Genomic DNA, 288,358 nt, shown 5'->3' with positions numbered 1-288,358 from the left:
ACTTACGGAAAACTCTGAAGGTTGTCCATCATTTTGACAGATTACACTGAAACAGAAAGTATTCTACTTTTGTTAATGCATACGCTCGCACAGCCTTGCAAAGTATACTTCATATGTGCAAAAAAGAAGTATATTTTCTGCTTCGTTTGTAACCTTGACGTTATATTGGTTTTGTAGTTTTTAAACAAATAGGAGAGATTGCGTATAATTGCGTATGAGACCCGTACACAGGCATTCGATGCATGCGCAGTTTTGAGCAATCTCTCGCCACAAGTTACAATCCATGTAAATATCTTTGTATTCTTTCATGCTAGAGTTGTACAAATGAGGGTACTTTCTAACCGATTTGCCCAAGCTCTCGTCTATGTAGGCCACCATTGTCGCTGTAGCTTTATTCCGTTCCGGTCTGTTCTGTTTATGCAGTTTTTCTTTAACTAACTTGTGAATCTAACTTGTGAATCCAGGGCACGGTGATCTTGTTGTGGATGAACTAATTACTGCAAAAAAATTAAATGCGCATTCAAAATGCACACGGTTACAAAAATTAACGCTTACTCTTCTGATGATGAAATTCACAACACGTGCACTTTACTCTGCCCCTGCGTATGCGTAAAAAGTGAAGTAAACTTTGGCCTTGAGGGTGATCTATTGCAGTGTTTCTCAACCCTGCTCCTGAAGGACCCCCAACACTGCATGTTTTCTTTGTCTCCCTAATCAAACACACCTGATTCAACTCATCAGCTCATTATCAAATAGGGATATATGTGATAATGAGCTGATGAGTTGAATCAGGTGTGTTTGATTAGAGAGACAAATAAAACGTGTAGTGTTTGGGGTGCTTCAGGAGCAGGGTTGAGAAACACTGATCTATTGTAACTTGTACCTGTAATTCCCACCCCTGTCCAGTTGGGGGCAAGTGTGCTCCAGTGTGGCAGCAGAGCGCAGATTCAGCCTCCAGAACAAAATTAAAACTGCCACGAGCAGTCATCTGTCCAAAGCAAAGATGCAAAATCTAAAGACAATTGCCTCTGCATCAGTCTTCCTTGATGCGTATGATTATGCATAGGCGAGCATCCAGTTTAAGTTGAGGCGACAAAGAGGAAGATTTGAGTTCAGGCATATAGAGAGCGTCGTCGATTGAGTTTTGTTCATATTATAATTGGAAACGTATTTTTTAAATATATTGCGTTGTTCATATTTAGCTGTTCTGGCACAAAAAGCTTGTGTTTTAGTGGCCTCCGCTGTCACTGTGGAAAACAACAAACATTCATCTGCTTTGTGTGGTGTTAAACATTAACAATCTCTGTTCATCTGTTCTCTTCCTAAATAAATAAATGCATAATCTTGCCCTTATGCTCCTCCTGCACGTTCATGATTAATAATGAAAATGTGAGCAAAAACAAGTGTCTTATTATCATTTAAATGTAAACATTTAAATGACGGGTAATGATAGATTATGAGTTTCTACGACCCTACGACCCATTTTGACCCTGTCAAAATTATGGATAATGAGAAAGTCTAACCCGACCTCTAGCTCCGACATGTAGCATGGTTGTACTTTGGGGTGACCCAAGATTAAGTACTGGCTTGGTGACCTTTTCCAATCCCGATCCACTCTCTCTCCCACTTTGCTTCCTGTCAGTTCTACTATCCCAGAAATGGGCAACTTCGGAGTGTCTCTGACCTCCAACACTGATAAAAAAAAACTCACCTGCCAACAGTTATCCTGAAGTAATCCTTAGTAATCCTGATTACATTGTTTAGGTGTGTTTGATTAGGGTTGGAGCTAAACCCTGCAGGATAGCGGCACTTCAGGTCCGAAGTTGCCCATTCCTGTACTATCCTATCACAATAAAGAAAAAAAAACACAAAAAATAAATTGTACAAAAAAAAAATCTGGTATAGGCCACATTTGGTTTACATTTGGTTTACATTTTTGACATTGCTACAGATACAAATATTGGCTTTGCTTCACACCCCTAGCTCATTAATCTATTTTGATTTCATGTTGGTTTTAAAACTCTCTTGCTATGTTCTGCTGTAAGTGTGTCTGGTTAAAGAGTTAATAGCTTGATTCTACTCCCTGAATCAAGTGGGAAACAGTCCCTAATAATCTCCCACTGAATGCCACCTGAGACTTCATCCATTTACTGTAAGCATGCATGCTTTGAGAATTGAAACACTGGCAGATATAGCATATCATGAGCACATTAATTATGGTTGCTTCTTCTGCGGCTGCTGTGCTGTCATTGCCGGTCCCCATGCGTGAAAGACATTGGGACTGTAGTAGCAGCAGCTGAGAAATGGGCCAGACCTGCTCATTTCTACCTGTTTGGTTTATTTCTCTCTCCCTCCTGACTTGAGAAAATGAAAGACAGAGAAATTTTGAGAAACGACAATGTAGAAGGCTGTATAAAGCAAGGTTTCTATAGTTTTGCTTTTCCAAATTTGTCTTTGAATGCATTTTAATACTAGTTTCATTAAAATTTCAATTTAGTTAATCTTCCTTTCAGCAAGGTTAATTTAAATTGAATTTATGGTTGATCCAGATCTTAATCCCAGTCTGGAGTGCATTTCCAAAAAAAAACAAGCTCCTTTGCCATCAGCATAGTTTAGCGATTCTTAGTTCCAACAAATATTCACAAACAGCTTTGCAAACTTGTGTGGTTGGAACTACAGCTCTCGATCTGTGGTTAGAAATAGCTTTAGTGTAGGTTCTACCAGGAAGAATCATATGCCACATCATTTATTCATATAACTATTAGGTCTCGTCAATCACTGCTTGACACTTGGAGTATATATACAAGTACTGAACTTTCTCTTTTACATTTGCAGTTGACGCTGAGGTTCCCCTCCATCCTCCCCACCACCACCAGCCTGGTTGCCTTCATCATCAGACAGGATCAGCCGAATCTGCTTCCCTAGGATTAGGACTAGGACGGGGCCTACACCAACTAACCTTTCTATACAACTAGACATGAATCACTGTAGCACGCTACCATCTGTTAATCCCTTATGGAATAAATGCCATGTAAACTTTCACCTGCCATATGAGTCTTTCTGGTAGAAACGTGTGTTGAACTACCTTGACGATTGGCTGATTATAGTCCAATCGGAGGCGCAGTTAAAGGGATACTTCAGGATTTAGCATTAAGCTTTGTATCAGTAGAAAACCAGTAGTATTTTCGAATTACTCCCCCCCCCCCCCCTCATATCCCCCTGACATGAGAGATTTATGTATTTTTAGTCTGGGAAAAATCCTCCGATGACGCAAAAATCGCCATTTTGCGTCATCTGAGGATTTTTGGGCCAGAGGTTTAAAACTACAGCCAGTACTAGTAACTTTCTGTAGAAGCTAAGCTAACAGGCTCTTGCTCTGTGTAGAAAGTTTGTATAGTAGGCGAATCACGATGGAGGAAGGTAGTTTTGAAGTTGAAATGGCAGAAGGGGATTTCGAATATCTGTTGCGATAATCTGATGCCCGCGGCTACCTGTACGAGCCGCAATACAGCGATGAACGGGAGCGGGAGATGGAGGAAGAGGCGGCTGGAGCAGCTGCTGCAGCAGGGGAGCAAGACCGGCTCGGCAGTCAGGAGGAAGAGCCCGGCCAGCCAGACTCGAGCTGGGGCGGACTGGTAGTGTCAGTGCTCTCGCTATTGGCATATGGAAACAGATAGAGAGCCCTATTGCTGTCGCGAATTTCAGCAATACCATTTTCTTCTGGACGAGATAAATTGGAAACGCCAGCCAAAGCCCGCAGGGACAAACGGATGGCTTAGTGTAAAGTGAGTATTTGGTTTGTTCTTCTTTTTTTTACTAAGACGTAATGAACAGAGTTTGGACACTCGGCATTATCACAATGTTCTTCCCGCGTAGTCAGCTGAGCTATTGTTGTTATATCTACATCTATGCTAGCATACTGTATGTGCAAATAGTTCGCATTGCTAACGTTGTGCCTAATATCGCCTAACAGCCTACCGTCACTTTATGGAATGGGTGCTGCAAGGCGAGACACTTGGTAAAGACTATCGTCTTGTCCAGGATATCAGATGGAGATATCCAGCCCCTGATGGGCAATACTGTGGATGTAAGGAAACAGCTGTAGCTCTGAAAGAGCTTTGAGTCTAAAAGTGTTAATATTCATTATTTTTTAATTAAAAGTTATAACTCACATTGGTTGTGGTTCTTTTTTATAAACCTTTACTGTTACTGGAGTATGTATTAGTCTAGAGGATGCGTGGAGCAATTTTTCGGATACTGCCGCCTGCAAACGGTAGGCGTGGTTTGGGAGTGGCCTGGCTTCGTAAGGGCAGCAAAGCAAGTGCATTCTGGGAGTTGTTGTCTTTCAGCCACATGAGTAAAAAATACATTTTCTGCCTTTTCTCAGTCTAGAATGCTTCAATTTCAAAAATAATTTCACGTTTCTACAATATAAATGACCACTATTAAATACACATTCATCTTCCCAGAGCTGAAGTATCCCTTTAAAAACTCAGAGATCCTGGCTCCTCAGACAGAGTATTTCCTTCCTGGGAACAGTCATAAACTCTATACAAATGAGAGTGCGGCTTACGTCAGAGCACCCACTCACCATTCAGAGCAGGCGCTTGCACACCTCTCAAGAGATTTCAGAGGATGGCCTCAGCATCATCAGTACTCCAGCTAGGTCTACTGTACATGCGTCCTCTCTCAGCGCTGGTTAAAACCCTGTGTACCGGCTCACGCGTGGCGATCTGGCCACTTCATCAGAGTGCACCACGACTGTATCAGAGCCATGACTCTCTGGAAAGCAGCCGGCTGGTACCAAACCAGCGTGAGTATGGGCATGATTTCAAAGAGAAAAGTTATCTCAACGGACGGACAACATGTCAGTGGTGTCCTATATAAATCGCCAAGGTGGAATCTACACACCATGGCAAAAAAACGAATTATATGGGCTCAGCAACACCTGCGCTCGCTGAGCGCTGCGCACGTGCCAGGCATTCTGAACCAGGGTGCGGATATGCTATCCAGAGACAAAGTTCCCCCAGGGGAATGGTCGCTTATCCTGGATACCTACTCATGCGGAGTGACAAGGGCTCCTTTCTATAAGAGCTTTTGGACGCAGGTTGCACCCCCTCCACGCTCAAAGTATTTGTGGCGGCCATAGCAGTCTCATGTGACCAGGCAAACGCTGGGATGGAACGACCTAGTCGTGCACTTCCTCAAAGGGGCCAGAAGGATAAACCCGCCTTGACCCCTCTCTGTACCTATCTGGCACCTCTCCAGGTCCTGGAGGCCATGAAAGGGGCTCCTTTCGAGCCCCTTTCAGAGTCATTTCACTGTCAGCTCTTTGTGTGACGTCCACCTGTGAATGCAGACACGATGGCTGGATTGCGTTTACATTAGCCTACACTGAGATCCGATCACAATGCGTCCTCGACTACCTCCGAACCTGGACACGCTGATCGGATAACATTCTGATCAGAAGCGCGTTTACATTTGTCTTTTCAATGTGAATGTGGACTAGGGCTTTGACTTTTGCCCAAAAATCATATTCGAAGTTCGTTTGTTTATTAATATTATTATTCAAATATATTCGAATATTAATATTTTGACCAGTAAATGCCGCGGCGCTAGGGCTAAGCTCCGAATGTTTTAAGTAAAGCCCCAAATATTTTGTTACCTTGTCTTTCTCATCGAGCAAAACAATTAATCAGAAAAACAAATGTGAATAAGATTACAGCTCCCGCGATTAACTTACCTAACAACATGACATCATGACTTTGCGTAAACATACACGCCACTTTCAAGTCAAGTGGCGTGTTATCTAACGCATTTTGAGTTATCCGCGTGTATGTCCACGCCGAAATCTTTTGCGTGTATGTCTACGCCATTAAATGTCCGAGTGATTCCGCGTGTACGTGTACGCCGTTAAATGTCCGAGCGAAACGAAGCAAAATCTATATCTACATCTGTGGAGCGATATTTCTCTTCCTTGGATGGTAGGAGAACACTCATAAATGGTATTAACCCCAGTGACGGGTAGGTTTAGGGACGGGGTTGGGGTAGGTCATATATTTATATACATAATACATTAATATAACGTTAAGTCAAAGGCGTTGATAAACACGCTGAAAAGCGGTTATGCGTGTTGATAGCACGCCAAAAATGGAAATACGAATTGGCGTGTCATACATATGCCATTTCATGAGATCAGTCTGTACCTAATCATGAAAAGTGCATAGGCTATTACAGTTTTATTTATATTTTTACCTCTGCATTAAAGGTACTTGCAACGTGCTTTTGCAGTGTTGAGCATTATAGCCAATCACAGACATGTCTGTTGAACGCATCGGCCAATCAGATGCGTTCCTGTGCTGAAGAGGTGTTTTGCGCGAGCTCACCGTCACCGAGTTCTACACTTTTCGCAAACCTGTCATTATTATTGGCAATAAACTTAACTTAAGATGCAAATAAGAGATTCTCGGCAATGTATTTGATATTCTTGATGCTGCTCTGATGCACTCCATTACGCACCGCTCTGTTTGTTTTCATGATGACTAAAAGTTCAGCGGTATAACGTTAGCTCATCGATATCAAAATGATTAAAGAAGCTGGGGCTTAAGTTACCATTCACAGAAGGATGTTAACAGTGAACGAATATCTGGTAAAATGCAAGTAGCGCCACACGTTGCTTTTCAAATTGTCAGGAGTGTAGATTTCGAACTCCTCGTCAGGAGTTTTTGTTGTAGGCGTTGGCGCGGCCATTGTTTTGATATACAAAATAGGCGCTGCGCTAACCAGGACACTAACGTCACCTACAGGAGCCCACATGACCAATAATTGCCTTGCTAATGAGCTTGTGATTCACAACTTCACCAGGCGTGAAAAAGCCTCGGAATCTGAATTTTAAACAATGTTTACAAGCAAACACATTTACACAAAATAATGCCCATAACAGGTTCGAATATTAAAGGCTGCCTAATATTTGTTCGAATATCATTATTTTTTTAAATATTCAAATTCTATTCGAATAACGAAGTTCGGAGTCAAAACCCTAATGTGGACAACATCTGGATACAGGTCGCAAGTTAATGCTAAGTGTAAACGCTGTCACGGAATGCACACGAGAGAAAACATAAGATCCAAGCGCAGTTTATTAGGGTAATCCGTACTCGTACACATCCAGGCAAAATGTAAAAATCCATAAACGACAGTCCAAAAACAAGAAACAATAAAGAGTGGAACAGGGAAGTGCAACACGACAGAAAACAAGGAATCCACAATGAACACAGAAACAGACAGGGTATGTATACACACAGAACTAACCGGGTAATGGGAAACAGCTGTGTGCAATGATCAAATGATGAGTACAGACAAAGGACTATGGGAATTGCAGTTCATAGTGAGTGGGTGAAAATATTGGGAAGAGACCTCTAGTGGAAACCCAGGGGAACAAATACCAGACACTGTGACATAACCCCCCCTCTACGGAGCGGCTACCAGACACTCCACGACACAACTTCAAAACAAAACAAGAGTCCAGGAGGGAGGTGGAATGGTAGAGGATCAGGGGGAGTGATGGGGGGCCAGGTCCATGGAGGGGAACAAGAACAAGGGGTGATGGCTTAGCCGGCGATCAGGGCGAAACAGAGAGTCCATCAGGCGGCCAGGGCGAAGCGGACAGTTCATCGGGCAGCCCGGGCGAAGCAGACGACCCATCGGGCGGCCAGGGCGAAGCAGACAACCCATCAGGCGGCCATGGCGGTGAAGACCCTTCGGGCGGCCATGGCGGTGAAGACCCTTCGGGCGGCCATGGCGGTGAAGACCCTTCGGGCGGCCATGGCGGTGAAACAGGAACAGACCCTGGCTCAGGAACAGGCACAGACACTAGCTCAGGCACAGACACCGGCTCAGGCTCAGGAACAGACACCGGCTCAGGCTCAGGAACAGACACCGGCTCAGGCTCAGGAACAGAAACCGGCCCAGGCTCAGGAACAGACACCGGTCCAGGCTCAGGAACAGACACCGGCTCAGGAACAGACACCGGCTCAGGCTCAGGAACAGACACCGGCTCAGGCTCAGGAACAGACACCAGCTCAGGCTCAGGAACAGACACCGGCTCAGGCACAGGAACACACAGCGGCTCTGGTCTGGATGGGACCAGAGGTGAAGGCTCTGGGCTGGACGGGACCAGCGGTGAAGGCTCTGGGAGGGCGCAGGCGAGATCCCTTTCTCCTGGGCCGACGGTGACCTGAACGGTCTCTGAATCGGCAGACACCATGTGCTTGAAGACCACCCTCTTGGCCATGGTGGGACTGATGGTGGCAACGGTTGGTTCAGGCAAGGATGTAGCTGAGGTAGGCAACAGGGAGGTATGTGCGGCCCAGACACACATTACAGCGGCAACGTAGAGGGAGAGGGTAACCTCTTCGACCACGACCTGATGAGCAGGCCGCTCAGAGATGGTCTCCAGGACAACAGCAGGCTGTTCAGGGACGGCTTCCAGGACGACAGCGGGTTGCTCGGGGACGGCCTCCAGGATGACAGCTGGCTGCTTGGGAACAGTAGGCTTCTGCTTCCTCCTCCTCCGCCGTGTCTGATGGCGAAGTGGTGGTGTCAAGCTTTCCGGTCTCTCGAACCGCTGCAGGTTCTCCGAGGTCCACTGGGACCGCCGCAGTTTGCCTCACTGGAAGGTTCTCTCGTCGGTCCTGTCCTCTCCTACCTATGAAAACCTGGCCAGGCGGGTTCCCTCAAGGGATTGTTTGTAGTAGTCAGTGCTAGCTAACCAGGTATCCGTTGTGCTGGCGAAAGAGGGTTCCGGGGAGCTTCTAGTAGCAATATTGGACCCTCTTCCTCCCCCTTGACGTCTGGCAGCTATGTTCTCCTCAGTCACGGAATGCACACGAGAAAAAAGGTAAGATCCAAGCGCAGTTTATTAGGGTAATCCATACTCGTAAACATCCAGGCAAAAGGTCAAAATCCATAAACGACAGTCCAAAAACAAGAAACAATACAGAGTGGAAAAGGCAAGTGCAACACGACAGAAAACAAGGAATCCACAATGAGAACACAGAAACAGACACGGTATTTATACACACAGAACTAACCGGGTAATTGGAAACAGCTGTGTGCAATGATCAAATAATGAGTACAGACAAAGGACTATGGGATTTGCAGCTCATAGTGAGTTGGTGACGATATGGGGAAGAGACCTCTAGTGGACACCCAGGGGAACACATACCAGACACTGTGACAAACGCAGCCTAATTGACTCAATGATCCGGTCATAGTGGTCACAACTCACACAATGGATTATGAATAAATAATGACAGAACTTTCATTTTGCTATTCCAATGAGGAATCAACAAAACAGTATTATTTTTTTAATTAAAGGTACACTGTAAAAAATTTCAATACATCATCAATCATACTTCTAAAACTGATTCACGCTCCGGCTGCTTTGAAGGTTGACATGGAGCAGCTAAATCTCCAACCTACAGAGAATCACCCATTTAAAACAAACACCGAACAGAGGAGAGTCTGCTGGAGAAAAGAGAACATGACAGAGCTCGTAATAAAACCAGAATCAACATTAGCTTGTGACGAGCATGACAAGGCCGAGGGCTGTGAGAGAGCGGCACAAGGCCGGTGGCGTGATTACTGATGAGATTTTTTTTATTACTCCATAGGTAAGGTATTATATAGGTAAATTGTCACATGTAACTCCCTAACAGAGTTCAGTATAAAGCATTATCTATTGTGAAGGCTCATTTCATTATGGTTATTGTAGCGCTGTGCTGGAATTTATTTTAAAGGCAGTATCGTGTCTATTAATGGGTAAAGCTACAGTAATGTCTTCAGTAGTCAGGCAACACTTTACGGTAACGCTTCCTTTTACAGTCCTGTTTCCCATGTACATACTATGTACTTATTATAGTAATTACAATAATTGGGTAATAACTAGGTACTAACCCTGAACCTACCCCTAAACCTGACCTTAACCCATGCACTTACTGTACCTTATCTTACCCAGTACTTTCTTAGGTAAGTACACTGTAAGTACACGTAAGTTAACGCACTGTTAAATTATGCATTATTACCCAGTACTTTCTTAGGTAAGTACACTGTAAGTACACGTAAGTTAACGTACTGTAAAAGGAAGCCTTACCCACTTTACAATAAGGTTCCATTAGTTAACATTTAATATCAACTAAAATTAATAAATGCTATAAAAGTATTTTTCATTATTAGTTTATGTGAACTAATATACTGTAGTTAATTATGGAAGCTTATTTCCGCCACAGAATGAAAAATAAAAAAGGTAATTGCGACTTTTTATCTCACAATTCTGACTTTATTTCTCAGAATTGCGAGATATAAAGTCAGAATTGCGTGAAATAAAGTCGCAATTGCGTGTTATAACGTCAGAATTGCGAGATATAAAGTCAGAATTGCGTGATATAAAGTCGCAATTGCGTGATATAAAGTCAGAATTGTGAGATATAAAGTCGCAATTGCGTGATATAAAGTCAGAATTGCGTAATATAAAGTCAGAATTGCGAGATGTAAAGTCAGAATTGCGTGATATAAAGTCGCAATTGCGTGATATAAAGTCAGAATTGCGAGATGTAAAGTCAGAATTGCGTGATATAAAGTGGCAATTGCGTGTTTTAAAGTCAGAATTGCGAGATATAAAGTCAGAATTGCGTGATATAGTCGCAATTGCGTGTTTTAAAGTCAGAATTGCGAGATATAAAGTCAGAATTGCGTGATATAAAGTCGCAATTGCGTGTTATAAAGTCAGAATTGTGAGATATAAAGTCGCAATTGCGTGTTATAAAGTCAGAATTGCGTGATATAAAGTCACAATTGTGTGTTATAAAGTCAAAATTGTGAGATATAAACTATTCTGAGAGAAAAAAAGTCAAGCGAGTTTATATCTCACAATTCTGACTTTATAACACGCAATTGCGACTTTATAACAAGAAACAAGCTTCCATAGTTAATTAATGTTAACAAATGATTACTTTATTTCAGTTTATTTTTCAACCACTGGGATTATAATAATTTAGTTTGTTAATGATGTCTTTGTCTAGCCTGGATGCCAGCAGAATTTAGCCCCGCCCACAACATTTGAGGATGGGAAGTTCTGTCTGGGCTTGATCCATTGTGAAGCAAGTATGCCCGAACCAAAGCTGTTCGGACCAATCAAATTGTCAGGGCGGGCTTTATAAGATGATGGACAGATGATCAACCGTAACGTAATTATCCACGTCATCAAAGAGCGCTTGGGTTGAATTCGTTTACAACAAAGAATGGCTCCCCCTGGATAATTTAGATGTGTAGATTCAGCCATTGCGTCTGTTATAGAAGATGTAGATAGCGCATTCATTTTAAAAGAGGAACAGAGAACCGCGATCAAGGCATTTGTCGATCCAATTGAGTGCAGAGGCATTTTCTTTCCTGGTTTGGTTTGAAACACGCCCCATAATCACAGCCCAATGGAGCAGAATCAGACTCACATTCTGACTAGAATCTGAGTATGACGACATCAGGCTAGTCTTTGTCTATAATATAGGCTACAATATTAACCCTGGCCTGGTCTAAAGGAAACCTATTGCAAGTGTTCCATTTTTTCAGCTTCAGTTTAGGCTATACGTGATTTGATGTCAACAGCAAACCAAAGTAAACATTCAAAATAACTGTTCAATTTTACACTATTTGCCTTGATGCTGCACTCATGATTCACTTTATTCAGCTACGAAAATGCTCAGTTGACCTAAATTGCCCCGAAAGCGCTGTTGCCAAACTGTTATGAGAAAGTATAGACTCTGTTATTTGCACAGTCCCTGGTTTCATCCATAACTGTTTTAATATCCCTCTCCATCTAAGAAATAAAGAGAATGTAATATTTATGGTGTAGTAGCTTACAGCTGTTCAATACATTGATAAAAAGTCTTCATACTAAGTGAGGTGAGATTCTAGTTATTTCTTTTTCCCCGGCTACCGTGCAAGTGGTGATATCTAAATAGATTCAGGTGTTGATTGACAGCACAGGGATGAGCTGTTATCAGCTGGACCAATGTTGTGTCTGGTGAGGTTGTGAGGTATAGTCTCCTGTGGCATTGTGTTTTTGCTACACTGTGCAAACCCAGCATGCTCTCTATCTGTCACATTAGCATTCATGATTGACAGAAAAAAGGATAGAGACCTGGCAGATTTTGAGATGGTTTGGTAACATAATGAACGTAGCTATTTAAGGTAACAGCTGCTCACTAAAAGTGTCTAGTGAGTAGTCTGACATTTATGTCATATTTTGTTGCATTTTCAGTATGTTGTGTCATATAAGGCAATGATTCTCAACTGGTGGATCATAAAATTAGTCATTTGTCTGTTCTGACTGCGAACAGTAGTAGGGAGGAAAATGCTAAATCCAATTAATAAAATGCCATAAAGCTCATCCTTTGCCTTTTTAGTCATTTTATGAAACATGGATGATATTTTGTTTTAACAATGTTTAACAAACTAGACTATCAGAATTCAGAGGGCCGTTCACATAGATTGTGTTCTTGCCTTTAAAAACGCGAGATGCCGCTGATTTGAAAAATATTTTACCTTGACACGGCACCTTAAAAATGCAGGGTTTGAGTGCAAAATGCTGAAATACTATGGAGTTTCCTTTGAGTCTTTTTTATTCAATCAAACATACTGTGTTTGACAGTAAAACTAATTATTTTGTAATTAAAAAATGTAAAAGATTGCAAAAAAAGTCTTCTCAAGGCTGATAACAAAATTATTTGCAGTGCATGTAAATCTTTGAAAACCTTTATTATTCTTTGTGCATTTCGAACACATTTCATCACAAACGCACAAATTTTGCTCTCTTTTTTGCGGGTCTAAAGCTTTTGCTTGCAAGTTGAAAGGTTTTGCTTGCAATTTGAAAAGTTTTGCTTGCGAGTTGAAAAGTTTTGCTTGCGAATTAAGCTATGTCTCAGTGGGCGGTCTCTACCAACCACGATGGAAGGCCCTTTTCTATTGGTCCCCCTGGATCGAAGTGACAGGTTGACCATGCCCACTACGTTTTCCCGCTGCTGCCGCGCAGTGTGTCTGAGAGAAGAGCGAGCGAACTTTTAACAAAATAATAGTGATTTGTCCAGTGTCTATACTGTTTCTCTCCAGAAGTAATGAGCGACAAAATTAGATATTTAAACTACAATTTAAAGTTGCTATATGTAGAATTCAGAAACCCTTGTTATTATGATACACCGGTAAGTGCACGTAAACTACAGTGCAAGCGATACACCGATTTTATATAAGCGAACTTATTGCTTGTGCTCGCACTAGTGCACACGTAATGTACAATACACTAAACTTCATTCAAGGATATATTAAATATATTAGTTTAGATGTATTCGTTTATTTTCATTCTTTGCTTAACGGTAAAAAGTTGGAAATGTAATACACATCCAAACGCCGTCTGCACGGCTGAGAGCGATGTTTAGATGAATATGTAAATAGGTGCTGCATGCTTTCCTCTCAATAACAAAATAAACACACAACAGAAATGACAGCGGTGAGAAAGCAGCAGTTAAGAAAGCATGTGGATTCACACCAGCTCTGCAATTCACTGCCATTATGTTGACAAATGAGGTCATTCAAATTACACTGTTATGATAATTTGATTATAAAGTAAGACTATACACTAAATAGATCTGGCTCTGTGAGACTATAGTTTGAGTGAATCCGTTTTCATTGCATGACACATTGATATTACAGTACAGAATGGCTCTTTTGGCATGTATAATTATTAATTTCTTGTGTCATTGAACAGAAGAGTGGCTCTCGGGAGCGCACGTAAACATTACGTTCTAATGATTTCCCAGCAAAAACGAAGAGTCCTTCACATAAAAATCAGTCTACAGTCTTTCATAGACAACCTAGGAAGTCGGCGAAGGTCTCGTTTTTAAGTTTTATCACAAGCTGTTTAAACTTCGGCAATAAAAAGCAATTAATATTTGACAATTCTTACATATAGCCTCTTTAACATGCGTGTATCTCATGAGCTCCTCACACAAGAGCTCATCAAAATGGATGTCTAGTTGTCTGTCTGATTGCTGATGTGTACAAAGACGAGTCAAAAAAAGAATTAATTGCAGTGTGTATCCGGTATGTTCACTGGGGAATGCTAAAGAAAAGAGCCATTGGTTTTGTGGCAACTGTAGACATGACTGCAGCTGGCATCTCAAAAAAGATTCTGAAAGTGATTGAACCCCTACAGCTGGACCCTTGTCTTTGTGTAGGCTTCAGCTTCGATGGGGCCTTCATTATGTCTGAAAATAAAGGAGGAGTGCATGTTCTTTTAAAGCGGACCTTTTCCCATGTAGTTTATGTGCACTGTAATTCCCATCGCCTAAATCTGATCTGGCAGCAGCATCAAGATTTTCCAGTCACGTCAGCACATTTTTCGATACACTGAATTCTTCACATACATTCATGACGGGATGCATCTGACACGGCAGGTTTATGGAAATACAGAAACAACTTAGAAACGCCAGTGCCTTGAGCTTGAGCGATCCATTGACACTCGATGGAGCTCAAAATCAGGGTCTGTAAGCAAGGTGCTTATTTTATTGGATTGTATTTTAGAATTACTTGCTGAATGTAGTGGAAGTAGCCATAGCCAGGCAATAATTGAGACATAGGGTCTTCTACAACAGATCCAAAAAAAGTGGTTACTTTTTTGTTAGTCACATTTGGGAAACTTTTGACCACCTTGTTGATGGCTTAAAAGATGCATTTTCTGTCTTCAGAGATAATTCACAGTGTGACTTTGAGAAAGTTCTGAAACTCACAGATGAGTTAATGACAAAACATGAAATTACAAATGTATGTAACCATCTCCAGACAAAAAAAGTTGCCTGCCAGGCTCAGTGACTCAGTAGTTGTTCCAAATCTTTGAAGAAATAATGATGATGATCGCTTGTAGAATGAGATACACAGTCATATGCTGACAAAGACATGCTTGAATCACCAAGTCAACATTAAAGCATAAGGATCGAGGATGCTGAGCTGACTGTGTTTACATGTCAGATGCGTAGGAAAGCTGAGGGAGGAAAGACATTCCAATCCCTAATGGAAATTATTTTTATCCCATATTGTAAATGATGTAATTTGAGAGTAGGCTTGGAGGTCCACTCTGTTTCACCAAGATTCACTCACTTTAAAATTCCTGGCCTCGTACACTGGTGTAGCGGCTTCTTAGCTTTTGTTTCTCGATGAACTGATAAACACCTGTGAACAACTCCCGGAAATTGCACACAGCCAGCCAATCAGATTAAAGCATTCCATTTTGAAACAACTGTTGCCACTTTTGAATATGCATCATATGTGGACGTGCCTCCTGAGGCCGTGACTAACAATGCTGTATCTGCTCTCTGTTCATGATGGAGACTCTCGGAGGAGTTTGCAGGAGTGTCCCACTGTATCAGATCTGAGAACTCTAGTCTGTTCTCCAAAAGGTTAAAATGAATCTTTCAGCATTAGAGAGAAACCTCGGGCCATAGCAGACTGATGGATGGTGTGGAATCAAATCTCTGTCAAGGTTGCGGCCCCGCAGAGAGCCTTACATTGACAGGCCGAGCATATTTTTTTCTTTCATATCACAGAAGTTCTGCTTTTGAAGAGTCATTTTTTTTTCCATGTGATATAAGGCTCTGAAATATCTAAGGTTATCTGGGAGTTCACTGTTTGCTACTGCGGTGTTTTAAATAATTAAAGCAAAGCAAAGATAACAGAGACACAGCCAGAGTTGCTGAATCAAACATGGTGAGAGGGCAACATGATCGATGTTTGATGAAAGTGTATACTGCCTGCTATGTAAAAAAAAGTGTGCGAAACAGAATACATTATGCAACAATACAAGTTTCAAAGTAAGATGCTACAGATGAACTCACTAGGTTCCTTGTTTAATTCAGTCTCCGACATAAAAACACATTTTGACTATTTGTAATCAATAATGAGGCAAGAAAGAGGTAACAATTGCAGCCAAGGTCAAGTCAGCACCATTGACTTTTGGAATAATGGCCCAATTCAATGTCCTCCTTTTGCAAAGTGTGTACTATATATACAATTCTGCAGAAATATTATGCTATTCTGATAGAGAATATTTTGAATGAATGAATGAATGAGGCATTTATATAGTGCTTTCATGTGTACTACTGTACACTAGGGTGACCACCATCAAAAAAACCAAATGTGGGACGATTATAAGTTTGTGTGGGACAATTTGGGACATGTTACCAACACTAAACCATAACCTGAAACTGTTATATAATGTTTATCTAACTGAATAAAAACATTTGTATTCTGCCTTTCAGGTGATACAAATTATTTGTTCTTTAGTCCCTTCCAGAAAACACCATTGCATCACAATGTAACATAACATGTATTTATTTTACATGACATTTAAATTCAACGTCACTGAGCAAGGCAGCAGACATCATGCAGATCACTATTTTTCAAACAGTTCTGACCAAGTCCAATTAAAATCCAACAAAATAAATAATGAACAAATAAAATATAAACCAACATGAATTTAGATCATTGACAGTCTTATATATTAAGAATATATTAAACCAAAAACGTTCATATTTTTAGAAAGGATGTGAATTAAAACAACCACAAAAGGCAACAAGTTGATAAATCCTGTTAAATTTAAAATTGAATTTACCAAATTATCCATTTGTTTTCTGACAAAAACACATGGAACGAATCACCGCTCCACATTTTGATCGACAGCCGTCACAACCCACTAGTGACCGTGTTTACTCCTTTGCTTTCAACCATTGGATAGGATTTTAAAAACGTCTGTTGTATTTGAAGGCTACTTCTGACCAAGCACTGTTAAAATGCTTTCTTAAAAAGGCAAAAGAACGCATGCACGTTTTCTTAATATGATAATTAAAAACTAACAGCCTGATGCACACACACACACACACACACACACACACACACACACACACACACACACACACACACACACACACACACACACACACACACACACACACACACACACACACACACTTACATAGCTAAATGGGGACATTCCATAGACGTAAAGTTTTTCGATACTGTACATACTGTATATTTTAACCCCATACACTAACCCTACCCCTAAACCTACTCATTACACAAAACTTTCTGCATTTAAAAAAACAACAACTTTGAATTACTTTATTTTTATACCAGATTTACAAATGAGGACATCCATCATCCCTCGGGAGGTTTTTGGAGATTTTGATTCACTTGAGATTTGGTCACTTCTGGGTACAAATTTGTCCCCAAATACCCCCCCCCCCCCCTTCATATTTTTCTTGTGTTGTCTTTATTTTTAGGGGAAGCAGAATTCTGTCTTCTGTTTTGTCTCTAATGCCCCTCAGGATGATCATCAATAACCAGCTAAAATAAACACCTGAAGCAGGATCATTTCACTTTCTATCCGAGTTAGAGGCCAAGAACAGCTGAACCACCCATAGGAATTAAAATAACAAATATTCAGATATTTAGATTAGGTGTAAATATTATAGTTTGCAAACAAATATTAACCAGGGATCTTGTTGGCATTTCCGAAACAGAGCTGGGATTACTTACTGGAATTGCTGTTAGCTAAGAGTGTTGAAACGCTGTTGTTGTTTACTTTTAATTTAACACACTTATCCACATTAGCATAATCATTTTGTTTAAACCTCTTTATATAACAGAATGTATTTCTAATTCTGTTCATGCAGAAACATATTAATTTGTTCAGAATTCTCAAAGGGTCACACAAAGTGATGAAGATAGTAATCTTTTACTTTTAATCCTCATGTCGCTCCAAACCTGTATAACTTTTTTCCATGGAACACATAAGGAGATATTTTGTAAAATGTTCAAGCATCCCTTTACCATACATTAAAAGTCAATGGGAATATGAGCTCCAAAAATGAACGGCACTAAAATGGCATTTAAAGTCTTCTGAAGAGGAACAGATTTCAATTTAAAGTGATAGTTCACCCCAAAATGAAAATCTGCCATAATTTACTGATCCTCATGTCATTTAAAAACTTTGTCCGTTTTATTAAGAAATTCAAACAATAAATATCGAGCGGCAGCACGAAGCGCACATGAAATGATCATCTCTTTTGCTTTACTACTTGTTACAGCACAAAAAAATAAACATGAATAAACATCAGAAGGTATGTTGAAAGATACAGTACAGCTTACCAAAATCTGTGTCATGTCTCATGTAATCGCTCAATCAGTAAAAATGACCTCAGTAAAGCCATTCAATGACCAACTCATTAGTGAGCTAGAAAAATTAACTCTACAGAGAACCATTTTGCTAAATATATGAACTATATATATATATATGTATATAATTATAAAATTATCCTTTTGCGTCATATTATAGTAATGTAGTATCAACTGACTCAATGAATCGTTTACAGCATTAGAGATTTTTTTAATTTGTCATCTAATGTCATCCAAATTATTTGATATTGAAAAGAATCAACCCCCAGCCCTTATTAGAATACTTTTATGCTGATTTTTGGAGCATGAAAACCCCTGGTTACAATACATTATTTCATTTATGGAAAAGAGAAGTATGAACATTCTTCTAAACATTTTCTTTTGTGTTCTAGGAAAGAAAGTAATGCAGGTTTGGAACGACCTGGGCCATAAATCATTGTTGATCAATGTCATTTTTGGGTGAACTATGCTTTTAAAGGACACACTTGCAGCACAAAACTGATTTAAATGTTTGTGCCTGATCTTCCCAGGGCAGATGAAACCATGCCACTGTGACCATTAATAACATTTCTGTAAAAAATTCAACTTTGCACATGATCAAATATACAGTCAGTGCATCTGCCCATCCATAATGAATCAGAAATGACCCTCACTGCATTCATATTGTATATATTCAGTGTAAAAACAATCAGTTTGCACAGCCACCTGAACATTTTCCCCTGCTGTGGGCCACTAGAGTTTATGGATGCTGATGTTTTAAACATTGATTTTTGCACAGTGAAGTCCCTTCATAAAGGAAATTCAATAAAGCAGCGGCAGAGATCAATATCAATATAATAAGGCTCATGCAAAAACCTCATTGTTTTAAATTATTCTAAATGTTTTGTAATACTGTCCCAAGCATTTCCAAGGTATTGTGTTTATGTGCACATAAACCGAATATCACGTCTGTGTGGAAGACTATATAACCTTCTCATCAGATGGAAGCTAAAAATAGTTGAGCCCCCCCGCCCTCCCCTTCCTTGTCTCTTTCTTTCTTCACCTGCCTCTGCTCACCTTTTTCTTCACCACCTCATGTGTGAATCTCACTCTCCACACACACTGAAGTGTGAAGTGCGCAACACCACAGTTTAAACGAGCATCTCAACCGTGATTCACCGTCTGGAACGACCGTCTTTTATGACTTATGACTGAACAACAGTGACACATTCGACCAGTCTCCCTCCAAATTCAAGAAAGTTCACAATATCCAGCCATCTGTTTCCAAAAAACAGAGACGTACTGGAGGCAAAGCTAGTCGGAGAAAAAAATGTCCCCTGTAGGTCTATTAAATGTTACCAAATGCAGCGTGACAGTGTGAATGTGTGTGTGGCAGAGGAATAAGAGATAAACCGATTGAAGCACCGTGCCGGCGCTTGCTTACGGATGTGTCCACGTTTATTAGATCAAGCGCTCCCGGCTCGCACTGGAGGAATGATTCTGCATGAGAGACAGAGAGTTTGCAGATCTGGAGGTGGAGATATTGTGTTTTTAAAGAACTTTCTATTGACCCAATTATGTCCCCACAAACATGGTAAAACCAGAAATCACCTCCATAATGAGGGACAGCTGATGGTTCCCGTCAATAAGGCTTGATAAACATTCTAAATAAAGTGTTTATGAAAATATATAAATGCAGAAAGGTTTCTAGGGTTAGGTTTCAGGGGGAAAAAATCATTAGTTTACTATAAAATAATAGAAGTCAATAAAAAGTTTTGGAAATGCTGGATCAGATGAAAACACACCTTGGTGATCCAGGATTGAGAACATCTGAACAATGTCTTTACTCTGTTGACTTTTGAACTGAACAAAGCTGAAGTGAATTAAAAAGAGAAGTGTCTTACCTGAGTCACTCTGGATTGTTGTGAAGGTTTGCACTTCCACTATGCCAGCAAGTCAGCGCTGCAGTGAAAGCACTTGTCTTTCTTTCTTAATGTAAAGAACACAACAAACTACTTCATCAGATCTTAGTATAACACAAGACTCCTTATATCTCAGTCACTAAAGGGGTTTTGGATTGTCTTTGCGTTATGTTGGCATCTGTTTGTTTGCACCTCTTCTTTTGTGTGTCTGTACTGTATGTTGTTGTCCTGGCGACAGCTTCACTGAGTTCACGCGCTCTTCCACTCTCCTCAGCACCACTCGTCCGCTCGCTCTCTTTCTCTCTCCGCTTTGTTCATTCCTCCATCCAAGCTGATTCATCAGCGCAACATAGAGAGGGGGAGACAGGAGACATGTTTGTGTACAATGCAGTGGTTGGGAGGGAAAACTAAATGACAAAAACATGGTTGATGTTACTTGTTTGAACATACATGAATGGTTTGGTAATTCTAAAGCAAAAGCTGAGGATAATGTGATTCTGTTGTATTAAGAAGAAATGTGCACCCCTGTACAGACAAGGATGGTTTGGTCTTACCTAGAGAGAAAGAGAGAGAGAGGCAGACACACTGGAGGAGATATATAACATAACGAAAGACAAGAAAAGTGTTATCAATGATAATGAGGTAATAATTGCACTGTAAAAAGTGATCAGTTGACTTAAAATAATTAAGTAAACTTCATGCGTAATTGAAAAGATTAAGCTATGTGAACTTGACAATTCCACATAACTTAATTGTTTCAATTATGCATGAAGTTTATTTAGTTAATAATTCTAAGGGAACGGGTTTCCTCTCTTTTTTCAAAGTTGTCAACTGATCCCTTTTTACAGCGAAACTAAATGTGAACTCAGGATAATACCAAAGATTTAAAAGCACGATTATGCTTAGTTTCATCCTTGTGGACTCTTAGTTTTTTTTTTTTTAGTCACATACCTCCTTTGTTCTCAGTGTCCTGCCACTTGTTTGTCTCCTAGGTTTCTCATTGCAATCTTGTTTGTTACTATGGTTACCCATTGGTTCCCTCGTTTGCAACACCTTTGTTCATTCAATCATCTTTGTTTGCCCTTAGTATTTATATGCTTGGGTTTTAGTTCTCATCTGTTGGTTCTCAATAACATTTACGCTGAGTTTGGTTATGTTTTCCTTCTGTTAATAAAGTCTGTTTACATTAATGGTGCTCTAAGCGATGTCACGCGTTTTTTAGGCCAAAACATTTTTGTCACATACAGCAAACATCTGCTCACTATCCGCTAGCTGCCTGTCCCCGCTAGCTGCCTGTCCCCCCAACTCACTGTAAAAAAAAAACGCGGTCTCTGCAGACACCCCAGGCTCCAAAAACAGCAACAAAAACAAACTGGGCTAACCCGCACCACGAAACATAACAACCTGTTCCAGCCAATAACTGACAAGAAGGATTTGTGGGGTTAGTGCGCGGATGAGGAGGAGGGAGGGTCTAGTTAGCCTCTGTTTGATAATACTTTGAACATCAACAAGAAGTGACGTCACCCAACATCGCTTAGAGCACCTTTAATCGTCTTCATCATGTTTACTTACAAGACTTTACATTGTAACATTATTTTCTTGCCAATTAAATGTTTCCCCCAAAAATGTATGACCTGCATGCCTTGCTTTCCTCTGTGGAACACAAAAGAAGATATTCTGAATAATTTAAAGGTGCAGTGTGTAAATTTTAGTGGTGAGGTTGCGAATTGCAACAAACAGAAGTTACAGTGGTCAACAGGAAAAGATCGTCATCTGAGACAGCAGAGAATGGCCAGTTAAGCAATTAGGTTTCTTTACAAAGATAAATTTAGAAATTATGTTTACTTAATTATTCAGTAAAACGATATGTTATTGCAAATATTATTGTTACTTGTTCATCATTGTGTCAGTGTTTTATTCGCTGACTTCAGCTAGCTTCTTTGCACGAAGTACAACATAGGGCAGTTTGTCCGTTTAGGGCCACTGTAGAAACATGTCGGCGTGAAATGGCTATTTCAATGTAAAGGGAACCCGCGGTGTATGTAGATAGAAATGGCTCATTCTAAGGTAATAAAAAATAACGGTTCATTATGTAATTTGATTTCCATTACACGAGAGTAGATGTTAAAACTTCATGCTGATTTGTACTCGGCTTTCGCCAAGATAATCACCAACTAAGACGTAGCTTTACAGTAACCTATGCTTCTCCATCCATTCTTTCCATCTGGTGACGTGAAATCTGTCTGGTGTTAATACAGTGTATTGCGCGTCAGCTCACACAACGGCTGCAACCACAGTGCGGTCCCCCCATAACAACCCTCTGGATTGAGCGGAGTAGGGAACATCTCTAGGGTCTTCAAGTGGGCACCTTCCGTCCTCAGTGTTTCGTCGACTAGCCCACGACACCTCAAGAGGGCTCGACAGTGACTCTGGCGTCCCAGAGTCACCCCCTCCGTCCCCCACTCAACTCAGCCCAGCTTACTGACCTCTACTTCACTCTTGCTGCTGAGACCTAACCACAATCTCACAATCTCTCCGCAACCCAACCATACGCGCCAACCCGTTTGACTAAGGCTGTCGAGCCCCACTGGTGCGTTAATATGCAGTTTCAGTGGCAACGGTTTCGTATGGCATACCACCTACCACAAAACACAATATCTGCCCAACCACCCGTCATCCACGCAATATACACAGGAACGTAATGACTGTGAATACTATACAACCTATACAAATAAACCAACAGTTGCTGCTGAGACCTAACCACAATCTCACCGCAACCCAACCATACGCGCCAACCCGTTTGACTAAGGCTGCCGAGCCCCACTGGTGCGTTAATATGCAGTTTCAGTGGCAACGGTTCCGTATGGCATACCACCTACCACAAAACACAATATCTGCCCAACCACCCGTCATTCACGCAATATATACAGGAACGTAATGACTGTAAATACTATACAACCTATACAAATAAACCAACAGTTGCTGCTGAGACCTTACCACAATCTCACAATCTCTCCGCAACCCAACCATACGCGCCAACCCGTTTGACTAAGGCTGTCGAGCCCCACTGGTGCGTTAATATGCAGTTTCAGTGGCAACGGTTCCGTATGGCATACCACCTACCGCAAAACACAATATCTGCCCAACCACCCGTCATTCACGTAATATACACAGGAACGTAATGACTGTAAATACTATACAACCTATACAAATAAACCAACAGACCTTTCAAGTTTTCAAGAATTCTACGAAACCGTAGCATGGCGGCCTGTACACAGCCAGCTAGAATCTTTCCGTCTCAACCACAGCCAGTTGCTGCTCCTTTCTGCTGCTTCAGATAAGTTCTTTACTGTACGACGCAACTCTTGGCCACTGAATCCGACGTCTCTGAGGAACCGGGTTGTAGAGTGTGCCACAAAACCACGACAACCCACTTCCACTGGATAAACCTGGACTCTCCATCCTCGCTGTTCTGCTTCAGTGGCCAGATGAGCATACCGCAGTTTCTTCCTCTCATATGCCTCATCTACCGCATCCTCCCATGGCACTGTTAACTCTATCAGTTGAACAATGCGTGCTGATCCAGACCACAAAACAATATCTGGTCGTAGGTTAGTGGTGGCAATCTCAGGTGGAAAAATAAGCCGTTGATCAAGATCAACCAGCATCTTCCAGTCCCTAGCAGCTTCCAGTTGTCCTGGGCGAGAATTGGTGTTAGCACCTTTTCTTGGTGGTTGCTCGCCTAGGCGGAGGAATATTGTCTTCTGCGTGTAATGTTTTGCTAGAACAGGCGACAATTTATTGGTCATACTACGCTTGCCTTCCAATGCTAAAGCCAAACATCGCAATACTTGGTCATGGCGCCAAGTAAACTGACCCTGGCTAAGAGCCACCTTACATCCTGTCAAAATGTCTTAAGATCTTTATACACCACTGAAAACATAGTTATGTATATGATTGGATTTTTTTTTTAGAAATTGGATTACACAATGCACCTTTAAGCGAACAATTTTAGTGAGCATTGACAAAAATACACTGAGACATTTCTCAAAATTCCGTATCTTATTGTCACAGAACGCTCTACCACACCTCCTTCTGGCGTCATTAGATCCCTTTCTCCTGAGTATTAAGACTTCACCTCCCATCTCCCCTCTCTGCACTCATCACCATCCAGCCGTGCTGAATTCCCTCATCATCTTCAGCTTTATCACCTGTTGCTCCTTATCCTCCCTTTATATAGACTGCTTGCTCTTTTGTTCTCTGTGAAGTATTGATTTGCCTATCTGTCTGTGTTGCACTATTCTCTGTTATCTCTGGACCTTCGATCTCTGACCTGGACTGCTTCACGTACTCTCGCACCTTCGCTGCCTGTCCTGACCTTGGCCTGTGTTTCGCTTGGATTATTGGATTGCCCCTCTACTAACGCCAGCATGAGTATACCGCTTATGCCTGCCTGAGTTCTCTTCTATTGCCAGCTTGAGCTTATGTCAGCTGTCCTCGTTTTTGTTACCTGTGTTAATAAACTTCTGCAAATGGATCTTACTGCCTCAGCCTCCACATCACAGAATACTTCACCAACACAAGATCCAGCAGACTTTCACCGTCTCGCCAACGAGGTTTCCTCTCAAGCATCTGAGCTGGCCACACATCGTCAGCGGTTGGTCAAACTTACCTCTCTCACCGAGGAGCTTGTGAGGTCTGTTCGGGCGTTATCCCCGCAGTTTGCGGCCGCTAATCAGGCTCAGGCTCCCGCTCCCGCTCCCGCTGCACCTGCACCTTCTCAGCCAGTCGTGAGTACCTCTTCCAACAATCCCAGATTGTCACTTCCCGAAAAGTACAATGGATCACCTACCACGTGTAAAGGTTTCCTCATGCAATGTGAAATTTATTTCAACCAGTCCCGGGAGCACGTCACGGATGAGAGCCGTATCTCCTTTGTATGCTCGCTTCTCACTGGAAGGGCGCTGGAGTGGGCAACGGCGATGTGGTCAGCAGGTCAGCTTTCGTCTTTTACTTATGATGTTTTTGTTACCCACTTCAGAGAAGTATTTGAACATCCCGAGGGAGGAAAGGAGCCTGGGGAACTACTGCTCGCTCTACGTCAAGGAAGTTCCACTGCAGCAGATCACACTCTCTCCTTCCGAACGCTTGTGGCTCAAACTAACTGGGGGGAGGAACCACTGAAGCTTCTGTATCGAAAGGGATTAAATGCGGACCTTCAGGGAGAGTTGGCGTGTCGTGACGATGGTAAGACCCTCAATCAAATCATGGATCTCACCATTCGTCTCGACAATCTGATCCGGGCTCGACGCACACCATTCAGATCCTGTTTGAATATCGAGTCCCATACCAGTCCAGAGCCTGAGCCGATGCAGATCGGTTATACTCACATCACCCCCGCTGAACGCGAGAGAAGACGACGCAACCATCTGTGCATGTACTGCGGACAAGCCGGTCATCTGAGGGCTTCCTGTCCTGTAAGACCCGCATCTCGAGATCCCGCTGCGTTGAGTTTTTGTTTACCCTCTCCTAATTCATTCATCGTAGAGAGTGCATTAAATATCAATGAGAGAGTTATTAAATTGGGGGCTTTAATCGATTCGGGTGCTGCTGGAAATTTCATTGACTTAGCGTTTGCCAATACTCATCACCTCTCTCTTCTCCCTTGTGAACCACGTGTGACAGTGGCAGCGTTAGATGGGCGCCCCCTGGGGACAGGAGAGGTTCAGTTCACTACGCAATCTCTCACTCTCTGCATTGGTTCGCAGCACACAGAATCAATTCAGTTTTTTACAATCAACTCGCCTCTTCATCCTGTGATCCTGGGATTTCCCTGGCTGGAGAAACATAACCCACAAATTTCCTGGGTAGAGAGGAGAATTGTTCAGTGGTCCCCATTTTGTCAGGAGAGTTGCATGTCCGCTGTCCAGGGTTCTGAAAATAACTGCAGGGCCGCTGTTCAGAGTCCGGAGACAGGCTCGCTCTCTCCCAAGGATTTATGTCTCCATGAGTTACCCAAAGTTTACCATGATTTAGCCCTGGCATTCAGCGAGAGGGAGGCTTCACATTTACCACCACATCGGGCGGTCGACTGCGTCATCGAACTACTGCCAGGGTCCGTGCCACTGCGCGGGAGAGTTTATCCTCTATCTCAACCTGAAACTGAGGCTATGAATTCGTACATAGAGGAGCATCTTGCCAAGGGTTTCATCACCACCTCTACGTCTCCAGCATCTGCCGGTTTCTCTTTTGTAAAAAAGAAGGATGCATTGACTTTCGGGGTCTCAATGAATTACCGGTCAAATACCGCTATCCGCTGCCACTCGTTCCAGCTGCCCTGGAGATGCTTCGCACTGCCCGATATTTCACCAAACTTGACCTACGGAATGTATATAATTTAATTCGCATTCGGAGGGGTGATGAGTGGAAGACGGCTTTTTCCACAACTTCCGGCCACTATGAATATCGGGTAATGCCGTTCGGACTTTCTAACAGTCCCTCCGTTTTTCAAGCCTTTGTCAATGAGATTTTCCGGGACCTGCTCAATCGGAGTGTTATTGTATACATTGATGACATCCTAATTTTTTCCGAAACCCTCGAAGCACACATCAAGGATGTACATGTCGTCCTTCAGCGTCTAATTGAGAACCAAGTATATGCCAAAATCCAGAAGTGCGAATTTCATCAGACACGCATCGCTTTTCTGGGTTACGTCATCAGTGCCGAGGGAGTGCTTATGGATGACAGCAAAGTCCAAGCGGTTGTTAACTGGCCTCAACCCACATCAGTGAAGGAGTTGCAGCGCTTCTTGGGTTTTGCCAATTTTTACCGCAGATTCCTTCGTAATTTCAGTATGATTGTGGCTCCGCTCACATCCCTTCTTCAGGGAGGAGGAAGAGGTTTCCGTTGGTCCCCAGAGTGCAGTTCGGCGTTTGAATGGTTGAAAGCAAAATTCACCACAGCCCCCATTCTCCGTCATCCAGATCCGGAGAAGGAGTTTTTTGTAGAGGTGGATGCCTCTAACACTGGTGTGGGTGCGATCCTGTCTCAACGCCATGGTAGTCCCGCTAAAATGTATCCATGCAATTATGATGTGGGCGATCGGGAACTCCTGGCTATGAAGGCGGCCTTTGAAGAGTGGAGACACTGGTTAGAGGGTGCGCTCAAGCCCTTCACAGTTCTCACTGACCACAGAAATCTGGAATACATCAGATCTGCCAAACATCTGAATGCTCGCCAGGCTCGTTGGTCCCTCTTCTTTTCCAGATTTAATTTTAAAATCACCTACCGGCCGGGCTCGAAGAACGGAAAGGCAGACGCCCTATCTCGTCAATTCGACAGCCTCTGGGAACCTTCTAAACCAGAATTTATCCTGCCCTCCACTCTCATAGTTGCACCCGAACAGTGGGATATAATCTCTGAAATCACTGTGTCTCAGCAAAGACATCCAATTCCACCTGAATGCCCCACGGATCGTCTGTATGTCCCCCTCGAACTCCGTAACCGAGTTCTTCAATGGGTTCATTGCACCCCTTGCGCTGGACATCCGGGTATTGCAGCCACCACTCAGTTGGTCTCTAATCGCTTTTGGTGGTCTTCACTTCGATCTGATGTCATAAAGTTTGTACATCAATGTACCACTTGTAACACTGTCAAGTCATCTCACCTGAAACCTGCTGGTCTCTTACAGCCTCTGCCAGTACCACAACGTCCCTGGTCCCACATCGCCATAGATTTTGTCACGGATCTGCCACGATCTCAGGGGTTTACTACTATCCTCTCAGTAGTCGATCGCTTCTCGAAGTCCTGCCGTTTCATCCCTTTGGCTGGCCTCCCTACAGCGCTTCAGACCGCAGAGGCGCTCCTCAAACAAGTTTTCCGAGGACATCATCACTGATCGGGGTCCGCAGTTCACCTCTCGTGTTTGGAAGGAACTTTGCTACAAGCTCAATATTAACGTCAGCCTCACCTCTGGATACCATCCTCAGGCCAATGGGCAGGTTGAACAGCTTAACCAAGACCTCACTCGCTTCCTGCAGACTTATTGCCACCAAAATCAGCAGGACTGGAGCCGCATTCTGGTCTGGGCAGAGTATGCCCAGAACTCCCTGCTTAAACCGGCCACAGGATTGACTCCCTTTCAATGTGTTTTAGGGTTCCAGCCTCCTCTATTCCCGTGGACAGGAGAACCATCGGACCTCCCAGCAGTGGACACTTGGCTCCGTCGTAGTGAAGCTACCTGGGATACTGCTCATGTCCATTTGCAGAGTGCCATCCGCCACTATCAGCATTATGCGGATCGGAGAAGGCGTGGCGGTCCTCAGTATCGTCCCGGCCAGTGGGTGTGGCTCTCCACCCGAGACTTGCGTCTGAAGCTGCAAAGCAAAAAGCTATCCCCTCGGTTCATTGGACCGTTTAAAATTCTGCGCCAAATCTCTCCCGTCTCTTTTCGATTGGCTCTGCCTGCTCAATACAAAGTCTCACCCACTTTTCATATGTCTCTTTTCAGAGACCCCCAGGAGAGAGGAGGTCCAGGAGGAGAGCATACCCGTGCAGGCTCCCCTCATTGAGGTCGGCGGCGCAGAGGCTTACCGGGTGCGAGATGTCCTGGACTCCAGACGCTGCGGCGGGTCTTTGCAATATCTTATTGACTGGGAGGGCTATGGACCGGAGGAACGCTCTTGGGTCCAGGCCCAGGATATCCTGGATCCCGCATTGCTTACCAACTTCCACCGTAACCATCCTGATCGACCTGCTCCCAGACCCCGGGGAAGACCTCGTCGACATCCAGGACCTCGCTTCCGGAGCCGCTCGCAGGGGGGGGGGCTCTGTCACAGAACGCTCTACCACACCTCCTTCTGGCGTCATTAGATCCCTTTCTCCTGAGTATTAAGACTTCACCTCCCATCTCCCCTCTCTGCACTCATCACCATCCAGCCCTGCTGAATTCCCTCATCATCTTCAGCTTTATCACCTGTTGTTCCTTATCCTCCCTTTATATAGACTGCTTGCTCTTTTGTTCTCTGTGAAGTATTGATTTGCCTATCTGTCTGTGTTGCACTATTCTCTGTTATCTCTGGACCTTCGATCTCTGACCTGGACTGCTTCACGTACTCTCGTACCTTCGCTGCCTGTCCTGACCTTGGCCTGTGTTTCGCTTGGATTATTGGATTGCCCCTCTACTAACGCCAGCCTGAGTATACCACTTATGCCTGCCTGAGTTCTCTTCTATTGCCAGCTTGAGCTTATGTCAGCTGTCCTCGTCTTTGTTACCTGTGTTAATAAACTTCTGCAAATGGATCTTACTGCCTCAGCCTCCACATCACACTTATTTTGTGTTCCACATGAGGGTGAGTAAATTATGACATGTACATCCATTCATGTACTTTTGCTCCTCATGTTGTTTCAAACTTGTAATTTTTTAAAGAATCATCACAGTTCTTTTCCGTGTATTTAAACCATGACTGACCATGATATAGTACCTTTAGAAACATTGTGCCAGATTGGATGTGAAATTAATGGTTCTTGCATGGCCTAACAGGATGTCACAAATGAAATAATGCCTCTAAACATAAAGAGACTCGGGCTTGGCAGCCATTACGTAAAGAGACTCAGGCATGGAGGCCATCTTGTCTGAAGACTCAGACGTGGCGGCCATCTCGGCTGAAGACTCAGGCGTTGGCAGCCATCTTGGCTGAAGGAACCTTCTGGTGTGGAGGGTACTGTGGGATTGTGGGGAACTTTGGGAAAATTGATTTTTTTCCCTCTAGCATCCGTGAAGAAACGGGTCCATTCAAACCCATGCGAAAAATTTCCTTGAGTGCAACATAGTTAAAATCAACCTCATAACAGAGTCCACAAAAGTCCAAAACAAAGTCCTCATTGGCCAAGTCGCCTTGACAAAGGCGAAGGAGGGCAACTGCTGGGTTCATGGTTAGCGGTCAACTTGGTAGAACTTGGCAGGCAAGTTGATAGAACCCAAGAGCAGCTTTATTTCCAAAACAGGAGCGACCATAAAACAAACAAAGACTTGACTTGACTTGGATTGGCTAACATAGCTAGAGAAAAATAGACTTAACAATAATGGTAACAGGGACATCACTACTAGACCAGAGGCTAATTAAACATGAGGGCTATATGAGTACACAAGACTAATGAGCAAACGAGGGACACCTGTGCATAATGAACCAATGAGAACATGACACATAGGACAAAGGAAGCACAAGACATGATCACATGACAAAGGGAAGCACATGACAAAACCAGGAACATGACAAAGAGCATGAATACAAAATAAAAGACATTAACAAAAAAAAAACATGATAAGAACGTAAGGGAATGTAAAGAACGCACAAAGGTAACTTAGCTTGGTACTAATCTTTGTGATGAGTTGGGCTGGTAAGACACTTCGTTAATTTGGCATTGGATGGTGAATGGGCCGATGAACCAAGGACTCAGCTTGTGGCAGGGCAGTCGGAGCCAGATGTCCCGGGTCGAGAGCAAGACCTTTTATCCTGGATGGTATACAGACCCTCTCGCTCTCCTTAAACCAGTGATCTACAGCTCGAAACTCCAAGGGCTCTCCTTATCATGCAAACAGGTGTGGTTGGAAGCCGAGTTCGCACTGGGAGTGAGACCAGTGGTGGGTTGTCGGAGGGAGTTATGTGCGTACTCTGGCCAGGTGATGTACAGTCAGGTGTAGCAGTATGACCTCAGGAAGTGGCCAATCTCCTGTATTTTCCGTTCGGTTTGCCCATTAGAATGGGGAGGGTAACCAGATGATAAACACACCTAGGAGCTGGAAAAAGGCCTTCCATACCATAAATATAAATTGTAGGGCTCGGCCAGACACAATATCTTCAGGTAGGCCAAAGTTTTGGAAGACAAGGTGAAACAGGGCATCTGCGGCTTCCATGACATTAGGGAGGCCCAGGATCAGGCGGAATGCTTTAGAGAACCGGTTGACAGCTACTAGAACACAGGTGAGAGAATATGACTTGGGGAGATTAGTAATGAAATCAACATCTAGGTGAGGCCAGGGTCAGTGTGGTATAGGCAAAGGGTGAAGTTTACCTTCAGGGAGGTGGTGTGGTGACTTGAAGATGGCACAGGTGGGACAACCTTGTATGTAATGTTGCACTTTCTGGGTCATATGAGGCCACAAGTTCCAGTTGCAGAGGATCGAGAGAGTTTGCTGACTGCCTGGGTGCCCTGAGCCTAAGGAAGAATTAGTCCATGAGGGACAGACGAAGACACTCTTCGTCACACCTCTTCCCCCAGGACAGGATTTCCCCCTTACTCCATGAGATATGTGGAGAATGAATTTGAAGCCACGGGCGCCCCAAGATGATGTCAGCAGTCTATCCCTCCAGCACAGGCAGAAGTGATATCTCCTCGTAGTGAGTGCAGCCACAGGAATTACATCAGTAACCAGAAGCTCATCCAGCAAGAACAGTAGTCCCATCTCTAAAAGGACAATTTAAATTTCACCGCTAAAATATAATTAATTTAATTATTTAAAGGGGTGGTAAAACACGATTTCACTTTTCCAACTTTAGTAAGTGTGTAATGTTGCTGTTTGAGCATAAACAACATCTGCAAAGTTACAATGCTCAAAGTTCAAAGCAAACGGAGATATTTGCTTTTAAAGAAATCAATTTCTAAGGACTACAGCAAACAGCCGGTTTTGGACTACACGAAATTCCTCCAGGGTTGCTGACGTCAGCAAACCCCAATAAACCCCTCCTCCGAGAATACGAAATAAGGGGGGCGAGGCCATTTTTTATTGCGTTGAAGAAGAGTTATTGTGGTATAGGAGTGTTGTTGCTGCCGCATTGTCGTCGAAACGCTGTTATTTTCATCAGTGCCGGATTGCAGGTCCACTTTGTTCAGCTTTCCTAGGGTCGCGGCAGTTAGGGATCAATGGTTAATTATTACCCAAATCTCGCTCTCTGTGCGGCACATTTTACGGAGGAAAGCTTCCACAATCTTGGCGAGTTCAATGCAGGATTCACACAACGGCTTGTGCTGAAAGATGGAGCAGTTCCTACTTTAAGAACAAAAGCTGTTGTTTACGGGCCACAATCTGTAAGTATGATTTATTTCTCGTCGATGTGTTTTCCTGTAATAGTTCGTATTGTTAATTGTACGTTGTAGCAAGGAAGTACACAAATGACAATGCTGTTTGGCTCTGCAAACCAGTTTGTTAAATGCTCATTCATACTTAATGTTATCCGACAAACACCTAACGTTACAAACTTTTTTTTAATCTCAACCGCGAACTTGGAATCAGTGTAAATTATTCTTTGATTAGAGCTTTTATGTATTGTTTATCTACATGCTGTTTATCTTCTACAGGCATGCTAATCATGGTTCTGTGTTTGATTTGGCCACTGTAGTAAAGCCAATGTTTAGTGTTCGTTTTGGGTTAATAGTTCTGGAGACAGATATTTGTCTACAATCATTCTAAAAATACAAAAGTAACCGTGCCATACAGTCAGTAACGATCACTATAAATCCGCATTCTTTACTAAAAAAAAATCCCTTTGAGGACTGTAGTATAATTTGTTAGAACGATTATATGAAATTCTTGTTTATGAAGCTTATTTTTTTGTAATACTATAATAATTAGTACAAATTAAATAACAGCGTATCTAAAAGGTAATGAGACAACAAAAAACAAACCTTTCAGAAACGTCGTTTAACAGCCGTTCTTGAACAGGTTCTGCTCGATCATCTTCACTAACATTCTCTGGTCAGATTGACGCCATCGTTTATAATACACCAAAGCACAAACTGGCTACCGGTAAAGGCAAGGGGCGTGATGTTTCCGGAAAACGTGCACTAGTCGGTTAGTGAATCACAACACACTGGGCCAGCTAACCAATCTGAGCCCATTGCGTAATTTTGAGGGACTGGCTTCAAAGAAGCCGGAAACCATCAGACCGTTTTTACAAGGAGGGACAGAGCAGTGTAGAATAAAGGTAAAATATATGAAAAATAATGCAATTTTTTTTAAACGAAGCATGAACACATGTTACAACGCACCCCACAAACACAATCAAGCCTTTGAAAAATGTGTTTTACCACCCCTTTAAGAGTAATATAAGTGCCTTAACAAAATCACAAGCTGTACATAACTGCTTTTAAACCCTTGCATTGTCTTGTCTCAACACTTAAGGGGCATTTGCACAACATCTTTTTCAAATAAAAAAAGAAAACTTTTTATGCGTTTTGGCCGTTGATTTACATGACAACAGTGTTTTGGGGGCCAGACGATGCAAACTTTTGAAAACAGGTTTCAAATTGTAATTTTGAAAATAATACCATTATCATGTCAGTGTAAACTACAAAAACACGTATTTGTGGAAACGGTGATGTCATGTCTGTTCAGTCAGTAGGCATGCATGAGTACTTGACTTGACTCACAGTCCACATTTTCCTGACATTTTGCAGCTTTTTAGTCCAGGGTCACTTGTATTAATAAACCAACCTCATCGTCCGTCCACAAAATCGATTGAGGCTTTCGCCATCTTGACTGTTTGTATTCAACTCTCTGTAGAGAAATGTGCACAGGTACATAGTGTTTCTTTACAAAGTCACATCGCCAACTACTGACCTGGCATGCATAATACAGCATTTTTAGTTGTTTTCACGGATCCATGTGAACGTTTTGACAATGTTGTAATCTGTTCACAAAACATTTTTAAAAAATGCGAAGTAAAATTAGTTTTTAGTATATCGTTGTTATTAAAATGTACCTGTAGTTGTGTGCGTAACCAATCCCATAAACTCAAATCTTTGCATTTAAAGAGGTTAACTGGTTTTGAACACGTATGTCAGAGACACACACAAACATGCAGACAAACGGTATCCTTCATGATGCTAAACAGCATCTTTGGTAGAAGGATGACATTTAGATCCCTGCTGGCTTCTTAATTAAAGAAACTGCCATTGCGAAGGCGGGAGCGCCGCAGATACAATGGCCCACAAGCATCTTCCTTTTTCTAAAGCAAATGTAGCCCTTCATATGACCTTGTGAAGAACTGACTGTCCGTTAACCTTCACATTTACCAGTTAATCATTGTATTTAATTATGCCTATAGGGTTATGGATACATATGTTGGAAAGGTAAAAAAAAAAAAAAGACTGTTGTGTAACAATTGACTGCATACGTATATGTATTAAGATGATGGCTCTTATTTTGACATAAAAGGGCATTAATACTAAGAAATGGTTCATGCTGCACCAACACTTACAGGGTGTGAAATTTGAAGACACTTGCAAGGAAAATGATAAAAAGTGATGAGCTCCATTATGACACTTCATCATATGTTATTTTAGAGAAGCTGCATGTATAATCACCTCTTCTGCTTGTTCAGTGCCTTCATCATGCTGAAATGTCTCATCTCTCTGGGTTTCATCATGTTTAAGCACTGGAGTGTGTGAGACTCAGATGATGGTGATGGAATCGCTATTAGGTCTGGGATATTGCATAAAGAGCAAAAACTTGTTAGTAGGACAGAACTTGTAAAACTAGAATGGATCAAAAGAGAACACTTTTTCTATTCTGGGACTGGGTGGTGTTTTAGAATAATAGCATCTTTCTATGGCTGATAGTATAACAAATGGAATTGTTTTGGATAGTACTATACCAATAAATCATCCAGGTGGATTAACTGACCAATTTGGCTGTTATAAAATTATTCTGTGCCCCATTATCAAAGATGGTCACTCTGTGTTCTGCCACCCAACTTTGTCAATTTCTGTGCACGGTTTCTGTTTTATTTTTTTAAATAAAAATATCTTAAATAAAACATTTCTCTCACATTTCTCCTCAACAAGCCGCACAAGTTTGAATTGAAAGTAATGTTTGCAGGCACTGAATTGGACTTTAATCGCAATTAAATGAAAATGTATATATAATTTAAATGTATAATAAATGCAATTAGATTGTCTTGTATGTGTCTTTCAGCCTTTCAATCTTTATATGTAATTTCATAATTCTATTGTTTTTGAAATATGGTTAAAGTGTAAATTCATAAGTTTAAACTTTTATGCCATGTATTTAACTAATTAGTAATTACACATTTCTTATGATGAAGTTGTGGCCTTTAGTTTCATTAATATTATATTATTTGCAAGTACAGTTAAAAAAAATATTTTTTAAATGATTTGAAGTACACTATAAGTTCATGTTCACACTCTAAACAAAATGAAACAAATTATAGTTTCATTAAGTTCATGATAACAATATGTTTGAGTACAGTCTTTTTAAAGAATTAGCTTTCTGTAGGCCTAAATTGTTGTAAACTGTATTTTTTTTGCAAAAATTGCAAAAAACACGTAATATATTTTAATTATAGAAAATTATTTTTTAAAAAAAAGATTAAATAAAGAAGTTAAACTGCTTTGCAGGAGCAGCAAGTTCACCAAAAAAAATTAAAATCTTAATTTACTCGATCCCCATATTGTTCCAAACCTATATTATTTTTCACCCGTTAAACAAAAAAGGAGATGAATATGGGGTGTGAAGATGTTGATCACGTCTGTCAACTTTGTCAAGCTCCAAAAAGCACATAAAAATATCGTTAAGTATAGTGCATTTCATTTGTAAGCTTTATCCCAAGAAGCTGAAAGCTTTGTGAGATGAACAGACTGAAATTTATTCCCTTAAATTACTTTAAAACATCTTACTTGTACGTTTCTTAATACCTAGCATACGTACAAGTGAAGGTGAAATCCAGGCTTTGTTTTTAGGCCCATACCAAGTCTCTTTTACCTCGTCTGCCAAAATACACCTATCTCGATCCTCCCTATGTGATTATGGAGAGACACTGTGTACAGATGTCACGTCCAGAACTCATCACTGTGACTTTTATTTTATTATAAACTGGCTTGCATATTAGACAAGAACTTATTTGGCTTACTTTTATTTACAGGATCTTCCTTTAGTCTGAGATCAGTTTGTCAGGTTTTAGGTTGAAGGAGAGAGCAAAGACTCAGAGGTAATAAATAAAGTATTTTTTTAAAACTAAAAGTCGAGGTCAGGGAGGGCAAGGCAGGACAGGACACTGTTGGTCTAGACTAGAACAGAAAATTGTAGACATCAATCAAGCACAGGACAGCGAACACAAGGAGAATAAATAAGAGGAAATGAGGAGGTTAATGAGGGAGAGCAGGTGGGACAATGAACGAACATGCAGCTAAAAAGATGGGAAGGGTAAAGACAATGGACAGTGGAGAGCATGGCTTTGTTTTGTTTGTTTCTGTGTCCCATGTGCTCCACTGTCTATTGTCTTTAACTTTCCCATCTTTTTACCTTCATGTTGGTTCATTGTCCTACCTGCTCTCTGATTACACAAAACATTATACTAACAATCAGCCAATAAGAACTTACCGACTGAGTGTCCACACTAAACACGATATCATGAAAGCACATGGTCGATGGAAAGTACGAGCTGCATGAGCCACACAGAACACAACAATAGACGCGGACAGAAGAGCATACGGCACAAGCGAATCTTAAAACCACATGCTTGCAGAATGAGACCGGAAGAAAAACGCATGGAGCATGAATGTGTAAATCCTGACACCTCCTCCTAAATATCCCAAAAATAAACCCTGTCTATGGCTTCTCCGCCTTCAGATTTACTGCTCCTACTCATTGGGACCAATGGCGAAAAAAGGCTAAAATTACAAAATAATGTTCCAATTATAAAGTTTTTATTGATTTATTAATAATAAAAAAAGTCACCTACAATTTTAAATGCTGTAGATAGAATGTGTCAGTTATTAATATTTTTAAATATGATTAATTATTAATTATTATTATTTGTTATCTTAGCCATGAGATATCGTGGCCATTTTTTTTGAGTGTTTTGAGTTTAGAGCATTTGATTTTACATTTTTTTAAGCTAAGTGGTTTTACAGAATTAGTTTATCTACATTTTATAAATGATGATCTAAAAAAAAGTATTATATTGAGTTATATTGAGCAAGCCCTAACTTTTTTAAATGTCAAACATGACTGATCATTAAACATTAACAGCTATTTCCCATAATATTACACTTAATTTGAACATTTACTCCCCTAACTATACAAACCATGCTGGGAACTAAAAATCCACTGCCCGGTTTCAGTTAATGCAACTAAAATGAATCATGTATTCCCAACATAAATGGATTAAGTAAACTTTAGTTTTAAATATATTAGGTGAGTTGAACGCAATGAAATTAAGTTGCTTTAGCTCATTTTGATTAGCTGATTAACTGAACAAGAGGCACCTTTTTTTTGACGCCTCAAATGTGGTAAGGGGTGTGTGTATATGAGAGAGAAAGAGCTAACTGAAATTGGTTGTGTGGGAGAATGTGTGGATGAAAGATTCTAGATGCCGAGGAAAATGAAATGCTGAAGTTTCCAGCCTCCAGTTTTAGTGAGATTGCCTTTAAATCTCTCTTCTCAGGATCTGTCATCTGCTCTAATCACTAATACCTGGAATCCAATGACACACAGAGCGGATAGATGGAGGTAATTTGAAACAGACCCATATATGACCTCACACTCATAGGGCTGTGTGCATTTACAGAACAGCGAAATTACCACCAGTCATGATAAAAAGTTAGCCGAATCAATGCACTGCAGAACTAAATTTATTTTATCGGTCATTTAGCCACATCAAGCAGCATATTGATGTTCCATTGATCTGTTGGCACAGGATTCAGCTTCAACACCAATAATGAAGCTGTTAATTACTTTAAAACTGTTCTGACATTTCAGAAAGTGTTTTTATAACAAAGTCTTATAACTGCTGTTATTCCCACAGAGACTTAAAAACAGCCTGGATAAAAGTTGTGACGCATTACCGCTATTGATTTCAACACTCGCAGCCTCAAGAAGCAAATGTGAGCGCAAGCGTTCTTCAGTCAGATTCACAGGAGGCATAGATCTGAGCTGTTTGTTCTGCATGATCATCACTAAAAGAATTCGTATTTTGACATTGTCTGAAGTAAATGTGAGCGGCGCTTGCATGTGCCACAATGCTAGTTTCAATTTCATATAGTGTTTTTCAAAATACATATTCTCCCAAAGCAGCTTCCTTCAGGAAATCTGAAACAGGTTTTCTTTCCATGTATTTAAATGGGTTGGTTTAACCTGTAAGCCTACCTCCAAGTCACCAAATTTTAATAAGCAATATATATACAACATAACATCTACTAACATAACATCTGACCCCACTGACTTTCATTGTATTATAGTTTACAACAATTGACATCACACCCTCATAAGAACGCCCACCTGGAGGGCAAAACAACTTTCCTCCATTACCCTTAAGTTATTTTTACCAAGCTTGTACTACTAATGTAGTAAGACAGTGATGTCAATTGAACAAATTTAATATAAACCTTAATGATGATACATGAACCCAAAATACAAAACACAACGTACAGTTTCTCGTTTAGCGTTTTTCCATAAAAAAAACATTATAAAGAAAACGCTTAACCAACTAGCATGTTGCGTTCATATTCTGGGCTCATCTGCTCACCTGTAAGTATGCATCATCAATAAGTTGTAAACTGAATTTGATATTTTCACCACTGTTTTATACATAAAGGCAATTCAGGTGTTTTTCATGTTAAGCTTTTTGAACGTCCCATTGTTTTTAGTGCTAGAAATGCTGCAGCAGGTGCTGGATATGGACCCAAAACTTGCAGTTTGTTCACATATTTTGTTTTTTCTTCTTTTGACAGATGATCGAAATATTTGTGGCTTGAAACAGATGGGAAATTGACAGGCCTGTGCTGCAGATCTATGGATGTATTGCTCTCCAGGTCTCCGCACCAGTCACATGACTGAAAGTGTATACTGTGAACAGACAAAATGAAGCAAAAAACAAAACAAAGCGGAAACCCCCCCCAAAAAGCAAAACACTGAGACATTCTTCAAAACAGCTTCTTTAATGTTCCACAGAACAAAGGAAACCATACATGTTTGGAACAATAAGAGCCAAGGCGAATCCTAAGGGATGACAGGGCGAGGTGGAGAAATGGGCCTTGAGGCCTGAGGTGTACCCAGGGGATCCACTTCACAGAGCCGTGCTGGTGATGAATGAGCCTGAGGTGGAGCCAAAGAGCAGCGGGAATCAGAGGAGAAGTCGGCCAGGTAAGTCTGGGGAATTAGATGGAATCAGCAGAGATGAGGTGGGCAGGATATTGGGTGGGATCAGGTCTTCTACAATGTAGAGTGTAGTGGGCTGGAAAGGGACAAGATCCGTGGCGAAATGGATGAGGCAGCGCTTCTCAACTTGCTCATCTCAGACAGCAAGACAGCAACGATGCCGTCCCATGTCCGTCCCACATCTGGTATGCGTGGAATCCACATGAACCAGTTGTGGCCCGGATCTGGGTCGACACTATGTTGCTGTTTGGGATCGGAGAACTGTCTCACAGGACATGACTCCTCATTGGATCTGGTGATCGGATCCAGCCTCTGGACGGGTGAGGCGATGTGCTCTAACTCTGGTCATGGACAGGGCTCAAGCTCGTGGTCCACGGCGAGCACTGGCTCAGGTTCTGATTCTGTGGCGGGCATCACTGGATCCGTTGCGGGAGGTCTCTCTGTGTTTTCAGGACACTCCGGGCTGGGATGAAGTCTTTTCTCTGGAGCGGGCTGCTGGAGGTGTTGATAGTCCTGGGGAGTCAGAGTTAATGGAGTCGTCGTTCTCAAGGAGGATCCGCACACCCACAAGGCATAGTCGATAACTCAATGAACGGACAGTGATCCTCCCCCAACAGCAGCATCAGGCCGAGGATATTGTCCATCCCGCTCCAGAAATGCTGTTTCAAAGTTTCTTCACACCAGCGCGCCTCATGAGATAGTTCCAGGTACTCCTCCACATAATCCTCCAGTGACTGGCGGTTTTGTGAAAAGCAGATTTCATAATCAGTTTAGGTCATTTCTTCTGTCATGCTTGCCATGGTAGTTAGCAGAATCCTGACAGAATATCATATACTAACTTGTTTAATGAACACAAAGAGAATAAGCAGGTGAATAGTTTACTACCAGTACATTCGGCAGTGCATTTTAGCCATATTTCAAAGATAATAGGAGTGATTATAAAATATCCTTAAATCCTACTTAAGTGGGTCAAACAAGCCCTTAAGTTCAGCTAATTACATTTTATATAAATTTTAACTATAATACATTTTCATTTAATTGCAGTTAACATGCAGTTTGGAAAACAATACATTCAGTCTCCACGTATAAGTGTATTATTTTAGAGTATATTATTTCCATAGTAAGTAGTTTTTTTAAAAGCATACAAAAATGAACTTTTCAACAAGGGTTTCTCAGCTGTTTTATTGTCCACCAAGTGAAAATAATTTCGAAAAAGAATAGCACCTCGTCTCAACAAGCAATTTGAGGTATCATTCATGTGCAAGACAAGTTATTCGTTGAGGGGTTTGCTCAATTCCCTTACTATAAGTATGAGCAATATTAATAGTGAAGCTTTGTGTGAATAGCAAGAACAAAAGCATCAACAAAGATTGTGACATAAAATCAATGTACAAAAAACATACAGTACAGGCTTATTTCTACTTTTGTAAATAAAAACAAGATCTTTGCATACAAAGATCATAAAGAGGATAATAAAATACACCAGACACAGCAGCTCTATCTTGTGCCATATTCTTACTCACGTACAAACACACTGGTATTTCATTAAGAAGTCCTGTCTTGAAAAACCTGCATTTAAACAACATTTACGGCTCTCTAATCTGATTTGGTAAGCAGCGTTCCATGAGTAATGATATACATCAGATCTGCAGCGTTTCACTGTTCCAGAAAGACTGTCGGTCTGTATGTTTGCTCAGAGATGCACAACAGTGACAGTAATTGGCAATATTGTCTAAGTTCCTCAGTATTTACTTCATTTTTATTTAAAAAGATAATGTATAATAGAGTGATGATGATATGTACAGTATATATTTGAGTGACAGTTCATCCTTTTGGTCATTCCTGTTGCACCATATATATAATATACATATATATATATATATATATATATATATATAGATATACACATTCTTCTTCATCAATGGACTTAAATCGTTCTAATAACAAATATCAGTAGACCGGGAAGATTTTAAAACGAGCGGTTCATTCGTAAGATCTTTCCTTCATGCTGTGGAAATAAAAACCGGAAGACAGAACACAAGTAGCGCAGAGCTGAATAGGGGCGGAGCTACATAAGGTCTATATGAATCAGAAATATGCTAATATATAAAAATAATAAATAAAAATGTATTATAGTTTAAATGTATATTAAATGCAAGTAAATGGAACTTGAGTGCTTTTTAAACCCGCTTAAGTAGGCCTACACCTTTATGTGTAATATCATCATAATTACTTCTATTGTCTTTTAAATATGGTTAAAATTTACTGAACAATGTACTGACAAGCATTTATGTAGTAAACTAAAATATATTTAAATGTAATTTCTATTACTTGTGTCATGTATTTAAATATATTTGTCATCACACATTTGTAATGGCAAAGTTGCAATTTAATATAAATATATTAAATTTAAATGTAATATTGAATAACATACTAGAGTTAAAATTCTAACCAAGTACTTTACATGTGCTTTAGTAGGCTATGTTAGTCAACACATCAAAATAAGTGATTATTAAAACCATGATTTAAAGGGGAACTTGGCAACTATTTCAACTTAATAAAAACCGTTTAGAAATCATTTGGATGGTTTAATAACCTGTTCTGGTGAGAATGGTGACTTTCCCGGCTCCCCCCAGCGTTCCCAGGCGGAAAACCAACCTTGCAACATGAGGATTAACGTCCCGGTAAGTTAGAAATAGAAAGTCTCGTGAGAAGAGAGAACGAGCCAGAAACACAAACTGCTTTATGGCAATTCGACATTAACACACACGCCATGTGATACTGTGTGATGTATTACCCACCTCGGTAGACACACTCCACACGATAAAGTTGGCCGGCTCCGATAATAACAAATACACATGAGCAGCGGTAGAAAGAGGGAGGAGGGGGACGCAAGTGAGTTTTTTTTACGACAGTGTTGAAATATACACCTCACAGCTGTAGGGGGAGCTCGTTGAGACAATATGCGACAACAAAAGTGAAAATCAGCGAAGAAATAGCTGGAGTTGCCAAGTTCCCCTTTAAAATGCACTTGAAAGTAAAACTTTTAATTTGACATTATTACAAAGTGCCCCTTTTAAATGTGTGGTAAGAAACATTGTTATGAATGTGTACTCTGTTTAAGTACACTTTTATTCTCACTATTCTAACTTGAAAATTAAGGTTTATTAAGAAATATTAAGAAATGTTTCTTTGTGCTTCTTTTCGTGAATCAAAATGTTTTACAAATCAATTTAAAGGTATCGTCAACATCACTTCCTGTACTGTCCTTTGTAAAATAGTACAAAATAATTAATTACTAACAAAAATTGTTTTATAATGACACCATCCCATGTGACATCGTTTTGGAGGGAAACTAACGTACAGCCATCAGTTTCATCAATGGATTTGATGAATTCTGATGTTTTGTGGTTTTAGATGCCTTGTGTCACTCTAAAATAATCCATCCTGTTTAATTGAAATAATGTCTGTTAATGAAAAAATCCCCATCCCATAATGCCCGATACACATTTCTGATCTTATCAGTATTTAATACCGTATATAGTGCACATAAGGGAGAGGTTTAGAGATCAGTAACAAGGTTTGTTGTTGCATGACGGTTTATCAGTTCAATTACTGTGCATCTTCATTATTTCATTCTGCAGCATCAAACACATTTCATTTCTGTAAATAAACTAGGCAAATACTGAATTGACATTTACTGGTATGTTACTGATGTCAGTTGTCGTAATGGGCACCTCCCAAATCCCATAAGTGCCTGCAGAGCTGAAATAACTGCGAGTCTCATATTCCCATTCAATCAGAAATGAGGTCATAAACTGTCAGGATTTACTGTGACAAACATGAAACAAATGGCTGCCTCAAATATTCTATCTATCTATCTATCTATCTATCTATCTATCTATCTATCTATCTATCTATCTATCTATCTATCTATCTATCTATCTATCTATCTATCTATCTATCTATCTATCTATCTATCTATCTATCTATCTATCTATCTATCTATCTATCTATCTATATGTCTGTCTATCTATCTATCTATCTATCTATCTGTCTGTCTATCTATCTATCTATCTATCTATCTATCTATCTATCTATCTATCTATCTATCTATCTATCTATCTGTCTGTCTGTCTGTCTGTCTGTCTGTCTGTCTCTCTATCTATCTATCTATCTATCTATCTATCTATCTATCTATCTATCTATCTATCTATATGTCTGTCTATCTATCTATCTATCTTTCTATCTATCTATCTGTCTATCTATCTATCTATCTATCTATCTATCTATCTATCTATCTATCTATCTATCTATCTATCTATCTATCTATCTGTCTTCTATCTATCTATCTATCTATCTATCTATCTATCTATCTATCTATCTGTCTATCTATCTATCTATCTATCTATATGTCTGTCTTCTATCTATCTATCTATCTGTCTGTTTGTCTGTCTGTCTATCTGTGTCTTTGTTCTATCTATCTATCTATCTATCTATCTATCTATCTATCTATCTATCTATCTGTCTGTATGTCTGTCTGTCTGTCTGTCTGTCTATCTATCTATCTATCTGTCTGTCTGTCTGTCTGTCTGTCTGTCTGTCTGTCTGTCTGTCTATCTATCTATCTATCTATCTATATGTCTGTCTGTCTATCTATCTATCTATCTATCTATCTATCTATCTATCTATCTATCTATCTATCTATCTATCTATCTATCTATCTATCTATCTATATGTCTGTCTGTCTATCTATCTATCTATCTATCGGAGTATTGAAGTATATTTTAGATGATCATAAATGCTTGTCAATACATTCAGCAATATTTCTAATTTTATTTCAAACCATATTTCAAATACAATCGAAGTAATTATGAATTTACATATAAATATCATGTACTGTAGAGTGTAGTCTAAGAGAAATACTTTTAATAATCACAGATAATACACACACAGGGGAATTACCACTCTATCCACACTTATATCACAGCGTGAACCGACACAGAACTGAACAGAACCAGGTGTATAAATACACAAGAGTATATTTGTGATTAGTGTGAGAGTCACTGAAAACCTCCCACCACTAATGCAGACTTTCAGTCTCTCTGCACAAACACAAGCAGACTGATACAAACAGTGAAACATCACAGTGCTATCGTCAACACAGACCACAACCAGAAGTTCTTCCACCACAGAAATAGTCCCACCTCAAAGTACAATTTTGACTATTATCACTAATTAAGTAACATAATTTTAAGAATTCATTCAAGTTTTTTAACAGCAATAAGTCTTTTTTTATGTTTTAACCAAGAGCAAAATTCAAATAATTTTCAGCACCATTGATGCTGCATGAACGTTATGTATTGCTTTAAGAACACATTCCTGTTTTTGTGTTGAGACTGCAATAAGTCACAGTTTTCTGATGATGGGCAAAAAATAGCCTGTATGCCCATAGCCTTGACATGAGTGCTGACAGAGCGATTTTTGTTATGTTTGGATGTTTGCACAATTCCTCAGGGAAAGATCCACTACAGCACAGAAGCAGGTCTGGTTTCTCCTCCATTTCTAATCTAATTTTAGCATGCTAAATACTTCAGCACACATTGAGGAGAAGATGACCTTTTATGCTGGCATATCAGAAGGCCGTTCTCCAGTATAACCAGCGCCGGGCTTGTACCTTTCTTTGCCTCGCAGGAAGCCGAAGTCCGTCTGACTGCAGTCTCTTTAATGAGAAGGAACTCAGTGTCAGTGTCCTGAGGCACATCAAGATATCACTGCATTCATTAGCTGTGGACTAATAGACTACTTTCATCCTGAAAGTCATTTGTATTGTGAGGTGATTTTGTTGGTATCTGTAGTGCAATACAAGGATTATCCCATTTATTATGATAATTTTGCAGACGCTTGTATGGAGAACAATTTACAGTGCGTTTCATGAGTCGGTGTTCCCTGGGAATTGAACGCACGACCTTGGCTGTGTTGTTAATCTACAGAAAGGCAAATGAGAGAAGAAAATAATGCACTGCAATATAAATTAAAATCACATTATGTTTACCAAGGGATAATGCAAGAATTAGGTTTTTTTTTTTAATGGACCTGCACTTTATTTCCCCCCATAGTTCCACTTATAATAGTTTTTTTTTTGCACCAAAACATTTGGAATTTACTTTCACACGTCTATTTTCCACTGTCTCTCTGGACTGTAGAATTAAACAATTAAACAATTTAAAGTTGGCATGAAACGGAAGTTGCAACAACCTGCTTCCATATTCTGATTCCAAAATCGCTTATTGAATATTTTTATTGATTGATTGCTTCAGTCTTAACATATATATATACATATATAGCAAAAAATAAACATTTATTACTCCATAACAGCCTCTGGAGAATGATAGTGCGTAATAAATACAGTAAACTAAATATTCTAAGAGGGTTAAAGTCAATGATATTCTTAAATGCACGATAGTATATAATGAGGATTATTACACCATAGAAAGGTCTTACAATTAAAGGTAATTTAAAAAAAATCAAATATTTACACTATATACAATATATACAGTTTATCTTACAGTGTGCTTGTTACATGTACTTACTATAGTAATAACAGTAAATTATGCATAATTACAAGCAACTAACCCTCAACCAAGCCCTAACCATAACTCTATTGTAAGTACATGTAGGCCTAGTTAATTTAATTAAATGTATAATTACACTGTAACACAGACACCTTAAAATATTTTGGTCCCACTTTATATTAAGCTTTAAGTACTAAAAAAAGTACAATGTATTCATTGTGTTGATGTTGTATTGTAAAACACTAATTTACAAAATATTAATCTCAAACATGCGTCTTATGGGTTTGGAACCACATGAGTGTGAGTAATTGACAGAAGTTTCATGTTTACGGTCAAGTTGAGTTCATGATCATTATGTTTATCGTCAAGTTTAGTCAATTCTTTTCACATTCTGGATTTAGTTCAATAAAGCTATACATTTGCGTTCTCACTTCGACCCGCCTCAGTGGATCTTTTACGGATGTCATGCGATTTCTGAATGAGCCAAATCTTGTTTTCCATAAAAGTGCGCTTTAAAGAATGTTTGATATTCGTCACAGTATCCAAATAATGACAAGGTACTTTTTAATGGAGCACAAACTTAAACTGAAGACTAACTCAAATTTGCCACACCAAAATAAACCAAACTTTGGATTTTTACAACATAAATAAGCAATGAATAGAACATCAACGGCTGGCCCAGATCAGTCACATAAGTACATTGTGAGAAAAGACACCAGCCTCCTTCAGTCACCTTATCATAATTCATGACAGCTTTCCCACATATTTGCCTAGTGTCGCAATTACTTCATGCCCTTTTTCCCCCTATTACTCCATATCAGCCTCTGGAAAGTGATGGTGTGTAGTTCAGATGTGATTAATAGCTGCGGTCTTTCCCGACGTGTCCGTTCGTTGCATTTACATGGATTGACACCAGTAGATGAGTTTAATATGAAAACTTCTCCAGGTTAACCTGATTTTAATACTCGAGTGGTGGATGAATATCAATTCATTTGCATGTTCAGTTTGAAGATGTTTCATCTCAGCTCTGTTCATGCTAACTTAAGTGTCCTTATGCTTGGGTTTCCGGAAACCCCAGTGCTCTATGTTTAAAAATACATTCAAAAATATGTTCGTCTGACCTAATTAAACCAAGTAGATGTATATTATGGAAGTTTTGTTCTTCTTATTACAGATTGTAATGTTGGTCAATCGTATACTTAAAGATCGGCAATCCATTTGACTTCTGTAATGTTATTTATTTCAGAATGAAACCGATTAAAAATATACTGTACAAGAAGTAAAAGCTTCTCAAAACAGAACATGTGGAGCATAAAGATTTTTAAAAGAGAGTTACTGTTTTCCTGCTTCGCATTATCTAAAAGAACAAGTCAAGATTTCACTACACATAACGCATTTCGTTTCAGTGCCTGTAGGCATTCGGCTGAAAAAGAAAATCAGAGCAAGCTGATAAAATTTGTGACTTTGTAGAAGGAAATTACTTGCTACTTTTTTCATTTCAGCACAGATACTGTAAGTGCAAAGAAAAAGCATTTAATCGGTGTGACTATACCAATAATAATGTGAGATCTGCACACTATTGAAAAAAAGTGTTCTATTGCTGCTTTCAATAAGGGAAAAGAGGAGAGTTTTCATTTGATTTTAATGTTGTTCTGAAAAGTGAACAGTACATCAACATGAATCACAAAAATAAAATGGCAAGCAGGCTCTTAAAGGCATCTGTCAAGAAATGGCAAGTTATTTCAAATGATTCACGGCGAACTCCCACACGTACAATTACTCTCTCTTTCACACAAACACACATATGGATGCGGACACATGCTCAATAGGAAGGCTGAATGAGTTATATATGATTAAAATACACTTTTCTTTAAGCACACTTGAAAACTTTGAAGGAATGATAAACGCACAGGTAGTGGAGACGCCACTTTGTACTAGTTTGACAGGGTTTCATATAGCCTTTCCAAGTCACATTTCAACACCAAGTCAAGACAGAAGTTAGAAATTAGATTTTGCCTAAAGAAAATCAAGCCTATTTTTTTGGACTACATTTTTTTCAAAACAATTAAAGCACATTTTTCTCATTACGGTACAGGGTAGGGTAGGTACATTAGGGTGGGATTTGTTGTACTGGGTTCAATTTCTGTTTTTTTTTTCCAAGCTGTTTGTTATACGGTAGTAAAAATAAATGACAGTAATAAACTAATCAAATAAAAATTCCAATAAAAATGTATCATTCATATTTCTCAATCATATTAATGAGACAAATCCAACATTATTGTATTGAGACATTTTGTGCGTGTGAGATTGCGATTTTTTTGTGCATTGCAATAATGAAAATGTGCTTAACTGTGAAGAAAATAATGTTACAGTGCAAAATGGTAATGTTCTTAAAGATACGCTTTCCTGACCTGAATATTTTATTGACAGGTTCCATAAGACTCATTAAAACGCTCAAGACTATTTAGGATCAGATTCAGTGCTTCAGCAAACACACAGCATGTAATCAGTGCTGAGATTGCAGCGGGGCTCATTAAAATCTGTTTTTACGGGTCTTACTACGCTCAAGCAGCCTAAGTCATTTGCTCAAATCTCTTGAATTTATTACATCTCTAGTACATTCTTGCAGCGTCACACTTAACCAGTGGAATACTCTAAAAATATGAGGCAGGACACAATTCAGCGATATAAAGTTTGAGGACAACAAGAAATGCATGCTTATTACATTATCAAGTATTTGACAATGTATATAAATATGTTTATATTATTTTCAATAATTCCACTTCACTTCTATAGCTTCTCTCGCTCTTTCTGGAACGTCTATTTTTTTATGGTTGATTGATTGGTAGAGGAGCGCAATGTTTACACTGCATCCCAACACAATGTGACCCGTCATTGTGTCAATGAAAATGAAGATGTTAAATCAATGAAAAATTATGCGCATTGCCCCCAAAATAAACACGCATACATTAATATTGGCAATACAACAACTAACAAATTCTCTACAGCACCACTGGCAACATTTGTGTTGTGTTTAAATTTTGCACTATTTTTCATTTGACACTAAACACTATTTTCCTTCTTGGTGTTCAATGCCTCAAACAGCCATTCAGTTGGAATGTTTTCAATACTTTGTTCTTTCTCATTCGACCTTCATTGACACAGGCGTACTCACTCTCACAATAAATATTCATACAAGCATAAATATTACATGGCAGTCAAGTCTTCGGCACAACGAAGCGTGGTTTGAAGTGTTTCAGAGCACAATGGCTCTTTGTTCTATGGCTCATCACACTGCGCTACCGTTTATTTGCACCATGTCTAGACATCATTCACGGGTTACATCATTCATTATTCTAAATGTAACATGATAGATGATTGAGTTTCTTACATCTATCTCACTCACGTGATCAAATATTATATCTCCGTTTTGTTTTTAGCCCATATTGGCTATAAAATTACTAGGGCTGGCCAACTATTAATCGCATCCAAAATAAAAGTTTGTGTTTACATAATTACATGCATGTGTGTGTATATACAAAATAATTATACACACTACACACATATATCAGACCTGCCAACCTTGAAATTATTTTTTGAGTACCATGGGGGGAGGGGGGCGGGTGTCATATATTTGTGTCATTATTTTTTGAGAATATAAGACACACACAAACACATGCCTATCTTCATAATGCTAGTTTTGAAATCGACCCAAATCCAAAATTTCACTTGCGCTTCACTCATAGACATAAACACAAGATGTCGCCTGGGGGTTCTAAACATGCGTCAAAACCGCCGCCATCTTGGAACAGGGGTCTTGTCATAGGAAGTAGCTAGGTAACGCTGAATTCATGGATGATGCCGGACTTTTGTGCTGCGTATGGATGTTTACACTAACGAAATCTAAAAACCAGACAGCAAGGGATTACATTTCACAAGATTGTGAAATTTGGAGAAAAAAAATTTAATTTCTCTGGACTCTATAATAAATACATGCCTGACCGTTGGAACGAACCAAAATAACTAGAAAATCGCATTCATGACGATTTATGGTGGTTTTATTTCCAACAGACCTGTTTCAAGATGGCGGCTCGATTGACGCATTCGTTCCAATGAACTGCCGTAGCCAAGGCCACATATCTAGTGTTTATATCTATGCACTTCACTAAGCGTTTTATAATTTGCATGGCTGAATGATGTTTTCCTCTTATCTAAGTGACCAATGACGGAGTATTTTAAGATAATCCGTGCGATCACTCCCGTCTGATCATCGAATCCAGAGGATTAAGTTAACTCAATACAATATTTCAACTTTCTACATACACCCCAGCCCGTTTACCATCAGGATTTAGAAGTGCTGTGACTACTGTCCTGTCCTCGCTAATGAACTCAGTCAGACGGCGGGTCGCGGGAGTGGAAGCGGGATTGAGCGGGATTCTTTATTGCTGTCGATTTTCATTCTCTTTTTAATGACAGGCCTTACGCATTGAGGACTGCGCGTGAACAGAGGCCAGGTTTTTGCGTAGTTTAGAGTTACTAATCGTACCAGCGTACTTTGAGGTCAAAATGCGTACAGGTTGGTAGGTCTGATATATTATGTAAACACAAATTTTTATTTTGCATGCGATAAATCGCAATTAATAGTTGCACAGCCCTAAAATTTACATAACTTAAGTTCTTATATACAGTAGTGTACAAAACATGCATGAATTCGACCGAATCTAATAAAGGGGCGGATTTAGATTCTAGATTTACTGTAAAGCTGGACACCACTTAAATAACATCATATTTACAGCATATTAATGGAGTAGTTGACTCCAAAAATGTCTGTTATTAATTACTCACAGTCACGTCATTCCACATCCACATTCAGTGAATAATGGCTTAAATTTCAGTCTGTCCCTTACACAAAACTATTGAATGTCTCGGATGGACTAGTTTTATGATGATTTATGGTGCCTTTATGATGCTTTTAGTCCATTTTGGAGCTTGAATGAATGTAAAAAGCAGCGTGGACATTCTTCAAAACATCTCCAATGTTCTATAGCAGATACAGTAGAACGTCACACAGGTTTAGAATAACTTGGTGAGTAAATGATGAAAAAAAATGTTAATTTTCATTGTTGGAAATTTTCATTTCCAACTTGTTTTCATTGGTAATCAATTCCTGTTATCAGTCATGTGAGTTTATGAGAGCTCGATTTGGTGTTAAGACTGGTCTCGGGATGTTCTTACTACCATTTGAGAAATTACTCAATTCGTATAATATTAAAAGAAAGAGAAACAGAAATTGTCATTATCTCGAAAAACCTTTAAGAAACAATGTTGAAGAAAATGACATGGACTTGATATGTTGACTATATCTGAGCTACCGAGTACACACACACACACACACACACACACACACACACACACACACACACGCACACACGCACACACAGAGTTATTGAATCAGTGCATATACAGTAGAAATAAAGATCATTTGGAAAACTGTACAGATTTTGTTGAATGTTCATGTTGGCAGAGGCATTGAAGTTCTTCAGATATTTGACCTATGTCATTCACTCACACATTCCGCACGCACAAACATGTAAACACTTTCCTGGACAGAATATTCAAGAGAACGTTTGGCTACCAAAGATGAGTCTCCCGGATCTCTGAGATAATGTTACTGGCTTTCTTGAGGGCCTAAAAGAGGAGGAGTCAGAAAGAGCTGCATTGGTAACACAAAGGACACTGCATAAAAAAACATCTCGTCAATGTTAGGCTGAAACCTCGTATCACCATATTTTGTCCTTTTTTCATAAATCATTACTATTGGTCACCCTTTACGCCCGTCTATGGCTTTTGCAAATATCAATGAAATGTTTTAAAAAGAGCATATGACTAAACCTTAATTCCACTGGATCCTCGAACTGTCGATAAAACCTCATGACTCTGCACCGCCTTTATTGAGAATGAAGTGCCACACACATTTTGGACTGTCTCTGCTTGTTTGCATTGCAAGGATAAATTAAAAAAAAACTGTTTGTTTGAATAAGTAGTTTTCTTTGCTCAAGACACAACATGTCTATAAAGGCTAAAGTGTCATGTATTTGAGAAGCAGAGAAGAGTGTCTTAGTCTAATATTTGTCGTCAAGTTATAGTCAGTTAACAGTTTTAAATAGCCTGTGTAACACTTCATCTTTTACAACATGAGATTTTGGCCAAAGGTTAGAAAAGGATAGAGCACTTGTAATATGTTAGCAAATTTAAAAGCACTTGCCGATGGTCATATTCCCTATATTCACTGTAAAGCCAAGCTTCTAGGCTTTTACACACCAGCTATCAAGTGCATTGGATTGGAAGAGGTCTCTCTTTTTTAAAAGTAGGACTACTATTAACTAGACATTACATCTCAAACTGCCCAAGACCGTCTGAATGTGCATGACTGTAGCGGCGGTGCTTTAGATGGGATGAATTTAAAGACAACTGAACTTTTGTGAAAGTATAAACAGCCTACCGACTAAAGTACAGCAGACTGTCAGAATACTAACTGTATATATATATATATACTGTTATATTATATAACTGTCTATTATATACTATAACCATATTGCATCTGATTAATAACTCATTAAAAAGTGCAAACATTTAAATGTTTTGAACGTTACCGTGTTATTACCATGTTATTACTACATTAGCACATTTTTATTAATTTCAAAAAAATTGAAATTCTATGAAATGTCAAATTATACAAAAGCATGATCTGAGAATTACCGGTATTAACTGAAAACAAAAAAAATCCTTTGCATTTATACTTGTGACTGCTCAAAAACAAAATCACTTTTGATCGTCTTTGCCCATTTGCAAAATGTGTTTCCTGTAATAAAACCAATGTAAGTATTTTTCAGATGTTTTTATTATCTCTTCACACCTGCTTTGAGGCATATATGTACTCCAAGCGCAGACAAAACGTACCTCCAGCATCTGTGCAACCTCTGTGCGCTGCTGAGCAGTTTCCTGAGACTCGATGAGCAGTTCCTGTAGAAGACGCTGTTTGTAGAGCTGACCGACCAGCTCACTCTGCAAATTCTCTTTCACAAAATTCACCAGGAAATGCATCACCGTCTTTGGCACACTGCAGAAAACAAAAACAAAAAGATCAGATGCTCGTGGTCACTCAGTAGTTTGTCTCCCACACACACACACACAGGTGCTGACCTGTCCTGAATGCTCTTGCGCACGATCAGGAAGTAGCACTTGATGAGGCGTTGGATGACCTCGCAGTCCCTCTGCTCTCGTGTGCTTAGTTTGCGGGATACTGGCACGGCCTACAGAAAAATATCCAAAAGTTGTTGTTCTTTACTGGTTTTTCTTCAAATGTGCAGGTACAGTTGGCTTCTTTACTTTTGAGATAGCAAAGCCATACCGTGTCCAACAGGTTGACAGCTTTGGTGGGGCTTCCAAAACCAGGCACGGGGCCTTTCTCCTCCGACGGCATCTTCTCATTCTTCCATCGCTTCCCTCCATCCCCTGCCTCCGCCTGTGAAAGAGACGATAAAACAAAGTCTAATCCTGCGTGGATTTGAAGAGAGAGAGAGACAGAGAGAGAGCGTTTTAGTACCTGCTGGCTGTTGACAGATGCAGACACTTGGGCAGCGTCTGTGAAATCAGGATGTTTGGTGTTTATATAGGCCAACTCAATTGCAACTAGATTATGAACCTGAGAAAAAGTAAACACATTCCATGAGTTAACACGATGACACATTTTCAGAATTAGCCAAAACTGTGCTCTGAATGTGACATGCGCTTATGATTTATGATATACGTTGGTTGGACAATGAGACCGAAACACTGATACGCCAATACGGTGTCGGAGGTTTCACGCCTATATATGTGCAGCCTGGCCAATCTTCACTTATTTTACATTCCTTCAGTAAGAGCAGAGTGTGAAGGATGATTAGCAGAGCAATAGCACAGCTGTACATAAAATATTGCAATCCACATGACATAATGGGAGACAATTCAAAAGAGGGCAAATTGTTGTTGCGTCCAACAGGGCTCATCTGTGACCAGGACAGCAAGTCTTTGAGGTGTATTGAGAGCTATGGTATACAGGGTAATGTCGGCATACCACCATGAGGACAAACCACATCCAACAGGAGTAACTCAATGCAAGAGGAAGCTGTCTGAAAGGGATATCCAGGTACTAACCCGGATTGTATCCAAAAATGATAAAACCACAGCTGACTAACTCACTGCAGAATTAAACCTCGACTTTCCACCAAAACTGTTCGTCAAGAGATCCACGGAGTCAATATTGATGGTCGGGCTGAAACAGCCAAACCTGTGGTCACTCGTGCCAATGCCAAATGTTGGTTTCATTGGGTCCAACAGTACAAATCTTGGACTGTGGACAATGTAAAACATAAATTGTTCTCTAATGAATCCACCTTCACTGTCTTTCCCACATCCGTGGGAGTTACAGTGTGGAGAAGACGCAAGGAGGCTTCAATCATTTTAATAAATACTTTAAATATTTTAATAAAAATTAATTTAGTCAAACTTAATCATTTTACTTAACGTTTGCCCAACAACATCCTTTAGTCAAGTCTGTATTCAAAATACAGCATGGCCTTGAGTACATTATTGCTTACATATATTCTATACTAACTGATACCAATATACTAACTGCATGAAACACATTTGGTACTGTATTATTGAATTTTTTTTTTTTTTTTTACATTTATACATTTTGGTCAATTATCATTTAGATGTTTCTGCTGTTTTATAAAAGCTTTTCATCATGTCCAAGTACATGCCTTAATCGTGATTAGATTGTCCTCGAGGACAGTATAAGTTAGTGTAGGTGCAGCCACAGGCATATGTTCCTACCATCTCATTGGTAATGGGCAGACGTTTCCTGAGTAAGCTGGTAACCACCTCCACTATTGAATCATGTAGTTTGGGAAACCGCAAAAGCTCCTTTGGACATAAACAAACACACATACAGTACATATGGCAGGTTAGTTGTCAATTATTTAAGAGTTGTCAATTATTTAAGACATTTTTACACTTCCTATGCGAAAGAGTTAAGTATAATATTCTCCCAACACCTTTCCAAATATTATGAGCATCAAATCTGTTCCCTTCAGCACACGTTATGATTAGATGTATGTATATAATACAGGAAAGCGAAAAGAATGTTTAATGTAAAACAAATGTACACAGTGAAGGCAGCAGGACAGAGAAGATAAGAGCAGAATGAGGAGAGAATCCTAATGCCGACTGTCTTGGGCCTCACTGTGTCAATCTGTGAAGACTTTGAATAGCTTTCACTCTGCTCTTCACATTTCATTTAGTAGAAAAGGGCTTTTCAGGGAAAACAGAAATTTCTTGATTGTTTGAAATAAGAGTTTGATGTACAGTACTATGCAGACACATTCTAACATTCAGGTCGCAACGCTTCCTCCATTGGTCATTCAGTACATGAAAATGGAGCCACAGAATGAGTCACTCAAAAATCATCATGGTGTTGACGGTACAACATTAGCATCTAACTAGGCTGGGATGCATTTCCCGCATAATGACGTGACTCACTGCTTATCCACCATGGTACGATGCATCACTGTAGAAAATTAACTAGTTAGTCACGACTATTTCCTGAAAACGGTTTGAACCACATTAGTTCAATAATAGCCTAATGCTATATATAATCCTAACTATGCTGGTAATGTCAAAACATGTGATCATATTTGGCTTATGGTGCTTTTGTGAAATAAACCCCTGCACAATATTGGGGGAAAAAAACGTGATTCAGTTATGCGATATTCAGTTGTTCTGTGATATGAAAAACATACAGGAAGTTTCCCTAGATGGCTTGAATACAATTTTAAAAGAATTAATTATTGTACAATGATGGATGGATGGATGGGTGGGTTGGTGTTTGTGGATGGATGGATGGATGGATGGATGGATGGATGGATGGATGGATGTATATTACTTTATGCAAGACTTTATTCCTAAGTGAGAAATACTTGACAGAAGGGCTTGACAGTTTATGAAAATTGTGTGTGCTCATACTTGGGTTTACTCTTTATAAGAACCAACTCAAACCATAACGTGAACCGTATGTGACTCTCTTTGAGTTTTCATAGGCCATAATCAATTTGTTTTTGAGCAATTCAATATGACTATAAAATAATAATTATTATGATTTTGTGATTATTAAATATATTAAAAAAAATAATAAATATATTGTCATAAATAATGCTATTGTACTGTGAAATAGACTAATACAATTAATTTATTTCACTGTAAAATTACAATACAAATATCTACAACTTAATATCTTCATTTTTAACTTATATCACCAAGCATTGATTTCGACAGGTTGCCATCAAATAAATAAATGAGCTAGCAGTGTGAAGACACAGTATAATCATGTACAGTAGACGTGTGCAGCTCACAGCGTCTCAGAATGGCTTGATTCACAGTAAATCAAGCCGTCCTCTGAAACACTCTATCATGAGCGTGTAAATGAACGATTCACTCTGAAAACGCTAGCACATACGTTTACTCAAATCCCAGCCTCCTTTCCCAGCCTCAAAGTCCGATTGTCCTTTGACATTTGGACTAAGCAACGTTGCGTTTTTCTCCCGATATTCCGCGAAGCCCTACTAACTACCCAATTAATGTACATCTATAAAGCACTGATTTTAGGTTTTTAGACTGGCTACACTACCTAAAATTCCATTTCCATATGTTTTTTTCTGCATCAAATATTAAAAAGCAGAGAAGCACCTGTGTGCTGTAGGCAGAGCAGTGCTGGATGATCCTCTGAAGCTCCTCGTGTACGAGCTCCACACAGCGCATGCTGGGCTCCTCCAGTCTCTTGATCTGTTTCTTCACCAGCAGCTCAAAGCTGACCTCAGGAACAAACAGCGCTGGCCGAGGACCCTACATCCATCACAACAAGCAAACACATTCAAACCACATTTAGTCTACATCCGTGAAGTGTTTCCACAACTTCTGACCAATGATTTTCCATTGCTTTTCCAGCTATGCTACTAGATAAGGTTTCATTTAATAGTGATTGCACTGACAAAGAACAATTTATATTAGAAGTAATTAAGCAAAACAAATATATACACTACCGGTCATAATTTTGAAAGTTAGATTTTTTTTCCAATGTTTTCTGAAAGAAGAAAACTACATATTACAGTTTAAAATAACCAAAACAGCTTAATATTTTTGTGGAAATCATGATACATTATTTTCATGATTCTTTGATGAATAGAAAATTTAAATCAATGTCATTTATTTGAAAAAGAAATCTTTTGTAACATTACAAATGTCTTTATTGTCACTTTTGATCAATTTAATGTATCCTTATCAATAAGTCTAATGAATAATTGTATCAATTCATTATTAATTCAATCAGTATTATTTGTTTTCACTCTTACTTACCCCAAACTTCTAAATTCTAGTGTATCACACTTTTTTTAACAAAAATATTAAGCAGCAAAAAACTGTTTTGAACATTGATAACATGGCCTAAAATAACACTTACCAAGCGCCGAATGCTTGTAAAAGCATTGGCGAGTATATTAAACAGTATATTTCTATCGCCATTTGGCCGGTAACATTTTTATGAATTCTAACAATGCAATGTTATGAGAATATTAATGTGAAGAAACGAGAATGACACTCGGGACAATTGACGCGCCAATTTGGCAATTCAAATATTCAAGCGCAAGAAGAAGCGAAAGGGAACTCAATTCATTACTCGTTACCGAAGCATGTGCCCAGAAATTCGTGTCTCAGACATCACGTAAATACTGAATTGAGCCCCTTTTCACATCTTGCCCTTGAACAGACATATTCAAACAAAATGATGTCAAAAGGCCCGTCTTGGCTAGTATCGTCATAAACATATTCAGTTATATCTTAAGTGAACTTAAACAGTTGAGAAAGAAAACACATGTGCATCAGTATATAGGATCCTTGCATTAGTTCTTAAAGTGACAGCAACCTAATATTCCTGCTGCTGTGTTTTTAATGTTAATCAAACAACAAAAGACAAAGATCACACTTCTCTGTATAACTTTTGTAACTTTAATAAGGATTCCATTATATCTATTATTCATGGCTGGTAAAAAATATTTACTGATAATAAGAAATGTTTCTTTAACAGCAAATCAGCATATTAAACTGATTTATGAAGAATCATGTGACACCGAAGACTGGAGTAACGATGCTTAAAATTCAGCTTTGCATCACAGAAATAAATTCCATTTTAAAATAGATTTCAAATAGAAAACATTTAATATAAATTGCAATAATATTTTACAATGATACTGTTTTACTGTATTCTTGATTAAATATGCAGTCAAGCATAAGAGACTTCTTTCAAAAAACCCAAACTTTTAAACAGAATATATTAGTTTTTTCAAAGACTTTTCAATTAATTTTAAATATATTATTTATTAAGAATTTGTTTTATTAATTGTTAAGATTTATTTAATCTTTGGAGGCTTGGAATTCACACTTTTAAAATTCTATGTTTTCCATGACTGTGGGAACCTTGAAAATGCTATCTGAACCAGCATTTATTTGCAGTTTCTAAAACTCTTCATGTCAAGGACATGAATATGACAATTTAAACCATAACATTGTGTCTGTTTGGAAAATAACCGTCATTCGGTTTGGTGACGCTTATAGCGTAGAAATTACACACTTTACTTTTAAGAAAGTGAGTAAAGTACTGTATATGCTTATCTATATACACACACACATGCATGCATAAACATGTAAATATTATACCGTAGCGTTTCGAATAGCTGTGAGTATATCTAGCTCAGTGAGTCCTCCCAGTGGGTCAATTGACTGCAGGGTTCTTCCAAATGTCTCGTGGAATATATAACAGATCCGAGCTCCTCCACACCTACAATAAACAAATGCTCACACAGACAGTCAGTCAGTCCATGAAAATGTAAAATCATGCAGCACTTTTGGACATCACAGTCTTGTTGGCACGTTCACACATTCACACAGGCCTGGAGTCAGAGCTAGCTAAGTCCACCCAGCCGTCCAGCCAGAAAACGTCAATACGAGGCACTTAATTAATCGATAGCTGGTGTGGACTTAGCCAGATATGAGATGAACAGCATTTCATCCAACAGTGAACAGGGTGTAAATTAGGAGTTGGACAGACTTGAGGATTATCTGCCTGTCAAATTCAGCCAAGCAGAAAAAGTAAACATGGTGTGCTTGATATCTGTCATGAGTTTCAGTGCGAAAATGACAGACTGAGACGCTGCTGAAGTCACCGAAAAAAGGATTGAGCAGGAATGTAGCCCTGGTAATGACAATATGTCAAATTTGATAACATGGTGCAAGATGGCAACCTGTAGTAAGTGGCTCCACAGATCACAGTTGGGATTGTTGTGCTCAAGAAATGGCAAGAGCTTTCTCAGATCACAAGCTCAAACCTAATTGGCTGGCTTTGTGCAATTTCTTTGTGTCTACTGTTGTATTGAAGTTACAAATAAATGGCCAATGCTTACTTTTAATTGGGCCCAAAAAAAGGCCTTTTCAAATCACACCAAAAACGACACGATTGTAATCAAAGCACAGAAAGAAGGAAACATCAACATACATGGATGAATCTTTTGCAATAATATCCATAACAAGAATTTAGAAAATATATTTTTATTTCATGCTGACTTTAAAACTATGTTCCCGGTATAGATATACACTTTTTTTAAAAAAACTATTTCCTTAGTTTTCTAGGAAATACATTGAGAGGAGCACTTGGAGAAGAATTTTCACCTTCAATTTTTTTCCCACCCTGGCTGCAATCAATCAGCCAACCAACCAATCAACCAAATCAATATATCAACCAATCAATCAATCAATCAAGCCATCAATCAACCAACTAACTAACCAACCAACCAATCAACCAACTAACCAACCAATCAACCAACTAACCAACCAACCAATCAACCAACCAACCAACTAACCAACCAAATAAATCAACCAACCAACCAACCAACCAACCAAATCAATCAATCAATCAATCAAACAACCAATCAACTGACCAACAAATAAACCAACCAACCAACCAACCAACCAACCAATAAACCAACCAATCAATCAACCAAATCAACCAACCAATCAATCAACCAAATCAACCAACCAACCAACCAACCAACCAACCACCCAACCAATCAACCAAGCAACCAACCAACCAACCAACCAAATCAACCAATCAATCAACCAACCAACCAATCAACCAACCAAATCAACCAACCAAACCAACCAACCAACCAACCAACCAATCAATCAACCAACCAAATCAACCAACTAAACCAACCAACCAACCAACCAATTAACCAACCAACCAACCAACCAACTAGGGATGGCCCGATACCATTTTTTTCAAACCGATACGAGTACGAGTATTTACATTTGTGTACTTGCAGATACTGAGTACCGATACCGATATTTCTACCGCAAAAGTAACTATAGGCTCCCAGAAAAGAAGACAGAAGACTATTTTAGAACACAGGTTAGAAGACTGTTTTAATTTCTACTCTGCTTCTTTTAACAAGTCTAAAAATAAATAATAATGAGTAAAATAATCAATGTATTAACACACAAACCACTGTTAATTTAATATAAAAGCAAGCAGTTACTGCGTGCATGGTCTGACATGACTGAATGCACGCAAAGTGCGCTCCCTTAATAGCCTAATTCCTAAAAAGCTGACAGTTCATCGCGATCTCACACATCTGTTATTATCAGTGAAGCTGACTGCACAATGAATCTTTCATAATATCCACACTTTGTTTGTTATAATTAGAGGATTTGGTAGCATACAGAATTCAGCACTGAACAAAAATGTCTTGAGCGGTGAAGGGAGTCTATCTTAAATGCTTCTGATTGGCCATTGCGTTCAAGCAATCAACAGACATGTCTGTGATTGGCTACATCGCTCAACGCTGCAAACATATTATGAATAAAAACTCTGGCCTGTAAATCGTTTCTATTTTGTTTTAGTTGTTCTTCTTGCTTTTCTGCAACAGATGAATACAAATCTATTAGTTTTAATATGTTGTATTCATAGATATTTCTAGTTTGCGGGAATCCCGCGATTCGTTTTATTCTCCCGCAATCCGCACACAGAGTGAGTGCATTTCCGCCCGCGCCCGCACTCGGCCATCATATCTAAAGCCGTGCCGCACTCTATTGCTTTAGGAGTGCAAATCACTCGCAGCTGGCAGTTTCGTTTCGCAAAATGTACGTGGTATCGGGCCGTGGTATCGGTGAATTTAGTACGAGTACCAGTACGAGTATATGATGACAGTATCGACCCGATTCCCGATGCCAGTATCAGTATCGGGCCATCCCTACAACCAACCAACCATCGAACCAACCAAATCAATCAATCAACCAACCAATCAACCAACAAATCAACCAACCAATCAATCAAGGAACCAACCAACCAATCAATCAACCAACCAAATCAATCATTCAACCAACCAACCAATCAACCAACCAACCAACCAACCAACCAATCAATCAATTAATCATCCAACCAACCAATCTACCAACCAATCAACCAACCAATCAACCAACCAACCGACCAAATCAATCAATCAACCAAACAATCAACCAACTAACCAACCAATCAACCAACCAATCAACGAACCAACCAATCAATCAACCAACCAACCAACAAACAAACCAACGAACCAATCAAACAACCAACCAATCAACCAACCAACCAACCAAACAAACCAATCAACCAACAAACCAAACAAACCAATCAACTAACCAACCAATCAACCAACCAACCAATCAATCAACCAACCAACCAACCAACCAACCAACCAACCAATCAATCAACCAACCAATCAACCAACTAACCAACCAACCAACCAACCAACCAACCAATCAACCAACCAACCAACCAACCAACCAACCAATCAACCAATCAACCAACCAACCAATCAACCAATCAACCAAATCAATCAATCAACCAAGCAATCATTCGAGGGTATGTGAATTTTTTTTTTAAAAATAACGATGTGCACAGATACATCATTTATAATAAACAGCAACATTCTGTAAAAAAAAAATTGAATTGTAAATGTTGATTTCATGGTGACTTTAAGTGGATGTTCTGGCTCATGTACTCACAATTCAGAGGTCTGAATGTGCCTGGCAGTGCCTTCGATGGTGCTGCAGTAGTCGGTGGCAAACTTGGTGACGATCTGCAGCAAGGTGGCGCTGTGGTCTTCCACAGGCTGCCCGTAGCTGTTGAGTCGGGACTGGTACTGGGCGGCAAGCACTGTGACTCGTGTCTTGAGCTCGGGGAGGCAGTCTCTGATGTGATGCATTAACAGTCGGCTCAGGGTGCGAGCTAGGTAGCGAGAGCCGCAGCGGGAGGCTAATGACGGGTAATAGCGCTGAAGAAACGCCTGCTCGTCTTTGCAGGAGTCAGTGAGACTCTTTTGGGTGTTCAAGTCATGCTGGCTCCTGGTGAAGTAAAAAAATAATTATAGGATTGAATATTGGATCAAAGCCTGTAAAATTTTAAACGGGAGTAGGAAGGCACCAAGGGAAGTCTGAACTCACTCTCAACAACATGCTTTCATCTAGAAGGTTTTAGGCAGAATATACACTATATGTCAAAAAGTAATATTTATTAATTGCATGTACTTACTATAGAGTTATGGTTAGGGTTTGGTTTACAGTCAGTTACTTGTAATTATGCATAATTTACTGTTATTACTATAGTAAGTTTAAAATAAAATGCTACCCAGTTTATTAATGCTTTTTAAAAGAAGTATCTTATGCTTAACAAGGCTGCATTTATTTTAATCAAAAATACAGTAAAAACAGTAAGTTTGTGAAATATTATAATTTTTTTCCCCATTTTTCTAAATTGTAAAAGGTAATTTATTCATGTGATCAAAGCTGAATTTTCAGCATCATTACTCCAGTCTTCAGTGTCATGTGATCCTTCAGAAATCATTCTAATGATGATTTGCTGCTCAAGAAATATTTCTTATTTTTATTATCATCATTGTTGAAAATTGTTTTTGAGGCCTTACACTTTTTGTGGAAACAATGATACCATTCAAACATTTGTGCTAAGATAAAAAAAAGAGAAAATAATACCTTTTTTTCATCAAGAATGCATTAAATTGATTAAAAGTGACAGTGAAGACATTTTTAATGTTACAAAAGATTTCTAATTAATGAATTATTTAATAAATGCAAATAAAGGCTGTTCATTGAACTTTCTATTCCTCAAGGAACCTGAAAAAAGTATCACAATTAAAAAAAGCAAAGTTAAAAAAAGTTAAATGTTAAACTGTTTTCAACACTGATAACAAGAAATGTTTCTTGAGCATCAAATCAGCATATTAGACTACTGAAGGATCATGTGACACTGAAGACTGGAGTAATGATGCTGAAAATTCAGCTTTGATCACAGAAATAAATTACATTTGAAAATATATTAAAATAGAAAACAGTTCTTTAATTTGCAATAATAATACTGTTTTTACTGTATTCTTGTTTAAATAAATGCACCCATGGTGAGCATTAGAGACTTCTTTCAAAAACATTCAGCTCTTTCATTTTGGTCAAAGTTAATTTCTGAATCATTTTTCCAGGATAGGGGTGAGCTGAAACGTGTTAGTATACTGCCCACTACTGGAAAAGAAGAAGCTCTAGCCTTGGTTGTACTGTGTACAAGATAACTTGGAATGAAAGCAACATTTTTGCATTTTCTAAAGTAAATTTAAATGGTGCTTCACTGGGCAAAACCTGAAGATGGTTGCAAGTGAGTTTTTATGTGATTACTAGGGCAGGTTTGGAGTATTTGGTTACTGGTTCAAGTCTTATTTATGGTATTTTGTTATAGCTTGGGTTCTTCCTTCAGTCTAAGTTCTGCCTGTTTTATCATCCACCAGTTGGAAGTCAGTATTCTCTTCCATAACACATGATTTGAAGAATCATTCAAGTCTGTAGGCCAAACGCCATTGGACCAGATGCAAACTTAAATGTAATATTTAAGGTTAAGGATTCGTTTAAATGTGTGTATGAGCAATAGCAACAGTTATGCTTGCCTTAGCAAGCACTACTGATAAAACGTAAATGACTGGTCAATATATTGAACTGAACACTTATTTAGTGCTCGCTCCCCATAAACGCTCTCCCAGGAATTCTTCAAGTGCTTTCCTGTTTGACTGCTCGTTGTTTGAATCCTCAAAGCGCGTGTAGGTTAATATTGAAGAGACGTTGGCCTGCAGCTATTTCTGATTAAGTTAACGAGAGTCGAGAAATGAAAGTGTCACTTGTAGGATTACAAATTTATTTAAATGTTTAATTTAGATTTCCAATACAATAGTATTTTATATTGAGAAAGTTTAGAAATGATGAGACCAGGAAATCTCTGCAAACGGTAGGGGTTCTCAGCGGGATATTCCTGACTGTCCCATCTCAGTATGAGAAGGCTAGGCTTTTCCTGTTCTCGGGGGAAGAGTCATGCTGAGCAAGTTTGAACACCTGTTATTTTATTACTGAGACCATTTGTCTCATCTCAGTACGAGAAGTCTATGCCTTTTCCTGTTCTCGTTGTCTCAGCTCATTTATATCACAATGTAATCCCTCCCCCTTGAAATGTATATATGAACTCAATGTATACTGCCTTAGTTAGACTTCACTTGACTTGGGTCCGGAGCAGACTACAGCAAATAAAGAATCCTGCTTAAATAAGTCTCCTGGTTTTCGCTTCTGAGTTTTTCTACACTGAAGAAGGAAGAAGTTTACAACAGATGGTGCCTGTGACCCGGATGGAGAAACTGAAACTCAACAAAGAATGAACTTTTGAAACTTCAAAGCTCAAAGATATCAACAAAGATCTGACTTTCCAGTTCCAGACTGAATCTTTTGAATCCAGAAAGATCTCAACAAAGCTGCCTGAGTTCGCGAACTGAATCTCAACAAAGATCTCAACAAAGCTGACTGTGTTCCAGAACTGAATCTCAACAAAGATCTCAACAAAGCTAACTGAGTTCCAGAACCAAGCTCAACAAAGATCTCTGACTGAGTTTCCAGACGGAATTTTTTCCGTACAATAATAATTTGGTGAGTTTCACTCCATTCAAAGAACCGTTGAAAAACCAGTAAAAATTATCCTCTGTGCCGTCAGAGAAAGAGTTATCAGACAGCTGTAGTGTTTGATTACCTAAAGTTATCCTTTAAAAGTTGTCTTTTAAAGATGAAAAAATATCCTCTGTTCAGGCAGGGACGTTTTTAACATCACATGTTAAAAAGATATCCTCTGTGTCAGGCAGGGAAGATTAGTATTATTTTGCTAATTATTTGTTTTGTTGTTTGTTACCTTGTGGTGTTACCCTCTAAAAAATTTATTTTAGAGAAGAGAGTTTGATCCTCTGAATAGTCAGGGAAGTTGTTGGTATCCTCTGTGCAGACAGGGAAGATTTTAGCATTCAAGTTAAAATATTGTTAGCCTCTGTGCAAGCAGAGAAGAGGTAGTCTTACAGGCTATTTATTTTGGTTACCCTTTTAAAAGTTTTTCTTTTAGAGAGGAAAGTTTGATCCTCTGTTTCAGGCAGGGAAGAGTTAGCAATACATGCTAGTAATTTTGTTTTATCCTCTAAAAAGTTAGGAAGGTGAAAGATCCTTTCCGTTTCTTTCAGGGAAGATTAGCGTAACGTGCTAATATTTTGTGTTTCATCCTCTGTTTCTGGCAGGGAAGTTAAATGTGATGTGTTGGTAACAAGGAAGTTTAACAATAGTTGATTTGTGTTAACAAGCGTACCCTCTGTAATCAGAGAAGTTTAGTGTTTGTTTGTGTGGTAACAAAGAAATCCACAAAATGATTAAGAAAAGTGCTAGACTAATCTCCACAACTAAAAAAGGTGGTCTTGCTAATCCTTTGTGGTCAGATAGCGAATTTAAAACACTGTTAGGAGAACAGATGGATCTAATAGTCACTGAAAAAGTAAGACAAGAACTAACACAGAAATATGAGATTCATCCAGATAAGATTTGGTCTATTGAAGAATGCAAGAAGGTGTTAGGTGCATGTATCAGAAAGAAAAACATGAAAGGCATAATCTGTTGCCATAGGGAATTTAGCTTATCCATTGCACAAGAACAATCTAGGTGTATAGCTAAATTAAAAGAACAGAACAAACAAATGCACACTAAGGTGGGCCATAACAAGGCCTCAACCAAATGTGACTCAGAAGACCAACAGTCAGATGAAACTTATCCTGACTTAAAAGCATTCTTTGAAACAGATGTAGACATCCCATCAGTAACTGATAAGCCTGTAGATTCAGTAAAGGTTTGTGTTGCAAGAAGATCTCAGGGAATTGAGGGAACTGAAAGTGTTCCTACCAACTCTTCTGTTGTCCAAAACCAAACTGTTGCCAAAGTACTCGGACCTAGAGACATAGAAAGACTATCCCAAAGCTTACCTTCAGTACGCACTGATGTTTCTGAATTTAGAAGGGCATTGATCAGTCAAATGCGTCTTTACGACATGTCGTTGGCAGAAGTCACACAGCTGATGTCACAAATTCTAACTGAATCTGAATTCAACAGTTTTGAGTCTGCTGTTACTTCTGAACTACAACATGCCAGAAAAGATGAATTGAGAGAGGGAGTTCTGAAAGCGTTGAAGAACATTGTTGGACCTAAAATTGACTGGTCGAAGATCACTAGTTCTTTACAGAAGAAGGGTGAAACTGTTAGTGAGTACACTCAAAGATTTTGCCAGTCAGCAGCAGCATACAGTGGTATAGCTGACACTTCAGAGAAGGTGCTAGAAGATAATGGTCCCCTAGTTCGCACATGGTTTGATGGTCTGTTGTCAGAACATAGAAAAGCATTGCCTTTCTTAGACTTAACATGGTCCACTAGAACCATACAAAACAACTTGGAGAGGTTAGCTACTTGGGAAAGAGACTCTGATGTCAAGGCAAGAGTAAAAATTGCAGCAGCATCCTTTAAGGTCAACACAGAGAATCAACAGAAACGCAAATGTCCTAAGAGAGAGGGCAGTAGTTGTTATTATTGTGGTAAACATGGACATTGGGGAAAAGAGTGTAGGAAAAACAAAAAGAACTTTAAACAAGTTAACAATGTTACTCAGCTCCTACTCAGTCTGCTTGCTACTCTGAAGCAGCCCGTCCCCTCGTCATTAAACTGGGGCAGCTGGTTGACGCGTTAACCATTTGGGCTGTGAGTGCTTTATTTCCCCACTGACTTGCAACAGAGATAAAAAACTTCTGTTTTTGTTTAATAGAACAAAAGGAAAGTGACTATCTCAGTTTTTTTTCTTTGGGGGACACTGGTTAAAGTAGACTCACAGCCTTAAATGTTATTTTACAGCACAGGCCTTTCATCATTAATAGTGTTAGGTCAGACTGTAAACGTAAAAAAAGCCCTCATGCAGTGTCCACAATAATGCCGAATATTGTCTTACAGCGTGCACCTGTCACGAATCCGTCCTCATGTATGATGTCTGCTATGACTGAAGTTTTGTTAGAGGATGAAGGAGAAATGACACACGATTGTGTTACGCTTACATATACACCTATGAGTGAAATAAAATAAACTCCCACAGAGAATTCAGAATTTGAGTTGTTTGTTGACGGTTCAGCTCAAGTAATTGAAGGTAACAGACGAGCAGGTTATGCAGTAACGTCCACCACGGAAGTGTTAGCTTCAGGACGTCTTCCAGATCATTTTTCAGCTCAAGCTGCAGAACTAGTAGCCCTAACAAGAGCATGCACGCTAGCTTCAGGATCAGTTGCTAATATCTACACAGATTCCAGATATGCTTTTGGGGTAATTCATGATTTTGGTGTCATTTGGCAAACCAGACAGTTTCTAACTTCTGCTGGATCCCCCATTAAGCATGCTGAATTAGTGAAAGATCTAATGTTTTCCATGAAACTTCCAAAGAAATTAGCAGTGATCAAAGTGAAAGCACATCTCACAACTAATACTACGGAAGCTAAAGGTAATGCTCTTGCTGATATGGCAGCTAAACAGGCTTGTTTCTATGCAACTGTACAAGTGTGTTCAGGTAGTGCAGCACAGAAGACAATTATGCCTCCTGAATCAATAATTGATCTGTACAAAGACGTTCCTCTGTATGAAGCATGGACATGGTTAGACAAAGGAGCCACAGTGGATTCATCTGGTTGCTGGACCAAAGGGGGAAAGTATGTCGCTCCCGAATCACTGCTGCCATATTTGGCTCAACAAATACACAGTTTAGGTCACAGTGGTCCAGCAACGATGAATCACAGGTTCTCAAATCAGTGGTGGAATCCAAAATTCAGAAATGTAGCCACAGAAACAGCCAAGAGGTGTGTTACATGTCAGAAAAATAATGATATACCAGCAGCCACTACACCAGCAGCACATACCCCAGCTCCACCAGGACCATTTCGTCACCTGCAAGTTGATTACATATCATTGCCTCGTTGTAAGGGAAAAACTGATGTTTTGGTAGTAATAGACAAGTTCTCAAGATGGGTAGAAGCTTATCCAACAGGGCGTGCTACAGCTGCACATACTGCTAAATGTCTTGTCACTGATTTCATTCCCAGATGGGGATTACCAGATTGGATTGACTCAGATCAAGGTACACACTTCACAGGACAGATAGTCAAGGAAGTGTCTAGAATGTTGCAGATTAAGTGGAACCTCCACTGCCCCTATAGGCCACAAGCATCAGGACAGGTTGAACGTGCAAACAGAACAATCAAAATCAGGCTAAGCAAAATGCATCAGGAAGGAGTACCATGGGTTGAAGCGTTGCCAGCAGTACTGTGTAGTATGAGAGCATCACCTAACAGAACAGTAGGACTGAGCCCTCATGAGATTATTACTGGACGCCCCATGCAGATGCCAGGTGTGATTGATCTTAGAAATGCTGATGTACACATTACCTCAGATGCCCTGATTGCTTACTGTGAAAACCTAACAAAGGCGGTACAGAGTGCCAGAGGGAGAGTTGAGTCATGTTGGCAGACTTCACCAGAAGGGGGACACACAATCATCCCAGGTCAATGGGTCATGATAAAGTCATTCAGAAATAAGCCATTAGAACCAAAGTGGCATGGGCCACATCAAGTGATGTTGATTACAGCCGCTGCAGTATTGTGTGAGGGAAGGAAAACCTGGACTCATTGTACACACTGTAAGGTTGTTCCCCCACCAAAAGGGATAGGTTAGGACACAGAACCAGTGAGGAGCCCCGGGAAGAACCGAATGCAATAGGCTTCGGGGGTTAACCCTGGGGTGAAGACTTCCCTCATAGGCCCTATCCTAGTCCATCCTTACCTCACTGTTCTTTAGGTGTCAAAGGAATAAAAAATAGGGAGAGATGGAACGACAATAGCAGACCCAGAAAAAGTTTACAACCCTAGTGTTTGAACAAATACTGCTCTACTGCTTAGCAGACTCGGAAGTTTACAACCCTAGTGTTTGAACAAATACTGCTCTCCTGTCTTTTGTTTTCTTTCTTACTCTGTGCAGATACCACTGATGACTTCCCGAGACCCATACGCACTGACCTCGTCATCTGCGTATGAAGCCACAAGAAAACCTCAAGAAACAACTTGACCCTCTTCCGAGCCAACTATCACAAAAGGATAAAGAAAAGAAAAAGAAAAAAATACACAACGCAGAGACTCACATACGAAACCTTCAGTCATCCATCAACATGATCAAGATTGTCGTACCAGTAACATCACAGACACTCTCGCTTCGCACAAGATAATGATCTTACAGAACAGAGTGGCCTTAGATTACATTCTAGCAACGGAAGGAGCCTGCACCATCATCGGACCTGAGTGCTGCACCGGGTTTTAATGGATCCAACAGAGAACTTGAACAAAATCCAACAAGACATTCTTGATCTTTCAGCAAAATTACACCAGATGACTGAAGTAAATTTTTCATGGTTCGGAAACTTGATTGGGAAACCCTGGCTGTGGATAAAGGAAATAGCAATTCTGCTGTTATTTCTTCTAATAGCGTACTATCTATGCGTCCACAGTATCAAGTGTTTCATTCAACAAATGATTCACGCCCCTCACAAAGAAATGACAGTCCCAAACAGAAAAGACTATTACCCTTAAGAACTTAACGGACCCTAAATTTGCATGTTTGTTTCTGTGTCAGCATGCAATTGCAGAAACAGCAACACTGAAGCATGAGCCTGTAATGATCACAAGTTACAAGAATTTAACTTTTAAGTGTCTAAATTTGTATTTTGTGAGAGTTATTTAGAACTCTCAAAGGGGGAAATGTAGGATTACAAATTTATTTAAATGTTTAATTTAGATTTCCAATACAATAGTATTTTATATTGAGAAAGTTTAGAAATGATGAGACCAGGAAATCTCTGCAAACGGTAGGGGTTCTCAGCGGGATATTCCTGACTGTCCCATCTCAGTATGAGAAGGCTAGGCTTTTCCTGTTCTCGGGGGAAGAGTCATGCTGAGCAAGTTTGAACACCTGTTATTTTATTACTGAGACCATTTGTCTCATCTCAGTACGAGAAGTCTATGCCTTTTCCTGTTCTCGTTGTCTCAGCTCATTTATATCACAATGTAATCCCTCCCCCTTGAAATGTATATATGAACTCAATGTATACTGCCTTAGTTAGACTTCACTTGACTTGGGTCCGGAGCAGACTACAGCAAATAAAGAATCCTGCTTAAATAAGTCTCCTGGTTTTCGCTTCTGAGTTTTTCTACACTGAAGAAGGAAGAAGTTTACAACAGACTGCAGTTCTTCTCCCCCAACTAAATTGTCTCCCTGTATTCGTAAAGGACATACAGCCAAAGCTGAATAAACCAGTGATTTATCTCCAGCACGGCTCTGTTAGCTGATAGCGGGTAGACGTGGTACCCTTGGGTGCTTGTGCTTAAAAAGGCAGGGCAGGAGACGATAACAGCGTAGGGAATATTACAGTCACTGCTCCTTAGGGGTTTGATAGAGGAACTCAAAATGTAAGAAAATTACACTGTTAAAATGTTGAGACGCTTTTTCACACGGTTGATTAAGTTTCTACTGCAGTAAAAGAAGTCGAATGGGCCGTGTGCTACACTTCATTTTTTCCCTGAAGCCCTCTTAATGTCATTCAGGATTTCCTGTGCATGTTGTGAAGTTCTTTTACATGGTCATTCTTTCACCCTCTCTGTAACCCTTATGCTGAAACCGGCTGTTTTTGCTGCTGTGCCTTTAGGTCTTCATATGCAAATGAGTTCTGTAAAGATCTTGGTCTCATGAGAAAAAACAGACACTGCATTTTTGATAAATGTGTGAAATACATTGCTGCAGGTCCAAATTGGAGCAGTTTTTAAGGTGAAATGACCACTTGTGTTGCTAAAAGAGCTACAGGGCTCTATGATTTTTGTTTAGAAGTAAATGAGTTGAAATTCGTAGGGGTGCAGTCAAAAAAGTTTGATTTTACAATTCTTTTCAAGTTTGGGGTCAGTAAGTTTTTGATGAATACTTTTATTCACCAAGGACACATTAAATTGATCAGAAGTGACAGTAAAGTTACATTTGAATAATTACTGTACCTTTGAATTTTCTATTCATCAAAGAATCCTGAAAAATAATTATCACGGTTTTCACAAAAATATTAAGAAGGACAGCCGTTTTCATTATTGATAACAATAAGAAATGTTGGTAGCACTCTATTTTACAGTCCTGTTACCCACGTACATACTATGTACTTATTATAGTACATTTACATTTATTCATTTAGCTGACGCTTTTATCCAAAGCGACTTACAATTGTTATATATGTCAGAGGTCGCACGCCTCTGGAGCAACTATGGGTTAAGTGTCTTGCTCAGGGACATTGGTGTCTCACAGTGGATTCGAATCCGGGTCCCTCACACAAAAGGCATGTGTCTTATCCACTGTGCCATCATCACCCCATGTAATTACCATAACTGTAATTACAAGTAGTGCCTTTAGGTCGTAATACGTAATAATAAGTAGTAATTACTATATTATTTATAAGTAATAAGTAGTAATAAGTAGTAATTACAATAACTTTTACAAAAATTACAATAACTGGGTAATAACTAGGTACTAACCCTGAACCCATCTCTAAACATAACCTTAACCTACTTAACCCAAGTAGTTACCTTATATTACGAATAATAATATTTAACCCCATTTCACAATATTGCTGTTTTTACTGTATTTTTGATCAAATAAATGAGCAAAAGAGATTTCTATCGAAAACTTTTAAAAATATGACAGACCCCAAACTTTTGAATGGTTGTTTAAGTGTATATGCATTTTACATACAGATATTATTAACAGTAATAATTTAATAGCAAATGAAATTCATATTAAATAGCTTAAATTAATTTAAATACAGTGGACTGAAAAATAAAACAATTCTCGTATTTCTTAAACATATTTAAATAATAAGTAAAATGAAGACTACAGGTACATGATATTTGGAATTCCCAACATTCATTTTGCAATATAAACATTACAGATTAATCGACTGTTAATTTGAATGACAATTGACTATGAATATGAAAATCTGCTCAAAATTTACATCCCTTGTCATGTCGCCAAGTTATTTTTACAGCATTTTGTTCACAATGTAAATTAAATGTTTGCACTGTAGAGCCCTAAACAATTACTTTTTTAGTTTCCACTGAGAAAAATCAAAGGTTATATGGGAAGATTATGAAGATTATGAGTGAATAATGACTCTAAAATGTCATCATTTACTCACTCTGGTGTTGTTCAAATGCCGTATGCCCTTTTTTCTTTTATGGACCACAAATTAAAATTATAAAAAATGTCCTGCTCATGCTCGTCCATAATGTCAGTGAATGAACCCATGTGACACGTGTTGCATATTCCAAGAGTTCCCATCATACACGATAGGATTATGTGAAAAACAAACTGAAATTTAATGTATTAGTTAACGAAAATCCTGATCTTTGTCGTCAGTCTCGCCCAGAAAAAGCACACAAGCACACAAAAAAACGTCATGAAATACAATGCCTAGAAATCCCAAAAAAGAATCAGTGTACTTTCTTCACCGAGTCGAACATCTCCAGACCCGAACTCTGTTTGTCTGATGACAGTCAGAATGACACTTGACAGATGTTAACGCAATAACTTCTTGTTGCGACGAAAACAATGGATATGTTCACCTCAGAGAAGAAGGTACATGGATTGTATTTCATGTCGTGTTTTTATTAATCTTGATTTCTCCCAATTTGTGTGCTTTTTCTGGGCGCTAACAGAGTCTCATGAATGCTCAGCCGTGAACAGAAGACCAACGGCCAAGATCAGGATATTCGTTAAATAATCCGTTCAATTTCAAACTCTATCATTTACCCCTAGAATACCTGGAATATATGACATGTCACATCGGACCGTTCTGTGATACTTGTGCATCTTTTTGATGCTGGTCTCTATTCACTGCAATTACTGTATATGGTCAAACGTGAAGTTAAAAAAGAAAGGACGTTTTGTAAATGATGACTTAGTTTTCATTTTTAGGTGAACTAAACCTTTAAATATAAGTCTGCTGCTTTGGAGGTTAAATTTTGCATCTAAAGTTGCATTTAAAATGTTCATTTAAAATCAGGATAGGGTATGTTTTTGTTTCTAATCTCATTAAAATCTGCTTTAGAGAAAATAAAAATTATTTTTTGCATTTTCAACAAATGTTTAAAGCAACTGACCTGTTAACCACACCAATAATGCCCAGTCTGACTGGTATGACGCGACCCAGCAGCACCTCCAGAGCATCTGTCCCCGCGTCCATCAAATCCAGCTTACTCACGACCAGCAGCGTCCTGTGACCTGAGCGCAATAGACAATGAGTGCATTCCCTTCCCACAGTGCCATTCAATGGTGCAATAATGACATCTGGACTTCTCTGCATGTCGCTCACCATCTGGGTCCACCTCTCGTGCCAGTTTAAGGGCATCAGATGTGGCGAGGTCGGAGTTGGCAGGAGACACACACAGGATGAGGGAGTTGGGGTTGGAGATGTAGGACACAATCATCTCTTGGACTTGAGTCTCAATATCTTCAGGCTGGTCACCAACCGGGACCTACACGAAAAACATCACACAATATTAAAAGAGATTGAATGGGTAATAAACGGAATGGATTTCAACATTTTATCTTTAAAAGTGCTGATATAATTACAGTTGTTCTGAAAATTTTACTGGGCGAAATCCAGATATTTCAATAGGAATCCATGAGATTGGGAATTCTGAGTGAGGTTCTGAGTCAAGATTTTGCAATGGGTTCAAGTTTTTTATGCAGATTTGCGGCTTTGACCAAAACAAAGACCGAACACGTGTGCATATCAGAATATTTCCCAATCGTGAAGCTGTGATTGAGGGATTACATCTCTTGATATCAGGCAAACCTATTATATTTGCTCACAGGCCTTCTTAAACCTAGATAGCCTATATTTTTTATACAGTATTACGTTAAGTAATTTCATAAACCTTGCATTTTTAAATTTCGCTGTTCTTTATTCAAATTAAGCACAGTCCACTAGTGTGCACACGTTCTGTGGAATTGCTACAGAAGCTGTATCGATGCTCACTTCGCCAAAGAGCAAGTGGCGATACATCATCGTATCAATAAAACATGTCGGTAGTTTTTCACCCAAACTGACCGGAGCTTTTGGAAAATGATAAAGTGTGCCACATATGCTTTTGCTAACACTGCTATATTAATTGTTAAGGTGAATAAAGGTGCTGCTATTGTATTGAAGTCACCCATCTGAACGCATTTTAACGTGCTGTATCTCTCGTCTCTCATATCTCTCGTTGTACAACTAGCTGTTCAGTTCGTTTCCGTACACACTGTGTTGAATTCTTTTTAATGCGGTTGTCACTCCTGTAAATTACTGAGCTGTGTGTGTTCAGAACCGGGTAAGGCACTAAAAGGTGAATGGACAACTGAATTTAGCTGCAGTGTGTATGTGGTCTATAAAGCCTTTTACCAACACAGAAGATTTCGATATAATCCCCGCTTAGAGTTAAGAGTATTTTCTTCACGTTTTGTGATTTCAGCACTGATTTTAAATTTAATTTCCTATTAGGACGAACTAGACACTGGATTTGACTTTCGAAGGTTGTGCATTCATTTAGTTTACAATTTTTTTTCATACTTGGAAAGGGGGATTTTGAGTGCAGTGAACAGCCTTACTGAGTCTTCACAAATCTGATATAATATCTTTTTTTTTTTATTGTAATGCAATTAAATAGCTAGTTGGGCTAGTCTAACGGTGTACTTTTTAGCTTTAAAAACATGATCACTTAGGGTGGGTAATAGACCAAAAGCTTATAAGCAAAGCAAATAATTTTTTTAAAAAGTAGCGTAACAATTATTCAAGTAATCATGTAATCAGTCAGTAATAAAATAAGTACAAAGAAACAAAAGCCAATAAGACAATATAAATACCAACATAATGATACAGATACAAACACTGCTTTAAGTTTAGTTTTTTTCCTGTTGTTGTTTGATTTAACATTAAAGACACTGACAGGAGCGGGTATATTAGGTTTCTGTCACTTTAAGACCTCCAATACTGACAAGGTCCCAAATACTTTATTTTGTCATTCATCCATGTTTTTTTAATCACTTCACCTACTGACATCACCTGCACAGCATCTGTATCCTTGTGAAAATAATACATTACAACTTTATTCAATTCAATAATTATTGTTTTTGTTTTTTTTACCGTAAGAATTTTAGTATCTTGGGCTCTAATATAGTTTATTTTTTAAATAAAAAACATGTTTATTTGACAGAATCAGATTTTTAAGAGATCAAATAGAATATAATACTTCTATTTTTTATCCTAAAGGAAATGAGTTTGTTTGCATTACATAGCAAAATAACATGCACAGTCATTGTTGTTACCTTAGTGATGCCAGGCAAGTCAACCAACGTCAGACTGAGCACGTTTGGGGAATAGATCTTCAGATAAATGGGCTCTGGACTGATGCCCTAGGGAGGAAAAAGAGAACAACTAAATGAGATCATTTAAATCCGGGCCTTCAAATCCGTACGACAAGTGTGTGTATGTCAAACTGTATGAAACACTGATGAGTGCACCTTATTATCGGTATTGCGATCTGTTTCATCCTCAATCTCTTTCCGGATTTCATTGAAATCTGTGAAAATCTGAGCAAAGAAAAAACAGCCTGTTTATAGAATCGATGTGATAAGCTTGATCTGAAAGTGTACTGAATGACCCTTTTTATAAACTTAATTTTAATACAATGTTTGAGTTACATGAATTCACCCAATCTCTGTGATTTCATGTACCGATTCGGACTGGACTAACATCTCCGTGTTTATTACAGAGTGTGTGTTTTCTAGACATGGGCGTTACAGAAGGGCATCTGCTGTGTTTGCAACGTGTGTATGACAACATGCAACATGTCTTTTAATTAATTACTTTTTGATGTAAACTTTAATGTATTATTAACACCCTATTTATAGAAACTTCACATACGATTATATAAGTGGCGGTTTATAATAAACTTGCATAAGTGAACAGAGAAATCTAGACAAGTATCTTACCTGACACTGATATTAAAATGGTCAGTCTTTGCAGTTTCTGCGATTTGGCTCTTTTTATTAAATGTATCATTTTATTTCTTGGTCGGATACCATTCGTATTGAAATTTGATTTAATTGAAGCATGCAAAAGATTGGTGTACAAATGGTAGTTCAGGTAGGTCAAAAAACACAGACAGACTAATTTTAGTATAATAATGTTAGACCTAGATCTCCTGAAAACAGTAGGTGATTTAACCTGGATTTTTTACTGAGGTTGTGTGACAATAACACAGGCATGGCAGATTCAAATAGGATTAAAATAACAAAATACGCCTGTGAAAACAAATGTCTTTATGAAAACTAGTCCAGTCCGAATAGGGCTTTTAGTGTCAAACTAGAACTTTTGTAATTACCTGGTTTTTGCTGTGAAGGAATGTGCCCCATTCCTCTGCTTTGATACCTTTGGAAGATAGAATGAGATAGAATGAGAGAGAGAATAACAAGAACACAAGACAATACAAATCAATATTAATGACACTGAATCTGCAGAAACCCTCTTCCCAAAAAAGACCTCAACAGAATAAAAGCATTTCAGAGGCTTTCACAGCAAAGTGAACTGAAGTGAACCAATTGTAAAATCAATATTCAACCAGAAATGTTACAGTGAGTACACAACTGAGAGATTGGAGACCAAACGTGCATTTGCTCTAGTCTCAGAGTGGAAACAGTAGCAGTAAAAAACTTCACTTCAAAAAAACACAACCGATGGGAAAATAATCGAGGTTAGAAAGAATGACATTTACAAAACAGTAGATAGTAGCAGAAGTAGCTGTGGGATGGAAACCACACCAGGACAGCGATTTGGACAGATCATGCAGACGAACATGTGTTGAGAAACAGAGACCTGGATAGGCGTTTGGAGAGTTTTGTTTAGCTCCATTTCCTGAGAGAGTGAAGAAAGGACAGCAGAGAGAGTGTTAGGAAGAAATGTTACTGTAAGCATATTAGAAACAAATTCAAAGAGATATCAGAATACGTCATATAGTGAGCAGACGTTAAAGGGGTCGTGACATGAAGTTTTCATTTTATTTTAATGTTCCTTGAGGTTCACTTATAATGTTAATAACATTTCTTTTGCACAAAAAAACAAATATATATGTAGAAAAACTTAGTATTTTCAACCTTTATTCTGACACTGTCTGAAATAACCCGTTATTAATAGGCTTGTCAGTAAACGGCCACTGTTATGATTGGCTAATATCATTGCATTGGAAACAGCATCAACGCCCACTCAATATTGCATGTGAGTCAGTGTTTTGAAAACATTATCCATGTAAAAATGGCAAATTAAATGTTTCATGTCATGACCCCTTTAAAGGAATGTTAAAAACAAGTTAAGCTCTATGTGTGGAAGAATAAAGAGCAAAAACCACATTTACAGTAACGCACTTACAATGGAAGTCTATAGGACAAGAAATACGATACACAAATATAAGAAATATGAAGCTCTCATTTTAAGGTTATTTAAGGGTTATTATTTATATTCATTTTTCTCTAAAAAAAATTATTCACCGGTGTCTAAATCCTTTGATTAAATGTAACGAATTTAACAACTATTTTTTGGAATTTATAAAAATGAAAAGTAAACCCGCTTAAAATTTTACAAAAATTTCTATTTAAAATAAAAGCTGTTCTTTTGAACTTTCAATTCATCAAAGAATGTATCACTGTTTCCACAAAAATGATGAAGCAGCACAAATGTTTTCAACATTGATAATAACAATAAATGTTTCTTGAGCCCCAAATCAGCATTTTAAATGATTTCTAAAGGATCATGTGGCACTGAAGACTGTATCGATAGTATCGATGCTGAGAATTCAGCTTAAATTACATTTTTAAAACTTTTAATTGCAATAATATTTCACAACATTATGTTTTTTACTGTATTTTTGATTAAAAAATGCATTATAAAAACTTACAGAGTTTGAACGGTAGTGTTCAGCAAAGCAATGTTAACTAGGCAATGTTAGCCTATAGGTAAATGTTTAGGTATTATGGCTATACTTTTAAAATAGTGTGTATTTTAGCATTTATTCTCATGAATTGTCATGTACTGCATCAGTTCCCAACAGGGGGGTCTCGGCCCAATAGGGGGCGTCAGCGAGCTCTTTGGGGGGTCGCGTCATATTTTGAAAAGTGTTGAACAGTGGGCATTAAAGCAGCAGTCCGTAACTTTTTTGTGTTCAAAATTTACTAAATTTATATAATGAGCGAGTACATCATGAATCCATTTTCCAAACCGTATTTTTATCTTTTCCTGATTCACTATGGTACACCTATAATAAGTGTTTATATTGGGACTATTTGACACTGGTTCGGGTCGTACCGCTGCGGTGTAGCCCTGTGCCTGCGTGACTCGTCATACACATAATGATGCAATCCTCACACTGATTGATAAAGCCTCACAAATAACATGCAAGTATTAAGGTCCCAGACACCAGTCATTTTGTAATAGCTTATATTAATTCTTTTTTTCCTACACACCAGTGTGAATACTGATATTTTTGTTATTGCATTTCAAAAAGGGCCAATTAACAGGCTACTCAAAGGCTTACGTCTTTAAATTACAAACGGCCTACTGATGGTTTTGTTAGTATTTTCAATATTACACGATATTATTTGTGCATAAACATATCTGGTTATAGTAATAAACATACTGTTTATTTAAAAACAAAACATTTTGTCATCCCTGCTGCAAGCTTACAAGAGCGACAATATCATTAAATGTGAAGGGGGGCCCTAAAATATTTTCTTGGGAAAAAGGGGGTCTCAGACAAAAAAAGGTTGGGAACCACTGATGTACTGAACCCAGAACATTTCTTAATTGTTTTTTTTTTTTCCTTTAAGAACATTGAAAATAAATTTGACTTACTTCTATATTGAAGCATGCAAAGCAAGTGCATATTATGCTAGACGTGTTCTTGTGTGAAATACTCTTTTTTTCCAAAATATTTAAAACTTTCCGGCCATGTCATAAAACCTTGCCTATGATGTCCAAAAATACTGTCTAGAGATATATTGTCTAGAAATATCACTATTTTGGAGAAACAATCAGTCAACAGAATACAGCTCTGATAAATCCTTTGAAGAGACACATTTGTAAGCAGTTACCGTTGTCTTGTTTGCGCCTCTCCTCCAGCGATGGCACATTCACCAGCTGTAACACTAGAGGGCGTCGCGTCACTATTCCTGAACCTCGGGGCAAGAAGTCTCGTCCAACCAAACTCTCCAATACTGAACTCTTTCCACTGCTCTGTAGATTTATTTAGAGAGACAAACAGAGCATATACTTGACTTCACAGGGAAAATACATGTCGGTCTACTTGCACCATGTATTATCACAAAACAGAGATCCTACCTTACGTAGTGAAGGTTTCCATTTCAATGCAATGCATAAGCACGCAAATTCAAACTATTCACAGTTAGATTAATGACTCACCTGTGATCCCACGACTACGATCTGAGGAAGCTGGATGATCTCGGCTCCAACTGTGAGGAAAACCTCCTGCAGTCTGTTGATGATGGGAATAAGAGTTTCCATCTCTGCAAGAGAAAGGAAAATCGATGCACTGAGTTTAAAGCTGCTATACATGAACAACAGATTGTGGCTTAATCAATAGAGATGCAGAAGCAAAAGATGCTCCATAAATAAGAGGACAGGCCCAACTAATACTGGGGTTGAATAACTACAGCAATACCTCTCTGTCTGTCCTTTATTAATACACTTTACACACACTATATATATATATATATTCATACACACACACATATACGTCTGTGTGTGTGTGTGTGCGTGTGTGTGTGTGTAAATACATGCATACAAGTAAATATGTAAATATGTATAGAAAAGGTAACTGATATTGCTGGATAGAAGATATTGCTGTAGGATATTTACACACAGACACACTGTGTGTATTTGCATGTCACATATGTACTTGTGTTTTACACGAATAAAGAGCACCTGTATGTACAAACCCATTCATGCAACTATTTTATTTATTAATTTGCAGATATAATTAATGTGCAGTTATATTGAATATTTCACGACATGCATGAGCCTTGCAGGGTGTGATTCTGCTGACAGCAGAACAAGGTTAACGTTGCAGGAGAAACGATCAAAACATTAGCACAACCGGTTCGATAGAATATATCCTTACCGTGTGTCGACCCTTTTACAAAATTCCACAATCACAGCGTTTAAAACTAAACGCTCACTGTCATGCTGGAAATGTGGGAAATACAACGTATAGTCACTGGAAGACCGACATGTTTTGAGGTTTCGCTTTTCTGCGCCCTTACCGTTAGAGTTGTGACGTTCGTGAACGAACCGATTCTTTTGAACGGCTCATAAACATGAACGATGGGAGCCGAGTCGCGGCTGGAGGGGAGCCGTTCTTTCTGTCGTTCTTTTTTTCCTATGCGTGTTTCACACAGATGCACACAAATTAGCTCCTCAGTTATAGGGGAAGGGGCGCACCCAGCGCAGGGGTACTACTGCCTAACAGCATGATGATAGTAGTTGTGCATGCGCGCCCATCCTTTACGTGAGTACTCCAATGGAAAAAAAAACCTACGTGCCTTTGTCATTGGGTAGGAGCGGAGTTGTGCGCGCTGCCGTCAAGCTGGCTTCTTAAAACTGACTAAATATTTAAAAAGAGCCAAAAGAGCCGTTTTTTTTTTAATCAAAATGTTCTTGTGTGATAACAATGTTCTTGTGTGGAAGTGTTACTGTTTGTAGTAAAAGCTGATTTGCACAGGAATTCATTGCAGCCGGCTTTGTTTTTTATGTTTATTTGTGAGTAGGTATTGTATGAATAACATAAGTCAACATAGCTTTACACATACACACACTTTGTACTAAAGGTGAATCCAAAATAGTGATGTCACTTTCTAAACAGAGGGATGTTGTGCAACCCTATGGTATATAGTCCACACATGACAAATGAGGTAATAATCTATATTTCAGAAAAATTCAAACTCAGATATTGGTGTGTGATATCTGAGTTTAAATTATTTGACTACAAATCTCACCTCATCATTCCTCCCAGTGATTATTTCCAGGATAAACTGAGATGCCCTCAAGCTGGCTTCTTAAAACTGATTAAATATTTAAAAAGAGCCAAAAGAGCCGTTCTTTTGAACGGCTCTTTGTAAGGAACGGATCGCCAAGATCCGGATCCCCTCAAAGAGCCATAAATCCCATCACTACTTACCGTAGGCTGTCAAAGATGGGTCTGGACTTGAGTCAGTTACAAAACATTCGATTGGCTAATCTATTGGTGACGTCAGGGTGTGTGTTCAGCTCATTGGATGAAACACCTATCAATCACAATATATCATCGCAGCTTCTCCACGCCCCTTCCCAACATCAGGACCCCTACAATTTCATCTGTGGCCTTCAATATCACAGTAGCGTTCTTGAGGAATTCTATTGAATTACAAAACCGCGATTCATATAGAAATAAATAAATAAAATAGCATTCAAAAAGGTTCGAAATGCGTCGAATCTATTTGGAAATTTGCGTAAAACTGAGTTAAGGAAGTAGGTGAAGCATTGAGGAAGTGTGAATGAGTCAGAATTTTGACACAAATGATCAAAATGTGCAAATCACATGACATGAAAGAGGGGGGACGGGGATCAGGCAAAAGCGATCACGGGATGAGCCTCTGTGGGTATTTAAAAAAAAAAAAATTAATTAAACTTGTCAAATACATCCATCTAGATATATTTGAATTGCATAAAATATCTATAATTATATTAAGTTTACAAGCTTAATTCTTTAAAATTTCTCCCTGCATATCCATAACACTAGGATACCAGCAAATAGTGATGGAAAGTTGTTTTTTAGGCTATTATTATTATTATTTGTTTAGAATTGTTACGTTCATTTATTTAAAAATCTAGAAGATATCAATATAACGTTTAATGCTGTATAAACTAAGCTAAAGTGGTTTAATTCATTTCCTCCTCCTGCCATCTTGGAGTCATTCGAAAATTGAGGGAGGGCTTTTAAGCTAGTAATGGGAAGTCTGATTCATTTTTTAGCGAATCGGTTCGTCTGCTCGGTTCATTTAAATTTCAAAAGGTTCGAAACCTAAGTCACCGATTTGTTTGAGGCATACCGCTCAAAAGTGTTCTCGAAAGTTTTCATTCGGTATTTTGTTCTAAAATAAATTTTATTACATTCATTGTTTTTTGTGTTGTTCAACGCTCTAGCCTCTAACCAACGTGTCGCCAGCCACATCGTTTTAATTTCTCCCTAAAGTGTATGGATTTCGAATCGGTTCGGATGAATCACTAAATTGAACCGACTGAAAATAGGATTCGAACAACAATATTTTGCGTCAGACCCTTGTGACTATACAGTCATGTCCTGTTCTGCTAGGAAGAAACATATAATGCTCGACAACAGCTGATGTGCTTCTGGATCATTAAAAATACTGGGTAATTTTTGTGTCAAATAGCTTTCCGGAAGATTCGACGCGCAGCGAATATCAAAACAACCGCGACGGTAAACCTGAAGAAGGTAAAGTGTCTGACATTTGTTTTTCACACAAAATCTGTCAAGGTGATAGGTGCATAGAATATTAAATAATTTTAGACCCAATTGCCTTTTTTATGTTTTTGCACTTATTGATTTCATAATAGATTTTATATGCTTATCGTTCTGACTGGTTAGTATTTTCTGTGGCATCATGTCCTTGTCAGACAAACTACTTGGTCACACAGAACAAATACTTTGTGGTTTATATGGCATTTCGCTTCTGTGATACTCGTTTCAGTAAAGCATTGGTTAACTGCCATGTTTTCACAGCAGTGACGTCACATGACTCAATGAATCACATGAATTCATTCTTTGTATTTCTACCACTGAATACTGAAGGTGTAGTTTGTTTGATCACTGCTCTTCTTTCCCTTCGTTTTAGAATGACGTTTATTGCTATTCTTGATACTAGTTCTGCAACTAACATTTAAACCAATTTTTAATTAATCTGATTATTTGTTACTTTAATTTCCCATTAAATATTAGGCAAATTCAAGGCTATACAAATATTTAATAAATAAAAATATGAACGCTACAAATCTATGAACACAGACCCATTCGATAATGACAGTTGTTGTCAAAGATTATGTATATACAGTATATCATTTTAATAAACAGTAACAGGCCTGTATTTTGGGACAACTATCCAAAACAACGTCTGTTTAAATGATAAAAATCTGACTTTGTGAAGGACCTCAGTACATCTATGACCTCATGACAATATTTAAATGTAAACTAGACATAATACACATTCATTAGTGATCGTTTCAATCAAATGCATTATGATTTAAATAGTGGCTTAAAATAACAATCGTGCTGATTCCCTTTTTACAGTGCATGTTTACCTGTCAAGCATTTGTCTGTGGAAAATAAAGTATCTTCTGTCTGATATCTAATATCCTTCTCTGCTTCGTAGTGTTCTTCTACACATCATGGCTTCTCGTAAGAAGGTGTTGCTGAAAGTGATCATCCTAGGGGATTCTGGGTAAGTGTTTATGCAACATCAGTGAGGTTTAGATTGTTATTATCAGTCTTCATGGAGCTCAAATGCTCTTATCAGCTGTGACACTTTGTCCTCTTTATGTAGGCCTATGTGTAGAGTAGCTGTACACATGTAAACATTATTGCCTACTGACATTGCTCAAGGAATTCCCCTGACTTTCCAACATCAGTGTTGGTGCAGTTGGAGTTTGCTCACACTTAATCACACTATCTGCAGTATCTCATCTTACTGTTGAGGATGATTTCAGCTGCACATGTTTCTGAAGCATTGCCTACTGAATCCTTTTGTCCTGTTTGTCTTTGTCAGCGTTGGGAAGACTTCTTTGATGAACCAATATGTGAATAATAAGTTCAGTAATCAGTATAAGGCCACTATCGGAGCCGACTTCCTGACCAAGGAGGTGATGGTGGACGACAGACTGGTCACCATGCAGGTTTGCATTCATGTCTATTTCATAAGATTACATTTCACTTATGCTACCATTCAGAAGTTCGGGGACGGCACAGTTGTTGTTGTTTTTAAAGAAATTGATAATTCTATTCAGCAAGATTGCATTAAATTGGTCAAAAGTTGCAGTAAAGACATTTATAATGTTAAAAGTTTTCAATCTTTTTAAAATAAATGCTGTAGTTTTGAACTTTCTGCTCCTCAAGAATCCTGAAAAAAATGAGTTTCAACAAAAATGTTGAGCAGCACAACTGTTTTAACATTGATGATAATATTAGAATGATTTCTGAAGGATCATGTGACACTGAAGACTGGAGTAATGATGCTGAAAATTCAGCTTTGATCACAGGAATACATTACAATTTTAGAATCTATGAAAATACAAAATGTTTATTTAAAATTCTTAACAGTTGTTTTAAACATTATTACTGTTTTACTGTAGTTTTGATCAAATAAATGCAGCCTTGGTGAGCATGAAAGAACATTACAATTTTTTTAAATGGAAGTGTTATTCCTACATGGGTGAATCTCTCAAAGAAGTGTTAAACTTCTAGTATTTGTAGGAACAATTTTTTTTTTCATAATTTATTTTGAAAATAAGTTTTCATTGAATGTTGATGGTGCTCAATATACATGGTTTTAAGCAGCTTTATGGGCAATATGAGGGGAAAAAAATAAGAATTGTAAAAAGGCGAGTTGTTATTAATGTTATCATCGCCTAGAACATATGTAGAAATAAACCTTGACATGACTTGAAGTGATGGGCGCTTTTGGGAAGCTTTGAAAACCTTTGCGAATCATTGTTTCGAACCATTGATTCGGGGCGTGTATCAAACTGCCAACGTCATGTGATTTCAACCGTAGACTGTAAAAAAAGATGGACGACGCCCCTTCTTTCTCTTCCATTGGCCAGAAGTGAAGCCGCCATTGTCCCGATATGGCGCTGACATCTTGGGACTTGAGTCTGCGCAGTTGCGATTTCGGGACTATACATGCGCAGTAGTGAGCAGGAAGTAAAGCCGCGAAATCAACGTGCCGCTCTGGTCCCACCCTCACTCTCGCTGAATCAAGCGTAAGAACACGCCTCTGCTGCAGAACAAACCATTATGTCGGTGTGAAATAATTAATTGTAGAAATTTAGATATTAAATTTAAAGCTCCAATCTCCTCAGTCCTCCAAAGATCCCGAAAAAAAGTCCGTTGTTGCTTCAGTGACTATTTTACTCAGAGAACCTGTCAATCACAGCTGTCAATCATGTACGCCACAGAGACGTTTTTATTACATCAAATAACTAACTAAAAACAAACTTATTTTAAAAACAAACACTTGAAATTACATCAGCGTGATAAAAATTACAGTAAATGACAGAAACTATCTTTGGAAAAAAGATACGTGAAGTGTAATTTAATTGTTTAGTTGGTCTCACGTCCCATTGAATAACACGGGGTTTATGAGCTATACTAGGACCGGTCACCGGGGGGCTTTGGCTGCACTTTTCAGGGCTTGTGCGGCACGCTTGATTTCAACCAATGTAAACCAACTGTTTCAAAATGTTTTGAAATTTCAATGGTTCGTCACTAGCGGGCGATTATCTCTGTGAAACCATGAACCAGTGTCTATATAGGATTTTTTTTTTTACCTGATCTCGGATCAATGTTATAAATTTGTACACCCCTGATAAGTACATCTCGGAGACATATATTTGATGTCTGGATTCACATCTGCAAGATGTTTTTTGAGAGTTTGCTCATTTGCAATACCTCTCTAGGATGTTTCCTGTTAGATGTCATATAGACATTTAGAAGAGGTCTTTAAGAAGTTAACTGTAAAACTGCTTTTTCTAAGACGTTTATCAGATCTTTAACAGACATCTAACAGACGTACTTGTGCTATGACACATTTGTATAATAAAAAGGAAAAGTTGTAGTTAAAAGTCTCTTATTGGTCTGATTGACCAATCTCGCCATAAAACGAACAAAACAAGTCCTACCATTTAATAAAATATTGCATATTATAAAGACATTTCAGCTGCATTTACACTGTTCTGACCAGCAGGCGTCATTTCCAGCGCTTCGAAACGGTGAATCATTTTGTGAAGCAATTGGTTTAGTTGATTCGAAGTTTCAAAAAGCTTAGTTTCTCCCATCACTATTGACTTGACCAACAAGACACTCACTGACTGCATGCTTACACAAACAAAGCTAGACAAGAGATTTAGGAAACATGAGTGCAACAAACACACAAAGGCTAATGACTAACAAGATACACCGGAGAGTAATCAAGGCGATAAACAATAAAGCTTTATTGCACCAGGTCCATATAACACATACATACATAAATACATACATAAAAATTCCATATTAGCCTATAGGATAAACCAATGACACGACAGAACTGAGAATCACCTGACCAGACAAACCAATGAAAACACAAGAACCAAAGGAACCTCATGACCAGATCACATGTTGGAAACAGGGAATCACATGACAACAAAAACATAAAACATGACTGACAATTTTCTAAATAAAAGACATGAAAACATAAAACATGAACAGAACAGATGTGACAAAAGTAAAGATAAATGTGCAAGCCAAAAGTGACACAGACATTACTAATGGAAATGTATATGTCAAATATAAATTTTCAATAAATTTATTTTCCTTTGATTTGGGAGTAAAATAATACTTTCTAAATATTTCTAGAATCAGATTCACCCTTATACCTATAGTATCAGTAATTGTAGCTAATATAGTAATTGTTTGGATACTGATCAGAAAGAATAAGAGAACAGCGTACTCTGAGGATGACGATGTCATTTCCTTATCAACCATTATTTTTGTGAACAATGCCCCATGGCAACAATCATCTCTGGTCATGTGATGTGGTTAAAGGCTCTGCATAATAGGCAATTCAGTAATCTCAAAAATCTGAAATCTCTGTAATTACTCATAGCTTATCAGTAGGATCTCATCTCCATGTTTTACACTCATTCCGATGATATAAAAAAATGTCTGATCCAACATGCTGGTCATGTGAGATAAATAAGTCACATTTAGTGACATGTCTGGTAATCCCCTGGTATTTTCTCTGTAAGCACAGTCTGTGTTGTGTTCACTTGCCAGCCATATTTTTCTAACCTGTATGACCAGTCATGTGATGTAGATCCCTCATGCCCAAACAAGCAGTGCTTGGGAAGTTACTCTTGTAAACTAATGTGTTAATATTGCAACAATAAGATAACTGTAGTTATTCTTACTGAGCTGTTACTTGTGATTACTAATGAATACATTTCTGAAACCCATATTAGTCTTTAACAGATGGACAACTCAAGGATAGACAGTTAATTCTCTCTGTTTGTTAATAATGCGGCTAAAGGCAAATAATACAGTATTATAAAGTGTTATTTACCTTGACGAATGCGATTTTCTTCCTTTAGATTTGGGACACAGCAGGTCAGGAGAGATTTCAGTCTCTCGGCGTGGCTTTCTACCGCGGGGCCGACTGTTGCGTGCTGGTCTATGATGTCACGGCACCCACTACATTCAAGACTATGGACAGCTGGAGGGACGAGTTTCTCATTCAGGCCAGTCCACGTGACCCAGAGAACTTCCCCTTTGTTGTGCTGGGAAACAAAATCGACCTGGAGAACCGACAGGTCAGTGTGCAGACCAAAATGAACCGGCAATGCAAAGATGGTTATAAACTTCTCGGTTTTAAAGGAGAACTTGGCAACTATTTCAACTTAATAAAACCGTTTAGAAATCATTTGGATGGTTTAATAACCTGTTCTGGTGAGAATGGTGACTTTCCCCGCTCCCCCCAAACTGCTTTACGGCAATTCGACATTAACACACACACCATGTGATACTGTGAATGATGTATTACCCACCTCGGGAGACACACTCCACATGATAAAGTTGGCCGGCTCCGATAATAACAAATGCACGTGAGCAGCGGTAGAAAGAGGGAGGAGGGGCCACAAGTGATTTTTTTTACGACAGTGTTGAAATATACACCTCACAGCTGTAGGGGGAGCTCGTTGAGACTATATGCGACAACAAAAGTGAAAATCAGCGAAGAAATAGCTAGAGTTGCCAAGTTCCCCTTTAAAGAGTTGAAAATGAGTATAACGAGTGCTTGAGCTATGAGTTTCTCAATGGTTGAGATGTGGATTTTTTAAAGGGTTAGTTCATCCAGACATGATCCCGTAATTTACTCGCCTTCAAGCCATCCTAGGTGTATATGACATTCTTCTTTCAGCCAAACACGATCAGAGTTATATTAAAAAATATCCTGGCTCTTCCAAGCTTTATAATGGTTGTGAATGGTAACTGAGATTAATAAAGGCCTTCTGAAGTGACGAAAAATAGACGTCGAGTTCTCTTCAGCCAGAACTCGACTCGCGTACAGCCGTCAGTGATTATAGTTTATAAAGTTAAAAATACTGTATAGATATTTTTCTTACAAAAACCCATCACTTCGCTTCAGAAGGTCTTTATTAACCCCCTGGAGCCATATAGGTTACTTTTTATGATGGATGGATGCGCTTTTTGGGCTTCAAAATCTAGGGTACCATTCACTCCCATTATAAAGCTTGGAAGAGCCAGGGTATTTTTTAATATAACTCTGATTGTGTTTGGCTGAAAGAAGAAAGGTGAGTAAACTATGCGGTAATTTTTATTTTTGGGTGAACTAATCCTTTAATGGTAGCTAAAGGTCAGTATGATTTTGTTTTTAAAGAATCTTGAAACAAATGTATCATGGTTTCCACAAAAATGCTAAAACAAAATACGACATTGATAATAATAATAAATGTTTCTTAAGCAGCATATTAGAATGATTTCTGAAGGATCATTTGACACAGAAGACTGGAATAATGATGCAGAAAATTCAGCTGTGATCACAAGAATAAATTACATTTTCAAATTATATTACAATAGAAAAAATGTTATTTTATTTATTTTAAATTGTAATAGTAATTCACAATATTCTTGTTTACTGTGTTTTTCATCAAATAAATACAGCCGTAGTGAGCATAAGAAACTTCAACGACAAAAAAAAAAAAGTTAAAATACCTAATAAATTGGTGACAGTATTTAAAAGGCAAAAATAGAAATTGTAGCAGACAAGATTGAAGTCCTTTCACACGACTTAACTTGAGGTTTCAACGGCGCATTGACCTCCACATAAAAAGTGTTGCAGATAGAGTCACTGGGCAGCAATTGGACAGCAAACTGGACGTACACAATTCCTGCTGTTTGCTTTGATACATCTGAGAAATCACATTAATTTCCTCTGAATGTCAGGATCTGCCTTTGCTGTTCTGTGGGATCATCTTGTTTTGATCTTTGTGTCGTGCAGATTGTGTGGTAATCATGGGCTGTGCTTGGAAAGGTCAGCTGCAAATGAGGGCAAAACTGAAATCCTTTGAACTTTGTGTGCATCACAATGCTTGACCTGTGCGCAGTGCGTCATCAGACATAATGCTGGAGCTTGACTCTCCAGAGTTCAGTGCATGGGAATGCCAAGTCAAGTCACCTTTATTTATATAGGACTTTGTACAATACAGATTGTTTCGAAGCAGCTTTACAGAGATAACAGGAAATGATGCATTTCGGCTGCTGTTCAGCTGAAGTCAGTTCGGTTCTGTTGTAAAGATTGTTAAATTAGTTCATTTCATCTATGAAGCAGTTCTGCAAAAGATGATGTCATCGTCCAGCTCAGTTCAGTTCTCTTACAACAGGGTCAGTAAGTCAGATCAATAATATTGTTGAAAAGTAAGTTAAAATTAAATTATATTATTACATTTAAAAATAAAATAACTGTTTTCTATTGTAATATATGTTGAACTGTAATGTATTCAAGTGATCAAAGCTGAATTTTCAGCATCATTACTCCAGTCTTCAGTGTCACATGATCCTTCAGAAATCTTTCTAATATGCTGATTTGCTGCTCAAGACAAATTTCTAAAAACAGTTGTGCTACTTAATATTTTTGTGGAAACCATGATACTTATTTTTTTGTATGCAGTGCAGAAAATGAATATCTTCCTTAGTATTTTTGTCCTGTTTTCCAATACAAGTATCTAAACAACTTTAAATCAATCTAAAATGCTAATGTAAAATGAAGCTTTGAAAACTGAACGAAATTAAGTGAGTTTGTGCTCAAACAAGAACAAATTTCTGTATAACTTCCCTTTGAATTAAGTAGATTTTTCTCACCCCATTGGCAGATATTTGTTAATGTTTTAATCATAATTGCACTTCAATTTGGGTATTTTTCTCAGAAATCATATTTTATGTCATTTTGCATCTTAAATGTATCTTGATTTAAGCATCTTTAGACAATTGCACTAAGGAAGAACACTTTTTTGCAGTGCGATCAGAGGGTACAGTAAAAGATATTTCCATATTTTAGTGTTTGGGAGCAGAGCGATACAAACTACTTTTTTTGTAAAATGTATTGAAAAGTAATAGATATCTGTTGGAAGTTGCATTTTAAAACTCTAAAGTGTTGCTAATTTAACTCCAATTTATTGACATATTGTGTTCCCTTCCATTTATTACTTAAAAATTCTTTACCTAGTCTTAAAAGTCTTCCATTTAACTTCATAAAACCCTGTAGAAATATGAGCCCTGAATAGGCAAATATCAGCCAATCCACCAGAACTTTACTAGAACTTTTCCTATCAAGAAAATATTAAGTGACGTAATAAAATAATTGCCCGTTTTTCAGATTGAATTCATCATTTCATCCCAAAATCCTTTGTATTTTGAACAGGTAACAACAAAGCGAGCACAAGCATGGTGTCAGAGTAAGAACAACATCCCCTATTTTGAGACCAGTGCCAAAGAAGCCATTAACGTGGAGCAGGCCTTCCAAACCATCGCTCGCAATGCACTTAAACAGGTAGAGAAAGTTGGGAATACTTCAGATTGACTTTCACTTTAGATCCTGTTTGATATAAGATGAAAAAAGCAAATAATCAGTCATTTATCACCTTGTTTGAGTCATTCACCCCAAATTTAAAAAAGACATTTTCACATTTCACTCACCATCATGTTGTTTCAGAACCTTTAAGACTTTCTTCTATGAGAAACAAAAGGAGACGTTTAGCAGAATGTTCACTCTGCTCTTTTCAGAACAAAAAGCATCATAAAAGTAGTTTCTGCAGCTCATGTGCTATATTCCAAATCCTCTAAAGTGAGGTTTATTCGGCTGCTGTCACTTTAAGAGCTAATGCACATGTCCCATATAATTATAGGCATCCGCTTTCTTTCTCAATTGTTTACTTTCACTTATGCCTGGCTCACACTACAGGAGTTTTAAAATCCTAACCGATTTTGAAATCTGCTTGCACCACACACTTAAGGAGAATCTTTGCAGATTTTCTTCCCTCAAATCTTAAACATGCTCACACTACAAGATTTGAAAATCATGGCGCATCACACACTACAAAATGTTAATAAGATTATCATGCCAGATATGATTCCACCATGATCACGTGATCTCACGCAACAGATCGGAAGCGGAAAAGTGGATGTAAACTAAATATCTGTCCTTCAGATCAAGTCATATTTGAAAAATATGCCGTGACCAAGGAAAGCGAAATCTTTAAAAAAAAAAAATCATCCTTTTAACATTTAAGGATATTTCTAATGAATGGCGTCATCTCTATGAGGTGACTTGTCAGCTTCAGCGTTGCCTTGCCCATGCGCCGGAATGGGCAGCTGAGCCTTATAAAGTGGAGCTCAAAGTTAAAATTAAATGTTAAAATAATTAACAGCTTGTTTCATTACTTATATATTAGAATGAATCCGAATTTCTTGTTATGACTCACTCAAAGGCAGTATCTTGCCGCCACCTAGTGGCCTAATTGTGTAACTGGACTGAGTGACAGCCTGTCTATAACACGCAGAGACGAGCAATGACGATACTGGTGAAATATCAGCAGAAAGCCTCTCGTTTGGTGAGATTACAGGATCGTAACTAACTGTTATATAACAATGATCTAACAAGCTTGTGTCAGGTTTATGTTCTGTTATACTTTGTGGACCCTTATTTTGACACTGTATCTTCTGTTTACTCCACTTTCTTTTGTTTCGGTTTCATTACTGAACATGTACTAGTCTTCGTGCCTGCCGACAACAGTGTAACACTTTTATTTAGCAATAAATAAATAAATAAAGATAATAAATAAAGGTAATACCGCATATCCTTTTTTACAGTCTATGTGCATATCACGCTGATGAGTCACTCAAAATTACCTCATTCCTTCACCACGACAGCCCTACTTGTTTCTTATTGGCTATTGTGACAATTCTGACGTAATCACAATCTTGCTCATCCCGATAAATATCAAACATGTTTGATATGATCGGGGCGACCCCGATTTGTGTGAGAGCAGATCGGGAGGTGCAAGATTCGATCTGTGAACGCCTCACATTACCAGATAATCTGCGCCGAACATCGGAACCGATCGAGGTCCTCGACAAGATATTTTCTCCGATTCTCGGGAGGGGGAAATCGGGCATAAATCGGCCTAAAACTCCTGTAGTGTGAGCCAGGCATTAAAGGACAAGTTCGGTATTTTACACTTAAAGCCCTGTTTTAAGATCGTTTCTGATGAAATGGAACGGTTAAGATTGAAATTTGGACAAATGCTGCTGTCCCGAGAATCTTCTGTTTTTGTGTTAGCACCCCCCACCTCCACAATGGTTTCATAGGGTCACTGGAACAATCATTCATAAAACGCATTAAACTTTAGGTTACAAAGACGTGAAACTCACGAGTGGTCTGGGGTGTTCACTGATATGCTCACACAAAAATCGCTCCAAAAAATGCTTTCCAACAGCTGTTTTACCATTCGTTGTAAAACTGTGGACCTATTTTTCCAAACGCCTCACACCCGGACATTCTTCCGTCGAGAGCTTGAATAATAGACACTCCAGCCCAGTTGGTGGCGATAATGCACCTTTGCCAATGTTTGGATAGCGTAGCCTACGATACCGGGACTGCAGGGGTGGCTTGGGGGGTGCTACCAAAGAAACCTAAAATTCTCGAGACAGCAGCATGTGTCCAAATTTCAATCTTAACCGTTCTATTTCATCAGAAACGATCTTTAAACAGGGCTTTAAGTGTAAAATACCGAACTTGTCCTTTAAGACATACTAACTGAATTGTATTGAATTGAGTTCTCTATCGTGTCTTCAGGCACTTGAATGGTTTAAAATCGCTAAAACGCATCAAAATGATAAACTTTCGCTCTATGAGGGTTGAACTTTGAAATTAACCCGCGCATCACATGCGTTTCAAACTCTGGTGACTGGTTTGTTCGGATCACGGGTCAACTACGATCCATTGTACCCCTATTTTTTATCACGTTCATAATTTTGTTTATTGCTATTTTTCTGTTAACCGTCACAGTCACTTTCAGTAGGAATTATCCAATTTATGTTGTTCAAAAGAAAGGACAGTTTGGTTTATTTTTGTGTAATCTAAAGAGAGATAACTCAAATGGGAGATGAAAAGCTTTTGAACTGATTTTCTTCCTGTTCATTTTACTGCCCTGAACGTGTATGGGCGTCAGAAACCGTAAATCGCAAAGACCCCAAACTCGGCAGGATAGTCCCAATCGTGCTCTCAGACACACTACCCGTCCGACACTATTTGAAACCCTAAGGGCCTGAAACAAAATTCCTTTGCCGAATCCTTAAGGCAAGCCACTCAAAATTATATATCACATTTCATTTCCATCTAAACAATCTTGCCACCATGGACTTTTCATTTTAAGTCCCCAGTGGTTTTAAGTCATCTCAATCCACACATACACCACACATATTGGCCCTCATTTATCATTCTTGCGTAGAAACGGGAGTATATGTTGGTGTAAGATTATGCTTACACTCCTCTCACCGCCTGATTTATGAAGCTGTGCGTACCTTTGAAATGTAGGTGTACGCAATACCTGCCCTTGATAAATGCCGCGGCTGAAAACGATCGTCATTAGAATAACACGCCCCTATATATTCAAGTCTCCGCTTCCCCCACGCCTTCATTTTACGCCATGGACACACGGAAGACGGCAAAAAAGAGAAACTTCTCCGACGTGGAGATCGAGACCATCACCACGGAAAAGGAAAGAAACAAAATTGTTTTATTTGGGAGTTTAAAGAGTGTGATTAAAGGTTAAAGTGGATTAAAGTGGGATTAATTCAACCTAAATTACGAGTTCTGTTAATAGTGTGGGGGTTGAGAAGCGCACTCCAGCAGAGTTAAGAATGTTTTATTGCTTAATATAGACCAATAGTGATCAAGTTAAGCATGAGTTTTCTTGTTTATTGTAGGTGAAAAAAAAGTGGTCAGATCTAAAGATCGCCACAAAGAGGCGCGTCTCGCCACTGAAGATTTTATTATTTATATGATTTTTTTATTTTCGCTTATTGTTATTTAGAAGAAGAATGTCGTTATTATTATTATTATTATTATTATTATTATTATTATTATTATTTAACAGAAGATGAATGTCATTTTTATTATTTTGTCATTCTAAATTATTTTTTGGTCATTGAAAGCTGAACCCAGGTCATTACTGGTCATTACTGAACCCAGTCCGTGCGCACCACCTAACCCTGAAACGTCAGGTAAAGCGCACAGGCTCGCAACTGAAGGAATACATATGCCTACAAATCAAATGCTTTGGTAAAATCACACAAATTAAACATTGAAGTCCATGTTGCACAAAAATAAACACTGAAGTTTATAATTACTTTGTTATTGTTGTTGTTTTTTACAGTGGGTCATAATAATACATCATATATTTTAGTTTGTCAGTGGGTTTTGTGGTGTTAGGAATTTTTTTTCTGCGCATTTCCGCACTGACTCAAAACGTGCGTACATGTACACCACCTCCTGAGCTGGAGTAGGATTTGAGCGTGCCGTACGCCAAAGTCCATATTGATAAATCTCAAAGTCACCGTGGTTTTGGGTGTACGCCAGGTGTACGCTGGAAATTTGGTGTACGCACTTTTGATAAATGAGGGGCATTATGATCAAACCCTAACTTTCAGTGATCAAGATGGACTTTGCTGTAAAAACCACGTCATAAGATCAATTTCAGCTGGATTGCTATTCATCCACATAGGCCATTAGTGCTCAGACTCCGATGTCTGCCGCTTGCAGCTATTTATTTTTAACAAAAGGGAGACTCGTATTCCATAAAAAGTGGTGTCAATTTGTTCAAACCAAAAATCCTGGAAACCATCATATTTTCTGAGATGGTTATCATACAGTGAGAATTTCATACTTTTACAACAGTCAAAGGTGCAGTCACATTAGCAAAATTTTGTGGGCATAAAGTTCCACTGTCTATTGTCAGTTGTGTAATGATGTATAAAGCACAGCACACACCAAAGTCACTATTAGTCAATTCGGTGAATCCGTGTGACACACTTGAACTGGTTGTGAAATCTTGCGCTCTCACGCAAATTGCCCAATCACAAGGATTCCTATTGAAATGACTGGATTGTGCCTGTCCATGACCACACCTGTACACCTTTGTGTGGGGAGCAGACTGTAATAATGATTTCCCTCTGAGTGATGTCAGATACTCAGAAATGCGAATGAGATGTTTAGACTTAAAGTCCCCTGTGGTGAAAATCAAGCTTTTAATGTTGTTTATATGTCTATGTGGTGTTTTTAATATGCTTTAAGATAAACCATGTGTAAATTGCTGAGTATTTTCTCCTTAAAACTGCAGTGAACCAAAGACAGTCTCAAAAACACCGTTTGAAATCGCTGGTGTATCTGACGTCACAAACTACATCAGATCAACGTGCCGGCGGGCTTTAGCATATCATTAACAGCGAACTAGCAGGGGAGTTTCGAGAGATGCCAGATAATCCTGGTATATTTTTTTGTGTTGGTATGGAAAATCAGCTAGATTTAGCAATATTGCGCGTGTATGACATATATTATGATGTTATGAACTATATGCCTTTCTCCACTGACATTCTGAGTTGTTAAAAGGGTTTCTGATTATTTTTAGAAGGCAGACAGAGATGGTGGCCGGAAACATAGGCTAGTTTGTGTAACATTAGCAACACATTATTGGCTGTTTGATAACATAGTCATACAAAGGGCTAATCATATTGATTACCGTTATGTGTCCGGGGTTGTAAAGAGCGACACCATTGTGCAGCGTTTACCTCAGTAGGTTGGCCGAGGAAATCTGTGAGCTCGCGTGAGTGGAGGCGGGGCTAATTAGCATATTCCGCTTATACTAAATGAGGCAAGGGTGTAGAGTTGCATTCAAGCTATTTTAAGGGATGAAGATTTTTTTTCACAGAAATATGTCATTTTGGTGATCAAAGATGAGTTTTAAGAGATACAACTATTGACTACAGGGGATTTGCCGTTACAAAAAACACTTAATCTGAAATGAATTAACCTTTCAGGAGACTGTGGACACATATGATTTCCCTGACCAGATTAAACTGAGAGATGACAGACCAGTGTCTACCAGTGACGGCTGCAGCTGCTGAAGGAGAGAACAAACTGGAGAGGGAAGAGAAAGAGCAACATGGGAAAGGAAGAGAGGGAGAGAAGGAAGAGATCCAGGCCTGTAATTCTAGCACCCATCCTCCCCTTTTCCTCCTTTGAAACCTCCAGGGTATCAAATGCCACGTGAAAGCTGAACATCCATTTTCTTGCTGAACTCCAAGTCACGTGTGGTATGATGAACTATGGAGGAACAGGAAGACCAGTGTGTTGCATATCCTCTGACATTGCATTTATTACAAGTCCTACTATCACTACAGCTGTCGAAGAATTTCCTTGTCACTACTCCAGCTGTCTGTGCAATTTGATTGCAAGTTTTTCTTTACTCCGAAATGTTCCTTTTGTCTGCTAGTTCATTGTGCCTTTATATTTTGTAACTTTTAGTTATAGTTGTTTCACTCCTATGCTGAACGAATATTTGTTAAAAATGCATACATATGTAATAGGGCTGGGAAATATATTAAACAGTTATACAAATGTATACATTTTGTCTGTGGTATGAAACTAACCAACATTTGTTATGATTTTTTTTTAAATAGAAGTAAAGAAAATCAGATGTGTTAGGAATTAAATTTATTCCAATCAGTTAAAAATCTGTGTTTTGCACCATCGCTCAAAAACGACTGAAATGTGAATGAAAAGTCCCAGTTTGGCATTTCATATCATTTCAAATGTTTTTTCAAAAGGAAATTGTTTTTTATTACTGTGCACATAAATAAAAACGATTAAATATATTTCCCAGTGTCCATATAGGGAAAAGGTGTGGGAAAACATGCTATGATTTTAACTTGATTTTTAATGTATTTTACTTTTTACATGTAGAGGCCGTTTACACGACTTTTGAAAACGGGTTTCAAAGTGCAAGTATTTGAAAACGATACCGTTATCGTCTCCATGTAAACTACAAAAACGGTGACATCACGCGCATGTGTATTACTTGTTCAGTCTATAAGCGCGTAGTGTTACTCTACAAAGTGACATCGCCAACTACTGGCCTGGCAGCAGAATACAGCGTTTTAATTGTTTTCACAGATCCATGTGAACAGGGATCATTTTGACAATGTAAGTGGAAAATGCAAATTAAAAACGTTTCTGTTTTTAGAACATCATCGTTATGTAAGCATCCCCTTCACTATCTACTTGGCAACCATTGCGATTTGTTTGGAGAGAAAAACAAATCTATGCAAATTTCTCTCAAGATTTCTTATCTCCTAGCCCAACTGTGTAATATGTCATGAATAAAAGGTGAATAAGGATGTGGTTACGGTGTATTAACTTGGGTAATTTGTCCTAAAGGTACTGACATTTAAGTTCACTTCAACATCACATCGGATTATATTAGTCTTAGATGGATTGGAAGTACTTCTTTCTGTAACAGATTTCTTAAGAATGTTACCAACCATCCCAGTTAGAATGCTTTACAAAACATGTAATTTTTTGCACATGTAGAGCTGTTGTAAATTAATAATTTCTCCTGTGTTCATGAAGACGTCATGTTTTAAGTAAGAATGTAATGATGTTTTACGTCATGCTTAACTCCGTGTTTTGATTTGCCTTTGGACATTTACATGTTAAGCTTGTGTTCATATCAATATATGTCCATACTCAACCCAAGAGCTCCTCCATTTTATATGCCAAAATGCATACAGAAAAAAATTTGGCATTTTTATTTAGGCCAAATGTTAGAATGACTTCAAAACCAAAAAAGCTAAATAAAGATGCATTTACAACTAAGCTGTCTGTCAATTCCACTCGATGTTCTTTCCTTTTTTTAAAGCAAGAAAGTGATCAAGAACAACTTTTATTATCATCATTGTTTAACCATTTGCACACAATATTTACAAAGTTGCACTAAAAGCACCATCTGTTTCCTCTGATGGGAAAGCAATGGTAAGCATCGTGGCCTCTTGGACATCAGAGAAGCCCAGTCTCATGTGAGGGGGACGTCTGACTTCTATTTTCCTCCCTAGAAGTCCATATGAAGTACATCCTACTCCCTGGCCTGGACTTCTCAAACCATGTATGTGGTAGGAGGAGATCAATGGAGCTGGAGTTTTTCCATCAGTCTAGTGTGTTTTAGTCCATATATGAGGTATCCATGGCCTCTGTCTCAGGGTGAAGCAGGCGGCTGGCCAGACGCTCAATATCATCCAGACTGAGCTGTCTGAGGGAGCGCTCATAATCCTGGGGGGGGAGGGAAGAAGACGAAATTAATCGTCTTATTTTACGTTAAAATATATGCATTATGAACAGAGAACTGTCATTATTTCCAAGCATAGGTGTTTTTGTTAATCCTGTCTACATTTAGTTGTGAATGGGGTCTCCCACACTGCTGGATCCACGACCATCATTTCTCCCCTTGGCTTTTAGATTTTCGTGAAGGAAAAAAATTCCACTCCCCCGTCCAAACGTTTAGGATACCGGGTATTAGATTTGCACAATCCATACGCACAACGCTTCAGCATGTTTCCCTCGCACGAAAGCTTGCCAGACCTCCCGCGCCTAGTTACGGTTGCTAAGACACGATTGGCCAGTGGCGGTTTTGGGGCGTGGCTTAGCGAAGGGTCAATTGACAGATCCAAGGTTAAAGACAAGACGGAGGCTCACTGAGATACTTTAAAATATATTTCAGCATTTTGTTAATCGACGGCCTACTAACGTTACCCCTGACTGAGTAACTTTAACCCAATCCGATCGCGGCTCTCCCGGTGTTAGTGTTATTCCACAAGATGTATGGATAAGCTGTTTGATTTATAATTATTAGATTATTTTCACATTTCACTTTCCCCCGCTGTGCTCGAACATAGCTGTTCCTCAATTTGTGTGTTTCCCATTTGAATGGTCAGCGTATGAGACGGCTGCTGCTTGCACTGGGACTATAGGCTTCAGCTTAAATTTTTATGAAATAATTCTCTAATCGGTTGCATATGTCGTGGATATATCCCTCGAATGCATACTACAGTCCCTTTTGTCTTGCCCTCCCAGATATTTCACATGTTCGCCAAAAATGACTAATTATCTCATTGGGAATGTTTGACGCCGTTGCATACACACTGTAATAGACGTGCCAGACGCGAAAGTGCCTTGGAACGCGCAGCTTTGTATGACGCGTTGACATAATTTCCACTGAAACAGGAAGGTAAGGCGGGACATATTGAATGGCTCCTCCCCTTTTTCAAATAGCCAATTGCATTTAGTTTACCTCACAGACTGCAATTCGTACTTGACCGCACCATGGAAGCGAATCCGAGCGCTGATGATACGTTTGATTCAATAGTAGAGGTGTGAAAAAATTCTAGCCATTTCATTCTTAAACAATGTACAATTGGAAAACAGAATAAAACTCGACCGTTTGAGCAACAGAACACATCTCCAACCCATACTGCTCCGTGACGTGTCAATGGTTGCTTTGGCCATGTTGTGTTTACAGCATAGGGGGCGGAGCTTCAGATTCTAGAGAGCATTTGATTGGACAGAAGATGTGATGAGAAGCTGAAGTCCGCGGTGATGTCATTAAGATCTGTGATCCATTTTAATGGGAGTGAGAAACTATAAGTTTTGAATGCTTATATCTCCTAAATGCGAATTTTGTTATTGATTTGGAACACGCCAGCTTATTCATAACCTTAAGGCTAACATATTCATACTAACAGCTAAAAAACTTTTGATTTCAGGGGGCTTTTAAGGTCCTTGGGGTCAAAAAGTAAAAAAATTAAAATAAATTAAATAAACTTCACAAAAGACATTAAAATGACAACAACAAAAGGTAATAAAAAGAAAAGGAAAGATAGATAGCTAGATTCACATTATCATATTTTTGTCTGTATGTACCTTCATAAGTTGCTCCTGCACTTTTGCAGCATCGGCTGGGCTGAAGTGTTTGGCCAGGACAGTTGACAGTAACTGCCATACGCCACTGCCCGCTCTGTCATTACTCCAGCCGCTGGTCCCCCCCGCGCCACTGCTCCTCTCTCCCGCGGGACGCACCACCAGATTCAGCTTAGCCTCCGGGCCGATCGAGTAATCACTCAACCTGTGTTCATCTGGAAACACCAAAACAACCGTCAACACACCGCACATACTGGCCATGACTGGAGGAAATCGAAATATGAAGAGTGTTAGTGTTAAGTGTTACCTTAAATGATGAATGTATGTTTACTGATCAACATATGGCAAAACACAAAGCTTTTACCTGCGAGGGCTTTTCCTTTATACAGCAGTCTCTGCTGACTTGGAGCGATGTTCAAACGCTTCGATACCAACTCTTTTACCGTCGATACCTTTTCATTTTCTGTCACCTGTGCATCAAAAGAACACATCTGCTGACAAAAGCCTTGTATATCATCACTGGCAGAGATAATATTTATACACATGACCTGTATTTGTATAACTGAACCGATTGCTTTCTGTGTGTAAGTCTAAACTGGGGTTATACCATTTTTTTTTTATGAAATATTGCAGTATTCAATTTCATTATAAATCATTTGTGCACATCATTATTTAAAAAAAAATTCATGTGGCCTCATCATCTTTATACAAAAAATAGAAAATAACTTCCCCTTCCTCTTATTTTCTCTGATGACCTGTATACTGCCACGAGGGCGGGGCAACCTGTCACTCACATGGGATCCACCAATAGCAAACCACAACCATTCAATCAATCCCCCGTGACCAAAATCAAGTCCTGCTCTACATTTGTTCTTGTTTGAGAAGCCGCTTCACTCGGATATACGTCACAATATGGAAGAAATGTTTCATTCCGAAGTCGAAAAACATAAAACAAAACACTTTACTGAAACATGTTACTTATAAAATAAAAGTTAAAGGGTTAGTTCAGACAAAAAAATGAAAATTCTGAATTTTAGGCTAAGTTTTTATTCACACATAAATATTGGTCAGAACATAAACAGAAGCGAAAACAGCAATTACTTGCCTCACGAGATCAAATCTCATTGGTTCTTGCAGAAGCTCAAACATGCTGCATAACACGAGAATGAACCTCGTTGGTTTTTTCTATTTTTTTTCTTCGTTTTTTGGGGGGAACTAACTCTTTAACTGACCTAAAATATTTTACAAAAACATTAAACTAATTTTAGATAGTTACTTAGGCAGTATTTCATACTTTGATTTAGGTTTAACTTGCCTGTTTAAAAATAGATTTGGAACTAAAATAAATAAATATGCAAAAATTTTATTAATATGTATAAAATAGTACCTCTTATATTAAAATAACACTGTTACAAAACAAAAAAAAACGATATAGTACTCATTCATACACAGTAACAAGTAACGTTAAATGGGCATATTTAATCAATTAACTGACAACTCGCGTTTGCCTGATCTATAACTTGTTTACTGCCACTGACCGTGACTCAAAACTTACTGATCTTTCTACCTAAACATTATTTCTGTGAATCACAGACACGGTCAACATCGCACATGAACTCAAAACCATCTAGATCTAGGAAGGGGGCTCAATAGGTTTGGAGACACAGCTATTGTGTCGAGGACAAAATAACCGCGTCTAGAGAGTGTAAATCACGTCTAATGATCTACAGCAGAAATAAGTGGCTGCATCATTATCTATAGATCACTGACTAGCACATGTTAGCATTACATATACAACATAAAGATGAATACAAAGCTGCAGCACAGTGCTATGCTAAAGCAGCTAACGTTAACACAGGCACATTACTACTTTAAAACACCAGACGACTCACAAGCTTACCTGAACATTACACTCTTTTCCTTGAAGAGGTTTTACAGTAAGAATCATCTTTACATTTATAAAATTAAATACAAAACAAAGAATATATAATTATCTCGCTGGACATTCGTGGACTAGCAGCCGACGTTTCCCACGGACATGACGTCAATGACACTGCAACTGCGCATGCGCGGTGAGTGTGCCTCACCCAGCTCAAGAACGTGCTTTTTAGTGACTTGACAAACAGGGAAAAAATTATTATATAAATAATATAAATATATTTACAAATAAAAGTAACATTTAATATTTTCAATAAAAAAGGCTCTCATAAATGTTTGCTGCATCACCAAACAGGACTGGAGACCTTCTGAGTGGGTCAAGAAAACAAACCATGGCCAAATATCTTGAAACTACTAATAGACTCCAGTCTTGTGCCAGACCATAAACCAAAACTCAGAACCAGAGCAGAACAAGGTTACGTTTTATTTTAAGGTGTCCATGTTACCGTGTAATTTTACATTTAAGAAGGCAACCGAGCAATATTAATAATTAACAACATGTTGGCCTACTTACTATAGGGTTAGGGATTGGTTTAGGGTGTGTTGCAGGTCAATATGCTTAATTTATAGTTTCTACAGTAACTACAAGTAACTTGTTACAAAGACACTAAAAAGGGGGTTTACTCTTTATTTTAAAGGGATAGTTCAACCAAAAATATTATTTACTCACCCTCATGTTGTTCCAACCCCGTAAGACCTTTTGTTCATCTTCAGAACACGAATTAAGATATTTTTGATAAAATCTGAGAGCTGGATCACTCCTCCATATTAGGCTTTGAACTTGCAGGCCCCGAAAAGTGTTTAAAGTAACACTATGTAGTTTTTCAACCTTCATAATATTTTCCAAGACCCTTGTGATGGTACATCGACTTACAATAGGTTAAATGACACGTCTGCCATAGCCTGACAGTGTCTGTATCGCTTTTACTGGCACTATGTAACTTCGGGTTTCGGGTAGTAACCGGAGCACAAAAAGAACTACAAAATTCGACTGCTTTACGGCATACATAGTTTTTCTTCGTTCGTGATGTCTTTCATAAAATCATGCATCATACTGTACCTTGTCTGTGGCCATTGTTGATTCCAAAGCCGGTGCTGGATAAACAGCGAGCGTGCGCGTGCGACAGTAGGCTGCGGTAGGCTACATTATTTACGACTGCGGTAATGGACAATTCCGCTTCCAACCTGTAGGGCGACCGCAGAGGAAAAGTTCCTTGGTGTTGCTTTAAAGACATCGTTAAAATAGTCCAAGTGACTACAGTGGCTCAATCTTAAGTTTATCAAACACGAGAATACATTTTGTGCGCAAAAAAAACTAAAATAACGACTTTATTTCAACTATTCATTTCCTTCTCTGTGGGCCTTGAGTCAGTTCACTAGTGTAACAGCGTAAGCTTCTGTTGTTGTACGTCACACACATGACTAGCGTCGGCCAATAGTGAGCCTATGTGTGACGTAGCTCTACGCAATCACACTAGTTTAACTGACTCGAGGACCACAGAGAAGGATATGAATAGTTGAAATAAAGTCGTTATTTTTGTTTGTTTTTGCGCACAAAAAGTTTTCTCATCACTTGATAAACTTAGAATTGAGCCACTGTAGTCACTTGGACTATTTTAATGATGTCTTTAATGACTTTTCGAGGCCGGCAAGTTTCAATTCCTGAAGAAGCCTATGTAGGAGTGATCCAGCTCTCAGATTTCATCAAAAATATCTTAATTCGTGTTGCGAAGATGAACGAAGGTCTTACGGGGTTGAACAACATGAGGGAGAGTAAATACTGACAGAATTTTCATTTTTTGGTGAACTATCCCTTTAAGGTGTCATTGTTACAGTGTAATTATACATTAAAGTACTAAGTAATATTAATTAACTACATGTGCTTACTTACTATATTGGTTTAGGATTAGTTGCATGTAATTATGCATAATTTATAGTCATTATTACACAGTAAATACATAATACGTAATATGTCTAACAAGGACACTAAAATAACTGTTACCAAAAAGTGTTACCCAGAACTAATTTGAGGCCCAGACCACAAGATCACAACTAAACTTTTCATTTTTCAAATTTTGTTACATAAACACACATACTTAAGGGGGAAAAATTATTTTATTTATCTGAATAACAAAAAATTATGAATTATACAGTCAAATGTTCATACATCATAGATAGAAAGTAAGCTTCCGTTTCTAAGGCTTTTTCATTTTTAGTCTAATTTTTAAACCAACTTGTAATGTTTAATCTTTCATCCTTGATTTGACAATGAACCTATTTCATTTATGGTAAATTACACACAAAAAAAAACTGTTTGAATCAGTGACTGCAAGAATTATGCCACTAAAATTGAGAAATCACTTCTCCTGAACCTTCAAATTAATTACATTTCAAACTAAAGTAATTTAGTTGTAAAAGGGCTCACGAAGACTAAATTAAGGCAAGAAATTCCACACACAATGTTTATAGTAAATTGCTGAATATATAGTGCAATACAGGCATATGCATGCTCTTAACAGATATCAGTCACCCTACTAAACATGTAAATCAAAAAATGGCAAAATCATACATTAAAAGTATTTAAAATACATAGGAAGTTAGACATTTCGGTTACACTTTATTTTAATGTGTCATTGTTACAGTGTAATTATACATTTAAGTACTGAGTTATATTAATTAACTACATGTACTTACTTTAGGGTTAGGGGGGATTATGGTTTGATTGAGGGTTAGTTGCATGTAATTATGCTGCTATTTCAATACTGTTATTGCTATGGTAAGTGCATGTAACATGTAACAATGACACTATAAAAGAAAGTGTTACCGACATTTCTCTTCATACTCTTAGAAAACATATTACCACTGAATCTAATCAGCAGCGGCAGCAAATCGTAGAGCAGGGGTGTCCAATCCTGGTTCAGTGAGTTTAATTACTCTGCTGGACGCTGACCTTCCAAGAACAGGATCAGACACCTCTGTCCCAAACAGTGAAGCTGAGAAATGACATGAGGGGTGTCCAATCCTGCTTCTGGAGGGAAACTATCCTGCAGAGTTTAGCTCCAACTCTATTCCATCTGATCAAGGTCTTCAGGATGATAGAAACTCCCAGGTAGGAGTGAGATTGGAGTTAATATTATCCCTCCTGGAGCAGGATTGGATACCCCGAAATTACATGATGAATATAAAGCAGATGCAACTGCATACGTTTAAGTTTAGGAGAAAATGGGAGTATGGAAGAACTGTTGTTTTCCAGGAATCTATGAAAAAAAATAGCATACATTTCCTGATAAATGATCCTGCAAACAATATTTTTTTAAAGACAGTAACTGAAATACATAAACCAAAAAATGTTTCACAGGACATGCTATAAACTACATATAGCATGAACACGGCCGTAGCTAGAGAATTCGGGACCCTCTGAAAAAATATTGACGTGGGTCCCCACCACCCTCCACCAATATCATATACTGTACAATAGATGAGCATGGAGGCCCGCATACAACAAAAGATGGTGATGTTGTTGTAAAACCTTTATTTTAAAAGTTAAATGTTTTTATAAAAATTACAACTATATTAACTAACAAAAAGCAATAAAACCAATTTTAAATTAAGTAACAGCAAAATAATGATAAATTGATAAGAATGCAGTCAAATTTTAAAAATAAAATCATGTATTGTCTTATTTTTTAATAAATATAATATGGAACTGGTAATTATTAAATAAAGCTAATAAATGTATTCATCCAAGTGCAGTGTGTTGTATTTGTGTTTTCTTATTCCCAGCGAAATAACAATACTTTAAGAACGTCTTGATCGACTGGGATACAACAACACTCCTCTCTCTCCTTCTTTTCATGGCGTTTCTGGTACTCTGATTTATGTTTTCTTTTCCCCGACATTTTTCAATCACTCAGTCTCCTGCTCTTCCACCAACTTCATGGTTAACTTCAGGCCTCAATTCTGATTGGTTCTGTTCACAAGCTGGGGTGGGACTTACATTTTTATTGGGTCCATCTGATGTTTGTCACTGACTGAATAATTAATAATTACTTAGATCGGACTATACCATTTTTAGGGAGGTAAGAGAAGCCGATATTTTGAAAAAATATTTAACAAAATTGCAAGTTTTTGAGGTTTTCATTTAAATCTCAGGCATACAACTTATATAAATATCAGAATTATTCATACAACAGGGGCCTATATAGTATTACTGCTGGATTTTATGGGGCCCCCTGGGCAGTATATAATTATATATCAATATAATTGTCACCACCTTTCACCCCACTAGCGACGGCCCTGAGTGCATTATGTAAATTACAAAACAACAATTACTATTAGCAAACATTCAAGCCTTTTTTTTCAAAACTAATAATAATATAATCAGAACTTACTGTTGTATGTTCACATGTCAGGCTCTACAAGAGAGAAAAACAAACATTAATTAATTTTTTTTTGTTGGTCTCCGTTAATTTAATTTCATTAGTCTCATTTAATTATCACAATGTTTTTTGTGCAGTTAATCACTGGCTGTTGAGAGAGTGAAACCTTCAAAATTCATGAGACATTTAGAAGCCAAAAATGATAGATAGATAGATAGATAGATAGATAGATAGATAGATAGATAGATAGATAGATAGATAGATAGATAGATAGATAGATAGAGGAATAAACTCTAAGATCCTATGAACAGACGTCTAAGAAAGTGAGAAAAACCCAAACAGATCCTAAATGAACCAACATTAGACCCTTGCTAACACTTTCTGGAAGTCAGAGAAACATAAATAGAAAATCAAGAACAAAGGGGCTTCTATAAGCAGTGACCAGTTAAAAATCCAGATTTGTTCTCACCCCACGTGTAGGACTTTGCAGGCGCCCCCATGTGACTGACTTTGCAGGTGTAATCCTCTCCAAGCTTGGGCTTGAAGTCAACATATCTGGTCAGGTGGAACTTCCAGCCCTGTTCGAAGGCCAGGTCGGTCTGTGTGCTGCCTGGGATCTCCACCCCGTTCTTGAGGAGCTGAATGGTGATGTCAGGGGGGTGAAAGCCGCTCACATAGCAGATCAACACGTTTGCTTTGTCGTACTCTCCAGGGTTGCGGCTGTACACTTGCACTGTTGGGTCAGCTAGAGACAACACAAAGGAAACATTGTTATTTTGAAATGTGAATACTGTTTACACTTATATAGTGCAGTATTGCCTATGGAAATGTGTTTACTGCCTTTGTCCTTAAGTTTTATTTTTCATGTATCTTATTTAATTATGCATGATGTATTCTACATAGTCTTTTTCGTTATTAAGAAATATTATAAATTAATTATTATAATTTAACAATAAAATATTTAATTAAATTGCATGTTATCATGAGTCCTTTGAAAGAAACTATATGACTACCAACCATTATTATACCAGTAAAACGAGTTTATCTAAATCACAAGGTTTTTTCCGTAAGTGAAAGTGAAAGTAAAATGTTCTGGGGGTTTCAGACAACCAAACATGTCTTAGGCATGTTTGAAGAACATGTTTGACAGATTTCCACAAGCTATTTAAAGTTCACAATAAATACGTTTGATATTTTAATCATTTTAAAGGATTTTAACCTCCGTATTCCCCGCGTTAGCTGGAAGTTCGTCATAGCCTTTGAGGTCGAAAAACATAATAATTCTTAAAACTACTGAAGGATTCGAACGCATTTGATATATATATTGCGTAAAAAGCATTGAAACTGAAAACATTAATAATAGCATAAGAAGATTGGCAGAACACCTTTGTCAGAAAACAGAAGCGTTATACTTACCATGTTTGGCAGAACAACTGGCGCTCAGAAACACTAGAGCGACCACAGCGAGTTTAAACCACATGATTTCCACACCAGTAATGTCTCAGTTTTCTATGATTCTTTTCAAAGTTATCGCCAGAGTCGAGTCCACGTCTTGCCTTTGAGATCTCTACCTAAACACAAAATGCGGAAATACGGAAGGGGAAAAACATTCGGGTCAACAGATTAAACCCCGCCCTCAAATATTTTTTAACAAATCATAAATTGTCTTTTTCTTTTGCTGGGTGATAATGGCGCACGGATGTTTGAGATGACTTGCATTACAGTCGACATGAAATAAAAATCGACCCTTTTCTTTTTTCTTAAATTGCATTATTCATTATAAATTATTTATTCCTGCACATCTTTTTCATTTAATTTTTCAATTCGTTTAACTCATAATCTTTAATCAAAATAAATTCCTTGCAAAATTCTTGCAATGACATCTCTTCTCGGATAGCCTGTATACTGGCGTGAGGGCGGGGCAACCTGTCACTCACACGAGATCGACCAATAGCAAACCACAACCATCCAAAAAGATTCAATTCGCCATGGACCAGAGCCTTTGACATAATCAAGGCCCTGTCCCAAATGGCACACTCCGGACTTCTGGACTTCCTCAGAGTCCACATTTTGGTGATGTCATGTAGTGCAGACTTATAGGGCCCTTGACGCGAGTCCACAAGGGCGCATTGAGAGGTATTTTTGGGACACACTTGATCGAGCTTTATCCCTCTCCATACGGAGCCGAATAAACTGAAAGGTCATCTCATCAGTTCCTTTATTACATAAAAATCAGAAATATCATAAAATTATACTATTTAGCATCGATCGAGAACAGGATTTCTTTTCTTTTCCAAAACTAATCTCCATGTGAACTACACACCCATACAGTTTTGATATTTTGTATGCCACCTGGGCATTACACAATAGATACATGCTTATTTAAATGATGTATTGTACTACATACATAATGTTCCATTTGAACTAAGATTACAATTTTAACACATAATGAAAATGTTTGTGAGTTTCAGATGACTTTACAGGTTTAAATATTCTTACTACGTTTACATATGACTCAGTAAAGCCCTGACATTCGGTTCTATTTATTTAATGAATCATAATGCGATCATATTATTCAGTGTGCTACTATTAGCTAATGTTTGAGACATCAACCACTGGTCGATGAACATAATGTTTGTATAAACTGTAAAAACCGGTTTGTAAAAACCGTAATGATACTTACACTTAAATACTTTCTTCTCAGCCATGTTAACAATTGTCCATGAGCGAAATCTCCTCCCATCCGTTGTGTGATTGGCCTTTCGCAAGGTATCCTGGGTAGTTGGAGCCTGCATCCATATGGACTTCGCGGAAGACCGCTTCAAGGGTACAAAGGGGGCGCTGCTGAGAACACTTCAGAGCGTTAAAATGATGAATAGGACGGCCTCCGGACTTGTAGACTCAGTGAGTGAAAGTCCACATGAAGTGTGCCATTAGAGCTCAAGTCCCTTCAATTTTTTCATTCGAAATGTATTTTCGTAACTCCCAGAGGACTATAAGAAATATGATTCATCATTCATTCAACAGGTTCATCATAATTAATGTGAATAATGCATAATCAATTCTAAAGTGAAGATCATGGTAACCCACTTGTAGTTATTGACTCAAGTTTACTTATGATTTATGATTTATAATGGCCTTTTTTTAAACAGAAAAGTATTTATTTCTAACTGTTAAACTGTTTTTATTAAGAGAAAAATGCTTGGTGCTCCTTTAAGAAGCATAAAATAATTTGCCCAACTTTTGTGAACACGTTTTTTTTTTTAAGTTTATATAAAACAATCGAGCCAAATGCCTATCTTTCAAATTATATCTTTGTCCTACTCAATTTATATAGCTAGATCATGCCACATGTTTTCAGCATTGATACATCATCTTTAAAGGACCACTGGAGTGCCCTGAAACATGCAGCATTATTTAATATGTTGATGTAATTTCCAATGAAACAGGAAGACAGGACGGGACATATCAAACAGCTCCTCATCTTTTGTAAAATAGCCAATAGCATTTAGTTTATATCACAGCTCGACCAGAGCCGTAGAGCTCTGACCGTTTCTACTCATAACCTCCTCCATATTTCTTTATAATATAGCACTCTGTGAAGAATTCAAATGGGTCCAATATGTTTTCTGGTCTGCGGCGACTCGCGTATATTATGATCCGCTCTGTGCTATCATCACTTCGTGTGACACTTACGTGAAACCAGACTTCATTCACCCCAAAAATATTTACACCGTCTGAATCGTTCCCTATCCCCTATATAGAGTGTAAAACTGTAATTGTGTGAACAAGTGACCGATTTTAGGTGCAGCTAGAGCGTCTATTTATAATGTAGCTATAATGACTCTACTGAGCAATTGATTGGACAGAAAAGTGCAGAGTGATGTCATCAAAATCACTGATCCATATTGGCAGAAGTAAGTTTTGAATGCATATCTTCTAAATGTGAATTTTGTCATTGTTTTGGAGCACTAGCTTAGAGATAACAGTATGGCATACTTCATACGTCTTCATACTAAAAGCCAAAAAACTAAAATATTTGATTTCATGGGGACTTTAATGCAAGGTTGAACAGCAATGAAAACCTTGTATTCTGTGTCATCAGTTTATGCAAGTCATCTAGCCTAAACACTGTGGCCATAGTATTTAATTCTCTGTAAATATTAGAATGAGCCCTCCTACATATACCCCCCCTCTCTCTCTCTCTCTCTCTCTCTCTCTCTCACATACACACACACATACACTCACACACGCACTCATGTCACCGCGAGTGCTGTGAAGACATGATTCAAACATTCACACTCTGGATTTCTCAAGTAGCCTATTCCACAAGCTGACCAGCTGTAATTCCTGAGGGAAAATCGCCTTCGCCTTGTTTGTAATTCCCATGTTCCTCGATCCTATTATTCAGGTAAATGTCTTTTCTGCTATACTATATTTAAACAAATTAAAAATAGGCTAAATTGGGTTTTGTTGTAGCTTCTTGTGGCTTAATTATGCAGCGCTGCTTGCACCTTAATAGGCTATATTACAGTCGTCGAGCTTTAAAGACTTAAAATATAGCAGAGCAACTTGAGTTTTGTCTGCCATTAATTTATTGGGATTGTTCAGTTATTTCACTCCACAGTCCCATTATATGCCCATATATATAGGGCTCATGGGCACTCTCAGAGATCTTCAGTTCGCACTTCAGTTGAAGATTGAGGAGTTACGGCAAAGAGATGCTCTTATCGACGAGCTGGAGCTTGAACTGGACGCTAAAGATGATCTGATACGACGCCTGCAGGGGGAGCTCGACCGTCTGCGCCTCTCCGCTGCAGGCATCTCAGCTGCCACTGCTGGTACTGAAACCGCTTTATTTTTTAAATGTCTTTTAAACTGTAGGCTATGTCAGAAATAAATTTTGACTAGATTGTTTTTATTTCTGTTTTTTTTTTTTGAAAAAAATATTTAAATAAAAACGTATTATTAAAAAACAATAATAAATATTAATAATAATAAAATATATATTAAAAAATCTGTATTAAAATGTGGCTGACGCAAACAAATCTGTTTTCACGCTCTGACGCTACATCCATTTTCACAAAAATCGAAGCAAAGATGACACTGACACTGACAGACAAGACAGAGCAGGCTATTTATATATGAAACAGATTCTCAGCTTTTAAATTCTGTCAATTTTATACGAAATTCAAACAATAAAAAAAGGTTTTGGCGCTCAGCGCAGGATGTGAATCGATCATCTCTTCCTCTTTACTACTTGTTAATAGTAAATTAACAGGAATGAACATCAGAAGGTATGTTGAAAGATACAGTACAACTTAAAGAAATGTATCATATCTCATGTAATCGCTCAATCAGGGTTTCAGGTCAATAAGCTTGTAAACACCTTACATTTACCCCAGAAAAGCCATTTGATAACCATGATGTTATCTAGAAAAAATAAATATAGGAGTATTTTGCTATCTATATGCACTGTATTACGTATTTATTATATTTTTAATCATATCATTTAAAATATTATAACGCTATTATATAAAAAAGCATATTAAATATTCCTGTGGTGAAAATCATTTCTGTCTTTCTATATGGTGTTTTTAATATGCTTTAAGACAAACCATGAGCAAATTCATAAGTCAACACTATTAAGTATCTTCTTCTTCTTAAAACTGCAGTGAACCAAAGACATTCTTAGAAGTCTCAAGAGAAGCCAGGTTATCCCGGTATATTTTTCTGTTGGTATGAAAAACCGTGAACATTTAGCAATATAGCGGGTGAATTATGTATATGACGTATATTACGATGTTATGATGAACTATGCCTTTCTCCACTGACGTTCTGAGTTGTTTAAAGTGTTTACCTAAGGCTGATTTTTAGAAAGCGCTCTTTGACTCTGAGATGGCGAATGGGAACATGGTTTGTGTAACATTAGCATCACATTATTAGCTTGATAACGTAGACAAGCAAAAGTCTAATCATATTAATTACCGTTATGTGTCCGATGTTGTAGAGAGCGATACATTAAACGCATTACCATTCTGATACAACGACTTGTAGACGAGCCTGTATAATTCACTCTTCCATATATAAATGAATTAAACCAGTATTTTCCACTTGCCATTGTGAGTCGTTTTCTACAGTAAAGTTGACCGAGTGTATCTCTGAGCTAGTGTGAGTGAGTGGAGGTGCTGCTAATATAAGGGTTTAGATTTTCATACAAGCTATTTTAAGGCATTAAGATATTGTTTTTTAGGAAAAACGTTTAAATATGTCGTTTTGGTGATCAACGATGAGTTTTAAGAGATACAATTATTGTCTACTGGGGGACTTTAATGTTTACAGCATTAGTTGAGAGATGTTTTCCGTAATTGAGAAAAATGAACATGTAGCTACTGTAGCTACCTGATATTTATTCAGATGAATCGATATTGAATCAAGATCGGAATTAAAACAGTAGCCAGTTAGTGTGCAATCTCAACATTGTGACATGTTGTCTCTAAACTTGATGAAATTCTGTTTAGTTACCAAATAACCAACAAATAGCAGGCGTCATTACTGGAAAACTAAGGGGAGTAAAGCTATCTTTACATCCCCTTGTATGAAAATTTTGTGATATCACATAAAAAAATGTGTAATGGAAACTGCAAGAGGCACACGATATTTAAAAAATGCGTTTAAAAACTTGTGGAGGTTTTGTTTTACCCAATAAGAAGACATGCGCATAAACTACAATACATTTACCAAATGACTCATTATTGATGCGCAGCAAAAAAAACTCATGTGGCTTTTCCTCAACAGAGGATGTGATTGGATAACTGGACTAACCAGGGGACCAGTTTTATTGCACAGCATATCAAATGTTGGTTTTGTCACTCTGAAATGCCTGAGCCAAAGTCTGTCATCACAGTGGCTGGGTATAATAACCTGCCAGTCCCAGAAGTGTCTCACACGATTGCACTCCCAAATACCAGGTATCCGCCTCAGAACGCAAGATAACATGACAGTGTTTATTGGGTTTCGTCTGCAGATATGGGGAAAAAAATTCAAGTGTAATGGAGTGAGTGAGTCTACTCAATATGTACACTTCAGGCAGATCCATAGACCACAATGCAACATGATTGCGATGTCACTGTTAGGGTTATGTTCTGTCTTGTCAGATTTCATGATGTTCAGTTGCTGTTTTCCTTTGACCCTGTTTTCCCATGTGTTTTATTTGATTCATCCTATTCACCTGTCCCTCATTGATTAACTCGTTAGCTCTTTTGTTTGCCCTGTGTATTTAAGCCCTCAGTTTCTGTTAGTTCTTTGTCCTGGATTGTTTCATGTCAATATGTATGTGGTTGTGTTTTCTCTGAGTTGTTCTTCTATTTTATTATTTTGATTCATGGATTAAAGAACTATTTTGCATATCTCCTTCGTCGGTCGCTTCATTACAGCCATCCACGTGACAGGATCCAGGACCTAGTCCTGAAGACTCAGTTCATGGACCTGGCTGACAGAAGAAGACAGGCTGAGGACAATCTTCTGTACTCCATCTGTCAAAACAGCCGACCTCTAGAGCGTTATGTGGAGGAGTTTTTGGAATATGCCCATCTGTTGAGCCGGAGCGATTCTACGCCAAATGCTTGCTTTTTGATGGGACTGGATGATGATTTATGTGGTGAATGTTATATACCCTTAGTTCAGTGGTTCTCAAACCTGTCCTGGAGTACCACCAGCCCTGCACACAATTTTGTATGTCTCCCTATATCTGACATATACATTTCAGGTCTAGCAGTCTCTACTAATGAGCGCATGAGTTGAATCAGGTGTTATAGATGAGGGAGACATCCAAAATAAGCAGGGCTGATGGTACTCCAGAACAGGTTTGAGAACCACTGACTTATTTGATTATATTAATTACGTCCTCTGACTAAATCATTCGGATTTCATGGTGTCATCATTTCATGATGAAGTTAAAGGACAATACAAACCCTCATCCAGTTCCATCCTGAGTGCGTTTGGGTGCTCAAACTCACCCCAAACCTGCGACTGAACCCTCCACATCCCTCAATATCGAAACCATGTCATTCATTCCTCCAGTCTTCCCTCGAGCCCGGAAGGTGTTTTCGAACAGCATTGACCTGGTAGCATAAGTCCTGCGTTTATTCCCATCCAGGTGCCTCTGAAGAAATCTTCCCCTCTCTAGTCCCCACATCCAGAGTCCACTCCGATTGTTTATTCCAGTGGGGGAAATTCCATAGTCCACTCCAGTGGGAGAAATCAGCGAGTCCGTTCCAGCCAGTGAAATTCCAGAGTCTGCTCCAGAAAGTGAAGTCCCTGAGCCTGCTCTCGACAGGGAAAATCCAGAGCTTAGCCCAGAGAGCGTTGCACTGTCCATAATGGCTCTGTCATTATGTGTAGACTATCTCGTCTTTTTGTATTTGAATCTAGATTTATTCACATTGGCCCATAAAAACCTCTACATGAACCCACTTGTCTGAAGAAAAGTACAGTGGACGAATTTACGTTTTATTAAAAGTGCAGGGGGCATGTCGTATTCTACGCCCATGCAAATATATTTTTTAAATCATTTCATTAGCAATTTTTTGCTGTCATAATCTTTCATCAAAATGCCAGAAACTTACCCCTGTGATATGACTCCCTTTACCTTCTAGCGTATGAAAGGCCACAACTTACTTTCTTCTGTGGATCATAAAAGAAGATAATTTGAGAATTTTTTTTTTTTTTACCATATATTTGAAGTCAGTGAGTTCTAATAATTTTTAGGTTGCCAACATTCTTCAAAATATCATCTATTATATTCCCCAAAAAATGTTTGGAACAATCTCTTCCGGGAATGGATGGTGTGAAGTTCTCTGCCCTGTTTCCACCTGGTGTTAAGATGCATTTTCAGTGCCGAGACGTACTGTTTCCACCTATTAAAATGCATGTATTCTGTGACCACTTCTGATTTAATTTCTTTGTGACACTCTCCTCTTATTTTGTCACACTACATCAATTTCTAGGAAACAAGGATTTATTGTACAAACACTATTGACTGAACAAACCCATGTTACGTGGATTATGTGTGATCAGAAAGGAAGCAACTGAAAAGGATGAAGAAAGCATCTGCAATTTCGTTTGTAATCCATGTGTTTTGCTACAATGCAGCAAAGTTTGAATTGCATAATGTTTTGGTGCGCTTTCTTTCAGCACGTCCCACAATGATTATGTATTAGGTCAGTAGGCGAAGTGTAGGTGGCCTTTTGTTAAATACACTACAAAAGCAATTCGGTTGAATGTGTTTTCAAATAGCTCTGGAAGTGGTCAAAAGTGGACAAGCTCAAAATGAGTTATGTCCCATTTACACCTGTATTTAGAGACGTTAACTTGCTATCAGATAAATGAAAATGCATCAGGGCCTTTGTTTTCATTTGCATTAGTGGTTTCTGAATCACTTCGTATTTGCATATAGATAAACTTTGTGAACTCCAGCAGCTCAACATTGTCACTCCCGTTGAAGCCCCCTCCACACTGCCAGTGACTGTTTTTTGATAGGTTACATAGCAATGTAATGGTTGGTCCTTTGTAGACTTTCCTAATTCTGGTTTCCCTATTAATATTTATGAACATTACAGTGGGTAAGTTGTCGTTCCATATGGCCATGTCTCTTCTAAGAGTGCTAACACTGGACTGCATGAATCTACACACATGCACACATTTTTAATTGTTACTGACATTTGAAGTTTATGTTAATTGAGTTTTAAATTAAGTAATATTCTAAACTTTTATAAAGTACAACCTACTGAATCCCAATAGACATAAAGTCAAGGACGAAAGAATAATACATTAGTGCAACCATAATAGCCGATGAAAAAGCAAACATTTTTATATGCAGTATACGTCAACAAACTGCTCAGAGTTCAGATGTAATTACCCTGTCTTTTTTTTATTTTATCTTAGTACCGATATTCATTACTCTCTTTTCATTTGCATTTAGGTCAACAACGTGCTTCTTCCCTAAGAGTGAGGAGAAAAGCTCTGGTTACAGATTCAGTAACCATGGAGTCAAAACTAGTCTTACAAAACCCACCAATCAGCCATAGCAAGAGTGAAGAGTAAGAACCCTTTTAAAATTCGAACACATACTCATGTCTCCTAGTGCTAAATTTCCCCAGTGTAACTCTTTGTCTATCTATGTTTATTTCTTTCAGGTCAAAGAGGCTGATAGAATCGGCTTTAGCAGAAAATGAGTGCATGAAATATCTAGACAGGGATCAGATGCTGTGTTTGGTGGATTCTGCCTATCCCATCACGCTCAAACAGGGTGTGTGTTTTGTCCAGGAAGGGGATAATGGAACCCAGGCATACATTGTTGAAGGTGAGGAAGAGTGCTAGACTGAAAGAGTTTTTCTCACCTCATAATCCCGCTCAGAATGGTACATGTTTTCTTTGGACTCACACTGCATGTTGATTTGTGAACATTCACAGATCCCAGTGCTTACATGGTTATCTTATAACCAAGTGCTCAAAAGTCACTCATTATTAGCCAAGGTCTAGTCAAGCCTCCAGGCATATTCTAAATTCTTTCTTTCTTTCTTTCTTTCTTTCTTTCTTTCTTTCTTTCTTTCTTTCTTTCTTTCTTTCTTTCTTTCTTTCTTTCTTTCTTTCTTTCTTTCTTTCTTTCTTTCTTTCTCCTTCTTTCTCTCTTTCTTTCTTTCTTTCTTTCTTATGGATTGCAGTGAGATGTGCTTATGTTATGGTATTGTTCATCTTTTTCTTTAAAGAGACAATGTGTAGTTTTTTTAGGTATTTCATTATCTAAAATCAATATTATAATAACATAATTATTATTCATAAATATGTCCTCAATGAAGTACAAATACCTCTGCCAATTATCTGACTTATCCTCGTAAACAAAGAATTTATTATCTTTACATGTGACGGGTAGGTCCACGGAGGCTTCCATGTTGTTCCGCCATCTTGAAAAACTATATTAGCAGAGAGGGTCAAAAAGTACTAGGCCAGCGCGTTTCCACAATGCGTTTTCGTTCAGAGCCAGCGTTACGTAACTGAAAGCAGCAGAAACGGAGGAGTAGAGCAGTGAGAGGCGCTTGTCACTGCCCCGGCAAGTTTAAAAGGCTGCATTGCACTGTTATTTTTAATGCCATACATATGCCAAGCCACAGGAGAAGAAATCCTTGTCGCCAAAAAAGTCCAAAATTGAACGTAAAAGGAAACGTGACGGGAGATTACAAAAAACAAGAATCAATGTCGGGATAGCTTTTTCCAGGTGGAAAGAGCTAATGCAGGAGAAAGATTTCAAAAGAGACGCTGAAGTTGCCTGCTTTCTCCTCTTCAGAGACCACCCTTTGAGCCTTTGCAATCAGCAGAGTTAAAAATTCTGTTCTGGAAGACAGTACTCCTGGTTGCATTGGCCTTTCATTTCGGTCGACGAATTGTGCCTGGAATCCCCAGCCCGTATACGTGCCCAAGGTTCCTACCACTCCCTTCCGGGACCAGGTGGTGAACCTGCAAGCGCTGCCCTTGGAGGAGGTAGACCCAGCACTGGCTTTTCTCTGTCCCATTCGCACTTTGCGCCTACACGTGGACCGAACGCAAAGCCTCAGGACCTCAGATCAGCTCTTCGTCTGTTACGGAGTCCAGCAGCAGGGAAAGGCTGTCTCGAGGCAGAGGATGGCCCACTGGATAGTGGACGCCATCGCCTTGGCTTACAAAGCCCAAGGCGTGCCTTGCCTGCTCGGGTTGAGAGCCTACTCCACTAGGAGTGTCGCTTCCTGGGCGCTGGCACACGGTGCCTCGCTGACAGATATTTGTAGAGCTGTGGGCTGGGTGACATCTAACACGTTCGCTAGGTTTTATAGCCTACGCGTTGAGCCGATTTCTTTCCGTGTGCTCACTTTAACCAGCCAGCAACACCGAAGTTCCGGCTCTAGTGTCGGCTTGCTTCGTCCCTCCCCTCCACATGGAGCGGATACCCGCGCTTTTTGCTCCAGTCGAGTTCCCCACCAAGGCAAATCCTCCAGAGTTCCTCCGCACACTTCGGCAGCCGGATGTGTCACGGTTTATGGATTCACTGTCTCTCTCTCGTCTCGCGTGCGGTTGTTGTGTGTGTGTATGTGTGTCTGTGGGCATGGTCACTGATCACTGCTGATCAGCAGCGCCAGCTGGTTTCAATCCGTTTGTCCCTTTATAAGTTCAGTAACGTGTCTCATGTTGTCAGATCGTTGTGGTTTCCCCGGTGTGTTCCTGTGTTCGTGTTCGTGTTGGATCGTGGATTCCCTGTGTTCTTCGTCTCTTCTGGATTCTTCACCTGCACTGGATTACCAAGCACTGCACTGGGTCTTCACGGGTTATCACCAGCCCCAGTCGCTCACCGAGGTCCCTGTGTCACCTTCCATCTCGCGCTGATCGCCTGTCCTGCACCTGTGGAGAGAGTCTACCTGTGTTTAGTGTCTGACCTTCGTGTCTGTGTACACCTGAATAAAGAGTCTTTTGCATTTACATCCGTCTCTGTGATCCGTTACAGGATGTGGTGTAGTGTCTGACGCCAGGCCTTGTTCTCGTATGCTTGTGTAACCTGTGCTAGGCTGGGTCCCATATATTGTGATCCCTGCGGCGATCCCATGTGTGTATTCTTCCACGATCAGCTCCCTGCGGTAAGCCCGTGTCTTTCCCTTGGCAGAGTCCGCTCTGCCATCACTGTCTGGTGTAGCCTCCCCCTTCTCAGGCTGGAGCAACCCCAGTGACATTCCATATGTTGTACTGCCCCTACCGGCCAGTCCATTTTATGTATCCTCCACATGTTACATCCCTTCGGGCAGGATGCGGCTTCTGCAGCGTCACTCTCCCCTGGAAAGGCAAGCTTTCCCAGTGTTATCCAAGAGTTCCACTGTGTGGGTTATATCGGAACAACAATTCAAACTCTCCCTGCACAAAGCCTTCCACCCCAGTCAGTAGGGGGTCTGAGAAGCTTGTTCAGGGCACTGGAAGTGGCAACAACTGTGGCGTTTTCCATAGGGATCCCAATTACAACGGCACGTCGACATAACATCGAAGGTGACTGACTGAAAAGCAATGTCTCGGTTATGTATGTAACCCTCGTTCCCTGAAGGATCCTGTTCCTTGACCTATCGCTGTACGGCCACCACAATTTCGGCTCCTCAGTGAAACACAAAAGGTGCTTGCATCCGCTTCCATGTTTATACCCGCACTGCGGGGCGGGGCTCGAGATTCAGATCTTGCACGCCAATTTGCATTGGCTCGTTCTGTGGTTACTATAAGATGATTGGGGTCCCTAAAGTGATCCTGATTACGTCGGCATGTCGACGTAACGTCTCCCCTTCCCTCCTTCAGGGAATGAGGGTTACATACATAACCGAGAAGCTATTTGACATTGTTGCAAAGATACTTATAAAGAATATCTAAAGTGAACTAGCGAAATAAAGTGTAATATGCCAATGGTGCAAAATTCTGCAACAATTGATATTTATTTTCATGTACATGTAATTTGAATGATTTTATACATGCTGGACGAAGCCAAGCTGCATTCTAATTATACATATCTGTTAGTCCAACTTCATTTAAAAAAGACTTGTGCTTTATTCTGATTGAAATCAAGAATAAGCAGCAAAGAGTCAAATAGAATTCTTAAAGATACAGTATCAAAAACATCCTGTTTAATTCTAAAGGTTGAAGAGAAGGTGCAAAACGGTCATAAAAATAAATTATGTCATTGGTGTAAGACACCTTGACTAACATTTCAAGTTGACTTCAGAAAATCATTTGTTCTGTTCCTTTCTCTGACTGAGGCACAATAATTAGTATGCACCTCCCATAGCATTTGCAGGACCAGGCAGGTAGCAAGAGAAGTCTGAGACTGACCTGCTTCTGGGAAGATAGAACGAGAGAAAACATTCTTGCTGGTTATTTGCGATGGAATGAGTTTTAAAATCTCAGTGTGTGTCTAAATACCCAGGTTGCAAGTGAGAAAAAAAAAGGATGGAGAGCAGGAGAAGAGATCTATCACCATCCATTAAAGTGTTCATCAATACCTGTCCGTGAGCTGTGATAATCCCAATCCGTGATTTGTTAAGAAGGAGGGCTGTATTTGTCCTGATGTGCTGAATTGTTTTGGCTCTGGGCTTCTCCGTGCCAAATCTGTGATGGGTCAGATTCAGATCATCTGTCTATGTGACAGGCATACTGTCACTCAACAACACCTGTCACTTCCGGAAACCTTGAGGGATGTGTGTGTGTGTGTGTGTGTGTGTGTGTGTGTGTGTGTGTGTGTGTGTGTGTGTGTGTGTGTGTGTGTGTGTGTGTGTGTGTGTGTGTGTGTGTGTGTGTGTGTGTGTGTGTGTGTGTGTGTTTGTTAACAGAGGGAAAATTGGAGGTATCCAGGGCTGGCCAGAGGCTGCACATCATTGAGCCGGGGATGATGTTTGAAGAACTGGCCCTCATTCATAACCACACCTGCTCCACTACTGTCACAGGTATTGACACATGTGTGCACACACACACACACACACACACACACACACACACACACACACACACACACACACACACACACACACACACACACACACACACACACACACACACACACACACACACACACACTCTCTGTCACAGGTATTGACATTACTCACTCACACACAGAGCTCAGAGGGCTTAATGAAGTCATTTGTCAATAAATGGGACAGTTGTTGACATACAGTAGGAGTAAAGAGATATAAAATGACTGTGGATAGTATATAGATTATATAATTTGGTTTTGGAAGAATTTGATGAGAAAGGTTAGTTCATACTAAGAAATATGTCTTTTGATTACCCGTCTGTTCAAATCTGTTTGAGATCTCTTCTGAAACTCTTTAAAGTCACCATAAAATCAAAATGGATCGTTCTTCCTTTTTTTTTTTTTTTTTTTGTATATTGCTGTATTTATTTAAATGATTTATCCATGCACATTATTATTATTATTTTTCTTAATTTTCTTATATTTTTAAATTTTATTCTTTAAAAAAAAAAATCTTAAAAAATAATTTTCTTATTCTTATAATTGTAAACTTATTTTCTTTTAATATGTGCCCTTTTAACCTTTTCTCTCCTCCCTCTTGCAATGACATCTTTTCTCTTCTCTTATGTGTTAACTGGTGTGAGGCGGGGAACCTGTCACTCATATGAGATCCACCAATACTAAACCACAACCATCCAATCAATTCCCCGTGAACAAATTCAAGTCCTGCCCAACATTTGTTCTTGTTCTAAAAGCTGTTTCAAACAGATATATGTCGCAATAGAACAGAAAAGATGATCAAAACTTCCGTTTCATGTCAACTTTAAATTACAGTATATGAGATTACTGGGGTCTTGGTCTTATTTTCCTGGAAAAAGATCTGAGAAGCAGAAGACTTGAAAAAAAAAGTCAATTTATTCATATTGTTGCCTAGGCGAAGCAGTTGAGATAGTAAAGAACTCATTTGAAAATTATTCTGTAGAAAATGTACTCCTAAGTTGTTCACATAATGAGTGTAGTAGTACTACATATGTAATTTTTTCCCAGTTTACTGCTCTGAGTGTGTCTGGGTAATCAGAGTATTCCCACCATCCGCCATCTGAAGCTGTACTGAGAGATTAGTGGAATATGACATCAAAGGAAAAATCATTTTCAGCCTTCAACACACCACAGAGTCCACAACACATACTGCATATTGAATGGACAGATCAACAAAACCCACATGGTTGTGATTATTATGTTGATCCTTCAAGTCTTATTACTAGTTGTCTTTGGTATTTTATGGAAATATTACCTCTTAATTTTAATACAAAATGCAGCTGTATCCTAAAAATCCTGTTTCCATCTCAGAATAAAATTTTAAAAAAGGTAATTTTAAGAAAAGTCACATTGTGAAGCACAAAGTCACACAATTGCAAGATGTCACAGTGATTTTTTTTTTTTTTTTTTTTTACATGTAAATACATTGATTGCATGTTACATTTTTGGGGTTTCTGTAGAGAAAATATGTAATTTCTGTGTCTTTCTCCAACCCTGAAGAAGATATCTTTGTCAGGTAGATGAATTAATGTTCATTCTTTGAGGTGTATCCCCCACAGCATGCTTTGATTTATGACTCTCTCAACACCTCTTCTCTCTCTTATTTCACATACTCTCTTGAGCCCATTCTGAGCCACAGGGACATCAGCTAGACCTATTAATTTTAATATAGCATATAAAAACAAGGAATAAGGTCTGAAAGAAAGAGAACGAACTAAAAAGATGGATTGAAAGTGAATGGAGGATCCAATCAAGTCAGATCATTTTTTACAAGATCTTACTTTTCTTCGACAGAGAATGTCAGACTTGATTGTGTGTCATTTTCATCTCTCAGTTGATGTCCTTTTCCAATTCTGCATTTCTCTTTTATTTTCCCACTCTCAGTCTCTCTTTCTGAATTTTCAGGCTTTTTCTACCCGTACACCCTATATATTTTAAGACTCTGGTCAAGCTTTCCTCAAGTCTTTTCTTCAGTTTTGTTCAGGTCTTGTGATTGGTGACAGCCTGAAATTGCTTTATTTTTACTTTTCTCCTCTTTTTTCTGCTCTGTTTCTTTTCTGATCTTTGCTGTCTAACCTGATCTCTTCTATAGGTCTAAGTAAAAGATAAACACAGGTTTCTCAATCAGGGAAGCTTGTTTCCGCCACAGAATAAAACAATTTAATAGATAATTGCGACTTTTTATCTCACAATTCTGACTTCATTTGTGATAGAAACTCACAATAGCAAAAAATAAAATCAGAACTGTGAGATATAAACTTGCAATTGCGAGAAATAAAGTCAGAATTGTGAGATATAAACTCGCAATTTCAAGAAAAAGTCAGAATTGTAGAAATAAAGTCAGAACTGCGAGATATAATCTCGCAATTGCGAGAAATAAAGTCAGAATTGCAAGTTATATATTCAATTTCTGGAGAAAAAAGACTGGCTTTTTTTCTCAGAATTGTGACTTTATATCACACAATGCTGACTTTATAACCCGCAATTGTGTTTTTAAATCATGCAATTCTGACTTTATAACTCACAATTGCGACACAATTCTAAAGATAAAAAGTCGCAATTACCTATTTTTTTTTATTCTGTGGCGGAAACAAGCTTCCATAGTTTCCCAAAGCCAACTATGGTTGCAAGTTCTGTTGATACCAATAGAGTTCAAAGGAATTTGCAACCTTTGTTGGCTAACGATGCTTTTGGGAAACACACTCTCAAAGTTTGGAACAAGGTTTCAAAGTTTTTTCAAACGCACTCCCAAAGTTTCAAAGTTTTGGAAACACAAAGTTTGGAACAAGAAGTCAGGAAAGAATGTTACGGTAGCGCAGGGAAGAGGAGAGGCAAAGATCTATTTGCAGCAGTTTATTAACCAAACACATAAACCAAGATAATCCAAAGAGGAATGAATTTGAAAATAATCCAAACAGGGACCAATAAGCGCAACATCTGTACAAACATGTGCAAAGACAACAACCATCAAAAGACAACTGAAACACAGGGGTAGATACACAGGATAACAAGAGGCTAACAAGTAACAGATGTGGGAAATGAATCACTATGGAGAATAACAAGGGTAACTATGGGTACCTCTTGTTTTACGGTCGGTGGTTCCCGGGTACTAACTGCTAGATCCTGGTGGTCAGTTATTCTGTCACGAATTGCGTGGAAGCAAAGGCGGTAGTCGGATCTAAATGCAGCAGTAGACTTTAATAATACAGACTTCGGTAAACTCAGAACAAGCAAGACACAAGACACTCGTGGTACGTAAACGCATTCAATAACTGACAAAGACAGGGCAGAAACACAGGGCTTAAATAATCAGAGACAAACGAGCAGACAGGATAACAAGGGGGCGTGGATAACAAGAAACACCTGGGAGAACTAATGACAAGACAGGGAACCACTAAACATGACAGGACACAAACCACATCGTAACACCGGCCGCTTCATAAGCAAGTGAGATAGCCTCAACTACCCACTTGCTCATTATCTGTTTATATGCAGGCCAACCTATCTTAAGTTACCTGAAGCAGACAAATAATTGTTCTGATAAACGCCACTGAGCAGCTCTGTGGACATACGCATCCAAAGCCCGGACAGGGCATAACAGATTTAAGATTTTCCTTATCTGGGGTATTAAAGGTGGAGGACAGAAGGCCTGGAGCACAAATGACCCGCACATTTAGTAGGGACCCAGAAATACAACCCGACCTGGGGTGAGGAAATACTACCACCAAACCAGGTGCAAATCCAAGTACGTGCAGGCCTCAGCCTCATGTACCACGGAGAAGACGAAATTAAGGATCTCTACTCAGAGATAACCCAGCAAAGAAACATTCATTACAGAAATCAAGTACTGTACCAACAGGGCAGAAACAAGATTCAGAAGGCGATCTCTGCACCAGGCAGAGAACAGCATATTTAGTCTTCTCGTGGAGGGAGCTCTAGACTGGAGTATGGTCTCCACGACCTCGGTCGAGAGACCTGAATCTATGAGCTGGGCCCCCTCAGAGGCCGAGCCCACAGTATCCACAACTCCAGAGCTCCCAGGAGCAAAGAGATCGGGAAAAGCGTATAGGTGTAGCGGCAACCACAACTATTACATCACATCCAGTCCAAGCGGAGCTGGATGCGGGAGGGAGAACCACAAGGGCAATGCATTGTACAAGCGATGCGAAAGGTCGACTTGTAGTTTGACCGAAGTTCTCCCTAAGAAGCTCCACCGCCTAGGGGTGAAGTCTCCATTCCCCGGGCCACAGACCCTGCCTCAACAGGATATCTGCTCTGATATACAAGACCATCAGTGTGGTGTCCGGACCCTTCGCCGAGCAACCACTCATGATTGCCCCCGTCTTGTGAGGGAAGCATCCGTCGATAGCATTATGCGTCGACAAGAAGCCCCCAACACTGGGCCTGGGCGAGGAACCAAGGTTCTTCCACATGACCGAGGCACGAAGGCATAGCCGCGTGACCTTGATCATGCGAAAACGGATTTCCCCTCGTAGAAAACCCCTTGGTCCTGAGCCACCACTGCAGGGGTCTCATGTACAGAAGGCCAAAAGTAACTACGTTGGACGCATCTGCCATGAGCCCCAACCAAAGACCTTTCACCGAGCCGCCACTCATGACCGCCCCCCATCCTGTGAGGGAAGCATCCGTCGATAGCGTGACGCGTCGACAAGAAGCCCCCAGCACTGGGCCCTGGGCGAGGAACCAAGGTTTCTTCCACATGACCGAGGCACGAAGGCATAGCCTCATGACCTTGATCATGCGAAAACGGATTTCCCCTCGGAGAAAACCCCTTGGTCCCGAGCCACCACTGCAGGGGTCTCATGTACAGAAGGCTAAAAGTAACTACGTTGGACGCAACTACCATGAGCCCCAACAGTCTCAGAGACTGTTTTGCAGTGAGTGACTGACCTAGTTTTACATTCTTTACGTGCTTGCATTGTTGTCGAATCCCACAATACACCTAGAAGAGTGGTCCTCTGAGCTGGGAGGAGTACACTCTTTTTGGTGTTGAGCCGCAACCCCAACCCCCTTATGTGGGACAGAACGACATCTCGATGTTGAACTGCCAAAAGCTCGGACTGAGCTAAAATCAACCAATCGTCGATATAATTTAATACGCAGATGCCCTGGAATCTCAGAGGAGACAGAGCTGCATCCACGCATATTGTAAAAGGTGCGGGGTGATAACCTAGGCCGAAAGGAATAACCCAATACTGGTATGCTTCGCCCCTGAAAGCAAACCTCAGGAACCTCCTGTAATGAGGATGGATAGATAAGTAAGCGTCCAATAAGTCTATTGTGACAAACCAGTCCTCGGACTGAGTCTGTGACACAATCATATTTAGCGTAAGCATACTTTAAACTTAAGATTCTGAAACCTGCTGTTTAATTGACGTAGGTATAGAGTTGGAGGCAAACCCTCATCTTCTTTTGGAACAATGAAGTAATGGCAGTAAAACCGTGACTGTCTGCCGGGAGGAGGAACCCCTTCTACAGCTCCTTTTGCAGAAGTGTCAGTACTTCCTGCTCCATAACCAAAGCCTGCTCGGGGTCCACCACAGTGGGGAGGACCCCTAGAAATCTTGGCGGACAAGAACCGAATTCTGAACCCTTTTCTATAGTGTGCAGGACCCACTGAGAAATATGGGGGAGTAGTTTCCACGCTGCCAGAAATTCTACAAGGGGAACCAGTCTCTCAAGACTGTCCTCTGGATTTGGTTGAACAGTCACTACGGTGCCCTGAAGCGGCGAACCGGCAGGGAACAACGGAACCGACCGTTCTACGACCCTCCTCGGAGGATCATATGGGGACGCTGACACCTTGGTGCCCTAAACGGAGAACCGGCAGGGAACAACCGAACTGGCAGCGCTGCGACACTCCTCAGAGAGTCGCACCCCAGAGGGCGCCGAGGAGAAACGATTTCTCAAAACCGTCCCTGCCCCGGAGGAGCCCTCAGAAGCCTGATAGCATTGTTTTTTTTGTGGGTTTTTTTACGACAGGACTTCCTGTCTAAGCTTTATTAGAGATGAATACAGTCCTCAGAACTTGCCTACCTCTAAATAACTTAGTTCCTATGACCCTCTTCAGAGGATCGTATGGGGACGCTGACACCTCCGTGCCCTGAACGGCGAACCGGCAGGGGACAACCGAACTGGCAGCGCTGCGACCCTCCTCAGAGAGTCGCACCCCAGAGGGCGCCTAGGAGATTTCTCAAAACCATCCCTACCCTGGAGGGGACCACCCTTTACAAGGCTGATAGCTTCGGCGTCAGGGCTTCCTATTTGTCCAAGCTTTTTTTAGAGATAAAATAGTCCTCAGATCTTGCATATCTCTAACTGGCTAGCCCGCTACCGCCACCCAAGTCCCCCTCAATTGTGGAGGAGCCCAAATGGCGATGCTCGTTTTGCACTCTGTGCTGGGAGGAGCTTAGTAGACCGAGACTGCTCCGCCCAGTAGTCTCAGGAACATTAGATTGTTAGGAAGAACCCTCTGGAAAGCCGCTGAATGGTTTATTTCATTAGTTTTTTGAAAGCGGATCGTCCAGAAGAACAGAAATAATTTTATCTTATTTTTCTTTATTTTTAAATCAGAATAAACTTATATATATATATATATATATCACTCCGTGGTCACCAGCAGGAAAACAACCGAAATGGCAGTGCTGCGACCCTCCTCAGAGAGTCGCCCCCCAGAGGACGTAGAGGAGAAACGATTTCTCAAAACCGTCCCTCCCCAGTATAGTTTATCTGTTTTTGCACGACGCAATTCTCGAATAGCGTCAGTGCTGACAACCTCACATTCATCCATGTCTTTATAATTTACCCACCAGCGCTGCCTTATAATTTTTTTTAATTTATTTAAGATGGCTGGTGGGTAACATCGGGGTTAAAAATGATGACGCCGACTCGGGAGAGAGAAAGCTAGCAAGCATCTGTTTAACCCGAGGCACTGTCATTCCATGATACTTAATACCCATAGCATTACTATAGTTAGACGTTTGGGCATTAAACACATAAAATAGAAACCAGCTTATTCCACGATCTCGACACCTCAGTGTGGTGTGGAGATAGGGAAAAAACGGCAGTCCCCGACGAGGAGGCTGAGATACAGAGTTTTTCTGTTTTTAGATATATTTCATCAAATAACTCATTTATTTTCACTCTCATAATGTTCAGCTGGCCAGAAAATATTTAACTAGCAACAGCACTAAACCAAACCGTGGACGAATCGTGAACCGAACCGTCCTCCTCGAAGAACACCCGGCGGGAGTGAGGCGTCCTCACGAACAGCTTCTCGCAATGCTCACAGTCAGCCCCCTCGAGAACTGACTGTTGGCATGCTCCACTCCCAAATTGTAACAAAAAGCTGATGTGTGTGTCCCCACCTGTGATATAACGTGGGCAGGGAACAACACAAAGCTGCTTGCTCTCTTTTGCCATAATATATATATATTGCAACTTGACAGACAACAATAAATATGACAAGAACAGAATACACAGATCGCTTGCTGAAGGCACAGAAGCTGTCGCGGTCTGATTTCAGGGTTGCTTTATAGTTTCCTGGTCGATGACGTCACCCGCCTATGACGTCTCGCTCTTCCATTGGACTGATTATACACTTGCTTCACGACGCAATCACGCAGAGCGTTCCCACCGCGTCTCAACGCAGCTCGAGTTCCCTTGAAAGGGAAACAGCAGTACAAAAGGAACAGAACATGCAGTTAAAAAAAAAAGTCCTTGAAGACAAAACACGGGAAATTTGGCATTGAATTAAGAGTGACAGAGTGGGTCATGCACTTTACTGAAAGGTGATAAATCCATAAATTATAACTCCACTGCTATTATTATTATTTGGATTCTAATGTTTGGAGTCAAATAGAAGACGATCATAAACCTTCAGAAATAGCGAGTAATGTAAAATCGGTAACGCTTTAGATTATCGCCCAGAATGTAGCTACTGCATAATTAAGACGAAATTACAGTGTAACTTTCGGTAATTATAGTGTACCTATGCAGTACTTTGCATGTAAATATAAGGGAACAATATGTTACGTTTGGGGAATAAAGGTTTAACAACCAGGAGAATTTAAAAAATATTTATACTGTAAGTATTATAGAACTAATAAGGGGTACTTATTCTACTATTATAATAAAACAATCTTACTTTTGGGAGCAATTTAGCAAGAACATACACTGCGTACCTTTTTGTAATAATGGTGTTCCAATACAAACTGTATAGGCTTTTTTTAAATGACAGGGTACATAATGCATTTATACAGTTTTTTTTAAGTTTGGGCTTACCTGTTTCAAGGTAAGTAAAGCTAAAATTATTGGAATTTTTTTAAATACTGGGAAATATACTCTTGTTCCAAGTAGTTACAGGGTAACTGGTGCTTGTTACACGCTTGTTTCATGTAGTTACAGGGTAAGTACAATAAAAATACATACACAATCCATTATCACTGACTCGGAAATCTTTATTTGAAAAACAACTTATTACAGTTTGAAGCGTTAGTGTACAGTTTAAAAAGTTTAAAATATTGTAATTTTTCTTATAAACACCTATCGGTGCACTTCAGAAAACATTGATCTATCCATTGGGGTAGTATGGATTACTACAGTTATTGCAGTATGTGCTGTTTGATGCTCCAACTTTTAGGAACACATGAGCTTGCATTATATGTATTCCCAGAGATATATTTTTTACTTTTCTAAAAACCTTCATTTGTGTTAATCTGAAGTAGGAAAGTTGTATACATCTCGGATGGCATGAGGGTAAAAGATGAGTAAATGATGAGACGTATTTCTGGGTGTACTGCATTTTCTTTACAGAATAGCAACAGACATGATTTCTTCTTTAGATTCATCAGTGGAAAGAAAGAAAAAGAAGAGGAACAAAAGGATGAGGCCAAGCAAGAGAAAAAAGGTGGAACAAAACATGCTACTTTCTGTCGAGACCTAAGCATTTGAAATGAATTGTTGATATAAAAAAAGCATTTTAAACGAAAAAGAGGTGTTGTATATCTGTTTTGAATTAAGTTGTTTTTCAAATAAAGGTGTCCGAAATTAGTGATATTAGACTGTGTGTATGTATTTTTATTGTACTTACCCTGTAACTAGATGGAACAAGAGGGTAACAGACTGATGATGGGTCGTTGGATGAAAACTGGTTTTTCACTCTGATAAACTGAAAAACCAGTTTTCATCCAACGACCCATCATCAGTCTGGAATGGCCTGAGGAACATTACCAACTACAAGTCACCATCCCCTCGATCTGTGGACAATCAACACCTGGCTGACGATTTAAATTCATTTTACTGCCGGTTTGAAAAGCCCTCATTCACCCCACAAACCCGGTCTGATCTGCACTTCACACATTCAGCATCACCTCCTGTTCTCCAATTATCACTCCCCCCTCCTGCCATCCAACCTGAGCTTAAGGTCTGTGTGGAGGACGTGAGCCGAGTCTTCAAAAAACAGAAGACTAGGAAAGCCTCAGGCCCAGACGGCATCTCATCTGCTTGTTTAAAAGCCTGCGCTGACCAACTGGCCCCGGTCTTCACGCAGATCTTCAACAGATCATTGGAGCAGTGTGAAGTTCCCTGCTGCTTCAAACGCTCCACTATCATTCCTGTCCCCAAAAAACCCAAAATCACTGGACTTAATGACTACAGACCTGTCGCTCTCACGTCTGTGGTCATGAAGTCGTTTGAAAGACTGGTGCTGGCCCACCTGAAGGACATCACTGGACCTCTGCTGGATCCCTTTCAGTTTGCTTACAGAGCAAACAGGTCTGTGGATGATGCAGTCAACATGGGACTGCATTATATCCTGCAACATCTCGACAGACCAGGGACTTATGCAAGGATCCTCTTTGTGGACTTCAGTTCGGCCTTCAATACCATCATGCCTGGTCTTCTCACAGCCAAACTGACCCAGCTCTCCATACCATCCTCGATCTGTCAGTGGATCACCAGCTTCCTGACGGACCGGCAGCAGCGAGTGAGACTGGGGAAACACACATCCAAGACACTCACAATCAGCACTGGTGCTCCCCAAGGGTGCGTTCTCTCCCCACTGCTCTTCTCCCTGTACACTAATGACTGCACTTCTAAAGACCCCACTGTCAAGCTCCTGAAATTTGCAGACGACACCACTGTCATCTGGAGGTTGAACAGCTGGCTGCCTGGTGCAGTTATAACAACCTTGAGCTGAACACGCTCAAAACAGTGGAGATGATCGTGGACTTCAGGAGGAACAGCTCAGCACTCCTCCCACTCACCATCATGAACAGCACTGTGGAAGCAGTGGAGTCATTCAGGTTCCTGGGCACTATCATCTCTCAGGACCTGAAGTGGGACAATCACATTGACTCCACTGTGAAAAAGGCCCAGCAGAGACTGTACTTCCTTCGCCAGCTGAGGAAGTTCAGCCTGCCACAGGATCTGCTGATTCAGTTCTACTCAGCCGTCATCGAGTCTGTCTTGTGCGCTTCCATCACTGTCTGGTTTGGTTCAGCTACCAAATCAGACATCACGAGACTACAACGGACAGTCCGGACTGCGGAGAGGATTATTGGTGCCCCCCTGCCAAACCTCCAGGACCTGTACTCTTCCAGAGTGAGGAAGAGAGCAGGTAAAATCATCACAGACTCCACTCACCCTGGACACCACCTGTTTGAACTGTTACCGTCAAGACAGAGACTCAGATCACTGGCCACAAGAACATCTCGGCACAGGAACAGTTTCTTCCCACAGGCCATTTCCCTCCTGAACAGTTAACACTCCTCCCAAGGCATATGCCTGTAAGTGCAATACTCCCACTGTTTAGTGCAATATCCCACAACTCAGGTGATACTTATATGTAGATTTACTTATTTATAATATTCAAAACACTGTAAATAGGTTCATAATCTGTAAATCTGGAAATGTCTATTCTGACTAAACCCAACTGTGATAGTTTTATTCTCATATATTTATATTTTTTATTCTTATAATTTGTAGTATTATGTTTCATGTTGTATTTGTATATGTCCACTGGAAGCCTCAGTACCAAAACAAATTCCTTGTGTGTGCAAGCACACTTGGCAATAAAGCTCTTTCTGATTCTGATTCTGATTCTGATTCTGATTCTGATAACAAGCACCCATGAAAGTATCTTTCCCTATTATTTAAGCAAAAGTTGCAATTGTTTTAGTTTTCAGGGCACTTTTGTTAAAAGGATTACTGTATAAATGCATGTACGAATGTATAAATGTACCCTGTAATTTTTAAAAAGCCTATACAGGTTGTATTGGTACACCATTATTACAAAAAGGTACGCAGTGTATGTTCTTGCTAAATTGGTCCCAAATGTGATTGTTGTATCATAATAGTAGAATAAGTACCCCTTAGTTCTATACAGTATAAATATATTTGGTAACGCTTCCTTTTACAGTGCGTTAACTTACGTGTACTTACAGTGTACTTACCTAAGAAAGTACTGGGTAATAATGCTTTATTTTACAGTGCGTTAACGTACGTGTACTTACAGTGTACTTACCTAAGAAAGTACTGGGTAATAATGCTTTATTTTACAGTGCGTTAACGTACGTGTACTTACAGTGTACTTACCTAAGAAAGTACTGGGTAATAATGCTTTATTTTACAGTGCGTTAACGTACGTGTACTTACAGTGTACTTACCTAAGAAAGTACTGGGTAATAATGCTTTATTTTACAGTGCATTAACGTACGTGTACTTACAGTGTACTTACCTAAGAAAGTACTGGGTAATATAAGGTAAGTGCATGGGTTAAGGTTAGGATTAGGGGTAGGTTCAGGGTTAGTACCTAGTTATTACCCAATTATTGTAATTACTATAAGTACATATGTACATGGGGAACCGGACTGTAAAAGGAAGCGTTACCATATATTTTTTTAAATATCCTGGTTGTTACCCCTTTATTCCCCAAACTTTACATGTTGTTCCCTAATACTTACATGTAAGGTACACTATAATTACAGAAAGTTACACTGTAAAATCGCTTTAATTACGCAGTATTTCCGGGCCGTAATCTAAAGCGTTACCATACAATCTAATAGAGATTGTTGCTTTACAGAGAAGCTGTTAAAAATGTCACTCTGTAATGGTTTCTAGAATTTAAATGGATGAAACAATCGCATTCCAGTGTCTCACAGTCATATCTATGTTTGTGATGTTTATTGCAGTTCAGTGCTGTATTTTTGGGTTCAATGATTTATCTTAAATTCTCAGCTATTCCACAAAGATCTTCCAGAGAAAAGGACAGAGATAAAAGAGAGGTAGACAGAGGTACCAGGGGAGAGCAGAGGAGACAGATTGCAGTATTTCTCTTCATAATTAAGGTAAAGACAATTAATCTGTGACATTACTAATTCAAGGGGGTCTCAGGAACAGGAAGTGATAGAGAATGAATTGGGGGTGAACTCTATTTTCAGCTGATCCCTCTTCTTTTTTTTCTTTTTTTTTGAATGGAACCTGGTAGAAGCAGGTCAGCATAAGGTTCATTAAGAATTCGCTTGCGCTTTATTAATAAACATTCTCACTTGTAAATTTGTTAATGCTACACTTGCAATAGTGTTTTTCCAGTGGCAGATACTGATGTCTAGAGAGCATAAGGCCATTACAATGGTGATATACCTAAAAACAGCAAAATGCACACAAAATTGATTAAATTATTAACCCTTATTCTGTATAATAGTTACTCAAAAATAACCAAAAATATATTTTTTTATCATGGTATATTTTGGAATAATTTTTTATTTATTGTTTTGGTTAAATGTAGTTATTGACAAAATAATATAAATTGACCAAATATATGACAATTATCATTATATTCATTATCTGTGTGCTCTCTCTCTCTCTCTCTCTCTCTCTCTCTCTCTCTCTCTCTCACACGGGGGGCTTTATATATTACCAATAGCCAGTCCATGCTGGTCTGGTTTTTCTGCAAGGATCTCAAACTTGTTTTTCGAATGCAGTTCATACCATCCATATCAATTTCTTTGTCTGTCTTTACAAGTCTATCCACCACAGTTGAACTGTCTCACTCTCTCCTTTGATCCCCGTCAGTTCACAGAATGCTTGAGATTCAGTGTGAATGTGTGTTTGTCTCTGCAGCTCTTGTGAACAGCAGGCTGTGGGTGATGGAGGGTCAAGTGTTTCAGAGGGTCATGCAGAGAAAAAGCCTCATCACTATCACTCAATCTCTTCAATTCCTGCGCAGGTAAATGCCACGATCAACATTTTCATATAGATTTTACACTTTTGTCTTCTTGAGTAGACTTTAAAGTCCCAGTGTATTCAATATTTTTATCTTTGATCACCAAAATGACATATTTAAAAAAAAATCCTTGAAAAAAAATACTTCATGCCTTAAAATAGCTTTACACCCTTGCCTCATTAAGTATACGCATGTGTATTAATATGTATTAATATGCTAAGGAGCCCCGCCTCCACTCACTCACAGCAGCTCAGAGATCCACTTGTTGACGATCAGACGTTGATCTGATTGGTTACAATGTAGTTTGTGACGTCAGAAGCACTGTCTGAGACTGACTTTGGTTATACTCAGCAATGGTGCAGACTTATGAATTTACACACGGTTTGGCTTAAAGCATATTAAAAATACCATAAAGACATACAGTATAAACAACATTAAAAGCTTGATTTTCACCAAAGGGGGACTTTATGTAAATGAGGAAATATATTTTTTTTGTTATTTGCATACAATATTTATCCCATTTTTTTCATTAACATTATCATCAAACATTATTTCACTCCACAGTAAATTTAGACACACACACACACACACACACACACACACACACACACACACACACACACACACACACACACACACACACACACACACACACACACACACACACACACACACACACACACATACACACACACACACACACACACACACACACACACACACACACACACACACACACACACACACACACACTGGCTCATCCACAGTATATACTGTACATACACACACACTATGGAAGCTTGTTTTCGCCTCAATTCTGATCACAAAATTCTGAGCTAAAGTAATCAAAATTTTGAGACAAAATAATCGCACAAATGTGAGATGTACACTCGCAATTTTAAGAAAAAAAGTCACAATATTTTATCTATTTATATAAATATAATGTTTTGGGGTTTAATTTTGTGGCTTGTTGAAAAATGGATAAAAACTGTTTAAACCACATTATTCACAGTTATTATTCTTTTGCTTTGCGCGAAGAACAATATTTGATCAAAGTACAGTCAAATGTCAAAGTACAGTAGGAATGAAGATAAAGTGCAGTTACAGTAATAACCAATTTCACATTTTTTTAAAATGGCATAAAACATGATGAAGAATTTGAATAAAAGCAACAGTTAGGTTGAATATGTTTTTATTTAGTAAGTCATGAGAACAAATGACTATTTCAAGAGGCTGGCCCACCTGAATTTATTTTTGCTTTAATTTTTATGTGTATTAAGAATGTTTTTACATATCTCCACTTTGTTAGTTTACTGAAAAGCATTAATTTACTAAGGCAGTTCAAATGTAATTTCCCTGGCAAACGTACACTCCACTCAAGGAGTCCACTTGTAGTCTCAGCTATAGTTTGATATGTTCAGAGTTTCCTGACACTCAATCTCTCTCCTAGTGTCCCACTGCTCTGTGTGTTACCGGAAGATGTTTTCATTAAAGTGTCTGATGCACTGGAGGAGGTGTGTATGACAGATCATAACTATCATAATTCACTGCTGTAACTGATAAACATCTGAGGACTAAACCTTGAACTTGAGGTTCAAATCGCTGCCTATTAACAGTATTCTCTGAATAATTAGGTGTACCTTAATCAAATCCACTTTTTAGTGTTTGTACCAATCAACCACAACTTAGATATAAAAACAATTTTTTCACTATATTTTTTACATGGATTTTATTTATTTTTCTGTATATACACATACATCTTCTTCTTAGACTCACTACAGTGATGGTGATTATATCATTCAAAATGGAACTCCAGAAGATAAACTCTTCATTTTTAGTCAAGGCCAGGTGAGATGGCTATCTATCCATCTATCTATCTATCTATCTATCTATCTATCTATCTATCTATCTATCTATCTATCTATCTATCTATCTATCTATCTATCTATCTATCTATCTATCTATCTATCTATCTATCTATCTATCCATCCATCCATCCATCCATCCATCCATCCATCCATCCATCCATCCATCCATCCATCCATCCATCCATCCATCCATCCATCCATCCATCCATCCATCCATCTATCTATCTATCTATCTATCTATCTATCTATCTATCTATCTATCTATCTATCTATCTATCTATCTATCTATCTGTCTGTCTGTCAAGAAGAAAGGTTCAGTTGTCAAAAATATTTATTCCAGGGTGTTGTATAATAAATTTAGAGATAAATGTAATGTAATGTAATGTAATAGCATATAACAATATGCATGCTTTTGTTCTTAGGTGAAAGTATTAGAGAAACAATCAGCTAATGAGGAGAGTATGATGGTGTGTGTCCTCACCAGAGGGGATTGTTTTGGAGACCAAGCTCTACGAGGGTAAGAGTCCACCCTCACCAGAAGGGGGCAGCACTCTTTTACACTGCAGATTACTGTATTGCCCATTCTGATTCACAGCTTTTCTCAGTCGCATTGGTGCATTTCTCAGATCACAACTAAAATTCTCAAAACTATTTCTTCAACCTCCACATCATCTAGTCACTTGTGCTCATCATAAAAACAATTTCTCAGTCTTTTGAACAAATTGCAAATGCTTTGGTACATTCATGCAATTGATTATGTACAAATGTCTTCTGTTACCTACATTATAAATTGCTTATGTCATGTTGATCAAAATATGTTTTATGGCTATTTTATTTTACATCTGTCAAGCAGATTTTCTATACATTTCTATTAGACTTTTTTGTAAATGTGTCCTGAATTGATTCATTGCAGAGGTGAATTTTGAATTTCACTAATGAGGGAAATATATAAAGGGCTTGATAAACCAATGATCAACCAGTTCTCTAAAATAGCTCAGAGGTGAATCTCATGAAGCTTCATTTGGCAAGCATATGTGGCTTGTCTTTTTCTTTATTTCGCAATCTCTCCGCATCTTTCTTCAAAGAGCATAAACAGCTGTTTTCACAGCTTTGTTGGTTCGGTGGGTGTGATGTTGAGAGTGAGTACTTTCACTAGGTTGCATTCCTGGCATCTTCTTGTGCGTTTCAGCACCTCAGAGCACTTCTGAAAGATCTAACTCGGTCTGTTTGCTTATTTTTCAAGATGACATTCAGCTGTGTCCCAAGACCGCTACCTCCTGGCGGGGAAATCCGCACCTCTCCTCCCGGGCGTGTAAGTTCTTACTCAGCCTGTGGAGAAGCTGCCTCCGCCCTGCATGCCATGATGCTCCTGCAGGTCTACCAGGCCAAGGCACTCAAGGAATTGCACGAGGGTAGTTCCGACCCAGGGGTTATGCAGGAACTGCGTACAACAACAGACCTCGCCCCCCGGGCGACAAAAGTCACTGCACGCTCCCTGGGTCGGGCGATGTCCATGTTAGTGGTCCTGGAGCGACACCTGTGACTGGCCTCTTTGGCGATGCTGTGGAAAACTTTGCAGAGCAGTTTTCTGCACCACAGAAGGAGACAGAGGCAATTAAGCACATCCTCCCCTGAAGTCCAGCTGCTGCCTCCACCCAGGTTGTCGGCAGCGCCTCTGCCTGCTATTCGCCGAGGGCGCCCCCTGTGGCCGCCTCTCTCCCTGCTCAGCCTAAGCAGCAGCCTCCACCCAGGCAGCAGGTCTCCGACCACAAGAGTAGCGCCCAGCCCGTCCAGGCCCCCGCTAAATCAGGCAGCAAGCGTAAGGGCAAGCGGCCCTGAGACTGGTGACCCAGCGATGGAGGAAGTTGCTCTCCGGGAGATAGTGTCCACCCTTCTCCCTCCCCGTAGGAGGACCGGGTGGAGAATCTTTTATTTCATTTTGTTTCTGTTCTGCCCACATTTTTTAATAAAAGAGCAATTTCTTCCGTCTCTGGGTCACAAGAGGGCACAGATTGCAGTGAGCGACGCTCCACTATCTCGACGACTGGCTGATTCTGGCTTAGTCTCGAGATCAGTTGTGCGAACACAGGGACATAGTGCTCCATCACCTCAGCCTGTTGGGCCTTTGGGTCAACTGGGACAAGAGCAAACTCTCCCATGTGCAGAGGATCTCTTATCTCGGTATGGAGTTGGACTCGGTCAACCAGACAGCGCGACACACAGAGGAGTTAACTTACATCAATTGCTTCGAGTTGCTCACAGTACGCCTTGCAGTGGGCCGCCTCAAAGGGCCGTTACATGGCAAGCACGTACTGGTCCGTATGGACAACACTGCGACCGTTGCGTACATCAACCGCCAAGGTGGTCTACGCTCTCACCGCATGCCGCAACTCGCCCGCCATCTCCTCCTATAGAGTCAGAAGCATCTGAGGTCGCTGCGTACCATTCACATCCCTGGTGCTTAATCGTGCAGCTGACACGCTCTCTTGACAGCCAACGCTTCCGGATGAGTGGCGTCTCCATCCCCAGGCGGTCCAGCTGATATGGGACTTCTTTGGAGCTGCACAGATAGATCTGTTTGCCTCTCTGGACTTGACCCATTGCCAGTTGTTTTACTCCCTGACCGAGGGAACCCTTAGGACGGATGCACTGGCACACAGCTGGCCCCGGGGCCTGCGCAAGTATGCACTTCCCCCAGTGAGCCTTCTCGCACAGACACTGTGCAAAGTCAGGGAGGACGAGGAGTAGGTCTTGTTAGTTGCACCTTATTGACCCAACCAGATCTGGCTCCCAGAACTAATGCTCCTCGCGACAGCACCTCTTTGGCCCATTCCTCTGAGGAAGGACCTGCTTTCTCAGAGACGGGGCACTCTATGGCACCCACGTCCAGACCTCTGGAAACTCCTTGTCTGGTCCCTGGATGGGACGCGGAGGTTCTAGGTGACCTAGCCCAGGCGGTGGTAGACACCATCACTTCTGCTAGAGAACCCTCAACAAGGCGCCTCTATGCTATGAAGTGGAACCTTTTTGTTGAATGGTGTTCTTCCCACCGGGAAGACTCCCTAAGATGTCCAATCAGAGTCATGCTTTCTTTCCTGCAAGATGGGTTGGAAAACGAAGGCTGTCTCCCTCCACCCTCAAAGTGTATGTTGCCGCTATCGTCGCACATCACGATGCAGTTGAAGGTAAGTCATTGGGAAAGCATGACCTGGTCGTCAGTTTCCCTCTATACCCTCTTGGGACCTGTCTCTGGTGCTCAGCGCACTCCAGAGACCTCCCTTTGAACCACTGCAGTCCGCTGAGTTAAAGATCCTGTGACTAAAAACAGTGCTCCTGACTGCTCTGGCTTCCATCAAGAGGGTAGGGGATCTGCAGACATTTTTGGTCGACGAATCATGCCTAGAATTCAGGCCGGCCAACTTTCACGTTGTCTTGAGACCCCGGCTCGGATACAACTCCCTTCAGGGACCAGGTAGTGAACCTGCAAGTACTGCCTTCGGAGGAGGCAGACCCAGCCTTAGCTTTTCTCTGTCCCGTCCGCTCGTTGTGGTTATACGTGGACAGAACGCAAAGCTTCAGGATCTCAGATCAGCTCTTCGTCTGTTACAGAGGCCAGCAGAAGGGAAAATATGTCACCAAGCAGAGGATGGCCCACTGGATTAGTGGATGCCATCACCTTGGCTTACGAAGCCCAAGGGCCTTGCCCGTTCGGATTGCGAGCACACTCAACTAGAAGTGTTGCTTCCTCCTGGGCGCCTCACTGACAGATATTTGTAGAGCTGCGGGTTGGGCGACACCTTACACGATCGCTAGATTCTATAGCCACCGTGTAGAGCCGGTATCTTCCCATATATTTGCCCCCAGTGGCCAGTAGCGTTTGTTTGGGGTTATGGCTAAACCTGTTAGTTCCTCCGTCACCCCTACGGGTCCTATCGGACCCCATTTGCTGGGTATCCATATGTAGCGGTCCCTGCGGCGACCCCATATGTGTATTCCTCCACGATCAGCTCCTCTGCGGATGAGCCCGTGTCTTTCCCTCAACACAGCCCGCTCTGTTGTCTCTGCTGGTGTTCTTTCCCCCCTATAACTAGGCTAGAACGACCCCAGAGACTGCCATATGTTTTACAACCCTGCTTGGTTAGTCCATATGTGTAACCGTTTCAGTGCCTCCCTCTGGGGTAGGATGTGGCTCCCGCAGCATTCACTTCCCCAAGGACACGGTTTCCTAGCGTTATCCAATAAGTCACATTGAGTGGGTCTTGCGGAACAGCAGTGACTGACCTTCTCTGCTTAGATCCCCTACTTTCTGCCCAACACTGCGGTCAGGCCAGGAGGCTCAAGTGGAGCGCTGGAAGGCCCAGCAGCCATTGTGTTTGGTAGATATCCCCATTCGTCAGTCTTGACTTACGTAGTAATAACTGCTCATTGTATGCTCGCGATGCACAGCAGCTGGTGCAATTATTGCATGCCAATGTGCATTGGCTCGTTTAGTTTCACTCAAAGGAGATAGGCGCGCAAGCAATCCCCATTCGTCCCCATTCCCCAAGTCCTTGACTTACGTCCCTGTTCCCTCCTCGGGGAATGAGGGTTTTTCTCAAATCCTCACAAACAATTTTAAAAACTCACACCCAAAGGTACAAACAGCTAACAGCTAATCCCGATTCAAAGTCACAATGCACTCACACACACACACACACACTGTCAAAAACACAGACTACATGACTGTTTATTACATGGAGGGATTAATTCAAAACCTGAGAACCTGAGAAATATATAGAAAGGTTGAAATACTTTTAACAGAACAATTCAAAACTAAAGAAATCAGACTCTCTGCTTATGTAATCCGTATGAAATGTGCATTTCTCTCATTACTGCGAAGATTGCGAGTCAACTTGGCCAACTTCATCTTTGCAGCCGACACTGACAAACACTTGTTTATTAATAAACAATTAAAATGTCTCCTTGCTATATTTGACATATTCATAATCATTATGCCGGTTCTTTTTGGCAGCTTTTAGATGCTTTATTGGCATCGCCACCCTTGCATGAACGCGTCACCACTGCATCAGCACCGAAAACATGATTTATTTCAAATCTAAAATCAAAAATCGTGATACGACCCGAATTGTAGGTTTGGTCTATCGTTACAGCCCTAGTAAGATGAGAAAGCAGGAGTTTAGTCGTTTGTCATGGTTGTAAAAAAAACAATGGCTATCTGAAAATCTTTGCCAAGTGCAAACCACAGAAGTAATAAATAAATTATCGGGGAGGGTCATGCCTTTTTTCACAATCATTTTGGAGGGTCATAGAAAAAATTATTGCTGGCGAAGGGAGGGTCAAGTCTTTTTTGACTACAGATCTCAAAACTCCTCCGGTAGCCCCTTAAACAAAAAACGAACAGTCCCTTAGATCTTTTTTCACATACCCCCTGAAATCAGTCCACGTACCCCTGGGGGTACGCGTACCCCAGTTTGACAACCGTGGCCCTATAGGGTAGCAATTGCTCAAGAGAGCACGGAATTTTTTTCCTTTGCGGAGAACTTTGTTCGTCGAGCCGTCACTAGCCCCCTCGACGACGAAACCCTCAAGCTGCTTTTCTGGATCGGGGCCAATTTCCACCAGGCCACCGACCTCCCAAACACCAATGGACTAAACTGGAGGGAAGCCATCGGCAGGTGTCTGGAGAGTGTCGCATCGCGATCCAGAAAACATACTCCATCATCAGCAGCCTTCGAAATCACCTGAATTGGTCTTCACGTCATGCCTGTCAAGCCTGAGCTTGAGACTCCCTTCCAGAGTTTCGTCCCGCCGAGACCACCCTTTCAAAGCCTCGTCCCAAGATGGCCGCCGCGTCGCCGCCTGAGCTCTCAGCCGAGATGGCCGCTGCTACTCCCGAGTCTGTTCCTGAGTCTGTTCCTGAATTCCCACCCAACCTCCCTCTCCTGCGGCCTCTCATCATCCAGCCATCATCCTCATCTCCTCTGCCTCCTGTCAGCCCCGTCACTCACCCTCAAGACACCAGCGGAATTGTGGGCTCACTGAGGGGCTTCCAGTCCTCAGAGCCATCATGGACAGTGGATGCCCTGTATCCAACTCCAACCACCGCGTCTAGAATTCCTCATGCCCATCAGTCCACTGGCTCACCCTTGGCTCCTACCTCCTTCATCTCCGCTGTGGCCCATCAGTTCACAAGGCTCCCTTGTCCCCCCGGATCCGCCTTGGTCACTCGTTGACCTTCCATCACCTCTGGACTGCTCTTCTTTGGCTTCACCTCGTCCCTTCGTCCCCTCGGCTCCATTGGACTCCTCCCTCCCTTCTGCTCTTCCTTGGTCCTCAGTCCCTCTGTCTCCACCATGCTCTTCTGTGTCTACACCTCAATTGCCCAAGCCAGTGGCTTCCCCGTGTCCCTCTGAACCCGCTGCACCATCATTACCCGGCGAACTTCCGTCTCCTCCCTGTCATCCTCCCCCATCGGTTCCAGCTCAGTCCGTCATCGCCCTAGAACCTTCTGCCCTTCAACCTCCATGGCTCCACCCTCAATCGGCTCCACCATGGGTCACAAGTCTTCCCGCTAAATATACCTCCCTTCTGCCTGGACCCTCTTCTTCTCCTTGTAATCTGCCTGCCTTCTCCAGCCCTTCACCCAATCCTGTTGCCAGCCCTCCGCCTGCTCCTCTTCCTCCTCCCAAACCACCACCTTCATCTCTCTCGTTACGGCACGAGGGGAGGGGCGTTCTGTCACAGTTGTGTTTGGGTTAGTTTGTTTTCATTTGGACTTGTCTGCTTGTATTCACATGTCATGTGTCATCTTTACTGTCATCATCATCATCTGTATCACCTGTGTTCCGCTAATCAGTGTCATCTATGTTTGCATTTAAGTTACGTCTGTTCAGTCAGTCTTTGTCCGATCTCCATTGTATTTAGTGTGTGTTGCTGCTTGTTCTGCAATCATTTATCATTAAAGGGGTCATATAATGGTACATGCACTTTTTCAAGTTGATTGTACTGAAATGTGTGTTGGCAGTGCCTGTACACAACCATCATATAATGATAAAAATCTATCCAGTGTTTTTGTTTTAATCTCCTTATATGTTTTCCCCTGCCTCAAATTGAGCCGTTCGATTTTGTGACGTCACTAAATCGGATGCCCCTCCCACGATTGTTGATTGACAGCAGCGTTTCAACAGATCCCTGCCCTGAGCGAGCTGTCAGTCATCATAGTCCGTCATTGTTGATATGCTGGAGCAGAATGGCGTCTAAGCGATTGTGGTGTTCTGTTCTTGGGTGTAATAACGAACACAGCAGTAATTTTGATGTTCCAAAATCCGAACCGCTGAAGACACAGTGGCTGAGTTTTGTTTTCGAAGGGAATATTCCCCACAAGCAACGTCAATGCTTTGATGTTTGCGCGATTCGCAAATCTTTTCTCACCAGACTGCTTTATTAATGAAGGAAGTAACTTATAAAGCTGATTTTGATAAGAAGCTGCTCCTGAAAAAAGAATCGTTACCAACTAATCATGTCTCCCTGCTGAACCTCCAGAAAAAGTAAGTGTACAATTTTATTAACCTTTATATTAATATTTGCAAATCGCTTCACGATGAATGCCGCTAAGGTTTACACTCAGGGTACATACGGCATGTTTTCTATGTAGGCTACGACGTTCTCAATATAATTCATAATCCTTAATGAACAACGCGTTATGGATATTGTGTTATTACAAGCTGAGTACGTATAACTTACATCAGTAAACACAAGCGTTCGTACATCTCACTAAGTTACTCTACCCTGCCAGTACACAAAGATAGATCAAAGTGACAATATAATAACCAACCATTCAGAAACGTCATGTTCGAGCCTTAATTGTCGAACTTCTTCGGGCCGTCATCTTGTTCCGACTCCGGTTCAAACTGATACGGTTGCACAGATGTGTCCTCCTCAGAGACTCCCGCTGCCATTTTTTTCCTATACCCTCAACTGTTGTCAAGGAAACACTCCACGTGCGGTGTGGTCACAACGCTGTTATGAACGCCCGCAGAACAGAGGGGCGGAGTGAGCGAAGCTCATTATCATTTAAAGGCATATGCACTGAAATGGCGTGCTGAAAACAAACTTTTCATTTAGACCCTAAAGAATCGAATGAACTTGTATGAAAATGGCATTATATGACCCCTTTAAACCTTTCGTGTTGGAAATATATCCTCGTCTCCGTCTGCCGTCCTGCAACCACCCGTGACAATTGCACTGTAACAATGACATTTTAACAAGTGAGCCTTTAAGTGTAACCCAATAAGCTTTAAGATTTTTTTTTAAATTTTCATTACACTTCTGTAAAGAGACCTTGCAGTCGGTGAAAAGCACTAGAAAAGAAAAGTTGAAATACCAAAGAATTCAAACTTGGTATGTAATGCAAAACAGTATACTGTGAATTACAGTACAGTAAATAAATATAGTCAGCATCCTCTGCCAAATTAAATTACAGTACTGGTAATGACCATATTTGCCATTCTAGAGCAGTTTCTTACTCTACTGATAACATTTTTTCTCTCCCTCACCTAGGCTGTCGTCTCTCAGTTCTGCAAAAATACTAAATGTAAAAAGTACATGGCTACAAATCAATTTGACAATTATGAGTTTGAGGGTGTACAACATGTGCTACAGTATTTACTGTACATAGAATAATGAAAGTTCTCTCATCTACACTACTGCTACTGTGTGCTGTAATTGTACTGTATGTGCAAGTCATATAAAAACCCTGTAGGCCAACTTCCCTCATGGTAATTCCTGCTCAAGAAAATGGTCAACTCTAGTGCTTTGTATTTCATCAGGAACAAGTGTCTTTTTGCCCTGTCCTCTTTATTTTTCTTTCCCTCTCCTCTTTGTCTCCCACCACTAGGATTTATTTTCCAAAGCACATAATCAATTCTGATTCTTTTTAAGAATTCTTTTTACTTGCATCATTTTTCCTATTTAATGTTTACACATGGATAAATGTGTGAAATTTGAGTTCACAGTGTGATACTTGAGTTAATTATATTGTGCATTTGTGTTTTCTAAATGAGAACATGTTAATCCTGTGCAAAATGAGGGCATTGTTGTGTAGAGTTTGGCAGAAAACATTAAGAAAATTGGAACGTGTGTGAAAACAGGTGAGAAACGTTTTGAGAAATGTGTCTTTTTTTCAAGAACTGAATTAATGGTTTGGGACATTGGTCCAACTAAACCAACTAAACTATAGTGTGTTACCAATCGAGAAAAACTGTAAGAGAAAAGCAAACATGTGCATGTAAAATTTTTTGTGGCTTTACTGAAACATTAAAATTCAAGTCAGAAGGCATCATGTAACATTAACATCTCAGACCTGTTCCTTTGCTCTTTAGAGACGACATGAGGTCGATGAGTGTTCTTGCCTCAGGCAATGTGACATGTCTGGTCATAGACAAAGAGTAAGTGTGAGCCGTGAGGCATAAACCAACATTCATGCTATGGAAACAGCATAGTGGGCGAAAAAACATAGTAACTAATTCAAACATATGCTGTACAGTTGACCTTGGCTATATTCCACCATCTATATCTAGGTTTTTCAAAAAAGTAACTGAAGGCTTAGACGATGCCAGAAACAATCCTTGCAACAAGGCCAGATCGAAGTAAGTCATGTCGATAAATTTTTAATTATCTACCGAAATAAAAAAAAACTTCACCAGTGTGATGATTAAATTTTGATCTCTATATAATAAACAGGGCAGAGGAAGATGGGGTTGTGTTTGGTGAAATGTCTCTTAGCAGTTTTCAAGTGCAGTGTAATCTGGGGGAAGGACAGTACAGCCACACTCAGCTCGTGAGTATTGTACGATGCATATCATATACTAGTTCTGCAGTTTAAAACTTGATGATGATTTATAATTTATATGAAACACTTGATATGAATTATAATTCAGCCAAACATTTTTTTTTTGTCTCAAGGTCCATTTGAAGAGTGACCCCAGCTGTAAGTTTGCATTAAAGACCATAAGAAAGCAGGCAATACAGAGCCCAGGCCAAAGAGAGAGGATGCTCTCGGAGAAACACATCCTGATGGATCTCCAAAGTCCATTTATAGTAAGGTCAGAACATACTCTAGGGTCTTCAGTGCACCTTGAGTTCAGCAGTGAACCCTCTTATTTATCGTTGATGTTTCATAAAAGGTTAATCAGATTTGTAAAGCACCAGCACACAGTAGATCCCGAAGAACTAGAGGATTCAATGTTGTTTGTGGAATGATGTGTAAAACTGTTCTCTGGTGACATAAGGCAATAAAACCATTTTTGCATCTAATTATAATTGTTATGTTTATGCAGTTGTATTCCTTATTGGACTCATACCCATTTTGGATACATTACTGTTCAAAAGTTTGGGGTCAGTACGATTTGTAATGTTTTTGAAAAGTCTCTTATACGGTTGCCAAGCCTTGCTTCATTCATTCATTTATTCATTCATTCATTCAAAAATACAGTAAAAGCAGTAATATTGTGAAATATTATTAAAATTTTAAATAACTGTTTTCTATTGTAAAATATTTTAAAATGTAATTTATTCATGTGATCAAAGCTGTATTTTCAGCATCATTACTCCAGTCTTCAGTTTCCTTCAGAAATCATTCTAATATGCTGATTTGCTGCTCTGAAAACATTTGTTTTATATTATTATTATCAATGTTGAAAACAGTTTATATTTTTGTGGAAACTGATACTTTTTTCAGAATTCTTTGAAGACTAGAAAGTTCAAAAGTAGCTATTATTTAATATATATATATATATAACAAGGTGAAAGACTGACAATATTGATCAATTTAATGTATCCTTGCTGAATAAAAGTATTGATTTCTTTAAAAAAGAATAAATAAATAAAAAAGGTTTATTGTTACTGAGCCCAAACTTTTGAACTTTATATTTTCTCTTAATATCAGCATGTCAGTTGATTGCAAATTAAATTTAAATTGTACATCAAAACAATATCAATAACAATGTTTTGTTGGCTGTTTATGTAAGATTCAAAAGCTTGATTATTATAATTTTTTTCTCAGGTTGCATTGTACCTTTAAAGATCCCCGGTTCCTGTATATGCTGATGGAGGCTTGTGAAGGGGGAGATCTGTGGATTTTACTGAGAGACAGGTCCATACATAGATCCATACATTCATTCTCCAAACTGCTTGTCCTCTGTAGTGCTGCAGGGATGCTGGAGCCGACACATAAGCCCTGTTTACACCTGGTATTAAGATGCGTTTTGTTCGATCGGATCACAAGTGGACGATGCTAAATACTGGTGTAAACGGGGTCTAAAACATTTTGAGCTTGTCCACTTCTGACCACTTCCAGAGGTAGTTGAAAATGCATTCGTACGGATTGCTTTCGTAGTGTAAACGCTCATGTGGTCGAATGTGTTCAAACAGCCACAAAAGACCGTCTACTCTCCGTCTACTGACCTAATGAGTAACATTATGGGAAGAGCTCTAGCCAGATGGGATTTAAACTTTGTCGGCTGAAGACCCAAGTTTGGTTTGAAGACGAAAAACGCACCAAGCACAATGTTCCGTCATCTCCTAGCGCATTCATGTGCAAATTGCACAAGCTTATTTTGTTCCATTAGATTGAAAGTTCTGAAAACACATACATTTACCCAAACATAGACCCTCCCCTCGAAGAAATCAGGACAAAAGTGGTTCGAAGTGGAAAGAAGAGACAGATTAAAACACCAGGTGTAACGGGTATGTGTCTCCCTCGTCTACTTGTGACCCGATCGACCAAAACACATCTAAAACCAGGTGTAAACAAGGCCATACATGTTGGCCATACACAGTTCTTTCAAACTGATTGTTCTTAGTGATTCAGTCGCGAAGTGTTTGTAAATCACTTAATTGCAAGGAAGGACTTTATCAGGAGTAAATATGATATTTGACGAAATCTATTCTCTTAACAATAAAGGTTCTTTATTGGCATCTATGATTCCATAAAGAACCTTTAACATCCATGGAATGTTTTCATTTCCACAAAAAGGATCTTTATAATGGTAAAAAGGTTCTTTGATTATTAAAATATTCTTCAAAATAAGAAAAAATAAATAAAACTGTTCCCAATGGTTGCTAAAGAAGCAGTCAGTGTTCTGAGACGCACGCTTAGGACTGCACATGCGCATTGGCTTGTCCAGCCTGGTTGAAAGCGACTTTGTCCAAACTGACAGTGACTGACTGATATGCGATTTTATGTTTCAGGGGGTCACTGGAAGAAGATGCTGTTCGCTTCTATGCAGCATGCGTTCTGGAAGCTCTTAGTGTATTACACGGCAAAAGCATTGTTCACAGAGACCTGAAACCTGAAAATGTGCTATTGGACCAACGTGGATATGCTAAACTGGTGCTGAATACACACAAATTCAACCATGTTTAAAGTTAAACCAGATGGCATCCTGTAACCACTTGATTGTGATTATTCATATTTGGCAATTTTATCTATAAACACTTAACACTTAGTTGTATTTCTCTCTATCTACTGTATCAGACAGGGTTTGGTTGTGCTAAGAAGCTGGGCTCTTTGCACAGGACCTGGTCATTCTGTGGGTCTGTGGGTTATCAGCCTCCAGAGGTCATTCTGCATCAAGGTCATGGCCTGTCTGCAGATCTCTGGGCTTTAGGGATGTTGCTGTATGAACTGCTCAATAGCAGGTGAGTTTTTTAAAATCACTACATTGACTCAATCATTGTGTTGCAGTACATTTAACTATTGTAGGCTTATATAAAAGCCAGTGAGATTAAGATATATGAGATATAAGCCAATGAGATTGCTTGCTCAACATTTAAATAGTCTGGTTCCATGTTCGCTGCAAGTTAGTAATTAGAGTTCCAAGACCAACTACATCAACATTGCAAAATTATTTCAGTTCGCATGGATCCGCGGAAACTACTAAAAATTCTGTTTTATGTAGGCCAGATAAGTAATTTGGCGATGTTAATTTGTAAAGAAAGACGGGTACGAATTTGTATGCGCACATATATATTCAAACATGCATACTTATAAACTAAACACGTAATATCTATGTGCACCGCCATCACCGTTTTCACAGATTCACGTTTTTTGAAGTTTACACTGAGATGATAAAATTTTTCTAAATTTGTCAAAACTTTTACCTTGGAACCTATTTCAAAGTTTGTGTTCTCGAGCCACCAAACACTGTTGTCGTGCAGATGAATGGCCAAAACACATTAACAGGTTTCTTTTTTCAGTTAGAACAGTATCGTGTAAGCGGCCCCTGAGTTAATAACTACCGTAATGATCTTTGCAACGGAAGTGAATCAATCAAAAACTAACTTTAGCTGGACAATAACTTTATCCTAGAGCTGCTGTAAAGCCAAAACAATCTGTTTCTTTAATTTTCTATTATCACTGTAAAGCTGCTTTGAAACAATCTATGTTGTTAAAAGCGCTATATAAATAAAGGTGACTTGACTTGACTAACATATTCATTAACATGTAAAAACTACTTCTAGAGTTGTCATGATTGAAATAAGCATCAAGTAATATTCTGGTTTATTTTCAAAAAAGAAAAACAACTCACACACTGTTTCCAAGGACGAAAATCCTACAAAACCCCCTAAAAAGTGCTGAGCAAAAAGGTGACATTTTTGGAATACCCCTACATCTGTGTCCAATTGATGCTAAAACGACATGCCTGGGTCTATTTGTAGCTTTCGTCTGAGCTATTTTAACAGAAATCTTCAACACATAATAACTTTTTAAAGTATGTGTAGCACAAGCATGCTGTCGAAGACCACATACAGTTCTTATTTCTAAATCTTTAGCATGGATAAACAATGGGAAAAGTGTTATCCAGTAAATATATTTAGAATGAGATAAGCGAGTAAGTGGGCAGCACAGCAAATAAATGTTTTGAAAGTATAATCAAAAAAAGATAATTCTGTCATCAATGAACGATTTCATTTAGGTAAGCGATCATACATACAATACATAAAATATGGAAAAGCAATGAGGTTTTTTCTCACATATTAATAAAGGCCTAAATTAAACTTTTCATCATATAAAGCAACTTTCTCTTCAGGAGACTGGGCTTAAACCACTCAATTCTAATCAACAACTTTTACGATGTCTTTTTGTACTTTTTGAAGCATTAAAATTTGGGTTGAATGGACCTTCAGTGGATGGGGCCTAAATTATTAGAAAATATAAATAGAATATTTTAATTAATGTTCAGAAGATGAAGTCTTATAGGTTTTGAATAACATAAGGGTGAGTAAATGATGACAGTTTTCATTCTGGGGTGAATTATCCTTTTAAACATTGCACATGCTAGTGTGAAACTGTCAGGGTTCTGTCACTTCTGTCTAGTCTATTTCTTGGTTTTGAGACAGAGCCCTGGCACTCCTGATTTGTTTTGTCTTGTCTGTGTGCCTTGTTTTACGTGCTCTTATGTCATGTTTTGTCTTGTGCTGTGTTTCATGCAGCTTGTGTTTATCACTGGCTGCTTGCTTTCATGTTGTCTTGTTTTGTGTGAACACGTGGCTTATGAGTGTTCTCATTGGCTGTGTGTTCATGTCTTGTTTTGTGTTAGCACATGGCTTGTGATTTGTTTTACTGGCCATGTGCTTGTTTTTGTCATGTTTGGTGTTAGCACATGGCTTGTCATGTGTGTTTCCTTGTGCCATGTGCTCTCCTGTCATTGTCTAGCCCCACCCATCTTGTTACCTGATTGATTAATTTGTACCCCTTGTGTCCTGCCTAGATCCTGTTGCCAAGTCCAGTCCAAGTAAAGTCTTTTGTTTTCCCCCATGGGCTAGTTTTGTTTGTATTCTGTTTTATTTTTATTATTAATAGAAGCCCATTGTTCTGCTCTTGAGTCCTTGCTACTCACACCTACCCGAAACCCTTACAGAATGTACCAGCCAACTGAGGACTCAGCAAACAATGGACATCTTCCTTTTTCCATCTCCCTGCCCCTCCACTCATCTGATGGTGGAGAAATGTAGCAAGCTTCTTTCTTTTCGGCAATGGGAGAGCAGTGTGAAGGAGCTTGCTTGCCAGTTCCCGTATTTAGCGGAGGGGCTCAACACCAGTGACGCAGTGCTAAAGGACATGTTCAACAACAGCCTTAATAAGCCTGTCCGTGCCTGGGAGATGGGAATGCTGGGGAAACTGTCATTCTGGCAGTTTGTGGGGTATGTTTTCAATCGCAGAGAGGAGGGTGGCCTTCCGCCTCTTGGCCCACCTCCCATTTACCGCACAAACTGCCAAGTCCCCAGTCCTCCAATGACCCCTTCGGGGAGAGGGAGGAGGAGTTAGAAAAGGTTTGCCTCATCTGCCACCTATCCAGTGGTGGCTGAAGAAGCTGCAGCACTCCCAGAGGCAGCCAGAGAGGCTGCAGCGCCCCCAGAGGCGGTTTTTCCCACACCGCCTGGCCCTCGCAAGCACAGGAAGTGGAGGGCTCCTGTCGCTTCCCTTTGTCTGGTGGTCCAGGAGGACCCGACTTTGGTGGTCCCAAGCCCGTTAGTCCCAGAGCCGTCCACTCTCCCTGTCATGCCCCCAGTAGTGGTCGAAAAGGCTTCGGCGCCGCTTCGCTCTCGGAAACGGAGGAGGAGGGCTTCCTGCTTCCCACAAGACTCGGAGGCCGTCCCCAGGCTCCTTGCCCTGCCGGCGCCGCCCAAGCTCCTTGCCCTGCTGGATCCGTCCATGCTGCGAGTCATGCCTGCTCCACCTAAACTCCCTGCACCACCCTGGCCCTAGGCCAAAACTCCAGACCCGACCTAGTCTCCCTGGTCTGTCCCTCCGGCACCGCCCTGGCGTTCTGCCAGGATTCCAGATCTGCCGGAGCCTGCTTGGTCCGTCCCTCTGGCACCGCCCCGGCCTTCTGCTAGGACTCTAGCCCTGCCTGAGCCACCCTGGCTCAACCCTCCCATCCCTCCCTGGTCTCTGCTAAAGTCTTCCTGGACTGTCATGCTGGCTCTGTCTTGACTCCCCTCCCTCCCCACTTTGTCTCTGTGTTTTGATCTTCCCGTCATGTGTTGTCTATTGGTGAGTTGTAATGTTCCTGTTTTGTGGTGTTCCTTGTTAAGGAGGCCAGGTGGCATCCCTTCAGAGGAGGGGTAGTGTCAGGGTTCTGCCACTTCTGTCTAGTCTATTTCTTGGTTTTGTGACAGAGCCATGACACTCCAGTTTTGTCTTGTCTGTGTGCCTTGTTTCATGTGCTGTCGCCTTTTTTTCGCCTTTTGGCTTGCTTAGTTGGGGACATTTAACATTTAATTTTGAATTTAACAATACTATTACAACTTTACTTTCCTGTTATCTCTGTAAAGCTGCTTTGAAACAATTTGTATTGTAAAAAGCGCTATATAAATAAAGGTGACTTGACTTGCTGTCATGTGCTGTCGCCTTTTTTTGCCTTTTTCGCCATTGGCTTTTGGCTTGCTTAGTTGAGGACATTTAACATTTAATTTTGAATTTAACAATACTATTACAACTTTACTTTCCTGTTATCTCTGTAAAGCTGCTTTGAAACAATTTGTATTGTAAAAAGCGCTGTATAAATAAAGGTGACTTGACTTGACTTGCTGTCATGTTTTGTCTTGTGCTGTGTTGCATGCAGCTTGTTTATCACTGGCTGCGTGCTTTCATGTTGTCTTGCTTTCATTGCTTTCATGTTGTCTTGTTTTGATTGAACACGTGGCTTATGAGTGTTCTCATTGGCTGCATGTTCATGTCTCGTTTTTGTGTGAGCACATGGCTTGGCATGTATGTTTCCTTGTGCCATGTGCTCTCCTGTCATTGTCTAGCCCCTCCCATCTTGTTACCTGATTGATTCATTTGCCCCACCTGTCCTCCCTCGTTACCTCCTTGTTTGCTCTCCCTATTTATTCTCCCTGTGTTTGCAGTCCTGTGCTGGTTCGTCATTGAATGTACCCCTTGTGTCCTGCCTAGATCCTGTTGCTAAGTCCAGTCCAAGTCTTTTGTTTTCCCCATGGGGTAGTTTTGTTTGTATTCTGATATTTTTATCATTAATAACAGCCCATTGTTTTGCACTTGAGTCCTCGCTACTTCCACCTACCCGAAACCCTGACACAAACTGGCTAACATTAACTCAAAACGTGATCTAAAAGTAATATATCTACTTTTGCTTGGTATCTGTGCGAAAAATACAGTAAACAACATGAGAGGAACATGAAGTACCTAGCCAGATATAACACACTTACATTCCTCTAAAAGTAGTCCAACTTTGTTAATTTAAATGTAAAGTTTACATTTTCCTTTTAAACTTTTTATTTATTCATATTTCTGCTTTTAAACCACTGCTATGACTCCATTGCTATTATTACTATAACATTGTTTCCAGTTCATGTTTTTATAATGTTTTAAATGTTAAAGGAGCATATCACAACTGTTTCCACCTCTCCAGCCCCCTGTTCTCTGGCTCAGAGCAGCTGAAGGTTTATGCAGCAGCTCTGAAGGGAACAGATGAGCTAGAGTTCCCCAAAACCATCAGCAGGACCGCAGCACATCTCATCAAGAGCCTCTGCAGGTAAAATAGTGTTTACTCAGAGTTTCTATTACCTGTATAAGAAGAAAAACATTGAGGACAGACAGACAACATACTCTTTTGGGTTTGTGTGTCTGAGTCTGCTATCATCTGTCACCCCACTTCCAGGCTGAACCCCACAGAGAGACTGGGACAGAGGAACGGGGTCAAGGACATCTGCAAACACATGTGAGTCTCTTCATCAAATATATTTGCACAGAAGGAAGAGAAGGGATTGGTGTGGGGTGAGAAGGGGAAGGATTTGTGATATTAGATGAGAGTGGAAAAGGATAGAAGAGAAAGCTGCTCTGTTTTTAAGTGCCGGCTTATTTTCTGCACTGATTAACTTGTGTTGTGTTTCTCAGGTGGTTTGAAGGCTTTGACTGGGAAGGACTTCAGAAGGGCACATTGACTCCGCCAGTAATACCAAACGTGAGCAGCATCAGAGAATACTGTACAGTCGAGAGCACTGGCCCAACTGAACCTCTTTCCTTAGGGCACATTCAGCTTATACTTAAATGTAAAACTAACAGCTCTTTCAAATGATGCATCTGTCAAGTTCAAATAAATGTTTTTTATTCTATTTTTTTTCCCACAGGTTTCCTCTGTCTCTGATCACGGAGGACCGGCTCTCCTGGATGAAACCCACATTGAAGAAGCATCATTCGATGATTCTGGCTGTGATATAGACTTTTGATTTGTACCATGGTGATATGGATGATGTAAATTGAAAAAGGAAAAAAAAAATCTCTGGTGTTAATTTTGCATTAACTTTGCTGTTATTTACTTAATTTATTCTGAGTTGAAAACCAATGCAAGCGACAATACACAGCTCCAGGACTTAATAATCAATGATGGAATTACTTAAAATATGTCTCTGAAAAATACAATTGTACATGATCCCTGGGTTTCTTTCATGTGAAAACCCTATCTAGTATTTTTTTTTAAGGATTCCAACTTTTACATGTTTACGGGTTAACGTGTTTACATGTTTCTTGTGATTACGCATTTACCATTGTTCTACATATGTTTTCTGATTGAAATCCGTCATTTCAATATGAATCCACATGATCGCTAATTTTGCACGAAGGCAAAATGTTTCCCCATGCAGATTTCGCCACAGGTTAAATTTTGAGAATTTGTTACATTGTCCAACAGATAACTTCTAGTTCCTCTGAGATTTCCTTTAACTGACCAATAGGCAATAGCTAAACATTATTCCAGTATAATTAAATAGGGTTCTACCAGATATTTGAAAAGACATTATTTCTCTCCATACTGGTCCAGTTTGTTCATGCCAGTTTGGACTGTAAAAGAAAGAAAAAGATTACCATTTCATTAACTAAAGCCATGGTATTTAGACCTGGTATCAGGGACCAGCATTGCACATTTTATTCTCTGAACTGTTCAGTTCATGCAAATAAGTAGATGATCTGAATCAGGTGTGGTAAATAAGGTAGGCATACAAAACGTGCAGTTTTGTGGATCCCCAGAAGTGTCATTTTCAGTAAAACTTTATTCGTGGGCTTAAAAATTAAAATTCTGTCATTAATTACTCACCCTCATGTCGTTCCAAACCTGCAAGACTTTCGTTCATCTTCGGAACACAAATGAATGTCTTTTTGATGAAATCTGAGAGATTTCTGTCCATCCATTGACAGCTACGCTACTACCACTTTGACGCTTCAAAAAGTTCATAAAGAGATCGTAAAACTAATCCATATGAATTGAACATTTTTAATAGTCAACATTTTCTGAAGAGATTTATTCTCCGAAACGCGAGAATGAACCTCATTGTTTCTTGTTGAAACTCAAACATGCGTAACACCAGAATGAACCTCATTGGTTCTCGCACATCAAACGAACTATGCTTTATTATGTCACAACTGATGGGCAAGTTGATGAATCATTAAATACAGTATACATAGCCTACAAAATAAAATATGTATATATAATATAATATATAATAAAAGCCTAAATTAAATATGTTCATCATATGTGATCGTTTCTCTTCAGACATTTTCAACTAAACCACTCAATTCATATCAATTCGTTTTACAATCTCTTTATGAGCTTTTTGAAGCATCAAATTGGTGCAGCTGTCAATGGAGGGACAGAAAACTCAAAGATTTCATCAAAAAAGATCTTCATTTGTGTTCCGAAGATGAATGAAAGCCCTACAGGGTTGGAATGACATGAGGCTGATTAAATGACGTTACATTTTTGTGTGAACTATCCCTTTAACATTTTTTCTCTCTATGTAGGCTATAAAGCATTAACACATAATGGAACATGCAAAAATGCTGATAAACGAAAACTATTAACCTAAAAGTAAAATAGTTTTGATTTGTGTGAATTAAAGTTAACAATATAATATCAGTGTGGAAACTAGCTCACAAAAGACACGTTTCCCGGTTCTGATAGACCTCCTGGAAGATGTTGCCAAAAAATGTTAAAGCACGCACATGGATGAGGAAGTAGGCTACTGTGAATACTTGGAGAAGTTTGAGGAGGTTTTAGCCCGAGGCAGGCTGACTGAAGAGGGGGAGCGAGGGCGTGTTTGTGAGGGACTACACACTGGCTCTGGGGTCCGGGAGGGATTTAGCACAGTCTGAGGAGAATAGAGAAACTTTTGGAGGACGGGCGGCCCAGATTCCACACACAGGTAAGAGCCAGTTTCTTAAAACTCCTCAAACTATGTGTAAATGTAGCGATTTTGTATAAATGTAGATAAACTTCGTAGTTTTTGAGAGAAAAATAATTTTTGTTCGACGGAAGAAGTTGCCAAATTCATCAATGGAAATTTAATTCATTCATTCACCACTTAGCCTAGCCTACTCGTTTATAATTCAACATTTGGTTTGTTTAGCAATACATCAGTAGTTTAATGTTACTTTAACGTTCAAACATCGTCTGTTGAGTGAGTGAAATTATTTTATATGAAATTATTTCGTAAGATCGTATAATTTGGCGTCATCATGTGACACGTGCACGTCGGCTATTTTGTAAACAAGCGCGCCGTGGCAAATATCTAAATTACTTATAAATACTTTTAAACACTTTAATACTTAACAGATTTAAGTTGTAACACTATAAAATATTGTTAAAATGGTTTCCTTGCAATTCATGTAATTAATGGCCCTTTTGAAAACACACGCACACATACAGTAGCCTACATAGGCATTATACTTTCAAATAGATATTCAGAAACTTTCTGGTTGTCTTGAAACACCTGTGTTTTTTGTGATAGGTCATCTCTTTGAATTTGAAGACAACAAATGTCACATCCACTAAAATCCCCAAAATGTAGGCTACCATTGTACTACCATTGTTTTTTTTTTGGGGGGGGGGGGGGGAGGAGTATCTCAAAGTACCATGATATACAATCAATGTTGCCTATAGTGCCAATTTTTGGTTAGAAAGGCATAATTGTTAGATGGCTACTTTTAATAAACTTTATGTAGTTTATATTTTTGGGTATTGCTTCAGTGCTTAATGTTGTGCCAGGTCATTTGGGTGTGATTTTGATCAATATTATACTGAAGTAAGGGTCTGCTTGCTTTTTGTCAAGGAAACATAAACTGTAAAATGCTGCCAGCAAAATAATGTGGTTGAAAAAATCTGCTTTAGAGCAAGAGCCAGTTTTTCCCGCAGAGCAAAAGTCTGGCGAAGCACTGATGTTGTGTAGGCTATATGTGTGGCATGTCTAGTCATGCTGAATAAGGTTGTGCTGGTGTAACTCACACTATCCAGAATTAACTTATTTGCAATACTGTTGGTGTTCCTAGGGGAAAAAGGCTTTAAAATGACTCATAAAGCCATGAAAGTAAAAGCATCCTGTAGGATGACGCATTATGCATTATGATTTTTCACCATAACGATATTGTGAATCATTGTGTTTTCCAGTGTAAAAACATAACCTACTTCCACGTATGCAGGTTGACACAGTTACATTTCAGACACGAGGATGCATCACTGCTTTTCCACATTTCTCTTCCGCTCCCAGACAGTTAATTTGTCCGCTGTGATGCAACACCCTCCCCATTCCCTCATCCCTCTCCTCTCTAAACCTTTTCAGTGTGATTCTGTGTTCTTCATGCTTCATTTGGGAATCACAGCCAGAGAACACCCGGGCCATTCTCTCATTCACCCCCTCCCTCATTCATTAACCATTGGGCAGGCGCTCGGATCTCCTGCACTCTCTCTCAAATCCTCTGGAATGCCACTTCCAGAACCCACTTCATATGACATCATATCCTGTGAACCTGCCATTTCACATCCCTGTTATTGTCCAAAGGTTGTTCATTTGTAACTTGGGAGACTTAATTGAGATGTTTTCAGTCCAGCGTTGTTATTGTTAACTGAAAACATTAAATATCAAACATTTGTGTCACAAGCAAAATCCTTAATCTAATGTAATTGCTGTTAATGACAAACAATTGATATATTAAGGAGATCTCATTAAAGTTTTCTTTCCAATGCGCTCTTTCGGTTCTTGTCATTCTCCATTCACACATTCCTTCTCTTAACTGGTAAGGTTTTACCTTACACGCTTGGGAACGGATGCTCGTTCTGATGCTGAATGTCTTTATTCTAACAATGTGCCTGTTGTTCTTGAGCTGAGGTTTTGTTGACCTTGTAAGAGGTTCAGCCATGCTATGTGTGCGATCAGGGCAGTTTGGTCAAAAAATCAAACTTAGCATTTGTTCCATACATACTGAGGACTTCAATCCAGCCGTATATCTGTTGAAATGAAACAAGATGCTGACAAATGGAGATCACAATGAGATATCTTGTCCAGTACACAAGATGCATAGCTTTATTATCTTTTGTCTTCAGACATATTTAGGCAAAAATTAGTTATGATTTATGCTATAAAGTTGCTTGGGTGTTCTGGGTTTACTCATTTTATCCATCAAGTAAAACTTCTAGTCTGATCGCTTAGAAAAGTAACATGACGCCTCTCAGCTATAAGGCACATGATCTGAGGTTTCATTCATGTCAGCAGCACAAAATGTGCTCCAGGCGTTTCTTTATTCATCCAAGTGGCTTCTCCCGTCACAACATTTCCACAACTTTGTGCTGTAAAATGACCCTTGATGAAGTACTTGAACAGAAGCACACTAACATTCCACTGCCTGAGGTTTCTTCTCTGAACTACAACCTATAATGTTTTATGATGCTTTTTAATGGGCACAATTTTACGACTTCAAACTTAAAATGCGGTTTAAGTGTTCGACACAGGAAACAACACCATCCTGGCATCACAAAACATTTGCTTCCTGTCGCTACATGTGAAGACCCCGTAACAACACTAATAATGGTCTTAATGGACCTTAGCCTGGGTAGACACCTTATATAATTTGACTCGACCATAGACGAGTGTGTAAGGCTGGGCAAGGTTTGCCCTTCCCTGGCCACTGACTTCACTGTATAATGCTATACTCTGCTCAGTGCTGCTTCTGATTGCTTTTAGAGGGAAAAGTTGGACTGCGTTCCCCAAACCAGCCTATAGATCATGGATCCATTACCACCAATGGTCTCTACGATCAACTTAAATCATGATGCTTTTCAGAAACGCAGCCCTGCCCATTACTGCTGGTCTAGGGTCAGTTTTCTCCGTAATAAGTGCATATTGGCGAACCATTGCCAAACGATCCAGTGTGTATCTGAAAGGTTTCTTTACAACGTATTTTTGCAGCATTGAGCAGTGTAGCCAATCACCTGTTGAGTTCTTGAACAAGATGGCCAATCAGAGGTGTTTAAGGTAGCATTGTTTTGAGCGGTGAGTGGATTTAGGGTTCTGCACGCTAGCAAAACCTCTTATTATAACAAAGTGTAGACTTTATGTAAATAAGATATTCATTGTGCAGTCAGTTTCATTGATTATAATGGAACTTTGTAAGATTGCGATGTTCTTTTCTGTTAAAATTAACAGTGGTTTATGAATGTAGATGCTTTAATAACAAATTGTTTATCAGGAGTGTTTATGCTGGGATGTTAATGTTGTGCAGTTATGTAACTTGAAACTATTTAAGGAAACGTATTAGATTTTTTTAAAGGGTAAGTGCATCTCTCTAGCCTTACCCTAGAATTGGTTCACGCGCTGCCTATGCACTCGACTGAAAACTGTGCTTTAGGTAGAGTTGTCAAAAAGTACCAACTTCAGTACCAAGTTGGTACTGAAATTTTAAAAATGTGACTCTTTGAGCGCTGTTGAGCGGAATCGTAAACACCTCTGATTGGCTATTGGGTTGACGCGCTCATCAGATATGTTTGTGGCTACAATGATCAGCGCTTCAAAAACATTTTGTAAATTATTAGGGCTGGGCGATACAACTGTATCGGTATCGACGGTACACCATTGTCAGTAACAATATAAAACATGTTTGATTTATTGCTCAATATTTTCATTAAAAGTGACACTGTTACAATACAGCGCTAAGAGATCCAGTAAAGAATGCATTTGAATTCGTCACAGAAGTAATAACATCGCTGCGAGATCTCCGTTATTAACGGATCAAACCGCGCTGACGTGGAAACCAGGAGAAACATTGTGCCATAAATGAACTAGTTATAGGCTTAAAGTCCACAGATCAGCAAAATTCACCATGGATTTAATGTAGTAACACTAACTATAACCATTGGAGTTTGGCAGGAATAGTTAAATGCTTTCAAGTACGTCACACATCTTTTTCCACAACTTCAAAACTCAAATATTATCATATTTAAATGTTATTTATTTTTAACGTGATGATCAAAACATTATTTGTTCATCCTTCAAAGATTACCCCCATTTATAAAACTAAAAGTTTCAAGATGTAGAAAAACTCACACTTATTTAAAAATAATTTTTCTTAATTTAATTAATTAATAATAATAATAAAAAAATATTCTCTGGCATTTCTTTATTTTTGCTGTATTGAAAACATACAGAACCGTGAGATCAAAACAGTGGTTTAAATTCAAACTTTTCTAGTTATCTTTAATAAAAAAAAGGTTGTAAAAAATGTCAAAAATTATCGATACCGATATGAAACATTATATTGTGATTATATTTTTAGCTATATCACACAGCCCTGGTAAATATACATCAATAACGCTCATCACGAGTGCTTACAGTGTTTGAAAGCCCAAAGCAGGCGTCTATCAGCGGACTGATCAGCTCATAGTTTTTGAAGCGCTGAACAAGCGCTGCTTGTGCTTTCAAACGTTCCCACTCCCATTTTTTAAAACGCTTTCAAACACTTCTGTGTGTTCTCAAACGCTCCCGTGCGTTGATCATTGTAGCCAATCACAGACATATCCAATGAGTATGTCAACACAATGGCCAATCAGAGGTGTTTACGATTCCGCTCACCAGCACTCAGAGCGTCACAATTTTAAAATTTCAGTACCGACTTGGTACTGAACTCAGTACTTTTTGGCAACTCTAGTGTAGGTACTGTCTCAAGGCCATACATCACATCTCATTTCCACAACCCCTGTTTTCTGGAACTTTTTGTCTCAAGCAGGGGCATAGCTACGCGGTGGCCAATGGGTGGCCAGTGCCACCACTGTAGCGCAAACATTTTGACCGCATAAACAGCTGACTTTTCACAGCTCAAAGAACTATGATACTGGCACAAAGGCCATGCACACAGTCCAGCTGAACTAATAACATGCCCAAAGATGCCTATAATAAGTGGACATGGCAGCTCTGCAAGAGCGCTCCTGGCGAAGCAGCTATGAGCGACACATTTAAAACACAGCAGAGCGAAATGCGAACACGTCTATCAAGTGCAAGTGCTATCAAGTTCATTGAAAAACAATGGAAAAGTAGCACAGTGAAATGAAAACATGTCTCACAGCCTCGAGACATAGCTATAGTTACTTTCCACTGTAACCCCTCGATTTCTACTTGCCCCGAGTGCCATCTAAACCGGCATTTCCGGCATGGGAGGTAGGCGCACTAACAAGTTTGCCAAAGGCCACAGCCTGACCACAGCGTCTGTTTCTTGTGCAATTCTTGAGGGCAAGGGGGTGAGGTTTACTAGCTCTAACTAGCTTACTCCCACCCGGGTCACGGCACCATTGTAACCCCTCCAGTTCTTCTCACCACTCAGAGCGGATTCAAATCTGTGTTTCTGGCATGGGAGGCAGGCATGCTAACAAGTGAGTTTTATTCTTTTACACAAACTGGGTGACAAGTTGAATTTTTGTGTTTTGATGAACCCAAATCCTTGCTTTAATTGCATATTATTTAAAATCCCAGTTTTGTCTCCCCATATCTGCTCTTTGTAAGTTGTTGATATCTACCGTGTGGATGTCTGAGAGCTTGAGTTTTCTTCAGGATGTGAATCTCTAGGCCTTTTCTTTTTGAATTTGTTTTAGTTCATTTAGCACCAGTTTGAGTAATAGCCTCTGCCACTCTCTCCCCTCTTTGTTCTGTTAAAGTTCCCAAGTGAGTGCCAGAAACACACAATAGTGCCTGTCTACCTCTAACAATGGCCGTTACGATTACGAATAAGGGAGGGAGGGAGAGAAAGAGAGAGATCTGTCCTCATCTGTGACGTGTAATTATTTTCAGATGTCATCTCTGCAAAATCCATTTATCTCCAGCTTTTGTGGACCTGTGACAGAGAGAGAGATGTGCAGAGATGGTCATATGAAAAGGGATGTCGCTGTTTGCAGTTACATTGCTTTAACCCTCGCCTCTAAAGCGACCACATGTAGTGTTTACAAAGTCCTGTGGAATATAGAAAGTGCTTTTTTTTGTTGCAAGTTTGCATGGTCACATAAATAAATTTGCATGTTAACAATCCAATTAATCTCATGTTTAACATGATCATGCTATATGATATATACACTACTGTTCAAATCTTTAATACTTTTATTACATTGATCAAAAGTCACATCGAATACATTTCAAAAGCATGCTGTTATTTTAACTTGACTGAATTTTTTTTTCACGGTTTCCACAAAAATATTAAGGAGCGCAAGTCTTTCTTGATCAGCAAATCAGCATAATAGAATGATTTCTGAATTATCATGTGACACTGAAATGTTAAATAATAAAAATTAAATTTTAAAATATATAAAAATATGAGTTATTTTAATTGTAACTAATGCAACAGGTTCACAATATCACTGTTATTACTGTATATTTGATCAAATAAAACATACAAAACAATCTTACTGACCCCAGAATTTTGATCGGTATTGATTGTCACATCAGATTTATGTATATGAAAGAAAGATTGTTTTTTATTATTATTGAGCATGCATGCAATTTGTAATTCATTATATTCCATTCTGTTTGAAATGCATTATTCATTTAAATTATTTTAAAGAGTAATTTCATAATCTAAACTGCAGAAATTAAATATTTAAATGTTTACTTATAATACCGATTACTGATTTTGTTTGGATTTGTTTTTTGTTAAATAGCTGTTATACACACATCTGTGACTGCACATGAATTCATTATTAAAGTGCCAAATTAGGCACTTACTCTTTGAATATGACAGCATAGGATTAGTATAATAAACTATGCCACTTATATATAAATACTTTATAAATAGTGGTTATGGAGTAAAATATGAGTTTATAAAATATGAGTACAAAGATATTGTTTTTTTTGTGGTCTAAACATTTTCAGTTTTTAATGTATTTCGAGTCCATATTATTATACTATTATTGTACACATTAGTAATTTTGATATATATTTACTCTCATTAGTCGTTATAAAGTTGTATTGTGTATATACTCTACACCCATCAGCTGTCTAGATATCATCCAATGCAAACCCCATATCTGTCCCATACTAAACATTTAGTTGTGACTCTGGCTGGCTTCAGTGTCTCTAGTGTTAAGTATTCTGGAGACAAACATCATGGCACTTGCTTTGGTGGCATTTAAGGAGTGAAAGAGAGGGAAGGGGGCATTTTCCCTCACTGTGGGAATACCAATGCAGGGCGAGGGGTGATGACATCACCCTTTATCCTCCTGTTCTTTAATGGGGGGAGGAAGTGGGTGAGAGGTTAGAGAAGAGAGGGGGTGAGATGAAGGAGTTTATTTGGGCGAGAGAGAGGGAGAGAGAGAGGTCTACGTGAGACTGTGAATGGAGTCCCAGGATATGACCGTGTTTGGGTCGTCTCATGTGATCTTTAGAGATCATCTCATTGGCAAACACGATCACACTCATTCACACTCGGGCCTCCCAGTCACCCCATCTCACCACCAAATCACCAGTCCCGACTGTACTCACTTCACCAGTGTCATGTTCTGCTGCTGGACAACATTAAAATTCATTTTCAACGTGTCAACTCTCACACATGCAGCTCTCTTCATCTCCACCTGTCCTTCCGTGTGTCCTGAAACACATTCACACCTGTTGTGTTTGTGTTTTGGCTGCCTGCTAGAAAATGTCCAAAAGTTACCCCGAGCGCCTGTTGTGTGTTGGCCAATCATCATTACTTCCTCCTGGCATTCAAATGCGGCCCAAACATTTGTTGGCTTCTCTCAGGGCCGAGTGGTTTTCATTCAGGTTTTGTTCTCAGACCTCTTTACGAGAAATCAATGAAAGTTGTTTATAATTTGGAGTCACTGTCATTAACTTTAAACGAAATATTAATGCACCAAATCATTTCAGCACACAGTTAGATTAATGAACTATAATTCCTGGTGTGCCATTGTAGATGCCCTCAACTTCAAAGATCATCTAACTGTGTGATTTTAATGATGTTAATGACGTTAATGACGCAATTTTGCTTGCTTAGGTTTGTTAAAACGTCAATGTTGACAGCCATACTTTATTCGGCACATTTATTATTTGTGCATTTATTCAAAGTTGATAAAAAAAGAAAAAAAAAACGGGAGACGACCAATGGCAGACGATGGAGAGTTTGAAACACTTAGGAACTGTTTTTTTTTTTTAGAAAGTTTTTTTCGGCCGATAGTGCTGCAGAAATAACATATTTGGGATCAGGTTTGCTGTCTAACAAAAATAGAGCAAATATGCTTATATTGCTTGTATATAATTTTTTTTTATAGTACTGTATAAATAAAACCTATTATAAATATACTCTTTTACACACAATTTTGCCAAAGCATGTGTTGATGGATATTAAAAGGATTGTTCACCCCAAAAATGTAAATTGTATATCTATCTATCTATCTATCTGTCTGTCTGTCTGTCTGTCTGTCTGTCTGTCTGTCTGTGTCTGTCTGTCTGTCTGTCTGTCTGTGTCTGTCTGTCTAGGTGCTGGTCATATAATTAGAATATCATCAAAAAGTTGATTTATTTCAAGAATTCAACTTAACAGGTGAAACTAATATATTATATAGACTTATTACATGCAAAGTGAGATATTTCAAGACTTTATTTGTTATAATTTTGATGATTATGGTTTACAGCTTATGAAACCCACAAAATCAAAATCACAGAAAATTAGAATATTACATGAAATCCCACAGTAATTATACAGGAATACCATGGTCATTGAACCAGGTTTTGGTTCTTTTGGCAGTGTGGGCAGGTGTAAATCCTGCTGGAAAATGAAGTCAGCAGCTCCATAAAGCTTGTCTGCTGAAGGAAGCAGGAAGTGTTCTGGAAATGTCCTGGTAGACGGCTGCGTTGAGTGAACAGCACATTGGACCAACTCCAGCCGATGACATGGCTCCCCAAACCAACACAGACTGTGGAAACTTCACACTGGACTTCAGGCATCTTGGATTGTGTGCCTCTCCATTCTTCCTCCAGACTCTGGGACCTTGGTTTTCAATTGAGATTCAAAATTTGCTCTCATCAGAAAAGAGGACTTTGGTCCATTGTGCTTTATTAAATCCAGAGTCAATGCAGCCGTCTACCAGGACATTTTCAGAGCACTTCACATGCTTCCTTCATTTTCCAGCAGGATTTGCACCTGCCCACACCGCCAAAAGAACCAAAACCTGGTTCAATGACCATGGTATTCCTGTGTAATTACTGTGGGATTTCATGTAATATTCTAATTTTCTGGGATTTTGATTTTGTGGGTTTCATAAGCTGTAAGCCATAAATCATCAAAATTATAACAAATAAAGTCTTGAAATATCTCACTTTGCATGTAATAAGTCTATATAATATATTAGATTCACCTGTTAAGTTCAATTCTTGAAATAACTTTTTGATGATATTATAATTATATGACCAGCACCTGTATATATAATCTTTATGAGAAATCAATGAAAGTTGTTCATAATTTGGAGTCACTGCACATTAACTTTAAACAAAAAAAAAAACTTAAAAAAAAAACAAACAAAATATTACTGTATAAATAAAACTTATTATAAATATACTCTTTTACACACAATATTGCCAATGCATGTGTTGATGGACATTATATATATATATATATATATATATATATATATATATATATATATATATATATATATATATATATATATATAATGTGTGTGTATCTGATAGAGAAATATGATGGAATGTGAGTAATTTTCCTCTTCTGATGATGGCAGGTAATCTGTGTCTCTCTCACAGCTATGCAGTTTCAGGAGTGGTTACGTTCCCTGCGTTTCAGTGGAGGAGATGGGAAGACTGAAATGGACAATCTGAAGACCCTCCTTCCATCTCTCCCCTCGTCCTTCTCTCTGTCCCTCTCTCCATCCTCCATCATCGGGTTAGGAGCGCTAGCCTCTCTCACAACCTACTGGCTGGTGACCAGACCTCGACCAATCCAGCCTCCATGTGACCTGCAGGCCCAGTCTATACCTGTACAGGTAACCGTGTTGTTGTCAACTAAAACTGGAAATACAGCTCAAATAAAAAATATCAACAGATGATAAAATATAAATGTTACAACTTGTCAACGATCTGAAATAAATTATTTGAAATACTAAAATTACTAACACTATATATATATATATATATATATATATATATATATATATATATATATATATTATATATATATATGAAAAACTGTTAAAAATGACAAAAGCATAACAAAATTACTAAAACTTAAAACTAAAATTGAAATAAACACTGAAACTAATTCAACATATTAAGTAACTCTATAATAGTCTATAAATAATATTAAAATAACATTGACAGTGGTTTATTGCTTACTGTATACTCTTAATGCCTAAATACAGTATGAGAAACCATATGCAGAAATATTGTTTTCACATGATTCCTCATTTCTGTGTGAAGTTTTGGGGGGAAAAAAATCAAATAATAAGTCAAGCCTGCTGAAAAAGCATGCTTAAATCAGCCTAAACTGGTTTGCTGGTCTTCGCTGATTTTCCTGGTCAAGCTGGTTTTAGCTGGTCTAGATGAGCTAGTAAAGCTGGTCTGCCTGTTTAGCTGAAAAGTGGCCAAAATCCCCTTGAAAACTAGCCAACAGACCAGTCTGATCAGGATGCAATGCCCAACTAAAGCCATTTTCTTTTCAGTATTAAAAACATCTTCAACATTGCTTTGCTTTATTCATCACATTGGAAATGGAAGGTCAATTTGAGTATCGCACACTGTAGGGTTGTAAATCGGAGCCTACATGACGATTCGATACGATACTGATTTCTTAACCAATGATTCGATTATTTTCGATACTTCAGAATTCCCCACGATACGATTCGATTCAATACGATTCAATAATCGATATTTTTACATTATATCTATTAAGTTTTAAATAAATCAACAAAAATGTTTATAATTTGCCTTTTATTGAGAATACAGGAACAGTATTTTATTCACATAATGTGTATGTTGTGCTCAATGCACTGCAAATAGAACGGCAAATATAACAGTTACTGCATACAGTTCAAAACTTGATTCTATCGAATCCTGGTGCGTTTTCGTGCATCTTACGTCATCGCAAACGTGCACGACACATGATAGAAAACAGAACGCGGGTCATTATATTGTGTTTTTTTAAATTTTATTTGGTGCTATTATGCACAGCTGAGTGAACAACACCGGTTTACTGTGTGTTGCATTTGGCTTTTTGCTGATTGCAAACGCAGGAGACAGTGGATTTCCATTAATTTGTTGCCCTGAGTCCACGCGCTGTGTGTGTGCAAATACACTGCAGACTCACTCTCGCTCTTATCCAAGGTAATTTATCAACACTATCATCCCTTATGTGTTTTATTTAACTAAATACATCATAATCAGCTAAAAAGCATGCGCAGGTCACTTACTTCCTGAACAAGTGCGCACCCGAGTCCGTGATGCTTTCACATTCACGCGAGCCACGGCACGGTTCGAGTGCAACCGAACTCAGCGCACCTCCTCCAGGCAGTTTCGGGTTTGGTACCCCAGTGTGCACCCGGGTCCACATGACAGACAGCGTTTACAAAATTAGCGATTTTTCATGCGAACCGTGCCCGTTACGTTCCGAGTTGGTTTGAAAGCACCCTAAACGTTAGCGCCTGTTTGTTTACGTTAGTAACTGCTAGCTTGGAATTCGCCGACTAAGTGACTGAGGGTGCATTCACACTGGCAGTTTAGTTCGGGTACTAACTAACGTTAGCCCAGTGCATAACAACAATCGTTTGTACGCATATGAGCGGATGCTGAAAATAGACAGGCGGCAAAACAAACACATTAATCGATACTCTTGCGGACGCATCGATGCATCGAATCGTCGGCTGTATAATCGATGCATCGATACGAATCGATTAATATTTACACTCCTAGCACACTGCATGGTTGGGTAGCTCACTGAACAAGTTTTTGCATCTGCATTTTTTATACTGTGCATCGTATACTGAACTAGATCAATAGCTTTGCATATCAGTTTGAATGATTTATGCTATATTAACACATGCTTATGTTTCCAGGGAGACCAGAGCTGTAGGCGCTCCGCTTTACTGAAGGATGACAATCTCCTGGAGTTCTACTACGAGGACACAAAGACGGCATACGACATGTTCCAGAGAGGACTGCGGATAGCAGGTGTGTGTGACGTTCAAGCAAACACAACCACAGTGTCTCTTGTCCTCTTTCAAAAGCCTGAGAACAGTTTGTGTTTATACAGAAAAACACTTTGCATTTTCTGTAGTGGTGAAATCTGTTGAACCTCGATGATTCAGCGGCTTATCGGTTTTGCTTTCTTTTCATTTACTGCAGTGCTCTGCAAGGCTTTCTTGGATCGATAATGCTTTCATCACATGTAGCTTCCTTCATTAAAGGGATTGTGAAATAGATTTGTAGTCGATTGCTTGAGTTTGAGGTGTTTTTGTGTTCGGATTCGAGAGCATCTGGATTGAAGCTAAAAGACTACTAATTTTAGAACCGTTAAGACAAATGTTAAGTAAGGGTTGATGTACAATGTGATCAGGACACAATGTACATAGAGAAACATAGAAAACCAGCCATATTTACAGTTCAGTAGCTAGTAGTCATTATAAAATATATATTTATGACCACAGAATTTCCCCTATTTCATAGTCAGAATCAAGTGTTCCACAGAGTCATATAATAAGTAAATAACAGTATTCTTTGTGCTGTGCAGGGGACGGCCCATGTCTTGGCTTCAGGAAACCCAGAGAGCCCTATCAGTGGATTTCTTACACTGAGGTGAGAGCAATGCGTGTTATTACACATTTACTACTGTGTAATAAGCATGTAATAACCTAAAAACGGTTATCATGACAATGCGTTCGTTACAGGTCGCAGAACAGGCACAGGTGTTGGGATCAGGTTTGCTGGCGAAAGGTTGCAAGCCGAACCCTCAGCAGTTTGTGGGCATCTTTGCCCAAAACAGACCAGAGGTAAATCATTATTGTGAACAATTCATCAGTGCACATTATTCAAAAGATATACACTAACACTACAGGTTAAAAGTTTGGAGTCATTGCGATTTTTTCATTTTTTTCATTTTTTTTAATGTTTTATAAAGAAGTGTCTTTTGTTATTTGATCAAAATACTGTAAAAACAGGGGACCAGTGGTGCTAAAAAACATTTAGGGTGGGTTAGGTGGATTGCGCAAACAAATTGAATCACACTTTAATGCAGGACTGAATGCAGTTGTTAAATAACCATTTAAAAAGTGATATAATAATGTATCATTACTGCTTAGCTAAAAAATGGAAGTTGGAAATTCTACTATTAAAGCATGAAATAACTTAAGGTATCACGAATCAGTGAATTTGAGTTTAACGTGGGTGTACTATTATCAGTAATAAAGTAATCATTCAAAAAATTTTAATCATTCAAAAAAAATTATCAGCCATTTATTTCAAAGCAATTCAGAGATGAAGGCCATACAACTAATGTTGTCCACTAGAGGGAGCCACAGGAACGCAAATCCTTTAAGATCTCAATTTAAAGACCTTAAAAGTTGTTCAATAAATTGACTTGTAGTAAAAAATTGCACATAAATTCATTATAGTTTCATTAAGTTTATTAAAGCCCAATATAATATGAAAAAATGTGTATTTCAAAATACTTATAAACCATTAATTTTTTAAAAATAATTTTAAGGATATTGACAACATATTTGTCAAGTTGCCAGGCATGACTGAATGTATCTCCAATTGAAGAAGGGACACTGTATTATTTGTCTATTTCAATATAGTAGCCTACATATTACAATACATCAATAAAGATACACTTAAATATTATATTTTTAATATATTTTATTTGAAAAGAGACATGTCCGTTGTATAACTATATCATACATTTTTTTTTATTTGAACGCCTCAGTGCACTACAAAATACCCCACAGATCATTTATTACACCATGTTGTAAATGTTGAGTGGAAGTAAAAACATGTTTTTCATGAATCTTTAAATGTAAATGAGCTGCTGCTCCCGCCCCCTATCCAGAAGAGGGCGGAGCCTTTACAAGTCGTGCCCCGGACACTGTGACAAAAACTAAACATCTGTTTGGTTTTGATTATCATCTCTATTGCGGTCACACTCACGTGACATTGCAGTTCTTCATCATTATAAAAGTTTATTATCGGCAACGGCATGCGTTTTAAGGCCATACTAGTTTAACTTTTGATATATGGTCACACACATCTGAAGCACACGCTCAAAAAACTGCCTGTCAGACGGAGCGTCCCGTGAGTATTAAACTAAGCTCTCTTTCACTTTTATTGTACTCAAACTGTCAAATACACATAAGGTTATGTCAAAAACACAGTTCACATAAAAAGTGCCAGTTGACTGTGAATGTAAACAGCAGGGAAAGAGATTGCATGTGTATATTAGATCTGTGTATTAAAGAAAAAGTACAGCGTAATGTACAGAACCTACTGCTGTATATGCTGTTAATATGAATCAAACAACAAAAGAAAAACAGAAAATCACTCTCTGCTCTTGACTGAATAACTTTAGTTGCTATAAGAATACCTTTCTTTCTTGAATGCTGCTGTTAAATGCTCTGGCGAGGACATAAACATGGCAGACTGTGTACAGCTCACTGAGGGGCGGAGCTATGCTAATAGGGCAGAATCTGTTAGCAGTTGTGGGCGGGGCCTAAACAATGTGACATCACATTGCATAGAAACTGCAAACCGCTTATTCTGAGATACTGCTTATGATTTATGGGAATAAAAAAAAGGAGTGGCTGGATTTTTCCATTATAGCGTGGTTGTGTGTGTACACACTGCTGACACACATTTATGTTCAAACATAAATTTTGCATAATAGGTCCCCTTTAATATTTTTAAAACATTTAAAATTTGCAGTGATACCAAACAGTTATGTGCAAAGTTAATCAAATGCAAGTTGTTCTGCCTCTGAAACAAATGTATGAATGTAACTGCTTATGTAAGAGAACTAATCAAAATAGTCCAAATGTGTTTGAATTGAAAACCTTGAAGTCATTTAACATTTATTTTATTTTATTTAAACCTGGAAAAAATAAGTATTTAAGATCCTAGGCTATTTTCTGACGTTAATCAGAAAATAGCCTAGATTTTTCTGACGTTAATCATGATCCTTTGTAGGCTACTAATGTTCAGAAAACCATCCTGTGGTCAAAGCATATGACAGAGCTCTTTGACAGTCAAAACATTTTTTACTATGTAATATTTCTACTCCTCTAAGAACATTTTTATTTTGTTGATACACTTGAAAAGAGTTTTAAGTTTATCCAAATGTTGTAATAATGGGTCTTAATATCTTATTTAGTTTTTATAGTTTTAGATTCTTTAACTCGGGTATAGTTTCCCCCCTTAAAATCTCCAAAGAAGCTGATGGAGGGTTAAAATGCAAAATAAATTTTTTTTTTGCTTCCATTTGAAGATATTTGGATCATTCTAAATTCATGCTGGATAACATTGTCATCAGGTTTTGCAAAATGCAAAATGGGAATACACCAAATGCTAAACTATATAGATTTTCATGTACATTTCTCAGCTAAAATTTTCTCTCAAATTGTTATGCTGATAAAGTATTTTGTTTATCTGTTTTCATTAAATAAAAAGCGAAATAGATGCATTTTGACTAATCGGTTAAATCACTCAGCGGCTGTGAGCCAGGTCACATACTTCCGATAGTCACAGTGCCATTGAGGAGAATGGGAATGCTAACAGAGATGTTTCTCTGGGTGGATCAGAACTGGGTGTTTCTAATGTTCCTGCTTTGCTTGTCTCTCCCTGCTGGCTGCAGTGGGTCATTACAGAGCTGGCCTGTTACACGTTCTCCATGGCTCTTGTGCCTCTGTATGATACACTTGGATTAGAATCCATGGTTCACATCCTTAACCTGGGTGAGTAAGACAGTCACATGACCTGGTTCTTCTAATGGCTCAAAACGATGCTGAAATGCTCAAATTTACATCAGAGCTTCATCTCTGTCTTATCTCTCTCTCCAGCGGAGATCTCTATGGTGATTTGTGATAAGGAGGATAAAGCAGAATCTCTATTAAAGAACAAGGAGAAGTGTGTGACCCCCATGCTGTCCTGCCTGGTGCTCTTTAACCCCTTCAGCGCCGCCCTGCTGGAGAGAGGAAGGAAGTGCGGTGTGGAGATACTTCAGCTCTCACAGATTATGGTCAGGAATAGTATTTAATGCAACTGACATTGCACAAAATATCAAGTTAAAATAACTGAGCAGTTTTTGTTGTACATTTTAAATTTGTTTTGATGTAATTTACTTTTTCATGGTCAATTTCCACCCTCTCTTTGATTCTAACAATTAAATAGGCCTTTGAGACTATTAAGCCCCTTTTACACAGAGATTCCGAAAAATGCACAGACAATGTGTCCCGGGATAGGTTGATTTTGGTTCATGCACACTGCCAGTGATTTTTCCGGAATCTCTGAGTGCGTTCACACACATCTCGTAAAGACACGTGATGTCAGGATGTGACTTGTAACGTACGCGTCAAACGATCTCAGCTTCAGCGCGGATAGTAAGGAGCTCCCTGGTCTCTGCTTCATTCCAGTTTGCAGACATTTTTTCTTTCTTTCTTTGTTGATGACGAACACAACATTTCTTCTAAGAGCAACAGAGTCGCACGACGGCACGTGTGTCATCACTACGACACTCCCCTTACGACATTGGTCCTGGCTTTTGTTCACACAGGGTGCTTTCCGGAACTGATCCCGACAATGTTACTAGTAACTAGGTCCCCATCCCGGCATCGATCCCGGCATCAATACCAAGACATGTTTGCGTTCACACTGAAGGCACTCTAGCAATTTTACGGCAATTTCCCAGGATCAACGTGCTGTGTGTGAAAGGGGGTTTATATGCCAATGATCTTAATATGTGATTGACTATCCTCTGTGTACTGGTGTAGTTCACACTGGCTTCAATCAGGGTGGAACAAGTTGCTGGATTACAGTAACATGGATAAGATGAAGTAATTGGGCGGTAAACATGAATGACGTGTGGTTATTGAAATGACTGCTGCTTCATTGGTTTGTGATCTTTGAGTTGAGAACATTAAGTCTACATGTCATATCAACCTCATATTTCAAATGAGCAAGAAACATCCTGTTCCCTTTCGTTGTCACTCCGAGTTACGTCGGATGACGACGAATGGGGTTTCGCTTAGAAAGCCTATCGACTTTGAGTATTACAAAACGAGCCAATGGCAAATAAATGCCATGGGTCTGCGGAATTTGCATAGCGTATCTCCGCCTTACCTCGTGGGTATAAAAGAAGGACGCCGGCAACATGCAGATATGTTTTCGGTTCGGAACCAAGAGTATCTCTTCATTCCACAGCCATTCCTGACTTCACTCTACGAGACGAGCCATTCTCCGGTGTTGGTGTGACGGTGATCTGCAGCGAGTTCACATTGCCTGCTGATCTGTGCAGTGATCTGCCCTTGAGTGTGTTTCTCCCTGCTCGCTTCAACATCGTGGAGTTTTTTCCTCTCACACAAGAGCTTGCACGCGGCACGTCTTTTTAATGACGGCTCGCCCGGGCATTTCTGGTTGCGGTTGACTCATTTCCGATTTTGATGGGCACATTCTCTGCTCTGCGTGCTTGGGCTTGATCACGCTAGAGCAAGGGGTTTTCAAATTGGGTGAATGTGAGCCTCCCCTTACAGTGGGTTAGGACAGGGCCCCCCCTTCCCCAAAATCCCGCCCGCCTGCCCTAACCGACACACGCCTCTGCAGTAAATGCCATCTTTTGTGTGTTCCAGGCAGGCAATGGTGAGTTTCAATAAAAACTGATAAAATGTAAATATTTTTTAATATTGTATTTGAAGACATTTTATTTCCACAACTTTTTTAAAAGTGCATTCATAAACTATTCTTTGCAACAGCAAATCATTTCCAACTTTATGCAGGCCTAATTGAGGCTACTTTTAAAATCACTCGACATCAGTAAGCCTAACCTCAAGTCAACAAAACATGCTTAACATGTGTAATGCAACGAGTAGCAATGTTTAGCCGATGTTATGGGATTTGCCTGCCTTCGCTATACGTGACACGATAAGATGCTTCTGTCGCCTTCATGTTAATAGTACCAAACTGCCAACTGGCACGCGTCTTTCTGTGTGTGTGTGTGTCTGTGTGAGTGTCAGGAGGACATTCACTGACAGCGCGTTCTCTTTTCGTCTTGTCGCGAATGAATGGTTTAAAAGCATTTGCGTGAATAAGAGCGTGATCATATACAAACATGTATGGCTTGCGTTGCCGGAATACTTTAAAGTCCCTGTAAAGGCAATTTAAAAAAAAATTCTAAACACATTATAAATGTTAGAAATTTATTGCTAAAACGCATTACAAAGACTGTGAACTGTGAAGTACTGAATTGTGGAGTTAGACCGTTAAACAGTTTTTCACCATTGATATGTTACGGATTTTTTGGGCGGGGCTAAAAGGGTACTCGATGACGCACTGGAGTGCCTGAGGCTGGCCGCTCCCCTAACAATATAAATAGAGCACATTCGCATCAGTTTGCCGCTCAATCGCGAGTTACTGTCAGTATTTTTAGTTACTACAGCTTACAGTTTGCTAGTTAGCTATTTCTTCGTCACGGAAATGCTAACTACCTGGATGCGATCACGTACAAAACAGATCAGTGTCCTTATTTAAATTTCCTAAAAACGATCACATCCACAAGAGGTGGATTCATTTTGTGAAGAACCACCTTGACGGAGAGCTGAGGATCACCACCAAAACCCGCCTCTGTAGTGATAAGTTTACACGGGATAGTTTTATAAACTTTCATCGGAGACAACTGGGATTCACTGATAATCCGCCTTTACTGGTGAATGGGGCCGAACGACTATCTCCCGCCTTGGCCTTCATCCTCCCGTCGCGCCGACAACTGGTGCCATCATCGGCAGTGCGTGCCCACCAATGAGTGTAAGTTGCCTTGTGCGCTTATGTTATTATTAACCTAATAAGCTGCTAGGAGCATCCATTCCGGCTGTAGCGGGTGAGAGTTGAGTGTGGCAACGGCAGCTGTCCTGCGAGTGGGCATGGTTTCAGCGCAGCCTGCGGACACGCCCCCAGCGTTTGAGAGCAGAGACTACTGCTCATTTTTTCAAGATTTTGATAGCTTATTTAATGTACTTGCCGGCTTTTTTTATCAATCAAATTTTGCTGGGTGTCTAATAACACATTTTTCTGTGATGTGACAAACTCAGAACACATACTTCATTTTGACTTTACAGGGACTTTAAGCCCTGCGATATTAATAGAGCTGCATACAGAGTTATTTTTTGACGGCCATGCTTTCCCGGGCCACCGCAAGCATCAGACTAGAGTGGAACCTTCCACCCTGTCCTGAGCGCTCGCTGCTGGACGATTGGTTTTTGGGTGTGGCCGCTGACACTTGTCGGCGTCCACTCCAATACCTTTCTTCCCGGATGTGCATCAGGTGATCTCGAAATCCTCGAAGACCCCCATGTCTTCCAGCGATCCCTCGTTGATCTTCTCCGCCCTTCCTCCCCTCCACGGGGCCGCTGCCCATGGGTACACTGGGGTCCCCCGGTTGAACGCTCTGTTGTGATACTAAAAGAACTGTGTCCTCAGAGTGCTTCTTCTTGCATGATCCTAAGCACCCGTCCGAAGCCTGTAGTTTTTCGTCTACACTTGTGGCGCCCAGGACAGGCAGCCGCCTCACTGCATGCCATGGCCATCCTGCTGGTCTACACCGCCCCAGATGCTCATGGACATGCAGGAGGGCAGGACTGACCCAGGGCTCTTCAATGAGCTGCGCGCCGCCACTGACCTTGCCCCCCGAGCGACGAAAGTGGCCGCACGCTCCCTGGGTAAGGTGATGTCCACCATTCAAGCCTGTGGCTTAACCTGTCCGATGTGCAGGATGTCCGGTGGACCCGTCTGCTCGACACCCTCATATCCCAGGTTGCACGGGCTGGGGCGCCATGTGCAATAGACGTGCTGCCTATGGCACATCAATTGCCTCGAGTTGCTGGCTGTACGTCTTGCTCTGCGCCGCTTCTGGGCAGTACTCAAGGGTCAACACTTGCCAGTCCGATCAGACAATACCGCCACTGTAGCGTACATCAACCGTCAAGGTAGTCTGCGCTCCCGCCGTATGCCACAACTCGCTCGCCACCTCCTCTTATGGAGTCAGAAGCATCTGAGGTCGCTTCATGCCACTTTTATCCCTGGAGCCCTGAACTGGAAGTGTGCCTGGTATTCGGGCCGGCTTACTCTCACATGATCCTGAGACCCCGGCCTGGATATGTGCCCAAGGTTCCTACCACTCCCTTCCGGGACCAGGTGGTGAATCTGCAAGCACTGCCCCTGGAGGAGGCAGACCCAGCCTTGGCACGGCTCTGTCCAGTACGCGCTCTCCGCGCCTATGTAGACAGCACGCAGTGTTTCAGGACCTCAGACCAGCTCTTTGTCTGTTATGGTGGGAAGCTGAAGGGAAAGGCTCTCTCCAAGCAAGGTTGTCTCACTGGATAGAGTACGCCATTGGCAATCCACCTTGCCACCCCTGGGGTTGAAATATTCCACCTGCGGCTGGACACCCCAGGGTTCTCCATATGCATCCCTCCGGGTCATATGTGTATTCTCTAAGCTACCCCCCCCCCCCCCTATGTTGGCAATTATTGCATATTTCCTCTAAGCTATGGGATATGCCCCCCAGTGTACCTTGGTATTCCTGTGCTAAATGGGAGTCCTTCGTCCGTGCTAGTCTCACGACAGGGATCTCAGATTTACGCAGGGCACTGGAAGACAGCTGTGAAGGTGGCGAATTTAGACTGGTAACCCCATTCGTCGTCGTCCGACGTAACTCGGAGTGACAACGAAAGGGAACGTCTCGGTTACGTATGTAACCCTCGTTCCCTGAGTAGGGAACGGAGACGTTCCGTCTTCATGCCACTTTCCGCTGTACCGCGGGGATCGCCTGAGTTCAGTCTCGGCTCCTCAGCGAAGAAACATATCTGCATGTTGCAGACCCATGGCATTTCTTTGCCATTGGCTTGTTTTGTAATACTCAAAGTCGATAGGCTTTCTAAGCGAAACCCCATTCGTCTTCATCCGACGTAACGTCTCTGTTCCTACTCAGGGAACGATGGTTACATAGTTAACCGAGACGTTTTTTACACTTTACAATCTTTTTGCTGGTCATTATGATTATAAGGCATTGAAAAAAATTACTTTGGGATTACTTTAAAACAATTTCACTCAGAAGTTAGTAAATTACACAAATAATTACAAAGAAACGCCAAGTAACATTGATTTGAACATGACATTTTGAAGTAGAAAGACTGAAAAAATATTTTCTTGTAAAGCATGTGTGTGTGTGTGTGTGTGTGTGTGTGCATTGCAGGATCTGGGAAGAGAAAACTTAAAGCCACCTGTGGTAAGAGCTTCTTGATTTGTTTTTCTCCCTTTTGCAAGTTCAGTTATGATAACTTTTGGAGTAGTTTTAGCATGTTGATGGATGTGACCGTATTAATGTATTTGGTCTTGGCTGACTAGATTCGCTATGCCTTCTGTTGCTCCAGAGACATACAGAGACATGCTGGTGTAAACTTGTGAGGGACATTCACACAGAACACACCAGTTTATGATGTCTCTTTTTTTTGCATTAGCCTCCTAAACCTGAAGATCTGGCTGTTGTGTGTTTCACCAGTGGGACCACAGGTACCGACCAACTAACATTGGATTCATTTTATGGGCCGTTCTGTGATCTATTGTAATATATAACCAAATTTCACATGTGTTCAGTTTATTGTGTGGTACAATAACCTGTGACATTGAAACCCTTTAATACCATAATGTGACCATGATTAGAGCTGCATGATTAATTGTTAAAAGATCTCATTCATAAATGACAACGATTCGCATTTGTCTATTAAACATTTGACAAAATCACTCCGTAACATTCATATCTGCGTTCACAATGCCGCTGGTCCAGAGAGCGCAGTTTTCATGTGTATGTATGAAACCGCTTCACAAAGGCTTTTCAACCACACGGTTTCGTTATTTCTGTGTTACAAATATTTATATTATCACAGAAGTACTATGATACAAGTCTATAGTTCAGATATAAACACTGGTGTCTACAGTAGCAATCAAAATGGAGCAAATCACCTTTTGAAAGTAACTTCAAATAAAGATTGTATGGATTGCATTACACCAGGTGGTGACAAGTCTCTTAAAAATGTGTCATTGAATCATTCATTCAAGAGATTCTTTCAAAAACGCTGATTCATCCAGTAATGAAACAAGTGAAGTATTATAAGTGAATCATTGCATCATTAATTCTAACAGTTTATTTATTTAAATAATTCATTCAGATTAATTTAACATTTTAAATCGAATGCAGCAATTAACATTTTTGTCAGAACCTCTAGTAAATTAGATGTTAGTTTGTTTAGTTGTCTGTTCAAAATCTCTATTTGTAAAAAAAAATAAAAATAAAAGTCATGCTACTTAATTTAACCAGAATCGTGCAGCTCTAGCCATGATGTTTAGGTATATCAGGTTTAGATGTGTCTCTTTTTTTGATGTAGGAAAGCCTAAAGGAGCCATGATAACTCACGGCAACATCGCCTCCAACACCTCCTCTGTCATCAAGATCCTTGAGGTCAGTTCAGAGAGATCTGAGCTTCATCTGTCTGCTTTCTTATCCTTCAACTTGTGGCATTTCCCCTCCTTAACATCCTCTCTCTGTAGCTTTCATCTTATCTTCTGTCCTGTTCCTCTTCCTTCTGTATTTTCTTTCCTTAATAGAGACCTTGAGTTTCCCATGAGACCTCTTTCTCTTTTAAGTCCTGTTTATAAAGCTCTTTGTTCCTCTAATGGTGAAATGGACTTCACATTGTTTTCTCAATAATGAACTGCTCCTTAAAACAACTTCTAATGATACTCTGCATGGGAAAACGCCAGTGAAAGCGCAGAATTGATGACCAGTTAAATCTTATCAACTTGTCTAATTACCACATTTATTTTACATTTTATCTTATTCATTTCATTTTATACGCACACACACCAGGGCTTCTTTGTGATTCGTCAAGAGGATGTGTCCATCTCTTATCTGCCACTCGCCCACATGTTTGAACGAATGATCCAGGTAACCCCTCACTAATTTAATGTCACTGTTTCTAAATGGAGCAGAATAATCATAATAATTATCATAATAATAATAATAATAATAAAAGAGAAATCATGTAGAACATGACTTTTGAGATTCTTTTCCTCTCTGGTTTTAATTGGACTATATAGAATTGTTTTATTATTGTTTATTATTATTATTATTATTATTATTGTCATTGGTTTAATCTGAAAAGTCATGGGGGAAAAATATTCTCATTTTGTCTTGAGACAATTAGGTTAGGGACATTAATTAAGTGTACATAAGATCATTGAAGTTTTAGAGTGTTTATTAGTCCTAAATAGTGTAAATTCAAATTTTATTAAGCAACATTAATGTAGTACGAATTAATATGAATAATATATTTACACTACTAGTTAAATGTTTTATATGTTTTTGAAAGAAGTGTCAATTTATTTAATCACAAATACAGTAAAAACTAATATTGTGACATTTTATTACAATTTAAAATAACTGTTTTCTATTGTAATATTTTCAAATGTATTTTATTCCTGTGATCAAAGCTGAATTTTCAGCATCATTACAGAAACCATGCTAATATGATGATTTGCTGCTCAGTTATCAATTATTATTGATGATCAATTATTAAAAATTATAAAATTATAAAAAGTTTTTCTGCTTAATAAATTAGTGGAAACTGTGATTAAAAAATATATATATATATATATTTGGATTATTTGGTGATCAGAAAATTCTAAAGAAAAGCATTAATTTTAAAAAGAAATCTCTTTTAACAGTATAAATATTTACTGTCACTTTTGATCAATTTAAAATATCCTTGCTGAATAGCAAGTATTACATTTCTATATTTTCTTTTGTTTAAATCTTACTTTTGGATGGTAGTGTATGACAGTTTCCATCACAATTTGAAGCAGCACAACTGTTTTCAACATTGATAATAATCAGAAATGTTTCTTGAGCAGCAAATCATCATATTAGAATGATTTCTGAAGGATCATGTGACACTGAAGACTGGAGTAATGATGCTGAAAATTCAGTTTTGCATAATCTGTTTTAAATTGTATTAATATTTTACTATATTATTGTTTTTACTGTATATGTGGTCCAAGCCTTGGTGACTTTAGTGACTTCTTTCAAAAACATTTAAAAGAAAAATCTTAATCATTTCAAACTTTTGACCATTAGTGTATAAATGAACATTAACTCAGATTTATAGATGCTATTTGTTTTATTTTACAAAACCTATTGTATACATTTATGTTAATGAATTTAACTTTATTGTAAAGTGTTACCCATGATTTCATATTGACTTTAATTTAATACAAAAAACAATCTGTCCATTTTCCTGTTCTTTTATATTGCTCTGTTGAGTTATTGTTCTCTACTTTACTGTGTACTCTTTCTCTGTTCGTCAGGTGTCAATGTTTTGTCACGGAGCAAGGGTTGGTTTTTACCAGGGAGACATCGCTCTGCTGATGGATGACATAAAGACCCTGAAGCCCACCTTCTTCCCCGTGGTCCCTCGATTACTCAACCGCATCTATGATAAAGTGTGTTCTGCACAGCAGTGTGGAGTTCTTGGACACAAATGGAGAATAATCACTCACTTTAAACTGATGAATGTCACACGTGTGTGTAGATTCTGGGCTCGGTCACGTCTCCGTTGAGAAGAGTCATTCTTCATTACGCCGTGAGGAGGAAACAGGCAGAACTGAGTAGTGGAGTCGTGAGGAACAACAGCCTGTGGGACCGACTGATCTTCAATAAGATACAGGTACGTCTCTCACAATAACCGAACGCTCCAGCTATGGAAAGATTTGATGAAAAGAGATAAGTGCGCCCCTTTGTGGATATATAATGTGTTTATATTTGTGACGTGTCTCTCTCCTCTCTTCCTGTAGGCCAGTCTGGGTGGAAACCTGCGGTTCATCCTCACTGCATCTGCACCAATCTCTCCAACCGTCCTTTCCTTCCTCAGGGCCACCCTCGGCTGTCTGGTGAGAGTCCTCGCTTAAAATACAGTACAATTTATTATGAAGTATTTTTATCTATAGATTAAAATACTGTAAAGCATTTTTATACTTGCACAAATGTGTTTTCATGTAGGTTAAGCAAGGCTTCCCTTCCTTTCTGACATCAGATTGCTTTGAATGCAGTGTTGCTATTGTCAGTGTTGGGGGAAACGCATTAACGCAAGATATGTAGTAAGGCAAATTGCGTAATCATATTCTTTTTTTCCAAGTAACTATAAATGATTAACTTTTAATTTTACAATAAAAGAGTTACTTTTTCAAATAATTAACTCAAGTTACTGTGTACTTCCCCCATGTATTAACTGACAGTTCTCCTGTCCTCTTGTTGAGAGAAACCGTCAGTAAGTGCAGAGGCGTTGTGTGAACATGATGGTTATTGTAGGTCTAGACTAAATTTGAGCAGGCATTTACTCATCTGAATTGCACAAAACTGATGAAGTATTCCTTAAAATAAATTTAAAAAGTGAAATGCAAACTTAGAATATACTTAATGTATTTAAAGGTGCAGTGTGTAATTTTTTGCGCATCTAGTGGTGAAGTTACGAATTGCAAACAACAGAAGTTATGGTGGCCGACAGGAAAAGATCTGATCTGAAAGTTCTGAGACAGCAGAGAATGGGCAGTTAAGCAATGAGGTTTCTTTACAAAAATTAATAAATAGATTGTTTACTTAAGTCGAGACACTACAGGTGAATAAGGTAATTTTTTTTAAATAGCAGATATCACCATGAAACTTTGCCAGTTGATTTCCTACATTAAGATGAGAAAAAAATGTATTACAAGTTTTCTGTAATTTAATGTTTAAATATGCAAATTACACATTATCTAATTAAATATGCGCTAATTTGCATATATTTAAACAACGAAATCTGAGTATTGGATAAAACCAGGTTCAAAATTATTTTTTCATTGTGTTCACAATTAGATGGGAAAAAATACAGAGGGATTTATGGATATCTACTTTTGTTATCCTGTAAATCAGAATATACTGCCAATAGCCTTAAAAAAATGATTTTCAACATGTTTTTTGGAATAAAATGTTATGTAAATCAGGCTAGGAGTAATATATTTACAAATCCCTATGTAAATGTCTTTATAATATAACTAGGTACAAGACTGGAAAGTTTGGTGTATATAGGTGCTACTGAACTGGAGATTTCGGACTTGGAGTATGAGAGAAAAGTCATTTTGAGAAAACGGGCTTTAAAGATTTAGCATCAGCCAATGAGATTGCGCATTTAGAGTAAAATCCCCCCTTTTACTTTCGCGATTGGTTGCTGATAAAAAGGAAATGACCATATTTGGATCCAGCAGTCTTGTTCAGGAGAGAGAGAGCTTTCTAACGGTGTGTGTGATGACAGGGTGCAGATCGCGATCGTGGAGCAGAGGGATGATTTATAACGACAACTTTTGATGAATTTATGAGAAATCTACAGATGCAAAAAGACAAAGTGTAGTAAAATAAAGACCTAAATATGTGTTTCTGACTTTTTTTCACCATAAGTCTGAAAGAAGACATGTTATTGAAGACAAATATCCCAAAATCTCAAAATTGACCAGTGAAAAAAAAAACGATGTTTTTGCCTGCCGTGTCTCGCCTTAATTATTCAGTAAAATATTATGTTATTGCAAATATTATTGTTACTTGTTCATCATTGTCAGTGTTTTATTTGCTGACTTTAGCTAGCTATTTTGCATGAAGACAAACATAGTGATGAAACGTGTTTGTCTGTTTAGTGCCACTGTAGAAACATGTCGGCACAAAATGGCTATTTCAGTGTAAGAGGACCCGCAGTGTTATGTAGATAGAAATGGCGCATTTTAAGGTAATAAAAACATAATGGTTCATTATGTAAGGTTTTTATACACCACTGAAAACATAGTTATGTATATGATATTGCATTTCTGTCAACAGATCCTCCTAAATATTACACAATGCACCTTTAATTTCACTTCATTAACCAGTGTCTTTGCTGCTGACCTTCGATAATCCAATTCAACCATACCAAAAAGCAAAAATAATTTTGAATAATGAATTAATATAGCCGGCCCGGAGCCGGCTGACTACATCATGCCTTGTGGTCGTGTCTAGGCGCAGGTACTCCATCTGGTCTGGATACGGCCTGGATCCAGCTGATTACAGTAAACCTCGGAATAAGCAAAAAAAGACTAACATTAGCGTAGTTGCCATTCTTCTTATGATGTAATGAGTACATCGGGTGTTATAGGAAGTGTTCCCGGTTCCGCCTGACCTAATTTATGCATCCTAATAATCATTTAACTGATTTGAATAATAGGAATGTATAATTTTCTATGTGTATGATAGGGCGCATCTTCTTCTTCGCATTAGCCAGCACTTTTAAATTTGCTTTGATGTCAGGCGCTCTGGCTCCCAGCAAACATGTGACTATGGTGGCTGGTGTCTCTATTTTCACATTCCATGTAATAAAATCGCCAATAACTAGGCCACATTCAGCAGGATTCACAGTGGATGTTTCACTGAGTGGGGAAAATCAATTTGTTATGGTAATATATGGTAATATATATATATATATATATATATATATATATATATATATATATATATATATATATATATATATAATACATTTTTGTTACGGTTAGTTCATAAAATACAACTGTTTATTGTTAGTTCATGTAACCTCAGGTTCATTAAATATGAACAGACACGACTTTTAATTTTAATAATTTATTAGTAAATGCTGAAAGTAATATAAACTAAGAAATAGACATATTTTTCATTGTTAATGTTAAAAAATGTAGTTAACTAATGGAACCTTATTGGAAAGTGTTACTGAAATAAATAAATAAAAAAACTGATAAAAAATGACAAGCACATAAAATTACTAAAACCTTATCTAAAATTAAATTGAAAACTGAAAATATAAAGATAAAATAAATAAATAATAATAAATACTAAAATAGTATATGAATAATACTAAAATAAAAGTGTTTTGATTATGTGTACAGGGGATATTTTCTCCAGTATTGTTCATTATATTGACAGGGTTTGTTTAATATAATTCCAGATTTTTGAGGGTTATGGACAGACGGAGTGCACAGCTGGATGTACCTTTTCCATGCCGGGGGACTGGAGTGCAGGTTTGTGCTGTAATTTCTTAATGAAACATGCAGCAGAGTGAGGTCACGTGATGTTTTTGTTGCATACTGTGCTCTGTTTCACATACACTACCCTTCAAATAATATTCAAATTTAATATAACTCTTTTACATTTACTGGTTTTCTTAGCGGAATTCACTGAGGAAGTTAAAAAGGTCTGAAGTGGCAAGGCGAGATTTGCCCTGAGATACTTGCAGCCCTAGATGTAGTCGGGCTGTCCTGGTTGACACACCTGTTCAACATCACATGGGAATCAGGGATAGCACCTGGCCATTGGCGGTTGTGCCATTGAGGGTTGTGGTGGTTCCCTTTTTCAAAATGGGTGACCGGAAGGTTTGTTCTAACTATCAGGGGGTCATGTTTCTCAGCCTACATGGGAAAGCCTATGCCAGAGTGCTGGAAAGGAGAATCTGCTAAGGGTGCTCCGATCAGGGGATTTTATGGGGCCAATCACCGATTACCGGCTGGAAGCAGTAATGGCTGATATGAGCACTGATACTGATCACCGAAATAAATAATACTATTCTTAACAACGATGTATTTTAAGTATAAAAAATGAAGAGATGAGAAATTATCATGAATTGACAACTCTTTATTTATTGACAAGCAACATGTGCAACATATTCTTTTCCCTCTCTTCGAGGTGATTAGGAACAACTTACAGCCTAAATAAAATCTTTATCAACAGAAAGTAATCAAATGTAAAACATCACTGCATAGTCTTCATTGTATAAATTATAGTCAAGTCACAATTTATTTATATAGCGCTTTTTACAATACAGATTGTTTCAAAGCAGCTTTACACAGATAACAAGAAAATAATGCAACAAAGTTTGTTTCCAGAAGAAAATACTTTCACAGTCCAGCTTAATTCAGTGATGTTTCATAAATAGAGATTTATCCTACTAAATCTACTAAAGGGCAATGAGTGATTTTCTCATTGCCCAAGATCGCAATGAGTGATCTTTCTTTTCTTGTTTGATTAACATTAATGACATAGACGGCAGCAGGTTTATCAGGCTGCTGTCACTTTAAGACCGAATGCACAGATCCAATATACTGTTACAAGTGTGTTCTCTTTCTCAACTGTTTGTGTTGACTCAAGACATAATTGCCTGTGTTTAAGCCAATACTCACCAAGCTGGTCATTTTGACATACAGTATTTCTGTGTTTTTAACCGTTTATAAGTTCAAAGATCACTTTTCTTGTCTGTCTTCCGCTCCGTATCTTTCGTGGCTTTAATGCAGGTTTAATAACTCTTTTTATTATCGAGAACATCCTGCAGTTTAGCAAACAGCAGACTGTTTTTTTACGACAACCGTAAATTTGTGGTATCTCAGGGTCTTGATCTAGCTGATTTCGATGTCAAGTTTGGCCTTTTAATTAGGCTCTATGCAGACATTGCAAATGTATTGTCCTTTTCTGACACCTGTAAAACTGAAAGACTTGTGAATGTAATGAAGGAAGTCTAGCTGTGCATAGAAAATGTCACGAGTTTTGCGTCATCTGATCGGCCTTTATAGAGACCACTGATCAAACTTTATAGAGACCACTGATCAAACTATATAAAGCTATGATCGGCCGATAAATATCGGCGCCTTATCCATAGGAGCGCCTTCAGAATCCACCCAACTCTCAAACTAGAGGAGGAACAATGTGATTTTCATCTCAGGCTTGGAACAGTGGACCAGGTTTTTACCCTGGCAAGGATCCTGGAGGGGGCATGGGATTTATCCAGCCTATCCATGCCTATCCAGTCTACATGTGTTTTGTGGACTTGAAGGCTTACGACCATGTTCCCCGAGATGTCTTGTGGGGGGCATTACAGTAGTATGGGGTACCAGGGCCACTCATGTTTGCCATTCAGTCAAGTCACATTTATTTATATAGCGCTTTTTACAATACAGATGCTTTCAAAGCAGCTTTACAGAGATAACAGGAAAATAATGCAACAAAGTTTGCAACAAAGGGCCAGTTCTCCTCTGGCCAACGACCGAACAGTGTATGATGCATTACAGGTCAGAGTTCAGATTGGATTAGAAATCAGAGTATTATCCAGTTCCATGTGGTTGAAGATCGGAGTCATCACGCCGGGATGGAGATGAGTTTGTTGAGGATCAGTGCTGTCGTGTCGATCAGACCTTCATTAGGTCCCTATGCAGGCGGTGCGAGAGCCGTGTCCTTATTCGTGGTATTAAGTCAAGCTTGTCCCCAGTGAGCATTGAACTCCGCCGGCTGAATCTGGTCTCTGATTCTGTTTGTGGTTTTCAGGGACAGGATCTTGACGTGCAGGCCTTAGGGTGACATCTCTGCTTTTTGCGGATGATGTTGTCCTGATGTCCTCTTCGGGTGGTTTGTGACAGAGTGTGAAGTGGTGGGGATGACAGTCATCACCTCTAAACCTGAGGCCATGGTTCTCAGCTGAAAAAAGGTGGATCGCTCACTCTGGGAAGGGGGTGAGTTGCTTCCCCAAGTGGAGGAGTTCAAGTATTTCAGGGTCTTGTTCACGAACGAGGGCAGGTCGGAGCAGGTGGTTGATGGGTAGACTGGTGCGGCTGCAGCAGTAATGTGCTCACTGTACAAGTCCATTGTTGTGAAACAGGAACGTAGCGAAGGTGATGCTTTCAATTTACCAGTCAATCTATGTTACATGGACTATGACTATGGTAATGAACTCTGGGTAGTGACCGAAAGAACGATATTGCGGGTACACGTGCCTAGGCTAACCATGAGATGGGGTGCGATGCCCTGACATCCGGGAAAGACTTGGAGTAGAGACGCTGCTACTTTTGCATCAAAAGGAGTCAGTTGAGGTGATTCGGGCATCTTTTTCAGGATGCTTCCGGTCAAGTCCTTGTGGAGATGTTCCAAGCATGTCCAACTGGGAAGAGACCTCAGGCAGAAATAGGACACGCTGGAGGGATTTTATCTCCCGGCTGGCCTGGGAATGCCTTGGGAGAAAGTAGCTGGGGAAAAGGACGTGTGGGTGATCCACAGCCACCCGGAGAAGCATGGATGGATGGATGTTATCTAATTTGATATATTTTTAAATATTTTTTAATTTATTCCTGTCTTGGCAATGCTGAATATTTAGCATCATTACTCCAGTCTTCAGTGTCACATGATCCCTTGACCAATAAAAAGTTCAAAAGAACAGCATTTATTTGAAATGGAAATCATTTGTAACACTATAGATGCCTTTATTTTTTTCTCATGATCCATTTGATCCAAACCTTTAAACTGTATGGTATTGTTTTGTTTTTTAACTGACAGTATCCAGTATTTGGCCTGGCCTTACAGCAGTGTGATGTGTTTCAGGTCATGTCGGCGCTCCTTTACCCTGCGCTATGGTGAAGTTGACCGATATCCCCGACATGAACTACTATGCCACGAATGGAGAAGGAGAGGTCAGTATCTTGATCATAGTGAGAAATTAGCCCACCAACCAATGTGGATACTTTTTCTGCAGTTGTGGGTAATTTTGACAGAAATTGTGGCAAGGGACTTGTAACACGGGCCTTTGACAATGCTGTTGCTTAGTAACAACAAAAATGTGTGAGGTCTTCTGGTAACACTTTTGACTCCAATGTTAATTAAAACAAATGTATTATCTGTTGGATACTGTGTTATACATGCACGTGTCAGATCTGTATCCGGGGTCCCAGTGTCTTCCGAGGGTATCTGAGGGATGAAGAGAGGACAGGAGAGACTCTGGACGCTGACGGCTGGCTTCACACCGGAGACGTGGGACAGTGGCTGCCGGTGAGACATCTTCCTCCAGAAGGACTGCACACTTTAAATTGGATTTATTGCTATTTTCATCCAGAAAAATCAAGCAATTTCCACATTATCGGCCATTATTATTCAAACAGTATGACAAAACACGTCTATTAAACCAAATTGCCTACCCTACCTTTCAACTACTATATTTAATACTGTATATTGGGGTAAATATTTGCTATTCCCCATGATGCCTGGTTTCACCAGTAGATTCGATTTAAATAATGACATTATTTTAGTGGATATGGACTTAAAATGTCCCTGTGACAGTGTGCAATCAATAGTCTAAATCAATTCTGTATTTTCAGTAGAGTTCTGGTGTCACCGTTGCTTTGTGCATGGGGAACCGTAACCACTGTTTTAGTAATTAATTATGCACAAAAGTATTTAGAGATAATTGTACTCTTACTGTCACTAACACTAATTATATAAGTAAATCATGATTATTGGTGGCTTTTCAGTACAAAACTGAAAAAATGCCACAAATATATGCAGCAAATTCAGTCATTTTAGACTGTAAAAACTAAAACAAAAAAAGTCCCTCCAGGATTAAGTCATTACAGCTGTTTGTATGCAGTATTTATTTTCCTTGTAAGAGTTATGAATTGTTTCTAGTGTTCTGAATGAAATCCTGTGTGAACATTTTGGTCTTTCAGAATGGCACTTTGCGCATTGTGGACAGGAAGAAGAACATCTTTAAGCTGTCCCAGGGCGAGTACATCGCTCCCGAGAAGATCGAGAACGTCTACACTCGCTGTGTTCCTGTTCTGCAGGTCTTCGTGCACGGAGATAGTCTACAAGTAAGCATACATGCATTTAAGTTCAACAGTTTTTTACTTTTCTGTTTTTAGTGCTGTGAAACTGACAGCGTCCTCATCCTTCTCTGTTTTTAGTCTTATCTTTTAGGAGTTGTAGTTCCAGACCCGGAGGTGTTTGTCGACTGGGCCAAAGAAAGAGGCATAGTCGGATCATATGAGGAGCTTTGTCAAAATCCTGTGAGCTTTAATGCCATATACATATACACATGCAAATTTAACATAGTTTGGCGACAAATGTGTCCCCAGAAATTAATTAACTCTTTCCACGGTAATCCATGTTTTCACTGTTATACGGTAGGAGGCGCTATTACACATCTTCTGAAAGAGAACTGAATCTCTGGATCAAAACAGGTGAAGAAGAATCAGAAATAAGCAATTAAAGCATTGCTGACACACATGTAAAATATCGCGATCATCAAACATTAAACAGCATAAATCAAAACTGCCTAACGTTACTGAATGAAATGTCGACCCAGGACGAGTTATAAGACTGTGAAGCTTTAGAACTTCATGAAACTTAATTTTCAGTGTTTTTTTATTTTATTTATTTTTTCAAAGCAAAGCCTCTGTTCCTTCTTGTAAAATATTGTATGTTCAGATATTCATACAACAACATATTTTGGTGGCCATGATTTTGGGCCATGATTTCTGTGAAAATGATTAAAAAAAAATGCTGGCGGGGAAAGAGTTAGATGCCATAACACCTAACACGTGCGCACACTGCAATTTCTCAACTTAGCATGAGATATCAGTAGTTTTAAACTGATAAACATTTGGTGAAATGTCATTGAAATGTGGTCTCTTCATCCCGTTTGGTAGGATGTGAAGAAAGCCGTGCTGGAGGACATGACGGCAGTGGGGAAGGAGGCTGGACTCAAGTCATTTGAGCAGGTAGACCCTCAGAAGAGCATTCTGGGTTATTTACAGAAATCGAAGAACCAACTGGTGTGAGCTCATTTTGAACAAAATCAGGCCAAAACAAAATTCGTTTGGAGTTTGCAACAACTTGCCAAAGTGAACTTTCTAGAAAAGTTTACTCCGGCTGGTAAACGCCTTCAAACTACCGCTAGTCTGTGGTGATGATGTAATAGGTTTGTGTGGCTCTGAGGCTCCGCCTTCTTTGGTTCGTTTGTTCTGTTCAGTCCTTCAGACGTGAGTAAAAACACAAGCACAATGGAGAGCTGCTTTATAGTTGGAAATGAAGAGACACTATTAAATAAATAAAAAACTGCATCAGTGTCTTTTTACAGTGTCAATGTAAAGCTGCTGCTTTATAGCAATCTAGTGGTTCATTATAAATACATGTTATAATTTGATGAGAGCCGAATTGCAGAGCTTGTGCAAACACATCCACATTAACACCGCTGTGATTTTTGTTAATCATTTTGTATATCAGGTTCTTAACATGTGTCAGATTATTTCAATAGAAATATGATTCATGTTGCATCAAACATGAGTTTGAAAACACATTTACAAAGGACTGACAGCTAAAATGTACAGCTCGTGTTTCGGTTATAGCACTTATTAAAAAATATTAAAATATTTGTTACTGCTGTTGTAAAGTTGGACTGTTTTTTAAAGCAGATGAATTTCCGTTATGCATTGCCAGTGTGATTTCTGTTGGTGGAGCTGCCTCTTTGTTAGTCGGCGCTCTGACTTCAACGGCGCTCTGACAGTTATTGCTGGATCTCACCAAGCAGGCACCGGACGTCAGTATGACGTTAGATTGACGTTGGACAGACGTAGCATTTTGGTTGAAAATGAAAATCGGGTTGGCGTCAGAACCCAACATCAGATTAATGTAAACTTCCAACGTCTGTCCAAAGTTGGATGTTGACGTCATTCTGACGTTTGGTTATGATGTCAACCCGATTTTGATTTTCAACCAAAATGCAATGTCAATCAAACGTCTGATGTAGACGTCATTCTGACGTTTGGTAATGACGTCAACCCGATTTTCATTTTCAACCAAAATGCAATGTCAATCCAACGTTTGATGTAGACGTCAGACTGACGTTGGGTTATGCGTCAACCCGATTTTCATTTTCAACCAAAATGCACTGCTTTCCAGCGTCAGATGTTGACGTCAGTCTGGTGCTGGGTTATGACGTCAACCCGATTGTCGTTTTTTTACCAAAATGCAACATCTGTCCAACATTGAAGGTAATCATCAGTCTGTCGTTGGGTTATGACGTCAACACCATGTTGGGTAAACCTCTAACGTTGGACACTGCATTTTGGTTGAAAATGGATATCGGGTTGACGTCAGACCCCAATGTTAAGCTTGACATCAATCTCACATGTTGGGCCAACCTCCAACATTGGACAGACATTGAATTGTGGTTGTAAATCAATAGAGTTGATGTCTTTAAATTAGCTGTAACTTTGAATTTTGGTCAGAAATCAAAATCAGATACCTGTCAAAACACAACATTAGCTGTCAAATTCCAACTTTAAAGAAATATATGGTTATTTTGTTGGCATGACATCGAACTTTTAACAGAGCCAGGTTTTCGTTGTAAAATAAAAATCAACATACAAAGAAACATGTAACAACAACAAGGTCGAACAGAGGTCAAGATCCAATGCGAGACAACCCAAAAGTATTTATCTTAAGACAAGAGCAAACAGAAAAGTAACTTAAAATCTTAGTGAAACTGAAATCCACAAATGTTGTATATTAGATAAATGACAAAGAAATTAAATGGATTATAAAATAACCTTTTATTTAAAAAAAAATTTCATTATTTTAACAGAAGGTTTTCAACTATAACCATTTATACTTAACATTATCCTTTTTCTAAAATGTTACAAATGTTTTTCCTGCCATCTCCGCCCCCCCTATCTGGGGCGTATTTTAAACATAAGGCCACAGCCGCTCCGTTGAAGTCCTCTGGACACTCTCTGTAAGAAATATTTGAAAATTACAATTTATGGGGAATATAGGATATGACGCACTACAGTAAGCATTAAAACATTAAATTGCAAACTAGCAATAGCAAGCTAGCTTTGAAAGCATACAATCCCACCCTCCCTTCAGAGCTTCTCCAAAAGCCCCATGCTTCCTCTGCAAAGAGCCAGGAGGAGAGACAGACTTGGTGGAGGAGAGCGCAACGCTTTTACATTTCCTCATGTCTCATTCACTGGTGAGACATTACAATGATAATGAATGTGAATAAAAAAAAAAGGTTAAAAAAAAACATTTTGCAATAATATAATGTCTTCAACAGCGCTCTGACAGTTATTGCTGGATCTCAGTCATTTCTGAAAGAAATGAAAATCAAATTAAACTATTTTTTAATGATTTTACACCAGTGGTTCTTAGGCAAACTTTCAAGGGGACTTCAAGAATGATTTAAATAAGACAAAACAAGCATTAAAATAACTAAGAATCAATATATTTCTTATTTTAATTCATCCTTCAACCTTCAATTCAACCTTGGGAAACCTGGATATGTGAAGTAGCCTAGTTTTAAAAGTGTGATTTCTAGACCTGGAAAAGTCATGTAGATTAAGAAAATGCTAAAAATCTGTTTATAATTTATATAAATGTTTTTGTTATGCCAAGCTCTAAAAACATATTTTTGGGTAGATATTGAGTAAAAATTAAAATTCTGTCATCAGATATTCACCCTCATTGTTCCAAACACACAAGACTCGTTTATCTTCAGAACACAAATGAAGATATTTTTGAAGATTTCCGTCCAAAATCTCATCCAAGTTGTCTGTAAAGTCACTTTATATGCTGAACAGATTTAATTTAGATTTAACCTTTAAATATACAAAAGTGACGTCAATCATTATCACATATTTGGGTCTAATGGATTATCTTGCTGCTGCTGCAACAGTATAAAACTCTCCTGATATTTTAATGACAATGACAAGAATAATAAAAAAAGCATATTTCATTACCTGTTGGAATTTGGAAGGGTTCAATTTGAGCAGATGTTTTTTTTAGCATAGTCTTCGTCAGAGCTCATTTCCCAGTTCATTCAGCATCTGGCTCATATTCGTCATCTCAAACATATAGTTTTCAACATCTTCAAAATCAGTATTTTGATCACTGACAGCTTCTTCACCATCAAGTGACAGTGACACTAATATTTGATGGCGTTCAGTACTAAATCACTGAGGCATTTCAAGTTTTGCTGATGATGTTTGTGGTAATTATGAGTGAAACTTTACTTCATCATTGTGTATCAGACAGAATAAAGGTGAACTGCACTTATTGTTTCATTAGAGATTCAACCGTTGTTTTAAATATATATATATACAATTTTTTTTTTTACAGTATTACATACTTCAGGTCATTAGAGACCCTATACACTTTTTACAAATAATGAATTAGAAAACAGACATAAAATCATTGATCAGCGCACAAACATAGACAAGTATGCTTGAGCTTCTGCTTACCATATTTGATGTTTTGACGTGTAAGAACAAAAATAGGTTTAGCACGTTTGAGCTAGTGAGGTTTGTTCTTGTAGAATTTTCATTTTTGGTTGAACTTTCCCTTTAATCCTTATCCAATAATTAAACTGAATATGGATTAAAACTATAAAGGAATAGTCTTAGGGACAGTAGAGGACCTAGACGTCCAAAAGGTTTGAGAGCCACCGTTTCATCAGCAAAATCAATGAAACACTCCAGCTTTTTGTATACAGCTGTTCATATCAGAGGAGAGATTGTGTTTGAGCTGTTTTCTTTCTCTTTCTCAGGTGAAGGACTTATATTTGCACTCTGAAATGTTTAGCGTGTCGAACGGCCTCCTGACGCCGACCCTGAAGAGCAAGCGTGTGGATCTACGACGAGTCTTCAGTGAGCAGATCACACAGATGTACAGTAAATCCTCCATATAGACCACACATGCTATTACAGTCCAGCACACACTCTCAGCGTCAGTTAGCAAGATATTTCCTCTAAAACATTTCAACTAACTTGCTAAATAAGGGTGATGCTACCGACAGGAAACCGTTCTCAATAATTTATGATAAAGACTGAAGTCTTCACATTTTTCTCATTTAGTGATCTAGATTGAGTTTCAGGTCATTTTAGACCGCTTGTAAACTGAGGGACACTCTTCATCCTAACACCTAGATCAGGAACGTTGGGATGCATTTGACAAGATTTGGGAACAGATGAACTTATTGGAAAGAATAGCTTTTCAGTCAGTTTTATAGATATTTTACAGCTTTGTAATTATGAGCTCCTCTAAAGAACAGTCTGTATGAGTTTTGATGCTTCACGTAGTTTGTTGTATTGACAGGTGAAATGTCTGTAAATGAGTGTTTTCAACTGTAAATGTTTGACTAATTGCAGCTGATAGAGCTGTACTGTATTTTAATTTCTTTTATTGACAGAAGAATAAAGACAATGAATTATTACAATTTCCTTATAAATTCCTGTGGAATAATGAATGATCACAGCTGTTACTGACATGGTGTCTAGAAAAACTGGTTGATTGAGAATGATGCTTGAACCCCTGAGTTCTGATTGGTTCATAGGCATTAGGATGTTAATCTGTTGTTTACAAACTGGTTCAATCACAATTTTACCCATCGCTGTGTCCAAACCCAGATCCCTCCAGTATCCCTGCAATGTGTACTGACATCCCTATGGATGAAAAAGACTTAAATAGTAAGATAAAGTTGTCTATTAAAAAATAAATGAAGTTTTAAAGTCTTCGCCTTGACCCTGGTAAAGCTATATAAACACATCAGACAAACAGTGGATGTCCAAAACCAGTTTACTGCAAGGATGTATGACAACTAAACAACAGCAAACACATTATGTTTAAAGAACACTTGAGAAATGAAAAGAAGAAATATGCACATTTTGAAAATGAGGCTATGGTCCAGAGTTTTAGAGAAAATGTTTTTGGTTATTTCAAAAGCAAAGCAGGACTGTAATAACATGCTGTAAGTTTTCATTTATTTGTTAGATGTTTTATCCAAAATGAACATTTCACATTACATTTTAACCCTGTGAGCAACGTCACCTCTGTGAAGGCACATTTAATCATCCAATTATCTTTATATCATTTTCAATAGTATTCAAATATTAACCTCAAAACTAACCAATCATTTTCTATTTATATAAGCAAAGCTCTTACAAAAAAATACTTCATTATATATTGATTGTCAGTATGTGATTAAAATGTGTGAATTAAATAATTGGCCATGAAACTACTGACACCTTTTCCAAACAGTACATTATGAATTATGGCTGTAAGACTATTGGGAAATAGAACAAAAAATGCATTTTCCTTCATTAGCAAATACAATGAGCACAAACACAGGTCAGTCACAAAAAGGAAAGATGTTTCAGACGTGTCAGTAGAGGGAGGCAGAGTATCGTTTAAATGCATGTGAAAAGCATCATGTTAAAGTTGCTACATGATTTCTGTTAACTGACAATCTCGCTGTAACATTTTCCCAATATAACCACCGGCGTATCAGTCATCAACAGTTTAATATAAATGTTGATTCTCTGCATGATTCCAGTGTTGCACTATATTGTAAAAATGCATAAGTAGTGTGTGAACTCTACAAACAATTTGTGTAGAAAACTAAGCTTTAGCTTACTAGAATTGAAATATTAATTTGGCCTCTGGTGGATGGAAAATCTGAAATATAAACATGCAAATGATCTGTTAGAACTTCAATGATCAATTGTTGGTCAGTTGTAGAAACTAAAGGCAAAAATGAACTGACAAGACAAAAAAACACATTTAGGAAGTTTGCTGATGGCTTCATCTGTCAACAAAATATTCAGAATAAGACTTCATTATCAATAAAAAGTAACAAACAGAAAAAGAAATAAATAAATGTTGTCGTGACTTTTCAGTCATCGGCCACGATGGACAGCGCTCGCAACTCATTGAGTTTGGCCTCGTTCTCTAGTTTCCTCTGGTTATCTGTCAACCCGCCCTGGTCAATCTGATCCGTCAATTCAGTGAAGATCTTGTGCATCTCCGTAAAATAGGCCACCTGGGAGAAAACACAGAAAGAGAGGTCAAGTACAATACAACAATACACACATACCCAGTATTCAATTATTCGATCAATACTACCTAGAATCTGACCTGATTCATGATGACACGCCCTTAAAAGTCAAAGCCACGCCCCTCAGGATTGACACCCCCTTTGAGTCGGAAAATCAGACTTAATAAAACCCTCACGTTTAACACGGATAAATACGACATAGCGATGACCGAAAACCCTGTCCAAACTACAGTACAAAATCACTGCATATCCGAGGCCATTTCTAGGCTTAATTTGTGTTTATAACTTTGTGCGCGTCTAAATAAAGAACTTGGCTTTCTCATACAAGGGATATTCTTTACTCCCGCTCATGTGTCTGTGGGTAGCAGGTGACCCTGATCTTCTGTGATCGGTGTGCGAGCGAGCGAGTGTCGGCTGAAAGCTTTCTTGACACGTCCCGCCCCTGCTCTTCCCCCGGCCCGTGAGTCAGGGGTCCCGCGAGAGACGCTTTGATGATTAATAGCCTTTAATCACATTACAAGACTCCAGGAGGAGTGGGCTGCCATTGAAAGCGCTGGGAAATACAGCTGCTCGGCTCTCAAACCTACACACAGCACATTTATTCAAGCTGCTTACTGTATGAGCGTTTCAAAAAACAATCCACGTCTGCAATAGCCTTAAACCCAGTGAGAAAACAAATACTCAAGACAATACGAGTGGTGTTTGCCATCCCGATGCTAGGATGTTGCTACAGAATGTGATCTTCAGACCTGTGGTTGCCCGTGTGATCTGAATGCTTGATAGGCGTCTTACTGGCCCACTTCGAAGTCTTATATTTCTTGGGGGGAAATGTCAATTATTATTTTTTTAGATCATACAATGAAAGTCAATGGGGTCCAACAGAGCATAACATTAGACCCCATTGACCTTCATTGTTTTGTCATTTTTGTTTTGTTCTTTTTCTGTACAAATTAAAAACATTGAAAACAAATACACAAAGATATATATATTTTTTAAATAACTTCTTTTGAGTTCCACAGTAGAAAGTCAATTATACACATTTATACACATATCAATTTCCCCTTTAAGAGTTTGTTCAGTTATTGAGCCTAAATCTGATGATGAACAATAATAGCTATACTTCATTCGGCAATACCACTGTGAATGTCACTGAAATGAAGAGGCCATAAAGCGGGAAACGGTCTTGTTATCTAGTTATACTCAGCAGAATTTCAATTGATGACTCAACTCGACTCCACTGTTCACACAGGAGCCATGGAGTTCAGACACCCACAGATTGCAATGACACTTTTGAGGGCTTTTGTAGGGCAGATGTATAAATGCGGCACCAAACACTGTGATGAAGCACATCTCTTGAATAGATTGTGTAAACTGCCTCTGGGATTGCTCGAAATGACTTCAGACTCTAATCAAAGACTGGCCGTCAGTGGCGCTCTGTGATCTATGGGAGGCCAGTTCCTGCCCAGTGCTGAATGGAAGCGGATACTGGTCTGTCCTGTTTATGGTGGTCTCACCACATGAAGAGCGGAGAGGGGATCTGTTTGCCGTGCAGCACGTGGGGCTGGAAGGAAAACTAGTTCAGAGGAAAATCCGCCTTGGACCTGTCAGAGATCAATCAAAATGGCCAATGAATGATGCCGCCACACACAAGCTAAAGCGCAGGTACGGCAGCGTATTTATGTCTCGGCTTCAGACAGCACTCCCACAGACTGTTCATGAGCTGTAAGATACACGCTGCAAACAACAGCTTTCCCAAAACGGCAAGCTCCAATCTGATTGGTTGCGGTTACGCAGCTTTTGGCAGTCGAGGCGCAAGTTTGTGAGAACTAGGTTTCAAGGATTTGTGCAGATTTTGCCTTCGTAAGACACAGTTTGCAGCAGTTAGTAGAAAGAAAGAAAACGTGACATCCCCAATAACTCGGCTGCTTTGATTCAGAGATATATCCATTAAACAATCGGAACTTATTACTTGCAGATGGAAGGATATTCTGACCGCAAAGTCAACACACATTTCCAATCACCCCTTTGCTGCTGTATGTTTAACTATTTGTGGAGACAGCTGTGCCATGATTTGAACAAGATACCACACCAATCTATTATTGTGGTTTCGTCGATTTTAGATTTACTGCCCTTTAAAAAAAAAAAAAAAAAATCATAAAAAAATTCAGTTTGTGGTTGGTCGTTGAACATATCATCCAGACAGGCTCTTCCTGTTGAAGCGGGTGATTTTTGACCAGACCAAGCTTCAAAGGGGATTAGTATTTATACTTCTGTCACACAGATTAATATTCTCTAAACACACATCTAATTAACTAATTAATCATATACACACACACACACACACACACACACACACACACACACACACACACACACACACACACACACACACACACACACACACACACACACACACAGTAAGCCACCGATGTCCCAAATTGAGTCCAGCTAAACTTTAAGCATCATGCCATCTCAGAATACTCACTAACCATGGACCAATCAGCTCGAGGTTACCTACAGTATTGAGTGATAATAAGATGAGAAGAAAATCTGCTTCGGAATAGAAGTGCATTTGGAATAATTACTGCCTTTATCCATCCATCTCCACACCAATTTTCCTAGGTTGGAGGGATGCAAGAGCCTATACCTGCATCTTGGGTCAAGGCCTGAGGAAAAAAAAAAAAAAAAAAAAAAAAAAACATTCGATTGATGGCCAGCCCATTGCATGACTGAAACCAACAAGTCCACTAGGTAGTGCACATGTGCTGGATGGATACACCTGCGCTCACGGTCAATAAAGCATACTCCGAAGCACTTGATTGTGCAACAGATGGACAGATCATGGAAATAAAGTAGTCAGGCCTTAACACACACACACACACACACACACACAGACACAGACACACACAGACACACGACACACACACTCTTTGGATTTTGTGGGAAACCACAGTTTCTGGGACTCAACTAGGACTGAGTCCGGACTTGAAACTGCAACGTTCTTGCTGTGAGGAAACATTGCTACCCACTGTGCCCCTCTGTAAAACTGCTGATACTGTAATTTTACCCATGCAGTTAGCATCACAGAAATTACAGGTCACAAATATCACATGCTTTAGCTGTATGATAGTTATTCTGGTACAGCAATAAAAATTCGGCCATCTTTGGCCAATGGATTGGGTCTCAAGCTTCTTTAGCATCTCGCTACATGCATTATGTTCTAAAGATGTCAAGTTCAACTTTTAAAAGCTTTCTTTAGATCCTTGCATTTTCTTTCATTCCACCACACTGTGTCCAGCTTCTCAACCCCATCCAACTCTGCTCCTACACACTCACCTGTAATTTTCAGGTGTTCAATACCTTGATTAGCTTCTTCAGGTGTGTTGGATTGGAGTTGAGCTCTCCAGGAGCAGGGTTGGCTATCCTTGGTCTAACGCTCCGCGAGGAGCAAGCTTCTGCTTAATGAAGACACATAGTACTGTTAAATAGGTGGGGAAGATAAGATTTATGAATAACCGTTTTTTCCTGCATCTAAAGAGTTCCCACTTGAACAGGTGGTCAAGATTCAAAGAACTCAAAGCAGTGGCTTCTAGAAAATTTGCAAGTGTGTGTAAATTTGGCTCATCCCGTGGCCATCTAGGATGTACGTGCGTGCATGCATCTCTCTTCAGGACACATTTCTATGAATCCTCTTCCCCTGATATCTGTGTGTGAATGACTCAGCAGGATGAGGGACTCTCAGCATGACTGAATGTTTGGTGAGTCAAACTGTGTCCGCTCCAGGACTCCTGAAAACACAAACACACACCGTCTAATCTGACGTCCATCAGATATGATGGGAAGTACGTCTCTCACTGCACCTATAGTAATACAGTCAGCAGTCTCAGAGGTCCACCTACACCCTGAGCCTGACAGAGACACCTCCTCTTCCTCGTCACAGAGCGCTGCTGTCGCGTACGGTTTCTCCGAGTGTGTGGGTGTTGGAGGTATGGCACTCTGGGTTACAGAAAGCACTTGATGAATGAGACTCGGTCATCTGTTAGGCCTCTCTGTTGCCCATCTGTTAGCAAAAAGCTTAGGGAAAGACTGCATTTCAGGCCTGATCTAAGATCAGCTTAATACTACACTCATGTGTTCATTTATTTATAACCTTTATTTTTTGCAAAGCACCCACGTCTGGTTTCAATAGAGCAAATGACAAAAGCATAACACCACAAAGTGTGGCTGTACAAAAACAATCACAAAAGACTGCTGTCTCCATAAAGTTGGGAATGGTTTTAGCTAAAGGAAGTCTGATGTTGTTCCATCCTTGACATTTACAAGCTGATGCAATTGTTGTTTACTAGTCTATACAAGTAGACCAGAAGACAAAATCAGCTTCTAGATGACTAGTCATAAACATGTTAAACCTGTTATCAAATGGACAGTGGCACTTCTGGATGCTGATTGGTCAATACAACGCTCTCCAGGGATAATGTACAGTCAGCCGGTCATCAGAGTAAAAAATAACGTACTGGGTGATCAACCACTTTTTTAGAACCGACGAAAGGTGACAACATTATCATAGGGACAGAATCGATTGTTTCCTGTTTAGTTAATCCAACTCTGGTTGATCAGATAACACACAATCAGACATCGTATTACTTGACACACATTAACAATCATCTCCTATATTAAGGAAATGTATAAACCAAAATAATATAATGGTGCAAATACCAGTAAATTGTCTAGTGCAAAGTCCGCAAACCTTAGTTTACGCGTCGCGTGAGTGATTTACTCTCCTCATAAATTCTGCATCTGAAAGGGAAACTCCTACAAATGCTTATGCAAAAGTTGCTATGTCCATGACTTTTCAGTGCTATTTTTTCACTGCGTGTCTTCAGTAAATCCTGACAGTAGTTTTTTTAACAGTAAAAGAGGGTTTGTGCTGGTGCAAGATGTTAGTAAATCTGGCCCTATATGGGAAAATCTCACAAAACCAGTCAAGAACATTTTACAAATGTGAAATAATCTCATACTTATTGCTGCAATATAGCAACACAAATCTTTTAATTACAGTAACATTTAAATATTGATAATAATATTTTTCTCATTACAGTACAGAGACGTGAGAAAGGGCATAATTTTGCTGAAAATGATACTATGCAATTTATCTGTTTGATATAGCAGAGCTAAATAGTGCATGTTTCGAGTAGACAGCTAGGAGAGGCTGTTTCTCAAGACTATCAAGATGGCATTTTTGGGGATCATAGGGCACTGGATCAGGTCCTGACAGATCTCCACTGCCCGCTCAGCCCTGAGCCGTGAAGATTAGGGCTTTTAAATATGTGATTAACCCACCAAGAAAAGGCCTGCTTGGACTATTCAGCTTTCACAGCAGGTCACAGTTAGGTTATTGTTGTAAAACACTGAGTGAAAATAGGTGATATCCACCGTACTTGGAGGATTCTTTTAACTCAGCAGGCAGATGACAGCAGAGATGATCCTTTAGGTTCAAACTTTCCTATTGTTTGTGTTTCTTAATGCTACTACTGATATCATATGATTTATCTCCTCTAATACACACACACAGATGTCCCAAAAAGCATTTGGATACTTGTATGAATGTCATTGCATAAGATTTCCTAGTATATTATTATTATAGGAACATGCAATTTAAATGGAATAGTTCATTCATTCATTATCCACTATACCAGCAATAGAGGGACTGTTCAACAAAACACACAAAATAACAAATTGGGAATGATATGAAGATCCTGAAATTTTCAGAGAGGGGGTGAATGCGCACATCCTGAAGACATGACTGTGTGTTTGACTTGGCTTTACCTCTTTTACTACATTCATTAGATTCTAGTGTTTAGCTCTCTCACACACTTCCCTTAAAATAACACACGCAGTCTGAGCTGTGGACATAGGGAGGCAGGATTGTGGGGGTTAATCACATTAGAGTGAAGGGGAAGTGTGTAGAGTGAGAGAGTGTGAGTGCAGCATAAAGGTGTGTGTGTGTGCGTGTGTGTGTGCAACTCAGGGTTAATCACATTAGATCTGGGTGGAGGGTGCGTCAGCTTTAAAATTTACTACTGTATGTGTGTGTCTGTGTGTGTGTGTGTGTCTGTGTCTGTGTCTGTGTCTGTGTCTGTGTCTGTGTCTGTGTCTGTGTCTGTGTGTGTGTGTGTGTGTGTGTGTGTGTGTGTGTATGTGTGTGTGTGTGTGTGTGTGTGTGTGTGTGTGTTTCTTTAACTTGATTTTTATTTTTGGCTTTTGATTTTTATTAAAGGCAACAGTTTCATTTAGTTAAAAAAAAACAGTTGTATTTAACTTTTTATTAAATGAATATCATAAAACTGTTTACCATGACGTGATAATTAAATTTTTTACTACTCTTCATGTCTTTTATGTATAAATTTGGTTTAACCTTTGTCCCAGGTTCAGACTTGTAATTTTGTCAGACTGAAAAAGGTCATCAAAATATGTAATTGTGTGCATTTAGGATATAGAAAAAGCTAGCTATAAAAATAGCCTCATCAAGACAAAGGGTTTTATTTGAACACATTTATAGAGGGTTTAAACACAACTTTGTTTCGCCCAATGGCAGGTGAATTAAGAACATTTACTAGCCTTAACTATTTTATTATAGCCACATTACAGCATTTTGTATTATTTCCTAAAAATACATATTTATCTAAAAATGCAAATTTTGCGCAGTATATTAGCACAGGTCATTATATTGTCACACAATAAGCAGTGAGACTTGTTATTGTATTCCTCATGCTTGATCTTCTACTATCACACTTACATTGCATGCATTATTTGATCAGTTACCAGTCTGCTGACCTGCTTTTGTAGAATGCCTACTTTCAATTTTACGTCCAATTATAATGGTTAAACACATAATAACTTAATTTTATGTGATTATTTTCCCATCCTTGCTGGTTGATTTTGCTACTGTGCCTGCGAGTCTTCGAAATTCATTTATTGACCTTATATTTTTGCAATTTAGAAGGGAAACGATGAGTTGGAGCAGAAGTGCAGAAGGAAGAGTGGAGGGACGTGCGGATGGATGGATAAAGTCTGGGAGGACTGGGGAATGAATGAGATTTAAAGTTGTGAATATTAGAGCATGTACAAACACAATCATGCTTTCTATGATGTGATCCACATAACTGATTGGATGTATTTTAGTTTGAGCTTCTTCTTTTTGTGACTGAGCTGGGAACATTTGACGCTCACCTGAGCTCGTATCAGAGCCTCAAAGCTGGGCTGAAAGTAGTCGATGCGGCTGTTGTAGAACTTGGGCATCTCGTCCAATAGCTGCTTGTTCTTGGCTTCAAAGTCTTCCCTAACAGGCTTCAGTTCTTCCCTGGCCTAAAAGCAGAACACACACACACACACACACATAATGCAGCAATGAATAAAACCAGGACTTGCCAATTATTTAAGCATGTGTGTCATTAGAATAACAACACACACACACACACACACACACACACACACACACACACACACACACACACACACACACACACACACACACACGTTCAAGGGGGTGTGATATTCATGATGCGGTCACCAATCAGCACAGTGGAACGGAGGGGAAAGCGGCCTAGAAGTGCTGATCTTTGCTAGGACGTGACCTTCCTTCTATATATGATACATGACGTTTAAATGTATGCACTTTATCAGTGCGTCGATGCTCTACGGCCCTGCTGAAGTCCTTCAGTGAGTGTGTGGGCGATGGATGTACATGTATGTTGAAGTTTTCCAGGCACCCGTCTGTATCTGTCTGTGCACATACAGTCCTTCACATGTCAACATACACATGCACAATGACCCAGAAGTGCGCAACAAAAAGAACAAACAATTATTGCTTGCCTGTGTTCACTGGATCGTGTTACCGTGTGTGTGTGTGTGTGTGCGCGCGAAACCCAATTATCCCGCAGCGTGTGTTGAGCGCAGCCTCTTGAAAAAGTGCAGCTGAGTTGAGAGGCAGTTTCTCTTGCGTGGGTGAGTTCTCTCGCATGTATACATGTGCTCGGAATACTTCTGCACCCATCCAGCTCAGCTTCCTTCACTTGTTGCTGCGTGCTAAAAAAATCCCTCCAGAAGAGTATGAGAGTGGACAGATTATGATAATTCAGATGACTCTCAATGTCCGGCACACTCGAGCACAAGCATCCAATACAGGAAAATCTATAAAGATTTTTGTAATTCTGATGACCTTTGTGTCTTTTTGAGTCCCTGCTGAAGTCGGCATGAAATCAAAATTAGCCCCATTCACAGTCACATTTTAGTTTAGGGTCCAATTCTCATGATTAACTATGACTTTTGCCTCAGTAAACTCCTAATTACTGTTTAATAATAGAATATGGTCATGCAGAATAAGGTATTACTATGTGCTTTATATGTACTAATAAACATCCAATATCCTAGTAATATGCACGCTAATAAAGAACTAGTTAATAGTGAGAATTGGATCATAAACTAAATTGTTATCCCATTCACTTTAAAAAAAAATCATTTCTGGTCTTATTGGGAACAATATCTTGTTTCACTCAGAAATATGCCATGCCACAGAAGTAAAATGAGTTTAAAGGTCTGGTATCACCAGGCTCTGATTTAAAAAAAAAAAAAAAAAAAAGATGAGGTGCTCTCTGGTCATTTATGTACTTTAATATATAGTTTATATAGTAAACTAAGAGTAATCGGTTGTATTTAGTATTTCTGTATATAACCTTAAAATGACAATAATAATGGTCTACTCCAACAAAAATACAGTGTTAGCTCAATATGAAGCATAGATTACAAATATTTGTATTTTTTCAACAATTATCTGCCATATGTCTACACCTTTTCGTTACGTTTGTGGTGGACATGACTTTAAAATCTATTGCTCTACCCAGGGACCACCGCTCCAAAAATAATACATTTATTGCACTGTGAATTTTAAGTGTCTCATAAGCAAGCAGAGTTTCATTTTAAAATCTTGTCCCAATGAACATGTGTGCTGTAAAATTCACACTCGAAGCAAACAAGCCAGAAGATGTGCAATTTATCCATATACAAGCCGTCAGAATAACCCTTGTGAAAATAAGCAAGTGTCTCTGGCCTATTATGGTAGAGTATAATGTGAAATTAACTGCATGGTCATATATGAAACTCTCATTATAGTGGAAAGAAGGACCCCAAGTTTTGAGATAAAAGATCCAACCATCAGTTACACTTTTTCAAAGGTCAACATAAGTCATTCTACTACCATAGGTCTTATCTTGCGAAACGATCGGTCATTTCAAAAATAAATAAAAAAGTTTAAGTTTTATAAGCACAAATGCTCGCTTTGCTCTGTTCTGTGATGCACGTTCGTGACTCTCCTGTTCGAACTCCATCAAAATGAACAAATCTTTTTTCGAGTCATTTCATTGATTTTGTTCGTTGAATGGACGAAATGACTCGAAAAAAGATTTGTTCATTTTCATTTATAAAACTTAAACTTTTTTATTTATTTTTGAAATGACCGATCGTTTCGCAAGATAAGACCCTTATGCATTGTCTGGTATCGTTTAAAGCCATTTGAAGCTGCACTCGAACTGTCATTTGGACCTTGGACCGTTTGGTACCCAGTGAAGTCCATTATATGGAGAAAAATCCTAGAATGTTTTCATTAAAAACCTTAATTTCTTTTCTACTGAAGAAAGAAAGACATGGACATCTTGGATGACATGGGGGTGAGTAAATTATCAGCAAAAGTTTTCTAAAAAGTGAACTAATCCTTTAAAGTTAGCAGTTAAAAGTTATCTGAAAAACACAAAGGTGCAATATGCTTTGCTTGTCAAATTTTATTTAATGTGTCTTTGTTAAAGTATAATTAATTAAACAAATAAGCACTTTTTTTAATTAACAACATGTACATACAATAAGATAAGTGTTTGGTTTAGTATTAGTTGCTTGTAATTGGGCTCGTCAATGACACTGATTTAATTTGATTCAATATCGATTCCTTTTGGATTTATCATGTAAAGTGAATGTCAATTTATTTCAAGGAAAACAATATCTCTTAAGTAATAATGTAAAATATTTAGGGAGCCCTGTCTGTTGGTTAATTACTATATTACAGGTCAAAATAACTGTAACTTTTTAACTTTTTCATTTTTTTTCAGAGTTCATTTTTCTAGCTAACTATCAAGTTTATGGTCATTGAATGGCTTTTATGAGGTAAATGTGATATGTAAAAGCTGGGGTTTTTACGTCTTTCTGCGTTTGAAACCCTAATTGAGTGATTACATGAGACAGGATACATTTCGGTATGTTGTACCGTCTGTTGTTCATTCATGTTTATTTCATGCTGTAACTAGTAGTAAAAAGAGATTATGGGTTCATTTGAACCATGCAATCACATTAAAGAATGACAAAATGGAATTTATTCTTTGAAATTCTTGTGGTTAAAGAATTGATATCAGTTCGTTAAAATAAGAATTGATTAAAATCTAGATTTTCAACTCAGCCCTAGTTGTAATTACGCACAATTTACTGAAATTACTATAGTAAATACATATAACGTGCAACCGAACACATTAAAATAAAGTGTTACTGATTTGAGCTAAAGAAACAAAATGATGGTACTATTGCGTTCCGATTTTACTCCCGATTTGATCTCGACAATCAGTTTTGGAGAGTTTTATCTTTCCCCATTCAAACGGACAGGAGCTGTTTGCTTAGTCTACATAGAAAACAGCTCCCTGGGGCGTTACCAAGATGACCGCTGAGTGAACTCACATTAAAGGATTTTTGGTATTATTAGGAGATCAGTCACTCATTAAAAAATGAACGCCTGAAATTGCAACGCTGTCAGAAAGGAAGTTGGGTTGTACCTGATGGAGTTTGACCATGATGGGCCCCGTCTTCTCTTTTTCTTCATACTTCTCCACTTTAGACTGAAGTCTCTTATAATCTTGAAGAGCCTGTTCCCTGCGTTTTACTGCCATGTTCAGACTGGGAAACACACTACTGTACCTGAGCACACACACAACACAAACAGAAGAGAAAATCTTCACATAACAGACAAACAATACTAGACAAATCATTAAGATGAATTACAAAAGGCAACAAAAAGCTATAAACACAATAAATTGGTGTAAATCGCACATAAGACCATTTGTAAATTGACACATTCAATTCAGTTAGAAAAGATTTACACAAATATTTGCAATGTTTGCATTATACCAAATGTCTTGTTTCAATGACGAGAACAATTATAGCGGTCAACCTCTAGAGAAATGTCCCAAAAGATAGTTCAACGATTTACAACTTCGTATTTCACTTCATAATTTTAAAAGTGTAAATTTATTTTTTTCTGAACAACCGATACGACAACCTCTCTGCCTCCCCTACTGGAGGAGCCATTGCATTATTACAACAGGTTGAAACATCTAAAAAAAAAAACACAACATATAGTTTGAGGCATGGTTTGCGTTTATTAACTTGGTCTCAAAATGCAGCCACTATGAGGAAGCGACCAGCCTTATATAATTTTCTAGGCCAGGGTTTTTTAAAGTGCGGTCTGTGACCCATTGCCACAGGGGGTCCACAAAATAATTTGTTATACCATATTTCCAGACTTCAAGTTGCGTTTTTTTATCATGTGAAACGTGCTAAGATTTATATTCCAAAGTGACTTATACTATAATGCATGTGATGTCAAATAAGCAAAACAGACACTTAAAAGTAGACACTTCAAGGTACCTGTGCGACAAGTAGGCAGTAATCTCTGCTGAGTTTTGGTTCATTTTTGTTCATTGAGACCGAAACGCCAAGCACACTTTGTTTGTTTTCTTTATTTTACAAAAGTATGACGTTTGGCTGTTATTTTGAAGGTACACAAATATAAACAGACCCTTTACCATTTTGAACGATGCCTTACTCTTATCTGATAAGAGAATCGTCAGTTGTTTCAGCTAATATGAACGATCACGCCAGCGCCTCGCACAGCTGTAGTTCACATCCTAAAATATTTGTCAAAAATATCTATGCATTCCTTGAGGTGTTAAACTCAAGTTAAACGAAAGACTACATAGTGCTTCATAGTGTACAAGGAGAAAAAAAATCAATAGAGTGTGTTGAACACAACAAATAGAACATTTGTCTTTAAGGACCCACAGTGTTTTTGTTCGGACAATCGTTTAATAATGTGATGAGGTTGTTGATGTAGCATTAGCCCATTTTAACAGGATCACTTAATTACAGCCACACAAAAGGCACAGAGGCATCTCACTTGGATTCTTGTATTGTTTCTATTCCAAATAAAAATATAATCTCTGGGTGAGAAGCCTGGTCTCTGGAAACTAAAAATAGGAAAACTCTAAACTGTAACTTAGCAACAGAGTCGGCCGCTTTGGTTTGAGGCCTGACTGCGTTTCGACTTTGCATCGCCTGGGAGCATCGAGGAACAGTACAAACGCATGACCCACACCGTTTTGTTCTTTGTAACTACTGAAAAAGCTACGAGCGTCGCAGGAGGAGGACAGTTTTAAGGTCAAGGAGCTATAAATGTATGTTCTTATGTGCATTATTTGGGGGATTTAGGTGAAGAAACTCTGTAAGGTGAATCTGCAGGTCTTTTGCAGGAAAGATGCTACTGGCAATAAATGTGAGAAAATGCGATGAGTAAAGTGGCCTCGGATTAAACTCAAATGGCAAACATTGCAAATTGAATTGGTGACTTACGGAAGATGTTCATTAATTACTGAAGGCCTGTTCACACCAAGGACAATAAAGATATAGTTCTAAAAATCATAACGATAACGGCACAGAGAACCTACATCGTTGGAATCACTTTCAGCCAATCAGAATCCATCCTGCTTTAAAGAGCTCGAGCATTTAAAGCGGCAGATGACAAAAATGCAGCGTTCGCTTAGAATAAACAGAACGATACTGTAGTGTGGACGCTAATATAGTTATAGTTATCTTAATATTTATCGCTGTTGGTGTGAAGCCTACTTGAATAAATCTGAAAAGAAATATTCTAAACAATAAACAATACATATATGGAATAAAGCAGCATTTGTATTTAATGAAACAATATAAATAATATAGGGGCTTTGTATACATAGAGATTTCAGAAAAATTGAAGGCTGAATAAATGATTCATGCTTATTAAACCTTTTTTAGGATGACGTGCACAAATGATTCATAAAAAAAGAACAGATATTATAAAAGTAAATCAATAGTCATTTAATGCAATTTTATAAAAGCCGTTCATTAATTGATACAGAACTAGTTAAACTGACAAGTTATTAAATAAGGATAACAAATTAAACACCCCTTTAATATTATAATGTTTTCACTTTGCTTTCTAAAGTCTGGTGATTACTTTATTCTATTGACAGAAATTGGTTTTAACAGTAAAAACATGAATCCAAATCTGAATATAGTATGTGATTTATTGTATCATAATATAGTTTTCATCATCTTCAGCTGCTCACTGGGGTTTTTATTCTCTGCAATATTCGTTGTAAAGCTGCTTACTAACAATATTTAAGCTTATTATTTGAGCATTATACAAATTATGTATTACATTATTAGTGCATAGAAAACGTCCCGGTTAAGTATGTAACCCTCGTTCCCTGAGTAGGGAACGGAGACGTCTCGGAGGAGTTTCCAACGAATTGGGATCACGCTAGGGAGACCAATTGCCTTCGAGTGAACTAAAACAAGCCAATGAATAACCGAGACGTTCCTTTTCGTGGGAACTCCTACGTCTCGGAGGAGTTTCCAACGAATTGGGATCCCTAATAAAACGCCATGGTGCTGGCCCCTTCCAGCGCCCAGCTTAACTACCCGCCGGAGCAGTTTCTTATCGTCTTTGGCGGCAGCTAGCTAGGAAGAATCACACTGCTGTTCTGCAAGACCCTCTCAGTGGATATGGATAACACTGGGAAAGCGTGCTCAACCTGTTGGAGGGAACGCTGCGGAAGCCCCTGCCTGCCCGAAGGGAGGCACTGGAATACACGTGTACTAACCCGTGGGGTAGTGAAACACATGGCAGTCCTTGAGGTAGTCCCAGCCCGAGGGGTGGGAGCATACTCAGCAAGGACGACAGAATAGTCTGTCGAGGGGAAGACACGATGCTAGCCCGAAGGGTAGCTGGATCGTGGAAGAAATGGGTCGCCGAAGGGACCACTGTAGGCCACACAGTCTACAAACAACTCCTACGAGAGGTAATAGATCTGGTGCCGGGCGATCCGCCTCGCCTGGAGCCGAAGGAGTGATGGAGTAACTCACATGTTTAGCCGTATGTTGGGGAACCAACGGAGTAAGAAGACGCACGTATCCGGCGGAGAGGCGGGAATGGCGTAGCTAGCCGACATAACCGAATTCCTCACGTTACTGGCCATAGCGAGTATACAGGAGGAAACAGGTTCAACACAGAGGCTGTAGAATCTAGCGAACGTGTTAGGTGTCGCCCAGCCCGCAGCTCTACAGATGTCTGTCAGCAAGGCGCCTTGCGCCAAAGCCCAGGAGGAGGCAACACTCCTAGTAGAGTGTGTCCTCAACCTAGGTGGGCAAGGCACGTCCTGGGAAGCATAAGCCCGAACGATAGCATCCACTAGCCAGTGGGCTAACCTCTGCATGGAGACAGCCTTCTCCTTCTGCTGGCCTCCGTAACAGACGAAGAGCTGATCTGAGGTCCTAAAACTTTGCGCTCTGTCCACATAACAACGCAGGGCGCGGACGGGACAGAGAAAAGCGAGGGCTGGGTCTGCCTCCTCTGGGGGCAGCGCTTGCAGGTTCACTACCTGATCTACAAATGGAGTGGTAGGAACCTTGGGAACCGGGGTCTCAGAACACAGTGAGAAAAGCACGGTCCGAACTCAAGGCACGATTCGTCGATCGAAAAAGCCTGCAGATCCCCTACCCTCTTAAAGGAGGCCAAAGCCAACAGGAGAGCTGTCTTTATAGACAGAATATTACACTCAACCGTTTGCAATGGCTCAAAAGGGGGCCTCTGAAGTGCTCTGAGCACTAGAGTTAAGTCCCAAGAGGGTACGGATTACGAGGCGGATTTAGCCTCCTGGCACCCCTGAGGAATCTGATGACCAGGTCGTGCTTTCCCCATGACTTACCTTCTACTGCATCGCGATGAGCGGCTATTGCGGGCAACATACACTTTGAGGGTGGAGGGAGACAGCCTTCTTTCCAACCCATCTTGCAGGAAGGAAAGCACGACTCTGATTGGGCAAGTTGGTGGGTCTTCCCGGTGGGAAGAACACCAATCGACGAATAGGTTCCACTTCAACGCATAGAGGCGCCTCGTAGAGGGGGCTCTAGCGTAAGTGATGGTGTCTACCACAGCCTGTGGTAGGCCACCTAGAACCTCCGTATCCCGTCCAGGGACCAGACATGAAGATTCCAGAGTTATGGACGCGGGTGCCATAGGGTGTCCCGTCTCTGAAAAAAGCAGATCCTTCCTCAGAGGAATGGGCCAAGGAGGGGCTGGTCGCGAGGAGCATGAGTTCCACGAACCAAATCCTATAGGCACAATACAGCGCAACAAGCAGGACCTGCTCCTCTTCCTCCCTGACCTTGCGCAAAGTCTGTGCGAGAAGGCTCATTGGGGAAACGCATATTTGTGAAGGCCCTGGGGGCCAGCTGTGTGCCGAAGCATCCGTGCCGAGGGATCCTTCGGTCAGGGACTAAAACAGCCGGCAATGGGTCGTGTCCGGAGAGGCAAACAGATCTATTGGTGCACCTCCGAAGATTCCCCAAATCAGCTGGACCACCTGGGGATGAAGTCGCCATTCTCCCGGAAGAGGCGGCTACCGTGTGAGCTTGTCGGCTACACGGTTGAGCGCACCAGGAATGTGAATGGCCCGAAGCGACGTCACATGCTTCTGACTCCATAGGAGGAGATGGCGGGCGAGTCGCGACATACAACGGGAGCGGAGACCACCTTGAGGGATGATGTACGCAACGGTCGCAGTGCTGTCCGTATGGACCAGTACATGCTTGTGCAGAAGCAGCCCCTTGAGGCTGCATAAGGCTAAGCGTACTGCTTGCAACTTTAGGCAGTTTATGTGCCAATGCAGTTGAGGCCCCGTCCACAGACCTGAAACTGCATGCCCGTTGTACGTGGCCCCCCATCTGTTGGCAGAGCCATCTGTGAAAACCAAAGCATGCATGGACACCTGGACTAAGGGAACTCCGGCCCGTAGAAACACAGGGTCCGACCAAGGACTGAAGGTTTGGAGACAGTGTGGGATAATGTTGACCCGGAATGTGCCGCTCTGCCATGCGCATCTCGGGACTCGGTCGTGAAGCCAGCGCTGAAGCGGTCTCATTTGAAGCAGGCCGAGCGGCATTATTGCAGCTGTCATATGCCCCAGGAGCCTCTCAAGCTGTTTCAGTGGGACCGCAGACTTGCCTTGAAAAGACTTGAGGCAATTGAGCACTGACTGGACGGGCTCCTCGGTGAGGCGCGCAGTCTGACCGACCGAGTCCAACTCCATACCGAGATAAGAGATCCTCTGCATGGGGCAGAGTTTGCTCTTTTCCCAGTTGACCTGAAGCCCCAAACGGCTGAGGTGCTGGAGCACCAAGTCCCTGTGTTCGCACAACAGATCTCGCGAGTGAGCTATTATGAGCCAATCTTCGAGATAGTTGAGAATGCGAACGCCACCTTCTCTCATGGGAACAATGGCCGCCTCCACGACTTTCGGCAAGCCGAAGGGTAGGTCCTTGTACTGATATGCTCGACCCTCGAACATAACCCGAAGAAACGGTCTGTGACGAGGAAGAATCGAGACATGAAAGTACGCGTCCTTCAGGTCGATCGCTGCAAACCAATCCTGGGGACGAATGCATTCGAAGATGCGTTTCTGCATGAGCATTTTGAAAGGGAGCTTGTGTAGGGCCAGATTCAAAACTCGCAGGTCCAGGATCGGCCGTAACCCACCGCCTTTCTTGGGTACAATGAAGGGCTGTAGAACCCAGACCTCGATTGTGTCCTTCGCCAGCAGGACATCGATCTCTTCCCTCAAGACAGGGGCATTGACACTCAGAACATGGGTGAAGCGGATGGCCCTGAACTTGGGAAGCCGACGGGAAAACTGAATTGCATAGCCGAGCCGGATGGTACGAATGAGCCAGCGGGACAGCCTCGGAAGCGCTAGCCAGGCTTCGAGAGGCCGTACCAGCAAGCCCACGCGGACCACTGGCGTACCCGCGGAGGTGTAAGGTAGGGACCGAACTCCGGAGGCATTACTGCGGCCCGAGAGAGGGGTCTGGGTGTGCGTGGCAATATCTACCTGCTTCCACCGGAGGGCAGGCAGCAGTGAAGGCCCGGAGGCATTCAGCTGCTGACTGTTCTGAGGCGAAGGAAGGAGGGGATACGAGGAGCGAAGCCCGGGGGCGTTGAGTCCTGATTTCCACACCTCCTTGCCCAGCGGGAGACGAGAGTGACGAGGCCGTAGCGGCGTCACTGACATCTGAGCACTGGGGTGAGGGGAATGAGAGCGGCGAGGCAACGTGACGGGGACGGAGCAACCAGTCTCCGGGGGATAACCTCCGACTGCTTCAGGGCGGCGGAGAACTGTTGGGCGCAGCTCTCCACTGCGTCGCCGAAGAGGCCACCCTGGGATATGGGGAGTTTCAGGGTGAGCAAGAGATGTCGCTCCTGGACCCACATGAGTGGACATCGCCCGGCCCACGGTCCATCGCCGCACTCAGCTCTTGGAGCACCCCTGGATCGGTACCACTCTCCTGCACGTCACAGAGCCCCCTGGCCTGGTGGACCTGGAGCAGCGCCATGGCATGCAGGGCAGACGGAGCTTCTCCACACGCACTGTAAGCCTTCCGAGTCAGACTGGAAGAGAACCTACATGCGCGGGAGGGGAGTGCAGGGTTACCCCGACAGGTGGACGCAGTCTGAGGACACAATTGCATCGCAACCGACCGGTCCATTGGGGGGACGCCTACGTATCCCTTCACTGCCCCGCCATCGAGAGTGATGAGGGAGGAGAAGGGAGTCGACCTGTATCTGGCCACCAGAGGTGCCGTCCACGGTCTTGTCACATCTTCATGCACCTCCGGAAAGAAAGGAACCGGGGCGGGGGGGGGGGGGGGGGGGGGGGGGGCGCTGAGAACAGCCCGAGCTGCCCCGAGAAACCAATCGTCGAGCCGCGAGGGTTCGGGACACGGGGGAGGACTCCACACTAGCCCGACAATCGCGGCAGCCCGGGAAAGCATAGCGGCCATTTCTGGATCTGGCTCAGCCAACGTTACCACACCTGAAGGGGGCAACGCAGTAGAGTCGTCATCTCCAGAAGATGACCGCTCTCCCTCCGATGCAGCGATCAACATCTGGTCCTCTGGCGAAGCCCCGAAGGAAACAACTGGGACCACACGAGATGGCCCAGCGCACTCCTACGGAGGCTCCAATGGCAGCAATGCAGAGGAGTGAGGGGTCCGCGGGGGTCTTGCATCCGGCGGATCTGACCTCACTGTAACCCTCAGACCACCAATGGGATTAGCCAAAGTAGCCTTTTTCTGAAGTGAATCAGAAGAAAAACTAGATTTGGGAATCTCCAAAGGGACTCCCCCTCGAGTGAGGGTTCTCAGTCTCGATCTCAGCACAACGACGTTTATGTTCCCGCAGTGAGAACGTGACTCGTTCACGAACGCTGCCTCAGCGTGCGCGAGGCCCAAGCACGAGAGGCAACGATCGTGACCATCAACCGGGGGCAGAATTTGACCGCATCCAGAAACACACGGATGAAACGTCATCCTAAAAAAAGGATGCGACCTTCACCCGTGTTGCTCATTTAGAGAATGCTCTCTTTAATGTGCTGAAGCACGCAGGGATAAACGCGGCAACACAGCGGGGAAACTGCAAGCCCGCTGTGTGCACTCAACCGAATACCAGCCGTGAAAACAGCTCTTTTGAAAGATGTAGATTGCGTGTGGTCACAACCGGCACCCGGGAGCTTGCGAAGATCACTGAAGCGGTGTCACACCAACACAGAGAGATCCAGAAAAAGAGCATGTTGAGCACGAACAAAACACTTTCTCGAAACTCATTCACTCAGAGGACACAAGCGGTCGGCTCCAAAGCAAAAAGCAAATGAGTGCGCGCTTGCTTCCACTCTATACACGCACTGGCAGGCGGCGTGCGGAATGCAAATCTTGCATGCCAATATTCATTGGCTCGTTTTAGTTCATTTGAAGGCAATTGGTCTCCCTAGCGTGATCCCAATTAGTTGGAAACTCCTCCGACAAGTAATAGGAGTTCCCATGAAAGGGAAAGACAATTAAGCTAATAGAAAGTAATTTTTATTTTTTGTAAAATGACAATATAAACACCAGTTATTTCATTTTGAAAACAACAAATTTATAAAACTTTTATAAAACTATGAAACTTTATAAAAATCACACAATATAAATGGGTCTTTGAAAAAATACAGCTGTCTTTTGTTTTAGGAAGGGGTTCCCTTACAAGGGGATCATGGTATTTTGTTGTCCTTGGTATCAAAACTTTTGAAAACCACTGACTTAGTGGATTAAGATCTGGAATTGTAACCAAAACTTTGCAAATTCAACGTCTGCGAGTGGTGACGCGAAAATCTCTACCTTTGGGTCAGAAGAAGAATCATTCAAGTTAGTAAAAGGAAGTGAAGAGCTATAGACGGTGAAAGTGAAGAACTACAAGAGAAGGATGGAATCAGAGAGAGAGAGAGAGAGAGAGAGAGAGAGAGAGAGAGAGAGAGAGAGAGAGAGAGAACGAGAGAGAGAGAGAGAGAGAGAGAGAGAGAGAGAGAGAGAGAGAGAGAGAGAGAGAGAGAGAGAAGACGGGCTTCACCATGCAGAGCTCTGTTAAGACAAGCCCTAAATTGTTTCCCACAGGAAGTAAAGAAGGGAGCGGCACAATATCACTGTAGAAACGTCATAGGACCCAGCCCCGCAACCCACGCTCACTCTCTATTTATAAAACACCACCTTGGCCCAATCACTCTCTTCTATCTCTCTTCTTGATATGAAGGTGAAGTGTGACAACTGGATTATACATCATAAAACATAATACTAACTTAAAATGGCAAAATCTATCCAAAATAGATTCATAGTCATTATGACCATTTTCGTACATAAACTACAGTATACAGTATATATAAAGAAATGGAGGTGGAGACAGCACCAAAACAGAAAAAAAACATGTATATATATATATATATATATATATATATATATATATATATATATATATATATATATATATATATATATATATATATATATATATATATATCAGTATATCAGAATTAGATTTAAAGATGGATAAAAGTCCTACCATTCAACAACTTTTCATTATTCTTTCTTACATTTTTTAGATTTATAAAATTTTATTTTATAAATGTATTTTTTCACACTAAATCTCCAAATGAATGTAGAATAAACCAAGATGGTATATTTTAAATATTTCTAATGTTATTTTGTGTTATCATGGATTAAATGGATTTAATTTTTCTAAATTTCTGGGTATGAAATTAGTTATTATTTAACATTACATTATACTTAAAAGCCATGATTTTTAATAGGCTCAATAATATTCTAACTTTTAATTTAAGTGAACTTAAAACAATCTTCACATAAACCCATTAAAACAAACCACATTAACGGTGCCTTAAATATACTAGCTGTTAAAAAAAACAAAAAAACAAAAAACATAAAAGGAATAATTTATGACTAAAATTTAAAGGATTAGTTCACCCATGAAAATTATGTCATTGATTTCTCACCCTCATATGTTTCCAAACCCATAAGACTTGTTTATCTTTGGAACACAAATGAAGATAATTTAATGAAATCTCAGAGCTTTCTCTAAAGAGATTGTAAAACTAATCTATAGGAATCGAGCAGTTTATTCCAAATTTTCTGAAGAGACTTGATCGCTTTATATGTTGAACAGATAGTTCAAGCATGTTCGCTTGATGTGCAAGAACCAATGAGGTTCATTCTTGTGTTACGCAGCACCTTTGAGCTTCTGCAAGAGGTATGTTCAAGCGCTATTAGACATCTTCTGAAAGAGGAATCTCCTGATCAAAACAAGCGAAGAAGCAGCAGAAACAAGCGACAGCATATGTAATCATGTGCAAATATAAAATAACGTGATCATCAACATTAAACAGCATATAAATCAAAACTGCCTAATGTTACTGAATGAAATGTTGACCCATGAAGATTTATAGGACTGTGAAGCTTTGGGGGTGCTGATGAACTCAATCTACTTCATCTGTGTTTTGATCATCAATCTGAATCCCATCTGGATGTAGTCTTTTACAAAAACACAATTTTCTCAGCTTTTTGTTTAAAATGTTGCTTTTTTAATAAAACTTACCCACATTCAAGTGTTGATCAAATAAGAATGCGTAAAGCTAGAATAAAACCAGATGTTCAGATATTCATACAACAAAATATTCTGGGGACCATGAAAACTTTTTGAAAATGATCAAAAACGTTGGCGGGCAACTTTTTTAAAAAGTGCTGGCGGGAAAGAGTTAATTAAAAAAAATTAATTTTGGGGAATTTTCGTTTTCACTTTTAGTCTGTAATCACTAAAAATTAGTGCTGCACCATTAATCATATCGCAATCGCAATGCCAAGCCTATGCGATTATACAACGCAAAATGCTGCGATTTTATATGAAATAAACAAATTAGTGCTGTTAAAGGCGCACTATACTTATAACGTTTTTACATGATTGCAGCTAAATTACAAGTAAATAGCCTATAGCCTAGGCCTACTGTATAATTAAGTTGTGTTTTTTGAGTGTTATGTAAACATTACAAAATGCCAGATGACATAAATAAAGTTACATGTACGTCGCATTATTTCGTAACAATGTCCGTTATGATGTCGTTAGACATGATTATTGCAATTTATCATAATGGTTTGCAAATTGCACTATTTTACACTATTTACAACGTGTAGGCTTATTTATGTCCTGATAATTATGTGAGATATTGACAACTGATAATCGCAGGAATCAACTTTAACAGTGAAGCCTGACCGAGTGGGACTCTTATCCAGTTCCTCACGCTGTCAGATTGGGGGTTGCGAGACGGGCACCATTCAACCCGAAAAAGCTCATATAACCATTCCAATAACTCTGAAGCTGTTCAGTTAAGCTAAAAAAAAAAACTGCATAGATCCCCTTTAACGCAGACTGTGATTCACAGAAAGAAAAACGCGCGCCAGTATCATGTGCATGCACAGTCCACACGCCAGAATACAGTTCTCTTTCGCGCTTGAGCGAACAATAACACATATAATTATGCCAAAATGTCGTTTTGTCGAGTATCTTCATAACATAAGAGCAGTCTTATGATGGATGTAAAGATTTGTGAGGGAATGACGCGCATGTGAGATCCGCGTCTCTGTCAGCAGTGGCTGCTCTTAAAGGGCCAGCAGCCAATAAAGCTTTCTGTCAGTAAAGTTAATCAAAGAGCAAAGGGAACAGAGAAAATTACTCACTGCTTTTGACTAAAGAACTTTTGTAGCTTTAATAAGGATTAGTCTATATATAATTTATGCAGCACAGACTGTTTGATAACTTTATCTAATTACTGTATGTCCTACCTGTTAGAGAGGAAGGGCACGGGTAAATATGACATTTATTATGGTTTTATGTGAGAATTGTTTGAAGTTCACTTAAATTAAAACAAAAGCGGTTATATTTTTTGAAGGCTTAAAAATGTTTAAAAAAATTAATAGCTTTAAATTAATAGCTAATAGCTGTAATGATGTAATCACTGTAATGTTGGATGGCTATAATTAATGTTTAGGGGGGGGGGGGGGGGGGGCGTTATCCAGACATCAATGGCTTATTGATCACTATAGGTGTTATCAATCATTTAATTGTTGATAGTTTGAGTTGACAAATACACATTTCAGAATTATCACTAATAGGCTATGCGTGTGCATTTTGCTTTAGAACCAAAGCAAGTTGACTCATGAAACCATTAGTTTATTATATCGCAATCGCAATATTGACCTCAATAATCGCAATATGATATTTTCCCCAAATCGTGCGGCCCTACTAAAAACCTTGATAAATTTCCAATTTAGGGGGAATGATTCCTTCGAACTTGATCATGTTGTGTGGAATTTGCAAGTTTTGTCCCCTGAGCGCAGGTTTAGAGCAGGCTCTGTCTATAATGACAGTTTATGAGTGGGTGTTCTTGGAAGTAAGCAATCTAAAAACACTCGCTGTAATCTAGACTAACGGTTCAGACTGGCTAGAGGACGGCCCGTTTGACTCGGCACAAGCTAAACACAAGGTCACGCGCCCGTCCTGTCTAAAAGCTCTCTTGATGTGTCAATGAAGATCCGCGTGACTGCACACACACTTGCGCTCCACCTCGCTTGTCGGCTGTATAATTTAACACCCGTCTAGTCTGGCTGCGGGTGTGGTGGCTGCTTGACAGAGAATGGCAGAAATAACAGTTGGACGAAGTCAGGCGCGCGCGCGCACACACACACACACACACACACACACACGCACACACGCGAGCCAAACCAGAGTCTGGACGGGATGACCGTGCTCCGGTCAGCGGGAAAGTGTGACAGTACGTCTGCGCAGGAGTTTAACAAGTTCACTGTGCGGTAGGGTGTAATCTGAATGCTGGGTGCTGTGTCATGCCTGAGAATGCCTTTATTATAGTTTTTCTATTTCTATAAATCAGAATTGGAAGCTAGCTGGTCCACATCTTTGACCAGCCCAGTGTCCCTTTTAAGCATCACAGGAGACTGTAAACCGAATGCTCTTTGCTGGCATTTAACAATGCAAGGGTGTTTAGGGTGTTTACTTACTTGCCCAAGTCAAAAGAGCCCACCCACAAGTCTCTATGGCATTCTGGTATCTAGCTATGGCTCGGGTCCCTCCTTCAAATGTAAGTTTAAAGGATTGTTTCACCCATTTTTCTTATTTGGAAAGTGAAAATCATTAAGGGATAGTGCAGACAAAAATGAATATGTTGTCATCATACAGACCTTATGCTTCTATTTTTCTCCTAATTTGTAAGTCGATTTGGATAAAAGCGTTTGCAAAATGTTAAATGTGTTGTGTTTTTGTTTTGTGTGGTTTTTTGAGTGTCCTGTCATAATGTGCGTTTTGTTTTGTCTATGCAATGGAAATCAATGGTTTTCAATACTGCGCTGTTTTGGACCACATTGGCTTTCATTGTATGGACAAAACAGATGAAACATTCATCAAAATACCATCTTTTTTGATCTGCAGAAAAAAATATATGACTATTAAAATTTTGGGGTGAATTATCCCTTTAAGTCTGATCACTTATAGAAGTCTCTCCTCAGCAAGTATAATTTGAGGTACTGTATCATCCATGGCTGTAGCACAAACATTACAGGACAAGTTAAGCAACCAAGCAGAATACATAGAGTTTTGATTTGAATAAACCCTTATATATGAGCAACAGTAATTGGTGTTTGCCAAGGCAAGCGTCACTATTACCAAGATATCACTCCATGAAACATATCAGAAGAAAAAGAAATTCATCTTGTCTTGGTCAACAAAGACTTCAATGAACCAAGTCAAAACAACCTCCCACTAATGCATATCGCCCAGTAGATATAATAGAGTGCTACTCGCTGCTGACTTCTGTTAGCGCAGACAAAACACACACTCACAGCGAGAGGCACGCACTCACCTGGTTTAGAAATGAGTTATCACATTAAGAGATCCGACATCTGTCTGAAGCCATTAGAGTTTCAACAGCTTTTCAGAAGGATCACATTATAAACACTTTCCTCCCATGAACACTGGGAGAACAACGAGAAAGAAACAAGAAACACTGATCTATTCATGCACTAATGGAATCTTGTCTTTCATGGTATCTTGGCTTATGGCTGATTAAATGTGTTACGGCTCAGCAGAAAACAAAGAGTGTGTTTTAAGGATTCCACTGGAGGCGAGACCGAGACGTAGCGATGGCTTAAAGATTGTGGTTTTGTTTAAAGCTAAACATGAGGATATGGATGCATACTACGTTTGAAAGAGTCAATGTTGTAAAATCTCTGTTTTCTACATTTATAATACACTGACAACCACCAAAACACACAGGCGGGAAAGAGAAAGCCACATGATGAATAAAAGTTCATCACAAGTAGCTTTTCCACAAGCTGAGAGAAATATTAACATGTGCAGGTGCACAGTGTCACACACACAAATACAAAACACCATCGAGATAACACACACAACACTAACATAATACTATAAACATTAACCTAACAACACAAGATGCAACATAAAACCCCAATGTACATAACTGACAACAACAAAACTAAGATGATACATAATTAAGTGACTTAAACCTATTTAAATACAAACAAAACTAATCAAATGTAAAGTGTCACAATGCTACAAAATAATAATAATAACATACTGATGGTCCTAAAAAAATATTCATTTCTATAAAGCAAAATATAATTTTCATGATCTGCATTTGTAAATCACTCTGTGTACCTTAACCCTATAAGGCCTACTGTATCATATTTATCATTACTGTATCAACATGATCAAAACTTTGCTGAAAACACTGTTGCACACAATCTACACCATGCCTGATCTGATAGTTCATACTTTTTTGGCAAGTAAAAGGCATTTTAGTATAATTGTGAACCACGACCTGAAGGGACATGTTTTGCTGTGAAATCTTTACTGGTTTTTATAAAATAAACGTGATTCTTTAGTTTTGAGGAGAAATATGATCTAGATATTTTCAACAACTGTGAGATTCACTCAAGACTATGTCTACCATCATTTCCAAGCAGTCATATTTAGAAGTGGTCAGCTGTAAGTTTGCATATGTGTGTGTGTGTGTGTGTGTGTGTGTGTGTGTGTGTGTGTGTGTGTGTGTGTGTGTGTGTGTGTGTGTGTGTGTGTGTGTGTGTGTGTGTGAGAGAGAGAGAGAGTATATGCTGCTCTGCTGTTTAAAGCCTCTTCTGTGCTCATAGTATTTGCGTGTACATGAGTGTGTGTTTCTGGGCTCGAGGCCACAGTAAGAGCCTACACACACGTCCGCCACACACCCACCATCCAGCGGAAATGAGAACCATTCCGTCCAGCCACCAAAAAAAAAAAAACACACACATACACACACACACACACACTTCACAACAGACCCCACCCCACCAGAATGTACTTTCTATCCATCTTCCTGACTCGTCTCACTTTTTGGACACACACACACACACACACACACACACACACACACACACACACACACACACACACACACACGACAGCTGTACGGCTTTCACCAGAGTGGATAGAGACCAAACCCTCTTTGTGGTGAATGGTTAAGTAATAAAAAACAAATATAATTATTTCTTATATAATTGAACACAAATCAGCACATCCTTTAGGAACGAAATTAGAGTAAGAACTTCCTCCAAGAATCCACAAACAAACAAACAAACAAACCACACACACACACACACACACACACACACACACACACACACACACACACACACACACACACACACACACACACACACACACACACACACACACACACACACACACACACACACACACACACACACACACACACACACACACACACACACACACACACACAGGCGTTTTTTAGGAGTGTCTCCTCTTCCTAGTCTCTCGTTAAGGCCTGCTTCCTGTTCCGGCTCCTCCCACAAGAGAACGAGGCATGGAATAGCACTCATGGGGGCGAGAGAGGAGTGGAGGGGCGGACAGCCAAATAAACTTTCCTCCAGACACACTCTTTCATTCAGGACAGACCTGCAGCCGTCAGACCATGTCTCATATAACGCTCTGCTCTTTTAATGCTCGCAGCTGAGAGGAAGTCTGGCGACCTGAAAGACTAAGAGAGTCATTAACACACCTTCGACATATTTATTAATTGTGGCAGCCTGGCTGTAGTTGTTTTATGAAATAAACACATCAGTTCCGACTGAAATGGAACAACCGCAGATTTTTTTTCACAGAGGACACGCAAATTGATTCCAGGTGTTTAAAGACAATAACACAATTCCAGCCAGCATTGATAACTAACTTAAGATCACGCATATATGGACAGTCAATGCAACTGTGACTCAAACCTATTCCAGGACAGATGTTCAGTGGAGGATAATGGCTCATTTGGAAAATATTTGATATTCGAATTCCAATAAAAAATAAATAAAAAAAAGATTGAAACAATGACAGACAAAACAGCTCCGCTCTAAATCCTGAGCTGCCTCACTGTCTACTCCCTACATAGGCAGCATACTTAGCCAATGAAACACACGTGGCAGCAATTTCACACCTGATACAGAATGCTTTATTCATTAGACTTAAAGTGTCCCACCAGACGCGAGGTGATGCTGCAACATGCGATCTTTTCCATGTTAATCACAGATTCTGTCCAACGAGTGACAAGGGATTCTCTATTTTAGGGTGTCTTCACACTTGCAATTCAGTTCTCTGGTTCTTTTTGGCCGGACCCCCCTCAGATCTCAAAAATAAATTCAAACTGTGAACTCAAGGGTATTCTATGACAAGATTATATCAGTCATTCTGTATTTATTAATAATGTTAAAATGATGTAACATTTCTGAATTGTATTGTGTACTTATCCATTCGCTTGCTAATGCAGTGCATTTGCAGAGAGATTCGCCCATACACTCTTCTGACTGGTTGTGATTTTTTATTGACTTTGTCGGATCTCATAGTCGTGTCACATCTGGTGTGGACAGACAAATTGCTTGTTGCTGGAATCTTATCGTGTCTAGTTAAGACTAGTTTGATGTTCTCATGTTACTAAGCTATCTATGCCACGCTCTAAAAAGCAAAAATAAATAATAAAAAATAAGTGCGTTGTGAAGCATGACAAATGCATCTTGAAGCTCATGTGAGAAGTGACGTCCTCTGCACTTCCACTTATGTCAACCGATATATCGCAAAGGCCAATATATAGGCATTTTTAAATTATCACCATCGTTGATAAGGTTTGCTGTTTGTTTGTTAGAAGTCGTGCCATGGGCCACAAACAAAAAAGGTCGACCACTATTCATGTCAAGTGTACACTCGACCCTCTTGTGAATGTGTATTCGGCAATTGTTTATAGTTAAATAAGTGTTAAAATATTATTTTTTGTTATTGTTGTTGATGTTTTGTTTTGACAAACGGCTCCGCTTCAGAAGACATTGATTCATCCACTGGAGTCTCATGGATTACCATCATGATGGCTGCATGTGATTTTTGGAGTTTCAACATTCAGTTCATCTATTGACTTGCATTATATGAGTGAGATGTGAGATAGATTATTTTTCTAAAAATCATTGTGTTAATCAGAAGAAGGAAGTCACATGTGTCTCGGGTGGCATTACATTTTTTGGTGGAGCATCACTTTAATCTGCAGCCTAAACAGCCAGTGTACTAGTGTTTGGAACAGAACCTGCTTGTACATTTTTCGATAAAAAGCAAAAAGAGCACTCACTTTTTCAAAGGGTCGATCACAGTCTTCTGAATCTGATTGACCTGCAAAGACAGAAAAAAAAGAAAAAACATACACATTAGCTGAAAAAGATGAATCGCTAATAACTGAATGACAACCATCAAAATAAATTACATTGATGATTACGGTCGAACATAACAGAACAATCAAAATAAATAAATAACTGACATCCCAAAAACTTCTCAGTGAAGCTAATTGGCAACAGGATATGACATGACCCCCACGTTTAGAAGATCAACAGCTGACGCCCCTTCCCTATCAATGCGAAGCGCGTTTGGCGTTCAAATGAGAAGTACGAAGGAAAAGTTTGTGACGTTGTTTCTTTATTGTGCTCCTGGCCTGAGGAAATCAGCGAAAAAGACGTGAATATTAATCTAGCAGTGAATACAAAAGGCTGGAATCGTCGAGGGACGGCACATGAAAGCACAGCCCCGATTGGAGTTGAAAACCCTGAGAAGGGTGGGCCGCCGTACAAGATGAAAGTTCTTTGCAAACAAACATTTTTAACAATAACAGTTTATATTCCCCTCGTTCCTCCATGTGGTGTCAGGGCTGGAGAGGAGAAGAGAAGAGGAGGGGGAGGAAGAGGAGATGAGGGAAGGGGGGTGTTTGAGTTAAATGGGTGTAAACGAACGTCGCATTGCCGCCTCAAGCCCCAAACCAACAAAGTCTTAAAAGTTGCCACACAATTAAAATCTTAAACTTGCAAAACATCATTTACATTGCAGATCTGAGATGTCAATAGGATGTGGTTGGCTGACAGAATGCTAACCTAACCTGGCAAACAATGCAAGAAGAGAGCAAACAGGGAACGTTAAAGCAGAGCACAAGTTGACAGGCCCATCAGAGGGTTGTAGCTTATGGAGCTAATCAACAACTCACTCGCTATTGAGAGCAGAGTCAGTCACTGAGAGCAAATACAACTCGACCCCAGAACACGAGGATTCACTCAAGACGAGCTAGCCTTCTTTCAAAGTACTACTAGTCATAAATAGCCGTACACAAAAAGATAAAACAAAACTCAAATATAAGAATTCTGAGTGGTGGCAAGACAAATTGCCTAATTTATAAATAAATAAATGCATAAATAAATAGACCCAATTTACTTTCTTAATAAAAATGTCTGGTCTTAACATATTATTGCAAACTTTAACCCCTAACCTAAGTTTACAGTAATTTGATAAGACCAGACATATTTATTAAGAAAGAAAATAGTAAACTAATAATTATTTATTTATAGATGGCTTAAGGGTTCATGCACAACTACAACTAGCTATAAATAAATAATTAATTGACCCAATTTACGTTCTTATTACATATTTCTGGTTGTACACTATTGCTCAAATCAACCCTAAACCTAACAAATAAACAAATAAATAAATGTTTCTGGTTTTAAAATAAATTATTGTAAACTTATGATTAGCTGTAGTTGTGGGTTAACCCTAAAATAAATAAATAAAATGTACTTCTTAATGTATTATTGTAGACCATACACTTTATTGTAAATCCTAACAAAAACAACAACAACAAAAACAATCATAAATAAATAAATTCAGTGAAATAATTTTGATTTTGATTTTTAATCACTTGATTTTTATTTTCTGTACACATCACATATCTAATATTTCACCTCAAATATGCTTTTCATTGACAACTGTTGTATTCTTGGTAGGAAAGTATACTAACTTTATAAAGACCAAAATTGCTTGGTATGAGTTGAATGTGTGTAAAATCCGATAAATTATTTGAATGCAATAAATATTTAAATAATATCAGTTAAAAAAAAATGATAATGGATTTTATATTTTCAGGCATTTGAAAAGTAGCACATTTAAATGAAAGCATCTCTTTGTACTGTAACCGTCGTATTAATAAAACCTAAATAAACATTGACATCAGTTAGTTTTAATAAAGATCAACCTCTGTCATGAGTTCACCCGTACATGAAAAAACAACCAAATATAAATAAAACATTTCATTCAAGTGGATTTACTTCTCAGTTGACAAAGGCAATAGTACATAGAAGTGTAATGGAGAGATACAGTAGATGGTGGGAATGATGGGGAAGTTTATCCATATGATGAGAGAACAGCCTGAGGAAAGCACTCCAGTGAGAGTGTGTGTGTATGTGTGTGTGTGTGAATCAGGGGCCAGAGATCAACCGCACACACAATACATAACACCCAAAAATACATACAATGCATACAAACCCTGGAAAAATCGATATTCCTCCACACCATCATGGCTGCTAGTTATTAAACATTAAAGTCTCTAGAGCCTTAAAGCTGCTAAAACATGACTTAAAAATACCCAGTGAAGGCCTAAAAATGAAGCTACACTTATTATCATAACATTGTCCTGCCTATTTGTATCCACCCCGGGGCAATCCATCTTACCCTCGACTGAGAGCTAAGAAATCGGCTTAGTTATCTTTATATAACACAAATATGATTTGCTTGGCTACCGTGACAAAACCTCTCAATCTGAAGAACACGGGGAGTTTTTGCAGGTTTGCTATGTGATTCATGGAAGTCTTATTAACCATTCAAGCATCCTAAGGAGGGAAATTCACACCAGCACACTGCAAAATGCAGAGCTGAAAAATCAGCTGTGCTAACATCTCTATTCGCCCACGGATAGAGCGCCGCTCGCCTGCCAAGTGCCCATACAGTGGAGTATGAGAAAACGGTGCTCAGGCGAAGAGGAGAGCGCTGTAGAAAGCATTTGGCTTTGGTGAATCTGGCAGAGGGGTCAGCGGAGAGCAAGGATATTTGCATCAGGCTTCAATCTGCTATTTCTGAGATCTGCCGAGCTGCGGATTGCATTACAGCTAGAGGCACTCGTGGTGTATCTCACACTGGCGGGTTTGCATCCACGACGTGTTTGACTGATCAACTACTGTTGGCTTTGATTATTAGCTGACGGCAACCACATTAAAAAAATATGGAGTAAATTACTGTAAATGTCATCAGGACAACAAAAGAATATATTTGTATTATGTAAATGGGGGATCATGTTGATAGATAGATAAACAAAATAAGGTTTTAGGAACACAAAAGGTACAAAAAAGAAATCGTGAAATCAATCAATGCGATTTCTGTGTTGCAGATCTGAAGTCGCATGATAGCCGAGACTGAAATTTATGTCATTATTCACAGGTAATGTTCCTTTCTAGTGAGCTGTTAACAGGAGAACACTGAATCCGTGAATCAAACTAGAAAGCTGTATGAGTGAATGAATCACTAATTTGTGAGTATTGATCAGCCAGTTTATTAAAATGACCTGGTTGCATTGGTTGTGGAATTAACAGCTGACTGGAAGAAAGATTATCAGTGAATAACATCTTCAATTTTGGTCTGTTTCTCACACAAAGCTGCAATATAATTTCACTGGACTTGGAAAACAGAGAAAAAGTCAGATTAACTGCTTTTATGGTGATTTATAATGATTATGCTGCAATTTTTTTGTAGGTTATTGGTCACTATGAAGCAGTAATTTTTTTTTTTTTTTTTGGCACAGAAGAAAGTTTAGCTTAGCGTGAAGGATAAAAGTCAATGACAACAGCATTTTCCTTTTTGGGTAAACTAACCCTCTCAAGATTCTCATATGGAACAAATCAAGACATCTGAATGATTGATTGGGTAACATATCCAATCTTAGAACAGATAAGGTGTGATGCATCAAAAAAACAACAACAACAACAACAGTGTATTTTCCTTAAAAGCCATAATTAGCCTTCATTGTTCTACAGTTAAAGTCTGAAAATAATAAATAGCTGAGCTTTGAATGGTCAGCAGAATGTGTCAAAGTAGAAATCGTGCATCATGCTCAAAGCAAGCATTATAACATCATGTTATAAGTCTTCACGCTGGGAGCAGTGCTGCGGCTTGGCGTTTCACCCCATAGAGCTCAATGCATTGGGAATGTTGGCGCGAGTCACGTGAAGGACCCAGTTTCCAGGGCGGAGGGTGTAGGCGATAGACCAGAGAAGATGAGTGCTACTCTTCTGACATGCAGTCAGTGCTGAGTGTATCGCTTAAGGGCTCTCAATCACTTTCAAAAGAAAGGACTGAACTCCAATGTGGGGAAATGAGAGGGAAGAAAGACAACGATCAGTGTCAGCAGGAAACAGAAGATAGCAACGCAGAGATGGGACTCATTTGAAGATGCATGTGCACGCTGAGTGTGGAAGGGCGTGGGGTCTGCTGTGAGAAAAACTTACTCATACCCAATCTGCTGGAGGGAAGACAGAACGTACTTCTGCCAAAGTCAGAAACACAACTATTTTTCTCGGCCAAAAGTTGAAAATAAACACGGGTTAGAAGGTGTTGCAAGGCAGAAATGAAGTTGGTCTTTGGTTCATTTTTGAGATGTACAAAACAGAGATAAAGTTAAACATAGTTATTTGGGGGAGAGGGATTGCACAGGTGTTTGAAATATATACAGTCACATTTGCAAAATGTTGGTGAAATTATGCGGGCAAAAAAGGTTCAACGGTTCAAGGTTCAATGTATGAAGCACAGCTCACACCTAAGTCATTGTCAAACAAAGCAGAGTTCTACCGTCAACGTGGCAAATTCGTGTGTACAACTCGAACCCATTGCAAAATCTGGCTGGGGAAATCATTAGGCCTAACCCTCATGCAAAATTACATTGATTATTTCGCTGTGAAAATTTGCACACAACAGTAAATGTGACTGTGCAGCTAAAGACTCATTGTTCTAGTCTTGCTGTTTTTAAGCTTCTCACGCCATGAGCGCTGCGGTAAACTCTGGGCCATGTTAAGAACAATCTCTGAGGGTGGTTTGAAATAGTCTGCAATCATTTGGATGGATAACCATAGGTTGTAGGTTTAAACCCATAAAATGCTTGAGTCATCACCACTGTCCCCCAAAACATGACACTTAACCCTGAATGTTCTTAAAGGGGTACTATTATGCCCTTTTACGAAGTCTTGACTTTGTTTTTGGGGTGTACTAGAATATGCTTTCATACATTATTTTTCACATATTTAAAATGATGTTAACAAACAAGAGGATTTCATGCCCAGATTTTGCAAGCACAGGATGCTTCAGAGTGGTATTTTTTTACTTATTTATAATTTTCTTGTACATTTTAGATGCAACGTTATACACCATTTAATCATACTATTTGTCGGAAAACTATGGTTATACAAACAGTACTGTAATGTAACCGACTACTGCAGCAAGCCTAACTACATCCCTTTAGAGGCTCCTTAGAATGCGTTATTCATTTTCCGTTCATTTACGAATTCGGATTTAGGCTCCGGGCACATCCCTAGTTGAGAGAGTGTAAATGTGAGCTTTTTGGGGATGTGTGTGGACATTTTTTAAATGTTTTGTCTAATTTGATCATGCTTTTAGTTACCAATACAAGTGCAGTACTCTCAGTGCAGTACACACCAACATATTTTACCATAATGAAATCCAATCTGCAGAATTCCACTGATTTCCCCCCACAATTAGTACAGAAATATGGAAAGATAAAAAGTGTACAGATTCTGTGTGGGCCTAGAGGTGAGTAAGCCATATCTAGTGGTGGCAATATACGCTTAAAACATAAACATGTCTCACATTCACTTGCTTATTATGCAAATAAGTATCACTGCCTAATAAGAAGCAGCTTACAAAGCCCAAATTCTTCTGGTCGAAGTGGGGGCGGAGCATATGATATTTAAAGATGGAAAAAAGTAACTTTTTCCTCATTAAAAAGTTTTATATCCAATAAAATGAATAGTACTTAAGGAAAATGTTAGCTTACATGAGTCATATCATATATTTTACATGGAGCGGGTCGCTTTATGGCAGCATACATTTTGAGATCAGCTGAATATTAATCAGTACTGGACACTTCCGTTAATGAAATAAACATCACAGCGGACTGCAAATACTTACAAATGTATCGGTAACTGAAAATGTGTGTGTGATGCTGCATTCACATAACTAGGTGTCAGTATAAGCCTAATACATATTGGCCAAAAATAATAATGAGCAAAAATAATAATGAGCGCACCAAAGGTGTTTGATTAAGGTGTTAAACTCTGCTGGAAAACGGCCCTCCAGGATCGTAGTTTAAAGGGTCTGATATAGAATGAGGCTTGAATGGTATTTGAGAATATTTCACAGATGTGATTATTGGTTGGTAAGAGCCATATCAGCACTAGCCTGTCCCAAAAAAACAAAAACAAACAATGGAAATACGCCACAGACCCACGACTGGCATTTCCAATTCAGGCTAAAATAAAACTGTCAGCTGAACCAAGCACTTATTATCCATCGAAATAGCAGATTCAAAATACATTCTGAGATAAATTGAAATGACAAGATATCCAAAGCATTTATAATTTAACAATTCTTTTCATAAGATTCATAATTCAGATTAAGCATTTTTTAATTGATCATATCGGCTATCCTAAGCCCAGTCCTTTATTTTCCGCCAACTGTCACGCAGGTGTCGTGTAGGTGGTGACGGTATGCACCTTTAAGTGGGTTTGCCAGAGTGTTGCCAATTCCCGCAGAATTGGGATACTTTTAAGTTTTTTTAGTAATGTTTTTTCCGCGGGTTGATTTCCGCCCCAGTATGTACGATTCCAGCGCTCCAACCCCCCCAAAACACCCCTCAGATAAACAAATTAAGTGGAGAATTCGGCCTCCCGATGGAGAAAATCTTTTGAAAGCCCATTGGGCTACTTTTGTTGCACAGACCTGGCAACCCTGGTTTGCCAACCGCCATTAAAAGGAACAGAAGTGAATGTAGTGACTCGTTAGAACCAGTGATGTCTGTTGTAGCGTGCCACACAAGCACACTCAAGCTTCAATGTTAAGCGTGTTTGATGGGTACATTTGTATCACTCAAAAGTAATTTATTTAGGGTTAATTTTTATCTCCAATAAGACTGTCTGAACCGTTTTTGCCATTACACGTTGCTATGGGTTGGGTCTTGCTTCGGACTGACAGACTGGTATTCTGGCAAGGCAAGCTTCATGCTTTCTAACCATATTCATATATATTTTGTCTATTTCTCTGCTTATTGTACATATAAAATGCAAGAAGATTATATCAATAGTCCCATATTCATAATTGAGCACACAGTCTATTTAAAAGCTGTACCATTGTAGCAGATGTTTGCATTACCACGGTCTTATAAATAATGTAGGCATATAAATATAATTACTGTAACAATTGTTATGTTGGAATTATTCTGTACTGATAGATGCCCCCGCCCCCCACCAACTATCTTTTTATTCTGAGCCCCTACCCCTGCATACATTGGATTGGATTTTAATAACTTTAATGTAAGTGTGCACCAAGCATTAGGAAAATACAAGTATCGAATCAGGACTTGGTATTGGCAGATACTCAATGTTAAATGACTCGGATCGGGGGCACAAAAATCTTGATCGGGAAACATTGTTCTTTTTCAACGAAATCTCACCTTCTCCTGATTGAACGCATCCATTCTCTTCATGGCTGTATCCAGAGCGTTCATGGATTCAAGGAAAGCCTGATCCTGCTCACACAACGGATTACCCAACAAGTCTCCTGAGATCTTCACTCCTGCTTTAGACATTGCTGGAAAACAAATAAAACCAGTTAGCATTTATCCTAAAAACACAGGAATGGCCACAACAGCAGACAACATGTCTGAAGAGTCTATTTTCCCCCATCGGCGGGACTTCATGTCATCTACAAACAGAATAATGATTACTGGTTTAAAAAGATCAGCAGTCAATATCTGCAAAGGTGGCAAGTACTTAAGAGTGCTAAGCGGTTTTAAACATTCAAACATATGGCAAAATGGGACTCTTGTTTATTTGTACACTAAACCATGAATAACATAATATAATGATGATGATGATACTATTATTGTCATGGGGGTTGCAGAAATGATATAGCCTATTGTTATTATTATTATTATATTAATATATTATTATAATGATTATTTTTATGTTTACAAAATGAATGTGTATCATAGTTCTCAAATTTAAAATGGAAGACATCCATATTCACCATACAGGGACCGAAATGAAGAAACTTTCCCCTTCTTTCTTGACTTTGCCCCAATTATCTGAAGTAAATCAAGTCTTTCCTGTGTTTGGGCTGTGGGGTGTCGAGGGGTGGATGTTTTATCTGGCTTCCTGCCTCGTGTGCGTCTGATCTGGATTGACGCTGACGTGCTCATCTGATCAGCATTCTGATTTTAAGCAGCTCTGGCAAAGAAGGCGACGGACTGTAATTGGCGTTGGCACTATTGAGGCATCACTACACGATCAGAGCTCTTTAGTGAATATTCATCATCTCCGTCAACTCTCTAACGACCTCTTCCAACCTGCACGGAACGAAGTTGTGGAGCGGCGCTGGAAATCTTTGTTCTTTTTGTTGTTTTGCTTGGTATCTTACAGATTCGAAATATTTCTGACCTGCCAAATCGCATGGGAAGCATTTCAATATACTTTTGTTAAAGCTCCAGTAGGTCACTTTTGTAAACAAATATTTGTTAAAACTGTCATTATGTCCTGACAGTAGAATATGAGACAGATAATCGGTGAAAAAAATCAAGCTCCTCTCTGTGGTCCTATTGCCATTTGCAGAAATACACCGCTCCCGGTCAGAAACAACCAATCAGAGCCAGGAGGAATGTCTTAGCAGTGTCAATCACGCTCAATACCGTCGTTCGTGACTCTCCTGTTCGAACTCGTTGATCCAAATGAACAAATCTTTTTTCGAGTCATTTTGTTCATTCAACGAACGAAATGACTCGAAAAAAGATTTGCTCATTTTGATAAACGAGTTCGAACAGGATCACGAAACGTGCATCACAGAACAGAGCAAGGCGAGCATTTGTGCTTATAAAACTTAAAGTTTTGTATTTATTTTTGAAATGACCGATCGTTTCGCTAGATAAGAACCTTATTCATCGTCTGGTGTCGTTTATAGCCCTTTGAAGCTGCACTGAAACTGTCATTTGGTCCTCGAAACGTTTGTGTCCTATTGAAGTCCATTATATGGAGAAAAAGCCTGGAATGTTTTCATCAAAAAACTTAATTTCTTTTCGACTGAATAAAGAAAGACATGGACATCTTGGATGACATGGGGGTGAGTAAATTATAAGCAGAATTTTTTTTAAAGCGAACTAATCCTTTAACGTTATCTTACTAGCTTTTTATAACTTATAGAAAGATTGCAACGTTATAAAGTTACATGTATTGCAAAATACATAATGATTTGAGGACCAAGTTTGTAGTCAAAGTATGGGCAGGACATAGTCAATGTAAAGCATATTGTTGATGTTTCGTCCCTATTAGTGAATGTTCCATAACTGTTTATAATCCGCCGTCATCGGTGGTCCTGCTTACTAGCCTGTGCGTTCACGGCAGGCTCCGCTGTGGGGGAGGAGCTGTGGGGGAGGAGCTGTGGAGGGAGGAGCTGTGGAGGGAGGAGCTGTGGGGGAGGAGCTGTGGAGGGAGGGCTGTAGCGCAGCAGAGAGCAAGGGGGTTCGACCTGTAAGTTGTGCTTGTTCAAATTTTCAGGCTAAGTCAACATTTTCTCAAAACTCCCTACTGCAGCTTTAACTTATAGACAAAAGGTCATTGTCTGTTGATACGTAGCATGCACATACACCTCTGATGTACCTCCATGTGGTGAAGGACTGATGAAGCAAGTGTAACTGAGCAGTGTGGCACACATTATGTGTTACACACTGTAACCTGACAAATGAGTTTCCTTTATAGCACAAAAATCTAAAGAGAGACAATTATCCTCATGCTTCATTTCCATCTGATTGACATTCAGCAAAAATGTGGTTCCTTGTCATAGCTAGGCCTGCACAGAGTTGGGATTCAACAGAAAACTTTGAGTTCTATTAGAATTATGTGGAAATCGGCAATCACCTCTTGACCTTTACATGTTCATTATTAAATATGTCGGCACGTTCCAAGGAATGTTTCAGGTTCAAAACAGGCATTTGTTGCATTATACAGTCTGCCTGATTAATTCAGAAACACTCAAATTGTTTCCAAAGTATAGCCACGGGGCTTAAACATTAGACAAGTCTGTAATAGACAAGGCCTTGCCTATGTAAAGTTTCATTGTCATGACAACATAAAAATCATAAACACACACACACACACACACACACACACACACACACACACACACACACACACACACACACACACACACACACACACACACACACACACACACCAAATCATTTGCCCCGATTTGCAGTCTGGACGCGCCAGCGTTAGCTACCGAAATTCTGCAGGCTGGCTCTGACTTCCAGAAATTCATAGTGTGTGATGGGTACAGATTATTTAGCTTTAGACTATGATTCCATATTAATCATGTTTGATATTTTGAGCTGATTATAGAACACATATTGATATCATTTGTCATTAATCTCCTAGCAACAATGTGCACATTTTCATGAGAGTTTCTTGTGTTTGAAATGACTTGAAAGTCTAGAAGTTTGTGATCCTCAGTTGTGAAGTGTATGATGTCCAGTTTCACCAGAAGCTAATCTAAAAAGAAAAATGTGGGTTTTCTTTTTACACAGGGTATCTTCAGAGTGTTTAAAACCAAACTGAAGACTGTTTAAGACCTGCACAAATAAAAATAATACCATGTCTCTACAGTCAAACCCATACAATTTCAATCTGGGTTTACTGAATCCAAGACATCCCTTTAATAATGCTATCAGATGCTGAAGTGTAATACTGTAATACATCTTTTAACATTTTTTATTAATGTTCACTGAATTCTACAAATACCTGTCAATATCAGAGCAGAAAATACAAAAGTGAAATAGATTCAGTACGGTTCAATACGGTTCAGTGCAAGTCTAGTGTTGATGAAAGCTTATATTGACTTTAAAATTGTACACAATGGTAAGATTTCCTTTCTTTATGACCAGTAAAAGCAATTATATGAGTGGAGAGGAGTTATATTTAGATAAGTCAACATTAGCAAACAGGGAATCAACACAATAACAAACCTAAATCAGCCTCTGTGCTTTTCCTCATGTCTTTATGCAGCTTCTTGGTCTGTTCTTCCAACCTAAAAAAAAATATTAAGAACATGAATATTTTTTTCAAGTTTTTTTCCTTCCATTTTTAAGAAAATTCAGCAAGAACACATTGGTCAAAAGTGTGGGGGGCCTAGTGAACACTACATTATGGGGACAAAATGTCCCCACAAAGATGGCAAAATTCGAAATCTTCGACCTTGTGGGGACATTTTTGGTCCCTATGAGGAAAACTCTTAAAAACGTATAAATCATACTAAATTATGTTTTTTGAAAATGTAAAAATGCAGAAAGTTCTCTATGATGATGGGTAGGTTTTAGGGGTAGGGTTAGTGTAAGGGAAGAAAATATACAGTTTGTACCATATAAAAATCATTCATGTTCATGGAATGACCCCATAAAACATGAAAACACAACGTGTGTGTAGATATTTATATTTACACACACACATAGATACAAACACATTATATACGTTCATACATACATTTACATACACACACACACAATTACAAACACACACACACAACCATTCAAAAGTATATTTATTTATTTATTATGAGTGCTTGTCTGTACAAAACTAAGGTGTAACACAATTCTAGGTGGTTGCTAGGGCATTGCTTTGCAGGAGTTAAGGTGTTCTGGCGGAGGCCAGAGTCAAAAAAGCCAAAAAGCCAAAAAAGATGTTCACATCCCTTCTTCAACATAAGCCTACGGGGCTTTATAAAGCAAATAAGCAGCACAACTCTCCTTGACAAAAAGCACAAATAAAAGGTATTTCAGGTATCATTTAGGTGTATCTGCAGCAGAAATGATCACCACTACCTGCAAAACATTTTTTTCCGCAATGACTCATTTCTATCTGATCATATTACAGTATTAAATGCTCATATCATACTTAAATCAGAGATTAAACAACCGGATCTATTTTAATCCGCTCATCTGCGAGTATCCATTCATGTTTCTGTACGACAGTAACATTTCCTGAGAGGCAGAAGAGATCATTCACAGGGTCTTTCACAGTGTTGATCCATTCACACCCACTGGGGGTGTTAACAACTGCAATTACCGCACTATTGCATCCGACTCGCGCTCGCGTGAGTGTGTGTTAGCGGCGGTGATTGGGGAGCTGTTCATTATAATCAATTAGATGGAAAATTAGACACGGACTGGGGGACTCCCCTGAGGCACCTCACACTGCACTTATTACAGCAATTAAGAAAACCGGAGAACAGGGGAAACGTTTCTGAAATTGTGAATTTTTTTTGTTTTGTTTTTGGCTCTACAAAGAAAATGAAGGTGGACAACCTTCATTTACAAAAAAGTGGGAAAGTATATCACCTTTATATCAGGATGCAGATTTTTTTTTTTTTTTAAACAACAATTGAAGAGATAAAGAGGAGGAGGAGGTGGGAATCACGGTTAACTGGCAAGAAATGAAATGAAAGACTCTTAACAAGACAAGATAAAGGGGCCATTACAGTAGGTGCTAATAGAGTAGCATTGGCCCAGCTGCTCCAGACGGCTGTCATGCGAACACGCTAGCAGCACGCCTCCTCCTCACACGTGAATGGCATTTAGAGTCAGCGCAGGTTACAAGCCAACACATTAGCACCAAACCCCCACATTCTGACGAATGAATACGGGGGGTAGACGGAGGAGAAAAGATAAGAAAAGACTACATGCAAGTCCTACTGGCACAATGTGTGAATTTCCATGCCAAAATGTGCGGCGACAAGTTAGTAAAGAAGGTGAGCCCCTCATTTTACTATAGTAAAGGATATTAAAAGGCTCAAACCATTAGGTTTTTAACCTAAAAATAAAAACTCTGCATCATGTCGTACCAAACCCATAAGACTTCCGTTCATTTTCGAAAGACAAATGAACATATTTTTAACGAACCCTGAGTTTTTTGCCCATCAATCGAGTCCATCTACCCAACATTTTAATACTCGAAAAAGCTAATAAACACCGTAAAATGAATCCATATGAATCAACAAATGAACACAAAGACCACATAATATGGCTTTAAAAAATAGTATTAAGGACTACTTTTATGCATTCGGAGGTCCGTTTCACGTTTTTTTTTTAATTTTATTTTATTGTATGGGTAGGGTAAGGTTTAGGGTTGGGGTAAGGTTTTAGCTGTAATTATCATAGGTCTGCATTTGATCGTATAATTTATTTATGTTTCATTAATAGCTGTTATTTCATACTTCATGAGATTAGAAAGCAATATAACTTAGCCTAACAAACATTTTATAAATAAAACATAAAATAAAAGTACTTGAAAAGATCCACACTTGTTTCTCTGCAGGAGGCGTAACTGAAATGTTTGGTCTTCCTTTATTGTAATTGCATGGAAAACAGCAACCAGCACAATCTACAAAATTGCTCCTTTTGTTTTCCATAGAATAAAGGGGATACAGGTTTGGAAAGACGTGAGGGTTAGTACATTTAAAACTAAATCTGATGAACGAAACATGTTTAATGTCGTGCTCTGGGAAGTGCACCCCCCAAAAAGAGGTCCACAAAAGAGTTTCATGAAGACAACGGGCATCACGTTCTCTGGGTGTGTTTTATTACGTAATGTGAGGTATTCTGATAGCAATCAAACCAAAGGAGCGGCCCTCTCAGACAAGAGTTCAGGCCCCTACATGTCCGTGCCCACACCACAAGTGCTTGTGTATAAGTGATCTATGGTTTGTACTGACTGAGACTCCACCCACACAAACGAAACTAAGGCGACATGGTTAGGTGAGGCGCTAGTAAGCACATACATCTCTACAGACGACCTCCAACCTGATTCAACAAGAAAAGGGATATGATAAGCATACAAAAGAAAGCTGTCAAAAACGTTTGCTCCTTAAAACTACTCAATTGCTCCATACTGGGGTGAATATCACAAAAATATGTCCAGATCTCATTGCCCCCCACAAATGTATATAATAGATTACATAGACATTATTTTCATATGAATTAAACACTCAAATTCAGATTACTATAATGTTTCATACATTTTAAATTTTTCCAATTTTCAATGAAAACTTTCAATTCTCAATGTAATTTTTTATGGATATTAATGTTAATTAAAAAAAATAATGAAAAAACAATGTTTTTATGTTGTTTATTTAATAAATACTTCAGACTTTTATTTGTACTTTTTTTTTGGAAAAGATTGTCTTAAAATATAGGCTTCAATTTCTTTACTAAAAATATTTTTCTTTTTTAATTTTGGGATGAAAAATTGAGAGGTTTTGTGAGATTTACACCTTCACATTAATCAGAATTTATGGATTACATGGTCTATACAGTCTGGCCAGGAAAGTCACTGTAGATACAGGTCTATGCATGAAAATACATATGGATTAAGGCTGGAGGCATTTTCGTCAGCCTCTCATTTAGAGCACTGAGAACGCGGTTAGCATACTTTCATTGTGTCATGTACAAGAATCACTTATCTTCTGTCATGATTGGGGAGAAACAAATAATGCATCAGGGTCTCGTCACCAATGTAGCAATCCTTTGGAAAACCTAGACTGGCGCCATGGTTTTGATCAAATCAAAAGGTTTCAGATCCAATGTCGATCTATTTTTAAAATCGACGTACTACTTTTGTTCGTTTTTGTTGGGAAAACATATATTTGAGTGCTTGCTGCACTCGAGCTAATGATACTCTGAAACATCCAAAGCTCTGTGGGCAACAGAACACATAGAAGAAAAAGGGAAAGAAAAACAACATTGGACATGTCAACTTACTTTTGGAGCTTCTCATATTCCCGCTCAAAGTCCCTTTCAACCTGTGGAGAAAATGTAGAGAGATATGAGAGTGGAACGAGAAGAATGGATAGAAAGATCTCTTTAAAAAAGTGTGTGGGCAAACTAGTGCTCTAGTTTTATACAAGCTCTCTTGGGTGTGTAATCACAAAAACAGGATCTACATGGCTGCAGAACCTGAAAGTAAGACAAGAGCATAAAAGCCAATAGATGTATGCAAGAAGAAAAAAGTGAGTTGGATATCAGTTTGGGACCTTTTAGCTATTAGGCGAGATCTCTGAAGAACGCCAACTAGATCAAATTAAAAAAAAAAAAGATTAAGAAAACAGAACAAGCTAAATCTTTCATTTGGAAATCAGCAGTTTCAGGAGGTCCTGTAATTATTGCAGTGCCCTTCTGTTGCCACATTAGTTTGTGTCCATGCCACCCTACCGCTGTGTGTAGGGGGTTAATGATGCCATAATTGCAGCAGTAGGGGTTCCTGTCCTGTGGTTCGGTGGGCAAAGCCTGTAAATAAACAATATTTGGAAAGGCAGGCAGTCGGTACCCCGTTTAGAGCTGCGTGTCCGGCCTGTGGCCTGCCCACTCATGGGTGACCATGGAAGTGTGGTGTAACAGGAAAGGAGGCGAGTTAGGGAATGAGGTGATGAGGGGAAAATAAGAAAAAAGAAAAAAAAAGATGTTGATTGACCTCTCAAAAATGAGGAAGAGATCAGGACGCCCACTTACGGACACACAAGTGTACGGTGTCCACAACATAGAAGCACTTATGAACTCACAGTTGATCTATTCAAACAATGACTCAAACTCTAACCACAGCACTGGAGTCAAATGGACTAGAAAATGTGAGTGGCACGTGCCTGAGAAAACTGGTCGTCGCGATGGTACAGTGTTGCAGGGTGTTTGCATACTGGCCCAAGTCAAAAGATCACACCCCATAGGGCTGCACGATATTGGAAAAAACTGACAACATTTTGTTTTTCTGCAATATATATATATGTATATATATTGCAATTTCCCCAGATGAATTGAATAGCTCTATTTGGGAAAGAATGAATCATTCTAGAATGATTAGGGTGATTTTGTAGTGAGTTAATCTGCATAAAAATAACAAACAAATTACAAGCATAGATAAATATAATAGAACAAAGATACAAATAAAATAAACAGTGATTTAGGTTTTTCAGGTAAGTAATTCATCATGACAAGTATTCAGATACAGAAATTGAATAATCAAATGTAAAATAACTTTGCATTGTCTTCGCTGCATTTAATCTTTGTTAAGTTTTGTTGTATTATTAAAATAAATGACAGACAGCAGTGGGAATTTTAGGCTTCTGTCACTTTAAGAGCTAATGCACGGATCCAATGATACACGTCCATTTTCTTTCTCAACTGTTTATGTTCACGTGAGCCATAAACGAGTGTGTTTATGAGGATGCTATCCGAGATGGGAATTTTGACATCATTTTGCGTGCATGTGTCCGTTCAAGCACAAAAAGGGAACAGAATTCGGTGTTTGGATGCTGTGCGTGGCTCTGTATGTGTGCACGGAAAATAGCGCACGGGTTCCCGAATTGACTTCTTTTCCATGTCTTCTTGCATTCAAATGGTTTAAAATCATTTGAATGTTTAAACTGACAGGACCTAAAAAATATAATGGTTAAACTTTGCATTTGACCCCCTGAACCACGTGTATTTCGAACCGTGGGGCATGGTCCGTACAGATCACATATCAACTACAATCCCTACTTGATATCGCACATGGTCATCTCTGATGTGCACATCGCAATATCCATGCTAAAACCATATATTGTGCAGCCCTGCCCTTCAGTCTCCAATGATATTCTGGATATTCTGATATTCTATAGATATAGCAAACACTATAAAGTGCAACAGTCCGGAAGCAAAAAAAAGAGGAATGACTAAGGAAAAAAACTTCCAGAACCAAAGCTGGAGTTAAAAAAATGAATAGGTCAAAGCACAGTTGCATTCTATCCACCTTATTTTGCTGTGAATGCAGAAAACACAGTGCAGTAAAATGTAAAACTATTCGAGCTACAAATATATATTATATATTTAATATATCAAAATAATATGATAGGAATACCAGTTTACATCTAAAAAGCTCTTTTGTAGAGCTGATAATTAACTACATGCAGTTGACACCGGAAGCGTTGCACATTCAAGTTACTAATGGCTCTCTGCTCTAGCGTTAAAAATTAAAAAAAGGTTCCCAATATACATTCTACTGACTATGATTAAACATGTCAATTTATTCTACTAACCCTCCCTAATAGTCTACTAATACTTAATGAGTTAGTTGACATGTAGCTGCAAAGTTACTTGTAGTTAGTTGAATGACTAAAGTGGACCATCAAAACAAAGTGTAAACATTGACACGATTCTGCTTTGTATTTTTGTATTCCGTTTTGTATAATGATTGAAAACCGTAATTATTTTTTCAATTCCATTTTGTGGCACAGAAATCACAGAAAACGGGAAAAAGAACAGGAACATCCTGTGGATTTCTTACCGTTTTTGAAACAATCTGTTTCCTTGGTTGTCCGATTTTGAATGGAATCCTAGGAAAACAGAAATGCACAATTATAAGGTACATTTCAAAGAAGGCTGATTTTGATGACTAAAAACAAAACCCCTACTTAAGTGGTCATAAGGTCATAGTATTTCATAGACAATTTTGATGTTCACTATGAAAACCCCAAAGGCAAATCAAATCTTTTCATATGGGCCACATAAATCCATCAAAGGCGGATGTGTGTAATTAGAAGTGGCTGTCGCCGCTGCCACAAGTCTTCCTGTGGTCTGCCTTATGTGCACATCTTACACACATGCACTTTCTTGATTTCTGCTACTGCAGACGGACATTCACTAAGAGCCAGTGCAGACTGAGGTGTTCACAGGATGCAGTCCACACACACACACACACACACACACACACACACACACACACTATTTTAGGGAATGCGTTCCCGAGACACCAGGCACTGTTTTATGCGGATGGGCAGCCGGAGCGTGTTAAGGGTTTTCTGTTAACGGTGTCGTGTAAGCGGCCCCTAAGTTAATAACTAATGATCTTCGCAACGGAAGTTAATCAATCAAAACTAACTTTAGCTGGACAATAACTTTATCCTAGAGCTGTGATAAAGGCTAAACAATCTGTTACGGTAATTCTATTATCTCTTTATAGCTGCTTTGAAACAATCCATACTGTAAAAAGTGCTTTATAAATGAAGGTGACACGACACACACACGCACATACGCCGTGTTGGAATTATTGGCAAACAGGACACCTTTAAACATGAACCCTAATAATGAGTCACAGTTCTCCATGGATCGTAAGAGTTTATCCTCAGAAATGGCTCCAGTTCCATTGTGGCTCTACCATTCATAATGCCCAAATGTTATGAATTTCTTTCTGAAACTTTAAATTTAATTTAAGTTTCATAAACCTTCAGAATAACACAAAACATGCTAACAGTTCTCTTTTGATTTTGGGCTGATGAAAGCTAAAGATTTGTTGAGAACCACAACCAATTCAGTCAGTTATTAGACCGATACAAACATGTGAGTTCAAGACAGATTTCTTGACTCAATTAAAAGCAGCAGCTCATAACAACCATTCATTCACAACTCAGACTACTCTGGTTGCGCTTCATATTTGTTTTTCTCAGCAACTAAGGAGAACAAAGCATTTGCAGGAAATATCGTCTTTATTATTTTGGGGAGTCCTATATGGAAGTAAAATAATGCCAAATGTTTTTGAAACAAAAAGCATGTTGAGTTGTACTACTTGAAAAAAAAATGCATTGCATTAACTCTGCTTGTATTTTAATACATTGTATTTTTAGGGCTTGCATTTTTATGGGCTGAAATTTAGCATGCTTGAATATTTAAGCTGTGAATATTTAAATTCAAAACATTTCAAACACATTATCATTAGTAAAATTTAAATAATACATATTCACCTTTCATATTTCACTTTCAAAATATTCAAACTGATTAAAAATACAACATACAATATTCAACAGGCGGTTTTCGGTCCATTTTATTTCACTTTGCAAATTCGCTTCCACAAATTCAGTGGTTCAAATTCGACAGTAAATTCAACGTTGACATCCAGGAACTGCAGGAAAAGCAGTAGATTACCGAGCATAATCTCCATCTGCTGTTAGTCATCCTCACCAGCAGGGGGTGCAAGAGCGTGTTCTTGACGAAGAAAGAGCAACAGTTAGAGCGAGCCATTCATTCATAAAAACTCATTTACAACAATGTAAGTGTATCTGTGATTATTATGACGTCTGTTTTATGTGAAATTCAGTGTCTTCACGATTACTTTTCCTGTGTAGCCTACATGCATCTTTTTCTACCGTGAACGAGATTATAATGCTAACCTTATATTGCGCCGATTGTACTGCATGCAGTAGGCTAGGATTTCCCTCAATATGTCAGCATTCCCCTGCTGGACATATAAAACGCTTAACGTAGGTTAATGGACTAATACAGTGATATAAAAGACCAAACTCGCAGGCAAGCGGAAGGACTCAGAATATGAACTTAACGCGCAAAGTTAATGCTTAGCGTTTCTCAGTGATACTGCCATAAGTTGGCTTGACATTGGACATTCGCACATTTAGGGAGCGTCTCTAAAGTAACATTGGTAGTAGTCCTATAGGCCTAAACGTTTCTAACTTCAATAGCAAACTTCAATTTATTATTCTAACTTCAATAGCATTTGAAGAGAACGACGTACAGTCATAAAACCAACTGTAAAGTGTTCATGTAGGTGTCAGGCATGATGCGCAATTTATTCAAATAAATTGAATCCCTTAGAAGCCTATGGAGGAGTGATCCAGCTCTCAGATTTCATCAAAAATATCTTAATTCGTGTTCTGAAGATGAACAAAGGTCTTACGGGGTTGAACAACATGAGGGAGAGTAAATACTGACAGAATTTTCGTTTTTGGGGGAACTATCCTATATATATATATATATATAACTATATATATATATTTAGTGAAAAAGGTTTTTATTTTATTTTATTCTTTCTAAAATACAAGATATGCAATCTAGATATATAGATAAGATACAGTCCCGTTCCAAGGAACATAAAGTTCACCTTTTGTCATGCTGCTGTTATGCCCAAATCATCATGGAAAACTACAAGTCATCACCCACAGAACTTCCTGAAGTCCTACCGCTGACTCACCCCAAAAACAGTTTACTACTGCCAAAATTACATAAACAGACATCACTCAAGCTCGGCAAGCAAAAGAAGAGAAAGTAAGAAGCCAGAATGAAGTCAATTGTTTCATCTGTGTGATGACGTAGTGAGTTGCAACATCAAGTGAACTGTATTTTCTTCTGTCATCAGAAAGGTGAGTTCATCTACGTAAGAAAGTCACGCGTCAGTAAGAATTGCACAACTAGATCTCCTAAATGATTTGACAGAGGAAATCTATTCAACATTGAAAGAAAATGGATTTTCATTCATGGACGCTCATTGGGTCTCATTCAGTAACCGTGCATACGCACAAATTTGTGAATGAACTACGTACAAACCAGGGTTATTATCATACAGTAAAAAGAAACGCATAAAAAAATAATAAGAGTATAATAATAATTGTTAGTTGACGTATTAAAATAACTACAACCAAAAACTAAAAAGAAAAATTAAAATAGACATTTAAAAAACGAATAAAAAAACACACAAAAACAAAATATTAACAAAAACAGTTCATCTGATACTAAAATAAAAGTGGTACAAACTTTTCATGAATAATTCATGATTTATCAATAACTTTCTCTTACTAAAATTTTTTCTAAATCAAAAAATGTAGGAACAACTGATCCCACACACACACACACACACATCACAGTCTGTTTGGGCTTACAAGATGAAAAATGTTATCTTAAAGGGGACCTATTCTGCCCCCTCAAGATGTAATAGAAGTCTCGGGTGTCCCCAAATGTGTCTGTGAAGTTTCAGCTCAAAATACCCCACATCATTTATTACATCATGTTGTAAATGCCCATTTTTGAGTTCTCTTTCATGTATCTTTAAATGTAAATGATCTCCTGCTCCCGCCCCCTATCCAGAAGAGGGCGGAGCCTTTACAACTCGTGCCCCGGATACTAAATCAAAACCAAACATCTGTTGCGGTCCATTGCGGTCACACTCACAATGTGCTCATGTGAGATCGCAGTTCATCGTCATCATGAAAGTTATTATTTGCATGCGCTTTAAAGCTGAAGGAAAGCTGGCTGTCAGACGGCACATCTCGTGAAGATTAAAAAAAATAAGCTCTCTTTCACATCTTATTGCGCTTAAACTCTCAAATACACACAGGTTTTTGTCAAAAACACAAAGTTCACATAAACAGTGCCAGTTGACTGTGAATGTAAACAGCAGGGAAAGAGATTGCATGTGTCAGGGAACTACACTGCGACCAAAATGGTCGCATATGCGACCTTTTGAAATGCCATTGCGACCCTAATTTTTAATGGGTCGCAAATGTATCACCGTTTGATTATTTTTGTACCTACCTAATGTTTTAGGCAATATGCTATGATTTACTATGAGCATTTATTAAAACAGAAATGTGTATTTTAAGAATACGTTTTATAACGCGCTCTGAGCATTCAACACATCAAGTTGGCTTCGCGGATTCGCGCTTGTTTAACTGAGAGAACTAGCAGAGAGAGTGAAAGCCCCAGTCGCGCGCGCGCTCTCTCTCCCTCCCTCGCTCATAATAATGAATTGAGTTGACTGAATATCTTTGAGAGTACACGATGGTAAAAGGTCGGAAGACCGAAGTTTTTTTTTTTCTGAACTACCACTGGTTGTGAATTGTGCTAAAATAACGTTGCCTCATCTTCTCTGAAAAGCTTTCCACACATTCAGATGGCATAAACCACTCTTTCAATAAACAAAACAAAAAATCTATCTGGTGATGAAATGTTTTCTGTGTTGAGACAAATCTTGTGAGATGTCCTAAACTGCCTGGATAATCACACAACGTGTGCCGTGGTCCGTTAATGACACGTCCGATTCGCGAACTGACTCCTTTGAACCGATTCACTTTAATGAATGGTTAAAATAACAACTGATCTGTCCAACACTGAACTCAAGAGTCATTCTAGAATGATTCATTCTTTCCAAGTAGAGCTATTCAAGTCATCTGGTGAAATTGTTGTTATATCGCAATATATATCGCAGAAAAATCAAATATCGCAATGTCATTTTTTTACCAATATCGTGCAGCCCTACTGTAAATTCTGTGGGCCTTCAATTGCAGGACTGTCCAAATTTGTAACTGCGTCAAAACAATTCAAACACGAATCATTGAGGCTTCACAATGACATATTATATTTATTTTACTTTTCCTTAAGAGTTCAGAAGTCTGCCCATCTGTGCCAACCATAGCATGGTGAAATCCAAAAGAAATTAATTTAGCACTTTATTGTGTAGGCTACTGTATTTTCTATTGCAGTAAATCTATCCCAACCATTTTTAAAGAAAACAAGAAGGCATGTGTTTTAAAAGATGGAGAGTAAAATAAAAAGCACATCTGTATGCAATACAGTTTCACTATTGGTCATTATTATCCAGAGCGGCTTACTATATAAATAATTTGTGCGACCAAATCATGTTTTGCGCTAGTAACTGAAAAAGTTAGTAGCGCAAGTGCCACCAGTGGAAAATGTTAGTGTAGTTCCCTGATGTGTATATTAGATCTGTGTATTAAAGAAAAAGCAGTGTAATATACAGAACCTACTGCTGTATATGCTGTTAATATGAATCAAACAACAAAAGAAAAACAGAAAATCACTCTCTGCTCTTGATTGAATAACTTTAGTAGCTTTAATAAGAATACCTTTCTTTCTTGAATGCTGCTGTTAAATGCTCTGGAGAGGACATACACATGGCAGACTGTGTACAGCTCACTGAGGGGTGGAGCTATGCTAATAAGGAAGATTCAATCGCTAGTCGAGGGCGGGGCCTGTTACACTGTGACATCACTTTGGAGACTCTGTTTTATATTTATGGGGATAATAAACGGAGTGGACAGATTTTTACCACAATAGGGTGGTTGTGTGTACACTGCGGACACATCATTTTGTTAAAAAAAACTATATAAAAGTGAATTTTGCATAATAATTCCCCTTTAAATGACTAGAAAATCAAAGTCCAAATCACAGTCTTTGCTGTGCCAAATTAATTGATATAAGTAGTGTAGATCATTATATAGAAACTGTGTCTATTCCTCGTTTAGTGAGGCCATATAATAAATCTACTGTAGGATCTAGGAAAAATCTTATTGTAATTAAATCTGAAAATCTAAATATCAGTGAACAAAAACAATTTCTAAAACTAGGTCTTCTAAACATTAGATCGCTCACACCTAAGGCGGTTATAGTAAATGAAATGGTCACAGATAATAGTTTCGATGTACTTTGCCTTACTGAAACCTGGCTTAAACCAAATGAGTATTTCGGTCTAAATGAGTCTACTCCACCAGGATACTGTTATAAGCATGAGCCCCGTCTGATCGGTCGTGGTGGCGGTGTTGCAACAATCTATAGAGATATTCTTAATGTTACTCAGGAAACAGGTCACAGGTTTAATTCGTTTGAAGTACTTGTGCTAAATGTTACGCTCTTAGATGTAAGAAAGAAATCCCTATATTATCTCTAGCCTTGGCTACTGTATATAGACCTCCAGGGCCCTATGCTGATTTCCTAAAAGAGTTTGCAGAGTTTCTCTCAGATCTATTGGTCAATACCGATAAAGCAATAATTGTTGGAGATTTTAACATACACGTAGATAACACAAATGATGCGTTAGGGACTGCGTTTACAGATTTATTAAACTCTTTTGGGGTCACGCAAAACGTCAGTGGTCCCACTCATCGTCTAAATCATACACTAGACTTAATTATATCATATGGAACCAATCCAACTGATATAGATATTATACCGCAAAGTGACGATCTCACTGATCATCACATGGTAACTTGTATAATACGTGCTGCTGAAATTTGTCATGTTGCGCCACGTTTTAGACCAGGCAGAACAATCGTTCCAACCACTATAGATAGATTCTCAAATAGCTTCCCTGATCTATCTCAGCTGCGCAGTGCACCCAAACAAACAGATGAACTAGAGGAAATGACTAGCAGTTTGAGCATCATTTTCTCTAGTACATTAGATATTGTTGCACCAATTAGATCAAAAAAGGTTAGAGAGTAGGGCTGGGCGATATGGCCTAAAAAAAAAATCCGATTTACGATTTAAATAGATTTTTTTCTCTACGTACTTAAAATCAATCTGCAGATGACAAAGAAATTGTTCAAAACAAGTTTTAACTTTATTTTGCTTTAATATTCCCTTCTGGGATTTGATCTCCATTAAAGTGCAATCAGAAACAACAAGCCAAAAAGACAAGAGGACAGGCCCTGTCTTTGAAAACAATGAAAATGTAACATAAAATAAAATGGCTGGATTGGGATTGGGGGGAATGTGTAAAAAAAACAAAAAATTTGTATCACAATAAGTGTATTGTGATAATAAAATTATGTTTAGTTACCAAATCATTTGACTAAGTTTACTGGTTTGCTACTGTTTTTATTATTGCTTAACACAAATTTCACAATTTCAATTCAATTCTTGTGATTTGATTCTGATCTTGATTCAATATAAATTCCTTTGGATAAATAGGTACGTAGTAGCTACGTACTACTACCTAAGAACTATCGTATATACTACTATCTAAAAGTAGATACGTTAATGTGTTAATTGTTCTCCCAAAAAAAAAAAATCACCTAATGCTGTAAACATACAGAGAGCCCTGTCAGCTGGTATTATTAAAGGTTAAAACTAACTCAAATTAAATATAATGCGTTTTTTATTTTATAATGCGTCTAACTAACATGCGTGCTATGGGTCATTAAAAGCCATCCTGAGGTAAATATAACGTTACGTGGCATATGTTGTTCTCCAGCTGTTTTATGGACATCTTTCCGCGGTTGAAAAACACTGATCGATCGATTTTATTACATCTCGGTAAGTTTGTAGTAAAGAGTAACATATGTTTGGTTCACGTGCCGCTTGAACTGAGATCTGTCAGCGTTCTTTCACGTCACATTTACAAGCGCCAAAACGGTGTTTATTGTTTGAATTTTGCAATAAAACTGACAGAATCTGAGAGCTGAGAATCTGTTTCATATCGATAGTAACCTGCTCTGTCTTGTCTGTCGGTGTCAGTGTCCTCTTTGCTTCGCGATTTTTCTCTGCGCGAGAAAATGGATGTGTGGCGTGAGAGCGTGTAAAAAGTGACAGAATTGCATCTCTCACAGTGAACTCGTGAGAGTTGGCGGCCCTGCAGATTCAGCTTGTAAATGTTTTCGGCGAGTGTGCTTCTGCTGCCGCGGTCTTGCTCATTTGCCATGTTGTTTGTGTATCTCTATCATGGCAAGCGCTGAGCCCGGTCGGAACTACGGGAGCCCAGATGGGAGCGTCGGCGGTTGTTAAAGAAATAAACGATTTTCATTTAAAAAATCGGCGTAAACTACACATTCGAGTTAATCGATAAAATCGATTTATAGTAGAGAGAAAACTAAAGCACCTTGGTACAACAGTGCTACGCATGTTATCAAGAGAGAAACTCGTAACTTAGAGCGTAAATGGAAACAAACTAATTTAGAGGTCTTTAGAATCGCGTGGAAAGACAGTATGTCACGTTATAAAAAGGCTCTAAAAGCAGCCAGGGCTGAGCATCTCCACAAACTAATAGAAAATAACCAAAATAATCCAAGGTTTTTATTTAACACCGTGGCTAGACTAACAAATATACAGACATCACCAGAGCAAAATATTCTGTTACAGTATAGTAGTAATGATTTTATGAACTACTTTTATGAGAAAATAGAAAGCATCCGTAACAATTGTAAATGTACACTCTTTTATGGTGTCTTATGATTCAGCCTCAATTATGGCCCCTCTGGAACAACTACACCACTTTAGAACTATAGGACAGGAAGAGCTAAATAAACTTATCATTGCATCTAAACCAACAACATGTTTATTAGATCCAATACCCACTAAAATACTGAAAGAAGTGTTACCTGTAGTGGAAGAGCCTCTTCTCAATATTATTAACTCGTCTTTAATTTTAGGTCATGTTCCAAGAATATTCAAGCTGGCAGTAATACAACCTCTCATTAAGAAACCGCAATTAGACCCAAATAACTTAGCAAATTACAGACCCATTTCAAATCTTCCAATTATGTCTAAAATACTAGAAAAAATTGTGTCCGCTCAATTGTGCTCTTTCTTGCAAGAAAATGATATCTATGAAAAATTCCAGTCAGGATTCAGACCGCATCATAGCACAGAAACTGCGCTAGTTAAAATTACAAATGATTTACTTTTAGCTTCTGACCAAGGCTGTATCTCAATACTAGTTCTACTCGATCTTAGTGCTGCGTTCGATACTATCGATCATAAAATACTCCTGGATCGACTACAAAACTACACTGGTGTTCAGGGACAGGCATTAAGCTGGTTTAGATCGTACTTATCAGACCGTTATCATTTTGTCTGTTTAAATGGGGAAAAATCAAAGATAACGTCAGTAGACTATGGAGTGCCGCAAGGATCGGTGTTAGGCCCTCTGCTATTCTCAATATATATGCTCCCACTTGGTAATATTATAAGAAAACATGGAATTAATTTCCACTCTTATGCTGATGACACTCAATTATATATTTCATCACGGCCAGATGAAAACGCTAACTTATCAAATTTGACAGAGTGTCTCAAAGATATAAAATGCTGGATGACGCGTAATTTCCTGCTACTAAATTCAGATAAAATGGAGGTATTACTTATTGGTCAAAAAAACTACCCACAAACTCACTTACAATACAACTTTAATATAGAAGGATGTCCTGTTACTTTATCCACTACAGTAAAAGACCTGGGTGTTATACTAGACCGCAACTTGTCTTTCGAAAATCATATTTCATATGTTACAAGAACAGCCTTTTTCCACCTTAGAAACATTACAAAGCTATGTACCATGCTAACCGTTTCTGATGAAAAGTTAGTTCATGCATTCATGACCTCGAGACTAGATTATTGTAATGCTATATTAGCTGGCTGTCCTGCATCCTCAATAAACAAGCTACAGTTAGTGCAAAATGCAGCCGCTAGAGTTCTTACTAGGTCAAGAAAATATGATCATATAACACCAATTTTATCATCTCTACACTGGTTACCTATCAAATTCCGTATCAATTACAAAGTACTATTACTGACCTATAAAGTCCTAAATGGTTTAGCTCCTGTGTATTTAATGGACCTTCTATCGCCATACAATCCATCGCGTTCTTTAAGATCACTAAATTCGAGGCTTCTGGTCATTCCTAGGATATCTAAGTCCACTAAAGGAGGAAGGGCGTTCTCACATTTAGCTCCAAAACTCTGGAATAGCCTTCCTGATATTGTTCGAGGCTCTGACTCGCTGTCCCAGTTTAAAACTAGATTAAAGACGCATCTCTTTAGCCAAGCATTTACATAATGCTTACCTTTTATACCACTGCTGAATCAGATCAAATGCATTTAATATTATAAAACTTGAAGAGTCTGTAGGTTATTTGTATAGGTTGCATAGTATTTACAGTCATTACGTTCCTGTGTATGTTGCGTGAATGACGGGTGGTTGGGTAGATATTGTGTTTTGCGGTAGGTGGTATGCCATACGGAACCGTTGCCACTGAACCTGCTTTAACGACGACAGTGGGGCTCGACAGCCTTAGTCAAACGGGTCGGCGCGTATGGTTGGGTTGCGGAGAGATTGTGAGATTGTGGTTGGGTCTCAGCAGCAGGAGGGATGTAGAGGTCAGTAAGCAGGGCTGAGTTGAGTGGGGGACGGAGGGGGGTGACTCTGGGACGCAAGAATCACTGTCTTCATGTTTTTTATCATTTACGCCCGTGTTATGGAAATCATTATGAACAGCAGCTACGCTAATTATTTTCCCTTTTTGCTTTTCTGCTGTTATCTCGGGACGCGAGTCCCAAGAAAAACGGCGTTCGTCAGCTCCAGTTTGTATCCAGCCTTTCACGGAGACTTCAGATACCCCAATCACAAAGCCTGTGAAGAGACGACTCAACACACGGCGATATGGACCCTCTATGGTGGACGGCACTGATCCTCAACAATTCGTCTCAACACCGGCGTGATTACTTGGACTTCCAAATGATGGAAATGGATAAATATTCTAAATGTTCCGATCCAATCTGCCTTGTAATGCTGCCCGAATCATAAATCATGCACTGTTCCTTCGTTGGCCAGAGGAGAACTGGCCCTCCGACTGAGTCTGGTTTCTCCCAAGGTTTTTTTCTCCATTCTGTCACCTGATGGAGTTTTGGTTCCTTGCCACTGTTGCCTTGGCTTTTGGCTTGCTTAGTTGGAGACATTTAATATTCATAATATTATTGATCTGCCTTACTTAAGGTGGACGTTGACTCAATTTTCTTTTAGAAACAAACTCTGTTATATTATTTTCATGTTATCACTGTGAAGCTGCTTTGATACAATCTGTATTGTAAAAAGCGCTATATAAATAAAGGTGACTTGACTTGACTTAAATGTATTTCAACATGCAGAAACCCCTTATACGGAGATGGTTTGGGCATCTTTTAATGCAAATTACTAACATTGATCTGACATTCGCTCATCCAGAATACTCTCAAAAATAATATTAGTATTAGAATGAAGATAACAAATTTGCACACATATGCAGATTCTGTGAATTATGCAGAATGTTTACATGAGAATTAATCTAAAAAGTGAATGAACCCAATATATATATATATATTGTGGTGAGCAATACGAGGAGAGGGCCATAAGACAACGGCGCGAGGCCGGTGGGATGATTGCCGATGCGACGCACCGGTCTCGTACCTCTCACGGAGGAGCGGAAGCGTAAAAGGAGGAGCGCCGACTGAAGGACAAGAGAGGACCAGGCCTGGATTTTACGCTGTGTTTTGTTTCTGTTTTATTATATGTGACACAGTCGTCCGTGAGGGACTGCAGCCTTTACTTTCATTCTGTATTTGTTTATGAGTTTTGAATGTTTGCTGGTTCCCGCCTCCTCCTTCCCATAACAACGAACTGTGTTACAGTTATGAAAAAAAAATGTGAATGATAACTTTTCATTTGAGTGCAAACGCTAATTCGTATAGTATTGCAATGTTATTGAAACACTGCATGGAAAATTAAAATCACTTTGGAAAATTCCTTCATTAACATTATTAAAGACTAGGCTACTTTGCCAAGTTTCTATGTTTCACATCAACGCCTCCTTCCAGCGTCACAACCCAGGCATCATCGAGTATCACTGGTTATTTCATCAACATTTTTAGTTAATAATAACGACTTTCGGTCCTGTTTAACACAGAAAACCATTCAATGCCTTCAGAATATTTAGAATATAGCACATGAGTCATGTGGGCCAGTCTTATGGGGTTTTTAATGGTGCATTTTTTGACAGCATCTGTCACCGTTTACTTTCATAGTATGGAAAAAGACTGAGAACTTCTTTGTGTTTCATTGAAATCAGTCTTATGAACTGGAAAACAGGGTGAATAAACGATGACAGATTGTTCATTTGGTGATGAACTATTCCTTCAGAATCTACTAATAAAGATTAGCATATTAACACCCGAGCTGTGGGATAGTTTAACCAGGCTGCTATAAGTCAGAATGTCAAGGCTTGACAGGATGTCAAGGTTCTGACAGGAAGGAAGAAATTCAGTGGGATGATTTTGTACTGTGGGAATGTGCAGCGAAGGTTCTTCGCATACAAGGCCATTTTTACATACAGCCTTATTTAAGTAAGCGGTTAGACCGTACAATCCGATCCCATGCTCTTAAAGAGGTCACATAAAATGAAGGAAGGAAAAAACTTAAAACAAGATGCAATATTAACACACTTTAGGATCATTATCACTGCTGAAGCAGAAAAGTATGTGAATTGTGGTGGATTTCGGTGCATTACTTGCAGACTTGTCAAACCTCGTAAAAAACAAATCAAAAAACATTCAAATGTTTATTTAAATTAAAAGATTGTCAAATAGGTCTTTCGATATATGCTTTCCATCTTCTATCAAGTAAATCTGATATCAGAGATATTTAAAGGATCATGGGAAAATAACAGGGGTTTATTATAGGAACTTCCTGTCTGCGATATAGTGAGACAGAATATGAAATAATATTTATGGAGAAATTGTTCACAACAGTATCCTGTGTGGCATCACGTCATTTTAGTTTGCAAATGTGTGTGCAAGATATCATTACAGGGATGCTGCTGCTGCTAAACACTGAGTTTGCTATGTCAACCAATGGCGCCTTTTGGACATCAAAACAAGACGGTAATGAGTGGTAATTAACCATCCATTTTAATCTGTTAATTACAGTGTTGACCAACCAAACTCAGTGTAGAAACTGTGGACATCAGGTGGTGTCTGAAGAGATAATGGTCACATGATGGCCACTGTCAGATTATTTTTGGTTTCAGTTTTGAAAATTTAGAAACTGTAATTAAAACTTGTGCTGCACAGCTTGGTGCAACAACGCATGTTTACAGTACAGTTAAGAACAACTCTCTAACACTGTCTTTACTGAGGTGAAAGAAACCTACGCCAAACAGACCATATTTGATGATCAATATACAGCTACGTGGAGCAGAATTATTGAGATTTTACTGTGGGCGGGATTTCCCAGCCCGACAGAGCAAAAACATATGTTCATTACAGTTGTGGCTGGTCAGGAAACTCGAGATTAACATGGAAGAGTGACGCAATTTGTGGCATCATGTCTGATTATAGTGCAAGACCCATTTCTAGCTAAAACTTTAGAGGTCTGCTATAAATGAGTTTGGAGACGTAGGGTGTGTTCACACTTGTAGTTAGGATCTCTTGGTCCGGACCAAAAAAGGAAAAATGATACATTTAGTCCTGGTTTGCTTAGCATTAACAGTCATTTTTAACAACGAACCTAAAGATGTAGCTATCATTTTCATCATCAAGATCCAAGTGAACTAAACTATAAGTTAGGGGTGGGAGATATTGACAAAAATGAATATCTCGATATTTTTTTTCAATATCTCGATATCGATATTCAGACGATATTTTTGCAATCCTTCAAAGAAATGTGTGCAAACTGGTAAAGAAGGTCTTTTGACTTGCTGCATTTTAGGGATGCTCCGATTGATCGGACGCCGATCATGATCGGCCGATATTGGCTAAAAATAGATTGATCGGCGAACCCCAAAAGCGCCGATCAAAAAAGCCGATCACGTCACGTAAATTACTCGCGCAACTTTTTCCCACCTGCATGCGTGGCGCACAGGCACACAACAGCAGAGTGGAGCTTGGCAGTGGCAACATGAGTTCTCCTTCACCGGAACGAATAGGGAGTCTCCCAACGGATTTAAGCGCCCGTCCGAGTGAAGACCGTGCACCGCGCGAGCCACAACAGAACGCAGTATCTGCGCCACTGAGCACTGCGGCAACGAGCACTTTGATCACTTGATTAAAAAAAAAAACATTTCAGCGCTAGATCGCCTCTTATTTAACAAATGAACAAAATGAATGCTCTGAGTTAACTGGAGATGTTTTTATTTATTTGTGTTGGTACATTCGTGCCGCGAGATGTTTCAAAAGTGGTGGTGGTATTTTATTTTTTTTGATCTGACGTAGTTGGTTCCTCAACTACATCAGATTCAGATTATTTTATTTAATGCCATGTCAGCATTCAAAGCTATTTTCATGGCAAAAATTCAATTATAAAAATACAAATATCATATAAATACAATAAAACAAAACAAATATAAACAAGAAGTCACTTTATACAATATATATTTTTTAAAATCCAAAACCTTTTCAGGCATAATCTCATTAAATATGTCCTTTAATGAAGTAACTTCATAAAAGAGCATTCTGCTCAACTACATCAGGCGTTCATATTAATAACAGAAAAAAAACTTGCCATAGTTTTGTCCTTTTATCAGTAGCCAGTTTTGGTGTAACAAGTTGTACATTTCGTTGCATATTAGTAAATGTAGTGGGTGTATTAAGAGGCTACAATTTCCAAATATGCCTAAGTGTAACTTGATCCCCTCCCATTAGGCTGATCTGATGTGTGTTGGTCTGCCTGACCCCTCTTTGTTTGGAATAATTTAATGTTACTCTGCCTTATTTGGGAAAGCTGGCCTACAGTAGCCTTAAGACATCTCAATTTCTAAATACAATTAAATAAACATTTCTACAAATGGTGCAAACTTTAGATAAAAGATTATAGATAAAAGATTCCCATTCCCCTGCCGTTCTGTGATCGGCAGTGATCGGCAATCGGCAGATCATGATTTTGGTGATCGGTAATCGGCCCCAAAAATGCTGATTGGAGCATCTCTACTGCATTTGACCTATTATTGTATAGAATTACTAGTACATAAAGATATGAGACATTATTGATTTAAAGACTCCTAAACTTTTTAAAATAATAAAATATTATTCAATAGTCATTTATTATTCAAAGTCTTTATTGTTCTTTTATATTTTTAATAGGGGTGTAACGGTTCACAAAATTCACGGTTTGTTTTGATACGATACAGTGGTGTCACGGTTCGGTACGTTTTCGATACAGCAAAAATAAAGAAATGCCATAGAAATTTCCTATTTATTAATAGAAAAATTCTTTTTAAATAATTGTGAGTTTTCCTACATCTTGAAACTTTTAGTTTTATAAATGGTGGTAATCTTTGAAGGATGAACAAATAATGTTTTGGTCATCACATTAAAAATAAAATTTAAATAACATATAACATTTGAGTTTTGAAGTGCTGGAAAAAGATGTGTGACGTACTTGAAAGCATTTTAATATTTCTGCCAAACTTCCATGGTTACAAGTTAGTGTTATCCTACTACATTAAATCCATGGTGAATGATCTGTGGACTTAAAACCTATAACTAGTTCATTCATGGAACAATGAATCTCCTGGTTTCCACATCAGTGCTGTTTGATCAGTTAATAATGGAGAAATTGTAATATTTCTCACTAGATCTCGTAGCGATGTTATTACTTTGATGGCGAATTCAAATGCTTTGTTTACTGGATCTCTTATGTAGTAACGGTGTTGCTTCAAGATCGGATCGCGCTGCACTGATATTTGTCCAAAATGATAAATGGTCCGTAAAGCACAAAATAATGAGTTTCGTTCCGCTTTCATTACATTTGCCAGTTGATGTTGCGCAACATTGTGGTGTTCGCTACAGCGCGGATTTTGGTCGGCAGGAAAAATGGTCCAACCACCGGAATGGTTCGGTTTGTAATGCGTACGGAACCGATCTCTTGGGAAAATGTATTCCATCTTTTGGACTCATACAACGCAATTTTCTAATGATGCAATCACGAAGCTCGCCACTCGAGGACGCCACAGACATTTAAGAAAAACTTTTTAACTTAAGATCATTTTTCCACAAACATCGCATATTTTGCCTTCTCTTTACGATTTTGGATTGTTGCTTTAACCTAAACGTCATGACACACAGGAAAGAACTTCGTAGTTGTATATTGCAAATTAGTAACTTTAGCAGCTTACTCTCGTGCAATTGAGGAACGATCGTGATTTTGTACAAAAAATAAAATACAGTCAAACAAACGCCAGTATTAAACTCGCTACATATAATTGTTTAGAAGGTTATAGTGTGCGTTATTTGTTTTCTCTTTAACTTCCTTCAGCTCTTTTCATGTTTGGGGGGTCGGATTGTACAAATTATGAATTATTCGATATCCCAATTTTGCATATCGTCCACACAACAATTTGGATATTATCGTCTAAACGATAGGCTATATCGCCCACCTCTACTATAAGTGTGAAAAACTATAGAACAATTCCTTAACACTAATATTCCTGGTTCAACTGAAAATCGGATGGATGGATGGATGGATGGATGGATGGATGGATGGATGGATGAAATCCTACAAATTCATGCTCAAGGCTTGACCTATTTGCCAACAGCTGTGATTTTTACAATTAAAATAAAGCGTTACATGACTTCTGGTCATTCTGCAGAGATCCTAAATGACACTTTCAAGTCGACCTAAACAAAATCCTCTCCGTCCGTTCACACTCACAGAATCATGAAAGGTGCCCTTTTCTGAAAGCGAAGGCTTTACGCTATCAGCACAATCACAGACGTGCGAGTGACAGAAGCACGAACAAAAGCCTAGTTCAGACTTGCAGCAAAAATTACGCGGAGAACAGGCAAACTTGACTCACGCTACACATCAGCCCAAGTGGAGAAGTCCGCTAATGGAAGCTCTATCTGTCGAGACTGCAGTTTTACGCCGGGATCTTATCTCCGAGGAGTACAGAGACTTGGTTGACGACTAGGGAGCGGTAATTGTTTTCAGGGCGACCCCAGTGTCAGAACGACCACGTCACTCTATCTAGCAAGAGGCCTTGAATGAATGAAGTGGGTCAGCCTGGTTCATAAAGGATTCTTTCACCAGGGCCTTCACCCCAACACTAAGCACACTAGAGAGGAAGCATCCTCTGCTGGCCACTGACCTTTCAGTAGAGCCCCTGTGACGCCGATTCAACTTCCAAAGTCCAACCTCTGACAATGCAAATGGTAGAATGTTAAATATGTCAAAAGGAAAGGCCAGAAAAGCAATCTCGTCTCTGCTTTGGACTGGACTCTTTAAAGAATGACGATTTGATGTTCTGTGACGCTAAAATGCTCAATCGTTTCAGCCAGAGTGGACTTTATGAATTATGACTAAACTCATTTTTGCCTGTACTGGATCGCTCTAGTGTGGTCACAAAGCCAAAAGCCAAAACAAATACATGCCTGTTCATCTCAGCATCCCAAGTTCATTCACATTATGCCAACCGTTCAGACTGTGACCTTAAAGAGCCAAGTCAGCATTGCTGCATGCAGTCTAATCAAGTTATTATTGGACAATTACATGATATTAAAGTCGACATGTATCGGAAAATCACCAAAGCTGTTTTTTTTATTCTGAATTATTCAACCATGCATATCATTTTTTTTTTTACCGTGTAATTATAAATCAAAATGTCAGAACTCAATCCACAGCTTTAACTTTATCTCTTTCTTACAATTGACTTCAAGCTCACATTCAGATTTTTTTTCGGTAACACTATATTTTACAGTGTCCTTGTTAGGCATAAAAAAAAAGTTTGGTTCCGGTTGGTTGTCAGTTGAGGTCATGGTTCGGTAGGGACTTTTTTTTTTTTTGTCCAGTGGCAGCAAGAGATAGGAAGGAAATTATTATTTTTTTAATTTTTATTTACAGTAGCGATTGAAAAGCTACTCTATTTTTTCATAACATAGCCTACCCGTACATGTACTCTACCACCTTGTGTGTCCCAGCATGTTACACACACACACACGCTGATTTTAAATGTTTGCGCGGGGTCAAACGGGACGTCAGACGTCTCGTGAGTTCAGTGTTGGAAAGATCAGTTGTTTTAACCATTCATTAAAACGAATCGGTTCAAATGAGTCATTAGTTCCCGAATTGGACGTGTCATTATCGGACGTGTGCGCGTTGTGTGATTATCCCGGCGGTTAGGACATCCCACAAGATTTGTGTCATCACAGAAAACATTTCATCACTGGATAGTTTTTTCGTTTAGTTAAAGTGTGGTTTATATGTCAGCTGAATGTGTGGAACGCTTTTCAGAGAAGATAAGGCAACGTATTTTAGCACAATTCCCACCCAGCGGTAATTCAGGAAAAAAGAAATCTCCGAATGCTCCACATGAAACTTTAGTCTTCCGACCTTGCCATCGTGTCGATTTATTTTGATTAATATGTGTGAGGGAGAGAGAGCACAACTGCTTAGTTTTGAGACAGTAAAGATACTTTCGCCTGGCTCCGCAGAGAGAGTGCGTGCGCGCGACCGGGGCTCTCTCTCTCTCTCTCTCTCTATCTCTGCTCGTTCAGTTCATGCTCCCTGTCACAAGCGCAGCAGTGCATCTACATGACAACAACGATGTGTGAACGCCCGTGGCTGCCTCGTTTGTTCGCATTGCTGGAGGACAACAGGCTATACAAATACGGTGCTGTACAAAAACATAAATTATAGTTCGCCTCAAAGTTTTTTTATTTGTGTATTTATTTAATTTCTATTATTCCTTCCCCAAGCTCATAAAATAAATTTGGGTCGCACATAAATTGACAGGGTCAGTCGGAAACCGGAACCAAACAAATTTTGTTCTTATGCCTTACATGTGTTACATGTACTTACTATAGTAATAACAGTAAATTTGAAACAGTAAATTTAAAACTAACCCTCAACCAAACCCTAACACTATAGTAAGTACATGTGGTTAATTTATATTACTCAGTACTTAAAGGGATAGTTCACCCAAAAATGAAAATTATGTCAGTATTTACTCTCCCTCATGTTGTTCCAACCCCGTAAGACCTTCGTTCATTTTCGCAACACGAATTAAGATATTTTTGATGAAATCTGAGAGCTGGATCACTCCTCCATAGGCTTCTTAGGGATTGACACTTGTTCCCAGAAAAGTTATTAAAGACATCGTTAAAATAGACCAAGTGACTACAGTGGCTCAATCTTAAGTTTATCAAGCGACGAGAATACTTTTTGTGTGCAACAACAAACATAAATAATGACTTTATTTCAACTATTCATTTCCTTCTCTGTGGGTCTCTAGTCAGTTAAACTAATGTGATAGCGTAGTGCTACGTCACACGTAGGCTCACTATTGGCCGACGCTGGTCATGTGTGTGATGCGTGTGACGTAAAACAACAGAAGCTTACGCTGTTACACTAGTGAACTGACTCGAGGCCCAAAGAGAAGGAAATGAATAGTTGAAATAAAGTCATTATTTATGTTTGTTTTTGCGCACAAAAAGTATTCTCGTCGCTTGATAAACTTAAGATTGAGCCACTGTAGTCACTTGGACTATTTTAACGATGTCTTTAATAACTTTTCGAGGCCGGCAAGTTCAATCCCTCAAGAAGCTGTTGGACTAGTATGGAGGACTGATCCAGCTCTCAGATTTCATCAAAAATATCTTAATTCGTGTTGCGAAGATGAACGAAGGTCTTACGGGGTTGAACAACATGAGGGAGAGTAAATACTGACAGAATTTTCATTTTTGGGTGAACTATCCCTTTAAGTATATAATTAGACTGTAACAATGACACCTTAAAATAAAGTGTAAACTTTTTTTCTTTTTACTCGGGTGTCCGTCACAATATGCAACAACAAAAAAATCTGTTGCTTATTTTCCCTCTTTCCTTACATTATGACTTTACAGACATTTACAGAAACAGACATAAAAGGATGCACATGAAGTTTTAAATGCCAGCTGTCAAGTGTTACTGTAGTGAAAATAACGATAACAATACAGCATTACAAATCGCATGATGAACATATAAGCGCTACTAAACTGAAAAACATAATCATCACAAAATCACTGTGTATTTGTTGGAGCAGCATGGCAAATTATTATGTTATCTAAACACAAATCCACCAAACCTTTGTAGTTTAATGGCAATGTCTTTCCTAAGTTCTCTTACATCTTGATGAAAGCAAAACAAACTGTCAAGGCAAAACTACACAAGTCGACAGTGGTCCATTGTGTTCAACCTAAAACAAATGCTTAAAAGTCTCTAGTTTACTGGAATCTAGTGAAACACCGACTCAGAGACCGAGGAAGGGAACTACACTTAGAAATAGGTTATTCTGTGGTTCTTTTGAAGACACCTTAGCAAAGAACATCCTTGGGATCTAAATCCATGTGTACAGTAGCCTATAGCTAGTTCTTTGGATTTATAGTTTTTTATGTTACATTTTAGGTTATTCAGATCAGTGAAGGCTATTTGTTTATCATGAGTTCTTATGGTTTTCTAAATACAGAATACATGAAATGTTCCTGTTCCAGACTGCAAAACACATTGTAAATAATTCATACATTTAGACATACACTACACATATCACAGGCTGTCTACAATTGATACTCTTTTATAACTAAATGAGCTAAAAATAAGAATCAAATAACCTATACTCATAAAGTAACGTTATAAGAAGTGGAACATTGATAAATCAAACTGCAACATTGTGTCTCTGAGGACTTGTGAGCCTACTTTAACTTAGCTACTGTCACTAGGGAAAGACACTATATGCTAACAATAGAGATCAAATGAAAGCGCGAAATACTGAACATTTCAAACAAACCTGAATTCAACAACCAAACATCGCTTTACGGAGTTTAAATAGGTTGTTTAAACTCATTCGTAACCTCAAACTCGGTTAGATTAGTTCACTAGCCACAGTCAACTGCTGTGTGTCAAAAGCACGCGTGCTGCCTAACCAGACAGCATTTTAGTTGTGATAGAACGCTCGAAGTGCAGTCTAGGAAGGAAGTTCACTGTGTATTTGAACCGCAACCAGCGGCGCTTCACGTCGCTTGTAAACAACAGATTTATTAGTATTTATTAATCCACATAAGCGTTGAGATACATACCAGCTCATCTTGTGCTCAAATTCAATCCAAATCAGTCGAAATGTAATCCCTTTCTGTTAAAAACATCGCCTTTTCAGCCTTTTGAGAGTCGGACAGCGAGCAGGAAGTAGAGAAGTTTACTGCAAGTCAGAGGTCGAGAGGATTTAAACTACGGAAAGCGAAGAGGTTAAACTACAAGCGCGCAACAGGTATCGCGCGAGCCATTCTCTCTCTCTCACACACACACACACACACACTGATTAGAATGCGTTTATAATGATTGTAAAATAATCAAATTATTGGAATGATACATATATTCTTAGTTTCGCTTATTGATATATTTTTTGCGTTATTTTCGTGTATTCTTTAAAGAAAGCGTAACCTATAACGACTGATCGAGAAACATCGAGAAAACATTCAAAAGGTTTTCTAAAATCAGTGTTAACCAGAACAAAGTGTTATTACCTTTTTACAGTCTATGGTTATTACTCGGAGTCGGAAGTTGCTTTTCAAAGCTCTAGGAAGTTTGAGTTCTTAGGTATGTTAGTCTAAGTTGGCCTATGCCAACTTTGTCTCAAATGTTTCTTCTAAAAAGATTTAGTAGGCTAGTAAGTAGAAGTAAACACATATTGACACAATGAAGCTCAGACAGGTAATCTAACCTGAGTGCGTAAAATGGTTAAATCTGATGAGAAATGTTAAGGTTTAAATATACGATTTTTGTTGAGCAATTAAAGACAATCTCATGTAATGTGTTCTAGCCTATTAATGAAATATTTCAATGCCCGTTCACACGAAGGACGAGAACTACGACAAGGGCCTTTCACACCAAGGATGATAACGTTAACTGTAGGCCTAATTATAAAGTTTTAATAATCGTTCTAATTCTGTGAGAATAAGTCCACACTATACAACTACAACAACACGCAGGAACAATATATTTGGAATAACTTTCTGAATACTTTATAGTTATATATATATGCCTATATAGGCTATATAGGCTTAAATATTAAATATATTAAATATTATTATTTATTATTATTTTGTACAATGTATGCATTCAGACAACACAATTTGGTTTATTCTGGATGTTTCCAGTTGTTTGCATAGTTCTTTTTTTTTTTTTTTTTTTTACATGTGCAACACAAAAAAGACAATCAAAAGTGGATTCAGTTGTATTTTATTCAGGTGTGTATTCAAGTACGCATCAACTGGAAAACATTTAATTTACAACAAAATCAGAAGCCAAGTGAACATTTCCTCTCCACAAAAGGATAACATCAATTAATTTTGTGAACAATTAAAAGACTTTACCACTGGGCCTTATTATAAGGCAATGGAAGTAACAGGAGGTAAAAACGTATCAAAAGATCCTTTCTTCTACTGAGCTAAATCCCATGGTTGTGTCTCTCACACTCATAAAAGTGACCACGAACAACTCTAAGTGCCTCCATCTGAAAAGAGACATGCAAGACATGCAGTAAGAGATACAGTCCAGGAAAAGAAAAGAATACGGATACCAAAATATCTGCCACACAACAAATTATTTATTTGCACACTATAAACCGCAAACATTATGAGAACGGATGGGCATCAATAAAGATGACTTTCTTCTTTCCCTTCTGTTTTTTTTTTTTTTTTTTTTGTAGAGAAGGTGTCTCTGAACATGTACAGCGCAGTGGACAGCGTCATGGTGAATGTCTTTAATGACCGGCCATAATGAGAGGGTTACAGGGAGCAAAATAATCAGGTAAACAACAGTGAATCAGTGTTGTGAAACAGGGCCTGCTTCAGAGCTGACTAGGGCCACATTTACATCTCTGTTCGCTCCTCTGTGCATATTGTTCCAGGGCAGCCAAGCCTGCAAGTTTGGGACAAACAAGGCTGTTCATCCTGGCTCTGATCCAAAGCCGGACGGTGGACAGTCATGCTGAGACCATGACAAGGAGGGGGGTGTGTTGTTGTGAGACTCGTCACGATATCTATTTACCCCCAAAAACAGATCGACTCCTTAGAAACGTTCACAAAGTTCTAGATTAAATGCAAATGATGTTGAGACACTGCATTTCATTCTTGCCAATTCTAATGACATTGACTCACATATTACAAAAACAAAGGAAAATATGGACATGGAAGCACTCAGCACAGATATACAGAAGCATGCATGCATGCTCAAAACACACACACACACACACACACACACACACACACACACACACACACACACACACACACACACACACACACACACACACACACACACACACACACACACACACACACACACACACACACACAAGTTTTCCAGAGGTCACGATTGCTTGTTGCTTCACAGAACTTTATGAGGAAGACTTCTACTCGTAGTAGCACATAATAAAATCAGAGTTATAATGGACTTTGAGTTTTACATTAGAATTACTTGCGCACATACTAATTGTCAATGAATTTCTTTTTTGGAATCTCTATAACTTTTCAGCTCCTAATGTAAAATGCTCTCCTCAAACTGGAGAAATGCACATGCATGCACACAACTCCACCGGGTATTGTATCTGATCTGTAAGAACTGCTTCGCTATTTTTACCGCTGCAGTTTGGCCCTGGCATTCTGATGTGTCTTGGCACAGAAAGAAAAAAGAAAATAACAGATAAAAAAAAAAGCCAGGAGCTGTTATTGTATGTATTATTTCTTAAAAACAATAGTTCTCATAGCATGAGTGCTTCAGAAATGAAGATATCTCTCTAAAAATGGCTGAGGAGGGACCTTGAACAGAACCCGATATCACAGAACATGATATAACTCAACATTTACACTGTCCAATCAGAAATCGAACCGATCAGCACTGTAATATTTCCCTTCGTCAGTTACATCGAGAGAGGTTAAGAGGTACAGACTAACTTGTGTACACAACTCTGACATTCTGCCATTTCAATGCATTATTCAAGACAATAATGCCAATGTATACATTCAGAGTGCTTGTTTAGCTTTCGGCAAATTTCAGCGGTATGTAGATGAGTTTTATGGATCAATATTTGGTTTGTATCATTACCGTTTTGCACCCCAGATAAACACTGCATTTATTTGTGTTTATTTTTTATCTCGGATGCAAGAGCTATAACCTGATGAACATTTTCTATATTGCCTCTATATCAGGAGCTGCATTTTTAATTAAGGACTGTCACATAATGGTCGAATGATTTCGGTATGTTTAATTAATCTGAATCCAAAATAATACTTAAATACCACTGTTCTAATAATTATTCAAAACAATTCAATTCTGCCAGACGATACGTTGCAGAAGTTGTTTGCCTAAGATGGCGAGAGCCTACCAAGAGTATGACATGGAAGATTACAATTTTTATTGTGGGAATGTAAGCCAAGTGAAGTGTGGATTTTTATTAAAAACTCAAAAAATTGTTTTTCAAATTGTTAAACATAATTGAAGTAAACTAAATGGTAGTGCTATATATTTAAAATGATTTGTTTTGTATGCATAGTTTGCCTATAAGGTAATGAGATACACAGATTTTGCTTTGCTTTTTTTCACCAAATAATCTTACTGTTTATTCATTTATTAAACACATCATTCAATGTGTCCGCAAGTCATCATTTGCAATGTTGCATTAATAACAGTTAATATTTGAGACTTTAAAGAAATGCTGAAGAATGCATCACATTTGACACAGTCAATACTCGATTTTTCCTGCACACACACACACACACACACACACACACACACACTTACACACTCACACACACTTAAAAAACATTCTGCACTATGTACAGTCACAATCTCAAAAACAGAAGAAAGAAAGAAAACAAAAATGTAAACACATCTTTTGTTTCAACATTCAGTCAATGTAAAATTTAAGAACGCAAGTGTTTGTGTATGCATTAGCACACACACACATAAACACACACACACACACACACACACACACACACACACCCGAGCACGGACAAACATTGTAATACTGAAAGACATTGCTTTGTACATTCCAAGTAGAAAACATGTAGTAATATGTTTGTATAATTATCTGTACAAAACCCCCTCTCGTTCTCATCGTTAATATTCAGAATCTCTAGGCATGATCCAGATATGAGTAACCGTGGAGATACCACATTACGGTTCTGCCCCTGAGAGCAGTATAAATGTCGAAACTGTTCCCATCCAAAAACATCTTGAATGGCATGCATATAGCAGGCAGGCCTCAGCCGGCAAAAATGCAAAACAATGACTCCTAAGATCAATCCTGCCCAGTGGTGATGCTCATAGGCAAGCATTACCATCATTCTGGCTGATTCCGTTTTTTTTTCAAAACCGTTTGTACATGTGTGTTAAAATGCGTGCTGAATATATAATGTGCATAAAAAAGGGACCCAATGAAGAATATTGGATGATGAAAGCAGGATACACAACTGTCCAGTAAAACAATGACAATAGGGACAACAAAAGGACAATTTTCACATAAAAATAGAGTAGCTCTCATTGATAGTCTGCATGGTCTGAATTGGATGCATATTGCTGTGGGTCTTCAATCATGACTGATGCAATCTTTTCAGTTCTAGCAAAGACATGATACTAGATGCATGCAGGTAGCAAGAACAGAAAGGCAAAATGTTTGGATTGGATCGTTCTACTAGAAGTAGATTTGCAGAACTGCAGGTTTGGCTCTTTTGCGTACTAAATTAAGCGAAACCGGTAAAGGCCACAGCTGTGTCTTAATTTCATCCATAGAAAGTAAACTTGTGGAAGTGAGCCAGACTGTTTTGTTATTGTTGTTGTTGTTGTTGTTTTTCTTTTTTATTGCACTGAAAGTCCATTGCTGATAACAAACGCCATTCGCATCCCTTAATTGTACAGACGGGATTTCGAAATATTAATATAATGCAACAGACACCTGAAACTCAGTCTCCCTGAGCCTTCAGAGCTCGTATAGGCTTTCCCCAAATCAAGTTATTAGATTAATAACAACAATATTTGTTTTAAAAAACTGTCTGCTGTATTTAAATACATTTGGCACATTCTGTTGAAAAACAACAACAATAACGCAGAAACATTAAATAATTAACAATCATTAAAAAAAAGACTGCAAAACATTAAGCAAATGAAAGTGCACTTTTATCTGACAACTCACTGACAAACCAATATACAAGAAAAATAACAAAAAATAACTGAAAAGCCTAAAATCTCAAGAGATTGCTCTGGTCCCCGGAGCTGAGAGTCGAATCCTTATGAAGTGCTCTTTCTGTCGATTGACCTGACTGCTTCAACCATCATCTTTACCGCCTTCTCCTTCCATGCAACACTAGTCCACTTATTCCCCACTCGTTTGACCTAAAACAATAGTGGCTACAGAAACATGCCACTGTGATCAATGAAAACTGTAGCAAATGGATGGGTAATGTGAGAGGGAGAGAGTTTAAGAGTCAAGTGTATTTAAGAGGAGAAAGAAATCGTCACTTTTCTTTTCTCCTCGCAGTCTTATTCGCGAGTCCATCTCATGCACAAGTGGTGACGGTCATGATATTGGCACTGCTGGGTCCCGCGCTCCCACAGGAACTGGGAGGAGAAGTGTGGCTCCCCCCGGCCCCAGCGCTACTCCCCTTGTCCGTGGGTTTCTTGTCCTTCTGTTTCAGGTGCACCTTGGCGTGCCTCTTCCGCTCGTCGCTCCGCGCAAACTTGCGTCCGCAGAACTCGCAGGAGAAGGGCTTCTCGCCGGTGTGTGTGCGGATGTGTGTCGTCAGATGGTCGCTGCGACTGAAGGATCGCATGCAGATGCGGCACTGGAAGGGTTTGTGTCCCGTGTGGATGCGCAGGTGGCGCGTCAACTCATCGGATCTGGAAAAGCGGCGGTCGCAGTTTTCCGCCGGACAGGCGTGCGGGCGCTCGTGGACGGGCGTTTTGCTCGGCCGGTTGGGGTACTTTCTTGGTCGAATTGGTTTGAGAGCCAGAGTCTGAGAGGGTTGATGGTGTTGGGAAATGTGCTGTTGCCCACCCAGAAAGCTGGGATGGATCTGTTGCTTATCCTTAAAGGCTCGAATGGTCTCGAGGGGAGTTATGGGAGGGGGGTTCACTCGTATAGGGTCCATGGTTTGGAAGGGTTTATGCTCCATCACCCCTACGTCTCCCTGGTGATGGAAGAGGTTGTAGTCTGGGATCATGGAAAAGAGACTTCCGTCCATGCCCGGTTTGGAGGTGGTGTGGTAGTCGGAGCTCGGGTAGGGTAAAGACGAGGATGTGGCGGGGCTGTGGTGGAACGACACCTGTTCTGGGTATATCTCTCCGCAGGTGGAGTAGGCAGGGAGGGGTGGCGCATAAACCTGATCCATGTCTGACGACTGGCCGCCCATGCTGCCGCCCGACGAAGACGTCTGGGTAGTGATGTTCCCAGGTGACGGTGACACCCCCAGGATACCCGCACTCACCAGACTGATGATGTTGTTGTCGGGACACCAACCCGAGCCTCCGATGCTGCCTGATGGAGGGGTGTCGAACGCAAACTTGCCCAGGTAGGTGACGGTTTGTCCGCTTCGACCAGACTGGAAACTCCCGGAGCCGTACTGAATTTCTCCGCTGCCCTTCTCGCCGCCCATCCCCAAGTCCATTATATTATCTGTGGGTCAGAATGGACATGTCAATTCAGATTGCCACCAAAGAGTGCTCAAAGGATTTATGCATGGGGAAGTGACTAGTGGAAAAGTTCTAGAAGTCTCTAGGAGAATATATATATATACTAATAGACTAACTACTGACTTAACTTTCTCCTGCTCGTTTTATAACTTTATTCTTAAGTTGGTCTCAAAAACAACATCTTGGCATGCCTCTGTTAATCGCCTGTTCCAAACAAAAAGAGAAGAGAGTGAAGCACATCAGTCCAAATGAAGGCGTGGATATTGATCTTTGACAAAATCAGAAGTGCAAAGCGATTCAAGACTCCAGTGAATATCTCTCACCTTCCTCGCCAACTTATTGTCGTTCTATCACGAAATCTAAACAGCTGTGCATCAATTGTAGGACTGGAACTTATTTGGCTTCTCTGTACACAGCAAGATGTCACGACTGACATCACTGTTACTCTTATATTCTCTCTCTCTCTCTCTCTCTCTCTCTCTCTCCCACACCTTTTCAGAGAGATGTCTCTTGACACTTGACGGCTGTTCTAAAATGTACCAAACAAGGGTCTGCTGTATTGTAGTCACTTCAATCACTTCTAATACGTCTGACAAAAGTATGTTGTTGAATACAATACAGTGCTGACAATTAAATATTTTTTTATGATGGCTCAGTAAGTTTAGTCTTGTATGTGCACTTACAGCAATCGCAGTGTGTACACCAAATTGTGGCTTACGGTAGAAACAAACAGAATGAAAATTACAGATGGTCCTCGCATCTGTTCAACACACATAGGGTACATGTGTGAAGAGATGCTGTGCTGTGTCTGACGGAAAAGAGTCATTCAGGCAAAAATCAGAGAGAAAGGGAGAAGGGAGAAGTAAAAAAAAAAACAGGAAAGACTGTGTGGGGATGCATTTCACACACTTGTTGGGGATCTTTTACAGGGGCGTTTGATAGGACACTTTGTAAGAACATGAAGGGTTTGTCACCTTGACACATTGTGATAAACAGAGATATCAATAAAGTGTGCTTACAAAAAGTTGCCATGGAGTCTCAAAATCTATATAAAAGAGTAAATATATAAAATCTACACAAATAAATAAATCATTTATAGGCTAAATCACAATAGTGGTTAAGCCGATAACTTTTTCTTTCTGAATTTTATATTTTATTTTGCATTTTGATTGAGATGAACTAGTGATTTTAAAAATAAACTTTACTTAAGAAATGAAAGATAGTCTACATGTTTTGAGAAAATTTTCTCAAAATAATCTTTTTTTCTCTCTTTTTTTTAAGAACTCACGCATTTGCTGAGGACTAGCTTTCAGCCGGAAGTTCACATTCATATTTCGAATTCATTTTGATATTTTAATAAACGAAACGAGGTCAATACTCTCCCGCAAGTGTGGGAAGCATCGCCTCTTTTGACCTGCAGAGTGAAAACCACATCAAGAGCTCTATGAAACTCCATCAGAAGACGAATGATCTTATCCTTTCACTCTCAATAATAACCTCGATATTTCACAACTTCTTGTCAGATGATTTAATGTAGCAAATTATTAAGGTTTAAGAGGGCTAATGACGTTAGGATACTCCAATAGGAAAAAAAAAACTGACCTTAATATTCCCACGTATTTAGATTTGTTTCCTGTATTTTTATTATTTCTCTATATTTTTTTTTTGCAGTAACTATTAAAGCTTTTAGTTTAAATATTTTTGATAGTTCAAAAGGTAAAATCAGCGACAATAAGAAAAACCATACGGCTATAGAGAAAAATTCTAACAATTCGATGAGCTGACTGGAAGGAATTCCTCATATTCTGGAACCATTATCTTTATCAATTGTCCGCTTTAATTTATATTTTTATTGTTCACTGGACTCTAGTCAAAAATACTGTTCCAGAAAAATGTATAAAGACTTTTTGTTTTATGTGCGGAGAAATGATTTTGTGAAGAACACACAAAAAAATGAAGAACACACATTTCAAAGGTGCTCGAATAAAGTGAAAAGGACACAAAGAACAAGCGTGCATGTGAATTTCAGGCAACAAACCCTCCAGTGCCTGAATATATTTTAATTTAGAGATTTTCTATTTCACGTGTTGTGGCCCGAGCTTTTTTAAGACCAAGAGCGCGCTTCTAAACGCCCACCTGCGCGTGCGGAGGGTCAAAAACAGGGTCAATACTGTATAAAGCACTGACTAATCAAAAACCTTTATATAATATAATAACTAAATATAATATTTAGAACAGAATAGATTATAAGACTGGTGCAATAGCCTACTACGGGGACAAACCGACATTAAGAGTTTTTTTTACGGAATTAAAGCGCACAGTGAAAAACGAAACGGCTTTTGACATTATTTGATATGATTAAAATATATGAAATATACATTTCACGACTGTGCATGTATTGGCAGTGAATAACGAAGGCTTTCCGCGTGTACCGTGACGCGTGGGCTAGAAATGTTATCTATTACCTGATATTACCTGTCCACACTCATATCACGTGACTGTAACATTTTAACTTGGCTGCTTTCACACACCTTCTTTATAGAATAGAATTTGGCGACAAATTAAACGAAATGTTATCGCAGAATTCCATTGAGAAAATGCGCGTCTATGGCTGTGTGTAAATTACAGTGCTCATTCTAATGTTAGGCTATGGCATAAATACATTTGATTTTAATAAGAATATCAATATGTAATAGCCAACTCATAAAATAATTAACCTACATACACATGCCGTTTATTATTATTATTTCGGTAGCCAAATGCACTACAAAATAAAGTCTGATCAATCCGAACATTTGAAAATCTGTATGAAAGGAGTAGGATATAACGTAATTCTGAACACATTTTTTTTCTTCAAAATATATAGTCTCAAATAGCAACTGTTGCAGAATCAGGAGTTCTGCTACTAAAGTAACTCGTATACCAGGCGCGCGTTAACAGGTGCTGCGGGGCCGCGCAGCTCGCGTTCAGCGGACTTCAACACAACCGATCCCGCACGGATTAACTCGAACCAGCCAACACAACAGGTTACAAACTCCAAGAACAGCTCACTGAGGAGAAGTGATTCAAAACTTTTTGCCCTTACCTGTATTCATCTGCGAGTAGTGCGAAATGGAGTCCGGGTTTGTGAAAATGTTCATAGAAGTGGGAATGTCTTCTTCTGGATAGAGACTGTCAGGTATGGTGTTGATTAAACTGCTCATGGTAATAGGGATCTTGTCCGCTAGTTTACCTGTCATAGCAGTTCTTCAGTCTGTCATTAATGAGCACGCACAGGTGTTCCGTCCCGATCAATCTCAAGTCTTCTGAAATCTCTCGAAAAGCGTCAGAAAGAGATCTCAATCCCTTTGAAATTGTATCCAAGCGCGCGACGAGCACCGCGCAATGTCTCTTCACGAGGTTTTGTGAATGATTTCTGTGAAGTGTTATTTTCTCAGGAGCAGTAGATGTTGAGATGTTGTTGGTTGTGGTGATTGCACAAGTGTAGACCTGCTCACTCTATTGCGAGCACAGGGAACTCCAACGCTTTCTTGTTCAACAGGGGGACGGAACAACCGCGTGACGTAGATGACCATATATGGACACACAAAGCTAGACGGCCGCTCCACGTCACATGGAAGCTCCTCATAGTGGAACATTACAGTCGGTAGCAGAAGATAAGTGTTCGGTGGAGCAGTGAAGGGACATTTTTATCGGGTTAGGTGACAATTGGACCCGACGAAGAGTAAAACTGGTTTAAAGACATATTTTGAACATGGATTTCGCTGTATCTGTGAGAACGCGTGACTGCATAAACCGGGAAACTTTTAAACTACAAGACACCACAGAAGACGCACCTGAAGCTGCATTTACACCACGGAAAAGTGCATTTACGTAAATTTTTCATGCAAAAGCCGAATAAATACATTTACAAACGATGTTATGAGATGATTAATTTTAAATATAAAATTATAAAACGGCGATGATTTATAAAAAATATGTAAAAAATAATATAGGCTGCTGTCTTAAAAGTTTTAAGTCTGCATTGATGCTGCCTCATTTGCACAAAAGCACAGCAGCATCAGTGCCGAACACTGTAAAAAAAAGTGTCTGCTTTAAATGTTTAAGTACAATAAACTTCAAGTCATTTCAACTTATTTTACATTAAACTGAAATCATGTATAGGACCTAACTAATGAAAAAAAGTTGAAAATGTCTTCACTTATTTTGATGAATTAAATAAATGTAAAAACCTATGTTGTCATAACTTATTGATCATTTATTTTTTTACATTTTAATCACTTAGCAATTCAACTGTGTTAAGATGCCGTGTAAGAGCATTTTATTAAAGTATCCTGTATAAGGGTCTTAATTAACATAGCTTAATTATAATAATATATTATTTAAAATCACTGAATCAAGGTTACACCAACATATTCTCTTTTTACAATGCAATATGGATGGAGTAAAAGAAATAAAGTCTAGCCAGGTCTTGAAACTCATAGCATGTAAGATTACACAATATAGCCTTGTATCTTGATTACAAATGATTACAAACGATAGGCTATTCCAAGGCAGTTTACTATAGCCTATATATATGGTCAGAGTGGGCTGTCAGACTGTCCATATAAAGGTCATATATCCGTGAGAATAGATTATCATTGCGTGATCAATAGAGACTGTTGTTTGTGCTCAATAGTTTATGTTGCGAGATAAATAAAACTCAAAGCCCAAATTAATCATTTGTAAACGTCAACTAAAGTGATTTAAGCAACTGACTTCAACAGATGCTCAAGACCAGAAAGAAGCAACAGTGACTGAGTCTGGGTTCTACAAAGACTTCAACTGCCAGAGAGTTAATCGCGTGTAAATACTGCAGGCGCGCGGCAAATCTGTAGGCTTGGCTTTGGCCTCGAGCGCCAAGTTCGCCACTGAAGTGGAAACTCCAAATAAGGGCTTGATCCGGCCACGCCCATCGCTGTCTCTATATGGTGCGCAAGGTTCCGGTTTAGAGCTGCAAAGTGGAAAAGCGATCGGAACCCGCAGCCATTAAAGGAACCGCAGAGGGCAAAACGTCATGGGTCGTGTTTCACCAAATTAGAAACCTGGGAGAATATATCTTATCTGCAACTTTTAGAAGTAATAAAAAACTGTCCCTTGTTGCAAATGGTTGACTTTGTTTAGGGAGAATAACACTGAAGGGGAAACACAGATCTTGCAGCCGGTGGATCACACAAGATTTATACGACCCCCTGAAACAGAACATTTTTCATATAAACATGTTACAAATATTTATACAATATTATTTGACATAAGTACACTTTAAATTAAACAAGCAGTTTGATAGACATGCAATGATTAAAATGTATAATAATATTAATATTTACAAATATCACTGAAAAACAACAACTTTGCTATACATAGAACAAAATAAGAAGACATACTTGTCTGTGTGTAATCCAATTAGGAAGGCAGGGTGGCCCATGAGATTTCCCACGTGTCCAACTAAAATTCCTCGCTCCTCATCCTCAAGCCAGTCACAGGCACAGCGCTCCTATTACCCACCGAGAGTAGAAATCCAGGCTGCCATGCATGCGCTGAAATGCTCAGAAGATGCTGATGCAATAGACAGAGTGATGAGGTAACAATTTGTACCCGAGACCCGGTTGACATGTGTATGTTGGCCTCGATCCCTGATAAATTATGTACCAAAAATATGTTCAAAATAATAACATACCCCCCAATCCAAGTGCCAGACCTGATTCAGACTTATGTACAGTTGCATCGCAGTTATACACATACATTTTGAACAGTATATCCATAGTTTTATCATTTAAAACCAAAGTTTGTTTGTGTTATTTTATATGAAATAAATGCAATTTGATATTTTGTTATGGAAGACATTTATACCTTTTTAACCATGACTTAAAGGGATAGTTCACCCAAAAAATTTAAATTCTGTCATCACTTACTCAAGTCAATGTGGTCGGTCAACTGTTTGGTTACCGACATTCTTCAAAATATCTTCCTTTGTGTTCAGCAGAAGAAAGAAACTACAGGTTTGGAAAAACTTGAGGGCGAGTAAATGATGACAGAGATCTTCATTTTTGGGTGAACTATCCCTTTAAGTGTCCATTTACTTTTCGAGGCATATGCATACATACACATAAAGACAATTCATTGGGCGCATTCATCCAATGAACAACTCCCTCAATTAACCTGATCGCATCCCCAGTAATCCCCAACAAGCACACGGCTGCCAAATCAACAACACTCCATTCTGAACTCTGGAATTATCCGTCTTGGCGTTGGATACATAAACAGTGTAGTAGTATTAGCTGACAGATATGGCCTAATGAAGTAGAAATAGAGTGTGTGGGAGGGGGGTCTGAATCATGCTGTGTGTTCTGGGGGCCACAATAAATAAACAGAGACTGAACCACACTTGAGGGGGACTCCAAAGGCTAAGCTCTTCTCAATTGGTGAGATGCAACGTGTGTGTAGGTGAGCTGCTAAAATGACGCTGTGAATCTGTCAGTAGGAGATTCTAAGGGGATCTCCCCTCAACTCCTACTTTATATCCTAGACATGAATATGATCTGATCTAATCAGGATGGGAATGTGTTAAGAATGAGCCAAGACTGTTGGCACTGCTACAGGCCGTCTCTTAGGCCCTGTTTACTCTGGTTTTAGATGTGTTTTGGTCGGTCGGATCACAAGTAGACGAGGGAGACACATTCCCGTTACACCTGGTGTTTTAATCCGTCTCTTCTGTCCACTTTCAAACACTTCTGTCCTGATTTCTTCGAGGGGAGGGTCTATGTGTGGGTAAATGTATGTGTTTTTTAAGATCTTGATCCGAACAACCAAAAACATCTTAATACCAGGTGTACACAGGGCCTAATGTACGCTTAGGATAAAATATAATAAAAATTAATGTTGTCACGTTAAATCAAATGGCTATGAATTGATACTCTTGAAAGATGTCTTTTTCTGTAGGCTACTAAAATTAAGTCTCTATTCATGAGCACTGTGGGGCGGTTTCCCGGACAGAGATTAAGCCCAGTCCTAGACTAAAATGGCCCTTTAAACCAGATCAACAGAAGTCTGCTTTCTCTGTCATGGCTTTAAATAGACCTAGATTTAGTTTAGTCCAGAGTTTAATAAGCTACTTTCCTGGAGGAAGACTATACAGCTACTCCAGGACTAAATTGAGGCTTAAATGAAACCTACTTTACCAGGAGGACACACACACACACACACACACACACACACACACACACACACACACACACACACACACACACACACACACACACACACACACACACACACACACACACACACACACACACACACACACACACACACTAATATGTAATTTAAACATTTAATTTTGTTTTAACACCATTGTATGAGGTTTCCTGTTCAAAATGTTTTCATTTTGAAACATGTTTCAATCTAGTAACCCAGTCATACAGGACATTCACTTCCCATCATGCTTTGCACAGGGCTGAAATGTAAATTTTAAAATCAAGTGATATTTTATGATTTTTTTTTAGCAATATGAGAAAACGGAGAGACTTGTTAATGTTTAATGTTCTATTATTATGTTGGTATTTAAAAGTTTCTGCTATGTTAGTATTTTTGGGGGTTACATTGTGGTGAAGTGTTGAGCCTGTGTTTGGACCGAGGACCTGCTACCCAGAATTCTTTTCGTATTAATAACAAAGCAAACACTAGTACTCCAGTTGAAACTAGTATTGTTTCTAGACTGCCAACACCACATGTATAAAGAAATCTTATAGTAAGTTTATGTAAATCACAGGAATAAACAATAATTATAGAGTTATTTGAATAATTCATGTTAAATGAAAACCATTCATTGGTAATGAACACCATTGATTCTAGTTGTACATGGTTGATTTTATATATATATATATATATATATATATATATATATATATATATATATATATATATATATATATATATATATATATATAGTATATAATCATTACAAACAGATTTCCCAGCATTTATTTCTTTTAGATTATTTAGCTTGCTTAAAAATAATTTTCTCTTGTTAGTAAATGTTTTTTGATTGCAGTCTTTTTCTGATGCCATTGTTTTCCTTGGAATTGCTTCTCAGTTCCATGCAATTTTAAGCTTTTCTTGGTTCATTCCATGTTTTATAGGCAACCTCTGTCATGCTAATTCAGAATAGCACAGTTGGTTTTAATTTAATCTGATTTATTTTAGTTCAGGACTCCATTGTCCAGGTGTAACTTAATCTGTGTTACAGAAAGCCATTTTTTAAGACACGATTAACTATTCTAGATTAAGGCCTACTCCAGGCTTAATTTGAATCCTGTCCGGGAAACCGGCCCTGTGTGTCTATCACCATATTACTGTTTCATGTAACACTTTCTGATCTGATTTTTGCAGCATCTGTTTGTAAGTTTAATTTAGTAAATGAGAACCCTGTCATTCATACCAAATGAGGAAATACACACATTCTTCAAGTGGCCTGGTGGCAGCAAGTACTGAAAAAGAGAATGGAGACTTAGTAATTTGAATATCACTTTTTATAGACCAAAATAGAGGAAGTAAACAGTTTATTTCCACTGACTGAACCCATGACGTGTACCAGCTCGAGTGTAGACCAATGCTGAGACTGTCCGTGTTCATTCAGCAGTGCAGAACAAAAATGTGCAAAACAAACAATGATTTTCATACAGCTAAAACTTGGAAACATAACCATAACCCAGCATTTATCAACCATGTTAGGCCCCCCATTGTCTACAGTCTTATCAAAGGTTATTTTAATACATAATCTAGTTAATTCACAGGATAAGAATTAAGGATATATATATATATATATATATATATATATATATATATATATATATATATATTCTTGCTCACAATTTCAACATGCTAAAATATTGTAGAACTTGGCATAACAAGAAAATTGTATTTAAAAATGCTTTAACATTTTATCAATTTACATGACTTGTAGAAACATGCAGAAATCACAAATGTAACTTTTTTAACCATAATTGAGAATTTTATTTTTGATGGAATTTCATTATTAGATCGATATTAGTTATTTATAACTGATAAGGAGCGATTGCTGCTGTACCTCAACAATATCCAAATATAATATCTTAACTGATAAGCAACATAAATCACTCTGTACTTACAGAATCCTCAGAAACATTTTTTCATCCTCCTGAAATGAATCTCGAAAGACCCTAAAGTCAGGTGACGTATCGCTGATCACAAAAAAACAACAAAAAAACAACAACTAATAAATACACTATAAATAAATTCTGACATTTCTAAATGTTCCTAACCGTTACATCCTTATAGCTGCTTTGGTGGAAAATCATTCCTGATCCCAACTGTTCTTTCAGGGATGCAAAACGGACAAGGGAATTCCCTTTGCATAGGAAAACCGCGGCCTGTCAGGGCACTTTCCTAAGGGAAGCCTTTTCATGGAGTCCAGACTGGAAAACCTGCTCAACACCTGTCGAGCTCCTCTTGTTTTTATTTCCACAACTATTGTGAGCGAACACACCGTACAATGAATGATTGACATGAGTTTGAGCATGGAGCGGTTACAGGCTGAAAAGGACTACCCTCGTGAATTTTGCATGCAGGGATTCCGGGGAAGCGTTCGCTTATCCTAGATCTTCATCTCGCTAATTTCAATATGCGGCGGAAAAATACAAGGCAGCAACGGGTGTATAATCAAATTAGTTGTGTGTCTTTCCAGGCTGAGCGAGGGGCATTTCCAGTTGCCGTTCCTCGTTGCTATTATATCCCAGAGCCGAGGCTTATTCCTACGGGCTGATAGGAAGATTATTCACATCAATTCTGGAATACTTATTTAGGGACTGTCAGATGGTGGAGGACAACAACTAGTGTGTACTGTACAGTGCTTATGGGACAGCATGCAAAGCAATGGTTCAAGCATGTGTAAAATACAAGATAGACTTAAAAAACAATGAATGGGGAGGAAAAAGACTATGTACATCAACATTATTTTTAACAATTGTTAATTATGAATAAATGCGTGATGCTGATGCTTATTGAGTACAGGTGCTGGTCATATAATTAGAATATAATCAAACAGTTGATTTATTTCAGTAATTCCATTCAAAAAGTGAAATTTGGATATTATATTCATTCAATACTCACTGACTGATATATTTCAAATGTTTATTTCATTTAATTGTGGTGATTAAAACTGACAACTAATGAAAATCCCAAATTCAGTATCTCCGGAAATTAAAATATTACTCAAGACCAATACCAAAAAAAAGGATTTTTAGAAATGTTGTTCAACTGAAAAGTATGAACATGAAAAGTATGAGCATGTACAGCACTCAATACCTAGTTGGGTCTCCTTTTGCCTGAATTACTGCAGCAATGCGGCGTGGCATGGAGTCTGCTCAGGTGTTATGAGAGCCCAGGTTTCTCTGATAGTGGCCTTCAGCTCTTCTGCATTGTTTGGTCTAGCGTATCGCATCTTCCTCTTCACAATACCCCATAGATTTTTTATAGGGTTAAGGTCAGGCGAGTTTGCTGGCCAATTAAGAACAGGGATACCATGGTCCTTAAACCAGGTACTGGTAGCCACAACCACAGACTGAAAACAAGAGTCCATGAGGTGTGAGAGAGTGACAGTATGTAGTATGGAATTTTTTAACACATATATTTGATTTATTTTAACTTGGTTTATTTAATGTTATAATATATTCACTGGTGCCAAATTATATTTGCATGATGCATATTAATCATATTCTTCATGTACTTTAATTTTTATTTTGTTAGTTTTTTTTTTAGCAAATATATGTATATTGTAGAATATATAAAATATTAAACAATGTTATTAATGAAAGGGTTACTTGGTAATTGTGCTTTTCTGAGAATTGAAGTCGACATGAAACGGGAATTATGGTAGTTTCCTTATTTTCCTTATTGTGGCGTAGATCCGAGTGTAACGGCTTCTCGAACAAGAACAGTTTTGGGAACAGGGCTGGACTTGATTTTGTTCATGGAGAATTGATTGGATGGTTGTGGTTTGCTATTGGTGGATCTCATGCGAGTGACAGGTTGTCCCGCCCTCGTGCCAGTGAACACATCATCAGAGAAGAGAAGCTATATTGTTGAATGAATACGAGGGCACATTAAATATAATAACTAATAATAAATGCAGCAATATTTCATAAAAATCCTTATGATCATGGTGACTTTAAGTGCCCTAACTGTCCCTCCAATTTAACCCCTACCTATGATATCCGTCAAAATGTAGGGACATAGTAAGTGTAGTATTCAAATACTATATTAATAAAAAAGAATCACTTCCAGAACCTTTACCCTTTACGATCTGACCTTTGACCTCTACAATAAGAGATGTCTCATGGCTGATCTACTTTTACTACCTGTTGACCTTTAAAAATATGAATTCATCTGAAAATATTTGCTTATTTGACTAGTGCGGCATCTCTGACCTTTCACTGCTACCGATCCTTTAGAAGCTTGAGGAATTGAGTGTGTTTTTGTTGTGTGTGTGTGTGTGTGTGTTTGTGTATGTGTGGAGGAGAGACCACTGAAGTCTGAGAAAATAAACAAATGCAAACAGGACAAACTGATCAATGCTCTGCTGAGTTCATGCAGGGGACATGTGAGACTCACCAAAGACTGGCTTAACCAGCACAAAGACCTGCAGGAGCCGCGTGTGTGTGTGCCTGGTGTGTGTGTGTGTGTGTGTGTGTGGTGCTCGTATTCGGGGTATGTGAGATAAATGATCTTCCTGTCTGTGAAAGTACGAATGCATGTGAGAGTGTGCCACAGCGTGTGTGTGTGTTCGTGTGTGTAAGATGAGACACTATTGCCTGGTCAATTGAACCACTATCTTACATTGATCATATCCACATCAAAGTACCTTCCTTAAATCCTGGCCTTTTTTTCCAGACATCTGGTGTATTGATATCAAACTGTCCTCTGAGACAGAAATGCTCGACTGAAGCCAATAGTTTTTTGTTTTTTGTCCAGAGAGGAGCTTTTGTGACCCAACCTCACACACCCAGGAGTGAAGCGAAGAGGGATTACACGCTATAGACATTTTGAAGCTGTTAGGGACTTCACACAATACAGCTTGAGAATGCACGGTAATGATGTATCATGATGCACAATACGACAATTAAAGGGATAGTTCACCCTAAAATGAAAATTAAGTCATCATTTACTCACCCTGGTGTTGTTAATGCCGTATTTCCTTCTTTCTTTTATGGACCACAAAAGGAAATTTAAAAAATAAATGTCCCTCTTGCGCTCATCCATATAATGGCAGTGAATAGCGATCAGATCAAGCTTTTTTTTTTTAAAGACGCAAAAGTAACACAGAATGATCCCATGCGACACGTGTCGTAAATTATAAGTGTTAGGGTTTGCTGAAAACAAACAGAAAATGAATGAATTAAATTTAGGTTTATCATTTTATTTATGTTTTCAATGGCCTTAAGGTCAGGGGACTGGAGGACTTGAAGTCACTTGAAGACTTCAAAATGCTGAGCTTGAACATGATCCTTCACAGAAATTTTGGGATTGTTATCATGTTGTAAAATACACATTTGCTCTTCAAACAGTTCCTCCATACTTGCCTACATTATGTTCAGCAGGATTCCCAATTATTGGTCAATTATCCTTCCAACACGTGCTGCAGACATGCGTCCCCAGTACCAGTGTGTTACCCCTGCCGTGTTTAATAGCACCACGCATGCATTCAGTATTAAAACACTGCGGTCGTCTCCTACAAACCTGACACCATCCAATGATAGGTTGTTTAATCATATCTAAACAAAAACAACTAAAACAAAACTCAAATCGTCCATACTCAAATTCAAATTATGCTAATTATTCTTTGAGAAATGCAAGGTGTTTTTTCTTTTTCTTTACTGGTACCCAACCTGTCAATCTAGCCTTTTGTAGCTGTTAGCTTACAGTTCATTATGAATCTCTCATCCAGGTCTTTAGAGCTGTTTTGAGGTGGTCCCACATTTGGGTGATTTTTTTTACTTTCACTTTACATTCTGCATAGTAGTGCTCCCACTGCACTCTGAAATAATTCTGTAGATATTTACGTCCTGCATATTAGCAATATCCAAAACCGACTGACCAGATTTAGCCATTTTAACAATATCCTTCTTGGTTGCAGAGGACGGCTCCTTATACCAACTGGGCATTTTTACTTGAAAACATTTTATAATATATAATACCTGCCACATAGTGATTTATTAAATTATAGGCTGAGGATAATGAGTTCAAGATTACTAAGACCACTTTGCCAAAAATTACATCCGCACAGTTTGGCATGTTTCATTGCGTCATGACAAAAGATACAATTGAAACATGGAATTAATACATTAGTATCCATCCATCTATTAGTACACTCCAGGCACGACTTATCGACATGCATACAAAATATTTAATTGATATTTAATAAAAAGTTTCAATAAGATGCAAAGAGTCCAATTTTCCTTTTCACTTTAGGGTTAGTATATATATATATATATATATATATATATATATATATATATATATATATATATATATATGCTGTGTTAATGAGAATATGTCTGGTGTAAATTTAAACTAGTTGTTTGTGAAATTGTCTGCCTTTGTTTTGCATGTCTATAATTATTACATAAGCCTGCTCAGAAATAGCTCTCTATGAAAATGATTTGCCCAATATAAATGAAAAGTTACTCAGGCAAGACAAAACCTGCTGCACCGAAAAAACACTGAGAGGTCCATTTACAAAAAGTTAGTTCCTTTAACCATGAATGTGTGCATACGTACAACCACAACACACACACACATACACACACACACATACACACACACACGCTTGTCGTGAACCTGTGGCCCTTGAGTCTGGTCTGAAGTAACATGCGGAGAGTATTTTGGTGGTAGTTCCACTGTGGCTTCCGGCTGAGCTGTGGCTCAACACCCCGTCGCTCCCCCTTCACTTCCTCTATTGCCCCTGACGTACTTCCTGCCTCCAGTCTGACTCTTTCCACACACTCTTTCTAATGTGTGAGAGCACTGAAGATACTTTCACACCTCTGTTTCTGGCCATCTTTTCTCATTCCTCTGCACACACATATACTTCACATTGGGATGAAGTCATCATGTGCCTAAAGCACCTCCACTGCATGTCTGACCTCAGAGCTCAAACAGCATTACTGTTGGTTTGTGTGGTATTGAGCTGTCTGGAAGGTCCAGGCCTGCTCTCACTGCCAAGAAAACAGGAATGCTAAACTACAGCGGTTTGTAACTGAGGGTAGATTATGTAAGAAAGTCAGAGAAATAGACTGTCCGTTTCAGGGAGAAACAGGCAGGCCTGTGATGGTTATGTGTGAGTGTGTAGGAGACGTGGTTGGATTTTATCTTGTCTTTGTGATGTTCAAGGCTGAATGTTACAGTTCAACAATATGCATGTAAGACATACAATGTGACAGTGTTATTCATATTTATTCCATTGACAGTCTACGCAACTACCACTTTGACACTTCAAAAAATTCATAAAGAGAATTGAGCGGTTTCGTCAAAATTTTCTGAAGAGACTCAATCGCTTTACATGATGAACAGATTGAATTTAGGCTTTTATTCACATATAAACATTCATCAACTCAAACATCAGTTGTGGTAAAACAAAGCTCAAGGTAGTTCGCTTGACGTGCGAGAACCAATGGGGTTCATTCTCATGTTACGCATCACGTTTGAGCTTCTGCAATTGGTTTGTTCTCGTGCATCAAACAGTTTTGGTTGAGCTTCTGTTTATGTTCGCTGATCAAAGTTTAAATGTGAATAAAACACTAATTCCCTTTCAAGGGAACTCGTCGAAACGCTGCGGGAACACCGCTGCGTGATTGCGTCATGAAGCACGTATGGAATCAGTCCAATGGCAAGACGGAACATCATAGGCGGGTGACATCATCGACCAGGAAACTATAAAGCACTCCTGATTTACATCAGCGCTAGCTTCTGTGCCTTCAGCAAGCGCTCTGTGTGAATCATTGTCTGAAAAAGTGTTTCTGTCTGTCCTTAGTTGAATCTAGGCAGGAGTTTTATCACACACACACACACACACACACACACACACACACACACACACACACACACACACACACACACACACACACACACACATTCATTTATATATATATATATATATATATTTATGTAAAACTTTAATATGGCAAGCGAACAACATTATAGGCAGTTTGCACATCCCTGCACTCGATATCTCACGGTTGGGGATACACACCAACTATGTGTTGTTTGTTTGGGAAAGCAGCATGCCCAGTCAGCTCTCGAGGGAGCTGATTGTGAGCATTGTAAACGGCTACCATTAAGAACACTGCACTCCCACCGATCGCTCTTCGAGGAGGGTGGTTCGGTTCGCGCTCCCTGCGGCTCGGGTACCACTTCTGTCGAGGCAGAGCGGCGACTTCAGGCGTGGGGTTCGCAAATGGACGGAGGGGTTTGAGACGGGCCCAGCCCTATCTCAGCCTTCACCTGTCAGAGCCAGTGCCTCAGTTCAGGGTTTGGAAGCACGCTCTGCGGAATCGGAACAGGAGATACTGAAGACTTCAGTCTCCTGCATGCGAGGAGCTTGTGGAGGTAGTCACTCGTGCAGTAGAAAAATTAAGCATTGAGTGGCCAGCGGACAAACAAGAATCTAGGCAGAGAAGTAAGCTCGATGAACACTGTCAGTAAACACTGTCATCGAGAGGTTCCAAGAAGAAAAAAAGCAAGTGTCGGCGTTCCAGAAATTCCTGCCACTCCGCACTCATGTCTCAGGGGCTGCTGGGCGGGAGCAGCCCCGGCCGTTGACTAGCTCCTCACACCGGGCGCAGCAAAAACAGATTGTCGCGTCTCACGCTCCCCCACAAAAAGAATGGGCAAGATGGATCTGAGGACCGCTATTGTTTCGAAGAGGGCTTCTTCTAAAAATAAGACCTGATGCCACCGGCAGAGGGTAGTCCCCACCGAGAGAAAATTGGGTTTACCGCATTACACGGTGCCCGTTCTCTGTCGGCACCCTTAGGGGAACGTTCTGCCAACCCTGCCTTTATGCCAGAGCGTAGACGGTCCCAGCGAGCGTTTTCCAGAGGGGGGCGCTCACTCCCTCCGAGGAGGGGCCTAGAGCAGTCAGACCAGTTGTTCCCTGCCGGTGCGCCATTAGAGCGCACTGTATCTGCTGCTCAAAATACCAGTCTCGAGAGACTGGTACCCTTAGTAGATTTTCTGGCAGAGTGGAAAAGTCTTCCAAATATATCTCAGTGGGTCCTGCAGACGATTGAAAACGGTTACGCTATTCAGGTATCTAAATCAGGGGGCAGACATCCTGTCAAGGCATGGGCCGAGGCCTGGGGAATGGAGACATCAACCCGAGGTGGTGGGGCTCGTGTGGAAGAATTTTGGTCATGCCGAGGTACACCTTCACCTGTTCGCTTCCAAGGAGACATCACAATGTCCACTGTGGTTCTCTCTCGGCCATCCAGCCCCTCTGGGGTTGGACGCTATTGTGCAGGCGTGGCCGAGGTCACGTCTGTACGCATTTCCCCCGATTGCTCTGCTCCCAGGAATTCTGGAAAGGGTTCGCCGGGATGGGGTCAGTCTACTGTTGGTAGCCCCGTTCTGGTAGGCCCGAGTATGGTTTGCGGACCTAGTGTCTATCCTCGATGGCTCTCCTCTGGAGATTCCGATCAGGAGGGACCTTCTCTTTCAGGCGAGTGGGACGATCCTTCACTCTCGCCCAGAACTGTGGAAACTCTGGGCTTGGCCTAACTAAGGGGGCCGGTCAGCCTTCACCTTTGGCTATACAAGCTAGTAGGAGTAGGAGTATGGCTGCTTCTAAAGCTTTATTGTCAGGAGTTTACCCTCATGATGTTTGTGATGCGTCAGGCTGGTCCTCACCGCACACATTCGTTAGGTTCTATGATCTTGACTTCAGCTCCACTCCAGGAGCACGGGTGCTTTCTTCCGAATATGCGCTTTGACTTCACACGGATGGACATTTGCTCTTATGGCGACGTGGGTATTAGCGTTCTTGCAGCGTTTCGACCCAGCTCGAGTTCCCTTGAAAGGAGGGAACGAAGTGCTGCGTTGAAGCGCTGAGGAAACGTCCATGCGTCATGAAGCACGTATGGAATCAGTCCAATGGCGAGACAAAACGGCATAGGTGGGTGATGTCATCGACCAGGAAACTATAATGCACCCCTGAATCACAACAGCGCTAGCTTCTGATAGGCTGAAGCAAGTCGATCACGGGCATGCCGGGAGTATGGCAGGCCGACGCAGCATCTCGTCCCCTCTTTAGGGAACTAGGGTTACATACATAACCGAGACGTTTTGATGGATGGGGATGGGTGTTGGGTGCTCTCAGATTTGCTCTACGTT

General features: G+C 39.3%; 8 protein-coding genes across 13 annotated transcripts; 3 read left to right on the top strand and 5 right to left on the bottom strand.

Moving 5' to 3' along the window:
• Window positions 1–47,554: 47,554 nt before the first annotated feature.
• On the bottom strand, window positions 47,555–81,974 carry LOC143732517 (dynamin-1-like protein). Of its 5 annotated transcripts, none has more exons than XM_077223687.1 (18): window positions 81,841–81,868; window positions 80,789–80,925; window positions 80,071–80,174; window positions 79,743–79,884; window positions 76,985–77,031; window positions 76,122–76,190; window positions 75,927–76,013; window positions 73,933–74,095; window positions 73,721–73,841; window positions 62,118–62,456; window positions 58,737–58,857; window positions 56,715–56,870; window positions 54,807–54,896; window positions 53,536–53,634; window positions 53,341–53,454; window positions 53,133–53,242; window positions 52,890–53,049; window positions 47,555–51,617 (listed from the first exon to the last, which is right to left on the bottom strand). In XM_077223687.1, exons 3-18 carry the CDS (start codon window positions 80,170–80,172, stop codon window positions 51,561–51,563), a joined length of 1,977 nt encoding a protein of 658 aa, XP_077079802.1. In that variant the 5' UTR covers window positions 80,173–80,174; window positions 80,789–80,925; window positions 81,841–81,868; the 3' UTR covers window positions 47,555–51,560. The 5 variants fall into 5 exon arrangements, with proteins under 5 accessions (XP_077079802.1, XP_077079801.1, XP_077079799.1 ...); XM_077223686.1 differs by lacking the exon at window positions 81,841–81,868 and adding an exon at window positions 77,476–77,514; XM_077223684.1 differs by lacking the exon at window positions 80,789–80,925 and adding an exon at window positions 77,476–77,514 and having other exon boundaries at window positions 53,341–53,634; window positions 81,845–81,974.
• A 984-nt stretch (window positions 81,975–82,958) lies between these two features.
• rab7b (RAB7b, member RAS oncogene family) lies at window positions 82,959–98,918 on the top strand. Its single transcript, XM_077223723.1, has 6 exons — window positions 82,959–83,158; window positions 84,093–84,161; window positions 84,486–84,612; window positions 88,063–88,281; window positions 91,407–91,535; window positions 97,082–98,918. The coding sequence occupies exons 2-6, from the start codon at window positions 84,109–84,111 to the stop codon at window positions 97,166–97,168; spliced, it is 615 nt and encodes a 204-aa protein (XP_077079838.1). The 5' UTR covers window positions 82,959–83,158; window positions 84,093–84,108; the 3' UTR covers window positions 97,169–98,918.
• A 51-nt stretch (window positions 98,919–98,969) lies between these two features.
• ubl4a (ubiquitin like 4A) lies at window positions 98,970–103,066 on the bottom strand. Its single transcript, XM_077223725.1, has 4 exons — window positions 102,913–103,066; window positions 101,377–101,482; window positions 101,016–101,227; window positions 98,970–99,368 (listed from the first exon to the last, which is right to left on the bottom strand). The coding sequence occupies exons 1-4, from the start codon at window positions 102,958–102,960 to the stop codon at window positions 99,261–99,263; spliced, it is 474 nt and encodes a 157-aa protein (XP_077079840.1). The 5' UTR covers window positions 102,961–103,066; the 3' UTR covers window positions 98,970–99,260.
• A 1,980-nt stretch (window positions 103,067–105,046) lies between these two features.
• b2ml (beta-2-microglobulin, like) lies at window positions 105,047–109,207 on the bottom strand. Its single transcript, XM_077223731.1, has 4 exons — window positions 108,746–109,207; window positions 107,799–108,074; window positions 107,342–107,365; window positions 105,047–106,207 (listed from the first exon to the last, which is right to left on the bottom strand). Exons 1-3 carry the CDS (start codon window positions 108,807–108,809, stop codon window positions 107,352–107,354), a joined length of 354 nt encoding a protein of 117 aa, XP_077079846.1. The 5' UTR covers window positions 108,810–109,207; the 3' UTR covers window positions 105,047–106,207; window positions 107,342–107,351.
• Window positions 109,208–111,611: 2,404 nt separating this feature from the next.
• prkg1l (protein kinase cGMP-dependent 1, like) lies at window positions 111,612–155,351 on the top strand. Its single transcript, XM_077223688.1, has 20 exons — window positions 111,612–111,740; window positions 111,941–112,170; window positions 117,312–117,429; window positions 117,526–117,692; window positions 121,714–121,827; window positions 135,036–135,141; window positions 136,589–136,652; window positions 136,909–136,986; window positions 137,429–137,523; window positions 146,387–146,452; window positions 146,585–146,653; window positions 146,748–146,844; window positions 146,970–147,109; window positions 148,069–148,158; window positions 149,256–149,397; window positions 149,542–149,705; window positions 154,442–154,564; window positions 154,691–154,750; window positions 154,927–154,993; window positions 155,160–155,351. The coding sequence occupies exons 2-20, from the start codon at window positions 111,966–111,968 to the stop codon at window positions 155,256–155,258; spliced, it is 2,064 nt and encodes a 687-aa protein (XP_077079803.1). The 5' UTR covers window positions 111,612–111,740; window positions 111,941–111,965; the 3' UTR covers window positions 155,259–155,351.
• Window positions 155,352–156,985: 1,634 nt separating this feature from the next.
• Window positions 156,986–195,691, top strand: acsl2 (acyl-CoA synthetase long chain family member 2). Of its 2 annotated transcripts, none has more exons than XM_077223681.1 (21): window positions 156,986–157,226; window positions 167,085–167,323; window positions 169,388–169,502; window positions 170,062–170,126; window positions 170,219–170,320; window positions 173,173–173,272; window positions 173,378–173,556; window positions 178,780–178,812; window positions 179,045–179,096; window positions 179,969–180,042; window positions 180,451–180,528; window positions 181,947–182,081; window positions 182,171–182,305; window positions 182,433–182,528; window positions 185,615–185,687; window positions 189,025–189,113; window positions 189,352–189,468; window positions 190,143–190,286; window positions 190,380–190,481; window positions 191,124–191,195; window positions 195,023–195,691. In XM_077223681.1, the coding sequence occupies exons 2-21, from the start codon at window positions 167,087–167,089 to the stop codon at window positions 195,161–195,163; spliced, it is 2,139 nt and encodes a 712-aa protein (XP_077079796.1). In that variant the 5' UTR covers window positions 156,986–157,226; window positions 167,085–167,086; the 3' UTR covers window positions 195,164–195,691. The 2 variants fall into 2 exon arrangements, with proteins under 2 accessions (XP_077079796.1, XP_077079797.1); XM_077223682.1 differs by having other exon boundaries at window positions 157,069–157,226; window positions 167,063–167,323.
• Window positions 195,692–196,032: 341 nt separating this feature from the next.
• On the bottom strand, window positions 196,033–264,447 carry bin3 (bridging integrator 3). Its single transcript, XM_077223718.1, has 9 exons — window positions 264,289–264,447; window positions 243,203–243,251; window positions 240,649–240,689; window positions 236,863–236,924; window positions 233,302–233,438; window positions 225,829–225,869; window positions 208,174–208,315; window positions 204,539–204,673; window positions 196,033–197,293 (listed from the first exon to the last, which is right to left on the bottom strand). Exons 1-9 carry the CDS (start codon window positions 264,294–264,296, stop codon window positions 197,147–197,149), a joined length of 762 nt encoding a protein of 253 aa, XP_077079833.1. The 5' UTR covers window positions 264,297–264,447; the 3' UTR covers window positions 196,033–197,146.
• Window positions 264,448–267,801: 3,354 nt separating this feature from the next.
• On the bottom strand, window positions 267,802–274,602 carry egr3 (early growth response 3). The gene is made up of 2 exons (XM_077223708.1): window positions 273,984–274,602; window positions 267,802–270,881 (listed from the first exon to the last, which is right to left on the bottom strand). The coding sequence occupies exons 1-2, from the start codon at window positions 274,135–274,137 to the stop codon at window positions 269,767–269,769; spliced, it is 1,269 nt and encodes a 422-aa protein (XP_077079823.1). The 5' UTR covers window positions 274,138–274,602; the 3' UTR covers window positions 267,802–269,766.
• Window positions 274,603–288,358: the final 13,756 nt, after the last annotated feature.

The sequence above is a fragment of the Siphateles boraxobius genome, unplaced genomic scaffold (genome assembly GCF_051911475.1).
Source record: "Siphateles boraxobius isolate OS27281-9 unplaced genomic scaffold, OSU_SipBor_1 9, whole genome shotgun sequence".
Taxonomy (NCBI): Eukaryota; Metazoa; Chordata; class Actinopteri; order Cypriniformes; family Leuciscidae; genus Siphateles; species Siphateles boraxobius.
Note: the sequence above shows the minus strand (reverse complement) of the source record. Positions and strands in the feature narration are given on the sequence as shown.

What these genes read in the sequence shown, in the direction of transcription:
- LOC143732517 (XM_077223684.1), bottom strand. Translation starts at nt 80,172, where the DNA reads ATGGAAACTCTTATTCCCATCATCAACAGACTGCAGGAGGTTTTCCTC. An exon ending in CAGCTATTCGAAACGCTACG is followed by an intron (nt 56,871 to 58,736) that starts GTATAATATTTA and finishes TGATGGATGTAG; the next exon opens with GGTCCTCGGCCAGCGCTGTT. An exon ending in GCTCTGCCTACAGCACACAG is followed by an intron (nt 54,897 to 56,714) that starts GTGCTTCTCTGC and finishes TTATGTCCAAAG; the next exon opens with GAGCTTTTGCGGTTTCCCAA.
- rab7b (XM_077223723.1), top strand. Translation starts at nt 84,109, where the DNA reads ATGGCTTCTCGTAAGAAGGTGTTGCTGAAAGTGATCATCCTAGGGGAT. An exon ending in ATCATCCTAGGGGATTCTGG is followed by an intron (nt 84,162 to 84,485) that starts GTAAGTGTTTAT and finishes TGTCTTTGTCAG; the next exon opens with CGTTGGGAAGACTTCTTTGA. An exon ending in TCGACCTGGAGAACCGACAG is followed by an intron (nt 88,282 to 91,406) that starts GTCAGTGTGCAG and finishes TATTTTGAACAG; the next exon opens with GTAACAACAAAGCGAGCACA.
- ubl4a (XM_077223725.1), bottom strand. Translation starts at nt 102,960, where the DNA reads ATGATTCTTACTGTAAAACCTCTTCAAGGAAAAGAGTGTAATGTTCAG. An exon ending in TAAAGGAAAAGCCCTCGCAG is followed by an intron (nt 101,228 to 101,376) that starts GTAAAAGCTTTG and finishes TGGTGTTTCCAG; the next exon opens with ATGAACACAGGTTGAGTGAT. An exon ending in TGCAGGAGCAACTTATGAAG is followed by an intron (nt 99,369 to 101,015) that starts GTACATACAGAC and finishes CTCCCCCCCCAG; the next exon opens with GATTATGAGCGCTCCCTCAG.
- b2ml (XM_077223731.1), bottom strand. Translation starts at nt 108,809, where the DNA reads ATGTGGTTTAAACTCGCTGTGGTCGCTCTAGTGTTTCTGAGCGCCAGT. An exon ending in CAGTTGTTCTGCCAAACATG is followed by an intron (nt 108,075 to 108,745) that starts GTAAGTATAACG and finishes TGTTGTCTCTAG; the next exon opens with CTGACCCAACAGTGCAAGTG.
- prkg1l (XM_077223688.1), top strand. Translation starts at nt 111,966, where the DNA reads ATGCCCATATATATAGGGCTCATGGGCACTCTCAGAGATCTTCAGTTC. An exon ending in CAAAGTCCATTTATAGTAAG is followed by an intron (nt 147,110 to 148,068) that starts GTCAGAACATAC and finishes TTTTTTTCTCAG; the next exon opens with GTTGCATTGTACCTTTAAAG. An exon ending in AACGTGGATATGCTAAACTG is followed by an intron (nt 149,398 to 149,541) that starts GTGCTGAATACA and finishes CTACTGTATCAG; the next exon opens with ACAGGGTTTGGTTGTGCTAA.
- acsl2 (XM_077223681.1), top strand. Translation starts at nt 167,087, where the DNA reads ATGCAGTTTCAGGAGTGGTTACGTTCCCTGCGTTTCAGTGGAGGAGAT. An exon ending in TTTCACCAGTGGGACCACAG is followed by an intron (nt 179,097 to 179,968) that starts GTACCGACCAAC and finishes TTTTTGATGTAG; the next exon opens with GAAAGCCTAAAGGAGCCATG. An exon ending in AGGAGCTTTGTCAAAATCCT is followed by an intron (nt 190,482 to 191,123) that starts GTGAGCTTTAAT and finishes CCCGTTTGGTAG; the next exon opens with GATGTGAAGAAAGCCGTGCT.
- bin3 (XM_077223718.1), bottom strand. An exon ending in AACAGATTGTTTCAAAAACG is followed by an intron (nt 240,690 to 243,202) that starts GTAAGAAATCCA and finishes TTTTCTCCACAG; the next exon opens with GTTGAAAGGGACTTTGAGCG. An exon ending in GTGATCGACCCTTTGAAAAA is followed by an intron (nt 208,316 to 225,828) that starts GTGAGTGCTCTT and finishes GTGTGTGCTCAG; the next exon opens with GTACAGTAGTGTGTTTCCCA.
- egr3 (XM_077223708.1), bottom strand. Translation starts at nt 274,137, where the DNA reads ATGACAGGTAAACTAGCGGACAAGATCCCTATTACCATGAGCAGTTTA. An exon ending in CTACTCGCAGATGAATACAG is followed by an intron (nt 270,882 to 273,983) that starts GTAAGGGCAAAA and finishes TCTGACCCACAG; the next exon opens with ATAATATAATGGACTTGGGG.